This window comes from Brienomyrus brachyistius, chromosome 6 (assembly GCF_023856365.1).
Source record: "Brienomyrus brachyistius isolate T26 chromosome 6, BBRACH_0.4, whole genome shotgun sequence".
In the NCBI taxonomy this organism is placed as follows: domain Eukaryota; kingdom Metazoa; phylum Chordata; class Actinopteri; order Osteoglossiformes; family Mormyridae; genus Brienomyrus; species Brienomyrus brachyistius.
Genome location: NC_064538.1, coordinates 26166881 through 26416914, shown reverse-complemented (window position 1 = coordinate 26416914; position 250034 = coordinate 26166881). Strand labels below are relative to the sequence as shown.

The following is a 250034-nucleotide window of genomic DNA, read 5'->3' as shown; positions in this document are numbered from 1 at the left end:
GATGTTGACACTGGTGATGCCCGTTCCTCTGGACTCATGAATGTTGATTTAAAATTTTAATCAAACTAATAACATCAGAGTCTGAGGGACAAGGACACACATCACTGCCAAGACAAAGTTGTTGTCTTTCCAGCATGACCTGAACTGTGAAATACAGGCTGAGCTTTTCATTTTGCTAAAAAAAGACTGAGAGTCATTATATTTGACTGCTATGAGAAATAAGACGGTGCTTTTTTGTTGGATTGTCCCTTGGTCCTGATTGTAAGACCCCATTGTAAGAGTTGGGGGGGTCTACTGCAAATTGTTTTGAATCTTCTTCTCATTTGTTATACTTAAAGTTGTTTATTCTATAGAGAGACAAATGTGAGGTTTAGGATAAAAATGGAACTGGGAGATTTTAAGACTAGGTGCCAGAACACACAGCTTTGGCACTAACTAGGAAATGAAATAAAACATCAAGCAAGACGCTTATGAAACAGACCTGGATTGAGATCATTTAAAAATGGCCACAAGTAAAAGATCCGCTGGATGTGGACGGATAAGGGTTCAACAGCCTGTAATTGTTGTAACCCAACAGCTGGTAGCGATCACATACAAAAAAAATGTTCAGTGCTTCTTTTTAGAATGTCTAAGACAAATGCAAATTTGAATAAAAATGACATCATCTGTAAATCTGAGCACCTGTTATAAATAATCCAAGTACCTGTATCTCCTGATTTGTTGTGGTTACCATAGCAACCGGTGATCAAAATTCTCTGCGGAAGGGTAAGAGTGTTAAACTGATATTGTTTACCAACCCCCATCAAGGTGGCAGTTAATGCCACAGCAGATACCCATTAGATTTGGTAGCTGGATGTACCCCTATAGCTGACTATCCGGCAGATTTAGACAGAACAGCTCCCCGTGACTCACATGGGCAGTGAAACTCTCGCTTAGCTCCTCGAACGTGTGCGTCGCTTCTTCAAACAGCCTTTTCACAGCTTCTGTCATTGCAGTCAGAAAAGGCAGTCACTCTTGATTTACCCATGGTGCTCGGGCACAGGTTGTGTCCAATAAAGTCACTGGTAACATTTTTAAAAATTGGACTTAATGCAAACTCCTGTCACCGACTTATCTTTGTGTGGGTATATCAAGTGTACCTCTCATGTATAACTGAGGGGTTGCACGCTCCAAAAAAAGAGGTAAATCTTAGATCAAAATAAGACAACAGAACAGCACAGAAGTCCACCCATAGTTAGAAGTAGCCGGGACAAAATTGTGTACTGATCATCCATCCATCCATCCATTTTCCAAACCGCTTATCCTATCGGGTCGCGGGGGGTCCGGAGCCTATCCCGGAATCAATGGGCGCGAGGCAGGGAACAACCCAGGATGGGGGGCCAGCCCATCGCAGGGCACACTCACACACCATTCACTCACACATGCACACCTATGGGCAATTTAGAAACTCCAATTAGCCTCAGCATGTTTTTGGACTGTGGGGGGAAACCGGAGTACCCGGAGGAAACCCCACGACGACATGGGGAGAACATGCAAACTCCACACACATGTGACCCAGGCGGAGACTCGAACCCGGGTCCCAGAGGTGTGAGGTAACAGTGCTAACCACTGCACCACCATGCCGCCCCTGTACTGATCATATGAAGCATATTTCTGAAGAAATCCAACTCCATCAGCGAACTGCTTATGTTTTTCAAACTGCTCAGGTTTCTTAATATCTGCTATGAAAAATAAAATTTGCATGATGTACTTGTGCTTTTACTCAGGACAGTAGCCCAAGTTTTTAATATTTTGTTTTCGTAGAAGTTAAATCTTTGTTTTGTCTAATTTGATCAATCCTACAGCTTAAAATAACTCAAAAGTCTTTCTTTTTGAATTCAATATATCAAATGTTCAAACCTTTTTGAAACCGGAAATGTTTAACCATGACAGATTTACTATGACTGATGGCAGCCTGAACATAGGTGACATGCATGAATTTACGTATCACGTTATGGAGTCTGTTAAAGACACTGGTTTCCTTGACAACAGAATTGATATGCAATCAATGTGTAATAACAAGCAATGGGAATACGATCCCTTTAATAAGCACCCTGCTGCAGCCTGGCGGGCTCACCTTTCAGAGTATTTTGTAAATCAGTTTAATCCCAAGAGTACATTTTCCTATTAGAAAGAAAAATAGGCTATTTTTTAATTGAAAGTGTTACTACTCGTGGTTGTCTGCTCTAACAAATTAGTGATATATTAAACTTGGAATTATATATACACTTTTTACTTTAAGGAGCTCCAAAACGTATTGTGGTCTTCCATCATGTATTCTTCCACCTGCAGCAATATTCATTTACTTTCTTAGCAGTTGGATAGATCTGGGTTTTTTTAGGGAACCACTGTGCTAGAGAAGACGGCAGCAGTGTCCTCACTGAGCTTACTATGGTGAGGCTTGTAATATATATATACAAAGAGGGTCTGTTTTTTCCAAGCATAAAATTACGTTATCAGGAGAAAATGCTTTCACTAACTATGCAGTATTATTTCAGTCAATAGAAAAATATTGAATTTATATTGAGTCGATGGTCTGCTATTCTGGTTATGGTGAGTTCTAATGTATCCAGGTATTCCAGCTCTCAGCAGGATTATCGTGTCACAAAATAAAGGTAGGATTTGACTGTAGCGTTAACAACAAAGGAAGTGTGTATGTAGGTGATTGATAGGGCTCATTTGGAACCAGGTGATTTGAATACTGGAACTGGAGTTGTTCAACCTGACAGACTGATTAACTTTTTTGTTTACTGATATCTATCCCAATTTAGTTATTATATATAACTAACAGTCATATATAGACAGTCATAGCTACTTTCCCGTGTTCGGTAAAACACAATATAATTTATTTGCATTACTACTGATCTCTCATTAACTTAACATCACTCTTGCCTCATACACTATACTTGGAAAAACTTGCAAAAACGTATAGCAGTACAAAAGTATTCATTCTTAAGATCACAGCTAAAACAAGATGGATACTTAGAAATGTGATTCCCAGAGACGATGTTGCCAGTTAAACATCATGAAGAGTATTAATTGCTTCTGGAATGGCAGATTTAAGGTGCAACACAGAACCATAACATTATGGATCATTTATCTAATGGCTAATAATCATAGCTGTGATTAATAAAAACACATTTACAGATTGAAATGAATTCCATGATAGAGGGAAATTGACTCAGAGTTTATTTAATGATAGACCATTGGAATAAATTAGGAAATCTAATTTTCAGTGGTCAGCCTTATATTTCATACTTTAATGGCAGGAAGTTTGTTACTACATTTGCAGTTTCTAATTGATAGAGTACCCAACGTGCCAGTGTGCCGACACCCACGATAAGTTGGTTGGTTTTCAAAAGGGCAGTTTTCAGCTGTGTCTGCAAACATAAAATTTCAGAAAGTTGCAAAGCCGAATTTGCCTTCCAAGGGAGTCTACGTAGTATAATAAACTTGCCTTTTGTACTTTTGTATTCATTCTTAAGAACATGGTTTCTGGTAGGTTCTTTGACCTTCTCACTTCCACTTCCCTCTCATTTTCAACCTTCAGATTTATTTTTATGCCATTTTGTTATTGTTTTATTTGATGGTCAGGTGAAAAATGTTAATGTCTGAAACACCTTCTTGTCCATAATGTAGGTAATACGCTCAGTGAGGTTGTTCGTGTACACTAGTGGCCAAAATTGTGGAAAAACTTCCAATTTTTAGAGATTGCAGAACTTTATTTACCTGTTGCTCCAGTTAATTAATTAATAATCAAATGTATGATACCTGTAACATGCTTTGATTTCTTATAAATGTTAGCGGCAACATTCATGGCAAAAATGCTAGGTATTTCCAAAAGTTTGCCACTAGTGTACATGATTAAATGTGACATTATGTTTCATCAAAGACAGCTCATGAATGCTGATTAGCATGTTCCTCTCAAAAATGTTTTTTTTCCAGTTTCAGTTCAGTGACTCTCACTACTCATAATCAAATGTGTCCAAATGCTGCAGTTCTTGTAAAAACAGTTTTACTGTATGCTCTTTGTTTTAACTATGCAGTTTATTTAGTGTTAATTACAGATATTGTAAATGCATCTTTATAAAATAGTATTGAATTCTGCAGCACATGTAGCTAGAGTAATTGGTACACATTAGCCATTGTTTTGGCAAAAATAAAATCTATCAATGCAAGCTGCCCCAACTCAGCATAGCTGAACAGTGGGCAGTGGTCATGTGGCATTTTCAGTGCTGATGAAGAAGCTTAGACACAGATAGACACCACATCTTCCAAACATGTGTTAAGATTAGAAACATGTAAATATAAAAAAGGAGATCTGAGCCACAGTATCTTGTAAGAGTAGACTGAAAGTGAAACAGTAATAGACTGGGATATTTAAAATACCAAGGTCAAAAGTGTGATCCCGTCCTAGATGTGCCCCGTAATGGATCGTGGTTATTGGAGTTACAGAAAAAATACTGAGGACTTTACTTTGTGTTTTCAGTGGTAGGTACAGACATGGTAATGGTGTATTGATTATGGTGTATTGTACTAACTTGAATTGAAAGTTTGGAGGTTGACTTGTTATGGGGTGGGTGAGTTAGGGTGCTCCGAAGCATTTAGGCTGAATCATTTTGCACAAAAAAAACTCATAAACACTTCCCATGTTTCTGTTCTTTTCAGTACTACCTTCAGTTCCATCTTCCATAATAGGAAACATAATGCAGTGGATTCACAAAGGATTCAGGTCACCTCATGATTTTCAAATTTTATTTTGTTGCAGCCTTATGCTAAAATCATTTAAATTTATGTTTTATCTGCACTCAGTACTCCATAATGACAAAAACGGAAACAGGATTTTAGAATTTTATGCAAATTTATTGGAAATAAGAAACTGAAACATCACGATGAATTAAGTACTTCGTTGAAGCACCTTTTGCAGTGATTACAGCCTCGAGTCTTCTTGGGTATGATGTGACAGGCTTTGCACACCTGGATTTGGGGATTTTCTGCCATTCTTCTCTGCAGATCCTCTCAAGCTCTGTCAGATTAGATGGGGACTGTTGGTGGACAGCTAGTTTCAAGTCTCTCTGGAGGTGTGCGGTTGGGTTCAAGTCCGGGCTCTGGCTGGGTCACACTAGGACATTCACAGAGTTGTCATTAAGCTACTCCTGTGTTGTCTTTGCTTTGTGCTTGGGGTCATTGTCCTGTTGGAAGGCGACTCTTTAGCCCAGTCTAAGGACCAGAGCGCTCTGGATCAGGCTTTCATTAAGGACATCGCCGTACTTTGTTATGTTCAACTTTCCCATGAGCCTGACTAGTCTGCCAGTCCCTGCCACTGAAAAACACCCCCACAGTATGATGCTGCCACCACCATGCTTCACCACTGGGATGGTATTGTTCAGGTGAGGAACGATGCTTGATTTCCTTCAATCATAACGCTTAGACCAGAGAGAGACCAGTCTGAGATTACTTCAGGTACCTTTTTGCAAACTCCAAGTGGGGCTTCATGTGTCTTTCACTTGTGCTTTTACTGAGCGCAGATTGGTGGAGTGTTGCAGTGATGCTTGTCTTCTTGACAGCTCCTCTCATCTTCACAGTGGATCTCCAGAGCTTAGCCAGAGTGACTATCGCTTTCTTTGTCACCTTTATTACCAATGTTCTCCTCTCCTGATAATTTTTCTGGGCAGCCAGTGTTCTTCCTTTTACAAATTGTGCTTTTGGAAACCTTCAAAACCTCAACATAATCCTCTCTCTGAGCTCTGTAGGCAATTCCTTCCACCTCAAGGCTTGGTTTTTGCGCTGATGTATATCATATCCAATCAGTTGAATTCACCATAAGTACTGAGTATAGATCTATTAGGGGAAAAACAAGAATTTAAACAGATTTAATTTGCATATTAAAATGTGAAAAATGTGAAGGGATTTGAATACTTTCCTAATGCACTGCAGAAAGGCCACTTCTCCAAAAACTTAACTAAGAAAATTACACTAATTGCCTCCAGATGACAAATAATGAAACCTGCGTCATTAGCTTAAAGGCAGTGTGATGTTGCAGAGCGATTTTCTTCACCCAAAGCTATAAATCTCTGCTATGTACTTTTAGGTCTTATGAATGAATAACATCAGGAAATTGTGATTCCTGTGTATATGTTTCATGTTTGTTCTGAAATTAAATTGAAATATTCAGTAATGAAAAAGGACTAGTGTGTACAGCAGGATTAGTGTGTACAGCAGGATTAGTGTGTACAACATCATACTGGGCCTCAAATAAAATGTGTGTTTGCACAAGGGAAAATTACAGGCACCCATCTGTTGCCGTTATAATGTTACATTATGGGTGTGACTCAGTCAAACTAATCAACATTTATCAAAAACAATTGATTCACAGGTGCATCAAGATAAAAATATAACAGTAATTGCCTGCAAATGTCAGTTGTCATTAGGGCTGTTGTTCTAGCCAAATTATGTTACGCATCTCCTTTAGGTACCTATGTAATACAAGCAAAACTATACAACACTGTTGTGCTAGTATTTTAATGAAAGGTACTTAAGTTTTTTAAAATCACTTGTTTTAGTGATTATAATTGCATCTGCAGAATTCAAGATGACCACGTGCACCATAAGCAGCGGGAAAGCGGGACAAACGACATACTGTAGACCCGAAGACTTTAAAATTGTAGATTTACCACAGCTGTAGTGAGCACAGGATGAAACGTTCCCACGAGCTTTCTGTCACACACACATATTTTATTCACCATTGTGAATTCAAATATATGTATGCGACTCTCTGGTTTATGTTAAAATTTGTATGATGCAAAACAAAATCTTTTTCACCTGGAGAAATGGACATGTAGATAACAGCTGAGCAAGAACATGCAAACAATCCCCTGTTCTGGTTCCAAAGCTCCACATTAATGTGGGGGGAAAGCTCAGTCCCTGTAGTCTGAGAGGCCCAGAAATTTGATTCCCTTGCGGTCTAGTTGATATGGAGCTGGTAGGTGGTGGGGTTTCGTTTGACGTCAGCCTGTGGGCTGCTTGTTGGTCTTAGACACGTAGATCCTTCCGTCGATGATTGATGAGCCTCTTTCACGCAGTGCAGCCAAATGTCAGTTGTTAACTGCTGTAAGAAAAATTCTGTGATTTCTGATAAGAAACCCAGATTTTCTGCAAGAATCCCTGGTTGCCATAGTTATCGAGTGACAGCATGAATGGAAAAAGGAAAGGAATTTTAAAAATGTAAGTAATTAAAGCATATAAAGGGTAATCGGCAGAAAACTTCCTACAGTATGTCGACCCATAGAACAACAGAAGACTAAAATAAAATAATTAAGTTGCAATATAAAATGTTAAGTTACATTAAGTTACTGAAATTACCTGCACAAACTGCATGTAACATGTATATAGTACATACAGAAATGCAATTTTTGTCATACAAAATATAATGCTTTGGACACATTTGATTTTGTTACAAACAGGTCCCTGTCAAAATAAGATAATCCCTTAGTAAATGTCCCATGGTGAAAGTTTACAATAATATGTTCACCTCCTATGCAATATATACTTTATAACAAAAGTTCACTAAAAACAAAAAGTAGTATATTTTGTCAATATATTTAAGAAAACAAGCATTACGTTCTTAATGAGATATACTCAGATTATATAACAACCAATAGAGTGATACCTTAAAATGCAATGAAACACCAGTGTCTGGAAAAAAAATCAACATTATCATCAGGATCATCATCACCTTCCTCATCATCATCATCATCATCATCATCATAACCATTATTAGCAGTAGTATTAGTAGTAACAGTATTAAGAATCCTCAAATTGATGTAAACTCCTGGCAACCGTTGTAATGATTTCACCAGAGTTCAACTCTTCCTGATCTTCCTGACCTTTTCCATTTCCCATTGTGCATCAGCTATGATATGTCTTGGTTCTTGGTCTTTCATGCCGCAAACTCCATGCATTCTACACTCCAGTGCTGATCCTGCTTTTGAATCTTCAGATTTTCTTTCCCTGCACACCAGCATTGGCAGCTGAAGGTTCAAAGGGCTTTGATATGACCATGTCAAAAACACCAGCTGTTCACCAAGAAATCACAGGTGAATCATACTTTCTAGCATATCTTTGGGCATGAGTCTTACATTTACCAGATGCTTTTATCTAATGCAACATATGCTTGTGAGAAATCAGGGTTAAGGGCTTTTCTTAAAAATCCAGCAAAGAAGTCACTCAACCAACTACAAGATTCAAACCCATGATCTGATCACAGGTAAAGCGTTTTAACAAGCCAAGTTACACGCCGCCCGCATTCAAACAAGTCCTTGTGAAAGGATGGAAGTGGTTTCCCTTTGTCATCTTTGGCACAGTTTGAAATATTTTCTTTGCCATTGTCACTGCCGCCAACATGGCCCTATACTGCTAGCGTCCAACATAAGCGGCACTTTTTGTCTGGCCTCTCTGCTAAGACCAGTTTCTCATGGATAACCCTGAGAGACAGCATAGCTCTTAGCTTTCCTGATGCACACTCACCTCTTTTCTGCAAGAAGGCACCCTATCCTGAAAAAGACATCATTCTATACAAATAGAGGATTTATGCTTCGGTCATTATTACACAAAATAATTACTGGAGAGGGCAACGTAATTTCGCACAAAGTACTGCACATTATGGACGAAAGGCTTTTTTTTTCAAAATTGTCATGAGATTTGAGTTTGTAGATGCTGCCAGCTCATTACAATCTTGAGGGGAGGAAAATAACTTTCTTATTGTATTTGGCTGCAAAACGAACTGTTTTGCAGTTGGATGTGAACATTAACTTCGAATGTGCTGTCGCAATGGAGTCCTATGGGAGGTAAACAAGCAAGCACACACAAGCACACACAAGCACACTCCACAGCCAGCGCTCAATTCACTCCAGATTAAATTAATGGGCTAGTGCACTAGGCGAGTCGGCAAAGAGCTGTCAGACTCGACATTATAGACATTGCGCTGCGGCAGGTGACCTCCAATACGCTGCCATGACAACCACGGGCATGTACGGGCTCACATTACTCTGGTCATAAACTAAGTTGATGTAAACATTGCTACACAAAAGGACAATGTGTTGACGGAACATTGTTTTTACACCTTCTTGTCATCGGAGCATCCCTTTGCTGTTCTTGCTGGGAAAATTATACTCCTCCTATATTGATATATATCTAATTGTCACTAGTGGTGACACTAGTGTAAAACACTTGCAGAATTTGGTATAATTGTGGTTCAAGTGTTGTATGGCATAGGGAATGAGGGGCAATACGTTGACTTTCAGAGTTAAAAGACTCTTAACGTGTTTGTTTCATCTGCTCATTTTGGTCATCTGCTTCTAAAAAAAGGGGTCACTTACTACTACTAACTATAAATATTGTCAGTTTTAAAATATTTTTTTGACTGGTCACTGCATCCAGTGAGCTGAGATGAAGTCTGGACTCCTTTGGTACAGTTTCTCTGAATCCTTGGGTACAGCTGGCTTGACTTTGTGTCGAATGAGCGGTTGCTAGAGGAGTCACATGAGGCACATTACCTGCATTGTGAGGGAGCGTCAGTTACGGCACTATGGCCATGTGGCGCGATTCCCTGAGGGTGATCCGGCTCACAGGGTCCTCACTGCTGAGGACCCAAGTGGCTGGACCAGGCCAAGGGGACGCCCACGTAATACCTGGCTGAGGCAGATGGATGGCCATTTCTGGAGGGTGGGACTGCACTGTATGGCTGCCTGGGGGATCGCTGGCCAGGATCCCGAGGAGTTTCGCCGTGTGGTTGGTGTAGCAACATGCTGCATCAGCGCATCCTCCCCAACCTGACCTGACCTGGAATACATAAAAATATTAATGCATTACGCTTATTTGGCAGATGGTTTCCTCAAAAGTAACATAAAAGTTAGAATCAGACATGCAGAATCAAAATCAGAAACACCCAGCTATTGACTGAATATAATTGTGTCTATAAATGGTGATAAGAATTGCTATAGTGAAACGGAGGTTTTTGGTGGCCAGTGAAGTTATTCAACAAAGTCAAGCAGTTAATAGCTAAATGTGCAAAATGAGGCCTTGTCAGACAATTTTACCAGGGGTGCACTTCCAACCCATACTAGTCAGATGAAAATGGTATTTGAACACCATCCATCCATCCATCCATCCATCCATTAATCCATCCATCCATACTAAGTTCAATAAATTTTAATTATATTGCAAAAGTATATTTGAGGGCGGCATGGTGGTGCAGTGGTTGGCACTGTTGCCTCACACCTGTGGGACCCGGGTTCGAGTCTCTGAGTTATACTGTATGTGTATGAAGTTTGCATGTTCTCCCCATGTCGTGAGGGGGTTTTCTCCGTGTACTCGTGTGTGAGTGAATGGTGTTTGACTGTGCCCTGTGATGGACTAGACCCTCCATCATTTAAGAGCGCCCAGAGGGATGTATCAGCTGGTTTTGGTCACTGGGGGGGTTACAAGCCCCCATAATTTACGGGCATGCCTGTAATGAACGACTTGTTGTGTGTTTTCACCTTGCAGCCCCCCGTGAGACAATGCTAGAGATGCCTATTCAAATATCTCATCACTGTTATATAAAATGCCCAAAGCAATTTGTTTATTGAAATAAATTAAAATATATAAATTGAAAATCATCTTCATTGTCATACAACTTCTCCTGGTTTGAGCTGTGATGGTAACATGATGAGGAAGTCACACCAAACCCCTCTTTCCAAGTCAACAGAATTGCTCTGGGTGTATCAAAGATGACTTTGGGGGGGGGGGCATTAAATCTTGCCACTAGGTCTGAGTGTGGAGTCTGTATGTTCTCTCTATGTTTATGTGAATTTCATTCCCATTCCTGGCTTCCTGTGTGAGCAGTCTGCATGCTGTCCTTGTGTTTGTGTGGGCTTTGATTCCCATCCCCGGCTGTGTGTGCAGTTTGCATGCCCTAACTGTGTTTGTGTGGGTTTGATTCCCATCCCTGCTTCTGTGTGTGCAGTTTGCATGCCCTAACTGTGTTCGTGTGGGTTTGAATCCCATCCCTGGTTCTGTGTGTGCAGTTTGCATGCCCTAACTGTGTTTGTTTGGGTTTGATTCCCATCCCTGATTCTGTGTGTGGAGTGTGCATGCTTTCCCTGTGTTTGTGTCCGTTTGATTCCCATTACTGGCTCTGTGTGTAAATTTTGCATGCTCTCCCTATGTTTGTGTAGGTTTGATTCCCATCTTTGGCTCTGTGTGTGGATTGTGCATTTTTGTGTTTGTGTGGGTTTTGATACCCATCCACAGCTATGTGCGCGCAGTCTGCATGCTCTCCCTGTGTTTGTGTGGGTTTGATTCCCATCCCTGGCTCTGTGTGTGCAGTTTACATGCTCTTCCTGTGTTTGTGTTCAGTCTGCATACTCTCCCTGTGTTTGGTTGGACTCCTATTTCCTGTTTGGTTGGTATTCTGCTACTATCTAAAAACACATCATTAGATGAACTGAGGTCTAAATTGTCTATAGTGTATACATTTGTGAGTTTGTTCCCTACAATGGGCTGACATCCTAACTATGGTACTCCCCTGCCTTGTTTGGTGTGCCCACTGGCACAGCTTGCTGGTTCAGCATACCTCTACACTGGACAAATGATTATTGAAGATGTATGGATCTTTTCATCAACTGCATCACATAATCAGTTAAGCACATGACATTTCATGTGTCTGTCACTAACTAGAGCTGAACCAGAAAACCTTTTACTTTTAAGTGCATTGCTTGAAATTAGAAGCAAAAACCAGTTGCAGTGATATATTTTGTGCACTATAGTCTCAAGGAATGTTTACATTTCATACCTTTCCGCCGCTAATTTGACTATGTTTGCTACCATTTGCACTCTATTGTTTACCATTTGCACGATTCCTTTTTTTTTGTCGATATGCCTCTTGCCTTGTCAGTCTGTCTTGTGTCTTGTTATCTGTCTTTTTATATAGAATGTCTATTCAAATTCAATCAAAATTTTGTAATCTAGATTAAATTTTCTAGTTCTAATTGGAGGGTACGCACACCAGTGAGTGAGAAACAGCATTCCGGTTCTCATGCATGTCTTGCACATAAAATGTGAATTGATATAAAATATCTTTGAATGATATCTACAGTAGTATTTTCTAGTATGGAACACATTTACATCAGTCATTGGTAACAATGGTACAGCATTACATTTTTCATAGTTATTTCTGTGTCTGCCAGACTATATATAGTATAATGTCTCCAAATCCCCTCTGTGGCCTCTAACAAAATCTGTTGTAAAGCAAAATGCATTGGTCTATATGTAATACTAATTTGTCATTCAAATACTGTTCATTTCATTTCTTTCCTGGTACGTTAGAAACAGCCAGGTACTGGTTAAACACAAATGACAGTATCAGGTCACTTGGATGTCATCTTGTACATGCTGTTCTTTTAATATTGTCCTGCCTACAGGGTTGAATGGACCACTGAGATCAAGTGGGTGGATGGAATATGAGTTAATGAGGATACAAGGGACTGCAACACTCAGTGAGGAGACATGCAACGCATAAACCTGAACATGGAGTACAGAAGTGTGTAGAGTGAATGTATTACACAATAAGCACATCAGTTACTGGTAAGAAACATTATTATTATTATTATTATTATTATTATTATTATTATTATTATTATTATTATTATTATCCATCCATCCATCCATTTTCCAAACCGCTTATCCTACTGGGTCGCGGGGGGTCTGGAGCCTATCCTAGAAGCAATTGGCACGAGGCAGGGAACAACCCAGGATGGGGGGCCAGCCCATCGCAGGGCACACTCACACACCATTCACTCACACATGCACACCTACGGGCAATTTAGCAACTCCAATTAGCCTCAGCATGTTTTTGGATTGTGGGGGGAAACCGGAGTACCCGGAGGAAACCCCACGACAACATGGTGAGAACATGCAAACTCCACACACATGTGACCCAGGCGGAGACTCGAACCCGGGTCCCAGAGGTATGAGGCAATTATTATTATTTTTTTTTATTATTATGATTTTTATTATTATTATTAATAATAATAATATTATACTTTTGCCAGGCAACGATCACCTTACTGTAAATATCAATAGTAATTTATGGAGTAGTAAGTTGATAGAAGTTTGTGTCACATACAAGTTCAGCGTTTTCCCATCTGGGTTGTATAGCTGCTAGGTAAACATCAAAAACCCATCTTCTTAAGTTTCTTACTTACACTAAACTTACACTAAAATCAGCAGATTGATAATATAATTTCTGAAGAATCCAGGAATGATCAACATTGATCTAAGAGTGTCAACACTGGGGGTATTACACTGCCACAGTTACACTCTATGTACTCCATAAATTTGAAGGGGCAGTGCCCAGCAATGTGGTAATAGGACAAAAGGATGAGCTTGCCCTTTGCAGAAGAACTTAAAGGAGTACAAGATGTCTAGTGGTTTAAAAACAGATACTCTTCACTTAATAACCAACCTGTTTAACGACACTCCAGACTTACGACCAGCTCTCTGACAAGTCAATATTTTACGCCGTGCACGAATTTTGGCCCTGGAAATAGCACTGTGGTGTCAAACAATTATGTAAATTAAAAGTTATCAAGTTTCAATTAGACCTTTTCATTATACAAAACAAATAAAAATGATTACCTGTAGTTACAGTATGCAACCCTAAGTAAGGAATATTAGAGTTGATTTCATCTGTTCAGTTTATTACACTATACAGTACACTACCGTATAAACATTTATAAACGTTCATCTTTAAAATTGTTATGTGGCGCAATAGATTGTTGTTACAGCACATAAAATAAGTATGCATTTGCGCTGTTATGTCGCTTATTGACCAATTCGCTTAACAAGCTAGTCGCTGGAACGAAACTCAGTCGTTAAATGAGCAGTACCTGTATATTAAAAGTGTTAAGACAAAAACAGGTGTTCTCCAAAGCATTCAGAATAAATCTACAATAAGGAGCATCTATTTGAATTCTGATGAACTAGTTTCATAAACAAATAAGCATTTTTCATTTATATTTACTTTGGAAAGAGAATTCATAAGTGTTTTCTATCATATTGTCTCAGTAGGGAGTGTAAATTCAGTATAAAATTATACATATAATTTTCCATGCGCGTTGATTCCTATGATGATTGATAAGCGTCTCTGGAGCCAGGCCTGGGGGGGGAGAGCTTTAAGGTGAGCAGCTGGTGGCCCCGCCTCCAACCATGGGGCCTGGCTAGTCAAAGCCCAAAGACAGAACATGGGTCCATCCTCCTGTGGGCTCACCACCTGCATGGGGAGCCGCAGGGTTGGGGTGCAATGTAGGCCAATGAGACTCTCTTGGTACATTTAATGTAACCTGTCTGGTGGGACAGGAGCTTGAGCTGGTGAGGGAGGTAGAGAAATACCAGCCAGATTGGGCTCATCTCAATGCATGGCACAGGATCTGGAACCAAATTCCTAGAGAGGAACTGGACTCTGTTCCACTCTGGAGTTCTCCTTGATGCATGTGTGTCTACTTACAGCATAGGCCTCAGGTTTGGCACCAGTTCATTGGAGTTCAGCCCGGGGAACAAGAAAGTCACTTTCTTTCGACTTTGTGTCGGGGGACGGGCTCTGAATGTTGTCTGTGCGTATCTGCCTGTTACGGCTCTGCGTCTGGCGGGGAGGGCATGTTCCATCTGGGGGTTGTTGTTTCTTTGTGTGTTTTTGCTGTATGGTTTACTATACTGTTGTATTAGGTCAAATGGTAGGTCATTGTAAATGCTGAGACTTGATCGCTGGAAGGGGGTAGGAGCTCCTTTTGTTGGTTAAATATTATTTTGTTTAGAGGAAGCTAGGAGGAGTATTTTCTTTACTTTTATTCTTTGTTTTCTGTGTAGGTTTAAGTTAGACTTGTGGCGGGTGGAGTTAGCATTTGGGTTTTGTTCATTGTTTTAGCTGCACCTACCTCTGGAGAGATGATTGATGGTTTGTTACGGGTATAAGAGTCAGACTGAAATATTTAAAGCACATTATGATGGGCAATCCATAAAGTCAAATGTTATATGTCAGCCTCCGGTGTCTCCTGTACCGTGTTGATAGCCCTAGTGGTGTGCTCGAGGCCTGCCTCATAACAGTGCTGAACAGCAGTTCAGGGTATCTAACCTTCTTGGAGACCTTTGATGGGGTGCTGGAAGGTGCTCTCTTATTGAACTACTGTGCTAATCACACTTTGTCCATAAAAAAACGCCATGTTTGAACATAACAGTGTTCATAAGTGTAACTGGCACCAACACCTTAGGCCACAGCTCAATGATCGATTTTGTCGTTACATCGTTGGACCTTTGTCAGCATGCATTGGGCACTGGGATGAAAACAGGTCCTGAGCTCTCAACTGAACATCACCTGGTGGTGAGTTGGATCTGATGACGGGGAAGAGTGCTGGGTGTGTGGGGAGCACCTGGAGGAGACGCTTGTCTGTGAGATCTTCAGTTCACACCTCTGGCAGAACTTATCTTGCAGAGAAGGAGGCTGAGGACATTGAGCCTGAATGGGTCATGTTCCAGGATGCCATTGCTTAGACCACAAGATTGCTGGTAATTGTAGTGGTGGCAATCCCCAAATCCGGTAGTGGTCAACAGCAGTAAAGGGAGCTGTCAGGCTGAAGAAGGAGGTATTCCAAGCTTTGTTAGTTACTGGAACTCCTGAAGCAGCTGACAGGTCAAGCAGAATGCAGCTTTAGTAGTTGCTGAACCAAAAACTGTCGGAGGAGTTCAGTGAGTCCATGGTAAATGACTTTCGGTTGGCCTCAAAAAGATTCTGGCAAACTCTTAGGCAATTTAGGACAAGAAGGCAGGGCTATACCCATGCCATTTACAGCAGTTGATCTCAAATAGGGATACAGTCAGGCTGTGAAAGGAGCACTTAGAAGCCCACTGATATACCTTCCTTGGTGGAAGTAGAGCTGGAAGACTCAGACAAGGATTACCTATCACTAGGGATAAAATCACTGAAATAGTCCAAAAACTCTTTAGTGGCAAGGCTATGAGGGGATGAGATTCATTCAGAGTTCTTAACAGCTTTTGATGTTGTTGGGGCTGCCTTGAATGACACATCTTTTCAACATTGTGTGGAGGTTGGGGACAGTGCCTTTGGATTGGCAGACTGGGGTGGTGGTCCCAGAAAGAAGACCCGAGGATATGTTCCAACTTCAGCGGGTCCACACTCCTCAGTCACCCTGGGAAGGTCTATGCAAGGGTACTGAACAAGAGGGTCCATTAGTTGGTTGAACCTCAGATTCAGGAGGATCAATATGGATTCCATCCAGGTCATGGAACTCTGGACCAACTCTTTACCCACACAATGATACTGGAGGATTTATGGAAGTTCTCCCAACCAGTCTTCATGTGTTTTGTGGACTTAAAAGGAAGGCATACAACCATGTTTCTAGGGGGGTCCTGTGGGCAGTCCATTGTTATGGGCCATTAGGTCCCTGCATAAACGGAGCCAGAGTTTGGTTTGCGTCGCCAGCAGTAAGTACAACTCATTCCCGGTGGGTCTTGGATTCCACCAGGACTGCCCTTTGTCACTGATTATGTTCATTATTTTTATGGACAGAATTTCTATGTACAGCTGAAGGGTAGTAGAGGTCTGGTTCAGTGACCTCAGGATCATTTCATTGCTTTATACTGATGACATGGTCCTGTTCGCTTCGTTAGACTGTGACCTGTAGCAAAGTGTGAAGTGGCCAAGATGACAATCAGCACCTCCAAAGGGCATGGTTCTCAACTAGAAAAGGGTATATTGCCCTCTCCTGGTGGGTGATGAGTTACTGCATCAAGTGATGGACTTTAAGTGTCTTAGGGTCTTGTTCACAAGTAAGGGAAGAAGGGAACAGGTGATTGACAGGCAGATCAGTGCAGCATTGGCAGTAATGCAGATGCTATACCGTTCTGTCATGGTAAAGCCAGAACTGAGCCAGAAGGCAAAGCTATCGATTTACTGGTCGACTTGACCTCTGCAATGAAAGGACCCAGTTGAGGTGGTTCGGTCATCTATTTAGGATGCCTCCTGGATGCCTGCTTGGGGAGGTGTTTTGGGTATGCCCAACCAGGAGGAGAGGGGGGCAGTCCTAGGACATGCTGCAAGGATGTCTCTCAGCTCACCTGGGAACGCCTTGGTATTTCCCCAGAGGAGCTGGAATAGATGGCTGGAGCGAGGAAGGTCTGGGCATCCCTGCTTAGACTGCTGCCCCAACGAGCTGGCTCTGGACAAGCGGCAAATGACGGATGGATGGGTTTTCTGAGCATGTAAAGGTAGAGAGAGGGACAAAAGACTTTTCAGAACATGAATAAATGTTTATTTATTGTAAAATGCTATAATTACCTTAATACTATGCAGGCTGATGTTATCAAACTATTTTTGTACAGCTTAAAAGTGTACAAGCCCATGCTATAATACTCTGTGGATGAAGTTCTAAAGCAATGGAGCAGTCAGATAACGTACCATCACATGTATTCCAGAAATAAGCCTTTCTTTTTGAAGCCTTTCCTTCAGGGGAACGTATGCTGGTCCTTTTGTGCTTGTTCTGCTCCTCCACCTGAGACCGGACAGCCTCGCCACAGCCTGGGTGTCCCCCAGCCCGCTTCCCATTTCTTCACTACATTTCAAAATATTCAGTGTTACACCAGGAGTGGCTTTTCTATATTATTTTGTATAACATAGATTGACTTTTTAATCGCTATACCTGTGCTTTCAAAAAATGTCTGGTATGATGAGTTGCTTTTCATTTTATCACCTCACCATAAAATTTTGTATTTTCCCATTTCTGCCTATAAAGCTGGTAAATCAGCAGATAGGTTAATAGCGGATTTTTTGTGCTTTTATGAATTACATAATTTTTTTCTCACACTGGCTTAAGATGATTATTATAGAATACATTATTTGCTTTAAGAAACATTTTTTATGCATAAATATTTTGCTAAGAAAGGTGGCAGTCTGTCACAGGCCTAACACCACACCTCCTAAATACTGTGTTCCTGTTACTGTTGGCCGCAGATGGGTGATGCCATCAGTGGTGAGATTAGGTAAGGTGCTAACTACTGCTTGGCGTCTGCGTGTGGAGCTTGTGCTTCAGACGGAAAAGGCTGAACGTCCAAAGGGCCAGACTAGACTGGAGACCATTATGACAAAGTCTTGATTATGAACTCAAACACAGGCTTCGCATGGTTCCGGGGGCCCAAAGTCACATTTCGAAAACATGGTTAATTTTCCGGTGACTTTTAGCCTATTTTTTACGTGAAGAAAGTAGAAGACATCACGCTTCCCTAACTTCTGGAATTTGACAGCAATCAGTTTCTCCATAACATTGCATTTCCTTGGAACACACAGCAATTACTTTAACGTTTTGGTTCAAGTCAATTTTCTTAATATACATAAAAAATGTTTTACATATATTTAACATAAAAAGGCACAGACATTAATGTCCAGACATATTTATATGTAAATAATCTTAATCTAGAGTCACAGCAGGTCAGAGTTAAAGAAAACATAATCAGATCTTGTGCATGGTACATGGTTTTCAACATTGCCAGGTTCCTGCCTGTCAGTTTCCGCTGGAAAGTGTCTCAGTACTTACAGGACATGACTGCTGACTAAAAGGTATGCAGCTGAGGTAACTCACAAGGACTCAAGTGCTGGGCCAGAATGGATATCAATCACGACAGAGTGGGGGATGTAAACAAGGTCAGGCAATTAGCAAACAGGATCCAAGAATCAGAACTACTCCGAAAAACAGATTAACAGTCAGAAGCAATATAACAAATCTGCTACTCAAATTGTAGAAACAAACCATAGAACTGACAGATCAAAGCCAGACTAAGAGAACAGGCTGCCAACTGAAAAAAAGACATCTGACTGGGATGGAAGACATTAAGCAGAATGAGCTTGAAGACACTGATTGCAGTTTTGTGTTTATTCATTATTGTACCATCTTAAGAAGGGTTTGACCATGAAAATGAACCACACCTGCAAAACGCAAATGCTGAATTCTGGACCAGTTAATCCCATTTTTAATTGTAAAGTTTTTTATTATTATTTATCATTTTAAGAAGGTATACTCTATAATTATTACACAAAAACACTGAAACTGGCTGTCAGATAAAGCCATTACTACTATAAAAACCAAGAGTTGATGAACAATCAGTTGTGTAATGGTTTAAAAGCCAATTAACTATGTCCATTCTAAAGACATAATCAATAACACAGTTTAGGGATCAGTAGTGAACTTTTGTGTCCATAGCATATAAAATATTGTGCAAAATTTGTAGGCAGTCATAGAAAATAATGTTTAAATAATCTTCATCTTGGTGCAATACTTTGCCATTATGTCTATCAAAGGGTATTAGCTTAGCCATATAAAAACTTCTCCTAAAGCCACCCCAGCATTTGCAGCGACCATCCAATACATCCATGTGTATTTTTGACTCGCCCACTAGCACACTTCTTATGGCTAATCAATACCTCATTGACTTTTAAAACTATTTAAATTAATAAATTAAGTGAGGTGGTGGTGAAATGTAAGGAATACATGGAATGGCTGGGGTGCCCCTGAGGAGAAGTTTGGGAACTGAAGCGGTGTTCATCTAGCCATCCAACAACATACCAGTAGCTTTTTAGAAAACAGAAGAAATTATTGCTAAATTTTATTTTTAGTGTTCCTATTAATATGCATATTTTCTTATATTAAATTGTTTGTTCTGGGTAAATATACATTTACTACCCAGATAAATACATTTCCTTTAACTGCCTAAGACCTTTGCACAGTACTGTGCATAAATGATGTACCCAGCTCTTCATTTCAGAACCACAGTCATGTACTGTACTGTCCATACAGTCCATAAGATGGATATTTTATTCCTTTGTTGCTTCACTTTAATTGTTTGCTAATGTGCTTCACTTAAGGCTGCTGCTTCATTTCTGCTACTTACAGTTACAGCTGCAGCAGAATGCTGTCATTTCGTTAGTGTGCATCCATCCAAGAGTCTGGGCAACAGGCGAGTTTACCTGGGATTACATACCTTAATTTTCTTTATACTTAATATATTCACAATATTACATAATATCATTATACATAAAATATCTATAATTGAACTGAACTGAATATGGACTTGCATATGGAGATTTACATATTATCCAAAGCACATTACATGCATGCATACATACATATATTGCATTAGAGTTTTTTTGTTATCTATAATGCTTTAGTATACCACAATGTCTCGCATTGCTTTTGGCTGCTTCCACATCCGCAATGTCAAACTGCAGTTACCTTAGCAACGAGAACACCATAGTGAGAACGAGGCTGTCTGATGAGAGGCAAGCACTTCATATAAACCCAAGGACGTATAAACATACAAACCATGTCGAAAAAGGAAAAAATAAGTTAATCCTCTGCAGGTTTGGTTTAGTTTTTCTCCCTTTAATACCTATGTGTCTTAAATCATATGTATTAAGGATACAATTACAGACCATGTCAGCTCTTGAAACGGGCGTTAACCGAAACGGTGAGTCAAACCCTCATGACCTCCAGTATGTATGAATAGTGTTGACGATTTCATACAAACAGTGCATGTCAAGGTCCCACGGCCAGCAGGGCTCGATGCCCTGTGTGTCATGACAAATTACTCGCATGACCATCATTAAAGGTATCTGCCATTTGTTTTTACATCTCCCAACGACGAGTCCTGGCCATCTAACACCCCGAAAATACAATCCTAATGTAGGTATAGATCCTATGTAAAGATCACAGCTCTGTTTGCAGATAGAAAGTTGTTCCTTGATAGCAGTGAGGAAAGCTCTCCCGCCACACATGAGCTGAAACCCCCCGCAAAGCTCTCTCAGCAAGCTTGACCTCAGAACCATGAAACAAGGCCTCGCTTGTAAAATGTAGTGCAGCTGTTCTCTTGTCTGCTACACAGTCACTCCACAGCCCGTCGGGTACCAGGGGACTTAAGCCTGAACATAGCAGTGAGCATCCAAACCTAACAAATCAAAACGCCGGCTGCATCCCTCCGGGCACCCTGCTGAAGAGTGTATGGAATCTACCTGGCAAGAATAGAAACTTTATGTACCATCCAAATAACCCACACACAATTTGAAAAGCATTTCCAGGTAGAGGTTCCTGACCATAAATATTTCTAATATTTTTTTAAAAAGTTACATTTTTAATGGAAATGGAAGAGAAGTGCAATCTGGCTCCTTCAACAGATCTTTACATCACTTTCAAAAGTAACATTCCACACATGAGACGAAGCCCATGTCAAAGATACAGTGCAGAAAGCAACTGACGCTGGTTGGGTTTTGCATCGCGAGGAATGCTGCCGCGGAACAGCACAGCCCAGACACTGCTGCTGACAAGTGGGCCGTGACAGCAAATCAAGTTACAGGAACACTTCGCTCCCTGGCAAGACCGTCTCTCCAGTACACCCACCTAAAGGACTGAAGTCTATTGTTGCTGACCTACATTCAGAGAGCCTGAAGGAACTGCACCCATATGAAATCCAATTAACACAAAACTGCACTGGTTTTGCAAGGGGAAAAAAAAATGCAGCAAAGACGTTTACTGCCATCCACGTAATTTTCCACAAATACAAAGCAGTTATCAGCCGTCGCCGCTTATTCCGCAGCTGGGTGCTTGACATCTTGCAAGTATTTAAAAGTTTCGGTCGATTTGTTTTCTCTGTATTCTGGAAGCAGGCAATAGACATCTTTTAGCAGCCAACTTCTCTTGCGGAGCCAAAGAGTAAATATCTGGGTTTACATTCATGATGGCATCCCATAACAAGGACACAACGTATGTAAACTAGCAATGCCAAAGCAAAGCTAGTTTTTTTTTTTTTTAATTCACCTTTAAATTGAAAAATAATACCTCACATTACTTTTTAAGCACACGTACATCATAGAAAACTTCAGCACAGTGAACAGTACACAGCAGAGAGCTTGCCAAAATGCTACACACCGCGCCATCAAAGTTAGACATACTTTGTGCCACTATGGAGAGCAGCAGAGTATGGCAGTGAATCATACTGGTCCCTGGTGATTTTCTCAACTGTTTAGCAGACATTTTTATATAAAGTAACTGACATACATACAATTTCATGCTTTATATATCTAAATCTATATCTAAATATCTAGTATACCAGAACTGCCTCTAATGTAGAGATAAATCTACCAACAAATCAGAGGTACTCAACTGGCAGATTCCAGGACAAGGTACAATTTGATGTGTGACCCCCCCCCCCCCCCCCCCCAATGCAGGACCAATGCTGGATGTACTGGACCAAGAAGTCAGATCCACAGCTATGTAGCCTCATGTGCCGTTTTAACGCATTATTCCTGCAGCCATCATTAAAATGATCTATACAGTTTGGCTACTGTTTAATATATGTGCATGAGATAGACAAAGTCATTCACTTCAACTGGGTGTGGTCGTCATGTTTTGACTCATCACAGAATTTTTTTTATATATATATATATATATATATATATATTTTTTTTTTTATTATATATATACACACATAAAATTCTTTCACTAGCTAACAAAATTGTGTAATTATATTTCAATGAAAATCATAAATTCTTGTAACTTCTAGATCATACTTATTTCTTCACTTTTTGCAGATTCAAACTGCTATTTAAATAGCTGTTTCACACCATACATAATAGGTGTTTCTACAGCTTTTTCTCAGAAGAAGTTTTGTCACAGACCAGCCATTTCCTGGATGCAAGCACAGTGAGGAAGGAATGGGCGGCAGCTTCGGGCAGCATTCTGCTTCCTAACGCTTCATTATATTATAAGGGTCTTTGGAATATACACTTATGTTATATATTTTCATTTAATTACTTTCTAACTGGCCTTTGTCTTATTATCGCATAAATTACATTTTTCATTTTTCGCGATGCCATTTGCCTGCATTACAGTATTCAGTGTCTTATACAGTCTTATTTTATTCAGTTACGCTGATTGTACTTGCATGAGACTTTCATCATACCTTTTCTTTTAATATATCACATTTACAAACCAAATAAAATATATCATAATAATTTATTTCTAAATTGCCCATAATGTGTGGGTTTCTGCCCTTTGAAGTCCTCCGCAGGGTGTTTCACATCCGGTAATCTGTGCTTTCTAGCACATGCTGCAAGTTCAGTCCCAATTGCCCTGTACTGGAGAAGTGGAATGGCAGATGAATGGATGATATTCATATAATGTAGCTGTACTATTCAGAAGTGAAATGGCATCTTTAGTTTATGCAGTTGTCAAAAGTATAATAAAAATTAGCGTTGAGCTTTTACACCCATCCAAGTCTGTCTGACACTAAATGAAAATGACTGCATGTTGAATTCTATTGCCCTATCAAACCACCCATGAGTCTTTTTGACGCAAGACATACCAAGTTCTCTGCTAAAATTAGTGTCTGAGACAGTCATCAGTTGTCAATGGTGTCCCTGCACACAGAACATTCCTGCTTATCGAGAGCCGTTGTCGCTTTAACCCAGATCCCAGTGATGGACACCAGGACCAAGAGTCCTGACTGCCACTGCTAGAAAATCCCTGAAAATCCCAAGACTATAGCAGTGAGAAAGGCTTGACTGAGGCTGAAAAAGAAATGCCATAAGCACTTTCATTACGCAGTAAGTATGCTGTTGTAATATATGGAAAATATATACACGGCATTTTAAAATTCATTGCTTTGTGTATAGTCAGTATAGTATTATGCATGCTCTGACTTCATCCATGTCACCAGTATGCATTATAAGATACAAGTGGAAAAAGTAAGTACACCCCATTAAAAATAGTCATTTCCAGCATATTTGAACAGACAAATTTTAGATCTTCATTTCAACAACAATAATAGCAAAGTGATAAAACTGAAAAAGTTACACTTTAAACATTTAGTAACCACATTTACAGTTACATTTAGTAACCACTATTAAAATAAACAAAACTTCTATCAAAATTAATTGTTACATTAAACCTAAAAAATGGAATAAAATGTACAAAATCAGGGGCAAATGATTAGGTCTATTAGATGATATCTTTGAGAGTCACACCATATATGAACAGCTGGTCTTGTTTGGTCATAGCCATATGAGGTACATTTCATCATGCCAAGTTCAAAAGAGCTGCCTGAAGAAGTTTGTTGACGCACATGGTCATAGTAGGTATTCAAAGCCATTTCAATAAATATAGAAGGTTTCAGAACACTGGCAATCTGTCCAGGCCAAGCCATTCAGCAAAATTCAGCCTGAGAGCAGAGCACAAGATGCATCAGGAAGCCTCTAAGAAGCTCAGAGTATTAGCAGGAGATCTACATGCTGCACTCGCCACAGTTCATGTGAAAGGCAAACGAAAGAGTCTGCACAAATCCAGTCTATGTGGGAGGTCAACACAGAGCAAGAATCCTCTGCTCTCAAAAAGGAACATCAACTCAAGATTCAAATCTGCCATTGGACAACAGCACGAGGGACAACATTGTTCTCTGGATAGATGTGTCTAAAGTTGATTAGGAGCAATTCCAGATGTCATAATTGGGGGGAAATACACAGAATTTGACAAAAGAGCCTCATGGTGGCAGGAATGTTTTATGTTGAAATATTGTTGCTGCCTCAGCGACTGGTCAGCTTGTCATCGTAGGGTCTACAATGAATTCAACATCATACCAGAGAGTGCTTGAGGAGAATGAGTCAAGTCAATTTAATCCAATGAATATATTGTGGGGGGACTGATGGAAAGATGTATAATAAAGAAACCTGCATAGAGGAATCGTCAAAAATCTCGAGGTTGATGAAAATCACTGATAGACAGTTATAAGAAATGATTTCAAGACATTGTAATTGCCAAAGGAGGCAATAACAAGTATTAAATCTAAGGATATACTTACCTTCCTCCCACAGAGAAAAGTTATATTTCTGTTAAATTTTGTTGAATAAATTATTTCAAAATTGAAATTATTATTACATATTTATGTTTTTTTTTTGCTATATTACATCACCACTATCTATCAGAAATATTCTAATGTAGACTAAATATTTGTTTGTCGAAATATGTTGAAAAAGACAAAATTTTACTTTTTCGAATGTCTGTTATAGAACATTTAATTAATAGTCCTTATTAGTTTGTGAAACGGCAGACTGGTAATGGAAAAAATGAATGTTGTCGCATGTCCTTGTATTCTAAATGATCTGGTAGGATGAACAGTCTTTTGTATTGTTGTCAGTTGTTGCATGTTGGACATGGTCTGCACAAACTAATGTTTGTAACATGGTCATTGTTGTCGCTACAAAAAACAATGATGCATCACGGACTGGTAAGGATATATTTGTGCTGAAATTCTTCACAACTGGCGCAGCCATTATCATTTGCTACTGAATGACACACACAGTGATTTCAGCCAGACAAGATGTATATTTCAATACACAATGCATGCTAATTTGATGCTAGATGCACCTAACAAGTATTGCTGGGATAAGGCAACAATCTGGGGTCTTCCTGAGCTCCTCGTTAGGTGAGGGCTTATAGAAAATGGGGATTATTAAATTAAAATATTGCCCCAGGCATCTCAGCTGTTGTCATGCTGGCTCTTAGAATGCAGAGATTTCAGAGAAATTAGAAATTAATATAATGCAATGTTTGCACAGATACCTTATTTATAATAATGACAAATTCAACATACTATGTCCAATTTAGCAGACATGTGACCTTGCAGCTGGATAGCATATATGCAAAGTGTGCCGAAGTATCAGAGCCACCAATGTCTGAGCATAAACTACGAGTCTGGTCCATACTTGTGAGGGCTGCATATTATCAATAATGGACTAATCAGAAATGTTCATGCAGCACTAAATCACTCTGAAATGTAAAGTGTTAAGGTTTAGCGCGCATCAGAAGGCCTAACAGTTCTGGCAGCTCACTTGGCCAGCTCAGAGCAGCAGAGAGAAGAGATGAGAGAGAGACAGAGAGAGGAGGGAGCAAAATTCAGGCACACACACGACAGCTGGCAGGGACAGACAGAGTGTGTGGGCGTGAAACTGTCCAAAACTATCTGTGAGGATTCTTATATATCTGCCCTCATGGCGGAACTCTGCGAATGGCCCTGTCCCCTCAAATCACGTCAGCCAACAAAAAATGCACTTTTTCACGAAACATGTTCTTGTGGTTGCCAGAAATATGGATGTGAAAAAGAACAGCTTATATCGTTTTAAGTAAATAAGAAATAGAACATGATACTGAGCCATTATTAGAGGCCAAGGTAAGCTCAAAGAAGTGGAGGTACAATCTTGTAGAAGAAACACATGTTAACTTCAGATGGCTAAATTTGTGTTCATAGATAAGGCAATTTTCAAAAGCGAAGATTATGTTCTAAAGGTAAAATGAAACTACAAAGCAAATTAAAGATAATCATTTATAGATTTAGACCATCAATAAAATTACAGTATAACCATAAAAATATGTGACCCACTGACAATAATAACCCATCCTATGGAGTACAATACCTTAAATCACAGGTATTCCCTTGCATTTCATCAAACAATATATGTCTGACTTACTAGCGTCAGAATCATTAAAAGAGTAAATGGTGCATGTCGTGCTCCATTGCATTTGTAATGCAAGTGAATAAACAAAAATTATATTTAACATATATTTAAGTCAGCATATTCTACAGTAACCTTTATTAAAAATGAAAGTCGTTTGCAAACCTCAAAATACATTTAACACTGAAAAAAAAATGCAATAAAATTTTGAAAAGTTTTCAGTTGCAGTTTACAATTCCTGCTGCCGTGGGACGTATCTAGTTTCTTGCTTGAGTAATGCTTTCATTCCTTTTGTCTGAAAGGTTGTCAACAATTTCATTCTAGAAACCCAGCAAAAAGAACTGTGGGTCTCAGAACAGAAACAAGCTTGCTGTGGACCAAGATATGCTGCTTGTGTTTGATGTGTACTTCAAATAAGCCATTGTCCAGCAGAGAGCAGATTCTGACAGCTTCTCCAAAGTGAAAAATGTACAGAATCTCCTTTAACGGCCAACAACAATCCAGCAGGAGAACTTTGGCTTCCTGAGAAGAAAAAAAAACAAAAACAAAACAAAACAAACATACAGAGTCAAGGAGAACCAAAATACAACAATAGTGTCTCAGGTGACAAATGCTCATGACAGCAAAGGATAGATCTCAGAACTTTCTACAGGTCATAGCTGAAACACACTGTCAAACAAATAATGCAGCCAAAATCCAAGGTAATAACCTAAAAATAAATCAATGTTTTAGAATAACTGAAGGAAAAACACAGGTTTTGCTTTCATTCCTACGCTTTCAATAAATGCCTTGCTTTGTACGCAGTAGGGCCGTAAAATATGGGAGCGCTCGAGATGGATGGCAGCCATTTTCCCAGCACTTCCCACTCGCTGCCATTCTGTATATTGTAAGTCTTTTTCAGGATGCTTTTTTATCACATGCATGCTCCGGAATCTTTTTATAACGCTACATCAATTGAAATATTATTTAGTTAGCTACAAATGTTGCCTGTGTAATTGAAATTCAAACAGATATGTCAATTCCAAGGTATGCAGTATATGAATATTACGTTTTGGAGAATACTCAGTCATTAAATAAACTGACAGTTTTATTTTCTTAAATCTCTTAAATCTTTAATTATTCCTTGTAGGTACTGACTTTATGGTGGCATAGACAACTGTGGCTTAGACACTTGAGTATTGAAAATGCCTTGAAAGTTTTATGGAGGGATTTTTGATTTTGTCAGTCACTGACAGACATCTAACTCCAGTAGGACATCGTACTACTATTGGCTGTCAGTAGGTTCAGAATCAAGAAGATTAGAATAATTTTAATGTCTCTGTTTAATCATGAAAAGCATGAAAAGCAATCTTTGGTCAATTGAAGTCAATTGCACATTTATCTTGTAACATTTGCAATCCTCCCTTGAGTGAAAAAAGGACCAAAATAATATCAACTTGACATTTTGGCCTGAGTGACAGAGCAGATCTCTGCAGTTTGGAAGGAGAAAAAAAGAGAATTAATCAAATAATGGAAGCTTCTAGCATTAAAATGCATGAAGTGCAACAGTGTGGGTGCATGGATAGGTACAGACACAGGAATATCCATCAGTCTGATTAAAAGTTACACTCACTTCAGCTTATGTGAGATTCTGCTTAATGTTTTTTGCTTAAAATTTGAAATACTGACCGTAATTATGAAGACAGTTTTGATAATAATTAAACGATTTGGGCATGGGGGCGGCATGGTGGTGCAGTGGTTAGCACTGTCGCCTCACACCTCTGGGACCCGGGTTCGAGTCTCCGCCTGGGTCACATGTGTGCGGAGTTTGCATGTTCTCCCCGTGTTGTCGTGGGGTTTCCTCCGGGTACTCCGGTTTCCCCCCACGGTCCAAAAACATGCTGAGGCTAATTGGAGTTGCTGAATTGCCCGTAGGTGTGCATGTGTGAGTGAATGGTGTGTGAGTGTGCCCTGCGATGGGCTGGCCCCCCATCCTGGGTTGTTCCCTGCCTCGTGCCCATTGATTCCGGGATAGGCTCCGGACCCCCCGCAACCCAGTAGGATAAGCGGTTTGGAAAATGGATGGATGGATGGATTTGGGCATGTTTAGTGCCAAATAAGATGTGTGAACAAATAGGCGGTCTACTACACAATGGTTTTAGTTTATTCACTGCAGCCAATAAATTCTGCACTTCTGACTAAAGAACTGTATGGTGAAACATCCATCCATCATCTAGTAGAGGGTGACAATGTGCCTAGAGGCATTTCCAGGAAACAAAATCGCCAAGCTGAGGACACTCTGGGTGGGATGGCAGTAATTTACAGGACACACACAGTAGTCTGGAAACACAATTTCTCATAACGGCATGTTTCTGGACTGTGGGAGGAAACCAGAGCACCTGCAGGCAGCTCTCACAAACACAGAGATAGCAGGCATACTCTGAACATACTCTGAACATACTCAGAACACACCGAAGCAGGGCAGGACTCAGAGCTACACACCACTAACCATATCACAACTGTACTAACAAAGCAATATTTAAGTCAGCATATTCTGTAAGTTTTGTAAAATGCTTAAGCGTGTTTGTGTGTGATTTGAGTGTGTGCGCGTGTGCATGGCCATTGATGGAGAGCATCTGATGGTGTTCTGTGCTATCAGAGATAATGGATGGATGGAAACAATTAGTATGGATAATATATTTTAACAGACAATTTCAACAATTATAGTATAAGGGGCAAATTATAAAGAATTCACAAAAAGGACTATAAGATTCACTGCTTCATAGTCTTGGGGCCAGGTTTAATCCTGCAGCATTAAAGTGACATACAAGTGAGGTAAATAGCATATTTCAAACATCAACCAGGCATTAGTGCAGCTAATGAGCTTCCAGTGAATGCCCAAATACAAGTGTAAGCAGTTTTGGAGCAAGAGCTACACAATTGCACATATATACCTATTAAGAAAGAATGTAATTAGACCACTCAGCTGCCTGTAGATACAATACAAGACCATTCAAGGAACAATCAGGTTCGCAGAGGACAACATTAGTATTATTTTTTAAGCACACAGGATGTATGCGTCATTAACACATTTTATGTGGACATGCATGTATGTATGTAGGTGATGCAGATATTTTCTTTACATGTCCATAAATAGTACAATATGCATAAAATGCCAAAGTCCACAATTAAAAATTTATGTCCTGCTGTGCAGATAAATGAATAATTGATGTCCAGCTGACCCTGATACAAAGTGTGTCCAGTGAAAGCATCAGGTCCACTACAAGCGAGCAGCCTCAAGATATTTGGATCCATATTTATAAATAGTCACTTGCTGCTCGATCAGTAGGTGTGTAGATGTCGGACTAGATGATAATGAAAAGTTTTGACAACAGACCAGACACTGGTGATCTGTATTGCAGGTTTGACAACCTGTCAGTCACGCAAAGGAACAGATGTTTTTTTAAGGCATTACAAACTTTCACAAGTGACTGAGGTATAATGGTTTTAATGAATTTGGTTAAATGGAAAAAATGTGCTTGTATAACTTTAGCATAATGTATGATTTCGTGTCCACGATGTTTCCTTCTGCCCTAAGCTGCAGGCTCCGCATAAACTTATGCTGGCTAGCTGGAAGACGGATGATGCATGGGTGAATTATATTAATAACTATATCTGAAAAATTCATATTTAATCTTTGTTACATCAACATTCATGTTTGATCTATAAACGTGCATTCATCAGTCATGCCGTTTCAGTTGTAAAGATCCCCATTTTAATTATTTAAGAACCATCTGAAATAATGGAAAACTTTAACTTGACATTATGTTTGAGAAATTACTCACATAAGGACTTGGGTTATCCTTTGCCATTTCAGTTTTGAATTATTTGTTCTGTGCCTACTGGTAGTCCAAGTAATGATCAACGAGCCCAGCACAGACTGATGGGTTCATTAAGGCTTCAGCACAAAGGTATTAGGGGAGTATGGCTTACAGAGCTACCCGTTTATGTATCATTTTGGTTTTAGGTTCACTGCAGAGTATTCAGGGTTAGTTGGTTTACTTCATCTTTTACACTGTTTGTGTGTTAGTCCCTTTGTTTGAATAATTTCAGTTTTACTTCAGTTTAGCAAACCTGTGCTCCCCCAACTGCAAAATGGCAACCATAGTTTAGATGTTTCTCTGTATGTACTATTTTCTATTCTTAAAATCTCTGGTCCTCCTGGATATGTAACATCTAAGGAGCAGAAGACGTGTGCTTTGACTGTGAAAACCTGGTCATTAATAGTTCATACTAAACCTTTGTTCCTTCTGTTTCTCAAAGTTCAAGAGCAGATCATAGCTGAAATGGGAGGAAACCCACACAACACAGAGAGGACATGCAAAGCCTGTGTACAGAGAGCATGAAGAAAAGAACACAGTAGCTACAGTCAAACATGATGGAAGTTCAAAGATGTTTTGGGGATGTTTTGCTGGCTCTGGAACTGGATGCCATGACTGTGTGCAAGGCATCATGAAATCTGAAGATTACCAAAATATTTTGGGGCGCAATGTAGGGCCCAGTGTCTGAAAGCTGGGTCTGCATCAGAGGTCATGGGTGTTCCAGCAGGACAATGACCCCAAACATACCTCTAAAAGCACCCAGCAATGGTTGAAGACAAAGCGCTGGAGAGTTCTGAAGTGGTCAGCAATGAGCACTGAATACTTATGGAGAGATCTCAAAATTACTTTTGCGAGACCTTGAGCAGTTTGCAAAAGAAGAGGTGTTGAAAATTCCAGTTGAGAGGTGTAACAAGCTTGTTGATGATTACAGGAAGCAATTGGTTTCAGTTATTTTTTCTAAAGGGCGTGCAAGCAAATATTAAGTTGAGGGTGCCAATAATTTTGTCCAGCCCAGTTTTTGAGTTTTGTGTGAAATGTTGTCAAATTTGGCTTTTTCTTCTCTGTTTTTTTTGTATTGTTCCAATGCACATAAAGGAAATAAACATGTGTACAAAACATTTGTAATTGCAACAATTTTCTGGGAGAAATTGTGCATTTTCTGGAAAAATTCCAGGGGTGCCGATAATTTCGGCCATGACTGTATGTGCTGAGCCATCTAGATCTAGTGTGCTGTATTTACCACACTATGATGCAGATGGTAAACATACAAGCTGATCTAATTATAAAAAGGGTTGTTTGTCCCCTATAAAAGGTGGGGGATGTGTTAGCAGCCCATGGAGTTTTGTGGTGTCATTGCAAAGGTTATTTCTAAAAAGGAAAATGAAATGTTCTGACGTTTTGTGCCATTTGAGGCCATTACCAGCTAATGAGAGGGTACCAAGGCTGAAGTTAAGGGCACCCTATTAGCTGGCAAATGGAGAGTTGGTCGACCGTGGGCAGCTCGCTGAAGAGCACAGGCTGAACCCACAAGATGACATTATCAGCAAGGTGATGCAGAGCATCTATTAGTAATCTCTCTCAAAGAGAATACTGAGATGCCGTAATGCTGGGCTTCTAGAGGGACGCATGGCAGGAATACACAAGCTCATGTGGCAAACAAAGCTCTGGGATCTTTGTAGCCCTGCTGCTGTTTGCAGTGGCTCACAATTTTGGCTCAAGTTGTGTGATATTTATGCATAACATCCACATTTAACCACAGTGATTACAGTAAAGCTCTGATTGTATCTCTCTTTCTCTCACTTGGTTTTTGCAAACCTGGCCCAAAAACTTGCAAACACACAGAGGGGACTCGGATACCGTGAAGAGTTCTCACTTACCTGTCTCTGACTGAAAGCCTAAAGCACTCCGTTACCTCATTTTGCAGGTAAGCTACACATCACATTAATTGCGCCGCTTGCAGAACAAAGCAAGAGTATCTGTACCTACATACACTGCGTACAATAATCCTTTTTATGGTAATCTGTCAACAGAAAGAAGCCCCCAACGAATGAAAGACAGGCTCAGTAAGGCAGCTCAGCCAGCAAGCGGAGGACTTACGTAACAGCACAGAGTCATGCATTCTTTCAGTGTGGATGATGCCTGAGGCTGCAGCCATGTGATGGCATTACGGATTTCTTATCCAAGGCTACAAGCCCACACTCCCACGGAGCTGGGAGAGCAGCGATCAGCATGCAGGATCCATCCCAGCCACTCTCACTGCTGCAGGGATGGATGCATGCAGCTGCAGGTCCCCATTTATGCTGAAGGTGGCGCTTCATTGACCGCAGTTACTGTTCATGGCTGGCGGATTTGTTGCCTTGTGCCTCATTTTGGAAATACAGAAAATATCGAAGCACATGCAATTTAGCTAAATTAAAGAGAAACTAGTGTGTTTACTTGGGCTGCATGACATATTTCAGATTTTTTTTTTAAATTAATAATGAATATTGCAGTGTTTATAAAGCAACCAATGGGGTGAAAATTTACCCAAAATGTATAATATTAGTTATTATCTCCCTATAGATTTACATTGTGCAGGTGTAGTGTTAATCCAGAAACAGCATGATATACATTAGCAAGAAAAAGTATGTGCTTTACCCGCTATAATAATAAACACAATCTGTTATAACCAGCAGTACACAAATTATAGTATATCTGTTGTACTTATTGAATACATTACTCAAACATTCACTGTGTTCACTGTGTAGATATGAAACCCAAGGGTGTAGGCTAATGACTTCAACAAAAGCTAATTGGAGTGAGGAACTAGCAAACCTAGAGTCCGATCAATGAAATGATATTGGCATTACTTTGCCTTATGAAGAACCTTAAAAAGAGTTTGAGAAAGCTACTAACAAACAAAAATATGTCGATGTGAACCATACCATGGCAAAAACAAGAAATTTCCAAAGACCTACAATCAAGAATTATTGATTTGTATAAAGGTGGAAAGGGCTACAAAGCAATTCATTTATGTATGTCTTATTAAACTAACTGATTGTCTATGGTGTGTTACTTGCAATCTCACAGAGTTTGTTCATTAGCCCACAGTTAGACACCTGTAAATGCAGATGATTTAATACTATGGGTACTTTCCCTGGAGGTGGGTGACCAGCCAAGACGACTCCAAAGACACAACACAGAATGCTGAATGAGGTAAAAAAAAACAAAAAAACAAAACTAGAGTAACAGCTGAAGGCTTGAAGAAATCATTGGAACTGATAATGGTTAACATCACTGCTCATTACCACATAAAAACAATGAATGGGCATGGTGTCCATGGCAGGAGACCACAGAGGAAGCCACTATTCTCCGAAAAAACATAGCTCATAGTTTGCCAAAGACCACCTGCACACTCCAACAACAGCACTAGGAAAATGAATTGTGGACTGAAGAAGCTAAGGTTGAATTGTTTCGGAAGAAGAAGGTGCGAAAAGGGCATAACATACCAACACTGTAACATCATCTCAATGGTGAAGTACAGTGGAGGGAGCATCACATGATATGGGGTTGCTCTGCTGCTGCGGAGAATAGACCGCTTGACATTCTTGAGGGGGAAAATGAATTAGCGAGATTATCGAGGTATCTTACAGGATAATGCCCGTTGCAGAGTAAAACCATTCACAATACAAAGCAATTCATTTATGTATGTCTACTATGTATACTAACAGATTGTCTGTGTTGTGTTACTTGCAATGAAGCCGAATGATTGAAAAACTGCATCGATAGTGCCTGTTTGCAGAAAATGGTTAAGGGATCATTAAATCAAAGCTATAAATGATACATTTTAATATACCTAATAAGTAAATTTAATGTTAGTTGCTCTACACAAAATTCAAGCAATGTATTTCACTGGAACATTTTGTTTTTGTCATAGGATTCTCACATGTTTGAGAATGACCGGGCATGTGGTAACTGCCATGGTGTGATTTTCAAAATAAAAGGGTTTCTGCAGATTTCAATTAGGTTCACAATGTAAATGAAATAGTCCATGTTATGCATTTTGCTTGTTGCCTAGATCATTGAGGCCGTAACCCCTATTTCTTGCTCGATAAATAAATTCTTCTTCTTGTACAGCTGCACCTTCTTTTTCGGGTTATGTGTGGTGGGCGTGGCCTCGCTGATGAGGGGAGAAAATGCATACAAAGGTCATTTTTTAAGGACCTTTTGCATTTAAGCACCTGAAGATAGATTAGAGTCCTTTGTGTGTTTGTCCTTACTTGTGACATGATTGAAGAGTTAACGAACGTAACCAATTAATGCAAAAAACAAGGTAATTACAAAGGGTACAAACTTTTCCTTCACACTGTAAGAACACAAAGCTTTGGAAATTCTATGACATTTTGACATAATATGCCTTCAAAAACACTGCGGGTAAAGAAGGTCACAGAATCTCTTTCATGAAACAGATGAAATACAGAAAACCCACCATTACTGCATGGCCTTGAAGATAAAGTATAAATATTTGCCAACGTCTTTTCTTCATGCCTGTCATCCTGTCCACTCGCCGGTCTTTTCTTTTGCCTTCCATTTATCACCTTCCTCCTGTCTCCTTCCTTAGGTTTTACAGATTGGCTTGTTTTTTTCATTTGGATATGAACACAAGCCAGACAAAGCAGAAACCTTGAGTGGTGCTGACTCAGTGGAGCTACTGTATAAACTTCTAGTGCTTTCTGAAGTGGGACCACTGATAGCGCAGGCACAGTCTAGCACAAAAAAACACCCCTCCCACAAAAAACCTCCAAGGTGAATGAGGACAAAGCAGTTAAGATCTCTTTTTGATGCCTTATATTTTTTTATTTTTTTCAATAATGCATGGCTTATAAGTGATGTCCCAAGATCTAGGCCCCTCTAGCAAAATGAAATGGACCACAGATCATTACCTCTACAATGTTCCTGGGAAGTCTGAAAAAGATCCATGGAATACTATTAGAGTTCACAAGATCAAGATCTGCAGCCACCCTTTCATTCCTTTGCTGCCACCTAGTGCTGCTGCTTCAGTTTTGAAATGGTTTGTCTCAAAATTAAATTAGATCTAGATCTTCATCGATATAATGTTTTTGAAAAGCGGTAATAAGATGAAAAGCACATCAAATAGTTTTTGAGTTATCACGTTCACAAGGTGAAGTCTGTTCTGCAGTCATACTTTGCTTTACCCAATTTGTCAAAGAATCAATTCCAGTTCTTTACCCATACAATGTTTATGCAAAGTTTGGAAGAATGGAATCTGCAGATCTGAGATCTATTTCATTTTGGTATGGATTTTATGCTATTATTTTCTATATTTATTGTGTTCTTTTCTCTCTTCATGCCGTATCTTCTGCTTTTTAAATATCACAATGAGGTCATTTTAATTATTTCTGTTGAAGTCAAAATGTGACTTGAATTCCTACCATATATATGTAGATGGATTGGGGGATGGATTGATGGATGGGATGGATGGATGGATAGAAAATCTCACCATATTCTTCCAACATATTTGATAACTTTTATCAAATATACAGTGTTATTTTGCCCCAATATGACCACTGAGCAAAAACATGTACCCAGCTACACTATTATTACTTTTTGGCTTTTACATTTTTAGGCTGTGATTGGTCAGAGAGCTGGAGAGTAATTTGCAATGACAAGGCTGCCGCCCTCTGCCTGTCTAGTCCAGTATTGCGCATCACTGTCCACTGGGTTCTGGAAGAATATGAAACAACCTGCAGTATGAAATAATCAAAGCCTCCAAAATCATTGTTTCACATGAGAAATGTACATGGATGATAATCTGTAATAATGTTCAGGAGACATACAGTCATACAGGATCCAAAATCAGTCTTTGTTTGAGAAAACACCTTCATTATATTTTTTGGTTTAATTTTTACAAAGGGTGTTTTTTCTGTGTGTTAGACTACACACCACACAACTTAATGGCAGGGATTTAAAGATTGATTCACTGATTCCAACATTTTTTTAAATAATTTCCCAAAAGTTGACACATTTTTATGTTATACCAGAATACAAGAAGTTATTAATCTCAGAAATGCAAAGATAAACAAGAACATCCATTTTTCTAAGGTTAGTAGGAATCAGACTAGCCTTGCCCCCCCGACCCCAAAATGCCCACATTAATCCCTCAGTATTGGTGGGAACATGTCCTTACCATCCATACCCAAATCAAAGCCCTTGCATTTTCTTTTCTCGTTACTATATGCCCGTGATTCATTTCTTGTCTCCTTCAAATGCTATACTTGGTTTAAATGTAACCAGTGTGCAGCAGACCATTGTGTGAGTCTCCCCTGGGGCTGGTGTCAGTCTCTAAAGTGTGAATAAGGGCACTGGCACAGTTTGAGATATTATTTCTGTAATTGCCTGCAATGATATACCACTGTTCAGAGTACGTTGATACTACGGATTTGTGTACAAAATAACCACTGTAAAGTCAACAGCCACATTAAATGGTCTGAATAATCAAATTACAATTTTCACTGACAAAATAGACATAGCAGTTAACATGCTTATCACCTTGCTTTAATTCAGCAGTAAAGCCATGCTAATCATTATGTTAGGCATTTGCACAACTGTAATAGTACAGTATTACAATTATTAACATAAATATTAGTAAATGCAATATAGGTAGGAAATAAGATGCACAGGGTGGCATGGATTACATTTGTGCAGAGTTTGCATGTTCTAAGTTACTAAATTGCCCGTATGAGTGACTGGTGTGTGAATGTGCCCTGCGATAGGCTGGCCCCCCATTCTTAGTTGGTCCCTGCCTCGTGCCCAAAGCTTCTGAGATAGGCTCCGGACCCCCCGTGACCCAGCAGGATACGTGGTTTGGAAAATGGATGGATGGATAAGATGTGTAATGAGGCATTCATGTGCTTCCAGGCTGAAATACAAACTTAAATCTGTCATCTAATTAGTTTTTTTAAATCTCCCATAAAGAACCCGTAAGAGAACACTGTGGTTATGCTGGTAGATATACGATTGTTGCTGAAGTATAGCTATTTCAGCATGTGAAGACTGTAACTTCTGTAAGGAAATTTGAATAATTTCACAGGGCTGGCTGTTAATGATGTTTCCAATCCTCTACGCATTGAAAAGATTTTTAGATAGGGAAACATTTTACAATGTCCTGACCACAAAGCATGATTAATATTATAATCTTATCCTAATTTCCATATCGGTTTACCCACTATACAGTTGTGCAAAGTCTATCCCAGACAGAATACTGCAGAATGCAGTGTTAGGCCATAGTAATACTACTGCTTAATCAAAACTATATTGCATAATTTAAAATGAATTCCCACCATCAAACATTATTGGCTTGCCAGTGTAAATTTGTTACTTAATCACTGCTATACTACAATTCTTAAAAATATGTTTTTATAATTTACATTAAGTTTCTGGAAGAACATAACCTAGCAAAAGCATTCTCCTGAATTACATAATCATGGCAACAATAATAATACTAAACATTACATCATTCTTCTTAAACATAATGTAATTCAGCTATTATCCATATTGTTTACAATAAAAAAAGAACTAAAGTCGGCAAATTATCACAAAATAAATAAATGACATACCAGAAAAAGTATATTACAGGAAAAAACACAGCAGAAATCTTCTGATACGCAGATAACTTTAATGACACACCACTTGTCAAGAACTTTTATATAATAAAAGCATTGATGCACTAATTGCATTCTGCTTTTGTTCAGCTGATGTGCTAATGACAGACTGATATTTGTGTATAATATTATGGTTCAAAAAAGACACTGACTATTCCGTTTTCAGCTTTGGACACTGTAGCATGATGCTAGACATGTATGGCCCTTTCACTGTTACATAAGTGTGAAAGGTTTAAACAAAATATGCTGACGCAAAAGCATGCTAATGAGCAACTGATTTCTAATTCTGATGGCTGATACCAACTTTGTCGTGTTATTTTCCTAAACGTAAAAATCGTATTAAATGGTAAACAGCTCTTTCGTTATGCATATTAAATATTACAACACTAAGAAATAACTGCCAAGAAGTATTAATTTATTATCTTATCTATTGTGTCTGTTTTGTCTGTTGTGCTGCCATGGTCTTTGATATGCTTAGCATTCTCAGCAAATGCAGGATATACTGCCCCCTGTTGGAAAATACTATACAAAACATCAACACGACCTTCTAAGAGAATCTAATTCTAAGAGAACCATAGAACTTTAACGTAAAAAAACGTAAGAAATGGAGAATGAGAAAAAGCATGTGAAAAAAACAGGCTTTGTTCATAGGTGATGCTAAATTTACCAACAAACGACCACACATCTAGCCAGCATATTACTCATATTGCTGCTGTCAAAATCTTCTATTAATTGTCCTAATTTAAAATGTTTTAAAAAAATAAGGTTTTTATAGAGCTACATGGGTCAAACATTTTGAACCACCTGCTTACTATATCACAAAGAACATTTCAAACCTTTTTTTCTTATTGATCTGCTCATTTCAAGTCATTTTAAATATATTCCATTATGGACGAATCAATAGGTTATTCCTTTACAACTCAAACCACATGTAAGATTGACATTAAATCTTATTTGTAAGACATGTAAGATTAACATTAAACCTTAAATAAGATAAACAGGAGACAGCAAATATATGCTGTGTTGTAAATCATATTTATTTATTGCATTCATTAGTAAATATAAAACATTATGTATGAATAAAAAAGATGTTAGTGGTACGAGGTGCATCTCCATGGATATCGAGCTGCCACATTGTATTTCAGATATGAAGAATGCCAGGCATGTGGTCGGCATCAACATCATCCAAAGTTTGACTATTCAAAGTGACACATGGAAGCACAGCAAAATCACTTAAAGCATCCGCTTGTGCAAACTGCCAAAAAAAAGGCATACAGACTCCCACTGCAGGGACCATTTCCGAGCTGCTTCACCAAACGGACTTGGACAAGTACTGTGGCAGATGCCAGTGAACAACTGGATCAGAAGATTTTTCGTAACAGGCTTTGCAAGAACACGTTATGGCAGGAATGGTATGACAACAGTGTTGCTGCAGTCAGTGTTTGGGGTGACAGTTGCTAAGGTTGTGCAATCATGCGGACACTTTCAGGACGGAGTGGAACAGGAACTGTCAGTGGTGGGGGAGTCACATCCGCAGGCAGAGTCTGAGTGTTCTGGGTAGGGATGTGGCATGTCCAGATTGATATAACTGACTTTTAAGTTGATGTAGTGCTCCCCCTCCAAGCCAGAGATGATCTCACTGATCTCAGTGACCAGGGTGGCAAAAGTAGGTCTTCTCTCTGGATCAGGGTCCCAGCACTGCAGCAGGATGGCATACCTGCATGAGCAGATGAATTTGTTACTTTCATATTTAACCAGCCATGTTACAAATTCAAAATGCATGCACATATTTAAGGGACCTTAGATGTGTCTTTATGCTCTTATTTATAGCCTTAAATCAGATATTAGAGTATTTTCTATTCCAAGCAAAACATACGCTATCCTTGAATGTAAGAGAATTTCTCTCATAATCCATCCATCCATTTTCCAAACCGCTTATCCTTCTGGGTCGCGGGGGGTCCGGAGCCCATCCGGGAAGCAATGGGCACGAGGCAGGGAACAACCCAGGATGGTGGGCCAGCCCATCACAGTTCTCATAATACAGAAGTTATATACGTAGTATATATTATACTATATGTACACTGAGCAGCCAAAACACTTGAATCCACTCCAACATCTTGCAAAAACAGCACATCTCAAGGTCTGGGATAAATTAGGTGGTAAGGTGACATTCTGTACTCGTAGTCAACGTGGTGCACTGACTTCATAGGAAGAATGTTGTATCTCTGGCCCTTAAATAGTTTTATTAGGTTATTACTTTGTTAGAAGTTGCTGTGTAGCTCCTGTCCCTATACTGCTTACACCTGTTCCTGGACATTCATTGGAAGCTCAGTCCAGCTGCACTTATGCCTACTTGTTTCTTTGCCAGCACAATTGTTTGCAGTGTGCGATTTACCTCACTTGTTCATTCCTTTGGACAAAGCATCTTCTAAATGCGTAAACTGCAGATGTAAATGTAAAATATAAAGGAATGGTTCTGCATAGACCAGATTCACATGTCATGTAAGCAATATGGGAGAGAAATGCCTGACTGCATCAGATTCCACTATCAAACTCAACTAAAATTACATTAACACTGTAACTTACAGAGAGTCTGGGCAGAACTCTGGCTGGGGAAGTCTGCGTCCTTTAAACAAGTAACGAGTTATGTCATAGGGATCGACATCTGGGTAGGGGTTTGCTCCTCTGGTCAGCAATTCCCACATAAGAACCCCAAAGGACCACTGTGCAAAAGATATGCCAGCATTACAACTGAATTACAGGAGATTAACAGGAGTACAACAGATTTTAACCAAGAGTAGACATTTCAATTCTAAAATGACAATATTGGATAAATTGATACACCCTATTAGGTAACTTTAAACCCCTCTTATTGCCAAAAAGGTGCTAGTACACTCACCACATCTGACTTTGTTGTAAACTTTTGTGTCTGTAGACTTTCAATAGCCATCCATTTGACTGGTAGTTTGGCTCTCTTGTGGTCTTGGACACTGTAATACTCCTTATCAAAAACATCACGAGCCAGGCCAAAATCCGCCACCTTCACAGTGTATGACTCGTCTAGCCTGCCAAGTTGAGAAGAATGTCAATATTTTTATTTGTGTTTCTACTCTTAATGGCTACTTTTTTAAATAAAAAATGCTACCATATAGCAGCAAGATGAACTCCATCATTGATAATTAAGTAGACATTCGATCTTTGGCATATTAATTTCAGGGAGATGGATGAGAGAGGACCCCCCCCACCCCCCACACACACACACACACACAGCATAAGAGAGGAAATACTTTATGCTGTTGGAATGACAAAGATGGATTCCCCAGACGGTCCTGCCACCTCCCATCTAATCCCCACTCCTCCCACACCTCCCAATCTCTCTCTCTATCCCACTACAACAGGCCTAATACCACAATGCCATTAAATGCCAACCACAATATATGCTATTTTCAAGAGCAATGTTATTCCAGTATCTTAGCAGGGGATTTGCCCATGATAAATTTCATGGGACTAAAATTCTGCAGTATACCGTATTACCGTAATACCACCCAAGCCTGCCAAAATGAAAGAGATCATTAATAAGCAATAAGTTTTTAATGGTACATATTAATTATCTATTTCATTTCACAATCTTGTGTTGTGGTTCTATGGATATTAACAGGTGTATCCTGTTCAGCTCTCATTACATTACTAGTGTTACAAAACTAATTTTTCATTTCATAATAAACACTTGTAAATCACAAAATTATTATTCTACTTAAAGCTAGCACAAGCCGTACATTTTATAAAACTATTTTGGTTCAATCATGATCGACTGCTCATGCATGCAGTAAAAGTCAGGCTAATTTCATAAGCTCAAGATGAATAATATTGAGATTGCAGACCCCTGGGCACACACAAATCAGCAGTGTGGGAACATTTTGGTTAACCAGTGGTGTATAAGGATGGGAATTGTGTCATATCTAATACACAATTTGTTAAAAATGCAAAAAAAAAAAAAAAAAAACGCAACAAAAAGACTGTATGAACCGAACTGTGGGTCAAAAATCAAGGTCTGAATCAATTAGTAGACATGGAGAATACTCATAATATACTTGCACTTTTACTGTTTTGTATTTTATTACTTTGCATGCTATCTTAAAATTAAATAAGCTTTTTTTGAATATTCTGAAAAATCCATCGCTTCCTTTGAAAAGATGGCTTCTGCAGCCACCTTTTCCAGTCACTGCTGCCACCTAGTGCTTCTCTTTCAGTTTTGAGGTGATCTGTCTTGAAACGAAATCAATTGTAGATTTTTATTCACATAATATATATTTTTTTAAAGTGGCAACAAGATCCATCAAAAATAAAACAAAGAAAGTACAAAGAACAAATACAGGCAGTACCCATGTTATGAATCTGTTCCTGTTGAAGTCTGTCTTTAAGCAGGTAAGTCGGAAAAATAATAACACAGTACATAATAACAATAATAATAATTGTAACTAAATACAGTACTATACTGTACCTTAAACCGACTAATCACTGAAGGCACGCAATGTTTTCAGGACGTTATTACAAACTATTTTATCTAACCCGAATTTTGAATATAACAGAGTTATGGTTATGGTAGACCATTCACCCAAGTACGAGTTTAATTCGGTGACTGCCTGTAGTTACTGGATTCACAAGGTCAATTTTCTTCTGTGGTCACCCTTCCTTTTACTGTCACTAAGTGTAATTGCTTCAATTTTGGTGTAATTTGTCTCATACAAATTTGCACAGGTTGAAAAAGATTGTTTTTACAATAACAAGCTCAAGTGTATTGCTTCAATATGTGGCATTGCTCCATTTTGTGTGATTTGTGTCAATCCATACAATATGTTTACAGTTTGAAAAATATCCATCAAACATTTTTTGAGTTATTGCGCTGACATAAAAATGCCTGAACTGTTCACAAAAATATATACGTTTTCCAGGATATCATTTCTGGGTGTCAGGAAGCTACTGTCAATTTACAGGAGACACCAAGGATTTCCAGGAGGGGAGGAAAGTTCTGTGTAGGCAGTTATGAATAGATTAAAAACTTCCAGGCAAGTATCTGTCTTGCTTCTATGCATACCAGTAGCTGTGACTCACATGCAGTTCCGTGCTGCCAAATCCCTGTGTACAAATTTCTTCAGGGCCAAACACTCCATGCCCTTGGCAACCTGCAGGCCAAAGCCAATGAGATCCTTCACAGTTGGATTCTGGGAGAAAAATGAAAAATTTCAACCGTAGAGTCAGACAGAGACATCAGGGATCCATTTTAGACCTACTACTGCTGACATTAGCAGGGGTGTAATTAAGAATAACAGTAAGTAGCTCAGGCATCAGCCATAAAAAATAAATATTAAGAGAAATAAAACTGCCATATTCTTTAGTTACAAGGATTACTGTAAGTTTTTCATTAATATCTTCATTAGCCCAAATGACCTTTATTTGAACTTTTTTCATTTTATGCATGTGTTAAACACACAAAAGCTGCTATAAAATATCCTTAATAATAAATAATAAAAAAAATTTTAACTGAATCTCTCCCAAAAGTTTTCCTATGAGATTTCTTGATATCCTTTTCCTCACTTACTCTCTGTTGACTGCGAATAAAATTGCGCAAGTCTCCATGTTTCATGTAAGGAAGCACCACCAGGGGGAGCCCTTCCTGAGGTATGAGGATACCCAGTAGGGAGAGAACATTATTGTGATGAAACTCTTTCATTAGGATTCCCTCCTTCAGGAACTGCTCCACTTCCTCCATTTCTGTGATTCCTGTGTGGATTTACATAAGTATCAATATCTTTCTAACCGACAATGTATTTATGCACATAATCTCATTATTAGCTGTTTACAATTCAATGTATATGGCTGTCTGGCCGGAGACAGAGGGAAGCAATATCACACTGATTCACATTCCCATTTTTTTATATTACAAATGAAATGATAGATTGTAGAGGAAAGGTTCAGTGCTGACTATAAAAGTCATGCAGTGGTCAAGTCTTACTGGTATATGCATTATTGAGATGTTAAGTGATTCTGCAATGGGTAACAATTATAATTGCTGTCTCTTGTTCATTACGAAACCCCACAGATCAGATGTGTTCAATATCATATAAAACAAATCCTTTACTCACTGTTTAATGACTTTACAGCGCAATGAATTAACTGGTTGTTCTCATTTGTGAAATAACCGTGATATACTGTCCCAAAGTGACCTAAAAAAAACATATATTAAAGGTATCAAACAGAGAAGAGCTTGTATTCCGTTTGCAGATTCTCATATTACAGATGCTCCTCATATTACGACGGTTCATCTTTAATTCATCTTTATGATGGTGCAATAGCGGTGCACATTCAGTAGATATTAAATTTTGAATTATGATCTGTTCCTGGGCTAGGAATATGCCATACAAGACTTCCAACTCATGCTGGGCAATGGCAGCATCAAACCCACCCATGCTTCCTGCCAGTGAAGCAATAGTGAATGTAAACATCTCATACAGTGCGTAACATTGTATTGCACAGTGTGCTTTTCTGTGTTTAACCAAATTTTCCAAAGCCTGCTCAATGCCTGGTAAGGTCATGTTGGGGACCATGCATTGGAACAGCACAGATTTTTCCTCATTCTCCTAGAAAGTGGTAGCCTACTAGAGCTAAGCTAAGTCTTCAGAGTAGCAGCAACAATTAGTCATAATTCACAAACTGAAGACTTCTGTAGATCCTGCAGTTCTGTAGGAGCCTCCAGCATCTTCCCACAAGGATGTAGGGACTTTGAAATTTTTTTTACCAAGGTGTCTTGATTAACTTCACACCTATTTTAATGGAAAGAGGTTAAGAAACCATAAAAAATGATACCTCATTTGTCAATATATCTTTAATAGAACCAGAGATATTGAAGATTTAATATGCCTGAAATTGGATTTTTGTTCTAATGTAATTACAATTAGAACTGCAGAAAAAACTGTGACTACTTAGAACAACTTCGCTCTGCATAGGCGGAGGGCAGCCTGCGCCTCATTCAATAAATGTAAGAAATTGTAAATAGGGTATGGTGCACTTAAACAACCATAACTTTGCCAATATCTAACCAATCTTAGTGATTTTTGTTGTTGAATGTTGAAATGAAAATTTACTTGGGGGTATCTACATTAACTGGCATTATGTCCAACCAATCAGGAGCCAGATCGGTGGTCACATGACATTGATCCATCCTCCGTACAGCACATAAAATCCCTTCAATCTTCAATCATCCTGAAGTGGGCACACGATTGTATAGCGTGGGCATGCATTAATCGTCATCATAGTTGGCAATTTTCACATTTAGGGTGCAATAAATATGCCTGTGCACAAATAATCGATGCCCCACGATTCTTTCGATTTTTATTTAGTGCGTGAAAGTTACCTTGTTTTCAAATTGTTGTTGCTCTGCGAATACTGAACCGATTTTGATCCGGTAAAAAATCAAGGATAAATAAATTATTCAAAACGGCGGATATCTCATAAGTTGAATGCAGAGCTAGCCGCGAAAACCGCATATTCGCACCCAACCCGTACCTACCGCTGAAAAAATGATGACGTCATCACACGGAATATTAGAGTGAGCAACCAAAGCAGGATTTCCAAGTCCCTACAAGGATGTGACTGATCTCATTCACTACACTTCCAATATTTAGTGTTAGAACCAGGATCCAGAGACCTGCAGACCCTGACCTTTTGCAAAGTTAAGGAACATGGAGCCACTTTCACCACAGTTGCTAGACCCGTGGGGATGGACACAATCCTCATAGCCAGCTCTGTCAGTGCAAGTGGTCACTAAAAATCACTCACTGCGGTTGTAGCACACAGAGACAACTGACAAGATACACAACGAATGCCTTAATCTGAGTCTCCTAATACGCGTGTTAGAAGGAGTGACATTGGACATCATCGGGAGGAGGCCATGCACCACAGCATCAGCTACTCCCCGAGTATGGCAGCCATCAGAGAGACAAGACCAATTATAGCTGTACCCACCTACAGAGAGCTGGCCACACCCTGGTCTGTGTACCTCAGAGAGTTCCATGCCTGAAATGCATAGTTTATGAAGTTCCTCCGACAGCAGCGGAAAATGGTCATCATGCCAGACAGACAAGATGTTCCATGCACCTACCCAGGTGAGCTGCTTCAGATTAGGACCTGAGTGCTACCGTGTAGCAGGCAACGCCTCAGCACCACACCAGTTGAAATCCCCAACAAACTTGACCCTATTAGCTCTCCGACGGTTTTGACTCTTCAGGGATGGTGCCTCTGAAGGCTTCCCTATCCCATTCATGTTGCGTCCCGCCTTCCTATGGGCAGCTGCAGTAGAGCTACTCCCACAAAAAGCAGAAATAAGTCCTGTCTGCCTTCTTGGAGCTGTGTGAAGTTTTTTATGTTGTAGTGCCAATCCGGCCACCACCCCCAAAATGTTTCCCTGCAAGCTGGAAGGCCACCTAAGTTTATATCACATCATATAGTATCATATTCATATTCAACTGCAATTCATCAATATTTTCAACACAATGGGTTCATTGGTAACACCATCGTAAGCTGAGGAGCATCTGTATATATATTCTTTATATAACTGGTACAGATAGCTTAAAAGAACCCCAACCCCTTCCAATGATCTGATCGTAGTGCACACGGAGTGCCGTTGATGGAATCAGCACATCTTTCACTTCCTCCAAAAGCTCTGGGCGCAGACAGGAGACAGAGATCTTTTCAGGGGGCATGAGTGGGGTGAACAAAGTGTCAAAGTTGCTGCTACAGGACAGGCCTGATTGGGCTGCCATTGTTGAGAAGCTTGGGGTTTCCATGACTGATTCTGAAAGGGGATGCATGAAAGGGGGTGAATGAGGAATGCATGGCAACCGTATTTAATGTTCTGATTCTGCTAATGTGTAGACTCAAATAATAATTTTGGAAATGTGGGTCAAAACAAATATTGTCACATGCATTACTTTCCTCAATCTATCCTTAACCAACTTCCTCTGTATTATGTTTATTTATCTGTGGTCTCACCTTGTCTGTAGTCACCCACCAATGACCTCTCTACAGTGCTGTGGGTCTGGTTATAGCTGGAAAGGTGAGAGAGGCGGTGCTCCACCAGTTTAGCTGAAAATTCCCACAAATGTTTTGCTTTACTCGAGAACAGGAATCAAAGATTTTAAGGGATGTGATACAGTGTCACTGACCCAAGAATTCTATATTCTATTGCACCTCATACAACTTTTCCCTTAAATGGGAAAAGGATTCACAATCTTTCACATTATGTGCCAAACTCTGATACAACAGCAACTTCTTGAGTATCAATGTTTAGCACTGGATATTTACACAAAAAGTCTACCTATCACAACAGTTCGCCTGTTAAAAATGAACAGAAACAGAATATTGAAACTAATGACAGCTCTTACCTTCCTTTTTCCTTCTCAGATATTTTGTGATGAGGAAGGATAAAAGGGCCCCAGTGGCCAGGGCACAAAGGATTCCCAGTACAATGCCAACCTCAGCGTTGTTAGTGGAAATAATCACCCTGCCAACTTCATGCACCTGCCCATTTACAGACACCTGGCACAATTGAACACTGTTTAGTCCCAGACAGTACACTCTTGAATCCCCCAAACATCTCATAAATGTTGCTTGCTCTCCAGTATTCTTTTTTTTGTTTGAAAATACAATTATATGCTTTTGTGTACATATGAAGGTGGTACAGTAGTTAACACTGTTGCCTCACACCTCTGGAACTAGAGTTTGAGTCTCTGCCGTGGCACCAAGTGTGCTGTTTGAATGTTCTCCCTGTGTCATCGTAGGGTTTCCTCAACATACTCCAGTTTTGCCCCACAGTCCAAAAACATGCCAAGGTAAATTGGAGTTTCCAAATTGCCCATAGGTGTGAATGTATGCGTGAATGGTGTGTGTGTCCTATAATTGGCTGGTGCCACATCCTGGATTATTCCCTGCCTTGTGCTCATAGCTTTTGGGATAGGCTCTGGACCCCCCACAACTCTGAATAGGACAAGTGGGTACAGAAGAGGGATGGATGGATGAAGGTATATAATATTGATCAGCCTTCAAACAATCCAGATATCACTTATCTAGGAAATGGAAGGTAATGGAAGTGATCTAGATATGTGCCTCTTTTTTATTTCAACCGTTGTGAAAAATTCTTTACCCTTGTACTCAACAAAATACATTATCCCAGTAATGAAGTAGTATACATGATATCAGAAACTATCTAATGGTAAGCAGAATATAACTCAGAAGACAGTAAAAAGCTCTCTGGATAATAGGCCTTATGCAAAAAAAACTCACCTGCACAGGCAAACCTTCATTAGGTACAATCATGTTTTTAGGGATTCTGCAGGTGATTTTGTTGTCCAGGATTTTAACATTACAGTCCACTCCTCCCACTGTCATCATAATTTTCATGCAAGAATTCACCAAGTTGAGTCTGCTGTGCTGAAAACATAGTTGTAGAATGTCTGATAACATCTACCATCCTGGTCATTTTGTCTTTTGTGTCATTTTTGTAATTCAAGTTGAATATACTGTCACGGAAGTACACTGAACACACTGTAAACAATTGTGATGTAAACACAAGTCTCATAATTATTCCAGGTCAAAAAAATGACACATCTGGTCTAGTAATTTTTTACCAGCTCTGCAATTAAGAAGTATAGCGAAATACCGTTTACCGTTGTCTGGTACAAAAACTTGTTTAGCCTTCGTGTTCAAGTCAGTCATAAGCTTGTTTTTCCTTTTCATGTAAAAACTGGCAAGCCTAAGATCAGAATCCCTAATTTCACACTTACAGATACAGTCACTTCATCTTCGATAGAAGACAGTCGCAGTGTTTTATTATCCTGATGGAAGGCAAAAGGTTCCGCATAAGGATGGTACCAGAATGTCTGATTCCAGAGCTGTCGTGCACCATCCATGTCAAAGGACAGTATTCCTTCTACTGAGTCCTCTCCCGGCACGGAAGGAGTTATGCATTCCAGAAATGTGTAATTGGTTGTCCTGATACAATCCTGAGGCCGAATGACAAACACAGACAATCGTTAAGGGGGATTATAGTCCTCCTCATTGCAACTGGATGTCTAAGTCTTAAGGCAAGTTAGGCCTTCAACAGAAACTGGAGCATACTGGATTCATAGCAACTTCTTTGTGTATTTAGAAATTACATTGTCATAAAATTTATAAAGACTATTGCATTAATCAGCACAAGTTGAGAATAGTCAGTCAATGTAAAATATTAAAGGAAGGATAGATAAAACGTACCCTCTGTACAGGGTCCCGGAATTTGGGCTTAAATCTGACGATGGTCTTGTAAACAGAATCCAGATGGCTACCTTTGATGGTGATCAGGGATCCACTTAATCAAAGATATAAAGTATTATAAACAAGTCAGATGCAGATCCACAATCTGATATAGGTAGCAGTAACTTTAAGTATCATTTTAATAGCAGTTTTCATTATAGCTTAATTCTAGGAAATCATTACAATAGCAGTACCAGCTAGATTTATTTTATAGGGACAATTTTAATATGTTAAACAGTTATAGCAATGAACATCCCTCCCTTTTCATAACCATTATTCAATTAGGTTCACCATAATTCAGAGCCTATGCCAAAAAGGCTATCACACAGAGAAACACAACATGTAACATGAGATAACAGTAAGTTCGTAGGACAAGGATTCTCTCACGCAGATGACTGGTCTCCAAAAAACACCACCTTCACATTCCACAATGATACTGGGAAAATGTGTTATGGACTGATGAAGGTTGAATTGTTTGGGGAGCACATTCAGTAAAAAAGGCACAACATGCCAACATAAAAGGGTGATTCTCATGAAACCATCAACCTCATTTCTGAAACCTCTGTATCATTACCGCAACGGTGTATTTAAGGTTAATTTAATCAATCAAAAAATGGTAGTTTGCTTTTAAATGCATGTGTAGAATCTATGTGTTGTGTTTCTTCAGGTTTGCCACATTGTTTCAAAAATATATCAAGTTTCAATGAAATACGAAAAATATTGTGTTGTGGTAATGACAGTCAAAATCAAATAAAAATGTTAAAAATATACATAATTTCAGAGTTTCATGACTGTTAATGAGCATGACTGTCAATAAGCAATTTTTTAAAAAGTGGTTTATTTACTTTTTCCACAGCACTGTGAATATATATTTTGGTGTTTAATTAAATGTGAAAGACAATTGTTTGTGTATTATTAGCTTAAGCATGTTGTTTGCTCTTGTAACTTAGATAAAGATCACTTCACATTTTATAATGCAGAAAACTAGGTAATACCAAAGGGTTCATATACTTTTTCCTTGTTTATCAAATCATCCTCTGTTTATCAAATTACTTTTCTCAACAGGCCTTTTGAAATGGAAACACAACATATTACAACAGTTTTATCTTGTACTGCATGATTACAACATCCATCTCAATCAGGGTTTAACCTAGGGATGTATAGCATGGTAATACATGATTCCAGAAACAGCAGGTAGCAGTTATTGATGTCCAACTATGGATTTTTCTGGCTGAAATTAAGCCAATCTTACTTTTGTTCTGACTCAATACAATAATTTGTTACATTGTGAATAAATTACATGATTAGAAGTTACCTAAATAATTAACTTTTTCAAATCTATTTGTTGGTTGTAGTTGTACAAAACACAAACACGAAATTGTAACCCCACATGATATTTAGGAAGAAAAATGCTGATGCTAAGACGAATATGATCAAGAGAAGAATAAATTCTAAAAGGTTTTCTCAAATGCTCCCCCTTAACAACTTCAATCTCTTTCTTTCTTCTGAAACAATGTTGAAAACCCGTTCATACTTTTTAAAGCTGCAATCCGGGCGCACTTCTGTTATCGTGGGCTTCTCCTTGTAGTGGAACACTTGGGTTGTGAACACTGCAGATTGGTCAATGTATACAGATAGAGAAGTTTGTCTGGGGGATGCCGCAGGCTGTGACAAGCACACAATGGAAGAAAAGTTCCCGCTGCCCGTTGACACACTGCAAGGCACATAAACTTAAGATAAACATCTATAGAGTAGCAACATGCTTTCATAATATCTAAAAGGCTAAACATTTGAATTGCTGGGTATTAACTACCAATTCAGAATGATTATAATTCCACACTTTGTCATTACCGCATAAGCACATATGTGATACAAGTAAACACAGGTAAATAGAGATGAGCAATCTCTGCTGGGCAGAACCACGATTTCTCACCACAGGTAAAATAACCGGCTTCATATGCAGACAAGCAGATTATTTACATTCTATTTAGAGCCCGATAAATTATCCTTCACCTCTCAATCTTGCAGGTCTCATTGCCAAGTGTTACACGTCTGTTCCTTCCAGCATTGAGGTAGGGTCCTTTGACTGTAATCAGCGTTCCCCCAACATATGGCCCATATTCTGGGAGAATTTCTGTGATCTGTGGCTCCTGGGAAGACAGTATAGACAATTTGTACATTATATATTTTGAATACTTAAAAACTGATAGCTTTTCTAGGCTTACTTCAAAGTATGTTTTCTGGCTGAGAGCAAAATAAAGTAAAAATGTGCCTAGTGTTTTGTTTTGATTAATTGTTCTTTATTAAATGAAAAGCTGTAATTCTGTCAAAGGTTTTACCACAAACATAAATCCATGCATTTCAGTTTCACCATCGACGTTGTAGCATCCCTCTGCTGGATCTTCATGTACTCCCACAGAGATAGAGACAAGCTGAGACAAGTTGGCATTCCCCTGAAGTATCTGGCACGTTATTCTGGGAAAGATTTGCGAAAGGAGATTAATAATGACTCACTTATCTTCCACTGCTCAATTGGCTGACCGTTGCTTAGCACTTAAGTCACCTGGACAAAATGAAATTTTATACAGATTTTTTGTCAGTGAGTCACTAGGGAGTAATATTTCATATTTTTGTTCATTCTTTTTCATGAGAAGAGCAAAAAAAAAAAAACTTTCAGAGACTAGAAAGAAATGGACCTTTCACTAGTACTGTACATTTTTAATATCCTGTCATTTCTTTAAATATAGTTATACTGGAAGAAGTAACTAAGTATTGCAAGTTTATATTCTATTTCCTATTTACCAAAATACATATATACATTTTTATTGTTTTGGTTAACTGAATGTTCACTGAATCTATCACTCTTCCTAAGGTTCAGCCTCACATCCCTTTGAGTATCTCATTTTCTGTGTGTTACAGTACTTGCAGTTATTTGTTGTGCTGTGTATTACTCACTGGGTGCTGTTGCTTTTCTCAGGCAGCACTTTACAGTCAGCCTCTCCGACTTTTACCCTATGAGTTCTCATACTGACAGCAGACTGTAAGGGTGACATCAACTCCGAGCCAAACAACGTCAGCTCTGTTTCACCATTAGGAGGTGCTGATTTTGGAAGAAACTGTAGGAAGCACAACAGAAAGAACGGCACAAAGATCCTTATCATACTCCTTCAGACTTGTTAAACAATGCTGTTAAGCTGGAATCTGTAAATGTGGAGAAATCCCACTGCATTCCGCTCTCTGATCCCCAGGTCAGCGTCTCACCTCGGTAATGACAGGTGGACAGGACTTTGTCCTCCATTTACTGCTGCAGTTCTCCTTCCAGGAACATTCCCTGTCGCACCAGCCACACCCCATGAATTTGGGTGCGGTCAGGCAAAGGCCACATGACAGAAAGTGACGACATCCTGGGCCTTTCGGGGGTATACTGAACATCTGGTGAACAATGCAAGAAGAGGGGCAGAGAGTTTGAGAGACCAGGTGAGACACCCATCCTGCTACTGGCAGTTATTAATGACAAAAGGATGGTATTAGTTATATAAAGTTGTTCACAGCTAATCCAGGTTACAGTACCTTGTTTCCAACCACAAAGAGAAGGGACTCTTCTGAAAAAACAGTGGCTATTGGAGACACTTTCTGGTTGTCTACCAAAGAGTAATTAGCAAAGACAATAGGATTTGATCTTCTTAGGACAACCTGAGAAACAAGAGACTCAAATAGTTCAAAAGCATATCCTGCCATTACAGAATTGCAACAATAGTGGCAAAGTTAAAGAAAATCCCACATGAATAATAAATGTGGGAGGAGAGTGTTTATAATGATTAGGCATGTTTCAAAAGATGTACCAGAATTCTTAATTCTTTGAAACTAGAGACTAATTGAGTACATGGCGTTCCAGCAGTCAAAAAGACTTGAAATTCTGTTCAAAATAAGGTCTGTTATTGAAAATAAGAAACTGCTTGTTTGGGTGCTCATCACCAGCATGTCTGAGCTGTACCTGAAGCAGGCGTCCATCACTGGTTCCAATATGTGCCACAGTCTTGTCATCAATGATAGTAACCAGCAAAGACGTGAAGAGGACACCTTGCATCTTACTGTCAAAGAAGTCCACTCTGATGTATGGTTTAGCCACCAGTGTGGGTTTTTCCTTACAGGTAGCAATATTCTCCATATTCTTGAGAAATGAGAGCAAAATATAATCAACATTCCAAAACCAAAAGCAGCAGTACCCATCAGCCATTTTGTATAGGCCTGCTATATAGATTTTATAATATACTACATGCAGCCAAATTCCAAGCTTATGGCTCTTGTTTCCATTAAAAACATTAACTCTAAAGCTGCTATTCAATGAGATGGAAATGAAGGCTCTGTTAAATATTAACTGATTATAAGCCACTACCGGTGTTAAGAAATAAGATATTTATAACTTGGTCTTATAAAATTTATCAGATTGGGTCCAGTTCAAATTCAATGACGTAGGAGGGGGAGTAGAGCAAACAGGGCAGCTACTCAAGGGCTGAGGCCCTAAGAAGGCCTGTATAGAGCTACACCTGCATGATACTTGTAGGGGTTTTACAGATTAGTCGACCAGTCAAAGAGTTGACTTTGCTGCTCTGCAATTAAGCTTTAAGCTAGACATTGAATAGTCACTGATGATGCAATTATGGCACTAACAACAGGGACGCCTCAGAAAATACCAGTTACATGGAAGTGCAAGGAAAATACACAGATGAAGTGGAGCAAAAACTGACCATGTGGAATTATTTTTGTACCTGAATTACATTTACTGCATTAATGAATACCTTTTTACTTTCCAGCACTTATTAGTGGCAATGTTAGAAATTATTTTACTTTGTGGAAAACAAAAGTATGATCTGTTGGCCAGATTTAATTATAAATTATTAATAAAGATGTTGTGGGTCGTATCAATAAAAAATAAATAAAAGGCTGCCTCCCATTTTGATTGCGATCTACTTCTCCAATAACTGACAATAACTAAAATAATTAACAAAACAAGTTCATTATCCACCGTTGTTTCTAGAGTATATGAATTTATGTGCTTATTTACCATAAAGGTTCTGTTCCTGTTGTGAAGTGGGAAGGCAACACATGAAAATGGTCAAGAGCTACAAGTTGAAATGGCCCAGGAAGTCAGAACAAGGAACCAGGTTCCTGAACTTTGGTGGAAAGGTGCCAAACAGCGAGGCACAGGTTGAGGCTAGATCTTACATGAGTTTTGTTTTCCTGCCCAAGAGTTTATACCGAAATATCAGTCTTTCTTCTTCCGCACTTAAATGGAAGTTGTAGCACACTGTCCAATGTTGCATAATATTTTGCTGGGTTACAATCTTTTTTTAGTTCTACTTGTTTCTGTTCCACGTAAAAGGTATGTGTATGAGCTGTCTCTTGTCAGCATATGCAAACGCACAAGGTTTGAGAATGCAGACTGTCTCTTGTTGCAAAGCATTCCCATCTCCTGTGGCTTTATTAATGACGTCATCAGCAATTAGTGCATGTCCACATGACGTTCACAACATAACTGTTGACTTTACAAAGGTCGTGCAACCCCAAGATAAGTGTAGTTATAACAACAACACAACCGTGAGTATTACGTGGCTAAGTGACAGACAGTTTGGCTTAGTGTAAAATAGCTAAAAATGAATAAAGCAAAACAATAATGTGGAGCTCAAAAACTGAGTGAAATGTGGGATATAATTGGCTCTTCTTACAATAAAGAGCACAAGAGCAAGACATAAAATAAAAAATTTATTTCTAAATTATTTCCTTTTATTACATGGGGTTTGTAGAAATTTCTTTCTGCCTTAAGTATTACTTACTTCCAAATCTGTCTGTAGTGTAACTAAGTACCTAACTGTTGTAACCCATTTTTTCATTTTCTGCTGCACGCTTGAGGTGATAACTTTGTGTGGACTGCATGTGTGAGTAGTATTAATATTGATTATTGTTGACTGCTTTCTACATGAATTATACATTCACTTGCCACTTTATTAGGTACACTTTGCTAGTACTAGATTGAACCCCCCTTTGCCTTCAGAACTGTCTTAAATTGTTTGTGGAATAAAGTCAACAAGGTGCTTGAAACATTTCTCAGAGACTTTGGTCAATGGTGACATGACAGCATCAGGCAGTTGCTCAAGATTTGTTGGCTGCACCTTCATGATGCAAAATTTCTCGTTCCATCACATCTCATAGGTGCTCTATTGGATTGAGATATGGGGACTGGGGAGGCCATTTGAGTATAATGAACTCATGTTCAAGAAACAAGTCTTTGTGACATGGTGATAAATCCTACTAGAAGTAGGCATTAGAAGCTGGGTACACTGTGATCATAAAGGGATGGACATGATCAGCAGAAATACTCAGGTACACCGTGATCATAAAGGGATGGACATGGTCAGCAACAATACTCAGGAACACCGTGATCATAAAGGGATGGACATGGTCAACAACAATACTCAGGTACACTGTGATCATAAAGGGATGGACATGGTCAGCAACAATACTCAGGTACACTGTGGCATTTAAACAACGCTTGGTTTATGGGAACATTAGTGCCTGACCTCACAAATACTCTCCTGGAAGAATAGTGAAATATTCCCATAAACCTTGTGGACAGCCTTCCCATAAAAGAGGAAGCTGTTATAGCTGCAAAGGGTGGGTCAACTCCATATTAAAGCCTAAGTATTAAGAATGGGATGTCATTAAATTTCACCTGTGTGTAAAGACAGCTGTCCCAATACTTTTGCCAATATAGTGTATTTGAGGGGAAATGGGAAGAGTGTTATGGCTTTTCTTAGAAGAAAATCATTAATTTGTACTCTTTTCATCTGCAAATAAACCTGAAACAAGACTTAATGTTAGACTATCAACTTTGCTCCTTTTTAAACTGCTTATCAGGATGGCATGTCCATGTTATTCACTACGTATCTCCACAAAGAAGGGTCTATTCAAATTACTTTTCTTCTTTTCCCAGACAAGACTTTCAAATATTTGTAAATAGTTCATAAAAAGAAATACCTTGCTTTTTGAATCAATAGCCAAAAAAGTAAAATGAATTTTTTTAGAAGCATTGTATTGCTAATACTTGAATTTTACGATTACTAAATAAAATGATGACACCGCTGAAATCAATTGAAATATGGATATTTAACTGTTAAGGTTACATGGTTATGCTATGAATAGGATTTGCTGGGTGAATGTAATGCTATGAAAATCTGATTCATTATGAAATTTTTCTTCAAAATCAACAGATCTGGTGACAGTAAAAATTAGGATTGAACTGAAATTAAAATTCAAGAAAATACAGCAAATTACAGTCTATATCAAATGACAGAATCCTCTTGGATTGCTGCTTTTTTAATGTTTGCGTTCACAGGAAGTCACTTATGTTTGGACCAATAAGTGAAGCTCACAGATTGTAGCGCATATAATCCCAGCCTGCAGGATATAAAGCTACACCTCTTACTTCCAGACAAAGTGCCTAATGTTGCTTAGTTACTTCTGTTGCATGCTAAAAACAAAGGTAGTGTTTTATTATGGTTTGTACTGCTGGACCAACAACATGCTTCCAAAGTTAAATATTTCTATGTGAAAGAAGCCAGTAACAGCATACTCTACCAAATATTAATTATTTGAAATGGCCTTGGGGTCTGCATACTGTCAAACTTTGCTATGGAGCCAGAAGAGTACAGAAAGGTATACTTGCAGGATGGCCGTATTGATGCAGAAGAACACAGTACAAACATACAAAGCATGTGACCTGGACTATGTAACAGAGCTGGAAGACCATTTGTGGAACACAGGAAGCAGGAAGCAATATGTTCAAGCTGTATGCTGCTACTAGGACAGACACATTTGGTTTTGCAGCAACTACAAGAAAAATGTCACTTTGTCACATATGGGTTAAATGCAGAGAACCCATTTCGTTGTGTGCTGTGGTGTGTCAACAATGACAATTAATCACTAAATTCAAAGAAATTCAAATACACACAACTGGGCTGCTGAGGTGCCCAAAGAAAGTGGACTTAAATAGTACAGGAAACAGAAGGCAATATTCTATTTCCCATGGTCCATGCTTCTACTGCAAGAATGTCCCAGATACCCAGAGGTGCAAGTTACAGCAAAAATGACAGAAAAGCAGAACTGCTGGACTGCTTCATATTTTTGTGCCATTCACTCAGAATATTAGGTCATATGAATGCAGGAATATTAGAAGACATCTTTACTCCAGCACAGGTTTATAAATAAACTTGAATAACTTTGCCTACCCTTCTCAGTCACACTACTGCATATTAACATTGGTGTGATTAGGTTTCGATTGCTTGTAATATCCTGTAATCCATGTGTATCCTATAATGTACAGGCTTTCATCCAAAAATTGATTCACTTTGGTCATCAGTACAGACCATATATGTGACCTGTGTATATAAACACTACAGTCCAGACGTTTGGGCCCATATTAGAAATACTTCAAGCAAATGTAACTCAGTGGTTTTCAGTATTTTACAGCTTGTAACATTTTTTTATCCGCTGAAACTATTGGTTTTTAAAAACACATATCAGGTCTGTGCATAGATGTGTAGAAATTCATTTTATGTTGGAATTCTATTTACTAATGTTAGAACTTGATTTGCTCTTGGTCTCTCTTGATTGTGTCTTAATGAATAAAACAACAGCCATTTGTCTGCCTTGTCCAAGATCACTTTGTGAGAGGTTTAATGTGCTGTCTGCTCCTCGTTTCAATCTTCTGTTGAATGTTCTTCTATATCACAACTGATACATTTTTGATAAATATTTGTTATTTTTATGCTTGTAATGGCTAGAGAGGAACAGCTAACAATTGAACAGAGGGCTCAAATCAAAACTGATTAAAGAAGGGTTCTCTCATCGTCAAATAGCCAGGAAGTTAAATGTCTCTAAGCATGGAGTGACCTACTCTTTGCAGAGAAAAAGGTTGACAGGAAGCAACAGTGACCAGAAACGGTCTGAGGCAAGGAAAGTGACATCAAAGGCTGAAGATCAACATTTTGTTCTGACGCACAGAAGAAATCGGACGATGACTGTAATAGCCTGAGGGCTGCGATTAATGTGAACAGAGGGAAATCGGTATCTCTTAATACAGTCAAGCAAAGACTAAAAGCAGCTGGACTGCATGGTCGAGTAGCTGCCAGAAAACCTTTACTTTGTGGTGTTAACAAGACAAAGAGGCTGCTGTAGGCTAAACAACACAAACACTAGAGTATTCCAGACTGGGAGCCATCATATAGACAGACGAAAGTCCATCTGTGAAACAAGTTAGACCAACAAGCTCAAAGAGACCGTCTACAAATGAGACAGAACTGTTTGCATGCTTGAAAAGGTGCTGGGAGGGTTTGGACACAAGTTATTTCTAAAAATGGCTGGAAAGGAGGCTGTGAATCTGTGTTGCTGTGATAAAGGCAAAGGGTTGTTATTTTGATGAAACTCATACTAAAGCACTCGTATTCATTACATTGTACTCACAATGCAAAATAAATTGTTACATTACACTTCAAAACCAGTCAGTTACATTTGTTTTAAGATTTTGTAATATTTTATTGCATTAAAAGATTGAAAAAGCAGTGTATCGTTTATTTTTTTTTTTAATCAGAGAGTGGGTCCAAACTTCCAGCCTGTAGTGTGTGTGTGTGTGTGCGGATTATGTCTGTATTACATTGTGGGGCCCTGTTATTTTGATGTTGTGGGGACCATTTTTCAGGTCTGTGAATGCAATCAAAAACTAAAAATGACAAAAGTCTCGAACCTTCTTTGTTTACTTATGGTTAAGATTAGGGCTTGGTAGGGGTTAATGCCATCATGTTGGGATTAGAGTTTTCCCCATAGAAATGATTGGAGTGTCCCCACAAAGATATAATTACACACCTATGTGTATGTGTGTGTGAGTATCAATATTGTGATCAAGCAACTAGCCCTTTATAACAAAAATGTCTCTACAGTGCAATTTGCAACACAATCCCACAAAATAAATTGTCATAAAACAAATTTTACTCTTCCATGAAGTGATGTATACTACTGTTTAAAAGTGTTTTTGTTTTTAAAGTTTAGTTTTATCTATAATCGTTTTGTGCTTAAACAGGTAAATTATAATGAGAACCACTGGAATTATATAACTGAAAGAGTCCTTGTGCCCAATGCCACCAGGAATAGGCTCCAGGCCCGCTCAGGGACTTGAGGATGAAGGTTGAAAGGATAGACAGATGGATGTTCATTAAAGTTATTGATGTACCTGAATACAGGGTTAAATGTTTAACCTCTCAAATGCATAAAGCACACAAATAAAATGATATGAGTGGGAGGGAGGGTGGGAGGACATGGTTTTACAACTGCGTCATGGTGTGTAACATCATTATCTGATCCTATAGTGATTAATGCAGCCGGCTGGAGGCAGTTTCATGCAGCTCCTTCCAGCCCATAAGGCCTCGCCCCTCCTCCTCAGCAGTTCCACTTCGCTACTAATCCATGGCCAAACAGCATACAAGTTTTCGCAATGTACATGAGCTAGCATGTCTTTTCTATTTTCTTTTGGGGAATTTTTGTTTTCATTATGTTGGTTAAATATTCTAGTTTTATAGGTTTACAAACGCATAGCAAATTACCTTCAAGGAATAAGAATGGGGAAAATGAGCAATTTATTTAACAGCTGCTTTGCCCTAAGCAATAGAGAAATGAGTATCAGAAGCAGTTGTTCCTTGAGGAATTGGCGTTAATGGCCTTATTCAAGGAACCAACTCTGAAATCACTGTGCTAACCAAGGAATTTGAACCAACCGCTAATCACGCCGTCCAAATCAACAGAGCTACACACCACCCACTATTTGCATTCAGTCTCCAGAATCCAACGTGTTGTTAATGTTGTGCCACACATGTGATCTTCACCAGTTTCTCCAGCCAGACAGGCTCCATGTCCAAATCAGTATTAGCATTATACTGTTTAAAGCAGTGTTTCTCAGTCCGGTCCTTGGGGACCCACAGAGTGTCCACGTTTTTGCTTCCTGGAAGGAAGCAAAAATGTGGACTGTCTGACTGGGAGCTAGGAGGGAGCAAAATACATGGACCGGCTGTGAATGAGACATGCACATTTAAAGCTATCCTCTCTAACATCAGTGGGATCTTGAATAACCATTGGCAAACTGTTAATGTTTTCCTACTTCTTTAAATGTATGCTCCAGCTGAGGGTGGTGTGGGCCTTAGTGGGTTAAGATGCTCACAGAGTTTGCAGAGTGATTTCACCATTGGGTCCCAGAACTCGTCTATTAACCCCAATAGCTGCAGGGACTGCCTAACCCCGTTTTCTCTAAAATGTGCATTGTTTTGGATAAAAATTTCTGCGAAATAGGTTAAAATGTAGAATCTTTAAAATACAGGCATGTGTCTCACCTTGTGCCCCTGCCCAATCCACTCCACTCCACTCACACAGAGCTACGCAGTTTTGTATGCTGCACCGACTCTTTATCATAACTCATTTACATGCCCATAATTAAATATCTACTCCTGCCTTTAGTGTTTGGTATCATTATATATCATCCTGCTTTTTAGCCCCTTCTACATCTCCACATTGTTTTTACATAACAACAATTGTAATCACACCACATTCAAGCATATACCAGACTATGCTAGCAGTAAACAGATGACCTGTCCAATTACTGTTTTCATGCTTGCAACCAGGTCCGCCACGGATAACTTCTGGGCTTAGGACCGCAGGCCTGTTATCAACCAGTAACTACTATATTATACAAGTTGTTTTCCAGGCTATGTGAATTTTGTTAATTATTGCATAGGGTTTTGAGTAAGCTAGACGAAATGTTGTATCAAACCTAGACTAAAAACATATCTAACTTATCTAGGATAAATGAAATATTAATTAATTTCAGCATTCATCGACATTCATATTGGCAAACAGAAAACACCACAACATGAGGATCTGTGGATAGCAGTTACTTCATACCTCCGGGGCTGTGGGTTAGGAACCTGTCTCTGCTGTATGTGTGTGGAGTTGGCATGTTTTCCTTGTGTCATGTAGGTTTATACCCAATATTCCGGTTTATTCTCATAGTAGAAAATCATTTAGACTAATTAATTTTTCTAAATTGCCCATGAAGTCTGATTGTGTGTGTCAGTATGCATGCTGCATTGGACTGGAACCCCATTCTGGACGGACCCCTGTCTCGTGCTCTATACTCTCTGCGACAGGCTCCAGCCATTTGACCAGAATAAGCAGTTAGAAAATGAATGGAAGGATGGATGTTGACATTCTTGCTTGTACTAGAAATAACTGCAGATTCCAACACAAAAACATGGCACAGTGGTACAATGTAAGCATATGGAAGGGAAGCTTACCTCATGAGGGCAACTTATACAAGGCTGGAAGTGGCAGAGGCCCCGTGACAGGCGCTCTGTGCCATTACGGCAGCAGGCTTCCACTCCATCATCAATGTCTTTGTTGACCCTGTTGAGATGGAAAAGGCAAAGAGCGGAGTGCTTGCGGGGCTCGCCAGTGCTAGGAGTCACTGCAAACACGCCATACAAGATGTCGTCCTTCTCCTGTATGCCCCACTCTTTCGCCAGCTCCTTTCCCGCCTTCCCAAAATGTGCCGCCTGTACCGCATTGTAAATTATGTCGCGATTGATCCCACTTCTCCTTCTCCTCTTGGGCTTGAAGCTACACTCCAAGACCATTTCCCGATACATCCACATCTCCAGGTTGCTTCGCGGAAGCCGCCCAAGGCGAGTCTGAAAGGGGGAGCTTTTGTCATCTGGTATCTCCCTCTGTACAGACACAAAGTAGACAAACTCCTCTGTGACGAAGCTGTAGATGTAATTAATGCGGTAGGAATCACGCAGGTTGGGCAGCACAGTCAGTGCCGGCACGTCTATATGAAATCCATCTTCCGTCGCCAGTGGCCGTCGCACTGAAATAGACTGTCTGCCATAATTCTTGGCAACGCTCTCATTAACTGTGGCTGCGACAAAGAAGTAGGACATCTGACCGACCTCCACGATGCTGACTTTCGTTCCAAGAGGACTGGCCACACAATCCGGACAGAAATCCGGAAAATTAGATTCCCTTTTAAAGAGGCAGTTTGAGGTAGAAGGCCGCTGCCCTCTTTGCTCAAGTACGTGGAAATAACATGCCCCATGTTGAGAGCTCCCACATGAATATAAATATGGAAGAAATGGCTGTGGATCCATCAGCAAGACTTGGTTATCAGTGTCCTCTGACACATCAATATCCCGAGGAATATCACACAGGTTACAAATCTCACATTCAGAGCTGCGAACAGGGCCCGTGCGCAACTCCCAGGACTTGCTCAGGTTGGCATTCACCGCCTCAATTCGATTGCGTGACGCCACATAAACATCCTTAAAATCCTCATTAATGACAATGTTCTGTATGGGGCCCTGTGCCTGAAAGTACAGTATGGGGTAAGTGACAGTAAAATCCACAGCAGAGCGGTGAAATGGAGAACAGGCATCCAGGCCCAGGGCCATGGGCGCGTGTGTCCAGATGCATATTGCCAGTAGTGTGACCTTATGGAACATTTCCCACAATGGCTTTCTACTACCTATTACCACAAGATAGAAAAACTGAAATGGCTGCTCCATCAGGTCATCTTAAAGGTGGTCGACTGTCCCTATGGACGAAATGAAGAGAAATAAATTACTGAAACATCACAATAAAACCTACACTGCATAGAGGAGAACTAAACAATCAGGGTCTTAAAAGTATTTGAGGAAGATGGTATTGAATTTAACAAAAAAAAACATACCTTCTGGACAATTTTACTTAGTAGAACGAAATGTACTACAAGCAAATACAGTTTCAACATTTATCCCAAAATAATATATAACAGAGCAACATTATATTCTTAATCTTTTGTAACAAATATTTGTTTTGTTTGGAGTATGCAATTTAATGACCAGGAGGTACGTAATTACACTTGTATTAATCACAGACTTAATAAAAATTCTTGAGCTGTACAGATCATTTACACACACATCCATGTACATGAATTTATAGATACATTTGTCCTGATGTATAAATCAGTTTGCAATCCTAAAGACATGCATTACTTCCAAATACTATAGTTTAGGAAACTTTTCTAAAACCTTCAGAAACAATACTTGTGTGTTTACCAGGCATAGAGAAAGTGAATGTAGAAAATTCATGATAAAGATCAAGTGTTCCTCTGCAAGTAAAAGGATATGTTTTATGCATAGTGTAAAGGTTTTTGGAAAGGTAATTCAAGGAATTTGAGAGCATGTGTATTCTTTATTTAACTGATTGTTTCAAGATGAAAATATAAAGTAATCATTTTGGAGAATCAATGCAATTATTCTATACGAGGCTGTTTTATGAAAAGAACAAAACTACTTTTTAAAAGTTTAATTTGGCAAAATGTCAAATAAAATTTTAAGAACTAGGCCTAGATTGGCACTCTGTTGGACATAATGTGTAAAACGGGACTCAAGAAGAGATATATTGGATTAAATATATATATTGGATAATATAATGGAAAAAAATCCTTACCAAATTATTGATGACAATTAAACATCTTAAAATTACCTTTCTGAAGATAGATTTTTGGGGGGATAATTATCTAGAGTGGATGGACGTTTTTGTTGGCCTGAAAAAGCCAATAATCGCTTAACTCAAGGTAAGCCTAGTTAATAATCACTATTATTAGCAATAGTAAGAGCAGCATTAACGATGACTACAAATATAAACATGAATACTGACGGAATTACTACTTGCAGCAGTATAACCCCACTACCAAAAAAGAGACATAACTTTTTAAAGTTGTAACAATGGTTATATAGTAGGGGTAGCAGTTCTTGTTTTATTCGTGTTAGTGTCTTTTAAGGGGTAACAATAAAATGTTACATTAACCTTAAACCAAGATCAGCTGCCACTGAGTAAAGCACAGCTTACCAATTTATGATCCCACAGACCAGTTCTCTCCCACAGTACATATTACAGTTTCGCCGTAGAGTTTTCACATACGATATTACTGCTGTGGTTCACTATAATGCGCATTAAAAAAATCAGTAAACATTTTAACAGTTGTTAATAATTGAGATTTTTTTCCCCTAACATTATAGGACTATATTGCCAGAAAAATAAATTCCAGATATGAAATATCCTAGAGGGTAATAACCACTGTATCCTAATAACAAAAATACCATTACTAAAGCACTATAATGCTGAACAAAATAACGTTCTGCACATATAAAAGGATAATTTACGTCTGAGGAGACGAAACGACTATTTCGGCATTCAGCCATTTTGTAATAAACAACATCAGGAATGTGGTGGCTGTTTCCTCTGGGTTTTAAACACCCGCTCTGAGGAAAAAGTTCAAATAAAGTTTAAGTCTGAATAAAGAATTGCCGCACATGGTCGAAAAAAACAACGAGCTCTGTTTATTTTCAGCTGAAATCCCCGTTTCCCGTCTGGCTGTATAACGTACACAGGCGACAGCTGACACGTTTGCAAACGTGTTGCTTACCTGAGTTCCTCCATATACATTATCCTTGGCTTGGCATGCTTTCACCACAAAAATTTTAAACCGGTAAAACGATATTCTCATTCGGCTGCTTCTTCTCTATTTTATGTTTATTTCATGAAGTTATTACAGCGCTGCGACGAGAAAAAAAGGTTCGATAACCTGCGAACGGTGTGAAGCACTGCTTCACGCGCCCATCCCGTGAGAGCGAGCTCAACGCGCTTTGAGTTATTGCGTAATCATAACGGCACAGCCTGTCCGCCCGATTTATTATAAGGAAGTAAGGTAACATGTGGCAAATAAAACGTGCAATGTTCATGTTAATGTTTTTCAAATATTAACCATAACTGATCATTTACATTAAATTGAAATGAAACAGCAATGAATGAATTTATATTGGATTCATATTTTGTTATCTAGGCCTATATTCAATCAGAGATGCTACACTCGTGGTAATTCTTATATTTCATTAAAACATGGCATGCTTAAATGTAAATAGAACTTTTCCTCATATTCTTCTGTTTAACAAAATGTGTCTCAAAAACAATTTCACTTAGATACACCCAGATGGTAACGTCACACCAAGTTGTTTTACAGCTTATGCCACACAACACTTTATTTTAAACCGGTTTAATGCATTTAAAATTAATCGGAAGTAGGCCTACATATAGAAAGATTTTTAAAAGAAGGTTGATATGAATATGCCCTTCTCAGTGCTTGCTCATGGGTGGTGGCAGGAGAGATAAAGCATGCTCTCCTCTTCAGACATTACAGGCATTGCAGCCCTTCAGTGTACTAGTTGTCTAGTGGTTAATGCTGAACCCCAGGTAGAATTACAGCATGAAAGTAAACAAAACACACCTAGGAACTGAGATCAGGATCAGTGATTGGAGTAGGAAGTGTTGCATTTTTCAAATGAACGTGATAAGACTCAGGAATTCCAAGAATCACTGGCATATGCGTTAATTATATTATACACAAATTATTACATTCCACATAATAAATGATTAATTCAGGTGGTCATTTTATAGGTGTATTAGTACAATAACATACAACGTAGTTGTAACAGTTTCTGGCAAACCACAACATTTCAGATTCTTTTTATGTCTGTGTGATGTAATTGAAACTGACTTCCTTAAAATGTTGATTTGTACAACTGGTAGAATTAAAAATGTGTAGATATTCCATGTAAGTTTTTGTAATTTTTTGTAATAAAGGCATCTATTTAATAAAAAAAAATACCATTTACAATCTCTAATAGATAATGTGTCCTTCAGAATTACTTTTCAAACTGCGTGTTAAGACACACCCTCCTAAGCCACAGAATTCTTGTGCAACAGCACTGCATTCTCACTGTTAGAAAATGGGGCGTGTGGGGGGAGGGGGGGGATTAGGGATACAGGTGGGGTTAGACTGATTCTAAGGGCCCCTGAGTGACAGAAGCCCTAAACATTTTTTAACATAATTGCATTGGTCTGGGTTGAGAGGCCTGTATGACATGTTCTCATGGGGCCCCTCTAGATGTTCTACATCTAGAACGGGCTGTTTCCAAAGTTCTCCAACCACAAAAACTGAGATTAAAATTATGTAAACATCTGCAAGAATAATATAGTCCATGACTGTCCCTAAGAAATTTCTTTGAAGTAATATATTGTTAAGACTAATGCTGTACATTCATAAGTTTATGTTCTACTTAGGGAGGGTTTACTCATTTCCATTGATTGGTAAAAAAATCACCAGTGCAAATCATCACCAAACATGCTTATAAAGAAAAGAGAAAGCATATAAATACATACATATGTATGGTGCTGGGCCACACACCCAGTGCTAAAACTGATAAATGAATGTGTCATATATAACCACAAATCTAACAAAAAAATGTGTAATGACATAGATATTTTAGTAGCCAAAATTAATTGGCATAAGAACAGCCATGGGTATCATAATGACGTACATCTGTTTTTCACATATTGTATGAGGCCAAAACAATCAAATTACTTTTTAATATGAAAAAAAAATTAGCAGCAGCAATAACAATGATATCTTTGGGGAAAGTAGCAATATATTTAGTTATTGTCAAATTAAAATACCCTTAGAAGAAAATGTGATTGGGATTGCATAGCAAACTGCTCATGCATCGTCATCAAGGGCATATCCTGCCAAGGGAAAGATGGCCAGCTGCCCAGGGTGGCATCTTTCAAGGGGTACCATGGTGCGCCTGCATGACTGCATTACTGCATGTCTGCGCAGCTGGTGGAGATTTCCCCCAGGCCACATATGCCAGAACCACAACTGATCATCACCACCACTGTCGTCATCAACATTATATTCACCATTTCCCCTGGTTAGAGTTGTCCCAATTATAAGTGCTCTGCAGATCTGTTCTTGCTTGCCCTGTGAGTGGGTGTGTCTTTGTGTTTACGATCCCACCTCCCCATATATCAGCATACCCAGCCTAACCTGTTGGAGGAGTCCCTCTTTACTGCTTCCTGTAAAGGTGCAGCCAAGCACTGAACCTGGACTCTTTGAACTTTTACCCATTTTTGTGCTTGTTAACCCTTTGTAAAGTTCTCCGTGATCTATCGTAAGTGCTCGACCCATGAATGTGTAAGGGTGCTGACCCCACATCAATCTGTAATCCTCCATCCATTTGGGTCTGTGCTGGTTTCTCTCTTGCAGGGAACCATTAAGTTGACTACAATGAGACTGGAGTCCCACACTGGCACACCTTGTGGATCCACCTCAACCCCCACTGAATGTGAGGTTGCCCACAGGCAGATTCTCACATACCTTCTGCTCATGAATCCATCTCTTATTCTCACCTGCTCCTTTTCCCCAACTTACAGTGGCCCTGAAATCCCAGCGCACGTCAATATTATCACGACGCAAAAACATTAAGAAGTTGCAAAAACATGAAGACAAAACAAAAACATCAATGAAAATAATTAAGCAAATTAAAAAAAATTTACAAGCAATTAAAAAAAAAATTAAGTAGCACGGAGCACTTTAGTACTGAAAACCTCAAAACGTTAAGAGAACACAACATATTAAGAAAACTACATTTAAAAATTAAATTTGATTTATTTTTTTGTCATTTTTATGTGTTTCTGCCGCCTTAATGATTTTGCGTTGTATAACTGTAATGTTGACATGCTCCATGCTTTCGGGGTCACCATACCAACTAAATATGAGTAGTAAGAGAAGACTCATAGTAATCACAACAATGATATTAATTTAGAACATAAAATGTTCTAAAATTAAATTAGATTCCAGTTAGATTTTACTTGCCTCGTGTCCATTGATTAGGCTCCGGACCCCCCGCGACCCAGTAGGATAAGCGGTTTGGAAAGTGGATGGATGGATGGATGGATTTCCTTTAAGTAACTATTTCTAAATAGCAAGGAAAGATCTACACACACTTATTGTCATAAGCTACTCAGTTACCTTCTCTTCTTGGGCCAGTGGGGGTTTCCTAATACAACTGTTCTGTACTGGATTATGCTTAACCCTTTGGATTTGGTTGCCTGCATGGTTGCCGATCGCCCTCTGCTGGAGAAGAGCAGAATTATTTATTTGATAGTTGGTTTATCTATCTATCTATAATTTTGTCATTTTTGTACCAATAGAGGTTGGAAATACTTTAAAGTTTTTTTTTTTTTTTTAACTTTTTTCTATATCTTATCTCTTCTTTATTAAATTATTATCATTACTTTTTAAAATATTTAAACGGTTGCACAGATAAGAGCGGTTTAGTATATATTTCATTGCGTGTTGTTCCTGTATAACTATGCACGTGACAAATGAAGAATCTTGAATCTTGAAATACCATGAAATGTAACAGAATGCTATGGTCACAGAACAATGTACCATAGTATAAAATAAAATACTGTTCAAATACTAGGAATACATACTATATGTATATCATCATACTACATGTAAATGTACCATGCACAAAACAGAAAATTACTGTAAGGACAATGCATACAACCATACTTTTGTAAGGGACTTATTCTGAATGAAACATGAGGAAGTATCCTTCCCCGATGCACGCACACAAATAAAAAATAACTTCCATCGGTAGGAGGATATTTAACCGTGAAAAGTGGTGAGTCAGAGATGTTTCTTTCGGTTTCGATTTACTGAAGTCACTCTGAAAGCAGGTTTATAGCCTTTAAATGTTTCAAAGTGACAGGCATTTCTTCATAACTTTCGAGTAGTTAATCTCGGATCCTTCAGTACATTTGTTGTTCCTCGGTGACATTTAGTGACAAATTAAATAGCTTGATAAAGAAGATAGAAGATGTCAGCGAATGCAGAAATTGACGAAAGCCTTTACTCTCGCCAGCTGTAAGTAGTATCTCTGGAATTTATATGAAAAATATACGTGCTCATCGATTACTGCATGGTATTTTCGTTATTCGTATTGTGTGTGGATGGGAGTGCAAACTTGGAAGGCATGTGGGTTTCGTAGAAGTAGATCTTTATTAATCAACAGAGGGAGTTCAGAGAAGCTACAACTAATTAAATACATTTTTTATTACAGCAATTAAAGAATAAAAAAGGAGTATTTCTCAGGCCGTTTGGGCAACTACGCTTCGTTTTATTGATTCTGCGTTCTCTGCTATATCCGAATATAGTTTTTATGCTCTTCCGGGCACAATTAATGACGTAAAACAAGCCACCTCGCGACCTTTTGAAAGTAGTATTCTGACGAGCGTAAATTAGAATGAAAACATGCAGAAATAAATGGTAAGATAACAAAATTGATTAAATACCCTAGAAGCAAAATCGACAGTTTAGACAATTAAGTTGTATAATTTGAGTGAAAACCCAATACAGAAATACAAGAGCACGAGATAACTCACATATCCAACACAGTTGAAGCTAGCTGGCCAGCGGTTAGGGATGCACAGTTATAAGCTGCACACTCAGCGCTCTGGGGATTGGGGGGGGGGGGGGGGGGGGGGGTATAGGGACTGAGAAAAGGGTTGAACCTGGCGAAATACAGAAAACGCAATGGGCTGACTAGCGACACCTGCTGGCCATACGAGGAACCAACAGACAGAACAAGACGGACTGATTCTGACAGACAGGCACCGCTTATTGAACTGTTATGACTACTAACGTAACGAAAAGTTACGATGGGAAAGTTGCTCAGTTAATGCTTACAATCTTGGAGGACCCATGGAGAAATTTCTAGCTGCAAGTAATGTTTTAATAAAATGTGATGGCAAATCAACATCTAAAACGAGTAGAAATAGAAAATGTGGCAACGCAACTCTGGAATACCATTTTGTGTGTATGTGTGTGTACATTCAACTGCACATGTGAACAATTATCGATAAGCTACAAACAACATCAGTAATCCTATGTGCACACAATCATACCACTGCTCGTAACGGTAAAGGGTATTCCAAAACAGAACCTTTCACATTCCAGATCAGTGTTATTATTTCAATTTTTTACTATTTTAAAGTAATTGTAAAAACGCAGAAATTATTTCATAAGAATTATAAGCATTTGGTTGGTTCTCCTGTGATGGAATAATCATGAATTGTAATATCATTCTCACTTTTATATGTTCTTTCATTGTGAGTTTGTAAAGGAATAAGGAAAACCATGAAACCACTCTGTGCTGGGGGGGGGGGGGGGGGGGGGGAGAAAAATCCTATCCCTGTTCTTAGAATTTGCACGTTCCACATCCAATGTGGGTTTCTTCAGTGTCTTCTGGTTTCCTTACTCAGTCTAAAGACAAGCAGTTTGATAAATTAGTGTCTCTAACTTCACTATAGTAGTGGATAAGCCTTTGTCAGATGGATGAATACTAATAGTACTTTGTACTGCAATACTATACGTTGCACACTATGCAGGAAATTAATCATATTTTTTTCCAACACTGGCAATTTCTAAGGTACGTCCTGGGCCATGATGCAATGAGTCGCATGAAATCTGCCAATGTCCTCATCTCGGGGATGGGGGGGCTTGGAGTGGAGATAGCCAAGAATGTGATTCTGGCTGGGGTCGAGTCCGTCACCATTCAGGATGAGGATGTCACAGAGTGGGAAGACCTGTCTTCACAGGTAATGAGCTGGAACGCCTGATGCAGCATGGCATTGTAAGGGCAAGGGTGAGGTAATGGAGAAAGTGAGATCATCCGGATCTTGGTTTGGAAATTCCTACTCATGTCCTCTCAAATATCATACAAGATATAAATAATTTTACTCTTAGTTGCAATTCCTTTTCTGCTTCCATATACTTTACGTTTAGCATGAAGCAACCAGTATGTCACCTTTCACTGTTATGTGATATGTCATAATTTTGATTTGTCCAACATACATGAATGTCCCATGAATACATTATGAAGGTGCAGTTAATGTGAAGCGTTACCTTATAGTTATTATCTATGTCTGTCTCAGGCTTATCGACCCTGTTTTATCCTGCTTTTTTCTGCAGTTCTATCTAAATGAATCGAGTCTGGGGTTGAACAGGGCCCAGTGTTCACTGCCCAAACTGTCAAAGCTCAACTCATATGTAAGAGTGTCCGACTACACTGGTCCACTCACTGAGGATTTTCTGACCCAGTTCCAGGTAATTTATTAATGGAATCTCCATTCTTCGTGAAACTGTTTGGAACTGAAAATAAACAAAAATTGCTCACAATCACTAAGGAGTTTTTTTTTTATAGTTTTCTTTTTTTTTTTTTTGGTTTTTTTGCAGCTAGCTTTTAAGTATATAGTTGTTTTTTATATTTAGTCCTCTAAAGATACATGCAAACAAATGGAACTGTGGAAATATGATTCGATTAATCCTTTTTTTCAAATTTTACATTTACATTTACAGTATTTAGCAGATGCTCTTTTCCAACGTGACTTACAACAGTGTTTTGTAGCCCATGACTGTTCCTTGATCTATAAGCTAGACCTAAAATCAACAACTGTCATTATTCTTCAATAGTATGTACTTTTCAGCATTATCTGCTAGGTTTAAGAAGTTCAAGAATGTCTGCAGAGTGGAACTAAAAGTGTTAGGTTTCGTATAAGCAGTGGTGTCTGGGTCTATTTCACAGGTGATTGTTCTTACAAACTCCTCTCTGGACGAGCAGATAAAATTGGGGACATTCTGTCACTCCAACGACATCAAGTTCATCTTAGCTGATACCAAAGGACTTTGTGGGTAAGGACAGAACAGTAGCATTTCCTGTTGGATATATTTAGCTGAAAAGAAACACTTTTCTCAGTTTTAATACTGCAGGGTCCCACAGGCCCTAGAATCATGACCACCACACTACTGACTGCCTGGTGTTTTTCAAATCAGTCAACAAGTGTTCTTGTGGTGAAATATTCCATCTTGTGACCATTTGCTTCTAAACCTGAACAATCCTGGTGATGGAGGTTATAATTTTTAGCGATGTAACTTGATGTTCCTAAAGATGCCTGAAAAACAAGGTATGTTGAAGGTACAGGAACAGCTTGTGTTGAATTTCAGGCAACTCTTCTGTGATTTTGGAGAAGAATTTAAAGTCACTGATTGTAATGGCGAAACACCTGTATCCACCATGATCTCTCATATTGACAAGGTAACATTGCATTGCATATGATTCAATAAACATACAACTACACAAATTATTTTAGTTTAAAATCATTTCTTCCTCAATATTCCTGGTTTGCTTGAATAATGCATGCACAAACTTCTTCCAATAAAATGAGTAGCTATTGTAGGCAAAATGTATGTTTTAATGTATTGAAACCTTTTACAATAACAGGTTGAATTCCTAATTTACAAAAGCAAAATATTTAAGAAAAAAAGTTTCAGAATCATAAATCATTTCTTTATATACAGTACTGTACAAAAGTCTTAGGCAGGCAAAGAAAATGATGTTTAGATCATCTTCGTATTTGTATAAAACTATGATATTATGCCCGTCAAAGTGTGTCAGCTTCGCCATTTCAGAACCTCTGCTAAAATCCTAGTATTTGCAGCGACCGTCCAGTGCAGCCATGTATTTTTTGACTTGCCCACTAGCATACAGCTAGTCAATCTGTCACTGACTTTTTAAACCAATATGTTTAATTATTTAATTGAGCTGTTGGTGAAATTTAACAAAATTATGGAACAGCTGAGGTGCCCCTGGGGAGAAGTTTGGGAACTGAAGCGGTGTTCATCTAGCCATCCAACTAGATATCAGTAACTTTTTTACTGCCTAAGACTTTTGCACAGTACTGTATGCATAATAATCATTTAACTCCATCTATTCATCCATGGATCGACCTTTCTGAACCCATAGGCTGCACGTCTGATTTATAACCCTCTGTCTTTAAATTAAGGCAAATCCTGGCATAGTTACATGTACAGAGAAACACGAGTTTGACGATGTAGAACAAGTCACATTTTCTGACGTGCGCGGCATGACGGAGCTCAACAGCTGTGGACCAGTGGAAATTGAAATCTTGAGTAAGTTCTGAACTCAGACGATATGAGGAAATATGTAGAGTAGCAGTGGTGATACTGAACACGAGCAAGCGATCATCTTTTATTCCTATGGCTACAGATCCTTACAGCTTCCGTATTTGTGACACCTTGCACTTCTCTGAATATGAAAAGGGTGGAGTCGCCACTGAGGTCAAAATGTCAAAGACATTTACTTTTGTAAGTAACTAACTTTTCAAATAAGCATAAAATGTGTAAAACTGTGTTAAATTCTGTATATTCCAGTAACATTACAGTTCTGCCAGTGACCTCGTTGTCATTTACATTTGTCTATTCAACAGAAACCCATCAAGGTGGCCTTAGCCAACCCTCAGATTATGATCACAGACTTTGGAAAAGTAAACAGACATGAAACCCTTCATCTGGCCTTCCAAGCTTTGCATGGCTTTGTGAAGAGCACCGGACGGTTGCCCAAAACAAGAAACAAGGTCAGGTGCAGTTATCAGTGAACTTCTTTCTCCTAATCACTAATTATTTAGACAATTATAGTGTGAAGATCTAATGTGTGGTGTCTACTATGCTTTGTTCTGGCTTGCACCAATTTCAAATACAATTTTCTTCCTGCAGGAAGATGCAGAAATGTTGGTCTCTATGGTGAGGGAACTGAACGGGGATGGCAGACTGGAGAAGCTGGATGAAGACATCTTACAAAAACTGGCCTTCTCTGCCCGGGGAAATCTGGGACCAATCAATGCTTTTATTGGGGGTCTTGCTTCCCAAGAGGTGATGAAGGTGAGATCAGTTTTCCTGATTAATATGATTCTATACTAAGGGCATATTTGGGTGACTTTGCCTCGATAGATATATCATGCACATGTTGTTCTGGATCCATTGTACAAAATAGAATTTATGGAAGAATTGTGTTTTACCTGTGATAGGTTCCCTTGAGCCCCGGTCTCAAAGACATGGTTTAGCACAATGCTTCCCAACCCAGTCCTAGAGGAACCTCGGACATTCTATGTTTTTGCTCCCTCCCAGCTCCCAGTCAATCACAAATACTGAATACCTGGTACCGGCGCGCTGGTGGTTGAGAGGAAGCAAAAACATGGACTGTTCGCGGTTCCCAGAGGACTTGGTTGGGAAACACTGGTTTAGCGCACCTCTTGATACAGCACATTCTCCTGTTCCCCTTCTAACAAAACTCTCGTGATGGGTAGGCATGCAGCGGAAAGTTTACTCCTCTGCAGCAGTGGCTGTACTTTGATGCCCTTGAATGTCTGCCAGAGGAAGATGAGGAAGATGAAGAAGATGGAATGCTGCTGACTCAGGAAGACTGTGCAGCAGTGAGATACGCTCTCCTTGACTTTTACCAATATTATATACACAGATTAGTCAAAACATTATGACCACACCCACATGAAGTGAATAATGCTGATTATCTCGTAAAAACAGTGCCTGAGGTAACAAACCGCAGTCCACTGACAGGATGCTCAGTGGCCAAGACTTGGCAAAGCGAGATGTGAACAAAGGCTACCCTACCTGGTTTGAACCAAGAGCAGTGAGACTGTGGCACAAATGGCTTATAAGTTTAATAATGGTTACAGGTGCGCTGTGTCACAACACACAGGGCATCAAGTCCTGCTGCATATGGGACTGTGAAGGCACAGATCGGATATGCTGGTCCGACACATTCCACAAATGCTTGACATGTTCACGGCCGTCCACAAGATGCGAATTATATTTATCAGACCATGCCACCTTCTTGCGTTGCTCTAAGGTCCAGTCCCAATGATTACATGTAGGCACTTCCGATAGTGGACAGGAGCTAGCAAGGGCACCCTGACTGGCCTCTAATCACGTCCCATACAATTCATCCCCCCAATGTGGGGGAGGTCATAGTATTTTGGCTCTTCGGTGTGTGTCTGTGTGTGTGTTTGTGTGTGTCTGTGCTTATGTGTGAGTGTGTTTCTTTGTCAGTGTTATAGTATTTTTTCCCTGTGCAATTACAGGCATTACATGATAATTTATAGGTCAATATTACTGTATTTGTCATAATTAGTGTTTGATTTTTGATATTTCTGTAAGAATTCACCTCTGTAAAATATTTAATCCTCATATTGCCTCCAGAGAAAGAGTCGCTATGATGGACAGATTTCTGTGTTTGGAAAGGCCTTCCAGGAGAAGCTTGGTGTACAGAACTACTTCCTGGTGAGTGTAGTAGCATAGATCCTCCAGAGGAGGGCACTCTCTGAATTACATTTCACTGCAGTTTGTCAGGCTTGGAAAACACGTGAATGTAAATTTAGAAATGTTCAACTTTTTAGAAATATTCAGACATAAAACATAATCTTGACTGATATAAATCACAAGAAACGAAAAGAGCACCAATTCAGGTGGCATTTCCTGTTATGTTTTTTGTTTAGGGTGTGTAATAAATAGTTGAGATTCTGCAGTGTTTCTTTCATGGTCATTGACTTTGTGGCTGATAAAAGTTGAGTCTTTAGCACGAAGTAATATTCCAAAACCAGATTTAATTGCCTATGCCTTCAAAAAGTCTAAGTAATTGCTTTGTATGGAATGCATACTTGTTCGTGGAAACACATAACCTTGATTCTGTTATATAAGCTGTGGGTAAACTCCTCTAGCTATATATAAATTGAATGACCTTCTTATGATTCAAAATATGAAAAAACATTTTTTTATGAATAAAAGCTGATTCGATTATAAAGATATGAAAAATGAATTTTGTCTTTGATTCTCTAAATTCAGTCTTTTTTATGTATCTGTTTGTATTCAACACATAATAGTGTGGCACACATGCAGTGATGGCAATTGTTAATGGGAATTTGTTTAGGTTGGAGCTGGTGCTATTGGCTGTGAGCTTCTGAAGCACTTTGCTCTGATTGGCTTGGGTGCTGGAGAGGGTGGGTCCATCACTGTGACTGACATGGACTCAATAGAGAGGTCAAATCTGAATCGACAGTTTCTCTTCAGATCAGAAGACATTGGGGTAAGCAAAAGCACACTTATTTGTGTTCTTCCCATTTCATGCATTTGGAGACCATCTACAGTATATTGACTTTTGGGTATATTATCTTACACTGTACAACTTCATTGTTCTAACCAATAAAATAAACATTGTTGCATTGCTTCCTTTAACTTCAAAGCTGTGTGTCAGACTCAGGTAGAATGTAGAGTGTTTTCACAATAGCGGTCCATGGGGTCTTTATAAGCCATCCCCTTAAGAAGGGATACGTAAGCTGGCCCACGGTGAGCAATAGCTCAAAATGGTACTTTTACAGTATATCTGTTTTAACCAGGTAATAATAATAATAATAATCGATACTTCATTGATCCCTATGGGGAAATTGTCTATACAACTCTCTCAAGTTGCTCTATGTGGAGTAAGCTGTCCGCGAGGGGCTGCCACCCATAGCGGTGCCCAGGGCTGCTGGGGGTTAAGGGCCTCGCTCAAGGACCCGCAGACGTGCTGAGGCTGGGTTTGAACTGGTGACCTTGTGATTACAGGCACAGGTTTAGCCCACTGTGTCATAATAATAGTACTGTAATAATAATAGTAATAATAATATGCCCATACCTACCACTGAGGACACCAAGGTAAAGTCTTTAGTGTTCTTTCTACAACTCCAATAACCACGATCCATTACAGGGCACACCTAGGACGGGATAACACTTTTGACCTCGGTATTTTAAATATCCTGGCTGCGGCCCTGAATAATAATAATAATTCATAATGAAAACTACACATTTTGCCTCTGGAATGTCTTCTCCCCATTTATTTCTATTTTCTCTTTTCTCTCGGCCTTTGTCCTCCACAATTCTTCCTCCCCCCTCCCCAACCTTGGCCAGGGTATGAAGTCTGAGGTTGCAAAGCAGGCTGTCAAAAAGATGAACCCGTCCCTTCACATCACAGCTCATCAAAACCGCGTGGACCCAGACAGCGAGCAGATCTATGGAGACCAGTTTTTCTCGGCTCTGCATGGAGTGGTGGCAGCAGTGGACAGCATAGAAGCCAGTCAGTAGCTCCCATGTCAGTTTTATAATTCCATGTTTGAAATGTCGGGTGGCAGAGCGACCTCACGCTGCCAGGTTTAAATCCCGCCTGTGAGTTGTTGGTGTGGAACTTGAATGTCATCCCCATATCACGCACATCCCTCAGGTTCGCTGGTTTTCCCCTACAGTCTAAAGCTTTGACGTTTGGGTAAGTGACATCACTCACAGTGAATGTGTGTGCATGTGTCCTGCAATTGACTGGCATCCTATATATAATGTAAATGGTAAGAAGAAGAACGGATGGGATTCTCTGTGGTAGCTAACTCTGTGCTCCATACATTGTTATTATTCTTATGGACCTGATATGGAGTCCGATGAGTTGACCCAGGCATCCATCCATCCATCCATTTTCCAAACCGCTTATCCTACTGGGTCGCGGGGGGTCCGGAGCCAATCCCGACAGCAATGGGCACGAGGCAGGGAACAACCCAGGATGGGGGGCCAGCCTATCACAGGGCACACTCACACACCATACACTCACACATGCACACCTACGGGCAATTTAGCAACTCCAATTAGCCTCAGCATGTTTTTGAACGTTCAAACTGCTTATTGGTTAGATGTGTCTGTGGCATGAGCAAAAAAGTAAATACAGGAAGAACAGTGTGGTAATTATCTGGGCAATACACCAGGCTACATCACACTAGGAGAATGATGAAATTCAGTTTGAGGGCATGCCTTGAAAATGGTATACTGACTGAGATTTTGTGGAGATGTGCTGCCTTCAGACGACTGAGCAAAAGATGGGAGCTAATACTGAGCATGTCCAAAATGCTGGCTGGATCAGGTCGAGGTCAAATCGTGTTCCCACTACAAACAGACCACGCTAGAGCGTGTTTGGGACAAGACCAGACCACTGCTCTCATGGGTCTTGTGTGGTTGTCTTGGTCTGCAACAGAGTTTTATTATGGTGTTCACACCTGCCAAACAAATGGTATCAAGGGGAAAACTAGAGTTCAATTTATCAGGAACATCCAGAGCCTATCCTGGAAGCAATGGGCATGAGGCAGGGAATAACCCAGGATGGGGGGCCAGCCCATCGCAGGGCACACTCACACACCATTCACTCACACATGCACGCCTACGGGCAATTTAGCAACTCCAATTAGCCTCAGCATGTTTTTGGACTGTGGGGGGAAAACGGAGTACCTGGAGGAAACCCCACGACGACATGGGGAGAACATGCAAACTCCGCACACATGTGACCCAGGCGGAGACTCGACCCGGGTCCCAGAGGTGTGAGGCAACAGTGCTAACCACTGCACCACCATGCCACCCCTGACCCAGGCATATTCTGGAATAATAAGGAATAAACTGCCAAATATGTTAATTGAGGTTCATAGTTCACATTCAGATAATCAAAATCCAAACCAAGTTTTTGTTACAACCAACCATTTCAGTTCACTCATAATGTTACTGACTGAGACTCTTTATACTCAGCTGGCCTTTCCTGACTGACCTTGCAGGAGTCTATCTGGACAAACGCTGTCTCCAGTATCAAAAGCCCATGCTGGAAGGGGGCACTCTGGGATGCAGAGGCCACACCATGGTTGTGGTGCCCTTTCTGACGGAATCCTATGGACCTAGCACATCCAGTTCTGAGAAAGCCATTCCCCTGTGTACCTTAAAGAACTTCCCATATCGCATTGAGCATACCTTGCAGGTGAGGCCCGATATAAATCTTCTGCCCTGTTTATATCACTCTTTTAATGGCACACACATGGGTGCACACTCGCTCCTTCACACTCACTCCTTCACACTCTGCCCTCTCACATCTGTTCCTGTTTCCTGTCAGCACTAGTTGAAAAACAGACCAGCTCTTTCTCTTCCCTTCAGCTGGTTCTGGGTTCCTGAGCCAGTGGGGTAAAGGGCATGGTATACTACTGTGTTTCACTGCAGTGTGTTCAATCCTGACATGTGTTTCTCTGTGATATTTGTTTTGCATGTCGACACTGTCTGGTTTTGAGGCTCTTGAATAACTCCCCACCCCACACCCCCACATCTTCTCAGCCCAGTGTAAAGGTGGGCAAAGGTTTAGAGTAGGGGGCTTCAACATGGGGCCAGCTGTCCTGCAGGTGTTGTTTGTCAGCCGAACAGGAGCACGAACATTAACCTGCGATGATCACTGTGTGCGACAGAGAGAGAGAGAGAGAGACAGAGAGAGAGGGAGTAATATACCAAGGAAAATGCCATCAATGCTTATCAATCATTCAACATTTAATTATGATTAATAATTCATTTCACTATAGTAAATGTTGACTTTATTTGTTTGTATTCATACAAAAAAATGCACAAGTGAGAAGTGAAATACCCATGAATATCGTCTCTAAGCATTACGTTACATTTTCTTTTATCTAGTGGAGCCCTTTGCCCAAAGCAATGTACAAGTGCACAATACAAATATATGGCTGTCAAGAACTCAATTTGGTATAAGTGCAGCTAGGCTGAACTTCCAGTGAATACCCAGGTACAAGTGTAAGCAGTACTGGAGCAAGAGCTACATAATAACTTTCCAACAAAGCAAGCACCTGATAAGGTAGCTATTCAACCAGCAGACAAAGATATTAAGAACATTCTGGGATGGCAGAGTTCCATATGTTATTAGTGGTCTTTCTGGAATATTTATAGGCATTGAGACATGTTTTTGGAGTAGAGAGAATGAAAATTGCACACATATAGCAGAGGAGACGTTCCAATCCGCAGCCCTGGAGGCATAAAGTTGCCACGTTAAACACCGACCCACCCTTAGCTATTTCTGTGTCTGCCTCCGGATACAAAGCCGTTCCATGACTGCATGTCTGATGACAGCTAGCAAAATAAGCTTTAGTTTCTGACAGTGCTGTTCCTGAGTAAAGCGTGATTTCTGAAATGCCTGCATTCCCTCTGTAATGTGTTTGCCAAACATAGGCTTGTAAGGAACTACCAGTGACAGGACTCGGCGAACCCTGAGCTCAATGAGGAAGCTGCTTCATATGCTGATTACTTTCTCTGTCATTCCAGTGGGCCAGAAATGAATTTGAAGGAACCTTTAAGCAAGAGGCAGAACATGTAAATCAGTACTTGATGTAAGTCCCTCACTTTACTAACTTGTACATTTTAATCAGTATTATGTACCCCGCATAACATCCCTTACATCTACGGTATATTTCCTGAGCCATATCTCTTTATACAGCTCTGTACCCTATCATTCTATGTAATCACAAATACTGTTTACTCCAAGTTCCCTATACCAGGGTGCTTTAAACCAAAGCTTGTGTTTTGATGCTACCTGTAGACCCTGGAGTTAATCAAGAGACAGCTGCAAATTGTGCATTTGTAGAAACCCTTGTAATTAAGATCTGGAACGTTGCTTACTGTCTTTATGATTTATTTGCTTGCGCATGGGCAGCTTTTTAAACGTATTTATAAGTGCATATAAACTTTCTGGATATGCTTCAAAAATCTAATTATTTTGTAAGGTTCTGATTAGCTTCTTATTCATGGTTGGCTGCTTCTATGACCAATGGAAACGGTGATCTCACAGAAAAGGATCTTAGTCTGAGAGTGCATATTGGTAACAAATGGAAATACCACATACATCAGTGTTTCTCAAACCAGCCCTCAACGACCCCCAGACGGTCCACGTTTCGGCTCACTCCCAGTGCCCAGGGAACTGGGAGATACCAAAAATGTGGACCATGTGGGGGTCCCCAAAGACTGGTTTGAGAAACACTGACATACATGACCTGTAGCTTCACTTAAATTTAGCATAAGTGCAATATGTAAATAATTTGTGAATTGTTATTTAAATAAGTGCTACAAAATATTATATATATAGGTATTTAATTTTTCAGACAGATGACAGCCTGCCTCATCTTCTGTCTTTCAATAGTCCCACCTCATAGTGCAGAGAAACGTGAAAAACTTTCTGGGCAGCTGGAGATTTTACAGATGTTCATTTTTTTTATGCACTTCCTGTATAAGTTCCCTGTTGCATGAAGTTGGGCCAGAAACAAATGTACACTCATCTTCTCTTAATGAAAATGATTTATTGGTAAAAGAAAAGAGGCTGTTTCCTCATACAAGTGGAAGCAAGCCTGAGATGAAGGGAGCTGTTTGGCATGAGCCAGATGTCTGCTCCCCCCACTTCCTGTTTCGGTCCCCTCTTTATAAACATTCGCAGATAACTTGGTTTTTACGTTTGCTCAGCCGTTGTTTAAAATAAGGGTAACAGTGTTTACAGAGGAAGCTCCAGAGCAACACCGGAACCAGAGCTGCATGTGAGCCAGGCAGATACGGGAGAGGGAGGAACGTCCACCAGCCCAGTGCACTGCTGACTTCCTCCCAGTCAGATGCGAGGAGGCCTCTGCGCAGGTCATGTGACCCTAGCGGCACAGAATGCAATCAGGCGGTTCAGTCCGTGCTTTTTATGGATTTTCCATTCGGGACGGATGTGAGAGGAATAAATCAAGCTGAGCTGGTGCTGCAGAAACATCCAAGTTTCAGCCTCTGAAAAGTCTCATCCAACAGCAGGACTTTCCAGAATTTTTTTCATTTGTTTTAAACGACGTAAGATTGAAACTATGATGCTGCAGAGACTGTATCCTTCCCTGCAGAGGAAGCTGAAGCAGCAGCAAGTATTTTTATTCAAAAGTCTGAAAGCCCATCACCCCCTTTCAGTTCAGCAGATATTTATCACATGCCAGACTACGTCATTTTCCACCCCGACACTCTGTTACTTCAGTTTCCTGACGTGGCGTCATCAGTCTCCACTCACTGTAGCTTTTTGCTCAACAATATTGACTGAAGCACCATTCATGCCTACTTCTATTCCGAGTGAGGTCATGTCATTCTCTTATTGTTGTTAAATGTTGTATAAACTCTCTGCCTCCTATATTTCATTTCCTCTGTGCACTTGGAGAGACCCAAATGTCTGGCGGGTTTCTAGTTCTTCATGGGTCCATCAGCTTTTGCTGCTATTCTAGCAAGAAATTCCTGTGCGAATGATGTTTCCCCCAATGATCTCAGTCCCATCGAGTGTAAATGGCTGTGTTGGTGTAAGAGGAATTTGAAGGGAGTTTTGCTATAACATTCAGAGGCCGTCTGGAAATGAAGCGACTTCCATCCAAGGGAGACTTTGACCACGCCTCAGGGACAAGTAGCAAAAAGGCCAACCAACCAGTCTTCCTCTTTTGCCCTCTAGTGATAATGGATTCCTGCAGCACACTTTAGACCGGGGGGAGGCCGAGGCCCTAGACATCCTGTCAGAGGTGTCTGCCAACGTAGGGAGACAGCGGCCTGCTACCTGGGAAGACTGTGTGGGCTGGGCCCGTTGCCAGTGGGAGACCCTTTTTAACAACAACATCAGCCAACTGCTGCATTGTTTTCCCCCAGACCAGGTAAAATTGCATTGTGAATTAAAACACTATCCATGTCTCTGTACTCCGGTGAATCACTGAAGGTGACAACCATTAGGTGGTGCTATTGTCATCCTGGACTTGGAAATTTTTTTTTAGTATTTTCCCATTTTACAAAGGCGTATCAATACAGAAGTTTTCCGGTATATATTCTAATGTTGTTTTTGTAAATATGTCTATGTCTGACTGTACAAGACTAAAGAAATTACACAAATTGTAGATCTGTTATCTAATGCCAATTAGCCTGGGCCATGGGGCAATACTCCTGTTCAATTGTTGTCATCAAAAGCCACCTCAGATGAAGACAGGCTTCCTGCCATATCATTGTAAATAGCATTTTTTTATGATAGGAAATAAAAAGGCAATTCCATGTATGAATTCTTTTTCAAAGAATGCAGGGAAAGGTATGATATTGGTTAATACAGTATTCAAAAGAATGCAGTGTGGACGTAAAGCTGAGGGAATTAGTGACCTTGTCTTGTAACCATGATAAGAAAGCGGTTTTGAAACAACTATTGAGTTCTCTTGGCATTCTAGGTTCACACTGTGTGATAACCATTTATCTATAAATTGTTGAAACGCTTATATATATTCTAGTGTTACTTCTTAAATTGTACTATTCAAAAACAAAAATTTGTGATAATAATGTGATTCTTCTGAATATTACCAGGACTGGTAAGTCAGGTGTACTGGGGAAAGGTAGCATCGTTTCTTTGTGACTGGTTTTGCTCTGAAAGGTCAGTGGCAGATGTTCTCTCAGACTGTATTCCTCCCATTTGGTTACTAGGGAGGTTTAATCACTCCTTTGGATTGACTGTTTTCTTTAGCATAGAAATACATCATATGGACAAAAGTTTTGGGACACTTTTATAACATCCCATTCTAAATCCATCGGTATGGAGCTGCTCCTCCCTTTGCAGCTATAACAGCTGCCCCTCTTCTGGGAACGCCTTCCGCAAGATTTTGGAGTGTGTCTCTGGGAATTTTTGTCCATTCATCCAGAAGAAAATTTTGTGAAATCAGGCACTGATGTTGGACTTGAAGGTCTGGCTCACATTCTAGTTCATCGCAAAGGTGTTCGATGGGGTTGAGGTCAGGGCTCTGTGCAGGCTAGTCAAGTTCTTCCACACCAAACTCAAGCAACCATGTCTTTAAGAACCTTGCTCAGTGCACTGGGGTACATTCATGCTGGAAAAGAAAAGGGTCTTCCCCAAACTGTTCCCACAAAGTTGGAAACATAGAATTGATCAAAATATTTTGATATGTTGAAGCATTGAGTTCCCTTCACTGGAACCCCTGAAAAACATCCCCATACATTATCCCTCCTCCACCAAATTGGCACAATGCAGTCAGGCAGGTAACATTCTCCTGGCAACCGGCAAACCCAGACTCATCCATCAGATTTCCAGACAGAGCAGCGTGATTCATCACTCCACAGAACACATTCCCACTGCTCCAGAGTCCAGTGGTGGCATGCTGTACGGCACTCCATCCAACACTTGGCATTGCGCTTAGTGACATGAGGCTTGCGTGCAGATGCTCGGTCATGGAAGCCCAGAGGAAGTTTGGAACTCTGTAGTTATTGAGTCAACCAGGTGTCGGCGACTTTCATACTTACATACTGGTGCCCCTCAGCACCCAGTAACCCTGCTCTGTAACTTAGTAGTGTTGTCTGCCATTTCATGGCTGAGTTTCTGCTGTTCCTACGTACTTCCACTTTGCAATAATGCCACTTACAGTCAGAATATCTAACAGAGAAGAAATATCACAAAACTGACTTATTGTAAAGGTGGCATCCTATCACAGTACCACGCTTGAATTCCCTGAGCTCTTCAGAGAGATATATTCTTTCACAAATGTTTGTAAACCTGATTGCATGGCAAGGTGCTTGATTTTATACACCTGTGGTAATGGGTCTGAATGAAACACCTGAATTCAGTGATTGTGAGGTGTGTCCCAATACTTTTATCCATATAGTGTGTAAGTTTCTCAGCACTGAAGATAAGGTTAGACCTTTTATTATCCTGCAGTGAATGACCTTTACTGGTCATCTGGGGGCATTGGTCCAAAAGTTCTTAGGCTGTTGATGCCAGATGGCTGGAAACTATCAAGTGTGGGTGTGTTCTGTGATATGCTGCTACAGATGGCTTTCTGGTAATTCTGTGTCAGCATTACATCAGGGAATACTAGATTCCTAAACGGTTGACCCAGCATGCAGAGTCCTAATATGGAAAAGAAAAATAAATTTGGTAATTTCTCAGATCAAAAGTAGAAAAAAACCTGAAGCAAAATGTAGAATTTTTTAACTATTCTTGTCAATCTTACTCAGAAAAAATGGGCACTTGAGGTACTGGTTGGTACGGTATAGTGCAACGTAGGGGTGTGAAAAATAGACAATGCACATGTACCTATAATGGCTTCAGGAACAGAAACAAGTCAGCTGTTTGCTGGGGGGGCTTTAGTTTCTGTGTTTATAGACAGAAATTCTATACTTATATACAGTATATACAAATAGAGCAATATAAACTTAACAGTTCACATCTTGCCATCTGTGCTTCAGTATCTCACTGTGGGGGGGCAGTGAGCCTTATTTGAGGCATCTCTGGGGCTTTTTGGAAAGTTGTAGTGTCAGGTAGATCAAAGCCCTGGCTGGCATCTGGTACTATAATGTGGATCTGCTCATTTTCTCATCAGGAGACAAACTTACTAAACACCAGCGTATGTAACATACCCTCACACTCTAGCCTGGAGAGGACATTCACAGTTATCTGATTTGCTGTGCTGAACTCATGTAGATTATTTGTGAAATTCTCATATTTTCTTAGGTAGAGATAAAATATATATTAAGCTTGGTTTTCGCCCATCAGACGACAACCTCGGGACTGCCTTTCTGGTATGGTGAAAAGAGATGTCCCCACCCCTTAACCTTTGAACCAAACAATGTAAGTTTCATGTCCTTTCATTCCTCCATACATTTCATTGCTTCTATCCCGGTTAGCTAAGAGCCCTCGGAATCATGATTATAATGTTAAGAATTTACAGTCTTGGTGTTTTGAGGTCTTATTATTGCCTGCTGGAGATGGATAACATGAATGACTGGGGTTCACATGGACTTCGACGGGAATTGCTGTATAGATTATATATTATCACTCCAAACAAGGAAATAATATTTCCTAATTAGATGCAGCAATGTGGGGGTTTCGTTACTATTTGTTTTATTATTAGCAATAAACTCCCCAGGGTTGGAGGTCTAAATCCTACCCACATCCCCTCAGTTTGTAGTTCCTATGACCTTTCCATGTCACATGGAGGTTGCACTGCAGTCTTATCTCTGATTACCTGACATCCTGCCCAAGGATACCTTAAATAACCTCCATCTCTCCACCCTGTACCAAATAATTAGCTACAAGATGTATAACTGTATACATAGAGGTTGTTTTATAATATTTCCAAGTTATTGTTTCACTTGGTTTGCATATTACAAAATGAGAAATATCCTCTTTGTCTTTGTTTTACAGGAGACTCATATGAACTATATTATAGCAGCAGCTAACCTGTATGCCCAGACCTACAACATCAATGGATGTCAAGACCATGATGCCATTAAGAAAGTCCTGCAGGGTGTCCAAGTGCCATCCTTCACTCCTAAGGCTGACGCAAAAATCCACGTCACTGAGGAGGAAATGGAGAAGGACAGAGGAAATGTTGGTAAGAAGAAGCAAAGTTCTAAGCATTCTTCATTTTGTGTCATTAGTACACACGCCTGACATTCCTTGATGAAGAGCTTTTTTTCTTGCGCCAATCTGCATTTACTGTCTTGCAGACACAGCCCGCCTGGATGAGCTGCAGAGGGAGCTGGCCAACCGTCCAAAGAACATCTCAGAGCTCCTGATGAAGCCCATTGAGTTTGAGAAGGTGACAACGTCCTCACGCTTGATGTCGTCTTAACAAACTGGCCATTAAATGAGTGCTGTGAGGGGGTCTACATGGTCTATAAGGCTCAAGCCTACCTGGTTTTCTTGGACTGCAGTAACCTTGCAACTATAGCTCACCATTGCAGGATCACAGATACACCCTATATTCTGTGTCCCTGTACCCCATACACAAGCAAAGCAGGTTAAGTACAGAAAAAGATATGAAAAGACAGATTACTTCTCCATATCAGGAGGAGCTTCACTGAATTGTTTGCCTTTGGAAGTGCACTTTGTAGAACCACGACTCACACACACCAGTGTATGGAGTGATGGGCTCACAGTGTGCTTTGGTCATAATCCTGGGCTTTGTCTCCCAAAGATTGTGAGGAGTTTCTCAAATGATGTTTGTGGGTTTGAGGCAATGAAGTCAGAGGTAGAGTATCGCGTATCACTTTTGCTGTGAGTCAGACATGCGTGATCATCCCCCAGCTATCCTTCTAGCAGCTGTGTGCTAACTACCTGCCCAGGTGATACAGTGAGTATGTCAAGCGATTGTATGGGCATCAAATTGCTCGAACAGATTACTGAACAAGCCCGTTGGCTAGATATGAGTAACATCCCCCTCCTCAGCCTTTGAAGTATGGTATTTCTGCACTGTGACATCATATTATTTTTATGCTCTTCAAAATGGAATCTGGACTTTAGTCACAATGAACTCCTGAAGTAACTAATTTCCTTGAAATATGTTCATAGCTACCGATGATGCCGTAACGTAAACAATAATAAAAACAATTTAAAATATTTAATCCTAACCTTCCCTTTAAATGCATCCTTGAGTACAGGATGATGACACAAACTTCCACATGGACTTCATCGTAGCAGCCTCCAACCTGAGAGCTGAGAACTACGACATCCCCCCAGCCGACCGGCACAAGGTGAGAGTGTGGTATCGTCATCGGTTAGACTGGCTGTTGGGTTGGTAATACACATGAGGTCAGGGGAGCGTAATGCTAACATTACAGTCTGGGGGCCGATACTGGCAGATACTGCTTTCTTTGCTCCCCCCTCCCCCCCCATCACAATGCCCCCTCACCCACTACCCCCCGCCCAGCCATCCATCCATTAGGGTTTGCACAGCAATGTACCCCTGCCCTCTGGCAGCTGTGCTGTTTGAATGAGGCATGCCCCTCGCCAAAAAATCTAAACGAACCGCAGCACTCCAAGGTGTTACCTGAGCCACAAGTAGGATAGTCAGGCCGGCGGGGGTGGGACTGGATTCTGCAGTGCCGGGAAAGTTTGTTTTAGTTTAGAGCAAAGGTTGTTACTCTGCATATTTATATTATGTGAAAGTGATTTTTTCAATTGCATTTCCAGCCGTTTCCCATTTTGATTCTCTCTATATATCTATTTTTGTCTTAATAACATACACTTTATATTAACTACACCTTCATAGTACATTCATTATGCATTCATAGAACATTCAGTGCACCTTCAAAATGAATTCATAATGCATTCATAAAACATCCATAAGAAACCTGTAAGTATACCTCATAACTCTTTAATTAAGGCAGTGTTTTCGTAATTTATGAACACATATAACAAATAATTATGAATTGATAAAGCATTATAAACATGGCTATAAATATTTTCAAAAGGCACAATTATTGCCATGTTTATTATGCATTATGAAGGCTTTATGAAGCTGTCGTCTATATCGCACTAAAGGTTCCTTTATAATGCATTATAATGGTCAGTATAAGCATTAAGGATGCTTTGTACTGCATTACAAAGGTACCTATAGTGCATTAAAGATAAGAGCTTCATAAGGCAGCCATAATGCATAATAAACAAAGCTATAATGTGTTATTCCTTATAAACATTTATAACCTTGTTTATAATGCTTTATGAAAGTGTTTATAAATTACAAAAATATTTTCAAATGTTATCACATACCTTAGCATCCCAACATTTGCAGCTATAATATCCCTTGATAATAATGTGTGTTATTACCATATAATGCTTCATATTAATGTATATTATATCTGTTAAGACATACAGGTAAACAGTGTAGGGTTTTTGCATGTGTAAGAACACAATGGAAAGAAATAATTTATGCATTGTAAATTGCAGCATATATTTTGTTTAGCAGGTTTCCTTATACTGGGAAAGAAAACTTGACAGTAGAAAATTTTAAAAAGAGGGATAGAAGAAACTGAACCTCAAAAGTCCAACTGTCTTCAACTCACCTGTTTTAAAAACCTCTGTCACGTTCAGCTTCTTTAATAAAATGACAAATGTCTTGCTCTGAAATGGATAATCTAAGACCCTAGAATGGCTTGTGACTTATAACAATGAATTATATTTTATGTAACAAATGTTATTATTGCGGGAATAATCCTTGATGAATACTTCTGGATTTAGCCCCTGAAACAGCTTAACCACTATGGTACCTGATGCAAACTCTCTTCACACCCACAGAGCAAGCTGATCGCCGGGAGAATCATCCCGGCCATCGCCACCACTACCGCTGCTGTGGCCGGGCTAATGTGCCTGGAGCTGTACAAGGTGGTCTATGGCCATTCGAAAGTCAAGTCGTACCGCTGTGCAGGCATCAACCAGGCAGTGGAGCAGCAGTGCATCCTACACATGCCCTTGGGACCCAAGAGGTTCAAGGTAAGACTGCAGAAGTATGTTGGTAGGGGGATGAGCATGAATCCGTACATGAAGGTGCAAATTCTTTCAATTCACCATATTTGCACTGCCTTATTGTCTTTTGCACAAAGTATTTAATTTAGTTTCATTTTATTTTTAAAACTTGTATCGGTCTTGTTTGTCTGTCATGGGTGTCTGTCTTGTTTGTTGTTGTTAATGCACTCATGGTGGGGTCTGAGAGTAACGTAACCTCAGTCCTCCGTGTCTCCTGTACATACAGCAGACTTGACAATGAAGACTTTTGACTTTGACTTGACTTGACTTTTCGTCATTGTACATGACACAACAAGTCTGGGATAGCAGCCGCATGAGGGGTGCAAACAAAGCACAGGACAGGACAAGACAAATGACATGTAACAATATGTACAAAATACAGAATAGTGAGTAAGTAAATATGTGCAGAACTTCTACACTGGGCTTTGATTCTCTTTGATTCCGTTGCTGTTATGTACAGGCAGAACTTTGCAAGCTCTATTTTCTGTTAGAGAGCAATAGTGAGAGATATGAACAAACAAGAGACAGGAAGATAATCTGTGTTAAACACTCACTGACCCAAGCCTGGAGTCTGAATACAAAGGAAGGTGAATAAGATCTTTGCTACTATGGGCAGCTCGGGGGAAGATCATGGGAGATAAATGCAGACTCCTACAGAAGCTGTGCATTTTCTTCTAAAAGAAATCCTTTCAAAGAATTCCTCATACAGCACTACGACTGCTGAGAAAAAAGACATACAACCTTTGACCTCTGCCAAGGGCCAGAACTACTGCACACTCTGTAGGTCCTAGATTTTAGAGGAGCAGTATAGATGGATAGAGAAATTCCACCCAAATAGAATGATTCAAATTGCCTCACACTACAATGTAACATTAATTTGGAAAAATCTGTTCTTTTTTCCATTACATTTTCTCAGTTTCACTAGGGAATCTGTTTATGGGTTTGTGAGATGTGGTCCAATGATCTTCCATTTTTGGAAAAAGTTGCCCCACAGTCAAAGAAAAGTTTGGTAGCACTTTACTTGATGGGGCACAAGTAACTTCATTAGTTACTACTCAATTACAAATCATGAACAAATATATTAACTGCTTGAAATACATAAACCGTTGATTAATGATGAACGTACATGGAATCAGTTCGGAACTAGCACTTAGTTTCTGAGTAATTATTACATAGTGAGAGTGTACTACTCCATTATTTATGCCTCCTCAAACAAAGTGTTACCAAGACCATGTTATTATCCATCCATCCATCCATCCATCATTTATTCAGTACAGGCTCACAGGGGGTGTGCTGTAGTCTGAGGCTCTGCAGACTACGAGTCTGTGCCGATGTCCTGAAAGTGTCTGTCTCAAATTCCGAGCACCTGAAACATAGCTGATCTTTCGCTCTGACACTAAGCTTTTCTCTCCTGTACCTGTGTGTGTCTGGATCATAGTGTAGTAAGATGGGTCATCAGAAGTCTGAACTTTGTTATTCTTCCTACCAGCACAATGAAAATACATGTATCCCATTCAATTTATGCAAACTCGGCAGGAGAGGCTGTCCGGTTTGTCAGTCTTCATTCAATAGATTATTTTCAGGCCTGGAGCTCTGTTAAATGGCCTGCAATTTTATTTAAAAATATTCCCTACTTGTTAATTATTAATTTATCATTTCCCTCTTGACTGTTAAATAAATTAGACTGTTTTTCCCTCTAGGTAAGAAAGTACGGGTTATTTTTGTCTTTCTTCAGATAAAATATGTCTTCAGCTTTTCATGCATGTGTGCTCTCACTATTAGTAACATGTGTGCTGTATTTGCGTAATATTTGTACCTATTAAGCTATGGGACGTGGTATCTAGTCCATGTTTGTTAAGAGGGCATCAGATCTGATTGGAGGACAGCCGGCCTATCAGAATGAGGGGGCAGGTACATCCCCAAAACTGCGGACAGGACACAGGCGGCAGCCGAACCCACTTACTATACAATGATTTTGTACCATTGTCCATGTCATCATGCTTCCCACAGCCTCACTCTTTTTTCTGACAATCTAGGCACCTTCTGTTGTCCTGATGTGTCCCATGTCCACTCAGATGTTTGGTCTCTTGCAGGTTTTGGCTACATGCTAATGGAAATCATTGTTGTGTCCCTGAGTTTTGATGTGCGTAATGTGCAAGCAGGATGTGGCAAACAGGGGATTGTGGGGGCTCCGATTTTGTTAGCCGGAATCTAAGTTATAGACCCTTTTTTTAACAAAAAGCTTGACTTGTTGAAATATGTGCAGTTTCCTAGCCACAGTAACTTCACTCATGTGCAAAAAGTGTTAATCATAGTATTATGAAGCTGTTCTTCCAGGACTGTGCTCAGTTTTTCCAGCTCGTAGTGGCTTCATTTTCCGTGTGACAAGCTGTGTTTTCTGTAGCACGTTGAGCTACGGCCAGCTTGGAACCTGAGCTGCAGTGTTTCAGAGTTTTCTCTGTCGATTAGATTCCTGGGGGGAAAGGGACCTCTTGCTGTCGTGGCACCTGGGCTTTGACAGGTACCTGAGGTGACAGACCTGCATATCAATTGCATGACCTCATTAGTCTTGCACCAAACCAGCAAGCAGACCTCACCAGGTTGCCACGGTTTCCTCATTACAGGGGCATGGTTCCTCAAACTTTGATGTAATCTTCATATCGAGACTATTTCATATGAAACCCTGGGGTCTACTGGAGGTTGCCAGATGAGGATTTATTTTTATTGTCTTAAGATGTTGTTTTCTTTAACTCCAGAGCTGAAGAAGTTTTCCTTCCATTGAAACCGGGGCATAGCTGAACAAATATCACTGCAGGCAGAGTTGGTATGGTTAGGTATACAATTACACTTAATGCAAAACCCCACAGATTACCTGATCTACTCTTGTTTAATTGAGTTAAGAACTCATTTATTTGCTATAGACTCTTGCTTTAGTGTTAACCTTTGTGGGCAAGTCCCACAGGCTTTCCCTTATTAGAAAAACATGAACAGGTGATTTACTCGTCATGGTTAAATAGGTAATATACTGTGCATGGGTACATATATATGCAATGAATGTAGAGGAATGGCTGCATGATGCTATACTGTGTATCTCTATACCAATTTATGGTGGGGGGTGACATTAAACAGCCCATCCCTACAAAATTCCCATCCTGCAACATAATTTATGACACGGATCTTATTTCTGATTTACATTTTATTTATTTACATGAAAAAGATACACTACTTAAAGTAGAATTGCCTGGGTTTTATGGTGGAATGTGACAATGACATAATTGTGGAAAGTGCTAAGCCTTGTCACTGTAGAATCTGCTTTAGTCACTGTTTATAAACACAGAAGGCTGTCATTTTATATATATATATATATATATATATATATATATATATATATATATATATATATATATATATATATATATATATATTCACCAGACTAAATTTCCTTAAGGATTACAAGAGATTTTATCACGATGCTTTTGAAAGTATCAACATCTGCAGCCGGTGAATCTCACTTCAAGTATTAACCACCGAGACTCGAAAAACAAATATTCAAGGTGAAAATTCACTGGTTTATAGCTCTGCTGCATTGTTGACCGTGACTTTTTTCAAAGTCCCTGATTAGCAATAATCACTTTCAGTGAAACGGAGTGGAAAAGAACCTTTTCTGCATGAACGAGCACAAACACCAGCGAACTCTCTTCTTACACACGTGCAACACGATCTGCGTTGGCTGCATTTAAGTGTCTGTGTCCATTGTCGCGGCGCCACTTACCCAGAACTAACAGCCTCACAGGGATCAAGGCCTCTGTATGAGTAATAATGCAGACTGACATGCTTTGTGGAGCTGTCCGAGGCCTGTGCTTTAGGTATGGGGAGCGTGCGCATCACTCCCGTCTGTCTACCGCAAAGCTCTTACAGGGGGGTCAGGCTACCTTACATATTCTTGGACTAACTCTTTGTAGAAAACTGCAAAATATCTTTTGCATGCAGTGCTCTCCCTCTGCCAGCTGTGTTTTGACAATAGTAAGCTATGTAGCAGTGCTCAACTATATGTTTCCCTAAGTGTATACCTAGATGATAATCTGGAGTTTTCGGAAGCTAGTTTTTAGACTTTCGATATTGAATAATTGTATCACCCTTTAGCGATGACAGACAGGAGACATGCCAGTAGTGGCTTCTGCCACAGCATGAGCGATTTATCTTCCCTGACAGGAGAATAAGTTACATATTACATGGTTTAAGGGCTTCTTACTAATGTTTCATGGCATTCCTCTAAAGCCTCACTTATTAATGAATGATCTTTTTTTGTGAGAAAATTAAAAACGATTATGGAGTTATGGTATGGTATTAATTTATATTAAGGAAACATGCAGTAATACTCCTCACAGCAGCCTAATTATTTCCTTAAAACAAAAACTTTTATCTAATGAAAAAAATGAAAAAAACATAGTAAATAAAATGCATAGCAAATGATTATTTTTGTAAGTTTAAATGTTTCTTTTGAAGGTATTATTTACTATCCTTTGTGGGGGCATTTGATCTCTGATTAAAATCCAAAGACGGAGTGAGGATCATATTTAAATTTTCAATCAAATTTCCTTTGATGGAGCAGAGTTGTGGCATATTAATTTTCTCCAGAGTTTCATGTTTTGTTTTAACATGGACTGGGTTACTTCCATTACTCTTCCTTTGTTTTTCCTGAGATGTTGCTCAGTGACTCCTCATGTATTAATGCATCCATCTTTAAGACAGATGCACTGCATGGCAGATGATTTTTCTCTTCTGTGTTGATTGTAACCCACTGCCGAAATGTTACCTCTTGATTGCAGCCCGGGATGGACTTTTATTTTTAATGGGATCTGTATCCTCTTCAGGTATGATATTAAAAACACAGATACCATGCTGTCCGAAGTGTGAGGAGTCTGCATTAAGCAGGACATTTCTTGTAGATGGAATCTAGCTATTTTGTAGCTCTCCACACTGTTTTCTTTCAAAGTGCCTTCCTGCTTCCTAAATTAAATCGATTTGTCTCAGAAGTTTCCCAAGTTCAGGAGTAGCTGCGGCACGGGTCCTACACTCACAGGCAACTTTTATTGGATTTTTGTTGAAATGATGGCCATTTCCTGCCTTTAGAGGAAGAGCCATATTGAAACCAGATTCTGCACGGCTCCTTTTGATCTTGCTTCTTTCGTCATCACATGAAAGGGCTTCAAATCCCATCTGAAATGCTTTTCCCTCACATTTCTATAAAGGGGGAAAGGGTCTGTAACCATCCCATTGGAAAGCCCTGCGAGATACACAGCATTGTTTGTGTCGCTCTCACTCTGAGAACTATGAGAGGAAATATATTATCATCACTATAAAACTATAAAAAGCGAACAGATCTAGTTTCTGTTGCGTGTTTTTTTACTAAACATAATTACAAAGCACCATCAGCATTCAGAAGAAAATGTCTGATACAATAAAAAATGTGACAATGCTTTACTTGAGGGGACACAATAACTTAGTAACTCAGTTACTACTCAGGTACAAATCATGAACAAATACAGTACCAGTATGAAATACATGAACCGTCATGATTGGTCAATAATGAATGAACGTGGGATAAGTATGTAACTAACACCTAGTTTCCGGTTAATTAATACATTAAGTAAGAGTGTACTACTATATCTGTGCCCTATCAAGTGAAATGTTACTGTAATGTAATTGTAGGGTTATTCGGTTACGGAGCATATTATTTACTGCAGCTTTAACAAATGCTATTTCCTTTCTTTACTCTCCATAGTGATACATGTCCTCACCAGTCACGTGGAATATCAGGATTTGATTCCCTGGTGGGGATCACAGTATATTACGTTTTTGGGGGCCAGCGTGTGGGTTACGACCCATGCCTGTGATCAGAAGGTTGCAGGATCAAATCCCAGTGTGACCAGACTCATGGTGTAGTTGGGCCCATGAGCATGTCCCTTAACCCCTGATTGTGCCAGGGGCGCTGCACACCAGCTGACCCTCTGCATGGGCCCCAGGCTTTGCTCTCACGTACATGTGTGTGTATCTCAAAAGACAACAGGATGAGATATGTGAAAAGAAGTATTCCAATGCACCTGTACTCATACTGTCCAAAGGGCAAATAAAGCATCATTATTATTCAGTATTGTAAACACCTCAAGTGCACTTGTTTAACAGTTTATGGTTTTTGTTAACATCCCCCCAAAGGTCAAAGGCATTTGTGTCACTGCACTCACTGAAGGTTTAGACAAAAGGGAGATATTTTGTACTATAAGTGAACAGATTGGCAGAGCAACCTGGAAGTCAGACAGTAACTAACCTTAACATACTTTTCAGTGTTGCATGAGACAGTCAAAGGTTCTCAAAGAGAGACTATTTGAGGGTGAAGGAATGTTTAATCCTGGATCTGCCCAGTACACATACTGTATTGATTCCATTTCGGGGAGAGGTTAAGATTACTGCAGTAGAGCTTTGGTAGCCCATAATATGCCATTGTAGGAGGTTACAATATGCACTATACAGAAAATGTCTATGCGGTCTTAACATTGGTCTTTTTTCCTGCAAGGATAATTTGAGAGAGAGTTTCCCCTTTCTTATGGTGGCCAGCTAAAATTGGTCAAAAGTTTCCAGAATTCCCTGGGTGGGGCTCTTTGAAGGGCTGGCTGGGCAGAAGGTCCTCTCCCGAGAAACGGCAGCCGCACATGGCTAATTGTGTACCCCGCATGCCGACATTCTGAATCACGATATGTTGTGCAGTCATTGAGGTTTCCTTCCCTTTGGTCCCATGCCGACACTACCAGTGTGACACAGGAGTGTTTTCAGGGCTGTGCTGCTCTGTGGTCTCGCCTTACCACACCCAAACGTCCTCAAAAGTGATGAAGACATGCAGCTCAGACACTGCAGTAATGAAGCCCCTCTAAAGGAAAAGTCCAGTGTCAATTTCAGGAAGGGTTAGAGTTGTCAAATCAATTGTGAAATTAATAAATCTGAAATAAGAACATCAGTGTTGGGCATTTCAGGTCTAGAAGCCACATATCCGGACCAAGATTTTATTTCTACCAACCAGTTGAGTACTCTGTGACTGCGACTCTTTATACTCAACTGGTTGGTAGAAACAAAATCTTGGTCTGGATTTGAAGCTTCTGGACCTGAAATGCCCAACACTGAAGAATATATTCATCTTCCTCCTTTAGGCCTCATTCTTATAGTTAATAAAATCTTTATCTCGTTTTTATAGTCACTGGTTGATCTTAATGTAAATTTGGGACTTGTTTTTTCATTCATTCATTCTGGAACAGTGGGTTCGCCCAAGCTGCCCGCAAAGCCTTTATTCTCCTCACCTGGCCAGTACAGCTGCTCATGTAGGCAGCTGTTTTAACTGAGATGGGAATTTCCTGGCAGGTGATGTAGCATTAAAGAGAAGAAGCACATGGGGGCACCAGTCAGTTTAAAATCTAGCTGAAAATATTGAAGACTGTATTATTTAAAGATATATAGATCAATTTCAAAAGATACAGTATCTTCGCTTATGCAATTTTGACTGTGTCAGGCAGCCGTTGATTCATTGCCTCATTTTCACACCTCATTCACACTTCATTACCTCATTTTCATGCATGTGAAGGTGTGTATGATACAGCTCGTTAATTACAGTACTAGAGAGGATGCTGAACTTTCTGGCCTTTCAGAGGCCTCCTGAGAGAGGCGTTGTCTCACATCCCAAGCCTACCACACTAGGTTCACTCCTAGTCCACAAACTCCTCTCTGTGTTCAGTTTACTGTAATTACCATGTGACTGGAGCACATGGTGGTTTCCAGCCTATCATTAAGATAGAAAAAGCCACAGAAGAATCTATATTTATGATCTCACAAACCCGCCGGTCAGCGACACATATGCAAGTGCTCAAAGTTTGAAAATGCTTCTAAAAATGTAGCACTACAAACTGAAATTAGTGAGGCTGTATTCCCTTACTGTGCTGTGTTTTCTTCAAATGCAGCAAAGCCAAATGACACACTGTGGTCTGGCTAGGTTGAGCCTGCCAGTGCCTCATTGGCCAATCGGAAATGCCCTCTGTTGGTTTGTGATCTTTATCTGAAATTGCACCAAAAGAAAACTTTTCATTTTCCTTAGTGGACTTCTTAAGAGAATGAAAATAATGGGCCTGTTCTGCTTGTGAAACCCAAACTGCTTCTGAGAGCGTCTATCCGTGATGTGTATCTGAAAAAGAAGTCTTTCATCAGCAATACATTGAAACATTTACAACAGCAAAAAATTTAACCACTGTGCCTTTGTATTGTCATGTTTACCTCTGTCCCATCAATGTTTATTGTGTCTTGCAGTTATTTTAAGGGTAACAGCACACTACTTCATCAATTTTCAATGCAAGTTTACACTTGCTTCACAGGGTCATTAAGTTTGGATTTCCCGTGTTAAATCCATCCTTAAAAAACACACTTATGGGCTGTTAGCAGCCCAGGGTTACACTGTGGTCTGCACTCTCTTTGTTTTATACATCCCAAATGGTAAAATCTCATTTCCAGCCCATTAGCATCTCTGTACTCTGTATTGAATTAGGGAAGCATGTGGGAGTGATTAGGTGAGAATGCGATCCAGTGAATGTAAAAAGCTCCCCCTCTGCCAACAACAGGCCGTCACACTGGGATGTCAGGAGAGGCGGTGCAATCCCAGGTCCCAGTGCGGGCTTCTTAATAGGCATAATTCAGTTATTGTGGCTTGGTGATCCCAAGCTTGACTTACGTGTTTATGAGCAGTCAGCTAGGACTGTATGTGCTGAGGCCTGGAAGATATTGCTACACCTTTAGATTCACACACACACACACACACACACACACACACACACACACATACATATATATATATATATATATATATATATACCAGAAACCTTGCTACAGCAGTGTTACTGCAGTGAGAAAATGTGTGACTTGTGCAAGGCGTTCAGAAGTATGAGATAATACACCAAAATTCCACAGTCATTGTTTAGAGGGATTTTCTTTATTTCCTTACTCCCACATCAGGTTAGCTTTTCAGTCACATGCAGTACAGTGATATTGTGAGTAAAATGAAATTTTCATTCATGTTTTGATTTAATCATCCATGTTTATTTTTGTTTTTTTTTTGTTTTTTTTTTTGACAATGCATCATGTGAATCAAATAGGAGCATCTTTTGGGGGGGGGTGGGGGGGTGGAGTGTTAGGACAATTCTAAGGACCCTAAAAAATTCGGAAGATACAGTGGAGCATAGTTATAGTGATCAACCGCTTATATGAATCAAATAGCTTGGGACAGAATCATTCCTGTACGAATACTGTTTAAATAATTTGTTTATAGTAATCACATAGTCCATTTACTGTGTTCATTCTGGGGTTTTTATATATGACAACATATGGAAAAATAAAAGTATGGCAGTTCTTTTTTTCTTCATTCTTACTTCACTTTAGGCTTTGATAGCCCTGCTTTGCCTTGGGGTAACCTGTCTGTTTCTGGCTAGCTACCTGCTGCGTGCACAGTAAACATGAAAATGAAAATAAAATCGTTTTCTGCCAAAACCGAGCCAACAATATGCAACAGCAAAACCACACTAAGCTATATTTTATATACAGCATGGTGATAATGATCATCCACTTATAGTGATCAGTTTCACCCAGGCACACATGATCACAATAAATGGTTTCCACTGTATTTGGATTGGTCTGGGTTGGAAGCCCAATATGGTATACTTATATATATGTCTATAGTGGAGCCCCTGGAATTAAATGCCATACATTAGAGGCTCTTAAATTAGTTGCTAACATACAAGAACTTTGCTCTTTTCTGTAGACCTTTCACATAATCCAGCTCAGTCTTAAAACAGAGCAGTCCCGTTGTTTTGAACAATAGGAGAAGTGTATTGTGTCCAGATGCAGGTGTGATATTTTGAAACAATTTGGTTAGGGTCTGTTGTCAGGCTGAAACTGACATTTGTTACACAAAACTGTTTGAACTGTTACTTCAAAAACAAGTGATGTTTAAGTAAATTTCATAGGCTAATGGTTTGTGTCTACCTTAACAAAAAAAGATATATATAAAATGGCATAATAAGAGACTAAAAACCATTTTTCATTTCCAGATTAATTGAGAAAGTGTCATTTATATTTATTTTAAGCATATATTCCTTCCAATAAGCTACTAGAAAACTGAAGCTTGTGAGGAATTTATAATATCTGGCTGGGTACAGTTTCACATATTTTGGTCTTTGTTGCCGTTCTGTTCATTTCTCCTGAAAAACAACTTTCATTTGGTTTAGCTTCAAAATTGTTCTATTAGCGACAACACAATGCCTCGAAGTTGTTCTTCACCAAAACATAAATATTTTTACATTTTGTCATCTTTTTGTATGAAAATACAAAAATCCCTTAACATAGCTAAATGATAAACGAGCCAAAACCAATCAGACGCGATTTTTCCCTCCAGATTACACTCACCCCTGTAGTTCGCATTTTATATAGCGGTTTGCCTGTTTCCTACACTCCTGATTTGTTTATGCCCCACTGTCATGAAAGTGGATTTGAGAAGATGTCTGCAATGATGAACAGGAGGGACACATGAGGACACAAAGGAAATGTTCTCATTAAGTAACTTTGCAGTCTGGTGCCAATTAGACTGACAAGTGTCGGGATTTCGTCTAGACTGCAGTGTAAATGCAGCGAAGTAGGGAATCCTGTCGGGGGGTTAGGGTCAGGGGGGAGAGACACTTCTTGCATCAAGGTTAAGGCAGGTATAACGAGCCATTTGGCAATGACCAGATAAGCTAATTACAATATCAGTGGAGTGAAGAGGTGTATGTCTGACAGCTAAACATATCATCAGGTTGATATTTATCTTTCTGGTAGTTGTGAACAGCCTTCAGTCTTTTAGGTGAGTTATCCAGAGAGCCAATTGTAGACAATTATGTGCCTCTTGTCAGTATCTTGCTCTTCTTTATAGGCCTAGAGATGATGGACTGTTCAAATGTGTGTCCTCTCAGCACAAAGCATCATCAAAGCCAGAGGACTCACTCCCACATGCTAACAAGCTCATTATTGCCGGGGGGGAGCAGTAAGAACAAGGGTAGTCACCATGGTCAGTGCTGTTGTTTCCTCTCGCCTGCAGTCTCATTAAATCTTTAGATGCACTCTGCAGTGCTGTAGACGGAGTCATCTTCCTCCCATGTCGTTTTATACTCCGAGTCGCGTGGCTGGTTTTTATCAGCTGCATATTCACGTCAGGTCAAGTGTGTGACTTCAGCATGACAATTTTGGAGCAGCACAAGTTTGCGCAGTGACCCAGTCGATGCAGATACAGAGCTGGATGAGACTGTTTTGACTGAAACCACAAGGAATTCTTCTTTAATATACAAATTTAAGAGAAATGGAGCAGGATCTCTCATTCTTGTTATGGCTTATTGATTCTGGGGGCTGTAACAATTAATTTAGGACTCTGCATATACATGTTTGTTTTACTTTTGTCTCATGAATGCATTTTGACATGTAATCCATGTGTACGTTTCAGATTAACACAGTGCACTTAACGATACATCCTTTTTTGTCCACCGTCCTGGTTTGTTTTGTCTTTTTCCAGAAAAACACTGTAATTCTGTAATGAAACATAGGAAGTTTCTTTGAAAAACAGTGTGAGTCAGCAGTGATAATAGGGAACTTGAGGCACAGAAAAAGGGGAAGATTTTTAAATGGCAACACTATAGTGTAATAAATGTGTGATGTTTCTTTGGCTGGAATTGCACCCTGCTCTGTGCTGTTCAGTAACTCATTTGAAGTAATGTTTGAAGATTTTGCACTCCTAAACTGATAAGTTGTGTTAGTAAATGAATGAGATTCCATATTTAAAAAACAAACCTTTAGAGTATGTGGCTCTACAGGTTAGGCCTTTGTGCCTGTGGCCAGATGATCGGCGGTTCAAATCCCAGAAACAATGCCAATTTTATGTCACTGTGGGGCTCCTGAGTAAGGCCTTTGTTCCCAGTTAAAGGTGACCCTTTCTCAATCGTACGTTACCTTGGATAAAAGTGTCTGCTAACTAAATGTTAATGTAATACATGCATGTTAAATGTTGTACAAGATGTATCTCCAGTATGTTACCTCCGCTGTACTATACACAGTACCCGGATAATGCTTGACAGTGGGTACAATCATAGATCTGAAGTCTTCTGTAGCAGCTGTTGCTGAGGGTGACAGTCTTTTTTCATTTCTATCTGTATTCTCCGAACAAGTAATACATATGGTTTTGGGACTGGTCTCATTAATGCAATAACTCAAAAATTATTTGACGGATCTTTTTTGAACTTTGCAGACACATAGTATGCGGGAAGGTCTGGAAAATTATCAAATTTAGCAACAGATCACACCAAAATTAAAACAGTGCCATGGAGCAGGAGCAAAGGAAAGGACATCCTCAGACAGTTGATTTCATCTGCACGATAATTCAAAAATTATTTGATGGATATTTTTCAACCTTTGCAGACACAATGTGTGGGTGAAGATCTGGAAGCAGTCAAACTTTGAGACAAATCACACCAAAATGAAACTGCATCACAGTAGTATCAAAGAGAAGGGTAGCCGCAGGCACTTGTCTCATAACTCAAAAAGTATTTGTCAGATCTTTTTTAAACTTCATTGGAACTTCACTTTGTAAAGAATAAGGTTTGGAACTCATTTAATTTTGAGACAAATTGCACCGAAATTGAAGCAGTGTCACTTAATCATGGCACATGAAAGAACAGCCACAGACCCAAATCTAAATAACCTGATTACACTGAGACAAGTCACATAAATTTGGGCTTTTAATAAATATTTTTTGGGCAGGGGGGTGCACTAGAGATTGTAGACAGTTGGGGGGGGGGGGGTAAGGATTAGATGGGGGAGGGGTGACAGGGTTGTCCAGAAGATACATTTTTGTCATTCCGACAGCATCTAGTTTCATTTATTCAAGTGGATTCTGTGTTAACTTCCAGCGTGAGATCCCATCAGAATAGTAAAAGTATGCTTCTATTTAGCAGCATTAATCATAACTAGGACCACAGGGACAAAGTACTGTCAGCCACACCTGGGTTTTGGAGCACAACAGGAAACACAGAAGTCTGACCTTCATCGGCTAACCAGAGACCGGTCAGAGAGTGGAGTCAGAGAGTGGGGACCATAGTTCCTTTCTATTTCTCTATAACTGAAAGCTTTCCCCTGTTATGGGATCATATGAGCCTTCTTATTTCAAATGCTGTATTGTGCAGTCATGGATAGACATAAAAATGTTATAAAGTCCTGACATGGTATGGGATTAAGGGGAATTTTTCTGCTGGAATTAATGCAGCAAGCCTTCTTCGCCCTCTATAGTGTTCTGCTGAGCACACCCTCTTCAAATGGATTGGGTCTTTATTAATTCAAGCTCCTATATAAGTGGTTCTTGAAGCAAAGAAAAAGCCTGAAACCAGAGAATCACCCTGAGATAGCCATTATCCATGAGTCATTGACTCCCCATCAGCTAGTGACTCACCATCAGCCAGTGTTTCCCCATCAGCCAGTGACTCCCCATCAGCCAGGGACTCCCCATCAGCCAGGGACTCCCCATAATCTGCTGCTGTGCTTTGTGAAGAAAGCTCTGTACATTTCCTGTCATGTTCACACTGCCTCTGTACACGGTTTTCCCAGTGATGCAAGTCATGCCTGGATATTTTTAGGCAGTTATTAATCTGAAAGGTTCCATCTTCGTCAAAGCTGCAGTGACATCACCTCTTCGCGATCTGCATGCGTTTAGGCAGGTACGTCAGCCGTGCAGTTTTATTACAATTCTGTGATGTCAGGGGGAAATACATCTGTTCACTTTTCTGTAGTCATCAATGGAAACTAGGATAGAAAATCATAGATTAAAATTCCTGAACTCATGGTTTTGGGCTTTTCCCTGTCATGCAGAACAGAATGAAACCATGATGACCTGTAGGATCGCAAGTACATGGTTTCATTCTAATTTCTCAGTGAATCTGCATTGAATTTTTCTGTATGAATTAGGACTGGCAAATGACTGATCAGTCACTCTGCCATGTTGCAGCACTCCCCAAAAAGATTAATTTAAAACTCAAAAGATAAAATGAAGTATGTCGATATCAATGGAGCATGAGTCAAATAAAGCAGCCGTATCATAAGAATTTTGCTCAAATTTTATGTACATCAACAGACTTTTTTCCTGTTTATGACACTGCTCTCAAAACAGCAATTAGCCCTGTTTGCTCGAACCCCTGGGACCAGGAGTCTCCTCCTTGGCTGCGTGTGTGGAGTCTGTATGTTCTCCCTGTGTCATCGTGGGGTTTTCTTCAGGCATTCCAGCTTCCCTCCATAGTCCAGCAACATGCTGAGGTCAGTTGGAGTTACCAAATTGTCTGTGTGTGTGTATGTGTGTGTGCCCTGTGGTATCCCATCCTAGATTATTCCACACCCTGCACCCCTAGCCTCTGGCATGGGGGTGAAGGCCCCCACAACCCCACACAGAACAAGTGGGTATAGAAAATGGATGGATGGATTCTCCCATTGAGGTATCAAAATTGACTCATTATGCATTAACTTTGCCAGCCCTAGTATATATTCTGTCATGCCAAAGTAAAATACAAGATAAAAACTCACTTTCCATTAGAAAAGCCCCTTTTATTTAAATATCTACCTCAAAATAGCTAGCACTGAACTGAAATTAATGGGGAAGATGCTTCGGAGGAAATCACTGCTAAGAATGAACTCGACACAAAATCAGTAGAAGAAGTGGTGGGCGATATGACGCTAATTAATCATAATCTGTTTTAATTGCATGAACGGTACACGTCATTGTTATTGTGAGAATCGCAATACAGCACTCAGCCTCAGCTGCACTGCAAGGGTATAAATCAGGGTAGAGTATCAGCTGTTCACGTTCAGTTTCTGCCAGTGCCTTTATCCCAAATATTGAGAAGGACTATCAGTGCCTTACCCTAACCTCAGCTCTGGTGAGCTGTTGTAGTATTGTGTCGCCATCTCCACCTGTCCCTTGAAGAGCTCCCATAGTACATCGCCATTGTGTGCTGGTACGCAAGCCAGCACTAGTGCTGCTGACAGCTGTCCGCTCAGGGGGAACACCTGCTCTTCGCGATGCGGGAGCCTTGCTGCCATCTCTGCTGCTGCAGTCCGCGCACTCGGGATCTCCCTCAACGGCTGCCTGGTGCCGCGCTGCCCTCTCAGCACTGCAGTCAAGGCAGCTTTCATTCCAGGTCACTCTTGCTGGCTTCCCGAAGCCACACTCTCTCAGCACTGCATTGGCGAGGTTTCCACCGACAGAATCTTCTGTGGGCGTGTCGTCTTCTCAGCACAGTTCAGTGTCCTCGTCGCTTCTCCTAAGAGCTCATCAGTTTTGTTAGTCATCATCTTCTTCATGCATTGCTGCTGTGAGTTGGGTGTAAATCTTTTGTCCGGGTTTTTGACACTAATGTCAATGCCGAATGGGTAAAACACAAGACGAAAAATGTGCTTTCTATTAGAAAATGCTTTTTCATTTACATGGCTAGCTCAAAATTAGTTGGGAACATGCTCTGGGGTGTGCAGGACTGGCACGTCCAAATTAGCATCCAGTCAATGTCACTTACCTGTGCTGTTACTGGTGTCTGACATGAATAAAATACTTGCGCTGTACAGTGAGTAACTGTAATGACTGTACAATACTGCTTGGGATAAGCAGCTGGAAACTGCATGGTTGCAAATAATGACTTCAAAAATCAGTTTGTTCAAATAAATAATGAATATATTTACATAGTTTTCATTGAAAGTTATATCTGTGTTTCTACCAGTTTTTTTTATCTCTTCTCATTACTGCCAGCTCTCCTCCCCCACCCATAGTCACTCAGCGTCTGTATCTGTTTCTTGTCTCTCCTTGCAGTCACATATTGGTTTCCTTCAGGTTTCCAATAAGCTTACCTTTATTGGTCATCATCATATCATCATAGCAAAGAGCCATTCCTGGAGAGAACCACCTCAAAAAGATTTAAAAATACATAAATGATAAACTGGTTCCTCTTAATGCTTTGATTGTGATGTATTGGCATTTCCAAGTGAATTAAAACAGGTTGTCTTTCAAGAACAAGAAATTACAGACAGATTTTTTTTACCTAAAGAGAAGCTGTATGACCCTATTTGGTAAGTAGTAATATGTTTTCTGTAGTATTACTAAAAGGGTAGGGTAGATAAATTTAATTATATGAAGTACCAGTCACAGAAAATAAAAATATGTAGTGCTTTGAAGTCCCTCCGGGTCTCTTGTGCGGTGGTTTAGAAATGAACCTGTTGTTAAAATCTGCCAGGAATAAATTTGTATGCTGCAGAAGAACTATTATATGAAATTAGCATTTTTTAATGCTATGGAGGAAGGGAGTTTATCGACTGCAGTGCTCTGAACACGGCTTCCTGCCTCAGAGAATGGGCTATTGTGCATAAATGACGATGATGTCATCTCAGTTTAGTCGTACTGGGCCATAGTAATATTGTGCCCTATACGTGACATTTTGAAATGGGCTGCGCAGTTGTGCTGCCTTGTTAACTTGGTGCTCTGGTTTGCTATGGTTCTGTTATCTGTGACGACCTTTGGTTGGTCAGGCTAGACAATCACCTTCCCATGAATCCCTCCGCTTCATACATTCCCTGCAAATGTGCAGTTAAGGTGCTTTGGCTTTGATCAGCCTGGTCCCAGGCCCCTATTGTGGAAAGCTACATTGTCCACCAAATGGCTTGTTTTTCAAGGGTTTATTGGCATTCCTAAGATATGTCAGTAAGTAATTTAATCATTCTTTCCTTTTTGTTCTTAAGTTGTTACTCTTATTCCACGTAGCAATGTTTGACAATTGTGGAATAGGGTTACACGTAGTGTGAGTTTACATTGTGCTTGTTGACTTAGTGGGATATATTCTGTCATATGGGAAACTTGCGGGAAAGTACAAGAGAAAGACACTCGCACAGGTATGACCACGACATCATCAGTGTCGTTTGGGACTTTCTTCTAGTTAGATGAAATAACCCCCAGCTTTTTTCCAGATAATTCCATATAATTTCCATATAATTTCTAGTTACTTGGTATGTAGCATAAACACCCCTATCAGGCAATTCTCCGTTGCTTCTGGCTCTGCTTCACCAACCCAGGAGGCAGAATAAATCCTGGTGGTGTGACCTGGAATGTTCTGCTAGATGCATGTGCCCTGAAACAATGGCCCGATGGCTTATTTGATCTGTTTGAAAAAGTGCGTGTGAAAGGAAGTTTTGTTGCTGGAGGTTTTAAGCCATGAAAAGATAAAGGATAAGGCGTTAATGGCCAATTGATTTGTGATAGTGAAATTTACATGTTAAAGGGAATATCTCCTACTTTGTCTTAGCCTATGAGATCACCCTACATCGCTGGGCTTTGAGGCTTCCATTATGAAACAAGATACAGAATGCCTGTCTGAGGCCTAACAGAGAAATTTATCTTTGGGTCTTAGGGTGTGATATGATTGAAGCTGATGTGTTTGCAAAAGGAGCTGAAAAGGGCCAGTCGTCTCATCATTCAATGCAGTGTCAGGGAAACACGGGATCTCCCTGCGCCAACAGCGCGGGTTAAATGCACAGTGGGGCCTCGGCCAACCGCTTGTTCGTGCTCCTTTGAGTGCTTCTCACACAGTCCTTGAAGAAGGTTATTCCCAAATCGTATTTTAAGGTGTTACATTGTGTCTTGTCATGTTAATGTGTGATATAAAGTATGTACAGTGTTTCTGTTTGCGATTAGCTACATAGTGTCTGCACTGAGTGTTTTGCTAACCCCAAGACTAACAGATTATGTGAAAGGAAAATGCAGAATGTCATCGCATGAGGATGATAGCTGGGAAAATTGGCTGTCCTCCATGGTTAAAGGGTGAGATCTTCAACACTCAGGGAATGAAGGCAGTCTGTCTGCTTCTCCAGACTTTTCATTTTGAAGTATCCAACATACTTCGAAGGCAAGCCTGAAATTATTGCATATTGCTACATTTTACTAGGTTTTTACGAATTATCGGTCTACAAATTCCATTCTCCAATGAAATGACATTGTTTCGTTGTCTCCTTACATTGTCTTGTGGAGTTTTAAGTAACATATGCTGTAATTCTTTGGCATAGTATTTCCTATTGTTAGAAACAATATGATTTGCCCCAAATACACCAAATATGCAATTTTACCTGGGATGTTGCCAACACTGGCAACATCACATGTTACTATGGCTGCATGTGATTGGTGGCTTGGAGGCTGTTACGTTGTCTCTCATCCTGCTGCATTGTGCTGGCATGCGTCAGTAGCACAAGTGGTCTTGCAGGCGTCTCTGTATTACAAGAGACAGAGAGTAAATGTAGCCTGTTTTACCCTATGCTGGATATTTATTTATGTCCTGTAATTTCCCATCAAGCAGAGATGAGACGGTAAAACCCAAGATTTAAAGGACGCTGCTTTTAGTAAATAGAGAATTAATATAAATATATATGTACCTTTGTTTTCAAGGTTTTCAGTGGAATGTATTGAATTTGCTCTGTTGTGCTATAATGTATTCTTCTCTTGAACTTTTCTTGTAGCCAGTTGAGCATCCACTGCAAAAAATATAATCAAATCCTTAACCGATGCTCATGCTATAACTGCAACATAATAGTGAATTTATTCAGGCTCATCCATCACTGCTGAAATCTATTATGAATTTATATGGTCAGTAAAAATATATGAGTGGGACCTGGAGTTCTGCATGATCTGTTACTCATGTTTGAGCCAAGATATGATTGAAGCTAATTTCTACAACAACAAAAAAATAAAAATTGGTGTTGATGAAGCCTAAAATGTATTTGGTTAATTACAAAGAATAAGATTAGCCAAACAATGGATTCTTTTGACATTTTCCAAGCTTTAGTCCAGTGGAAAAGAGGGTAGATTATATTAACAGCAAACAGGTGTGTGACATGATGTTATTTTTGCATGTCTGTGGTAATTCCCTCGGTACAGTAATAGGATAAGTAATATTTGCAGAGGTTTAACTTAAGCCTCCGCTGCTTTCGCAGATATGGTATTCTGTCTGTATTTTCCTCTTTGGTAGATTTTGCAGGGCACATTTGTTGCATGTAAAGGTTACCTTGACATATTCCCTTGTGAACTTTATCTTGTCTTGTTTCCACAGATAAGAGAAAAATCTTTCCAGCTGAAAAGCTTTTGAATGCACGTCTTTAAATCAGTCAATTTAACATACTCTTCAGGAAAAAACAGTGACAGGTCTTTAGTTTAGTTGTCACTTGTGGGCCAACTATGCATCAATCATCCCAAGTCTCTGGTCATTGGCATGGAATTTAATGATTATAATATTAATAATATGGTATACAATATAATAAAGAGTATTACAAAAGGCAACCTGAACTCTTCAGCACTCTTTAAACTTGTTTTCCTCACCCGTACATTGTATTGTGTTCAGACTACAGCTAATATTTTTTTAGTTATGTAGCAAATTATTTAATTACTGATGATATACTTGCACAGAGAGTCTGAAAGCGCATTTGAAGTGCATTTTTTACAATGGATCATATGTCATGTAGCTCTGCCTCTATTCATTTCCTGTGCTGATCAGATATAGAAGAGATACAGAGGTTCTGTTTGGACTCAAACTGAAGTACATGTACAAGGCAACACAGGCATTTGTTACGGCTGCTCTTTTATCTTTCAAAGACCATATTTTCTCTCCGTCTCTATGGGAATTTAATTAATCACCAGCAGCCGCTGGTCCTTCAACCAAAACATTGGAAGGATGCCATGAACAATAACCTTATTTTGGTAATGTAGTAAAGATGATGGTAAAACTAAACATTTAACCCATTTAAACCCATAAAATGGTTGAAATGGTTTACATTTTATTTTTCTGATGTCCTAACTTTTGTAATGAGATCAATGAAGGAATTGCTTCATTTTTAGACAACCTGTGGACGTTCAGTGTCCTTTACCTTGGACTCTGGGTAGAGATTGTGGAGTGACTCCTGGTTGACAACAGGCGGACAATAGCCCCCCCCTCTCCCGTCCCCCCTGCCCCACATCAAATTTCATTGTAGTAAATACTTCTAGTTCTAATATAACAAAGTTAAGAATCGTGTATTGAAAGGAAGGGAAAGTTATTGTCAATCTCCCCTAATGGTAGGTAAACAAACATTTGTTTGTATGTGTAGGAGACATACGTAGGTCTGCTCTCTCTCACTCCCTCATGTGTGTGTGTGCCTGCGTAGGTCGCAGGAAAAGAGTACTCCCAGTGGGATAAGTTCCCCGTCCAGGGCAGACATGAGGAGCAGGAGGAGATGACCTTGAAAGAGCTCATAGCCTACATCAAGGTAAGAAACCCCCCGCCGCCCACCCGACCACCCCCTCCCCAACGCTGCATGCTGTAGAGAATATCCAGCTTTGCATGTCAGGACACATATCTAAACAGCTGTACAAGGACAAGCCAGCCGAGTGTACTGAGCAAATTATGGATTATAATCTTTTTAAGGAGAAATCCAAGAGCTTCCAAACAGGGCTTTGTAGATAAACCTGCCCACGTGGGAAGGGGGTGACTGTGAATCCCAGTATCTAAAGTTGTGCTGCTGGAGTGGGTGCACTAACAGTCAAGGAAGGATGAGGTGAAGGATGAGTCCTGTATGAACCTCTCTCACAGATCATTAGGGCAGATGTGCACACAAACATCACACTCCTTCATTAGAGGCACAAAGAACAACTCCTTCAACACATAACATGTGCTTCTATCCTCCAAGCAGCATACATTTATAAATTGCCTTGGTTCATGTGTTTCACTCTGCTGTTGCCTTACTTTCTCATAATGACTGTGAGTTAAACCAATAATTAATACCACACTCTTTCCAGTACAGCAGAATGCTTACTGTTCAAGAATGTACCACATGTGTGTCCCATTACTAAAATGTATCCTGATCTGCCAAGACTAAACACGTTAATCGGCCAGCTTTCCTATGAAGCCAGCAGGGTACCTATAAAGCCAAAAAATGCTATAAAAGCTGCAGTTTTGATCGCTAGGTACAAATGGGAGTTTGTTAGAATAACACAATCCCCCATCTTCAGAACAATAGGAATAAACTACAGGTTACATCCTAGAGGCTTGAGTAAGGAGATGCACATAGATGTTTCTGTGGAGGCTGTATTTGCTGGCTTTAGGAAATCCAGGCTCCAAACATGGATAATGAATATGTAGGTTTATCTTGGATTACAGGTGGGAGAAGGGGTTGTGAATGGAATATACTAAAGGTATTGTACAGGACGAGATGCTTTAGGTAGAAGGGGGTTACATTAGTAGCATTAAATGGATTGGATGTAAGTTGATAATACTTTACTTGCCTTTCTCACTGTGCATTACTGTACACGTCTTCTTTTTAACCTGAAACAAATGTTACAACTGCCCATGAAGCAAGTCTAGCATCTGTACAACAGGAATTACTTTGTGTTTTTTAACAGAAAGTCTTAACTGGCTGTAGTTTGTGTTACTCAAGTTACTTCTTTTAAGCTGAACCTTTTCCACTCCGCGTATATAAATACAGCTGTATATATTTCCATTTGCAATTTTCCTGACACTTACAATAGCAAACGCTGTTTGTGTATTGCTACTTTATAACAAACACATAATGTATTTCTAGACATATTAGGATGCTTCTAGTATTACTGTGTTTGTTTTAGGTTGCTACTGATGCATTTGTAATCATTCAATAGACTAGATTGGCTTTTGATGAAACAACACAGAAGGTGCTTCTTAGGATTTCTTCATTGTAACATATTGACTTTTATTATTTACTCGTGGTCAGACATTTTTAAACCAATTTCAATGTTCTCCAAAAGTGCTCTCAGGCAATATAGTAGATGCTGTTTATATGCCCTGTGATGTTCCTGTAACAGTTAATCTCTCTTTTACTTTGTTTCTCTTGCCTGGTAATAAGTATGTATGGGTTGCTGCTATTAAGAATCTTTAATGCTTATGCCATGAAAAAATGTTCAAGGTTTGGCAAGCAAAGACATTTCTTTAATATCAACAAAGGGGTACACATTTTGCAGTACAGCATTTATAATATAGCACACTTTTTTCCTCTTACAGCAAAACCACAACTTGGAAATAACTGATCTGTTCTACGAGAACGCCATGCTGTTCAGCAATTACTCCCAGAACCAAGAAAGGCTGGAAAAAAGGTATGTTGTCCATAGCAGGCAGATCTAAAGAGCTGATATTACCCAGCTGACACCTGTTGTGCTTCCATACTTTACTGTATATTTTGTGAGCTCTAAATCCCTGAGATTATAGTATGATTTATTGTGTATCTGATACCCTTGTTGAAATATATATGTCCTCAGAGACTATATAGGTTATTTATGATGTATATGGGGGTGGGATTAACAGATGTCACAGGGCTTTACGTCAGTGTGGGCAGTGGTGGCTTAACGGTTAGGGAAGCACGTTTGTAATTGAAAGATTGCAGGTTTGAGTCCCTGACCAGCAAGGCACCACTGAGGTACCCTGAGCAAGGTACCGCCCCCAAGCACTGCTACCTGGGCGCTGAATTAGCTGCCCCCTGCTATGTCACATATGGCTTAAATGCAGAGGACACATTTTGTTGTTGTGCCGTGGTGTGTCAACAATGACAATTAATTACTAAATTCTAATTATTAAACACTACTATGTCAGTTTATTGGTAAGATCACTCTACCAACAGACAAATTTAAAATTAGACGTACTCGACAGGGTTATATTTACTGCTGTGTTCCTTGATTAAACCTGTAAAGTCCGGGTTTTTTGAGAATCAAAAGGACCTTTGGTCATAAGTCTTAATCGTCGGAGATAAGAAGCCCATGTCCTTCCGGCAGCAAAGTCGTTCCTGTTTGTGTGGGTGTTGTTGTTCCAGAAAGATTGGTGCAGGTCAATGTTACACTGCGGCTATCAGCTAAATCATGGCCATAGGACCAAAATGAAAAATGCGAGGCGCTTTGCTGCTTATTTCAGGCTAATGTTATCATAAAGAGTGAATCGTGCACAGAATGTTCCTGCTCACTAACAGTATCCCTTAATGAGATAAATGAAAGCAAAATAAAAAAGTAATTAAACCCATGGAGCAGAGGCGTTTGTCATCCCGCTGCATTAAGTAAGCAGAAATGATCTCATTGCACTCCCAAATGGCATTCAATTAAAATGAGGAATGTTTATTGCATAATGCATACAGTTTTACTTACTTTCTGCTACCCGAATTCTGAGTGCTTGGCCCCTGAGACATTTCACACTGTTTTCAGTCGTGTCGTAAATTATCCACTTAAATGTTCGCATATCAATTATAGCATCAAGCGACCTACTGTTTCTCCAGGTACTTTAGGAGTCTGTTTGTTTTTCTAGGATTTATTGGTAAGATAGAGTTTCAGAGGGTGGGGGGGGGGATCCCAGAGTATTTCATTCATCGTCTTTGAACAAAGGGGCATTTCCCTGCCCTCTGGCCTTTCTACTTATTATTATTATCAGTTCCAAGACGTGGGAGGAGCTCAAATCTCCATGGCATGGATGTCTTGCCCGTCTCTTTGGGCACTTAGGGATGTCCTTCATATGGGGAGGACAGAATTCAGTAGGAAGGCACCACCACTCTGCAACCATTCACATGGACACCTTATAGTGCCAGACAGCACATATAGGCAGAGGCCAGGGGGGTTGAGATGCTGGTAAGATACACACCATTCTGTTACTGTGAAGCTGACTGGTAGCACTGAATGTTGCTGCCGACTGGCGTTAGAATTAAAATCAGATCTTGTGCTAAAATATATATCCCTTAACTGGATATATTATTTTATACTCTCCTTCATCTACTTTGGCTCTTTCGTTCTGTTCCAGAGTGCTTATCAAAATTAGTGATCAGCTGTTGGATATATTAATGATAGCAGCAGGTGGAAAACACCATGGAACTAATGAAATGCAAATGTGTGCCGAGCACTTAGAGGAAGCCGGTCTGGAAAATTCTGCCATGACCCAGCATGGGCCCAGCATCCCGTCAGACGCCACCCAGATTCCCGACAATGGCTGGACAAGGCCCATTATGTGTTAATACCTCAGACACCTAGATGGATGAACTTCTTTGACGTTTGCCTCCACCCTTCCACATGGCAAGGCCATTTTCCCAGGCAGGAAACATACCCTCACAGACGTGTGGAGAAGCTCTGGGGGAGACACAAGCGAGTTTGCGCTAGTTTATGAAAACATCCTGACTCAACCCCCCCCCTCCCCCAATCCACCATCCACCACTTCCTCTCCATCCAGCGGCCTCTTGCGCTCTTCCTGACATGCAGCCAGTTTCCTCCTTGGCTGTGTGCTCATCTACAACTCACAGGATATCAAGACCTTGAGGGGCTGTCAAGCACTGCGCTCTGTTTTAAAAATGCTTTTTCCAGCTGCTGCTTCCTGTTTTGACGTGCGCTTTTCAAACATAAACAAACGTAACATACAAAGATTCACTGAAGCCCGAACCAGGAAAATACTGCAATACTGTCATTTGAAACCAGCATAAAGGAATCATTTAGTCTTCATTGTTTTGCATACAGTAAGCTTTACATTAAATACTCATGTCTTCATGGTCACCACTTGTAAATACTTGACTACCCCTGTTGCCACCCCAAATAATAAAAATGAAATATGGATTATTTCCTTTTCTAAGCCACAGGAGTGACAGGGTGTGGCGTGTCCACCACCATAAATATAACTGGTCCCTGAAAGCCAATCCCATCAAAATTTTCTTCAGGGGTCACTGTGATTCTGTATATTTGCATATTGTACTGGGAATGCGTATATAAAGCAGTTCAATTGTAATAACCTTAAAAACCATGCGTGTGTGTGTGTGTGTGTAAATAGGGTATCTGAATTGGTGGAGTCCATCACCAACACAAAGATCCCCCATCATCAGCGCTTCTTGGAGTTTTTCGCTTCCTTTGCTGAGGATGAAGACTGCGAGACAGTTCCTCCCATCAGGTACCAATTCAGATGATGAGCCCAGCCGCACTGTCGTCTCAGAGGACCACTGAACTACATGGACCAACTATGGATTTAAAAGAAGTAGCCCAGTGTGAAGGAAATTCCAGCAAATATCTGGTGATTTTCCAGTAATTAGCAGTCACTAAGGATTCTCAGTAAACATTTTGCCTATACGTGCAGTAGTTCTTTAACAAATCATAACTGGAAATTGAGAATTTTAATTTTAATTTTAATAAATTTTACTAAAAATCACAATGCATGAATGTTTTATTGTGATTGTTATAAACTTTGATTTTTGAAGAATGTTTGTGGTTGATATTAGAAAAAATTCTAAACATGTAGTCCCATTTTACAGTTGACTAAGGTGTGATGAAAATCAAATAAAGATAATGACTAATTTAAAAAGAATGGGTTCCATTGTTTTTCTTGTCATGTGGCCCAACATCCATGCTACTTATTCAGCATGAATGCAGTAGGATGACTGCTGATATTGTGATACAGAAGAATCATTCTCACCCCATGAATAAGCCAGGAAGTTGAGGGGAAGGTTTTAGTTCACAAGTCTCCCTCTCGAGTCAGTTCACCCGGCTTCTTTTCACACTGACCAAAACAATATGACCATAAAGCTTTTCACGAAAAATTTTATCGCAAATTAAATAAATGAAACTTACTGTTTCCTGAGTGCTAGATATTTAACCAAAACGTTTCAGATTAGATTTCTTGTGCAAAACAACTACTCTCTTCCTCCTTCATCAGCCTTAAATTTTCCAGGTCTATGTTCTTGTGTTACCAGCTGGTGGTCAGTAGAGTCGTGATTCTCACACTTACTGCGAAGGCTGCAACAAAGAGGTTATACTGTCACCTATACTGTCACCTATACAACATTCACATGGATTTTTTGCCAATATGTAAGATCAATATATTTTTATGATTCTTATTTATATTTTATGTCTTTTGTCATATGTGTATGAAGATATTTTCAGTAACTGTGAATTTTAGTTATTATTTCTATCTATTTAGGTTTTTGTATGACTTAACAAGCTTTTCACATCTCTTTGGCCATGTATCAGATACCCTTTCCTGTGTGGTATATTATGATTTTCCTGTAGCCTCCTGTGGAGGTTCCACCCTGTTTGACATAATCTTCTTTTTTTATTTGTTTTTTCTTTTTGTGCTGATCAACTCAGACAGCACTGATGAAAAAGGTCAGAGGGATTTGTGCTACCCAGCAAATGGAAAGGTAGATCTGACTGTGTAATGGAGCGGCTACAGTTGTTAACATGTGGCGAACATTACTGGCAGTTACAGACAGGAAGATCCACTAACCATTTAGGTAAAAGGCAGCTGAAACAGCCCTTGTTGGCTCCTAACAGCTGGGAATAACATGTTTAAAGAAAAGTGGCAAGTCTGTCCGGCTTAACAGAAAAGGGCAAAATGCGGTCATTAAAAAAAAATTATGGGAAATTATGAATGTCATGTCCTTAGCTGTCAGTTTAGTTTTGACAATAAAATGTTTTGCAATTTTGGTATTTAATATAAAATTTTCATCAATTTCAAATGTTCCTTATGTAGAAAGAATATCCACCATTTTTACCAATGTAATGTGGGATTGCTTGAACAGTAATTTTACAGCTAATGTTTTCATAATATTACGCTATAACAATTACGAGTTTGTTGTCTTTTGAGCTTCAACAGTAAGCACTTTTTAACTAAATATTAAGAATGAAAATACGTACGGATATATAATAATGATTCAACTGTCACCCAAGAAACATTTTTATCATTATATAAAATTTTATTTGAACATAACATTATTGACAAATATACAGGATACAAAAATAGAGTATTTTCTGAAGCAGTGTTTTAATGGAAAAAAGACATAAATAATTAGCTGTAGTGACCAATTAGATGTACCCAATTATGTCATTACATATGATTGGCTGTCGACTACCAGTCTTCATGAGAGCGGTGAATTGGTGAAAATCCCTTCCCGTCTCATTGAGGCCTGTGTGGGACTGGTGAAAGAAAGGAACTTGTGCCTGGAAACCAACGGGGCAAGAGAGACGTTTCGGTGCTGCAGCAGATCTGCTGAGCCGAGTTGAATTTGGCAATCTCCCCCGACTCTCCAAGTTTTTTGACACTCCTGCTAATTTCCGCCGCATGTTGACCAGGAGATCTTTGCCAAGCCTTTGCCCAAGCTTGGGCTTGAAATCTGCTGGGTCAGGGCAATCTGGTAGGTCCATCCAGTTCTCTATGAGGTCAGCAAAACTGTTGTCCCCTAGTACTAGAGGCTGCCGGTTACGACCACGAGTCAGAAGAGATGTTGTCCAGTCCGCAGGGCCACTGGCCTCAAAGGATGTCCAGCGCTCCAGACAGGCATCTGAGGTGGATTTGGGCCGCGCGTGACTGCTGGCGGCCCTGTTGGTGCGGAGGTTTCGGCACCGGCGTAATACCACCCCATCATCCTGCCAAGATGCCTCAGAATACCCTGAATCAACGTCCAGGCTCCTTTCGCTGCTGCGGGAAATCAGGGCCAGCCGGCTGCCGCCCTCCTCCCTCTCCTCCTGGGGACCAGCCAGACAGCAGGCAGAATCGTAAGCACTGGCATCACTAGCATCTGAGATTCGGTGGCTCGGCGGTTGCTCCCACTGCAATATCCCCTGCTGGCAGGAATGTGACACTGCAAAGGAGTGGTTGGCTGGCGCACACCCACTGCGCACTTGCTTTAGGTCCTGCAGTGACCTCATCATGTACTGCATCTGCTCCCGAAAGCAGTCGCCAGTGTTCCGTAAGCACAGCTGTGGGACCAAAACAAAGGGGGAGCTGGTTACATACAGGCAGCAATAAAACACAGTGGTTTATTTTTTCTTGACTAAAAACTAACATGCCTCCTCAGCCTGCACCGCTCTGTAGGTTAGTGAAAAAATGCTTCACAAAGAATTGGAAAATAAAGCACAGTCAAAGGTCCTCTATTATAATTCTTGTTTTGCAGCTTTAAAAAGGCAACACAATGTAGATTCCTCTCTGGACTCCTTCCTCCTAGATGATAACTGTTTTAGTTCCTTGCCAAATTCTCTTCCTGGATCAGCCCGTCCAACATGCATGGGCTTGCACGAGAATTGTATAGACCTTTCCTGACAGCACCCTCTGTTCTTCAGAAAGGTGTGTCATATAGCAGATACCGTAGCCCCTGGGCCCCTCTGCTTCACAGAGGCCTGAAGGGAATGATGTTCCTTTCACCTTGATCTCAAGAACTACACCGTTGCCTGCGGCAGGAATCTTCAGCAGTGTCGCTCCTCTCATCACACAAAAACCATATTAGGGTGAGTATTGTTAAAATGGGACACTTTCTGAAAATTTGCTTTCTGGAAAAATCATCTCAATGTCTTGAAGCTTGATACCATTCTAAACACATCAGCGCCTCTTGAACACTACGTCGAAGAGAAAACATACACACATATATTATCTGCAAAGTTTAATTGTCCCATTTTGCCAGGTGTCCCATTCTCACAATACTCACCCCAACTGTGCACTCATCAAATATAACGGTGAGGTTTTACAATCATATGTAGTGAGATCTTTATATATTTAGATACATCAATATGAATTGTGGGAACAGGATGCTATTAGAAAAAAAGGAAACCGTAAGGAACTGGGGCAGTGACACCCAAAAGAGAATGAGAAGGCATTTCCTTTGCTCTAACATACAGGAAAGCCAGCTGATTCATGCAGGTTTTCCAAAATGAACAATGGGAGTCTGAACTCAAAGAATCTGGTCTAAAACAAAGAACGTACAAAGGTAGATGCCTTAATGCCCAAAAGACACACAAAGAATCTCAGTTTTAAATAACACCTTATGCTGTTTTCACAGGAAAACATTCAAAGCTACTGTCAATTGTCTTTCTTTTTTAATCTTCCCGGGTTGATAATAATTTGGGAGATGTAATACAGAGCAACACAGCATGAATGCTTTGACATAAATAAGGAGGGAATATTATGTCCTACCCGGGAAGTCCAACAGAGTCCCATTTTTACGCAGTGCTGAGCGTGATTAAGCGGCCCCTAGGATTTAGGGGTGTGCAGTACTTTGAGGAAACATCAACCACAAAACAGACAAAATCAGGCAAAAATAAAATATAATATATCAATTGATTTTAATAAATGATAGTTTTGTCACGCTTGTACGCTCAAACCAAGAATCCTTAACATGCCTTGACCCTTCTCCCTCAGATCCACAACTGACACAACTGCAGCTGTGAAAACTCCACCATTTGGCTTCAGAAAGGGTGTCTTTGATAGACAGAAGGACGGGATCACTAATGGGCCAGGAAACATTCATTCTCAGATAAAAACTATGGCTTTTACAATACAACAGTCTCGTTATAACTTATTCTTGGGGGCCCTATTCAAGTTCTCCTTCTCATGAACAAGCGATTAATTCACAGCCATAGATCCAGGAAGCCCATTGGCTGCCTTATGATTTCAAATGTAACTTAGAAACATTACGGAGATCAAGACTTCTTTGAACTTCATGTGCTTCAATTATTGCTCATTCTAGATTTAACTAGAGAACAATGTTTCAAACTTGGCCAATTTACCTTGATTGTAAACGTATATAAAATGATACACCTAATATATATCTTCAGGTACAACATTCTGCTCAATTAATTCAGGTTAATATTGTTTATTCACAATCATTCCTTGTCCGCAAGGATTATATAAATAAAATGCACATACATATATACTAAACAAAATGCACTGACGCACATGTGCCGTTTTTGCGTCAAACTCCGCGATAAGCTGATGGTCACATGTTTTAAGTTACAAACGATGCGATAATTTGCCTAAACCTAACGAAACTAAAATTTACGATGTTTTTTTTTAATGTTCACCCTAAATAAAACTATCTAGCTATAAGAAAATATATTCAAATATATTCAAGATGAGAAAAACAGTCATACTGTATGGGCAGTTCAGATACCAAACAGCCCAACTATCTGATTTTGGACTGCATAAAACTCACATAATACGTGGAAATCAGGCAAACTCCATATATACAGTGAGGAAATAGGACCCAAAATTCCCAGGACACAGTACTAACTACCGCACGCCTTGTGGTACAACTATTCATAGGACACAACAGATCAACTTAACTTCATACCATCCTTTAACCGCATTTACTTCATCACCTGTGTGATGAACTCAGGACTGCTGTGTCAAACAGCCCGGGGCTTAAACGATACCATTTGATTGCAAACTAAGCTGTAAATTCACTTCTTGTTTCTCTTAAAGAGAAATCCAACACTTTGAATTATATGTATCGATATTTTATATTTATTTATTTGGTAAAAACTAAGAAACTTTACAAAAACATTTTGCACACGCAAACCATTTGTTGATTTTTGGAAGATCTAAAGATCATTTTAATCTCATTACTTAGAGGGGTATATTTGATGGAATGTCCATCATAATATTCAATTTTTAAAGCAACGTTAAACATTTAAAATAACTTACCATTTATTCCCTTTTGGCACGGTTCTGCCACAACCCGCTTTGTGAAACAGACAGATGTGAAGATTCAGCGATGTTAAAAAATATTACTTTTCCATAAAAAATGGTGCATTCTTAGTAATATCTATTTCCGTCAGATACTTTCTTCGCACAATGTCAACTTTTCAGTGAAGACAATAAATCTTTCGTTGTCGACCTGTTTCTTCTTGCAACACGGGGCAGCTTTTCTTCCTCCAGTGTTTTACATGCATTTGTAATTGCTTGCAGGAGTTCGCTGTACTTTTGTACGCGGGCCCTCTTCGCAAGATGCGGGGAGCGGCCTGTCGGCCAACAGCGGCACGGAGCGAACCTATAGGAGGCCCCTGAAATTTGAGACTATGATTTGGCCGCAGTCCACCTCTCACCACAAAAACAGAAGACTCGTCTGCGGGAAGTACCGCTGCAAATGAGGGAAGTCACCTGTAGCTGCAAGATGGTCCCGCGAGAAGATACAGCTTGGTGGAAACATTGATAAATTCTGTATTACTCTCTCTAATAATGTTTAATGTATCACAACACATCCATGTAAAGCACCTTGGGACAACTCTGTTGTCAAAGGCGCTATATAAAAAAATTAATTGAATTGAAAAAGTAAATAAGTTTAAAAACAAAGATAGGATTGACTGTCAGTATTTATTGGCATAAAATTATGTTTGTGAATACCACTTGTGTAGAGGAAAATCCACTGTCGTTTCATGTATTTATGTAGGTTAATTGTCCAAATCTTATGTATGTAGGATATGTTTGATATTAATAAATTAGCTCGATTGGTAAGAAATCTGACAGTTCAAAATGTTGTTGGTTCAACTCCCACAGAGTAATATTTTCACCTTTCAAATGTGATTAGTAAATATTTGCAATATTGCTTTTTATGTCATACCGTGTTTCGGATGGAGAACATTTAATTTGCATACAGCTTCTTTAGTTGTCTGCACGGCTTAGTAATTAGTCAACACAAAAGGATTTAAAAGGTTTATTGTCATTTGTACTGGTACAAGTATTCAGCACAACGATATGCTTATTGCGTGTTTGCTGCAGACAGACACAGCATAGCACTTAGGGAGGATAAATATAATTTCAAAATCAATATCTACACGTGCATGGGCGAGTATTTTAGCCTCGATGGCAATCTTCCTTCAAAAACAAAAAAAAGTCAAGCCCCAGGTAAACTTGACCTAGCCCCTGATCTTTTCAACAGCTAGACATTGTCTTGTGTGTGTGTGTGTGTGTGTGTGTGTGGATGTACTGTAGCTATCTGACGGAATGAAAATGGAATCGATAGGTACAATAGGCAAATATAGAAATACGAACTATGCCCCAGGAAATGAAGACATAATATACATATATAAGCAAATTAACATACAGGGTAATCGTTGCAATAGCGCCCCCTTTTGACATTTAAGGATTATGAGAAAGAGCGGGCCTCACCGGTTCGACTCTTCACTCCATTGTTGCTATTTCAATGCCATCGCGTGGTGGGAGCCAGATTATATGTGACCAATGGCAATAAAGTGCTTGAATCTAGGTGTTTGGATTTCTATGCATTCACAGGATTCCTGCATTATTTTTTACTTTAAAATGCAAATACGCCGATGAGCAGTCGTCGTGCGAAGTTTACCTGACAATACAACTGCTTTGTTGAATATTTATCAGAAGACAAGGCGATAGACTAAATGGTTGATGATTTGTTTGTGATTTGTTTTATTCAAAGTAAATTTTATACCTAAAGCGTGGGTAAATGACATACTAACTGAAACAAAATCAAGCTATGCATTAAATGCATGCATTTAAGTTAAGGGTGACTATGTAACTATCGTTGTTAATTGTATTTTATGCTACCAGTTCTTAAATGTAATACATGCGAGGTCACTTTAACATAACTACTATAACTGATGTAATAAACATATAATTCTTTTGGAAGGCATATATTCCAATTCCTGTCATAAAATTGCCCAGTACTCATAAATATAGTTTAACAAAAGTGCAAATTTAAATACCGGGCTGTAAAAATAAAGACTAAAAATCAGCCTTTAGAAAGATTAATGGATCAGCGCAACTGCCCATTCCTAAGTAAATGGGTTTTTTATGTGAATTATGCAATCAGCGTGTAATAACCAAAATAAGAAGGCTATGCAAAATGTACTGTATGGGGTATGTTTACACTTTTACAACCAGTACAGCCTCCCCCAATACCATGGACTTAGTAAGCAGTTGGATGGATGGAATTATGACGTTTTGCCTAACCCTTGACTGTAAAATGCTAATTGTGCAGATTACACCAAAAACACAAGCATTTGCTAATGGGCTGTCTAGATTTAAACTATCCTTGACCTAGCCCCTGATCTTCATCCTCATAACAATTTTGTTCTCACGCATTGTAAATATATTTTATACAACACAGTGCATGGAGTTTGCATGTTCTCCCCATGTTGTCGTGGGGTTTCCTCCGGGTACTCCGGTTTCCCCCACAGTCCAAAGACATGCTGAGACTAATTGGAATTACCAAATTGCCCATAGGTGTGCATGTGTGAGTGAATGGTGTGTGAGTGTGCCCTGTGATGGGCTGGCCCCCCGTCCTGGGTTGTTCCCTGCCTTGTGCCTATTGCTTCCGGGATAGGCTCCGGACCCCCCGCGACCCAGTAGGATAAGCAGTTTGGAAAATGGATGGATGTATAACTTGTCTTTGCTATTAAAACTGAAACAACTGATACAGATTTTAAATATTTCTGTTAATGTATCCATGTACAATTTGTCAGAGGGTGGAATTTTTCAGTCCAATGGCACAGCATTAAGTTTAAATGTCAGTATCAGAGTTCTTGAGTTATAATAGCCTTAGCAACTCTTTGCTTGCACTTGATACATGCTCATCATATTGAATCCATCCATCCATACATTCATCAGCCACTCATTTATCCTGTTTAGTGGTGTCATTCGTATGTGTTGTCTAGTCAGACAAAATAGTGTTTCCCTTAGCCTCTTATGCTATGGTGGTTCCACCAGGTTCACGTTTCAGTTTACTGGCTGGCTAGTTATGAAAGCTGTAATTACCCATCTCAGTCAGCAGGTGGTGTAATAGAATACTAATATCGCAGACGTTCATGACTTAAGGTGTTGATAATAAATGATTTTATTCACTGATGTGTGAAGAAAAACCTCCCCAAACTAAAATATGGAATATTCTCTTTAAAAAAAAAAATAATCAAGATCTGTTAACCTTATCAGTCTGATTCTGAAGGTCAACAGCATAGTCACCACAAAGCATAGTTCATTAATTCATTCATTTTTCATAACCGCTTGTCCTATCCAGGGCTGTGGGAGTGCAAAAATAACAGGTGCAAGGCAGGGAATAACCCAGGACTGGGCACCAACCCATCACAGTACATCACATTATTCACTCACTTATTCACACCTGCAGACAATTTGGCAACTCCTAGGGCACAAAGTTAAATAAATAATTTACACAGCTATTACATAATCAAGCTCAAATGCTAGTTTTCTCAAATGCAGCATCATCATTTACAAATAAGCTAAACAAGTACTGAAGATGAAGACTGATGAACAGAATGAAAGACATCTTTGTGAAGTATTACAGTGAAATTTACACTTAAATAAATTGAAAGGTCTTTATTTTTCCTGTATCACTTCATACCACTTTAAAATACTACTAATTTTAAAGGGTAATAACCGAATATTATCCCTGCTCAAACTGCACTAAGTTTTTACACAAACGTGGCCACAAAATTGTCAGTGATCTTTATGACGTTATGGAGGACCATAAGAAGTTTAGCTACTAGCCAGCTGAACTAGCACATACGTTTTTTTCTAGGAGCCAGTGACTAGTGTTCAGTTTTTGTTGTATTTGCCCTTCATCTAAATTACTCTCCACAGGTAAGTAGGCAAACTTTGCTTTGGTTGAAAATTAAATGCGGAAAGTACTGGAAAAGACAAAACTTTGTGTTTCCCTTAGCCTCTCTGAGTGGCATAGGATGCCAAGCAGTAATAATGTTTTCAGCTCCGCATCACTTCTTGCAGAAACACTTCACTGCTGGGCAGAAATACTAAGCAAACTACTGCAGGAAATTATCAAATTTTACATGAGACCCCTGTATGTTTGCATTTATCGCATAGCAGCTGCTTTTACACAGATCATCAGGTGGTCTGGAGCAATTGGGCTTTGGTCAAACAGTGAAATCACTTTGCTGACCCTGGGATTTGAACCCTCCTATCACTGGCACAGTGCCGTGTCTCACTGAACAACACTCTGCCCCATTAATAATTTAGCCCAGTATAAATGGTTTGTAAGATAGTGGATGGAATGTGGTAACAGTACAGACCAGCTCTGGCAGTTGTTGGACTGTAAAAGGAAACCCACGTGAAGATGGACAAAAACTCCAGGCAGAACTGGGTTTCGGGACTCAAACCTACAACACTGGAGGTTAATGTGTGTGGGGAACAAAGGCTAGCCTGCCTGGTCCAGTCTCACAGGAGAGCTACTGTAGCACAAATTGCTGAAAAAGTTAATGCTGGTTATGATAGAAAGGTGTCAGAACACAGTGCGCATTGCAGCTTGCTGTGCATGGGGCTGTGTAGCCACAGACTGGTCCGAATGCCCATACAAATGAGCCTACAATAGGCACATCAATGTCAGAACTGGAACACGGAGCAATGGAAGTAAGTGGCCTGCTCTGATGAGTCACGTATGCACTATGGGAAGAAGGCAAGCCGACAGAGGCAGTGTGATGCTCTGGGAAACATTCCACCGAGAAACCTTGGGTCCTGGCATTCATGTTGAGGTTACTTTGACACGTACCACCTACCTAAACACCGATGCTGACCAAGTACACCGCGTCATGGCGATGGTATTCCCCAATGGCAGTCATCTCTTTCAGCAGGATAATGCTTCCTGCCAATTTGCAAAAATTGTTCAGGAATAAATTAATGATCTTAGACTGATCGAGCAACTGTGGGATGTGCTGGACAAACAAGTCTGATCCATGGAGGCCCCACCTCACAGCCTACAGGACTTAAAGGATCTGCTGCTAGATACCACAGGGCATCTTCAGTGGTTTTATGGAGTCCATACCTGGACCAGTCATAGCTGTCTTGGGGGCACGAGGGAGACCTACACAATATTAGGCAAGAGGCTTCTAATGTTATGGCTGATCGGTCTATATAGCATAAAATACTCTTGTCTAGCAAGTTCACATTTTGAGATTCTTCCATACCATAGCAACCCCTGCATTTCGACACTTTATTTTATAGCAGCCATGGAAGCCATAAGAATGAGTATTTACTGCGCAAGGAGTGCTGAAGACTAGAATGAGTATTATGGTATTTCTCAGATTTATAAGCCCCTATCCAGCTAAAGATGTGAAGTAATGAAGCATCGTCACTGATCGCTGTCTTCACTGTGAAAACGGACTAAGCTGCAAAATGTTACATACTGCAGTATAGAACATTTTTGTCCAAACATTAATCTCTCTTCCATTTCCATTTCCTTTTTCTGTCCAATACTCTTCACAAATTCTCATTCATAGTGCTGCCCCTATGGGATCAGAGAAGCATCATATACGGTACCAGTCAGAAGTCTGGATACAGCTCTTTTTAATGTATTTGTCTCTATTTCAGCTGTTATTCATCTTATAGTAAAATGCCTTAAGGCAATGAAGTATTATATATCAAATATTGCAATGACAGAGTGGAACAACTCAATATTTTCTCAAATTTACAATGACAGCATTGCAGACTCTTGGCATACTTTTAACCACTTTCCAGATGTAGCCACCTAGAATGCTTCTCCAATAGTCCTGAAGGAGTTTCTACAAGTTCTGGGCACAAGCTTGCTACCATGGTCATACTCTTTCAGTCCAACCCCTAACAAAACCAACTGTATAAGGTTTAGGTTGGTGGGATTGTGTTGACCAGGTCATCTGTCACAGCACTCCAACTCCCTCCATGTTCATGAGACAATATATAGCATTACATAACCTCAAGCAGTACTTAGGGTCAGTCTTTTATTGAAAAACAAACAATTTTCAGTAGGTGTGTTTAGACCTTTGACCCGTACTGTATATTAAAATATTTTGTAATTCCCCCCAACACACAAATAACTGTGTCTTAAGGAAATTACTTGGTAGCATAAAATGAGGAAAAATGTCATTTTAACTACGGAGGAGGGTTACGTCAATTATAACAAATGTTTAATGTAATATCTAAAGTTAATGTAGAATAATGATGTAATTCACAGAATTCCTGCATTATTAAAGGTTGATGCAGGCATGGTGTGTAAAGACAGTACAGAAACTCAAATCTGGACCCTATTTTTGTGCCCATAAGTAACTGTACAGCGAGAACAAGCATAATGTTTAGCTGTATGAGTGGGTAACTACAATAAGCTAAGTCAAATGGCAAAATACCACTTAAAATGGTAAAGCAGTAAAGTCAACCACAGGAGAGTCGGCATACTATTACAAAATGAGATAAAAACTGCGATATCCATAATGCACTACTATCCATTACGAGTTATTCTTGAAATTAAACTAGTACTCAGCTAATACTCCCCTTATCCAAATAAAATCAGCTGCAATAAATAGTACTGATATTATTTTAATTACGCACTAGTGTATGCCTACGCAAGCCAGAATGCTTTGGGTAGTTCCTTAATATCATTTCTTGTCAAGTTAAAAAAATAAAATAAATAAAAAATAAGTTAAATAACCAAACAAGACCTTGCTAGTGACACAGCTTTATTTAAATTAAAATCATTAACTTTTACCAAAAGACACTTTTGTTAGATTGTGTCTCAATTACTATTTAAGCATGTTTTTTTCAGTCATGTGAAGAACACAGAAGAAAGAAATGGACCGAATGTGAATTAAGACAACTCTACTGATAAAAAGCTAAGATGTAAACAGATCAAAGACGACAGCTGAACGTGAATTAAGTCAACTCTACTCATAAAACAAACCTATGTAAGATGTAAACGGAAGGCACAAAACATACTGCCAAAGACATAATATTGAACAATAAAAAGGAAAATTAGGTACACATATATTTTAAATATCTGTTAAAATCTCTTTTCCCTGGTGTGAAGATTCTTTTTGTAATTTTATTATTTTTCTGGAGGAATGTTATATTTTGTGCCATTATAGAGCTAATACAGTCAGCTATCATTAGACATGCAGTACAATATGCAGTTCAGCTAACAATCTGGACTTTGTGTAAACAATATAAAGCACTTTGTTTTTATTTATCTAATTTTAATGGATGCCCACAGTTGTCTTAAAAATAAATTTTATGCAATTAGATTTTTCATAAATTTCGATCTTGAAGTAAAGCAAATGCATTTATATATATATAAAAAGTACTTTTTGCCTCTGTTAATTAAAAAAACAAAACACAAAAAAGAAAACCATTGAACTGCTGCAGTGAGGACCAAGACGAAAACAATCTGTCAATAATAATATGAATCCCCATTAAAATTAAATATTCAACATATAAAAAAAAATAAAATAAAAAAAAATACAATGACAAGACGGGAAGAGAAAAATGCAATATTTGGGGAATCAGTGATTGTTGACATCTGACAATGCTTTCAGGCGCTCAGTCTGTTTAATTAAAATGAAAAGAAGAAAAAAATTAAAAAGCACGTGAACATAGGAATCGTTGTTGACCAGTGCAGTCATGGTGCGTCGAATCTCCCTTCTGCTCATATGAAATGTGTCCTAGGAGAGAGAGAGAAATTCAATATCCTGTAAGAGTATATTAATCAAACTCCCGAGAATCTGCAATGAGCAGTATTCATTATACTCAGTTACCTCCTCCATTAACTTGGAGGCAGGCTAGTGAGTCATTGGTCTGTATAAATTTGTACTTAGCCTTTCAACTTACTAGACAATGGTAACTGACCACAGCACCAGGTAAACAATCATGTTCATGCCCAATATACATTTCTTCATATTGTTGTGGCAAGTAAAGTTGTGCTAGCATTTGGACAGAAACATTGAATGTATGTATGAATGTAATTTAGCTAAGCCATTTCATATTAATTTAAGGTACACCTCTGTAGTAACTGTGTAGCAAACAAGTTGCCTTTGGTTCCAGCCAACCAGTCCGTTCCGTTTGAATTGTAACTAAACTAAATTAAAGTATCAGTCACACAAGAAGTACTCTTTCATTATCACTATGGTGGACAAATTCAATTCAATTCAATTCCATATATTAAATCTGGTCACCCACACACATAGCACATATACCAGATCACATGGAGCAATTAGCTTTACATAAAGCTTGCAAAGAACATTAAATAGCATAATAAATAATACACTATGAATAAGCAATAAAGAACCTAAAAACAGCAGTGTTAAAATAAAAATAAAAGAATGGTGTTCAACCATTTACAAATATAATGGATGTTGGCACAAAACCTGACAAGGCTGTCTTAGTCCTGAAGGTGAGTGATCAGTATCTCTTGCCTGAAGGTAAAGGGCAGTATCGGCTGTGTAGTGGGTGTGTGTGTGTGTGTGTGTGTGTGTGTGTGTGTGTGTGTGTGAGAGAGAGAGAGATGTCCAAGGTTATTTGTGTTCCTTTTAGTTTAGTCCTTCTGTCTAATTAATGATATTAGTACATAAACTATACAAAGGGATTTGCCAAAAGCTCCTTCCGGTTTCCTTCCAAGACATTTTGTCGTTTAGTGCGAGTGTGCCTGTTTGCACGAGCACCTTGTCTATACTCACTCTAGAAGAGGCCACAGTCCTTCAGGTTGTTCTTGATGATCACATCAGTAACAGCGTCAAAGACAAACTGCACATTCTTGGTGTCAGTAGCACAGGTGAAGTGGGTGTAGATCTCCTTGGTGTCTTTCTTCTTGTTTAGGTCCTCGAACTTGGTCTGGATGTAGCTGGCAGCTTCATCGTATTTGTTGGCCCCTAGAAGACAGGAATAAACGTGCTGCATGAAAAATGATCCGAACAGTACAGAGAAACACAACTTTACCACGACTACCTAAATAGTCCCACATTAAAAGGTTAATTAAATAAGCTAAAAGTTTTATTGGGGAACAACAAACTATCCGGAAAGAAAACTGCAACACAGTGTAAGGTGGGAAAACATGGTAAAATCATGGCAAATTTTCATTCAATAAATTTAGGTATGACTTATATTACAAACACAAGACCTGAACCTTTGATGTTGTATCTGAAACAAACTGGTAATATCCAAAAACATTCAAGATAAATGCAAGACAGCTGCATGGGACTTTGTTTAGCCCAAAGTGCCAGAAATTAAGACAATTAGACATTTAGGGAGGTTCTGTTGTCCTCTGCATTCAGCATAAGAAGCTAATCTATTACTGACCTCACAATGTGAACGTAATAAAATGGGACCAAAACACTTAAGAAAATGAGGAAATGACTGCTCATAATGCATATTACACTAGATCATTGTCTAAGTTTGTAAACACCATGCTGGTAATATTTGTGTTTGATGAGAAAGTTCTGTACAGTACAAACTGATTGTGTTCTATAAACTCAAGTCCTTAAATACCAATTTTCATTCTGTCTTCTTGCATATCTAAGAAGATAATGCTTCTACGAATGAGGCTGCAACTACAAAATAAACGACTTAGATTCCTCCTCCAGTACCTGAGTACTCTGGGAAGCAGATGGTCAGTGGGCTACGGGTGATCTTTTCTTCAAATAGGTCCTTCTTGTTGAGGAAGAGGATGATGGATGTCTCTGTGAACCATTTGTTGTTGCAGATGCTGTCAAAGAGTTTCATGCTCTCATGCATACGGTTCTAGATTGAGGGAGTGGGGGGGCGGGGGGGGGAGATAAATTACAAACACAAACATAATGGTTTGAATGAAGGTATTTCCACATTTCACCATTAGTAGGCACTATTCATTTATATATAACATATACAGGACAAACGAAATTTCCAGTGAAAATGTTTTTGAAGTTTTTTTATAAAATGACTGCTTGCTAATATGTATTATCTGGATACAGTGAAAAAATAAGCTTACATCTGAGTAAATAAGCATTTAGTCATTTCTGAAATATTCTTATAATTTTACACTTAGAAATGGCAAGCTGTGCTAACAGTGCATGAGTCATATATTAATATTTCCACTCCAGTTATTAAGTCAAACAAACCCAGTGTGATTAAAGAGAGGTTGCAGTGATTTCACTGTGGAGAATCTAGATATTACATTTAAAGCAGAAGTAGGAGTCATTTATGACAGTCAAAATGGTGGGGAAGTTCTGTACAGGGTGGTATGAATGTAATTATTTAGTGTAGATAGAAAAAGGTCTGGCAGTTATTACCATCTCCTCATCCTCAGCAAGGACCAGGTCATAAGCACTGAGTGCCACACAGAAAATGATGGCTGTCACACCCTCGAAGCAGTGGATCCACTTCTTCCTCTCAGAGCGCTGGCCCCCCACATCAAACATCCTGTAAGGACAGGGCATCAGGGATGGGAAGAAGCGGCTTTCTCAGTACCGAGGTGATTTTATTACTTTTTTTTGCTGGCACATTTCAGCATCCTGCTTCGTTCTGCTCTTCTGAAAGAACAATTTTGAGTTTTGGTAGAACATCAGTGTTGCATTTGCAGCCACAAGGGCAAATATTTGTCTGTGGCAAGAGACAGGGTACCATCAAGTTCTTCTGTAGTACCTTTGGCGCAAGAACCAGAAATCTGTTTTTTTTTTTGCTTTGCTTAGAACAGCATCAACAGGAACAATAAAGCAGAAAGATAACGCATTCAAACAGGCTAATAGAAGCCTCATAGTGGAGCAGAAGAAAGTTATGTGTTGTATCGAGATGGCAGGTAGGCAGACTAACAAGCATATCGTTATTGCAAGCAATTTGTGTGTGTGTGTGTGTTGCTTTTTCTGTTAGAGTGTGACCCAAACAGAAAATACTGCAAGGGGAGAAAATGCACACATAAAAGGAGAGGGGAAGACTGAAAGCAAGGCGTGGAGGAAAGGAAGACTGAGGTTTAGCTACATTCAATAGACACTTGCGTATTAAAATTTCATGAGGACGCTCAGAGATTGAAGCAGAACAAACAGATCCATTATAGATCCTCAGCTGTGACAGGAGCCCATTGCAGGAAAGCCAGTGCAGTTACAGGATGCTGGGGAGCTAAAAAGGAGCCCCTCACATATTGTCCAAAAATAGGACTTCTTCCAGCGGATAATACAGGAGACACCTGCCAGCGTGCCTTTCAATGTCTTGGATGAAGCTTATCTCCAGCCGAAGAAAGCCTCCTGGTGAAACTGATGTTACTCAGAGCAGTAAACGCTGCCAAAACCCTGGTTCCACTTCAGTTTTACTTAATTCTTTTTCATTCAGATGGCCATTATACTTCAACTGGACATGGTAAACCTAAGACATTAAAACCCTGAAAATCTCAACTCAAGAGGCAATTTGAAAAAGTCCAAAAAAATTATATACCTACAATCCAGCCTCTCACCGCTGGCCACCGACCAGTTCTCAATGTAAGTGCAGCACTGCCAACACAGACCTTGTCATGGTTTAATGGTTGTGTTACCGTTGTCATGGTTACAGTCAGTAAGAAGCATGAAAATGCGGACAGGCAGTTTTGACGTCGAATGCTTCTGTATTATTTATATATTTAAAACGACAGACATCTGGTATAAAGGGAATAAACAATCTGTGTCAGAGGAATATTGTTCAGAGTTGCCCTTGTACCACGGCTTGCATGTGCCAAGCAGATAAAACGCCAGTCTGCATGTCTGGCATTAGTCAGAGTAGGGAATGTTTTCGCAGCTGCCCTAATGCCATGCTCCATACATCACCTGATACAGTGGCTTTTACAACCCTCTGCCATTCACTGGAAACCCAAGCTGCAAATCACTGGTAATATACTAGTTTCTAAACATTCCAAAGTAAAGCCTATGATATAATTGGACAAAAAAAAGCTCCACTCTTCAAATTCCCAAACTCTTTTTCCATTCATTGCATCTGTCAGGATCCTGCTTAGACACATTACTATTCAGTTTCCTTCAATCCAAAATGAAGAATCGACAAATTCAAGGGGGCAGCGTAAAAGGGCGACAGCAAGTGGGGCGTGAAATGGAAATGGAGTCGCCAGGCTTGTTGACAGCTACTTCAATTTATCTGCTACGCCAGGTAAATGAGAAACGACTTGTGTTTCCTTGTCAGATGAAATCAGGACAAAAAGTGACTGTTCATGCAAACAAGTAGGGCAGATGGGTAACCACACATCGACAGCCTGTCAGTAAAGTGGCTCCAAGATTTTTTGAGCAAATAAAATACCTTCCCATACAAACAAGCAGGCAACACTCATTTCATTGCTTCTAATGAAAGATACAGTAGGTCAGCCTCTGGAACTAACGTCTGCAGAGAGGAACCCATTCCAATAGATTTGGTTTGCTAGAATAAATCCACATCTTTCCCAATGAATTGTCTCAAGGCTCACAAATTGTTGCTGAAAGTGACTCACACTGACAAAACAAAGGACTTCTTTTGGATTCATTTCCTTCTTTCTGCTTAGACGGATGGATTTCTGTGTAATCCCAGGAAAATGGTGAAACTTGTGCCCATTGACAGTTGCTGCATTCATAGGGTTTGGTGGAGCCAAATATATCATAATATTAATTTTATATGCTAATGACGGCAAATTTGTTGGCTCTCATAAACATATCTATTTTATTCTTTGATGGTTAATTTTACTTATTGATTGAAAAGAGAACAGCATATTTTGCACTAATCACATATGGAAATCTTTGAAGAATCAAGGCTTTAATTAGTTCGCTTAGATTCTAATTACAAAAATGATAAGGAAAGTTATAAGCTGGTGTTATAATAGTTTAAACTTTAAACTACACCACAAGATTGAAAAAAAAAAATCCATGGTGGAGTCTTAAGAAAATCTGACAGATACTCATGCAGATCACTGCTGCAGATCGCCTCATGGTCCACAGTTCAATAACCCTTCCAGTTGAAAATTCTGGATGAGGAGTTCAGCTGCAGATGTTTGTCTGCCATCTATGAGCAGCTGTATCACATCTGGACTAGTTGCCCCTTTGAGCAAGTCACACTGCGGAAAACTGAAAAACTACGGCTGGGATTAAGATGGAAGGACCAGGGCTGACCTCAGTGCTGATAAAACACCCCGAGTGAAAGATAAATGGTGGTTGGCAGAAAAGATTAGAAACCCAGCCTTGACTGTGCATCAGACATGCAGAAACATGCAGAGCGAGTGAGAGATGTCTAGAGACTGAGGGAGACTGTAAACTGGCCGGCTCACTTGAAGTGCAGATCTTTGAAGGTGAAGTGGGTCTCCACAATGCCAGTAGTCTTAACTCTCGTCCGAAGCACATCCTGCTGTGTGGGGATGTAGTCGGGCCTGGCTATCCGCTCCAGGTCATTCAAGTAGCTGGTGGGGAAGAAAAATGTAACAAGAACATTATCACCCAGATACACAAGGCTTTACACACACAAGTTCAACTACACGTTTCAGGCCAAAAGACGCAGCTACATCTGGCTGACTGACAGGTGTGATGGCATAGTCACCTCGACAGGGGTGCCATCACAGCGCCCCTAGAAAGCACTGGCCCAGGTGCACTGCGGGAGCAATGTTGACTGCACAGATGGCAACCAACGAGGAGGAGCAGAAGGTGCTGGGAGGCGCACACATGCCACAATAAAGGGAGGCCGAGGAGCAGAGGGAGTACAGAACCGGAGTCACAAGCTTCTCTCAGAGTCTGACCACCAACTTCTGACAGACACCCTGAGTGCTTCTTGAACCCCCCCTATGGACCAGCCATGATGCTTTCCTTCCCACCCCCCATTTGCTTTGGGCTGGAACTGCAGTCTCCATGTGGATCAGACTGCCCATTCCTCAAGCCCCAGGAAAGCAGCTGCTCAGGGTCTTTCACTCAGTCCTCTGACTCGTCTCCCTCTCAGCCCGTGACAGGGAGAGTCATTCCTCTTCTGGTGTGAAGATAAGAGTAAATAAATGGTCGGTGATCAGTGATTCGATTAAATAATTGTATCTGAAGAGTAAGATATAAAACACTGATTGGGGAAATTACTTTAACAAGTAGAGCATTGTGCTAATAATACAAAGGTTGTGGGTTCAAATCCCAGGGAACGCACATAAACTGTAACCCTTCCCCGTACAGCAAGTTGCTTTGGAGAAAAGCATCAGGGAAATTAGTAATAATTGCTGACAACAAGTAAAAAATTTAGCAATTTACACACACAAACTTTTTATATATGTTTATATGTATGCGTGTGTACACACACACACACACACACACACACACACACACACACACACACACAAGATTAATGTACATTGTAAAATAATTGCCACGGGTAGAGTTATCAACAAAGGTTAGGGTGCAGTTTTATATCTTTACATTGTTATATTTTATTCTCCCCAAAAAAAACATTTTCTTGAATGGAAAATCAATAGTTCATTTGTCTTGCCAATGTTCAGAAATAAATCGCACAGCAGGCTACCCAAACACATAATTATTAGCATGTGAGTGATTCTTAAACAGCTGCTGGCAGCGCATTGTTTTTTCACTACACCCAATGTGATAGTGAGCTGGATTCTGGCCTCGTGTTAGACAGAGCCTCTACTTCAAAGAGTGAGTCGACATCCTCTTCAGCTCCGTCTGTCAGGGTGCCTAATGGCCTCGTTGGAGGGAGTATTAAAAAGTTCTGATTAAACTTAAAGCATAATCTGCTTTATTTGTGAAACTATATTAACCAACTGCAGGCCCATCAATTCTGAAGTACCTGTTGTAGCCCAGAGGCAGAACTTTTATTAAGCAAAACCCAAGAAAAATGAAGGTAACTGGCATAAGTTATTAGCTCCCAGCTTTGAACAGATTTCTGGGTTTCAGTGAAAAATGGCCATACAGGGAGCAATAACTTCAGCCAGGTATTCGTGTTTTTTCTGTCCCCATTTACATTACAAGAGGTTGTTGCATCTCTGTAAGCACAACCCTGATGAACTGTTTCCACTGAGCTGCGGCCTCCTGCCCCAATCTTCCCTGAGCTGCCACATCTACATATGATACAAAGCATCTCTGCGTTCACCTCAGAGAGGATCCTCGGTCAATAAAAGGCCCCAATTTTGTCCAATTCGTGAGGTAAATCAATCATTAAAGCTCGTGTATATTCAACCAACATTCTGTGTTTACTGTGTTTACTGTGCAGTTACAGACACCAATATCTGGAAGAGGCCATGGGACAGAAGCAGTCGATATGAAAAAGAAAAAAAAAAAAAATAGATTTCTTATTCATTATCAGACAATATAAGATGTATTCTCATGAAGCTATTAACTAGTGAATCCATATGCTGTCCAAATACACTGATTCCTAGCATGTAAACAGACCGATTAACTTTTCCATTGACTGACTAGCTGTGATGAGCTTCAACAGGACAGCGTATCTCATGTCAAAAGGAATAAATGATTGTGCTCATAGGCATTGGAAAGATCTCTTGATGTCAATTCATTTGATTTACCCATGGAGAGGACTAGTCAGTGACATGTGCAATGAAATGCCAATATCATGCACCAAGCACCAACGGCAAAAGACAACTGATTAGCGCGAAACGTTTCAACTCACTATGCAGCGGAGTCATTGAGCTGGTACTCTCTGGAGCGCGTGAAGCATCTCTGTACCCCACTGTCGGCCCACAGACGGCGGATCACGTTGGACAGGTCGTCCGGAAGCACCCCCTGCTCTTCAGCTGTAGCGGACAGGGCAAACAGCTGGCGGGCGTCATCCTGCAGGGAGAACGAATCAGGGCGGCCATGGAGCAGATCAGAGCTTCATATTCCATATAAGAACTCCATAAACAAGGCTAGTGAGCAGCTAAAGAGAATCACGGCACAGGCAAACTCAAACATGAATAACTGCAGGTGAACACATCTTAACGTGTTAGTGCAACAGGCGAATGTAAGTTACACAGGGGAGAGTGTGCCAAAGGTATCATTTAAAAATATATCTGTGCTCATTCATTCACAAAAAAACAACATTCTATGACTAAAGGTAAGAGGTCCAGGCATTTTAAGCAAGCAAATAGTCCAAAAATTGTGTTTAAATCTACCTGTATTTAATCTCCTTAAATGAGTCCCAGGTTGCATATATTTTGAAATGAAACTATACAACTTCAAATGGTTGAACACATTAAAATATACAAGATTACGTGTTGTGTGCTTCCATAACGTATTGGGGATAAAATTTATATTCAATTTTAAAAGATAAACTTAACTAAATTTGAAAATACAAGCAAGCAAATGTTTAAAAGGCACAATACTTATTTTAGTATTGTTTAAAATTCAGCTACTTTTGCCATTAATATTACCCCATAAAAAAAGTCATAGAAATTCCTTATTGAATTAGTATAAAGAAATTTTAAACATATTTATTAATAGAAGGTATAGGAAGATTTTAAAATATACAGCAGAAGTATCCTAGTGCAGAACAGAGGAAGAAAACCTTGAAAACAATACAAAGAATGAAAACCCAATCTGATTCTTCTTTCCAAAAAGGTTAATATTTTATAATGTAACTGCCCTCTGCTGTGCAAAGAAACAAGTGTGAAGCAGTGAACTGTAGAGGACTCAGCAGAAATTAGCTCTCCTCTGGGTAACGATGGCTTATCAGACACAAGAACAATTGACGAGGTTTTAAGGAAATTGCAGGGGGTCTGACAAAGGGCTTATCACTGGGACGCAGCTAGTGAATTTCCAGGCTGCCTGTATCGCAGGAGCAGGTGGCCATGCCATCTTGCAGCTCCTATTCCACTTTAATGCACCGTGAAAAAAATCAAGCGTCATTCTTCGGAAGAAATTATTCAGTGGAGGTCGGATGTCCCGTGCTCAGGACTTCTTGTGCTAAGACTCCATGCCAGGGCACTATGAGACAAACCCTTCTGTTTTCCTGGCTAGCAGAGCCAGCAACCATGGCAGGAGCCAGAACTGCCGTGGGGGGTGGGGGGTGGACAGGGGCGGCAGAGAGGGCTGGCAAGGCCTGGCACGAGCCGTGGCATGAGACGACATGCGGGGCTGACATATGGCAGCCCCAGATAACCCAATTGCTAGTTAGTGCCATGGCGCCTCGACCACCACTGTATGAAACACATTAATCCTCTGCAGAGCGACTGGGCTCCTTCTGGACACACTGCTGGAAGGAGGTTGCTTCCATGTTACGTAGCAGGCACACCGTCCAACAACAGGTCCCTTTGACCAGGCTGTAAGGTGTTTAGCCAGTGCCTTCTCCAAGTTAGAAGAGTAGAACAACACCTACCACAAACCCCTAATCACAGTCACAAGGCACATTAACAGTGGTAGAGGATGGTGCTGTTATGGTCTGTGACCTGCCTTCTCTGCCACAAACATTATGTCAATAACCGTCCTTCCTGTTTAATGATGTGAATTTCAGTCATAATCTTATACACTGAGCAGTGATAATTAAGCACTAACAATGAAATGTAGCATCATCCTAATACCTTATACAGAAACCAATAAGAGTATGCCAAAAAGAATAAGCAAATCCTCACACTTGGAATATCATGTTACAATTTAAATTATCGTGGAGATAACCTGACCTCAAACCACTTGAGTGACAGGCAGTGCCGGGATTGTGCAGCGATCTTAAATCACAAGAGACCAGGTTAATAGTGAACAGACAGATTAAGTTCCGTTTTGTTTACATCAGGGGTCAGAAGATGGAACTGGGAATAACCTGAGTTAACCAAGTTCCAGTACATCTGCTTGGAAAGCCATTTAGCAATACCAATATATTAATATAGACACAAAAGAGACACAAGTGCTAAAAAACAGTATAAAAGTACAGCTTTAACTTCTGTTCATGAAGGACGCAGCCATCATGAATTCTGAGTTTAGGGCTGCAGAGATTCCTCCAACATTCCGAATTGGAATTCCGACTTCAGGAGGCGTTCCAATTGCAATCTCCAACTAGGAGATTCCGACTTTCCAGTTCAAATGAAATGCACCATTACTACACATCTACAAATGGAAGTGAAAGCTACAGACAGGGTGACGAAACCTATCTGTATACAAGGTAATAGCCGAGAGACACAAAGGCAGATAAGAATAAAAAATAAGCCCTGAATGTTCTGCCGGTGTGATGGAAAAGCTGCTGCAAACATCTCAGACCCAATTCTCAAAGCTGCAGGGCATCAGAGGTAGCAGCTGCTTGGAGGTAAATAAGCAGATAACCGCCAGACATCTGAAATGATTAACTAATGTAATACAGCCAGGGCAGCCAGAAGCCAGCCCACCACAAACACAGAAGTGCTTGTTGAAGATCATTTCTTTTGGGGATTTTCACTTCTTGGGAGGTTTTAGCATGCATCTGTGCAACCAACTTTTTTTTCCCTGTCGCAAACTAAAACAAGAAATGAAAATAACAGTGGAAGAAGTTAGACAAATTCTTGGCTCCACCACTTCTTCATTTAGGGTGATGAGTCAATAACCAAGGGCAGAACTACAAAAACTGCCACCATTGTAGTTTCTATGACTGCGTTTAAGTTTATTTAAAAATAAATAAATAAAACACATTTTACTTCTGAAACGCCTAAGAAATAATTTCGAGAAAGGTTACCTAGGTTATCATTTAGACTGTGCATGAATTCAAGATTCTGCCAACGAAATCTCTGCGAAATGTGTTTTGCCAACTGGAAAAGAGTAAAATAATTCTATCAATCATATCAGAGGTATGTTTGGTGCCTTATTCTCTCTGCTTGCATCTTATATACTTATAATCTCATAAAAGGCATTATATACATATGCACGCATGCACACACACAAATTCTAACCATCCAATCATAATAGTAAAATACTAAATACTTCGACAGCAATGCTCTCAGCTACTTCTACATCTTGTGTGAAATATATATAAAAAAAGCCTATTAAAAAACCATTTCCCAGTGCATCGTGGGAGTCTTGGCAATCCTCTTGAAACCTAGGCAGTTCTGCAACCAAAAACACTGGTGCATGTCACAGTGACATGCAAAATCCTCTCAAACCAAATGATATTCAAATGCTCTGGTCAGGCTTGCTGTTCTGTAATGCTGAATATGCAAAAATTTGCTGACCAAAGGTAACAAACCTCAGGAAGACATTTATACAAATAAGTGAATACAAATCGCAGGGCTGAAAAAGGTTAAGTACAGAAGTATGAATTGATAAAGTAAAATATATATATATATATATATATATATATATATAAACATAAATAAAATGACATCTGGATGTGGCGTATGGGCAGATGAATGAACCTGACTTGGGAGCAAGAGGAGTGTCAAGGTGTCACGGTGAGTAGTTCCCTGATCTCTAGGGGCAATTACTGCTCTGTACTTCCATTGCATGATGCACACTTAAATAAGCTGGGGGGGGGGGGGGTCAACATGTCTGCCTCCTGTCATCTTTCATTTGGAACCAGGCTAGGATGGGGGGGGGGCATAAGGCAAATTTAATGCAGCAGAGCAGTTCATACTTAATGCGCATTATATTGCATTTCACTTTATTCTTTCCGCAGACCAGTTTGCAACAGAGGAATCTATGTGAAAAACCTAGTGTGCATTGATCAGTTCATTGCTAACACCTCTGACCGCCACAAAGACACATACCGCTCGGGTAGGCTCCCCATACTCAATCTTCAGGTTGGCCATGGCCTTAATGATGGCCATGATGGACTGGATGGTGTTGCTGTACACCACTGCTCGGTACTGTTTGCACTCATCTTCTGAGTATCCATCTTCATGGATGATCCTTGAAGGGGAAAAGAAAAAAACACAAACATTACATGCACCTGACAGTAGAGCACATTTAATACCCGGACAAAAAAAAGTTTCAAGTATATCGACTACCAGAAATATGGAATCACAGGTCTCTCAGCTAGACTGGTCTTGGCAAGTATGATAGCAAGATTCAGGCTACACATAAGAGTTGGCAGTAGCAAGCAGACCACTGAGCCAGCTGGAGTCATTGGAAAATGGTGTGTAAGACGACAATCTCCCAAGAGTGCAGCGAGACGGGCATTCCAGTGCACAACCGTTTCTCTCAGTATGGTTCAACAGTGAAATGAGGCGTGGGATGCTCTCATCCAAAGCTGACTAAAACAAATGAGGCAACTGAGTCAGATCATGTGGACAAAGTACAAAGGACTTTATAAATTTGCTTTGTAATTCTAAAACCTTGCAAGCCATTCTGGAAATTGATAATTAATTTCAATGATGTCACCCTGATACCCTGTAACCACTGGCAAGCTGCCTTGCATACCAAACTTTTTTTAAACACAATATAACAGCAACTGAGGCCATGCAAGACAAATCTGAGCCTTATACTATATAATATACATAAATATACATAATTTCACAACAATCTGGACATTTTTGGTTCATACTAATGAGATGAGTAAAAGCTTAGAAAGTCTTCATTTTCACACAGCGAGTGCTTTGTTGACATTGACATTCAACTGCTGTACCACTGCTGAATTTCTGCTTTACAGTCAGTTTATTGAGTTTTCCCGTTTTTTTGGTAAATTAATAGAAACTGCAGTGTAATGAAACCTACTGTACACAGCATTTTTGCATTAATTACAGTAGTGTGTTTCTACTGAAGCAAATTAGGCTAAGTACCTTTATCAAGAGTACAAAAGTAGGTCACCCATAGGGACTTTGACCCGTGTTCAAATCATTAATAATTAATTCTGCCTTTGAGGAATGTTGATATTTATATTATACCATGTAACACTCATGACCGTGTGTGTTTGTGTACACGCCCTCAGTGTACATGCCAGATCAATGCCACAACATCATATGCTCTTTACTAAGAAGATGCAGCTCAGGAACAAGTGGTTCATGTGACATCACACAAAATGCATGACTGATTAGACAACATAAATGCAATAAAAAACATTACATTTCAGTCTGAGTTTACATGCAGCGGCTGAGAGGTATTTGGCAGCTGAAGAGAAGGAGGGCTTTACTGCTGCCTGAGTAGGGCTCTGGATTGTGAATGCTGATGTCTGTCTAAACCAGGGCATCCCACAGAGAGCCACTAGCCAGGGATGCTACAGTCTTAGCTCAATGGACTCTACAATTCTGGAGTAATGGTAAAAACAGTCAGTTCTGCTGCAATCCGTGATATCACATCGCAGGCATGTTCTAACACGATTGACATATTAGTTCCCAAGTCCAATACAATGGAGAATCACATTTGTATTTGCTCGATATCCAGCTGGAGAGAAAAACACCATGCGAACTTAAACGCAATATGGTCTTAGCGGGAAACCCTAACAGCACACAAACGGCTATCCAAGTGAACGATGGCGGTGTCCAATTTGTCAACAAGTGCTTCTTCTGAACCGATTCTTTCTGATGAATAGGTCAAACCGATTTTCAAATGTAAAAGAATCAAACTTTTCGTACATTACACAGGTCTAAAAATATTTGACAAATCATCATAGAAAAAACACACAGCAAACCTTTTAAAATTCATTTACATTTGCTTTTCGTAGACAGTATGTGGCCATGTTGCCTTCAGTGCCCCTCTGCACACCGTAACCCACTGTATTTGTGCTGTGTGCATGCCCGGCCACTTGGTAACTGTGGCTTACTACTCTTGACTCTCGGCATCCGAGAAGTTAGCGAGTTCAGCAGATTCGGTTGAAGGAGTTACAAGGCAATTCTTCTGCGACACATAAGACCCACAGGAACTGTTTATGATATAATGTATTCATGTATTGTTATTATTTATTTAAAATGCGTATAACTACATTAGTGACCACTCATTGTGCATTATTTAATGCATTTTGTTCGATGTAAGTTATTGCACTATTATTTTGGAGTTGCATTCCCACAACCCTATTTTTCCCCAATGGGATCTATTTATTTCAGTATGCGATTTTAGTGAACATGAGGTTTTTCAGAAATGCTTTACTCGCGTTGTAGCAGGACTGATTGTATTCGAAAGATAAAAGCAATAGTGTAGCTGTCCTTGCTTGACTGCTTGTGTGTCAAGCTGCTTGGAGATAAGCAGTTGATATTTATAGACGGCATAAGACACAATCCCATGAGCAAACAGAAGAGACTGATAAAATACATGAGGAATATATATGACCGTCTCAGGTGAGCAGCAGCGGCTTGGGAGGGGAGGCAGGGTCAGACTTACTTCATCTGTTTCACAATGGTGCTCTTTCCTGACTCACCAGCACCTGTAAGAAAAACAACACAGAAATTACTCAACAGAAAACTTGCATGAATGTTTTTGCAAACCTCCAAGAAAAGCTTTGAAGATAATGCACTGCATGATACCCTCACTGATTTAAGACTCCCCTCCCAATCCCACGGCAGTAAAATGTCACTGTAGGTCACTACTCCAGAATTCACAATTTACACCAGGGCATGAGCAGTTAAGACTAGCAGTGGCAAAACTACAAAGCCCCACTGTTTACCATTACTGAGGATTCAAACCATTCATTTTAAGAAAGTGCTATCATTACTTATCATTCCTTACAAATGTAGTGCTGATTGGTCAGACAATGTTGTCAACAGTGCTGATTGGTCAGACAATGTTGTCAACAGTGCAGTATAACTGCAAATGTCTTCTGCAAATACAAACTCAGCAAGGCAACAAAAACCAAAGGCATTTGAAATGTCCAGGAAATGGGACATGTTCCAGGAAAGTCACTACCTGTTCGATGAGCACAAAGTTCATGTATGGACTGCAGTTGCAGATGATAACTACTACTGCACCCAACCCACAAACAACCTGCACTATCATCATTACTAAAACGAACAGTACTTGAGAACAATGGTTTCCTTGCCCGGCCCTTGGGGACCCCCAGCCGGTCCAGGTTTTTGCTTCCTCCTAGTTTCTAGGAAAACGTGGACTATTTGGAGCTCCCTGAGGACTGGATTCAGAAACACTGCTCCAGAATTCTAGAATAAAAGCCTATTTCTGGTTTAATCTTGCTCTAACTTAACTGATTCCATTCCATCTGAACTGACTAAACCATTTTACTGCAGCAGGGCTCAGGGGTAGCAGGGTGAGTAAGTCCAGCAGGCCCCAATACAAGCAGCAGCAGGGGGTTTTGGAGGCTACCCAAGACATTCAAGTCGCCCCCCCCACCAGCTTATTCCAGCCTCATGCCACAGTTCTGCACGGTCATATGCTCCAAGGCTAACCAGACAGGAAGTGTCACCTCTGGTCAGCCACCCATGGAAGTGACAGCTCAATATGGACCAGCAACACTCCCAAAGCCCTCATTGAAAACACTCAGAAGCGATATTCACCCAGAGTTAGCCCTCTATCCGCGGGGACCGTCCCTATACGCTTGTGCCAGCCAGGCACTGTAGACAAATGACCTTTCAGAATAAAACATCAGTGACATGCTGTAGACCATGTCAGATTCACATAAATACAAATTTATACAAGATTTACATGGTGTGAAGTGAGACTGTCTTCACATTGGCATTCATGAAAAATCAGTTTGTCGTTAGTGGCAATTGGCTAGTTCATCTGTACAAATGTACGAGCAAATACATTTGCTGCAGGAAGCATACAGATGAGAAAGCAGAAAGGAACAAGCCGCGCGGGGAAATGTAGGTCTTACCGCAACATCAGGTTGCCCGACACCAGTGAGAAACGAGAAGATTTATGCAGATCTATCCTCCCCCATGCATGTTTGGTGAGAACTTTAAAACTGAATATTCCTAAAAATGTCAAATAAGAAGCATTTAATCTCCCAGGATCTTTCGGAAATCTGTATGCGTCTATGATCTATGTTATGCCTAACAACTAATTTGCCGAAGGATTTGACAGTGATGCTGAAATAAACAGTGCATATCCTATGTTAAAGTGCCTCTTTATAAGCTATTTTAGCACAGGCTTTGTATCAGGGACCTGAAGGGGCGGCACACTGACAGTGCACAGCATCTGTTTTCTGCAGTGCTGCATTTATTAATACCTCAGCTTCAGCCTTGGGGCACATGGTGCTGACTTTCCTCCCTACACTGTGAATGGAGTCACCACCACTGTAGGGCACTGATTAAAAACAACGGCACATAAACACACAGACACAGACACACACACACAGGTTTGTAATTATACCTTTGTGGGGACTCTCCATTCATTTCGGTAGATAAAACTCTAATCCCAACATGAGGACCTTAACCCCTACCCAGCCCTAGCCTTAACCATAAGTAACCAAACTAAATATGAAACCTTTGGCATTTTTCGATTGCATTCTCAGATCTCTGTGGGCACATAAAAAAATGGGGCCCACAAAGTCATGGTTCCCACAATGTAATATAACCCTAATCCACACGCACACACCACCCAGCGAGGGGATTAGGCCAATGATCCCAGAAAGACTGGTACTGCACCGAAGGCAGCACAGATCACATTTCACAGCAAACTGGGGTACAAATCTATAGGTTATGAACTCCTACACATTCCATAATTATAATTATTTGCACTCCAGCAGAGTCAACAACAATCTAGGCGTTCGTCATGACCCTCAACAGTGTTCCTCTGACACGGGCTAAAAAATGAACAGGATCTTCCATCCAGACTGGCAGTCACATTGAATTTTATGTACTAAGCACTGGCAAATCCACAGAGTACAATATCCATTCCTCCCAAGTTTCCATTCCGTCTCCATGAGATGCTAGTGACACAGAACTATAATTGCAAATAACACAGCTTGGAAGACAGAATGTACTACAGGGCTACTTAGGGCTCACATCTTGCTCCAGTTTTTGGTAATACCTAAAAATAAACAAAGAAATCAAACTCAGAAATATGCGTTTTTAGCCATACGGACTTTATACTAACTTGGACTAAAACTTTTTAGCATGGAAACGTTACATTCCATTGACAAATATTTCTGTTTCATTTTGCTTAACAAGAGCACTTTATGCAATACATCAGTGTATAACAAGCAGGATGTGGTGATGGCGGTGGTAGCGGGGGGGCGGGGTTTAATCAGGTAGGAGTTTAAAATGATAACAATCCTGTGTGACTCATTGTCAGTTCTGAGCTGACTGAATAGATCGTTCATGACCCCACAGCAAAAAACTTCCAGCTTCCGGCTTGACAGTGGACCCATCCATTCTGTCACAGGTTAGACCTGTATAATGGCATGAGTCAGATTGGTAAGAAAACACTTAAGCCGATGTGTAGCTATTAATTGCATTTTTTTTTTATGTAAAAATAATAAAAGAAAGGGACAGACATAAGAGGTGGTACAGAGGCTTAGAATTTTACCAGTCCTGTGTGTTTATATGCATCCCAAAGTATGACAGTGGGTAGCTTGTATGTCAATGCACATCAGTAGCACCAGGCATTATCCAAACAAATATCAATTCACTAAACACCAAATGCTACCTAACTGCTGGGTATTTGCTGATACACAGCCACTATACAGATCTCTTCCCCAAAAACAATGTTGCATTTTTCAAATAAATGTCATCCAGTAGCTAGAGAGGTACAACATCTAACTACATTTTGACTAATACCCTAACGCTACAGATACCTACTTGGGGGTGATGTTTTCAACATGTGTTAAGTGACAAAATTGCTACGTATTTAGGGAGCTGGACGCTGCACAATCAGCTGGACATCTTCTGGTCAACCTCAGAATAAGTCACACATTATGCAGAAACTACATAACAAAAGCTACACACTTGCGTGATGGAAAGGAGTGTCATTAAGTGACCCGGGAGACCAGCCTGGGGAACTCCTGCACATGGAATCCGACACATAGCATTTCTGTTGGGAATACTATGTATGTATAGCAAAATAAAGCTAAAAAAAATCCACAAGATATACGGGGGATAGTACCAAGATGACAGACTGACAGATCCTATCAAATGACACCAGAGCAACATCTTGAAATAGATTTCTTCCTTTCTATTTTTTCCAACAGTATCTGGAGGAACAGAATGGACCTCACCCTGTTCTCACCATCACTGCTGGACCACAGCGATCCCAAACTACAGCAGTTTTGGCAATACAGCCCAAATTCAGTTAAGTTTACCTTTTTCCCCTCCATCTGAATGGGAAACCGAAAAAGAAGGGTAAGCATACATCTTTGTTCATTACAGTAACCTCCGTCTAATAACTGAAGCCAAGGCAAGAAACAAGTTATTTTTGTGACAGCAATGAGCAAGAGGGATCACACACAAGTGCTGATCGTAGAAAAGAAAGTGAGAGTGCGTGGTGCAGAGCGGCCCTTGTTTCCTGGATGCTCTGCCTTAGCTACTCACAGAGCTGAATCGCAGCTGCAGTGAGGGTCTGGGCAGGGAACAACAAAACCTCATAACCATTAAACTTTTTATTGCTCCGACTCCCAAAGAAAATGTGGAAATTGTTCAGTAGTAGATTTTTCTTCTCCTTCTGGCAAACAGTGATATACTGTAGCTATAAACTATATTCCTACCCCCATTACTATTACTGGGAAATACAGCAGTTGGTTAGCAGTTTTTACAAATGTAAAATGATTGGTTTAATACTGTGGTTTAATATTTCACATAGAGCAGAGTTGCAGTGTCATGGAGGGAGGGGGGGGGGACTGTTTCCCATTGAAACCATGGAGCTCATTCTGCTAAGCCTATTTTGACTACGGCGCATGCATTCTTTTAGCACGGTTCTTCAGCTTAACAGTTGATTTTCCTAGTATTATTGGTGAAACTGACTCGGCCCAGGTGCTTATGGATAAATGATCCCCTGATACCAATGCCATGAAATGAATGCTAAATCACTCTGAATAACACGCAACCGTAAAGTTTAACAAATGCATGGTCGAGTGAGCTAAGCCTCTGTGCCTGTGATTGGAAGGTCACCAGTCTGAGCCCCAGCCTTGGCAGAATAGTCACCTCTTCAATGGATCCTTGAGCAAGGGCCTTAACCCCCCAAAATGCTCCTGAGGTGACAGGTAAATGGCCTGACTGACCCTCAGCGATGTGTGCGTATGTCTCAAAGACAAACAGGATGGGATATGTGACAGGAAGCATTCCAATGTACCTGTACTCATGCTTGTGCAAGTGGCAAATAAAGGATCGCTTCACTTCATAACTCTGAGAGAAGATTCCCATCAGTTCATCTACTGATATAGAGAACACAGGGATCCCTCATATAAATGTCAAAAATAGTAGAGTATGGGGACTGATTCTCAGAAAACATTGAAATTGGCAAATGACTTAAGCTACAAACTGACAGTCTGCCCCCCCACCCCCCACCCCTATTACTAAACACCATGAAGTACTTGCTCTATACATATCAAATAAACAAACAAAAAAGTTGTTTACCTGAATATATAAGTGGAAGAGTTATGACATACTCTCACTCATATATCTCTATTCGAGTTATCATTGTTGGCATTTGAATTCTATGGAAACGTTGAAAACTGACTGCAAAAACTGAATGGGTTTTCTTATCTATAGTGCTAGACTGCAAGTTCTTTGCAATGGCAGAATTTGGGTCAGTGTCCAAAATACACAGTGTCCGCTTTTCTTTTAATCTAAACCGAAGAGAAAAAAATATGTTCATTGTGTATATATATGGATCTCAATAGATTTCTGAACAGACTTCTGGCTAAAAAGCACACTTAGCACCAGCGACATCATCAATTATCCCGATGAGTGACAGCAAGGAAAGAGGGACATTGGGTAGCTCTCCTAAGTAACAGAAAGAATTTACCAAACAGTTTTACCATCATTGCCATTACAGTTTAAAAGGAAAACGTGTGACAGATATAGCAATTAGGAACTAACATTCAGTACAAAAACCACTACACTGACTACAGGGTACAGATGCATAACGGTCCTTTAACATTAGGCATGTAATGATGTAACAACATGATTAAATCGCAGTACAAATTAATTACCATCTGAATCAGGGAAATAAACAAACTTCGAATTCACTGAAATTATTATTAGGAAAAATGAATTCATTCCAAAAATATCCTGGGAAGACTGAATCATGAGCCCAATATTGGCAATCAAACCGGATCATGCGTATTTAAGTAGGTGACAAGGCGTCTGCAAGCTGAACAGTCTTTATTCACCTTCAGCTTCAGTGGGGGGGGAGCAAATTGATTGATTACTGTTCTGAGAGAGCTATATCCAGTTGTCAGCTTATAACAGAATAAAGAATGGGTCTGCATGTGTATGTGCGCTAAGGCTGAGCTCCTCAACAACTTCATGACCTTCATCGAAAACAGGAGACCACAGGTGAACAAAACACAAAATTCTCAATAGGAACATATGGGGGGAAAAGTACTGCCTGGGGACAACCAGTTCTCTAAGGTAAAAGGTTCACTATTAACTAATTCCCAGAAAGCTTTCAAATTGATCCCTTTAGAGAAGTGCAAAATAACAATTTGTTTATCTAGAGCTGAAACAGTTTATTTTCCAGGTGTTTATGAAATACTCTGGAATCACTATGCTTTTCCCAGTTTTAACAGAATGGATAAACACAGTTGAGTTAGATATTCTTAGGTTTCAGCAAAGAAAGAAATAATATCTAAGCTATCTGTTGCAAAACAATGAATACAGGACAACTAGTAAATTTCCAACTGTTTAGACTGAAATGCCACAGCCCCCAGAACTACTGCAACATAAGATTAGTCAGATGGCGGTGATGCACCCAGTTTGGTTAGGTCATATTTTCAGCCCTGCTAATAAGCAGGACCATGCCAGCATGGTTACGGCTCGAGTATGGCACAAGTACAGCGTGCATACTTTGCTATGGAAAAGCGACAGTTCGTAGTACGGGTCGGGAACCACTTAGTTCTTGGTGGCGATGGAAAAGCGACAGTTCGTAGTATGGGTCGGGTACCATCTAGTTCTTGGTGGCGATGGAAAAGCGACAGTTCGTAGTACGGGTCGGGTACCATTTAGTTCTTGGTGGCGATGGAAAAGCGCCATTGTCGTCTCCCCTCTTTAGACTACCTAACAGGTGAAATTGGGGCTCATGGAAGTTACACAAAAATAAAATGAAATATAAATAAATAGAGATTTATCTCCTTGAACCAGTCAGATTGTAGAGGAGGTGGGTCCAAGCAAATAAAGGAGGTGGGACCAACCAATCAGATGTTTTGGTCCCGCCTCCTCTAGCTGCTTGGACCCACCTCCTCTACAATCTAATTCGTTATCGCTATGAACCAATCATTGGATCATTGGCTCTGAACCAACCATTCCTTCTGTCCTCAGAACATTTTTGTGCAAAACTCTTACGAAAAAAACTAGGTTGCCTTTCCATAATTTCTGAGCCAGAGAAGCATACCTTTATTTAGTAACCGAATGCTACTATGAGAGGGAAAAGATGCAACGGATCTTTAATTATATTAAGAATATATAGCAGAATAATGCATTTCAGATTGGAAAAAAATACATGAACAGGGGCAAATCAAACAATCTTTGGCTATCAGAAGTACTACTGAAAAAGGATAAGACCGCACATGAAGTCCAGATGGACCATTCAGAAACAAGCTGATTGTACAAATAACATGACAAAAAACACACACACACACACAAACGCCATCTGATATGTAACTCTCTCACCTCATTTTTCTTTTAATCTTTTTGTTTTTCTATTTTATACATCTTAGACTCCAGTTAGATGTTTAAAATACTTTGCACTTTAAAAGATGATCACTACAGAATATCATTGTAAACCAGGATTGTACCCCTAGAGTTTGAGGCAGCAGATATCCGTGATCATTGATTTTGACAAAAAGAATTTTGAGTCCATGCCGACCCATCTTACTCTTGGCAATTTTGGAATCCACTAAATAGCTTCTGCTACAACAGCTAACAGTAACTAGGCCTTCTGATGAATTGTCTCACCGGCTCTAAGCTGTATATGTAAAAGTGATCTCGTAAACTTTGTAACATTATTTATGCTAAAGAATGGGAACACATGGTTCTCTCACCCAATTCATGTTATATATAGAGTGGGCCATTCACACTTAAGGCACAAAAGGAACAAAGACCTTTTCCTCTTCCTTCCTTCATTTATTCTCTCTCACTAGTCAAACTATGGGCTCTAGTCCACCTCTCATTCCATTCCTGCACACAGCTCTTTGGATCACGGTACTGTCTCACTTATCTTCAGTGAAACAGACCCTCATCGCTACCCAAGAAATCCATGTCATCCATTTGCCCCATAATGCAGTTTGCGGAGGGGAAGACAATGGCGGCCATTGGTCAGCTGCCACAAAGACCGTACTGTGAACTGCACAAGCTGAGGGGACAGACTCTCTCTGTTTACTGTCATTTTGGGCACAACAATAACATCTAAACTAGGTCCAGAATTGCTTTCTGGCAATTAGCAAAACAGTACCTCCCTTATTCACTGTTAATCTCTTAAACCAGGGTGAGAGCAGGAACGCGCAAAGAGGGAAGAGAAAGTGTAGGGGGACAGGGGTTAGAGGAATAAAATATTTTTCTGTGCCATGGTAACTGGCTGAATTCTCCATACCACCCCACCCTTCAGTTATATTGCATGCTATGATGAAGGCTACAGCACACATGCACACGCACTAAAGCGCTTTTGGCTCAGACAGCTAAGCTCCACAGTGTTTCACCCTTTTGCCTGTTACATCAACAAAGCAGCCTTTTGTAGATCCACTGTAATTAGATGCATTCAGGGGCACTGTTGCAATTTCCTTCTATTTCCCTTAATAATGGGACAAACTCCTTTTATTTGCCTGATGTGTGATGAGTTTGAGAGAACTGTTCCAAACAGCGCACTCATGCTTATAATGTTCCCAAGGAGCTTTAAAAGATTATTACTCATTGCTACTTCACTGGGTTGATTGAGATGTGAGATGCCAACTTGTAAGGTCATGGTTACTGGCTTAAACCATGACAGAAACTCGGCTATTGCACCCTTGGGCAAAGCATTTAAACTGGGTTATTGCAGGAAAATATAAAATAAAAATAAAAAACGTAAAAGTACAAAAAATTGCTGCTTTGCAATACAGAACCATTAGTTCTGCTCAGTAAAATGTTCCCTTGTTGTAATTTATGAAAAAGAATTAAGGACTTTGTCAGGCCACGTGACTTACAAGCGTGCGTGACATTCATTTAAATACCAACAATGGATCACGCTGGCCCGCTGACACGGTTCCTTCAAACAACAATATCTCTTGCATTCGTGTCATCTGGTGACAATAATGGCTAGCCTGTGACAGTGATGGACGGGGCTCACAGCACGTACGCCCTCGTAAAGCCCAAAGTAATTCCATGCTTCTGTTTTTCTCATTTGACAGTAAAGGCAGATGATGTTGAGGCCACTGAATGTGATACCACACAAAGATGTTGTGTTATACAGCATTTTACAGCAGAGAAAGTGCAATGCAGTGGAGCTGTAGCTCAGAACTTTGGTTAAGACTCTGCACTTTGAGTCAAAAATGGGAATTCAAATCCCAGTAGGACCAGCCACCTTGGAAAACAGCACACACTAACCAAGGTAAAATAAGGTAAAAATAATACGGTAATCTCGCTATGTAATGAGATTACACCATTTCCTCGCAAAATGGTTGGCTAATATCCCAATGACAGGATGCAGGTGACAAAAAACAAAAATGACCGTCTATATGTATCCCAAGCACAAATACACAAGGCAGTCAAATAAGAATACAGCTTTTCCTCACTCCCTTACAACAAAAATACTCAACACCTGACTGTCAGGGCACCAAACAAAGGAGGCAGTGATCAGGAACCAAAGTTCTGAAGTTAATGACCATGTATAGTAATGTCACAAGTATTTATGAGAGGAAAAAAAAAATGCAGCTTCCAGTCATCCTGTTAAACAAAGAGATTCCTGCAGGTGCAGGACGATAGTTTCTTTCAAACCACAATGACATGGAAGGTTCCCAGACATTTTTCTTTCCTCAATGAGGATGACAATCCCCCCACATTCTTATTTATATTACACATTTACAAAAAAGGAAACTAACTTAATATGACCCAATTTTGACTTATCACATACTGCATGTCGGTCGATAAATTCTGGTGTAAAGCCGCTACACTGGCAATGAGTTACCCATAAGATAAGGATGAAATAACCAGGCACTATAAAGCTGACTGCAGGTAAGCAGGGAGAATTCTGGGAAGACATTTCACAGCATGTCCCTGCCCGGAGTAGTGGCTTTAAAAAGGCAATGTAATAAAACGTATTACCACCAACGGCAAAATTTCCTTCACCTGCTCCCTCCAGGAAGACGAACATTGTTACGGTTGATATTAAAAATGACAGGCACCACCGTCTTTCAGAAACCACACATGACACTGAAAATGTTTCATACACAGTAAGTACTCAACCGGTATGCCCAGCTATATGAATGGCTAGAATCATGCGAGCAGTCATCTATCCACCAATCACTTATTATGGACAGGATCATGAGTAGGTTGGAGCCGATCCCAAGCAACACAGGCAAGAAAGCAGAGATATACCTTAGACACCACTTTGTCGCAGAGCACACACACTCATATGCCGGGATGAATTTAGTCAGCCACCACAGGCTGAATTTGCAATCTTTACACATACACAGAAAATATTCTTTAATCCTTATTCCTACAGATGTGACACAGCAATGCTACCCACTGAGTCACTGTCTCCCCCACCTAAAACTGCGCAATTATACTATAAAAGTTACGTTAACACTGTTTGCTTACCAGCTAAACCAAGCTAACAGCTGTTTAACGTAATTGGTTACTTTTACCTTTTCAACAACAAAATGGATGATCCTGCAATTATGAAAGATTATAGTTTTGAAAAATCATTAATTAGATCTTTAATCACTCTTGAAAAGACTTCATCACTACGGCTTTAATTTAGGCCCCGCAAAATGAAGCAATTCCAAGTGCCTCAGCTGACATCTCAGCAGTCTCTGCTCTCAAACATGTACTCAATTTGTCAAAAATCAGAGCACCAAAAAACACTTATGATGTGTCCCCGCTGCCTTCCTCGCGTTATGATTCTGAAACCCACGGCTAGCTTTAATCGTGCCATTTGACTTCATGTAGGCCCGGCTCCTTTTTGGAAAAATTGATTTGATTAAGTGAGCATCACTTTGGCAAGTTATTAAAAAGGGTGACAGTTCTCCGGCCAGTCTTGAATGCTCTCAAGGCGACCTTGTCTTGCCACAGGCCTGATCTGGAGTTATTCAGCAGATGCCCTGGAAAAAGGTACAAAGAGTGGATGTGTGCATGTATATGAGACAGCGCCAAGGAAAGGCTTTTATTCTGCTTCAATTTATCTGCTATTTACCGACTATTTTAACCACAGGATGTGGGGTTAACACCTAACACCGACCTTTTTGGGTTTTGCCCTATAAGCTCCTATTTGATGGTACTTTTATTTTGTAAGGATTTTTAATGTGAAGTTAGGATAAATACTTGTCCTTTACAGAAAAAAAAGAAAAAAATGAAGACAGATGACCACTACTAAAAAATTAATAAAAAAAACACAACAGAAAATAGACTAGTCGAATAACAGGCTCCTGAAAATCACCTTACAGATGACTGCCCAGGGGAGAGGAATCTAACATGTTAATAGGTTCATTATGCAATGATCTTATCTCAGGAGAGAGTTGGGAGCACAGAGTGGGGTCTCCTGAGCCAGATCGGCAGTCAGAGTGTAGAGCTCTGAAAAAGAATCTGCCCTCCCAAAAGATCTTCTGCTCCCTGTGGCCTCCAGCCCCCAGTTCTGGGCCATCCCTGTCACGCCGTGCTGGGAGCCAGCTAGTGCAATTAACAGCCACTGTTTCTCTAGGGCATGCAGCGGAAGGAATAGTGCAGTTCAACAAAGCTATCAAGCACCTGCCTCTGCCTACTGGTGCATGTGGTCTGCTGGGGGAGGGATGGCTGCATCACTGTGTAGATTGCCAACAATTCTTCAACAATGGAGCCCAGACGAAACAGACAAAATGTATCCTTAGCATTTCAAACAGGCAATGCAATCATGCCGCTCATATTTATACTTAACTGGAGTAAAAACTAAGTGCGTATTCACAACAATGGTATGTAGCTCTGATTCAAATGAGCTTATGTGTTAGCAAATTGGGAGTGTTAGGTTCGTTTTCACATAGAGAAAAATCCAAACGAATGAAAATGCACCACTACAAACCATGTGAGAACGTTCAAACTGCTTATTGGTTAGATGTGTCTGTGGCATGAGCAAAAAAGTAAATACAGGAAGAACAGTGTGGTAATTATCTGGGCAATACACCAGGCTACATCACACTAGGAGAATGATGAAATTCAGTTTGAGGGCATGCCTTGAAAATGGTATACTGACTGAGATTTTGTGGAGATGTGCTGCCTTCAGACGACTGAGCAAAAGATGGGAGCTAATACTGAGCATGTCCAAAATGCTGGCTGGATCAGGTCGAGGTCAAATCGTGTTCCCACTACAAACAGACCACGCTAGAGCGTGTTTGGGACAAGACCAGACCACTGCTCTCATGGGTCTTGTGTGGTTGTCTTGGTCTGCAACAGAGTTTTATTATGGTGTTCACACCTGCCAAACAAATGGTATCAAGGGGAAAACTAGAGTTCAATTTATCAGGAACATCCAGAGCCTATCCTGGAAGCAATGGGCATGAGGCAGGGAATAACCCAGGATGGGGGGCCAGCCCATCGCAGGGCACACTCACACACCATTCACTCACACATGCACGCCTACGGGCAATTTAGCAACTCCAATTAGCCTCAGCATGTTTTTGGACTGTGGGGGGAAACCGGAGTACCTGGAGGAAACCCCACGACGACATGGGGAGAACATGCAAACTCCACACACATGTGACCCAGGCGGAGACTCGAACCCGGAGGTGTGAGGCGACAGTGCTAACCACTGCACCACCGTGCCGCCCCTTTTCAGGAACAAAAACAACAAAATGTAATATAAATTATTCTACACTTAAATACAGGCTGATTTTCATAAGAAAAATCATTACAATTGCTAATGCTCTTAGGGCTTCAGATAAAAGCTGAACCATAGGTTTTACATAATGAGTCTTTATTTTGTACCCTAGTGCTCAAAATTTCATAAGTGGAAGTTTTCGAACTCGATGGTGTTTATGGAGTTGCCGTGTCACAGAATGTTAACAGTCCCTACAATTATTCAACTTAAAATGAATATACTTTTGGGCTTATATTTACAGCAAAATAATAAAGTACAACACACACACACACACACACACACAAATGCTGATTATTTAGTAAAATACTATATATGCAAACAAGTCAGTCCAATTTCTAGGGAGGGCTAACTTTCATACAAAATTAATATCTTTCTAGTTAAACCACATAGAAGCTTCACTAGTAAAGCAGTTGAGTAACCAGTAAGTGACTGAAAGGGAAGGAGACATAGCCACATAGGGTGTACTGACACCGATCCTTACCATGCCTCAGCATGTTTGACCCCCAAAAGTGCAGTGTTTGACTAGTGTGATCGCTTGGCATCGTGCCTAGACCTGCTAGAAGAGGCGGGCCAGAGCATGGTTCAGTTGCACTGAAGTAGACATGGTGTAATGGCAAACTGAGCCTTAGCACAGAACACGGACATGCCATCAATGATGTCACTGGCACATGCATGCGTACATGTAACCTATAAACAAACTGTACCTGCAAGGATCGGATTGGGTAGGCTGTACACATCAGGTAGGGACGCATAATGAAACATTGTGGCAAATGGATCCTTTTGGCTTACTACAGTGGTGCAGAGTTTGTTGGAAATTTGGGTTAGCGAGAGTTTCCGGGAATAACTGGATGCAAACACACAATAAGATTTTCTTATACGTGCAGAACGATTAAATGAAAATTGCTACATTGCATACTCAATAAGTCTATAAGAGGAATAAATTTCCCACTACAATGTAGACAAATCACTACAGCTTTCTGACTTATGTTACAGGAGCTAGAATGTCATGTGGAAATTTGATTTTGGAACGCAACGCCACCTTGTACTGAACTCAAAATATACAACTTTACAATGTTGCTAAATGGAAAAAAGGTTAATAGTGGCAATACATCGTGCACTGGCAAAGTGCCACTGCATCTTAATTGTTGAGGAAATGCTGATTCTACCAGCCTTAAGAGTGATTGTTTCCTGTGCCCTGGCCCAGACCACCCAAAGCCTGTTGATACTGTGGATACTTGAAAGCTTAATTCCATTACCACTAGAAAAATCAGACAGACAATCCCCATTTGATTTGAACAGAGACGTAACAATTTATAGCCAAAGAAGAAAGTTAAAAGTACAATGACAGTATTAGTACCATGTATTAGCCGTTAAGCTAATACTTTTACCTAAGGTCTCTCACAATCTGTACCTGCTCATTCCCATGTTTATTTACTTGCATAGCTTTATTAACTTTATGAGCTGAGTCTTGTCATTTGAAACCCAAAGACTGTATGTACTAATCTGTTTTTTTTAACCATTTTTGCCAAAGGCTTACCTCCATAAACAAATAAATCAAAAACAAACATAACATATTGATTACATTGTCTTATTTTTAGTGGTCACAAATAAGACCATTTCTATCCAATTCACATAGCCCAGTGCTGACCAATAGCAGATGATTCCAAATTTAATTTATTCAATGTGCCTGACAAACCAAATGAAAGCTTAAAGAATCCCATTTTCTGTTGCATCTTGCCGGATATGTGACGAGCATCAGTCGAGCAAGCAGCTGTGTTGGAACAACAAGCCTGATCCATGGCTATGCAGAAACATACACTTGATGCACTGTATGTTGTGACACCACTCCCGTGACATCATTAGAATTACCTGCGATGTGCGTCACAGCAGCCCTTCTGGTGGCTTGCATCAAATGGGGTCGCCTATGTTCACACTGTACATCAACCTAATCTTGGCTGCCCAACGCTATTAGCAGTTCATGGATTTTTGCTCTCTGGATCACTGTCAGCAGGTATTCGCCATGACTGACCATGACCACCTTACAAGTGTTGTTTCAGAGATGCTCTGACCGAGTCATCTGGCCATAACAAATTATACCTTATCTAAGTCACTAGATCTTTACCTTTTCCATTTTTCCTGTTTTCAACACATCAACTATGAGTACCAAAATGTGAGCTTACAGTCTAATACATCCCACACTTTGATATGTGCCACTGTTAGAAGACAAATCAATCAATGTTATTTGCTTCACACTGGGGTGGTAATGGTTTTGGTCCATCTTTCTATGTAAGTGAAGGAAATGTTACTACTACAGAAGTTCCCAAAAAGATTAAAGCTTGAGTAGGAGCAAAGGTTGTTGACCAGCCAAAGAACCCAGAGAAGATAGTATTGACAGAACCAGAATGTCAAAGAGAAACCCCATGCTGAGTATGGATGTGGAGAAATGGTGTTTTGAAGAAGGTATCCCAAGCAGATACAGATTAGCAGTTCTCCTTGAAATGTCTTATCAAAGAGTCAGCTATTATTAAAAGACAATTCATTCACCCTATTCACCCTAATGCTTTCCCCCAAAATGCCAACCATGAGCTACAAGCAGCCCACAAGTACCCAATAAGCAGCCTTGATAACACTTGCTAAAAATTGGGCAATTTGTATACATGTATAAGTTTGGTTTCGTCTCTGACAACGAACACCGCTACAGAATGGATGACAAGATTTAATTTCTCTTCCACCCACAAACCCTCCCCATTCATCAGCTATTACTGTCACCCCCCCAACTATCGCCTCCCACCCTCCAAATTTTACGTAGCTCCCACTATAAAAAAGGTTGAAGACTCCTGTTCTAAGAAATAATTCGCCGTGACATCAGCTTACACAGTGAACTAGGCATTCATGCACAAAAAAGCTGTGCCTAGTCCATACATTCAAACTGCTTAAAGGTCATCCTCCTTTTACTTCTCAAAAGTGCTTAGGCTGCCAGTATTTACAACAGTTAGGACAACAGCTCGCTACAGGGTCATTATACAGATGGGCTTTAAGACCCCCTTTTTTTTTTTTTTTTTTTTAATTAAGACCATGCTTAAGAGTGGTTAATGTCCAGCTGTTGAAAAACGCCAACTAATTTATCAATCATGGCTTCCTAAACTAATATCAGACTTCTTTACTGGCTCAGTCAAGATTTAAGAACCACAGTGCCAGTGGAATGAGAAATCCTAGCTGTGCAGTAACACACTTTCTCCATTTCACCTTGCGACACCCCATATCACCAACATAGGCAAGCATGAGCCTATTCTTCCGGCATGGTGACAGAACACATAACAAGCTTTGGCTATCTGTGGGTACACTAAGTGGGATATTTTTAGCCTGCCAGCCACACCTGTGCTTGTTGCCAGTGGCCTGAGATATGGGTATGAGGTACCAAATAATCAAAAATAGGCTGAACTATCAAGCCTTGATGGACAACCATCAGATACTCAAAAACCATAGATTACAGTGAACTGAGATTCCACGTCCACAACGCTGCTGGAAAGGAAATAAAAGTTCCAAGAAATGCAGACTTCATTCAAAGAAGAAAGACGACAATTCAGAGAGAAATGCAGACTGGGTTAAGCACGAGTGGCACGAAATTATAAACCACTGTTCATCCTTGGGGAAAAATGAAATTTAATCCTGACATCATCCATTCAACTGCTGGGAGTCAGTGGCTATTGCAAAAAAAATTAATTTAATGAAAAGTTCTGAATGTTAAAGACACTGAGCATGCAGCAGGCATAGTCACATTTATTTACTGAGCAGATGCTTTTGTCCCAAAGGATGTACAAGTGAGGCAGATAATACATTACAAGCATTCAGCTATCAAGAAGCCAATTTAAGTATAATTTGTTAACATTACAAGATGTCATATCTAAGCACAAAACATAGTTATTCTAGGTCAGATGCAGACACTGCAATTATTTGTTTAGCAGAAGAAAACTCCCTCCTTTACAAAGTGCTCGATTTCTGCCTGGTTACAGGAATTTTTTTTATCCAGTCTAGCCTTCTGCCTTCTTCACATGATGCAAAATGGTCTGGGTCACAAAAGGCAGGGACCCAAAGAAACAGGTTTCACCTCGAAATGAGCAGTCACAGAACAACAATTTGAATGAAAAAACGAGGCCCAGCTTGAAGCACAGAATATTTCACATACACAGGTCTTTGACAGTAATTTTTTTGCCTATTAATAGCCTTCTAAATTATCACAGGATGATTCTAGTGACTTAAAATGTATATCTTTTTCAGGTTCTTTGTTCCATGTTCCTTCCATTTTTCTGTAATCTTTAGGCACTGAAAAGTCATTAAGACAATTACAGACAGGCTGACAAGCCCTTTTACCATGCAAGAGGTAACACCTAAGATGCCTAATTCCTAGCAGACAAGGTCTGTCGAGTAAAACACAAGACCTACTATTTCCAGAAACTGCCACATCAGATAAACCTCTGACCGTAGCATCTACCATGAAATGGCAGTCATGCCATTTTTAAAAGGGGACACTATTTAATTTCAAGGTGGCGAGGAAGCCAGCCTACAGCAGTGAGTACCGAGGTCCTGTCTAACGCAGATGCTGACAGCGATAAAAGACTGAACATGAGTACAAGGGGGTCAAAGTGCCACCAATCAAATGATTAAAGCGAGGCCGCGGAGAAGGGCTTAATTACATCTCCTCACTCTCCCTCCATCTCTATAGATTATTCCATTTTTCAGAGGAGAGGCAAATCCTAGACTCACTGGGCCTGCCAGCACAACAGCTCAGGCAGCCAGCCAATCAAGCGCTATCCTGCTCAAACCTTTGCGACACTCTCTCTTAACCTCATCACTACACTGCCCAAAAGCGTCTCATCTCCTAAAACATATTTTGGCTGTTCTGGCTGAACACAAATCTGTTGAAAGAGTGGCTCATTACTCCAGTTGTCGAAATTTGGTTTCATCATTCCGGTTCTCCGGCATAGATAGAGTTCATGCACGATCACCTGACCTGTAAACATTTTAGTAACACTGAAAGACACGGATTAGATTCAGAGGCTTCACTTATGCAATTCAAATGTACAAAAGAAAATGCAGAGCAATTTGGGGGATTTTCTGGGCCTTTAGAAGGTCTTAACCAAATCAGCTGGGATGAAGAACATTAAAATGACCCAATCAGAGTGCATGAGAAGAAATATATTATCCCCTCCCTCTTCATCACACGTCCAGGGCTCCATGACCCTGAAAACAAAGAATAGAGAAGCAGGGCTGCAACATTTACTCAGAGGAAGACTGAATATGGGGGCATTCCAAGACTAGCAATTCTGTTCCCTAAACATATCAAGTAAAATTTACTAATGTATTTTGCATTATTAATAATCTGAAAATTATATTCCATCTCACTGATACACAAAGATGACACTATTCCAAACGTCTTCTCTCCATAAGTTGTGTTTCTCAGTTAGGCAAGAGCAATTATCCCAGATGGCAGCGCATAATTAGAGGGAGAAAGCTCATAATGAGTGATGAAAATCTGTCCTCTGGCCGCATTACTTCCAGGAGTGACATAAAGAAGATATGGGCCAGGACCTCTAGCCGGACACTTTCTGCTATCATAGCAGCATTCCATTAGGCCCCGTTGTTTTGTAAGCGTCAGCCTTACGACGTGCAGTAATGCTGAGCGGCTAAAGGTCAGCGGCACCGTTCCAAGGAGCATATGACCTGCTGGAAGTACTGCAGCTATCGAATCAAATCGAAGTCACTGCCACCCAAATAGCTTGTTTAGAACCTACACAACTTTAAGTTCTTTCACACATTTGATTATCCCTCCTAAGAGGCAGTTTTGAAAACATACCATTTCTGGAGTTTATTATTTTAATAGCTCAAATTAGGGCAAAGCTTCACTGACTCTACTACTGCCCGCCTTCCTCACTATTAGCATAAAGCAGCAAACTGCAGCAAAGGAATGAAAAGCCAGTAGGTTTACAGCTGTGTGTGTTTTTCTTAAATATTTGAAAATATGAGAAACTTTCAGGGTAATAATCTTTCAAGCTATTACGCAACACTTGAGAGCATTTATCACGAGCTACCAACAGGAATCCAGGCTTCCAAAACAAAGGCCATCCAATCAGAGACAGAGACACATAGTCTGTCACAGTATGTCATGGAATGAACAGAATGATTTGCTACACTGATCCCAGGGCCCTTCACAAGACAGTGGATAAAAGCGTCTTTATATAAACAAACAAATAATGCCAAGCTACATAACAGATCCTTGAGTTGTGTTCTGCTTATCACCAGTCGAACGTAGCCCATAAAAGAATACCAGTCTATTTTTCCCCCAACAAACTGTGTGCTGAATTTACACATCCTAAAGGGAAATGAATGTTAATCTTATTAGCAGGAAATCAATATATATCGAGTGAACTGGGAGAGGGTTTCGTGGAGTGCTTGACGAAAATTGCCATGTCATATGGGAACCTTAAAGAAAAATTTGCCAGCTGCATGGCAGACAGCACAATAACTCCTAGTCATATTGCTATGGCAACCCTTCACTCTCAGAGCACAGGAAATGAAAAGACGACAATCGGAGAGATTGGGTCCGGGGTCTACGAGTAAATTATATACTGAAGCGTACAAACACACACAATGTCATTGCATGGTGACCATGGAGTACAGAGGACAAACTGCTACAGCTGTAATGGCTGGTCATTCTGAAAAAATAATTCATACTTGGATTGTGCCTAAAGAGAAAATTAAGACATTCGGAAATTCTGCAATTGGCATCTGGCAACAATAATCAATGTATTCTGGTCAGCTTCCCAACACCGTTAAACAAATGATACTTTGAAAGGATTCCTGCTTAATCTGCTGCATGACACCAGCACAGCTGACCTAGGAGGACAGTGGCACACTGGCTAAATCCCTTTTTATTATACTTTAGAATGAAAGTTGAAAAGTAGGCAAGTAAAATTATATACTGATAGATTCATTTATTTAGGGAATCATGCATCGCTGAATAATTAGAAGAGGGAAGATTAAGCTTACTCTTTCATTGTAATATACAGTGGGGCAGGTTCTGCGATAAGGCATCAACAGTTATCCTATGGCAGGGGGCTTTTCTTAGTTAATTGTGAATATGCCATTAGCTTTAATGGCTGTTAGGTTTCAGAAACCTTCTCCCTTGAGGTAGACATTTCCGCGTCAGCTAGGAGCTCTGAAAAGGACAACTGCAAGCCATTTAGTCCCATCTCAGAGCCACACACAGAAGGCCAAGTGACATCTCCATGGCCTGACTGCAGAATGCAGGACCGTAGGCGTAGCCGCTCGCCGTAGATGCACATAGCCGTTAAGCATATTAACAACGACACTAAATATTCGAGAGTGTCAGCTACTCATCTGTGAGGCGCTTTCATCATCACCTCCTGTTGCCAGAGGAGAATGTGACAAAAAAAGCTTTTAAACGAAATTCTGATAGTTCACTTGCGCTCATAAACCTTGCAGTTACTGAGGAATTTAAACAGGAATTTGCAAAACGACACAACATCGCAAGTTTGTAGGATTAATGCACACTGTAGAAATCTGAAACAATTTTACTAGCCTACATTTTTAAACACAAAGTAAAGCATTTACATGCATACGACAGAAGATTGCAATCTCAAAATACCAAACATCTCAAACTGTAGCAAGGCAATGCTGCTATAAGGTGCAGATTAGCGGCAGGAAAGTTATGGTTGTCAGGTCACTGGCAGAGTGGAGAACTGGAAGATGACTTCAGAATGGTGAACCCTGCCCTCCTAAGGCACAGGAGGGACATGGAAACAGAGCAAACACAGGGTCCTTCTGTGTTCTCAGCTTTGCCCTTTCCCTCCCCAAATTGCTTCTCCATCGTGTTATTCTTTCCCTTTAGTCATCTCCAGCAGCTAGCTGGACTGACAGCTCTAATAAGACGTCCAAAGCTTATGCTGCATTCAGCAGGATAGAAGGGAGAATTTACAGAAGAGGGACCTCTCCCACACCAAAAAGTTTGTCAGCATATGCTGGAGCACAAAAGGTCAAAACACCCTTTAACAGAACCAGAGACCAGACAGCAGAGGTTCAGGAAGAGAGGCTTACAGGTTGAATGGAACTGTTGTTGCAAGACCAAAAGGGCTTCTCTCAAATTAAGTTTTAAAGCATAAAATCACAGACTGATCCTGCTATTGCAATATTTCTGTAGCAGACACTGCAGAAACCTAGCTTTCAGTTTCACGTCCAGTAAAATCACCAATACAGGCAGGAAATCCACAAAGGAGCCCTGGAAGAACTTCAGTCTTCTTTTGATTTTGCAGTCACTTTGCTTTTAAACGCAGCGGACCCTGACAGACAGATGTTATATTTGGTTCTTAAACCGAAGCCAGCAATGTCACGATTGTAACCAAAGCAAAAACAATGCTGGCACAATATTCCTTATGTCATATAGCATCAAGGGTGGAAGCACTTCATTGTGTATTTGGCAGATGTGATGGCAAATATACACTGAGGAAATGTAGGAGAGAGAAGATATTTTTAGGGGAGGTAAAGAACTTCATTTCCTTTGCTGGCACGATATACATTAGGGACTGGGAATCAGAGGGAAAAAGGTCAGATTACGAAATCCCGATCAGATTACGAAAGTATGTACTTCAAAAAAGTAAATTGTATTAAACTGACCAAAAAAACCTGATAATGTTTTCTAAATAATTTAAAATCGTATGAAATTAGTCATTGCAATGTTCAGTCCCAATCGATATGCATGATTTCTGAAACATTTGTTTACAGGTTTGGTTTAAATCATCAAACAGCAGCTGTTAATCCTAGAAAAACGACAAATCCCCCCATTCGGTACAGATAAGTTAACATGCCTGGTTCATCTGAAACCTGAGTCAACTCTAGCTGTAGACAGAATAGGCAGTTGCCTAAGGCCAGAAAATTACCTGCATTGTGGAAGAAGTGAAATGGTCATTTTTCTTAGTAGTGAAGCTTTGCCTATGACTCCTGAATAGGTGGAGCCAGCCCTGTAACTGTAACCAAAAACTAAGCTTATCTAATGGATCTAGATTGTAGACTATTCCCATTTTACTCAGAGGGGTTTATTATTACTAAAGATTTGCAATAACTGCGATATTTTGTGTCTCTCTCAAAACATACACAAGCCATCTAACATGCATTATTAATTGTTGCTTATCTCTAAATCTCACTAAACAAAGCATGGCAAGTGATTATACAGCTACAGGATGTCTTCCCTACATCTAGGATAAAAACTAATTACTTTTGCCTTTAATGAAATGAAAGACTTCCTTGCAGGCAACTACAAGAAGGTATCATAAAACCAGAGATAAGGACTATAAATGCCAGTAGAAACCACTATAACACAAGACCTTTAACCAGAACGGTTTGCATCACCGCAGGCTGTTTGAGTCTTTTTTTGATAACTAAGGAATATCTATTCTTCTTTCTTTACCCCAAACTTAATTAAATCAGAAGGTTCCAACCATTCCCTTTAAACCCCTAATCACATCTCTGACACTGTACAGTGTACACTGGGAATAATCTCTCCCCCCCCACCCCTTTCCAAATAGAGGCAAGCTGCCATCATAGTTTGCTGCATCACATCATGAAAGCACTAACGTTACGTTATGCAAGTCAACAGTAACAGTAGATGTGTCTCTAGGGGAGGGTGTGGTGCAGATATTGATGTTGCACACTTCTGCAGACCAGAAGAACTTTGCAAGGGCTGCTAAAGGGTAAATTGTTCTATACTACTGTTTTAGTGCTTGTTTTTATATATCGATTTTTAAATCTGTGTATGGGACTGTTTGCAAACTTGCGTCAAAACAAATCAAATATTTTTGTTACCATCTAGTAGCAGCATATAAATAAAACTGAGAAACAGAGCAACACGTAATGTTAGCGATACCCAGAGGCAAAGTTTTCAGCCACTTCCTTGATAATATGGGCACTTTGGCTTCAACTTATCTAAGCCATTTCAATAAGCAGCCGCTAAGCAGATAGCGGCTCTCCCTCACTACTGCCCTTGGCTTTGAATTCCAAACAACCTTAATTTAAATTCCAGGCTTGCTCTCTTTCTCCCTCCCCCCCTCCTTGAGACAGACACACACACACGCACACACACACACACACACACACGCACACAGATGATGAACTTTGGTGGGAAAAAAAACTATGTGGTGGCTGTCTACTCTTCATAAACATTAAAGTAAGTGATCATCTTCCCAAACCTATTTCAACTTGTTTTGGCAGTAATTATGATCTTGAACACTCACCTAGATAGACTACTTTGGTAACAATAACAGGAAAACTTGTTCCCTTTCCATTCAGACATTTCATCCATAAAATGACCCAAATAACTTGCTAAATAATGACTTCAGCCATTAACTCACTGGAAACTGGAAACCTTTCAGAATGGCTATGCAGTGGGGAGAGATACTGGCACCAGAAGCAGAAGATCCCTCCAGTCATTGGTAGGGAGGCTGTAGCACTCAGGCTAGCTGGAGAGGACAACCTATGACCTTGCTTCTCCCACACGCATCTCAGCCAGAGCTGGTGAGCCCTCATATGATTCTCGAGCTCCTTTTCATTAATTCTGTTGATGGTCGGCACCACCAGACTCCTGAATTAATCAGCTGACAAGATACTACGGCCAGTAGGATGCTACTGACACTTTTGTCTGATGCTAGACTTGTATAACAAACAACAACAAGAGCAACCACCGCAATGCACCAAGCTGCGATCTCTTTGAACTTTAACTCACACACAACAGGATGCTATTATACTTAAGACTTGAAATACAAAAACTTATTTTAAAAGGACATGGTAATAAACGTCATTGATACATATGATGCATTTAACAAAAAACAAAAAAAAAAAACAGGACAGTTCCTACAAATGAATTACCCTTCATAATTGTTCATAGATGTTCAAAAACTTATCCTAGTGGGGAGTAAATATCTAGCCAACCACTGAATCTCATATCACAATCAGGACTGTACAACCAAAAATCCTGTACGCAAAACCATACTTCTATTTAAACAGATGCCCATAAAGATTCTTACGAATTCTTTTCCTGTGTAAATGGGTGATCACTGTTCGGCCTGAGGTCTGAATGCAACAGAGCTGAGATAAGCATATAAAGCAAAACATCAACACAGCATAGAGTGAAAGCATGTCTAGGGACGCACATAACATGAGAAAATTGTGACATGGAGTAAAGCGTAGCAAACCAAACAATTAACTGGCAGCTCTGTCTCTCAGCCTAGCTAAACTGATGGCATAAACAGACCGTCATATCAACCTAAGGCAAGGAGACACGCAGTCCATCTGGTGTTAGGGAGACAATGACAGACTCACACATCCATCCCAAATCGTGGGTGATTATTCTTGGCAATCCCTTTATCCTGGAAACAAATTAATTCCTGCTTGTGAAACTAAAGGCAACCTTAAGAAATAAGGTAGGGTAATATGGAGAGGAGAAAATAAAGGGAGAGAGAGAAGTGAGATTGTAGCTTCCCATGCGTGGCTGAATTGCTCTGCTCTGTGGACTGGCATGATTCAGCAGGAACCAAAATCCTTACTATTACTACTATTATGATTTAATTAGTGTTTCACTAGAGATTAACAAATCCACCACTTCACACAGCTATATATTTACTGAAGCAATTCAGGTCAAGTGACCTGCTGGAATCTTAACTTACAACCTTTCAAGATTAAGCACAGTTGGGTAATTAAAATAAGACGACATTTGGGAGAAAGATTAAGGTCCCAGACATAGAACTGAAGTTTTAAGAGTTCCTGCCCTCAAATTCTACAGAGTAATTTCACCTCAACAGAAATAATCCAGTGGTATTGGACAAAAAGAATAAATCAATAAAACACATACCTTAATACTACTTCAGCATCTGCATTGAACAATGACTCTGTAAAATTTACCAATGCCTACAAAATCTCACATTTAATTAGGTGGGGATATGATTTCACAGGAAAGCAATGTTCCTGTGTCCTTGGTTACCACATCTGAACCAAGTTAAGAGAGAAGTAGAGTCCGAGATGCACATTACATGAACATCCCTTTTACTTTCGCGAAGTACATTGTCAAGAATCACAAGAATCTAGATCGAGAAACTTGATTTGTTTTTCTCTGGTGCATCAGGAAGCACAGCAGTTAGACATCTGGACCTGGAGGGAAGAGTTGCTTTACTTTTCAATAAAGGGAGTTAAAATCTGTATTATACATGCAGAGTTGTAAGCATTAAAAAGGTTTCAAAACTGTCAAAGTGAAATGCAAATACGATGTATCAAACAAACATTACTGAACTTAACAGAAAGCAATTATAAATGATTATGTCTTTGTGGCTATTAAAATCACATCAAGAAAACAGACAAAAATATTACAGCATGATTTTTTAATGATGCCAAGGCTCAAAGTATGTTCAGTAGAAGTGTGTTATATCAATATGCATCTACTGTAACCATGTTCCTACATCACACAAAAATAGCAAGGCAGGAGACAAACTACAAAAAAAAGGAAACAATGCAGTCAAGGAGGTCATAAGGTTTATAAATGAACTGTTCTGGAGGGGAGAGAATCATTTGGTGTAAGGGTAGCCAAATGAGTCCTCTCTGGTTTTCCTATCTGATTTACCCCTTTTAACGTAATGCATTATGAATGGCTGCTTATTTTAGAAGACACTAGAAGACAGCCTAGAGGTGAAGGGCTTGATGTACATGTCCAGATCTGCTGACAACAATCCCCACAAGGAGCAGGCTGGGCACTCTTCAGATATCTGCTTAAATAGTAATAAGGTTTCTAAAAATAAACAAACAATCCACCAAGACGACGGCTTATACATATAAGCAACTTGCTCTAACCGTATCATCAACAGTGACTTTTACTAAATAACAACACAGGGCATCTTAAGGCTTGCAGTCTGTGACAGTTCAGTTGTGACAAGAGTTGGTTAATTTTAGGTACAAAGTCACCCCAATGTCCCTCATTTCTTTCCCCCCCCTTTGTAAGACTACCTTAGTCCAAGGGGGCTAAGGGCACCTCCAGCTGCCTACTGTTCTCTCTATGCCAATTTGTCAGACAGCAGCTCCATGAGATACAATGCCTGGTAACAAAGGAAATTAATGACCAACAATCCTTTCCCTTAATATTCGGATACATCTCTTGATCTGATGATTAGTGTTTCTGGACTGGCCTTTCCCTTATATGTTTAGACGTATTTAAAATGCCACTTGCCAAGACTGGAAGTGTCGCAGATGGAAATGCAAACCATCCCCACCCTGTACCCATGAGCTGAACATTAAACATTGTTCTAGCCAGACAGGCTTCTGCTTTATCAGGTTGACAAGCTTGTCTTATTTCAGTCCCATTACTTTTCTTAGGGAGTTCTGATCACATTCGATCATAAACATGAGGATTGGAGTTTTGTAATGTAGGGGTCCTCATCATTTGGCACTATGCAGCTCAATGAGAGCCTCGCTTCATTCTTACAAATACGCAGTTACAAAACGTACATATCCTGAAAAAGTCTGACGCTAAATTGTTACAAATGAGGGGACAGATGAAACGGCCGAGGGCCTCAACACCTCACTTCCACCTGCTCTCTGCGGTCTGCTGTCTTACTTTGGGTTATTTGTGCTCTCACCATCCTCAGCTGGGTGTGGTGTGACTTGCTCAAGGGCTGGGAAAAGCAGGTGGGAGAGGGTCCTCACAATGTCATTAGGGAGATATTACAAAATGAACGCTAAATTCCTTATGGTGTTTTGATTTTGGTCACACCGACCATGACATTTTAAGCACTGATTTATGGTACTCTTATTAAAAGTAAGCGAGTAAGAGGCAAGCTTCCACACTGCAGTCCTAGTTGCCAAAAATCACCAAAAAAAAAATTTAGGAAACACCAGGAACACATTCCAGTCAAAACCACAAAGTGCTGTTTTGCCAAGATGGAATAATATCCAGACTGCACCAGTACCTGAGTTATGCCTGCATATGAGAAGTTCTTAAAAGGACCAATTAAAAAAGCAAAGTGGAGGAGAATGGAAGGCACAGATGAACTCTTCAGTATTCAGTTCACTAAGCCTATAAAATGGAGGACTTTAACCTCAGAAAGTTTCTCTTAGATCAAAGTTCATCAATAGAAAAAACCAGACCTGGTTATAAAGACTTCCTAGCTATTTAAAACTTATGATTCTTATATTAATACCTAATTCATGAGAAGACAATACAAATGCTTTAATCAAAATGACCTGCACTCTTTTATCACCCAAATGCTGCATCTGATCAGAGAAAATTCCACTCTTAGCACATGATTATCATGGTAAATTTGAGAATGAGATCATTTCATGTTTGGTTTCCAATTCTCATTCCATGGAATATGTAAGGAATATGCAACAGCCACTAAATTTCAAACAAAACATTTCCAGGTTAAGCAACTCTTGAATTTGAATTATAGTCAGGAGAAAATAAGTGTGATTTGCAATTTTTTCCACTTTATTCTAATCCAGACATTTTTAAACTTGGTATTAACATGTATCCTGGGGGATCTGATTGCAAGTGGACAGTGCAAAATACGTCCATTCACACCTGGCATTAACATGCATCTCAACTAACCACTTGTAATCGGATCTCTTTCCCGCAACTTAAATAAGTGCGTAAATCACTTCTGTATACAGAATCTCTTAAACATTAAGAGGAGAATAAATCAAAAGCTATTTGTGCATTTCTGACTAATCAAACCACCTAAAATGTTTGTATGGTATGCCATAATACTCAAAATGATATAAATATCCATCCATCCATTTTCCAAACCGCTTATCCTACTGGGTGGCGGGGGGTCCGGAGCCTATCCCAGAAGCAATGGGCACGAGGCAGGGAACAACCCAGGATGGGGGGCCAGCCCATCGCAGGGCACACTCACACACCAGTCACTCACACACCATTCACCTACGGGCAATTTTTAGCAACTCCAAGTAGCCTCAGCATGTTTTTGGACTGCGGGGGGAAACCGGAGTACCCAGAGGAAACCCCACGACAACATGGGGAGAACATGCAAACTCCGCACACGTGTGACCCAGGCGGACACTCAAACCCGGGTCCCAGAGGTGTGAGGCAACAGTGCTAACCACTGCACCACCATGCCGCCCCATGACATAAATATCTATTAAATAAATCAATAAATATTTCAATAATGAATTAATCCTTTTATTTTTAAAGTTAAAATTAAATAAAAGGTATATTTCATAATGTTTGTCTTCTACATATAATATTGAAATTGTATTTTGTAATAACATTGTTATTTTTATTAGACAGTCACTATTATTAAATATTTCACATAATGCAAATGTAATTACTTCATTCAAACAGAACAAAAAGTTAAAAACTTTCTACGTCAGACATGCATTGCTATACCGTGTCAACAAAGTACAAAAATGTACACGTTATAAAGGTCTTTCAGTACTAAAATATTCCTAGGGCAGACTAATACTTTTCTGTTCAAGGGTAAGGGGTTCAGTCTGTATGCATTATGGTTGTTTTTCATATGATAACATTTTGACTTTTAATCATAACCAATGAAGCTCAAAATTTGTGAACATTTCAACAAAGAGGTTCATTGTTTTCAATCAAGTTCCAGCCCCTGGACAGTCCAGTATAAAACTATATAAACAATTATACTATTATAATACGTTTCTATTGACATACTGATGTATCCATTTTCTAGGTTATTGAGCACATAGTTACATACATGCTTTAATTTTACGTTAATGTAATTATTACCAATACGGCTCACCAATACTAATAAAGCTTTAAAATAAACAAGGAAGCTTCATCAAAGTGCATTAAATGTGATCTGTGCCATTCTCAAAACATTTAACAAATGACTTTACACAATTTATTTGTCCCAAATTTGTACGGAATATTAATAATGCACACTACTGACAAGGTTTCCATACAAATGGGTCGCGATATTAAACCAACTTCCTAGTAGCTTCAGCTTGGTAAATTTTACAGATGTCGAGAAAATAAACATGTGAGTGGTATTTAACGCATGATTTAAGTACGTACATACGTACGTACTAACATCCACACGAGGACGACAGCTGAGTAGGCGGTCCTTCAATGTGGCCTGGGACACATTTGCATTCACACAGCTATAAGAATGTGGTCATATGCATCCCAGACCACCTCCAAATGTGATTTGAGTGATCCAATCTCAATACTTCCCCAGTCCGATTTGGGTGCGTTCACACCTGTAATTAGTGCTGTCCGCCTGTGATAGGATCACCTAGGATGCATGTTACTACCAGGTGTGAACAGGGCCATAGACAGTATATTCAGTTTGTATTTCAATACTTGAAATGCTGAGATATGTAATGACATAAAGGCAGAGAGTGAGAGCGAGACGCATGCTACTGTGTGCAGTTGTGTTATATCCTCTTCCCAGAAACTGAAATCACAGCACCCCACCTACTCTGTATTTTACAAAAAGGGAGTGCCCATTCTGTTCACAGCTGGTGGTGGTGCTGTTGTTGTTCTCCCCTATCACTGAACCCCTACAGGCCACTAGCCTGAGTAAACAGCCATGTAACATTTAGCCCAAATGGCTACTCCACCCATCACAGGGGATCAAACCAAAACGTTAGGGCAAACTTCATGTGGTGGGAAGCATAACAGAAAAATACCTTCTGTCCAGAAACCTACTTAAATAAAGATCTGAGGGCTGACGTTTCACTGCAGGAAGCCTCACCAAGGAAAATACAGGCTCCACGCCCACCTTCCTCCTAAAAAAACCTCAATAAAAACAAGAAATTCTGGCAGATTCCTAGAGAAGGCAATGCGAATAGGAAATAGCTGAGCTGCCTAAAAAGCCTTTAAAAATAGAGAAGACAGTGTGAAAAGGCACTTAAGTGTTAAATAGCTCTACACATCAATTCATTTCAAACCATTCATCCCTTTAATGTCCAAAAACGGCATATTACAATGTGCCAAATAGGATATGATTACCAAGAGTAATAGCAACATTCTTCGGCACAAATATCGTTTTCATTTTACCAAGTCATACGACAAGTCCCTAATGATCTCTGACACCCAGAAGCAATGTATGCATAGCAGGATGGAGGCTTGTTGATCTCAGCAACAACTTCTGCAGTCAAGGGGCTATTACATACCAAAAGCTGAATCAAGTACCTCAAACTAATTTCCTGGACACTTTTGCTGAATGTGATTCCTGACAAGTTAAGGCCTTTGCGACGTTCACCTTGGGTGTTTTTAAGTGCAAGATTAAACTTTCGTGGCTTCCACCCAGCATCGAGTCACATAGCACCCCAGGATGGGTGTTCAGCTTCCCCAACTCTGGCAGCCAGAGGTTAACACTCATTTCTGCAGATCAGCAAAAGAGGAAGTCAGTCGGGCGATGCAGGAAAAGACGCTACTTCCGCAGCTGTTTCATAAGACTGTTTAAAATGGGTGCAAATGGGGGGGGGTGTCAAAGGGGAATGTAAGCAGACATTCAAGGCACTTAGACCGCAGAAATGGCTGCACTTGACTCGTGACTCGTCTAACAGATCATTTAGTATGAAAGCAGAATGTGATGCTAAATAATATTACAAACCTGATATAGGCAGTAAACCCCAATCTAGTGCTTGCTCAACACTCACAGTAGGTGCCAAATTATTGTTCTACTGAATTTCCATTCAAATCAATTCAAGCAGTGGGGGGGGGACTCTGTACTGTGCCTCACTGTTGCTGCACTCAAGCACTTTCCATGGGCACAAAGATCATCATCTAAGACAGAGAATTTTCTGACTTTATTAAACGAAGGACCTCCCCCCAAATGAATAGTGACCAGAGACAGAGCCTAAATTACCCTGTGGAACATTAATATAAATTTTTCTTTTTACAATGCGTCAATTAATAAAACATCTTTGCAAACCTCCATAACTGTTCCATGATGGGCTGGGGGGTTACAAATCCCACTATGAAAACCTCTGATCTAGGAGACATTGATCTTCTATGGGGTACGATGCAATGCTTTCTGGAAAAACACTGTTTAATCATCTGCTTATTGGAAGGTAAATAAAGATTTTAACCACCATATTTTTAAACACCAGTCAACCACTACAAAGCTGATTCTCATATAACTGAAGAAAAATATTCTCACAGGTTTTCATCGATTTCTTGGGGATGAGAGACGGCTTGAATCTTTCACCTTAAAATGTTTTGCTGGCATAGATACATTAACAAAAAGGGAATGAGTTTCCCAAAACTGAACCCTGGAAGTGTTTATGACCATTTAGCATCCATAAAAAAATGCTTATCCACAAATCCATATACATAATTCAGAAATTTACAAAGACATATAAGAAGCATTATAAAATTTGAACAGATGCTGACCAATTCACAACTATTTGGGAATTATTAGTGAGTAAATACCCATAACTAAAGCTAAATCTTCATTAACAGTCCTGGCACAGACACAGCAACACTGGCTGCAGTCTCCTCTTAAAGAGCCAGAGAAGCGCCCCAGGCTGCCTCTGTGCTTAATGCAGGATGACTAACAAAATCGCACTTAACACGGCATGGTGCTGAGCTCATGTCTTTGTGGCCGGGTTTCAGAAGGCCGATGGTCCTCAGCTGTGTGCACGCTGCAGCTCCCCAGGAGCCACTCTCTTTTCACCCCATCCCTCCAAGTGAACAGCGCCCCCCCAACTCCCACTCACCCACCGAGGATCTGGTTACTGTGCCATCCTCACTCATAACAGACGTATGGGCTTTGGTACACGATGCACCTCACTGCGATCCGAGAGCATCAGCGTTCACGCAAAGGCCGTCTCATGACTGACATGGAGAGCAGTTATATGAGAAGGTGGAAAAAGAAAGATACGGACATTAAAAGTAGCAATGAGTGATTCAGTTCATCCAGCTCCTTACCGCAGGACAAGCAAAATCCACACCAACTAGGGCTGGGATACTCCTATTACAAGGCATTGAAATTTTTAAGATGAGATTTCTTCAAATGATAAATCTAATATTAAAATTACAACTATACTACAAATCAAGTCCATCATCACACAACAGCCTGAGGCAGTTGTCTGCAACCAACCATGGAAAGCGAGATCTGCAACGTTAGCCTGCTACTGTCTTAAGTAAGGAAAACGAGGAGACAACAACACATTTTTACACAGGACAGAAACGGCAGCAGCAGTGACAAAAAAAAAGTTCTAAATTCTAGAGTGAAATTAAAGTATCAAAGGATTGCCATTAGACAGATGATAGAATTGCATCCATAAAATTGCTAAAAAAACTAATTATGACTGGGCAGTTTTTAATTTTTCATAGCTTCAAATGCCATGCCTTATACCATGCTATATGGCAATTAGACTATTTTCCAAAGCAATGCTACTTATTCGCCGAACCGGGGGGGGAACCCACAATAAAAACCTCTGGGGAAAACCAACACGATTTCCAGACTGCATTTTTTGGGTTTTTGGGAGTCACTATATTCATTCTTCTTTTAATTCACACATTGGTGACATAATCTCCCTGCTGGTTAGTTACAGTCATTTTGGCCAGCTCAATTAATTTACAGAAGTCTGCACCTAGTGACAGTTATGATACTCAACGTTACGGGACAAGGGCAATTAAGCAAAACAAAAAATGAGGAAATGTGGGTTAGATGACTTCATGGTCATCTACATAAATCTTCAAAAATTCATATTTGCACTTGTGTACTTTTGCAGTTTGCATGCACTTTTTCTTTAGAATCTGAATGTCTTTTCATCTTCTGCCATTTAGTGTTTGTGTCTTGTGTTGCTGGAGGACTCGCAGACTAGGAATGGCATTGTCTCTAGCGCATGTGACAAACTTGAAACTGAAAAACTGAAATATATATATTTCCCCCAGCCCTAATACCAAATCTCCCAGTTCCATCATGTTCTCCTTTCAGGAAGCCTCAAATACACCACCGAGTCTCTTCCTCACAAACATAAGCCATCCCCAGGAGTTCAGCGTTATTCAGCACAAATCAAACTGTCACCTTCCCTCCTTCCGGAAGCCAAATCCTGCATAACAGGAATTTTAAGGAAAAAGGCAGTTTCCTGCCAGAAAAGAAAAGTAATTCATATATATATCACTCTGGATTTTTCTTTGGGTGATCAGCATCAATTTAGCATTCACAAGCAATACCAGTTGAATCTCTTACTCTGCAGTTCAGTTGGTAAAAGCCTGCTTCTGTGATCTAAATAAAAGAAATACATGAAAATGTAATGAGTGAGACAGAGAAGGAAATAAATAGAACCACTCTGGACAATGAGATGCTCTCTGTCAGCATGCTGAAATTAGATAAACGTGAATTATGGTAAGATAATATCCATTTTGTGTGTAAGTGCGCTCAATGACTAATATCATTTGGAACTGAAATCCTGCCAAGCTAGAGGTTTATGGCTTATGGCATTTGTGTACTTTTTCAAGACTTTTGCTTTAAGGAATTACTGCAACATCAAAAAGATATTTTGAATTTGTAGCATGAAAAGGAACAAACACTGCCATTTACGGTTAAAATGTAATAGGACAACAAAAATAAAATGTGTATGTTTCACAGATCCGGAGGTAAAACCAGCAATGTGGAAATCAGTACTTCCGAATGTCATCTTTAGTGTCCATAGCTATTCCATACATCTTAAATTTAACCTCCAGCACAACCAATTCAGCTATTTATATGCTTGAAGGTTAGTCAGTTCAAACCCTTGGTGAAATTAACAAAATGATTTGGTATTTAAAAATAGGTTGTAGGTCTCACTGAAAGCACTGATTGTCAGCTGTTGTACACCACTTGCATTAAATATGTAAATATTACAAAAGCCATTATCGTATTTTTATGGATTAATGCTAAATTTAGCTCAGGGATGTGCCACATATTAAGACAAAGAGCAAACAATTTAGCAGTGCTTATCAAGTCATGCTCCGAGTCTGATAAGTGGATGCAGTGAAATTTACTTGGAAAGTAGTCCACCATGACTGCAGAAAGGGAACAAAATTTGACATTTAGGAAAGGACTCCTCCCTCTTTTGTGCCAGAAATTCATCCTCAAGGGGACAAAGCACTGTGATGTCATGTTATGAGATGTTTGCATATCAGCACCGTGTGTGAATCTTACGATATGGCCACAGGGCAAACTCCAAAGCCGAAGTGCTTTCAGTTTCATAAAGGTATAGGTTACATCAAGACACTTCATAGCACATGTGAGAGCAGGCCATACCTTTTCACAATAACACAATTCACATGAAAGTCAGTTTACTATCATTCATTTTCTGACCAGAAAGTCATCAAAAAAAAAATATCACCCCAGGTAAAGCCCACCAAAATACATATACCCAATATCTGTTTGGAAGGTGGGTCGCTCATTCTGGATCACACAAGCAGAATGCTCGTTCGAGATGAACACATTGCATCATATTCAATAAAGTCAGACTGTTCTGACTTTCTTATCATGGGCACCTCCTTGGTTTCATGTGTTGCCCTGAAGTCCCCTGTGTTGGGATGGCAGCAGCTATACCCAGACAACTGAGCAGGATGGCCAGCTACCAGCTGCTATTTGCAGCAGTTCATTCTAATTAACCAAAGGAGATGCACCCTTTCTCCAGTTAGATGCTACAAACAGCTTTGGCCCAACTCAAAATGTTATGTTCAATTTGACTCAAATTTTGCTGGGTCAAGCCCAAGTAGGATAATTAACAGGATGTCTTTAACTATTGAGAAGAAAATATTCCTTTAACGTGATGATTTCCAAACAAGAAATACTACTCGGACACAAACAGCTATTCCAGTGAATGATACTGAGGATGTTCTTTTGAAGCAGTACTTTTCAGTGAATCGATCAAACCGGTTTTCTGATCTTTCTTGCTTTTTGTAGACTGTCTTTGCTCCTCCGCACATCGTAATCTGTTGTATGTGTTGTGTGCATGCCCGGCAGTATGGTGACTGCGGCTCAATACTCATTTGCTCAATTTTGGAAACAGTTTTTAATTTTTTTTTTATTAAAACCATCACAAAAGAGGTCTTAACTATGTGACCGAAAACCCCAACAATAAGTGAAGCAATGTACGAAGCCCAAGACAACTGCAAGTATCTCCGTCTAATTAACAACCCAGTTACATTTCCGCCTCCTGCGGAAGTGTTTAAGGTGGCATATGTATTATAAAAACCTTAGCTGAGGGAGATGAGCAGAGGTTTACTGCGCACACTAAAAAGTAAAGCAATTCACTCCACTTCCTGTTGTTGATGAGGAAGAGATTTGCTAAGGTGTTGGAAAAACCTTGTATCATAAAAGTAACAAAGCATGTTTTTTGGAGCGGCACAAAAAAAAAAAACTTAACACATTTCTTGAGTGGGTGTGAATGGGGGGGGGGGGGGGGACGGGACTCCCTTTGAAACTAAGAGACCTCACTTGCAGCAAACAGATGTGCAAAAAACAGTTAAAGCCATTAGGAAATTGTCAAAAACGCCGCGAGACGCAGGAGTTTCACGCAACAGCCAGCAACCTTTCAATAACTAACGAAATGGTAACATTTCCCACAAACCTTTCACGAGTCTGCTGGGTGAAGCGAGTTGCCAATAACTCAGTAATTCTAAACTAGGAAGCAGAAAAAATGGAAGCAGTGATAGATCAATAACAGGTAACCTTACACTTACTTGATACTGATATTGAGAAAGGTCCATTCTGATGAGCTAAATTTAGTACAAGACGACCAACAGCCACCAGTTTCTTCTACATAAAATACAACATAACTATCACACCATGCACTTACACTTGCTAGGACCTAAAAATGCTGCATAATTTGTGCCACTATCCAAGATGAATATGGGAGATTGAGAGACCAAAGTGGCAATATTCTGTTTTTTTTATTATTTTAAATGAGGGAAGACAATGACCATTTAATTCTTATTATTATGAAATTAACAGCCCATTATTTCACAACTGCTATATACTCAGTATGCTTATATTTTAGCCAGACATTAACTCGTCTCCCCATCTACTTTTCCTAGTTCTCACTTTCAACCCTCAACTTTCTCCAAGTCACAAAAAAAAGGATCTGCAGAACTACCTTACTGTGACTTTGACCAGACGGCACCTATACCCCAACACAGACTTGCAGTGATGCATTGCTGTCACCTTGAAACACATCTGAAAAGAGACCTGTTGAGGCTATGGCCAGTGCCACTAATCCGTTTGATCTCTGCAATGCCTCTGCTCCATCTCCATCTGCAATGTACAGGCACCAATGTGCTTCCACTTGTGGAGCTCTGGAGAGAAAGATGTTTTATTGCCACCTTTCAACCACTATAAAACTTGGCCATATCTGATCTTTTCTGTATCGCCAACTCCGAAATGGACACAGATCAGAGACTGCATTGATGTTAAGGGTATGTACATCTCTGTCATACTCAGGACAGACGTTTCAGCTGGGCAGAATTAGTTGGGATTCATGTCGTATTGCTGATGTCATAGCAGTAAGTATGTAAGTGGTGTAAATCATTGCCCGCAAGATGATTTGACTGGCTTACGACAGAGGAGGATTCATTGCATTAGAAAATTCATTCATTTCTATCAAGATTACATTTAATTACCCTTCTATTTGGTTATTTTGATAATCTGAATTAAATTTAAATCTTTTTGAACTAAAATGAAAAAGAAATCACAAATATTACCCTGGGAACTTAATTACACACTATTAATGGAATACAAAAAAAACACAGTCGTGAAACTTGCCAAGCCTGCCAGTGCATATTAGCAGAATAACATTACCTCATTTTTATAGTGCAGAAAACGAAACATGAATATGCAGGCCAGATTTAATAATGAATTATAAATGTCGTGGACCGGTACTTTGAGATCCCTTCTGGTGGTGAACGAGCCGACAAAGTCTCTCATCCTTCACTACAGAAAATGCCTGATCATCCAATGCAATCGTTTCTCTTATTTTAGTAATTGTGGCTTTAGCTTTGATACTGTTAACATTGATATTTAAATATATTGGCAATATCAGCCAAGATTGACACATGGGACCTATGACAGTATCTTGATTTTTAGCAAGCATTGGCCAAAGCCTATATGTTAACCAAAATACAATACTGTGCAAATGTTGTCAGCAGTCCAAGAAAGTGTTTAAATTTTCCTCAAGTTGGTGTCTCAACTTAGCCATTTCAAAACCTCTGCTTAAGTTACCCTAGCATTTGGGGCAACCATCCAACATACCCCTGTAATTTCTGGCTCAACCATGATTCCACCATGAATGACTAATTAATACCTCATTCCCTTTTTAAAAACTAAATTAATTCATTTGGTGAACTGGATGTGATATGTAACAATATACATGGAATGCTTGAGGTGCCCCTGGGGAGAGCTTTAGGAACTGAAGCAGTGTTCTTCTAGTCATCCAACAAGCTATCAGTCCATATTTTTTTAGAGAACATAAGAAATGGTTAGTTTTTGTTATGTTACTCTTAAAGTTACCATTACTCTTTCTGCCAGCTAGCTGCCACCTCAGAGCCTTGATCATTGCTACCATATCTAACAAAAAGAATGATTTTTTACACTACAAAAGTGGCGTTTCCGAAAAGCATTATAGAGCAAAGATTACGTTAATTATTACAAGGTGTTCTGTGTGACAATACCGAGGCATATTTCCCAAAAGCACTGCGGTAAAAATCACCAGGAGGCACTTCTTTTACGAATATTATTAAACCTGCCCGTCATCCCACATTTTGGAAATTCGCGTGCCACCGCTTTTACTGCACATGTCCACCTGCAACACATGAATGCGAGAGCATGCAAGCTGGTAGCAGAAACAATTATCTTTAAGGAGGATTTTGCCCAGCAGAAATCGATTGAAGTTATAGATCAATGCAGCTGAATAGTCAACTTAATAACCAATTCATCTCGATGCATCTTTATATCCCTGGTACTAAGGGAAGGGGTGAAAATGCAAACATCTGTAAACAAACAAATTCCATTCTTTCTAGATATGAACGGTTTGACTAATGTTTGAAGAGACCATACAAAAGACTAAAATTTTGAATCAAGATTTAACACTCAGTTGTTTCTCACTCAAGTTTTACAAGTAGCCATTTTCTAACAGTATCAATGTCAAATTAAATTTCCTCTAGTTTTAAATCATGAACTAAATGACTACTTTTCTCCACATTTCAGCTGATGTATATTTTAATCTGGCTATTGAATGGTTGCTGATCTTCTATTATGCAAACCCACAGTTTGCTTCCTGTCTGATTTTACCCATTGTTTTCAGCCTGGTCCAGATCTATGGAAATGCAATGCTATTCATTATTTGGAGCATAGGAGCTAATTTTTTCGTATTGCAAGAATTCAAGAGAATGGTATTCTGAGTTCTATTATGTGTGCTACCTGTTCTGTACTTTGACACTTGATGTATGGAAAAAGACATACTACTCGTTTCAGACTACAGGAAAATGGACTATAGTTATTCAGAACACTGGGTTTCATGTTTTCACTTGGATCCTAAGTCACCCTGAACATCGTGGTGACTCACTTTTCAATACGAAGAGTAAAGGCCATTGTCAAAATCTGAGAGAATGGACCCCCATGCAGGCCTATTATAAAAGAATTAGTAACAATGGATATAATATGCCTTAAACAAACAATACCACACATAAAATTGTCTGAATTGAAAACAAACACCAAAATACATAACAGTGCAAATCTAATACTTCATTTCCCACAGATGAGTAGAAAAAAGCAAGCAGTACACTCGTCAGCCAATACTCTGCATACTATGTGCATACACAGAAAGCAAATAAATCAGATGTATTATTTACATTCTTGAAAGTGAAATCGGGAATGTCATGTTGGTACAAACAGCAACAGCTGAGTAACTAAAGTCACAAATCCAAGGCTGCATGCCGTTTCTAAACCGAGTTTTATTTTTAAGCAAAATACCATCCTACCAAAAGAAACTAAATTTCCCAAAACAATTACAGGTTTTGCTTAAATTATTCTTAGCGGTAAAAAGACCCATGACGCCACATAGACACATATCCAGGAACAGCTTAAAGCAGAAACAACAAAATATTCTGCATTTAAAAAAAAAACGTCTCTGTTAATCGTATTGTCAATTCGCCATACTGACACTTTAACAATTAAAGGCCTGTAAAAAGGACCAACACATTTACAGCTGCTATTGATGAACCAGGCAGGGAAATAAGTCATGCGAGCACATAAACTGGGCTGTGCATCACAATCAAGCCCCTGCCCTGTAAATCAATTAGGCTTTTCGTATCCTTCTCATGCCTGTGCACTGACACTTAAGTAAACGACGTAATCTGCTTTTGTCCCGTCGTTCAAAATCGATTTCGTGTAAATGGTTAATGTCGTGGATCGTAATCCGATTCCCAAAGATGTTTACACACGACTGGTTAGAAATTACACGGCATAATTATGGCACATACGGAACAGGCCATATGTTTTGTATTTGCAAGCCAAACATTTATTTTTGCTTACAATTACAGCTTGGTGAGCAACAAATTTAAAGGCTACTTTAAGGTACTACTATAGTGTGAGGAGTGAATGGTCAAAAAACAGAAAAGAATCGCGTATGTTTGACTAAAAGGTTAAAGTCAGTGTTTTATTGAATATATATTTCTACCCCGAAACGAAAGCGAATAATCGAATAACTGAGTCACACGGAGAATAACAGCGTCGTGTAAAAATATCGGCGGTGTTTTTATAATCGTGCTGCTCCTTCCGCCGTATTACCACACGCCTTATTAATGGGTAGCAAATCTTCCGTTTATTTGTAAATAATATAAATACAGCGAGCTGGAGCAATTAGCATAGTTTAACAAACTGTTTCTTTTAACTTCAAAGACATTAAACAATCGTCATTGCTAGATAACCAGGATCTCTGATACTTCTTTGCTTCACTGCATTGTAAATCTGGCAGAGCATCAGTAAAGTGAATGAATGACTGAATTAATGGATTGATACGACAGATTATAACACCTTAAATGACAGCCAAGGTCTAGAAGAAACAAAACCATTTTCGCGTAAGTCATAGCCCAAAATCAGCTATTCAATGCGCTACAATTAATTTTAATTATTAAAACTGACTTTAATATATATAAAAAAAATCCATACCTAGTAGGAGCAATTTCACTTCCCTAGCCGCTTTTTCTCCATCTTCACGAAGATTTTTGTCAATTATTTTTGATCGCTCGGCGGCCGCTTTATCTTCGGCGCTTACAGTACAGCCCATGGTTCGGAGAAAAGGCACAAAGACCTAAAGTTGTGCTTTCAAAATATTTTAGAATTAAAATGTACTTTCGTCTTTGCCGTTTTAGGCAGCAGTCACGTTCCTCAGTCCACCAGTCTTCCGTAATCGTGCCGTGCGGCTGAGAAAATCCGTTTATTTAAATAATACAAAGACAATTTCCTCGTTGCATCAAGGTGGATAAAATACGTTTGCTGGAAGGACTAAAAAACGTAGGTCTTCCAAAATCCTTAAAATTACGTTCAACCTTCTTCAAATCAGCCTGTTTAACACGCTAAATTAATCGACCTTCAAAAGGTGGAAAAAAATCTATGACTAATTGATGCAAACTTTAACGATGTGGCCAAAACGTGATAGCGAACCGCTAAGTAGCACTTCACTAGTTTACTCTGACCTGGGAATAATTATCACTTCTTTCGAAGTATCGCCCAGACCCAGAAAAGTTGCCCGGGCAAAGGCTCCTTGAGAGAATTTCTACGTGCATGCAGATATACGAACAGGAAGATCAACGATGGAGCTACAACGGCACGTCTGTCCCAGCTGCAGAAACAGCGCTTAGTGGCCGATTGAGACACCGGAGAGCAAAGGGAATCGGTCAGATTTCGCGAGGAACTGTTAACCTGCCTTCTCCACAGATCTATTTCCTCCAGATTTCTCTAATCAGAACTCTTCTACATGGAGATTGAGCTTCGTCGTCTCCAACTTTTCTTCTCCTCTCGCTCTGATTGATTTCGTTATGTTTTTTTTTTGCTTTATTCGTCGCCACACCCGTTAACAAGTTCCTCTTCTTTCCCGTCAACCAAAAGCTTAGAATTCGTAAGCAAGCCGCACGTTCAACAGCCCCACCGCTAGTCAAGCACGACGCCCACCTCGCTTGCATTATGGGAAATGGAGTCTTAAATATAAATTTTAAAAAATCAAGCAATGGAAGGCGTACTTTTCAGGATTGCTGTTAATTAATTATCGATCTATGGCTTTTCTTTCTATATATACAGGAGAAATATATTTAAATTAGCGAATGGTAACTACTCTCATCTGATCGACGCATATAATAAACATTAAACATCCCAAATCCGATTTAAGATTTAAAATATTGTGTATTTGCGTATAATGTTTTATTGACACCTTTAATAGCAATATGCCGATAATTTCTCAGAAATTAAAGCCATACTGGAAAGATGCATTTTTGCATGAAAGACGGGGGGTATTCGTTACGTATTTAGCAGGAGCTGAGGAAATATGAAACGTAACATGAATGTGTATTTTGTATCCGAAAAGGCAGTAGAAGGTCTGAGCGAATATCGCAAAACACTCATGAAGACCTGCACAGAATTTCGACTATGATGACTATAGAAATTGCTGGGAATTTTCATTTGGCTGCATTGCATAACCTATAGCTGCCGATCATTTTACATGGACAAGTCCAGCTATTTCAACGTTCTCGAATAGACTATTTAGGATAGACTGGGGAGGGGGTACTGAAGGTGAACAGTAGCAGATTTTATATAAAAGATATAATTATCCAGTAGACTATTTCGTTTAATAACTGGAGTGCCTCGTACTCGATGGGCTGTTTGGAGTATACATTTAAATCATCAATTAAGTCCCATATAAAACTGTTGCTGCGTTAGACTATATACTTTGAATTGTGACATTCACAAATGTATCTAATACGAACGGATATCATTTGGTCGTTGAATGGACATGTTTGCCATTTGTTTGGTGAGGGTGTACTCCTGCCTTGTGCCTCATGCTGCCTGGGCTACGCTCCAGCAATAGCGCGACACATAAGTAGCAAGAAGTCGAATGCATGCATGTTTAAAATGATTATCTGGTCTTCTGTTTTGAATAAAATTGCGCCATCTTGTGTTGTACTTTTTCAGGAACAGCCGAAGATAACAGTTTGAGTAGACCGACCATCCATCCATCCACGTTTATTACAGCCTGGATTTTATATGGCAGGATGAACAGGGGAGAAGGCAGGGAAATACTTTGGATACCAGTAGTTTGAGTAGATAATATTTTAGATTTACTAGTATATTTAACAGCATGATATTTATTTTTTAAGACTAATTCTAAATATGCACATAAATTTGACCTTTACAGTCAAAAAAAGTTCCAAGGATGAATTTGGGAGTTCTTGTGTAAAGTGATGTGGAAAAAATGTAAATGACAAAGATATGTAATATCTAAGACTGCCTTCACCAAGTCCAGTGTGAAATACAATTTATTCAAAGAAATAATAGGCAAGACGAAAATGAAACACATTTACAAATGATCACATTTGTTTTTATTGTCAAACTAAAACTTTTTACTATTTACACTATACAAGCTGGATATGCATCAATGAATATAAATGGTTTACTTTTATATACATCGTATATAAATGTTGCCTAATATACCAAAAAAAATGCCAAAAATCATACATTTATTTTTATTACCACTCATTTTATGATCAAGAAAACAGCCATTGCCAAAGAAAAGTAATTCATGAGTAGCGTATTATTAACAGGTATCCAGTTTCTAGTGTCCAGTCAATTAGAATAGAATAGAATAGAATAGAATAGTTTCCTCACAGCTCCTGGGGATGGTGCTCAAATGCTAGAGTGAGAACTTTGGGCCGTACTGCATATAGCAAAAGTTTATTATTGTGTACAAAACCACTGTGTCCAATAATAATAGGGAAATGGCATTTTGACAGTTCTTCCTCTTTCTTAAAATCACTGCTCACAGAACTTGGTAGAATAAGATGAATAAATAAAGTTTTTAGTTATTTATAAATATCCACAAATAACTGAGAAAATATGTTTTATGGAAAATGTGTGATTTTAAGTGGGACCTGTAAGTGTAAAGTTACTGTGTACTTTCATAATATGGGTGTCTCTCATTATTACCATTACATGAATAGCACGGTAGGCAGAAGTGGTACATTTCTGCTGTGACCTTTCAAAATTCCGCTCTAACACAGAATGTACCACTTGTCTAAAGAAGGAAATAAAATATAAAATCCGAATTTATTAGTCTTGAGCCAAACTTTTGGACGGACAGCCGATACAAATAGGTCTCCCTCTGTTTTAGATATGCAATTCTGATAGGTCAGGGTCACTAAGATGCCCCAAGCAGCCATTATAGCTGAAGCACAAAAGAAACAAGCTCCAAATTTTTTGTGAACTTAAGAACAGAATTATCGGTGCTCTGCAGTCAGCATAAATAAGTGGCAGCATAAGCCAGACACAGCAACCTGAAATAGCTCACTAAAATGTGCGGACGCGTGCTTTTTCAAAAAAGAGGAACATGTTTTGCAGTAATAAACCTGTACAGATGGAAACATACACAAAAGCCCATCAATTAAGTTCAATTATTGAACACAAAGGAGGAAGGGACTTCCATTTAATTGTTGAAAAAAAATTCAATAAAATAATGAAATAGAAAACAGCATTTGTATTACACAGCTCTAAGCATAGAAATCAGTTTATAGACTCAAGAGCAAAGCCTAAATAGTAGGTAAAGCAATAGCATCTTTACTTTATACATGAACCTTGTGATTTCATACATTTTTTTCAGTCTCCCAGTTCTCCATGTCCCCAACCAAGGAAGCTTATAAATTAATATGTTACTGGTTTATGGAAGTTCAACTACTGTTAAAATAATTTACTCTGACCATATAAATGCAAGTACTTGGATGCTGTCGTATTAGGAACTTTCTATAGCAGTCATATATGATTACATAAGTAGGTCATTACACTTAATCATATAACTGCAGAAACTAGGATACAAATAAACCCTGTTTCATTATCATATATAACTTTTATCCTTGACCATGCATTCCTCAGCTATCGATAGGCAGCAGTCATTCATTCCTGTGCTGTATTGTGTTGTTTTGAGTGAAGGATATTTTCAGTAAGTGGCATTCAATAGTGGTTTAAACGGGTGGGGAAAAAAGCCAAAATGGAAATTCAGTTCTTATTACCAGGAATTTGGACTTGTGAAGATTAATTTCCAGACTTGAAATGGAACACAATTATGTTTCATAACTGAAAATGATTTAATAATAAAATATTTCTGGAAGTATTACAGTGATGGGGCGGCATGGTGGTGCAGTGGTTAGCACTGTTGCCTCACACCTCTGGGACCCGGGTTCGAGTCTCCACCTGGGTTACATGCCTGTGGAGTTTGCATGTTCTCCCCATGTCGTCGTGGGGTTTCCTCCGGGTACTCCGGTCCAAAGACACGCTGAAGCTAATTGGACTTGCTAAATTGCCCATAGGTGTGCATGTGTGAGTGAATGGTGTGTGAGTGTGCCCTGCGATGGGCTGGCCCCCCATCCTGGGTTGTTCCCTGCCTCGTGCCCATTGCTTCCGGGATAGGCTCCGGACCCCCCGCGGCCCAGTAGGATAAGCGGTTTGGAAAATGGATGGATTACAGTGGTTATGTGTGTCCTCTAAATTCAGACATGTTACTGGTGAAATGGTTTGTTTCAACAAACAAAATGTTTTTACGTAAAGATAATAAAAGAGTAAAGGTGTATGCAGACCACAGCTAGGTAGTGGTTATATTTGTATGTGTTTAACTAAAAATGCTAATAATGTTTTGCTTATTTTTACACAGTATGCAAAAGGATCACAACAATCCTTCTAATGACCGTCTTGAAAAAGCAAAGTACTTTTCACCCATTTACCTTTGGCCAGCCTGCTGCTGCTAGATTATTTATATGCATTTCCTTTGTTTTTGTTTTGTCATTACTGCTGGTCTGTCGCTTCCCTTACCTGGCTGAACTTATGCTTATTATTATATAACATACTGCTGGGTAATAGACAATGGAGCAGGTACCTGCAGTCCATAGCCAAGAGGATGCACCAGTAGTTTAGCTGAAATTAATCAACAGTCAGCACAGGAGCTATTTGCTGAATAAGTGAAATCTTACGTTTTATCCATTGATTATGTCTCTTGCGAACAAATGTATAAATTATTGACTGTTATATTAAATGCCTTGAAAATAATTTAAAAAACTGGAAACACTTTGCTTGAGGGGGCAAAAATAACTTAGTTACTCAGTTACTACTCAAGAACTAATCATGAAATATGCAAACTGTTATGATTTATTAATGATGAATGAACGTGGGATCAGCATGTAACTAACACTTAGGTTCTGGTTAACTAATGCCTTAAGTAAGGATTTACTACTACGTTATTTGTGCCCCCTCACATAAAATGTTACCAAAAAGTTCAATTCATCTATGTTTTTGTTGAGATCCGCATGCAAACTAGCAAAGTTCAGCTGGTTAGATGTTACTTATGCATATATGTACTCTGTCCATTTTCTAGTGATAGTGAATGTCATTGTCATAGACCCCTGACTCTCAGAGCCACATACCACCACTTTACTGGCCCTTTTCACTTTTGCCTTGATTTCTAGAGTATTAATATTGTCTTTTATTGAACTTGCCCAATAGGCTCCGGACCCCCCGCAACCCAGTAGGATAAGCGGTTTGGAAAATGAATGGATGGATGGATGAACTTGCCCACTACACCAACCCTGGTGCATAGACACTATCTTATTTTTACTTTGATATCTTTTGTTTCTCCCAACAAGAAGCATGTTATTCTTTATATTTCAATAACTGTCTTTTGCTCTTATGTGCTTCTCTAGAAAACAATCAAGTGGAAATTTTTGAAGATGAATGACCTACAAGCTTATTTCTTCAATTTGGTGTTGTTGAACTGCTCAAAGAGAATCCTGCCTTTAAAGAAGGATCAAAATCCTGCTAGAGTGAAAACAGCTACATGCCATTTAACGAGTCATCTGCAGCCCACTCAGTCACACTAAAAACACACTCTACTCACTCAAAAACAGTGGTTTGCAACCTTGGGTCTATGACCTCCTGGGGGCCCGCAGAGCCTTTGTACGAGGTTTGCTGCTCCCCTTCCAGTCCGGAGTTCTTACTTAGCAGTCATTTAGTCACAAATACCTTAATGCTAGGGGGTTGTCTATTTGCGTGTCCCTGGTTAAATAAGAGTTGAAATCCTTCACTCTAAAATACCAGTCATGCTGCAATGTCCTCTTTCGTGTTACCTCCTGCCGTAAGAATACTGTAATTATGCACATAATGAAATACAGTCATCTCACTACTGCCATATTTGGTTGAAGCCGTGTTGCATTACTCCGAATATTTATCCAAGAGGGAGAGTCAAAAAGTGTATGAGAGCACCAGGCCCAGCCTGAGCTTGGAGCAGCAGCCCTGTGAGCCGAGGGCGGCCAGCAGCTGCAGACCTGCTGCATCATCCCTTCTCTCCAGTGACTTCCATTCCACACTATTGCACACTACAATTCTCAAGTCCTAATTACAACATAGCATGTCATTATAGCTTTAATATACAAAATACTACATGTCTTTCCTCTTATACGTATGCTCCAGCATTTCAAAACCCATTAGCCTCCATCTGTGTTTTTGTACAGTACAATCTATCATTTATAAGGTCCAGGGATGGTAGGTGAGGAAAAGATGCATGTGTGCGTATGCGTGTATGCATATCCGTGGGTTTCTGCAAGCCAGCTTCAGTCTGAACTACATTTCTTAATAATGTTTATAATGCTCTTTAAAATAAACCAATTAAAAAACACAAAATCTAAGGGGTTAGATAAGTGCTATTTCAGCGAAAACAGCTAAAGCTGCCAGGACTCTTCTCCACTGGCCAAGCGGTGCTTCATAGCGGCCTGGCCGGCATTTGGAGGGAATAGTGCTTCTTTGAAATAAACGATAAGCAGTCGAAAAAGATGTTCGCCAGCGCACTCCGTGTCTGCCCTCGTAAACACATGCAAACATACGCACACGCACACACATGGAGGCAGAACCTAGTGGCCACGGCTGGCATTGCTGCTCCCCGTTGTCCAATCGATGATGATGAAGCTCAAGCTCATCACCATGAAGAGGAATCCAAGAGTGGCGAAACAGGCAGCCTGGAGATAAAAAGCAGGATAAGGGAAGTCATATTGATTCTTCAAACTAAGTCTAATGTGGATATTTTCACTACCCTGAATAGCAAAGTCTGAGATCATATTTAGAGAGACCACATATCTCCAAAGAGTACATAGACTTAATGATGCTAAGGGTATGGGAAGATGCACAGTGTGACACAGGGAGTGATAGTAGCAGACGCTCACCATAATTTTGGGGGTAGAGCGCATTGGCTCCTCATCCTTGGGCACGATGCGGATGTAGAAGATTGCAGGGAAGATGAAGATGAGGCATGGAGCGGATGTGGCACCTGAAGATGGACGACAAACAGATGATCTGTCACTGAGATCTTTGCCCCACAAAAATTATGTTAATGCAGTATGCTAGGTATAGTTATTGGATGTCCTGCTGGAAAAGGGACTTAGTGTTTACTTGAAAACTGGAAGGCTTTTGTTGATATATAAGTACAAGGGTCAATTTCCTGGACGACAATTATAAACAAACAACCCACAGAGGACAGTAAACTGGGACAACAGGCCCAGACACGTATGCTATCTCAGAGGCACCCTGGATTCAAAGCAACAACATCTATCCAGCAAATTCTATCCTCCCCAATCCATTATACAGCTTCCCGGTATGTTTGCAGAACGTGAGGTGATGTTTACAAGTAGTGCAAATTATTGACTTATGTCTGCCACGTTATCTGTCTGTTAGCAAGAACTGGTTAAACAAATGGTCTTTTTCCGTTAATGGGACAAGGCCAGTTCAAGTGTGGCACCATGAAAACAAGGGTGAAGGTGACTGAAAAGAAAAAAAACATTCAACATGGTCTCTGAAAATCCTGAGGAGCTTTGGGAGGCTGTTGAATTATTATTAATTCCAGATAAGAAAGTATTACACAGACTGTTTTTACTGGAAAAAATACATAATTTTCCCAGCCACCAGAATAAAGAAATTGAAATTTAATTTCCTGCAGAGAATATGTCTAAAAATACTATGACATATAGTATTGTACAAAAATCTTTAACAGTCTAAGAAAATAATGTTTAAATGATCTACATATTGGTGCAAAAGTATGATATTATGTCTGTCAAAGTGTGTTAGCTTGGCCCTTTTAAAATCTCAGCAACTGTCCAATATACACATCTATTTTTTGATTTAACCCCTAGCATACCATGTATGGCTAATACATACCTCATTGAGTTATACAATTAATTAAATCAATTCATTAATCAACTGAGCTGGTGGTGAAATTTAACGTATACATGGAATGGCTGAGATGCCCCTGAGGAGAGGTTTGGAAACTTTCTTCTGTCCATCCAGCAAGATAGCTATAACATTTGAGAGCTGGATACTGTGTCTTGGAGAAATGACTTTGCAATGTCTTCCTTTGTATAGATTTTTTTATATAAACAAAACACACAATGAGACCCCCGGGGGGGTATTCCACAAAGGAGGACATCTCAGACAGCTGGGTTAACTTAAGCTAGAAGTCATGATTGTCCAATAAGACTTAAAGGTAGGAGCATTCCTATTGGACAGTCATGACTTCTAGCTTAAGTGTTAAACGAGAAATCTCGCTTTGTGGAACACCCCTAAGATATATGGATATTAGAAATAATAGAAATGTTAATGTTTAATCAGTGGGTATCACTGCTGCCGCACACCTCTAGGTTGTGGATTTCAGTCCCGTCTCTGCTATTTTGTGTGGAGTTTGCATGTTCTCCCTACAGCGTTTCCTCCAGGGTAAACAGTGTCTCTAATTTGATAACATTTAATGAAAAATGTGTGTCGGTGCCCTGCCATGAACCAGCATGCCATCCGGGTTCTGCCCTGTGCTGCCTGGGAGATGCAGCAGGAAGTTGGATGAATGGACTAATACTCATGCTTATAAGTCAGCTTAAAGAGGGTGTGTGTGTGTGTGTGTGTGTGTATATATATATATATATATATATATATATATATATATATATATATATGTTACTGAACAATAGAATTTATATCGATAAAATACTTCCATTATGTTTATCCAATTCAAAGAACTATAACGTAGTAGGTGGGAACTAAACACGTCTGAAACACACTTGAAATAACCTCCATAAGGGCTGATAGTGATGCAGAAATATGGGCAAGCGCTACTCTGGTAATGAATGCACTCACCGATGATGCCAAAAATGCCAAGGATGTCAGGAGCGAAGATGACCAGCATGTTGATGAAGGTGAGTAAGATGAAGGCAATGGAAATGTGCCTTAGCCAGTTAAAGCACTTGTTGGGGAACAGCATTTCCTGGATGGCCCGTCGCACCTGGAGGGGGGGGAAAAATGGAAATGGTGGCCCTTATCATCACATTTTAATGGCCAGTCAGAATGTTACTCTGCTCCAAAGTAGAGTTAAACTGCTTAATGCCGATTGAGAAAGAGAGAATATTTAAACCCATCTAAGGGCAAGTTACTAACACCTCACTGACAGGAGATAAATCAGAGTGGAGGATCAAAGAGCAGATTAGGGCGTGGATTTCAGTGGGACCTTGCAGGGAGCGGGCCACTCACAGGAAAGAGCACGATGGGCACGGTGAGTGTGACTGCGGTGAGCACAGCCACACGCACACACAGGATCAGGGTGTCATAGGGGTCGATCCTGCTGTAGGTATGCAGCAGCTCTGCCTCCACTTTGTCTGGGGGAAGAGGCATGAGTGAGATGTTGCAGCACAGACACGTGCTGGAAGAACGAGTGTCTCTGCATATATGTCAGCATGGGCTGACTTCAAGCCTGCTGACTATGGACATTCTCATGATTCAGTGCAATTAAAGACACAAAAACAAACTTGTGTTTGTTTCCTGTGTTGTGAATCAGATTTATCCACCCTATTACAGCAGTAGGAGTGGAAATCACTTGTAATACTACACAATGATCTACAGGGGGCATCATTACATAACTTTCTCCTTCATGTTTAAATGACCTAAAAGACGTTTCATTAAACCATTGGTAATATTATACAGTCTTTCATACGAACAGCTACCCAGATCATGTTTCTTTTTCATAAGGCTTAATCCTAAGAATACAAATCAAGAAGCAGAGAATGCCCAAAACATCAACATGCAGAGGAGAGGAGGTGTGAAAATCACTTAGTGACTCTGGCGGCCTCACCATAGAAGGTCAGGTATCCAAACAGAGCAGCAAGGAAGTACATAGTGTACATGATCAGAATGGAGACGTTGGAGACGTGCTGCATCCTTCTCTTGGAAGGGCTGAAATAGATGGGTCAAATATCACCATCAATACACCACACTCTTAGCCTTTCCTTGCATCACTCCCAGCACATGTTTGCATTTATAGTTTTTTACAAGTTTGGAATACATATAAGCATAGGTTCGCAGGGCATTTTTAGTGCCGGAATGTGTTACATCCGGCACCTGGGCAGCATATATGCAGGAAAAATCAGACGTACTTGCGCAGTTCAGTATAGATGGGCAGCACCTCTGGGTGGCATACGAAAGCAAAGGCCAGGATTGGGATGGTGTACGCTGTCTAATAAAAAAGAAAAAAAAAAACAGCATCAGGAGTCCAGTCAACCACCTAAAATGCACAATTAACTAATACACATGGAAGTTACAGACAACTTTGCCCTCCAAGGAACAGTCATCATTTTATACTTATATCGAAACTGCTGTATGTGGTATTGTGGCCTTCTATTTTTGTCTTTTGTGTACCTGTGTACTATGTAGTCTGTAGCTACAAACAATCTCCTCTGGGACAATAAAAGTATTCTGATTCTGAACAACAAAAGATCCAGCAGTTAATTAATACAGTATGTCACAGACTAGCGGCTGGCAGAGTTGTGACAAGGGACCAAGAGAAAGGCGTTCATATATTTCTAAGAACCAATATAATTATTGTTCAGAATATGGCTTTTTCTGTGACTGTGCATGTTGAATCTGAACAATGAAAAAGTAGGACAGAAAGGGAACTGGTACCTTAGAATTTTGGGGCTGTAAAGACGTTTAGGAAGACTACAGACAACTGACCTAACTGAGCTATTTTGGACATTCAACAAAGTTGAAAGTCAACCAGGAAGAGGATGTCCAACAACATACAGTAATCACTGGACTCACTGATCACAACAATGAACATGCCTTCAGGAAGCCTAAAGACTTGGATTGAAGGTAGAATGTTCTGGAGGAATGCTGTCTGCATATTCAGCAGGGCCTGACATTGGCTTGATAATAATAATAATAATACAAAATTACAATGTTATTATAAGCATGAAATTTGTAGTGCTAGATTTATCGACAAGAATTATAATGGTAGCCCTAGTACCTGGATTAAAGTCAATCACTTTCCTAAAAAGTCCAAAGCGCTTTACAGTCCATACCATAGAACAAGAAATCTAAAAGTCTAGAGGTGATGGGTAAAAATGCGGATAGAACATTCAAAGAAGCAGTTGAGCAGCACTGCTAATGCATCTGCACTTTGCACTACCTGTGAATTGACAGTGAACATGCGAGGGCTGCAGTGGGAGTCATCTTCGACATGGCCAAGGCGATATCCAACAGAAGCCTCAGAGCTATTGGAATGAAGGAGCACTACCGTGCTGTTGCTTGAGTAGTCATCAAACGGACAAGGAATCTGAAACTTTTTGTAGATGACCTACAGAACAAAAAAATGGGGTGAATCATATAGCCTAGAATAATCATATAGCCTAGAACCCCCTCGTGCCTTTATTTCAATGAATAAAATAAGCATATAGATCCGATTTTTGTTTAGAAAGCGGATCGATATGGTTATAATCATGTGTGTTCATGTGATAACTTACCGAGATGAGGAAGAATACCATACAAGTGAGGGAGAACCCGCTGGTGTAGCCCAAATAGCCTGAATGTTAAAACATCACAGGGAAGTTACTCAGTATTAGGCTAACAACCCTCTTCATCTAAGGCAAGTGAAACATATGCAGGCACACAACACTGTAGTCTAATAGGTATTGTAGACTTCCTAATACCTTTTACTTTTTAAGAACACTGAAAAATGTTTTAAGTCAAGCAGGTGATATATTTCACTCTACAAACAAAAACCGATAACAATAACACCTTAACATCTCTTGCAGCTGAACTGTGTGACTCTGAGTGTTCTTGATTTTTCACTCTGACAATAGTCAAGTGACAAGGATCGTGATTCTGAAGACTTTCTGCAGAGCTACTGTCAATGGCAATTTATCAGAGAAGAGCTTCCTGTCAATAATTTACTAATTAACTATCACAGCTTTAGGTCTGAAGGAACAATTCATAATATAATAATATTTCTTTAATATTAACATATGTAATATTAATATATTTAACAACAGACATTAAACAATGTAATAGTAATTACATTTCTGTGTTTTAAATATTGAGAGCAAAAGTTCTAGATATCCCTGACACCTAGAAACATATTTAGGAATACTACAAGAATAAAAATATTTGCATGTTGTGCAGGCAAGTCTGGTCACAGAAATTAACTTTAGGAAGAAACTTCTACAGTTTTTGCATTGTTCCTGGAATTTTGGCACATCACTGGTGGAGCAAGAGAGACAGTAAAAAATATTCATTAAGGTCACTGAAAAGTGTGTATGATGATTGTATGCACATTAAATAGCCATATAAAAGAGTATGACCAGCAAAGATCCCAACGGTGTGGTGCTAATAGAGAAACTGCCATTTAATGTTTTGCGGATTGCATATACTAGACCTGCCAATATTATTTGGTATGTATTTGAGTAGCATGACAACAGTAGACAGAACAACTGACCTCAAGAATTACCAAACAAGTTCAAGCGTCAGGTTACCAAAATTCTTTTGGTTAAAAGAGAGCAACGGGAGAAAACTCTTTGAGATTAACCTGCTTGCCAGCGTGCCAAGGAGATGCTCTTAGTTGACCAATTCTTTCTACCTCATAGTACCTGACTATTGCTGTCAGCCATTTTCTCTACATTCAGGGTGCTTGCATAACTGCTCACTGCATCTGCCTTAAGGGGTTTGACAGAACTACCAGGAAGCAGTATATGGGGTATATGGGGAAACTGCAATTGAGTTTCAGTGATGTTGCTTTAAATCCTCACTTAACAAAAGAAGACAAAACCCAAATACACTGGGACCAACAATCAGAGTAAAATGTATATACTGAATGTGCCATCAAAGAATATTAAAACCCAATTAAAAGCATACAAATGTTATATTATCATGTTTTTGTGGGTGATCAAATATATGGTTGAGAATGTATATATATATACATATTTGTAAACTCCTAAAGCATTAGGAGGAAAGAATCTATATATTTCATTCTTATGATAATATGAGCAAACGTTTCAAATGTGGCACAAGTCTCACTTAGGGGACAAAAATCCCTGGATGTTGCCACCACTCTACAATAATGAATGGTAAGGTAAAGGGTAAGGAGGAAGTGGTACGGGCATGAAAGAGCCACTTACCCAGCTGCTTCATCAGGGCCAGGGGCAGAATGATGCTGGCTGACACCAAAACCACAAGGTAATTACCATTCAGGTACCACACTCTGAAACAGTGAGACAGTAAAAGGAAGCCATGATGAGTCATTTTACTTTCTTTTTTACACAGGTGGTATGTAGACAGGAAGCTGACAGCATCAAAATCCCAGATCAGTGATTGTTACTTCAAAACAGCTGCTGCAAGTTTTTCTTTATCCCATAGAGAACAGTGGCTTTTGCTATAACAGATGTCATTTAGAAGCATGTTTAGATAGTATGAATAATTCTCTCACATAACCTCTGTGATAAATGTGTCACTTTGAAGCAGTAGCGAGAAGCAACAACTCTGGCTGGCTGCTTTCCACAAGTTTGTTGTGATTTTGACAGCCAAGGCTTATAACCCACAGTATAACCCTCATTCTCACCCTCTTAAGCCACGTGAAGAGAGCATGACAAACCACAGGAGGTAGCAACAGAACATGTGAAGAGCATGACTGGGTGACGGGGCGCTAATTTTAGACTAGCTCACTGCGTCTGGCACTCGCAGACAGGCACACCGGCAGCAGAAAACGCACAGGGCCATGCTGCCTGGCTATATCAGGCCAGCCATAAGAGGAAAAGTATTTGTCACACCAAAATACCAAATGCATTTAAAGTTATACACACATGTATAAGCTGACCTCTTCTAAACAACTGGGACGTTTTGCCACTCTGCATGGTGTTGTTCCCAGTATTAATTTCTACTTAAAGTCATTCTTATTCAGATCCAATTCATTGACCAATCCACAAGACATGCTGCTTTCGCAAAATAAAACGTTTAGCTGTCAACCAACTTCGGCTGCGCATTTAACAAAGGAAACATGATCTTTTGCCAATAAATGTATCACCAGGACAAATCTTACTCATTTGTGGCCAAGAAAAATCTTATTAATTTCCTCAGTCATTACTTTGACAGGGGCGGTGCAGTGGTGCAGTGGTTTGCGCTGCTGCCTCGCAGCAAAAAGGTTCTGGGTTCAGTCCCAGGTACTTTCTATGTGGAGTTCACACTCTCTCCATGTGTTCATGTGGGCTTTCGCCAGGGGCTCCGGTTTCCCCCCAAAGTGTGCAGGATAGGTTGATTGGTGAGTCTAAATTGTCCCTGTGAGCGTGTGCAGCCGGTGGTGTGTTGGTGACTACCCAGGGTTGGTTCCCACCTGTGCCCATTGTTCCTGGGATAGGCTCCCATCCCCCCCACAACCCCAGTTGGGATTAAACAGTTTCAGAGGATGGATGGATTACTTCTGACCTGCTAAGCTTCAATAAGCTTTTTAATGTGTCAACAAAAGCACCTGGGTTGTTAGCATAATAAGAAAAGAAATGCATGAATATGTTTCCTGGTTGTAAAAAGTATGTGTAAGACAGTGGAGGGCATGAAGATGGCAAAGTGAGATGGCATGTCCCCTTCATCCACCTAATGTTATTAATGATATAAAGCAGTGTTTTGTTCTGAGCTGAGCTGAGACCACATTCATAGACTTCACTGCCCTTCCTTCCACTTTCTTCATCCCCCTGAGCAAAAATATTCCTCATTGGATGGATCTGTGTGCCATTTTGACGAAAGCAAGGCCTACAATCTGCTTTTGAGGAATATCATCACGTTGAGTGAAGCAATCAGCCTTTGTCTCCTGTATTAGGGCTCTCTCCCTAAAAGTGGAATCCAGACAAAAATTCAATGCAACCTGCATTACCTGAAATGTTATTAAAATGCAGATTATTTTCACAAAATACACACCATAGAAATATTCATGAAAAAAAGTTTTTGAGTGGTGACTCTGAGGCTAGGGATCTGTGCCAGCAATTGGAAGCTTGTTGGTTCAAATCCCGAGAATGCCAGCAGTGGTCCTACTCCGTTGGGCCCTTGAATAAGGCCCTTAACCTGCAACTGCTTTGTCCTGGGTATGATGTTAATCCACAACCAGCCCTATAAGGAGCTCCTCCAACTTACAGGGAATAACTTGGGGGCTGGTGGCAAGATTGGCACTCCAGCCACTGGAGAAGAACCTCACACTGGTCCATTCGGACTTATGTGGTGGCAGCCATGCTGCCACATGGCTGTACTCAGGTTCTCATCCCTGAGGTGGTTTGTCATGTGGTGGGTGCAGCAACATGCTGTAATCAATGCACCCTCCTTACCTTAGCAGGAATGGAATTTAGGGATCACAAAATTCCCTGCTACCCTAAAAATATTTGATTTATATAAGGCACTAGACAGGCATCACCTCCTTCCTTTCTCTATTTATTGTGGGGCTGTAATTGCCATGCGACTTCAAAGACACTAAAAATAAGGAGGCTTAGTCCCACACAGTTGGGTTACACATAATTGACCTTTCTTTGCATTTCACTCAGAAGAGAAGGAAAGTATAATTTTACGGTCAAAGAGGGAAAAGTTCAGTGGTTCTTCCCCATTTCTCCGGGCAGTTCTATCTTTCTGCTGGTCATACTGCTGCCATTATCTTGCCGCCCTCCAGCAGGATCTCCCCACAAAGTTCTCCCTCCAAAAACATGATACACAAGTTCCATAAGGCTTATATTCAGGTAACTGCAGCAGACTGAAAGCCTCTAATCCGCAGATAAGTCACAACCCATAAATGCCTGCAGAACTTTATTTTAAGTAAAAAAACTGCAAATGTCTTAGGAATTTAATAAAAACAATGTTTATAAAATCTTCATGTTGGTGTAAAATCACAATATCATGCTATAGTGTGGTAGCTTAGCCATTTAAAAATGTTGCTTAAAGTCACCCGAGTACTAGCAGTTACCTTCCAATACATCCATTTATTTTTTCACTCAACCACTTGTACCTCTTGTGAAGCTAAACAATGCCTTATTGAGTTATTTGGCACATTTAATTAATCAATTAATTGAGCTGGTGGCTAACTTTAAGGAATACATGAAATGGCTCGGGTGCCCCTGAGGAGAGGTTTGGGAAATGAGGTATTAATTTTATCATAAATATTTGCCAAATACACAAATGAAACAGAAACGGATTATTAGAAATGACATTAAACAAAAAACCCTGCGAGAAAAACAAAAAAAAATTTCTTCGCTAAAACTAACATTCATAGTCAGTTTTGGTCGCTGTGATTTTCAACAGATGGGGTGTTTTTTTCTTCATATACCCTGTTCTGAGCCGATGGAGATCAGAAACGGTACATAAAATGAACCTGATGCATTAACGGGACCAAGGTTGGGCCGCGAAACGAAGTGGTACAAATCGCGCACCATAGTAAAATGTGGCGAGTGCAATTCACGGTTACGGGCAAATTTTTTTTAATTATGAAAAATTCAAATTAAATTTTTGCGGCAGAAAATTCTCATAAGATAGGTTATAAAATCATAAATTGGGAGCTTGGAAAGCGAGAACTGCCCGTATGTGTGTGTGTGTGTGTGTGTGTGTGTGTGTGGATTAGGTTTATATTATATTGTGGGGCCAAATGTTATGTAGTGATTAGAGTTTTTGCCCTAGAAATGAATGTCCGCACAATTATATACTTACAAACATGTGTATGTGTGTGTGTGTATGTGTGTGCGTGTGTGGCTGGAAAATTGGCTGAATTTCAGGCTTATTCAGCATGCTATTGCTCAGCACTCTGAACCGGAGTTGGCCTAGATTTAGAGCAGGTGCCGGAATCCTCGGCTGGGGATGTGAAAGCTGCATTACAGATTTGGGCCACTGGCCATAACAGCACCATGGCTTTGAATGGCTGTCAACAAAACCATGAATGTGGGTTGGATAGCAGTGGAGCTATGCCAGCCATTCCTGTTATCCGTAGGCTAGCTCGACCAATCACACTCACGGACAGTTCTTCCACCTCACCCCCAGATTCACCTCCGGACACTGGCCAAGGACACTGACCCCCATGACACTGCCATGCACGAATGCTTGTCCATGGGTCACAGGGCCAGATACTGGGTTTAGTAGTTTATAAGAAAGTACTGAACTGAATTTTCACATGACAAATTACAGATAAGTAAACTACAGTTTTTATCAGTATGTGTGTAAAAGGAATTTTTCACAATACTGGAGTGATATTTAGGAACAAAAGATACAAATCTATTCCTCCTTTATTATCTAAACACTGGCCAATGACACGTGCAACCAACCCTATATGAGTAATAAAGCCGTCAATAGCTATGACAGATGTCGGGACCAGCCTATGCATTCACGGCTGCCTCAACTCCATTTGCCCAAGTGAGTCTCTCAACACTAAGTAGGGAACATGACTCTGCCAAAGGACTGTATGTTCAGCAAAGGTAGAGGCCCACTGCGGGGTATATAACCGTAACACGTATCCAACTCAGCTTCTGTTCCAACTAGGCTTCTAGGGCAGAGAAGTTCGGGACTTTGGTCCGCAGCAATTTTGCCAAATGAATGAAAATGCTGATACTCACTCCGTTGATGGTTCTGCTCTCAGGAAAGCCTGGATAACAAGGGGAAATTCTGACTTCACAATATACAGGTAGCTGGACATGGCTGTGTAAGAATGGAAAGCGAGACAACAATAATAATTTCAGTGAAAAACAGCAACAACATTGGAGAAAAATTACACAGTTACAACATATTCAGGACAAATGAAGCTCAAACAGGTCTGACAAATCTCTTTAAATAAATGACTGAACTTTATTTTTCTATACACACATATAGATATATTCACTCATACATACACATATACATACATACATTTTGTAACTTCTACACATACAATACCTTACATTTCCCTGGTACATTTGTTAATGATGCCAAGTAATATACACATTCTCTCTCCCTTTAAGAAGCAATGGGTCATTTCTATACTTATTTTTAAACTGCAACTGTGTGAAAGTGTGATTTTGCTGATTGTCAGCAACAGAAATATAGCAAGTGTCGACTTAGGTTGAAGCAACAGACCCACACCTCCAATGTTTTGCAGAGTAATGGCGATACCGGCAGCCATCTTGCCAGGAGTACCAAAGGCGCGGAATCCTAGCTGTTCATAGGCCCGGATGCCTAGGAGACAAACACCAAGCAACATCAGGCAACAGCGTGCATTTTTTTACATCTTACCTACCAGCTCTGTCCTAAATACACCCACGGTTTCCTTCGAGATCTGTTCTTTATGTAGACAAAGGAAAGAGTACTTACCCACAATTCCAGATGCTTTAAGCATCAAATGAATGGAATAGGAAGACAGGGCAGCAACAGCACTTAGGAGGAACCTGCAGTCAGATCAGAAATATTTTTAAGAATTACATGGTTTGGCATTTACACATGTTATTATTTTATTCACTTTAATCAGAGCCACCACATAAGCTTTGGAAAAATATAGACAACTGAAGTTTTGCTGATTCTTAAGTATCTAAATTGAGCTGAGAAGAATCATATTTGGATATCTCGGAAGCTACAGCCGCAAGGCATGACTAAATGAGATAATGAAAAATGAGTCACGTGACAAAACATTAAATAAATAAAACTACAGAACATGTAGACATACATGCTTTTCAAGTGCATTACAACTAGAAAAAGGAGATCAAGTGATCAAATAACAGACCCTATCTTTAACAGAACCTGTAGCATAACTAACTACTCTTATTATATAATTAACCACACTTCATTGTGCTTGTGCTTGATTGTGAAGACCTTCCAATCATGGGTCCTAACCCCCAGTACCACAGACTGCCCTCTGTAACATTATTATGTTTGATAAGGGTCCGCTGCATAAGTGGGTGTGGACAAAGGTGGGTGTGGATGAATGTGCATGTGGACAGGCTGCATGGATGGGATCGTTCTTTTATATGTGGGTGGGACAATGGTCAATGCTTACTGGGTGAGGTGAACTAACTCAAGCAGCAGTTATGTAACAAAGAACCCCGCCCCTGACCACACCCACTATCCCCCCCACCCGCAGGCAGCCCAGAAGGCGGTGATGAACATTCCTGAAGCCCGTGATGTATATGGTTACAGCCAAGGTCGCATCTATTTCAGAGTTCTGCTGCACACACACCATGTACGTCCTCACAACCTGCTCAATCAATTGCTAATGTCATGTAACCCATCTATGGCTGCATCTAAAAACAGATTGATTTCAAAAAACATGATTTCACTATTTATTTTGCATTAATATAATTTCCAAAAGCTTTAAGTGATTAACATGCAGTTATATTACTAATTTATCCAGCTATTAACACTTCCCAAAATGAAAATTTCTGATAAACACTGGGCATAGCACAGTCACGTTAAAAGGACACCAAGTCAAATTACTGTAACAAAATCGAGAAAAGAAAGTGATGGGTTTATCCAAACCAGGAAACACCCAAAGCCGCAAGATTGAAATTAATAAAATTTACATGTCTAAATTACATCAAAATCATTCATAGTTAGCGGTGTAAGATACACTGGAGATGGATTCTAAGAGAGGACTTATTTAATATCTTCATTAATTGCAGGTGATATCGTGGGGTAGGAGTATACATTTACAACACATAGGAGTTGCACTGAATAAACAGTTTTTATTTCACTTAATTTCAAATGTATAGTAAGAAGGTGTAAGAACACTACGCAGAGAATACTGCACATTATAAGGGCAAAACATTTTTATCATTTGACAGTTACTTTAGCTGTGTGTATATCTTATGCTTCTGAAAAAATGGGCTGTATTTTCTTTTGTGGTGTTTCTTCCAGCAAAGTATGCCGTGGAATTTATGGAAAAAATCCCCAGACTGTCATCAATGCAAACATGCAGATACGAACAAATTAGTGAAACAAATTCTTTGACTCACATGAAAAGGAGGATGCCGGTGTTGGCCATAGCATATGCTAATCCCAGAATTCCACTCCCCATGATGGCGTTTCCCAGGTTAAACACTGACATGCCGAAAGAGGTCTTTCCCTCAAACTATCAAAAACATAAAAAGCGCTGTTGGAAATGTATTTATGAACGAAACTTTCAAGTTTGTTCCTTCCAAGAGTTTTTCCACAGTTAATTTAGCAGTAAAAAATAAATGATGAAAATGAAAACAGGGGAAAAATCAGGATGATACGCAGTGGTTCCTAGAGGCTAACAGAGGCATAGTACTCACATCGGTGAAGCGTGTGGGCTTCTTTCCCTCAGGACAAGGTAGGAACTCCTCACTTTCTGCCAAATTCCCTTCACCATCCTCATATCTAGAACAGGTCATAGAAATAGCCTGGTCACAACCTGCTGGAAATACAATTTTGATAACAACAAATGTGCTGCAGTTTGAAAAATGACGCATATTAAAAAAAGGATGACTGGTGTGAAAAGGTGTGGGATTATTCACAACATTTTCACACATGCATTTGTTAATTTATGATAACGTTATATGGTACACCGGAAGTGTGATTTCATTTCCTTATCAAGACCTCCTTCGCATCCAAGCTCAGTTCTAATGTAGTGGAAAGAAAGATAATCTCTCATTCAATAACTGTGAAAAATAATCTAAATACACACGTCAGTCACCATTATGGGATGAATGAGAGCCCAGTCATCAGATTTACTTGCATTCTAAAGATTCAGAAAATATTTCTGACATGCAGCACCTTTTAAATGGATGACGGCATTATTTGAACATTGAAAGGTGAGATCTGTGAGCAAATAGTTATCAATAGAATGGTAAGTATATGACAGTAAATAATAAAAAAATGAATCACAGTTACTGTGAGCACAGGAGCTTGGAAAAATCAAATCAGAAATATAAGGTACATTCTGTGTAATGTCAAAATAGTTATACCCAAAAGCATGGATAAAGAATGGCAAGTATTTATTAACCAAGGAAAAATCCATATTTCAGCAACAGAAAAGCTTGGAAAACACGTCAGCATGACACGTCAACTAGCAAGATAACAAATTGTTGTGCTGAACATGATGTCATGCTGGTCAATGGTTACAGTTTCTCCTGCTGGTAAGGTCCAATATTCTGGTATGAGTTTTCACCAGGCACTTAATAAATTATGAAAGAATAAAAGAATAGTGTTCTACATTTTCTATAAAGAATCACAAATGTATCACCCTTTATCACAATTGACTTGTAATAATAATTATCATTATCAATTTTTTATTGCTATTGTTGTTGATGATGACGATGATGATGTTGTTGTTAAGAACCAATCAGATTTTGATTTTAAAGATATATCACAGGCACGACTTAAAGACATTTGTAAACATAACTACTTAAAATTTATAAGGTGGCACCATCAGTTGTTGACGCAAATGACAGAAGGGACGTCTGACAACGATAAATGTCAGAGTGACTGAAGTGAAACCTGTACGCAGGACAGTCTAACAAGACTGTAGTGTTACAAAGCTGTACTGTTACATAGGATCCAATGCTCACTGATCATCCTCCAGGAGTGTCTTCATTGGCATGCCCACGTCCTCTCCCAGATCATTCTTGCCATTGGTCAGTATGCTCATCTCGGATTGGGCGGGTTCCATGATGTCACTCTGTATATCCTATGTATGAGGCACTCACTGTTTCCTGAGGTTTCTGCAGTGAACAGACCATTGTTAGAAGACTTACAAAATAGATTCAGAAAAAAAGCCGCAAGAGTTTTCCACCAAGGCGTTTTTGTGCATAGACAGTGCTACATTGCCTTATTTACAAACACAATAAGCATTATTCCATTGTCAGTGAGACAAGTTCATTGGCTAAGTTGAGTTTTAGGAAGTTTCATACCCTAAATTACCCTATTGAACACACAGATAGTTGCTACACAATGTGACACTCAGAGAATGGCAGAGAAGAACCTTTAGGTTCTTCCTCTCTCACAATGATTTTGTTTTCTATGACACTATGATGCAGATTTCAGTTAAGCAGCATAGTTGGTCCAGGATATCGTACCCTTAGTAATTATCCATAGAACAAAGTTGGATTTTAGGCAGTGTGACCCTAAATCAGTTGCTACTGGAGCCAATCTCCTTTGGCATAATTATTCTAGCAGCTAAGCTCTGAAATGCAAGTTCTTTTTGAAGTTCTGAAGGATGAAAGACTCTGTCGTTGGTTCTGACCAGCTTACAGTTTGTCGCTCCATAGGATCTTTATGTCCATTTCCCGTGTTTAAATTTGAAAGTATTTTGCTTAAGGCTGTCATGACATGAAATTTCATGACTTGAAATGACAGTGAATGTAGTGCCATATTTGAATGAAAATGTTCTATACCACTTGTCATGCGTTCCACTTTTCATTTCATAATAGAACATTCAAAATACTCAATTTTTTTGTTAATGATTTACAGGCAATTTGTGAAGAACTTCACACAGTAAAATGAAACCAGTGGTATTTATTGCTGAACCCCTCAACTCTATCCACTGTGTTCCACTTCTTGCTGGACTGATTGTCTGTCTGTCAGCACTGTAAAAATAATCTGCCTATAATTTTAAATCGGTGCTGCAATATCAAGCTACGGGGTTAAAAGAGATGACTGAATTGGACCAATAAGGCAAAAATAATCATTACTGTTTTGCAGCAAAAATGTCTTTATTTTCCCATTCAGACTGACAGATGTTCATTCCCCATTAGACATTGGCCCTAGGATTCCTAGCGATGGGCACAGTAAAGGCACATGTGAGGGTGTCAAATGGATTCCAAGATGGGTATGCTTGCAAGAGGTGAGGAATATGAGAAAGGAATCTCTGTCCACCGTCAAATGCCTTCCTTTTCATGAAACACATCATTTACAAACCCAAACAATGATATTTGACTGATAAAATAATTTCTCAAAGATACAAATTTATAGATGAATAAAACACCTGTTCTAATAGTAAATTTAGTCATTCAGTGTTCTAGTCCCAGGTGACATGTGTCATTAGGTATTTAGTCCCAGGTGACATGTGTCATTCAGTGTTCTAGTCCCAGGTGACGTGTCATTCGGTATTTTGTCCCAGGTGACATGGTGGCTCAGCAGGTAGTGCTTTGATTTACAGCTTTGATGTGTACACTTGACATGGACTGGTGACACTATGCTACCCATGACACATTACTGCGTAAATGGTTTCCCAGCCTTACAGAGAACACCTTTTTTTTTGTTCTGTGCTTCCCAAGCTCTGGGTCACTGCAGCTGTACAACTAGATAAGCCATTGTTCAGAAAGGACAGATGGAAAGAAATTGGCATTCATGTGAGTCCATTAATGAGCCTAAAAATAAACTCTGGAAGGACGACGCTGCAGCTTCTGATTTGCGTGTTACAAAGTCCAGGCAAGAAAAACAACAAAGCTTACACCCAACTGAAACTTTTCACTTCACACATTGAGGATGTTTTTCATCTGATGTTGGAGAGGTGGATTTCCAAGGAAATAAAGCCCCTCTCCAAAATGCATGTGTGTGTGTGTATATATATACATATATATATATAGCGGCCTGTAATATATCTATTTAAGCTTCCATGTGTTAATTTAAATCATTCAAATTGTTTTATCAGTGCACCTGGTTTATACCTTTACAAATAATCAAATTCAGCATATTGATAGTTTGCTTTAATGATGGCACTAATGCCACTGAGGTTGATCAAAAAAAAAAACCATGACCCAGTTATACTGTAGCTGATTGCAATGTAGTTGTAATGAAATGTTGAACTTTGCTAATAAATCATTAACGTGGCCTATTTTTCCACATTTGTATACAGGGCTTTCATGTTTATTTTACTGTGTAGTATATCTTTTATTCCAGAGTATAAATGTCAAATGTTCAGCTAGTAATGTCCAACATAAGAAGTAATGGAGAATTTGTGAGAATTTTTAAGATGAAAAGGGATTGAGTCCTAAAAACACGGAAAGAACATTAGAGGAATAAAGAGTTTGTTCTTTTTTGTTGTTTTTCAAACAGTGGTGGTGCTTATTTGGTCAATAATTAAAACAAATAATAATTGACCATAGTCCATAGTCCATAACACATCCACTTAAGATTAACTGATTAGTTCAATTAGAGAAATGTTAGATCAAAAGTGAGGTACAACAGTGATGCTTTTCTAGAACTGGTACTGTGGTTACCTGAGAATATCACAGAGAGCCTATTTTAGCATTTTTGTAAGTGCCGTCTTCACACACTGGCAATCAGTTCAAATACACTGGCTAGTGAACTGTTCATAAGATAAAGTCACCGAGCGATTACCGTAAAAAGACCACGCACCCAGTACGACACGCCCAGTACCACGCACCCAGTACCACGCACAATGCCAGTTGCTGGTGAGGGTATGGAAATTCAAACACCTCTAGAAGTTTTCCACTGGCCTCATCGACTGTAAAGTGAAGATAAGAAGGGGCTCTACTTACTTTTGGAGTAGTTTGTATATTGAACGGAGAGTGAAAAGTGTTTATTGTTTTTATCAGGGTGTTAATGTAGCCACAGTAATTTTACAAGCATTTTATTAGTGCTGGATGTGGGGTGGGATGGTTACCATGGCGTTATACTGCCAGTAAGTTCACCTTCAAGGACTTCCACGAATTCTAATGAGTTTCTCTTATGATTTTTTTTGCTTCTATAATGAGAAGATAGAAAATCGCTTTTTTGTATTTTCAAAAAGGTCTTTAAGTCTTCAGTCATTTCTAGGTACAGAAAAGTGCCTTTCTTTCAAAGCACCTCTATTAATAATGCACGTTAAGATAATTACATTGTGCTTATAACATAAGTCAGATATGGGCTAATTCACTTCCATCGCATTAAGCAGATGGGTCACAATAAAACTTCAGATGACTGAAATTTCAAAGCCATTTTAAACAGAACCAAAACACTTTTCAAAATCTATGCATCAGTAGTGCATACCAAAAAAAAATATATAAATTCAGTTCCATGAGTTGCAATGCCATAACGGAACAGTATTCCTCTTCCTAATCTTGCTTTTGAATTCCATCTAGACTGTGCCATTCTCTCAGATGGCAGTCCCTAGTATTTGAGAAAACAGAGCCATTACTACAACAGAGTTAAGATTAACTGTTCGATAGTTCTTTCCCAATTTGGCTACAGTGCTTGACATCCTGGCACTGTCATATCAAAAAGTAAGAGCGAAAAACAAAAATAGTCCTCCACTTAAAAGTCTTAACAATAGCTCTCCATAGTGTCGCATTCCATAACCAATGAGTCACATATAAAACTAAAATGGAAATCAATACCAGAACACGCGTAAAAGTAATATTGGGTCAGTTAGTAGCTGAATTCTTAATGAATCGAATTTTTTAAGAAATCACCTTGCTTTTTTTGAGTGAGATACTGATATCAATGTAAAGTTACTTTACAGTAAAGTATTAAAGCACTTAATGGAACCTTACAGTAGACTTTGCATTAAGCTAGAATGATATTCAGTCCAAATTTATATATAAAATAAGTAAATGATTTAATGTAGCAGGGGCGGCATGGTGGTGCAGTGGTTAGCACTGTTGCCTCACACCTCTGGGACCCGGGTTCGAGTCTCCGCCTGGGTCACATGTGTGCGGAGTTTGCATGTTCTCCCCATGTCGTCGTGGGGTTTCCTCCGGGTACTCCGGTTTCCCCCCACAGTCCAAAAACATGCTGAGGCTAATTGGAGTCGCTAAATTGCCCATAGGTGTGAATGTGTGAGTGGATGGTGTGTGAGTGTGCCCTGCGATGAGCTGGCCCCCCATCCTGGGTTGTTCCCTGCCTCGTGCCCATTGCTTCCGGGATAGGCTCCGGACCCCCCGCGACCCAATAGGATAAGCGGTTTGGAAAATGGATGGATGGATGGATTTAATGTAGCTTGCATTATTAGAAAATTCCCACAGAGAATGGATGGATGGAATATGAAGGTAATTTTCCCAAGTACACTTTTTTCACATCATTGTGGTTCTTTAAGATGTTCCTCTCTGGACCTGTGGACTTTAATGATTAATATTAACTAGAAAAGTTAATACTATGTTGTCAGAATGACAACAATGTATTGCCCAGACAGCTCTATCACCCCCTCCCCCCATCTAATCCTGACTCCTCCACACCCCCCAACCTCTTCAACTTCCAGAAGTACTGGATGGATCAACTGGAAATGTGAAAGCCAATAAATGTTTTTCTGTCTACAGTATATGACTGAGTCCTAGTGGTGACACCTAACTGTGGAGCTACCCCTACTGCTCGATTTTTCTCCACCAATTAGGTTAACTATATTTCTTTTCATATGTCTTCATGGCCATGTGCTAAAATATAATTAATACTATTTATATTCATTATATATATTAATTTTTATATTGTTTATTACTTTCTATGACCAATAATTTCTGTAAAATAACAGTAAAAACCAAAAAAGACATATCTATGGTATAACTTTCATGTAATGTCAAACAGACACACATACAGACACATACAGACCCAATTGTGATTTTCTTAAAATGTTGCAACAACCAAGATTGTTGCTGATTGTACACACATGAGCTCCAGTTTGCTGGCAAATAGCTGCTCCTTAGGCACTACAACTAAATACTACCAAACAAAAAATTGTTATATTAGCATTTTAACTTGCATAAAAATGGCAAAGAACAATATATTCCGGGGATGACTTTGTCACCTCCTCTCCCTTATTCAACCCCTACTCCTCCCACATCCTCTCACCTTTATCTCTGCCCCCCTATGGTAAGCTTGGGCAGCATCTAATTTTTCTTATTGTCATACAGTCTATGTGGGCAGGAGGGGGGGAGTAAACTGTAGCAAATAGAAAATATTAATGTAAATCCACCCAAGCCTTCCCTATATACTCTTCCAAATTTTTGTGACTTGTCTCAACACAGGTTCACTAGATCTGTATCTGTTCTTCGATGTGTTGACTAGGGTTAGGGCTGATTGACACATATTAATTCCCTCATCATAAATTTTTCCAATTGGGGGGTTTAATTCATGATAAATTTCGCTGAACTACAATACAACACTATTATTATTATTATTATTATTATTAAAAGCCCTTGTTGCTTTAGAGAAATTCCCCCACTATACATTTTGTTGAATTCCCCAACTTGCTACCAGACTAACCTGCTACTGATATAATCTGCTGAGGTGTGCTAGCGGCAAAAAAAAATACAAACTATATTTTAGTTTGTAGTTTTTAGTTTAGTTTTAGTTTAAGTTTAAATACCACTGACCACATTCTTCTTCCTCCTCTTCTTTTTCTCCTCACCTCTCTAATGTTCCTGGGAAGTTTGCATTCTTTGCAAAAAAAAAATCCAAGGAATACATTTAGGTAGCAAATGGCTGGGTTGACAAGATGGCTACTGCAATCTTCCTTTCTGCTCTCTGCTGCCACCTAGTGCTGCTGCTTCAATTTTGTAGTCAATTGTGGAGAAGAGCCTCGCTCATCATGGCTCTATGGGGGTAGCTCGCTGTGTGTGGCATGCTGTACATCACTCTGTACAACAGGTGGTTGCAGTGTGCAAATCAGTGTCCCACAGTAATAATGGAGAAGAGGCAAATAGTGGGAATTGCAGTGGTAATTGCAAAAGGAGATGCAGAGGAAATCAGGAAACTTCAGAAGCCTTAGGTATATTTTGCTATTTCCATTAGATTATTTATAATTTAAATAATCTAATGTGGAAGTTAGAGCCATCAAATACCAAATTAAGTAAGTAGAGCAATAATATCAAATAGAGTTATCCTTCACAAGGTAAAGCATGCTGTCTAAATCACCCTTACCATGCTGCAATTAAGCAGCATTGCTTCCATTGTGGGTTTTGTCTCAAAATCTGAAGAGTGTGTTTACAAAGGCTGAAAAAGATCCTTCAAATATTTTTGAGCTATCGTGCTCAAAAGATTTGCAAGGTTTGGAAAATACCTGACAAATGATTTTTGAGTTATCATGCTAACAAGATCAAGTGTCCAAAGCTGCCCTCCCCTCTACTGACACTATGAAATGTTGCTGCAATTTTGACCACTTATTCATCTTCACATATTCCAGATAATGTGTTAGCAAATTTTGAAAAAGTTCCTTAAAATACTTCAGAGTTACTTAAAATACTGCCATCAAATACTATTAGAGTTACAGTTCACAAGACCAAGTGTATTTTACAGCTTCTATTTCCTTCCTTCATTTCCACATAGCACTTCTTCTTAATTCTTTACAGTCACCTACCCCAACAGATATTCAGCCTATTGCTGCATACCCTTTCAAGCAGTCCTGTCATGTGCCTTATTTGTGCCTGGGAACAAGATGATCGCCAAGCCACCCCTACTATTTTGTTGGCCAGAAAAATTGCAATATTTAGTGACATAACTGTGGCTGATCGTGAGCTTCCTTTATCCAACATTTCAGGCATATGTAACAAAAATCTGCTTGAAAACTCAATACATCATTGCTACTTTTTCTGCATTGTAAAGTGTTGCTTTTGGCCAGACTGTGAGTTTAGCTAAAAGAGCAGACCAAACCATTTTTGCAGTATAGGGGGGGAATGTAAAGTTATATTTTACTATGTCAATAAAAATTAGGAAGAGAAACAAACAAGAAGCTTATGTTACTCACAAATACAAACTAAAGTTTTCACAAATGTGAATTTTGGACAAAATATTCCAGTAGATTATTTAAAGGTCAGAGGGCCCTTTTGTGACCCCCTTGACCCAGGGCCCAGAGACTGACCCAGATAACCCCCCACCCTCCCCCGCCCAGCTCCATAGCTCTACACAATGCAATGCTCTCGGTAAATTTGGGCCACCCAGGGGGTCAATGGGGAGCCCTCTGTAAATTTTACATGATGCTGAAAAAGCCACTTACATCCTCATAAGTGAGGCACTTTTGGGCAAAAGGGCCAGGTACTCAGGCACCCTCAGCCCCTTCCTCTACAGATGCACAAATATAGACGCACACATATACAGACTATACACAGCGCAGTATAAGACATTTAAGGCACTTTTCCACTGCACCAAGTACCAAACTTATTGTACAAAAAAATGAGTACATGCTCCTCTACTTATAAATGAGTTACATTCTGAATGGCCGTTCCTAACTTGAAATGTTCGTAAGTTGTTATTCAACATCATTTAAAGAGTATATGCAAGTACAAAGAACTAGGATGCTAAGAGTACACACTCTACGCTGCTGCGTGGTGGGAGTAGTGGCCAGAAATCATATTAAAAATTGATGTTGCGGACAGGAAACGGAAACCCAACGAACACAATTTGGACTTACAGTCCTCTTCATTCGTATGTCTGAAAGTTCGTAAGTTGAAAATTCGTAAGTAGAGGAGCGTCTGTACTTTCCTTTTTGCATCGATTTCCAGTATAGTACCACTACTAAAGTGCAATTCCAACTGGGGGACTCCTTCGGAATGTTGGTACTTCGGGGTGGAACTTGTCATTCTTAACTGGTTATGCAAATAACTTGCCTCTGATACACAAAATACAACCACCATCTTCAAAAAGAATAGATATAAAATCTGAAAACAATGATAAACTAAACAAAAAAATAAGTAATAATAATGGTTGTAATGGTTGTGGGGATGAAGACTACCAAGCTTAAATTGCAGCCTGGTCAGAAGAACAGATTCAGTGAGATCTGGATGGCATGACAAGAAATAAAAAAGGTACATTTGAATTTATACACTAGGGCTGCACAATATTGGAAATCAACAAAAAATTGTGCTCTGATTTTTTTGTGATAATTATTGTAATATTTATAAAGCACAAACAAAGGAATTCAAAATAAATGAATTTCTCACAAACCCATGGGTGATGAAAACAGCAAGCTCAGAGAGCACATGCAGAGGCAATTTACTGATTTTTTTAACATATACTTCATAATCTTAAAAAGGACCAACCACTAAAATGTTTATTTCGCCATTAAATCTTGCTAAGTTTTATTTCCTATGACAGAGTAAAAATGTTTTAGCAAAACTAAAAACACACACACGCACGATTGCATGATTGTTTGCAGGTCATTGACTGACCTAATATCCCATATCCAGACAGTATGAAGTTATAAAAAAGTCTCAACACAACTGACTATTGCGGTCCTTACATTGTGAGAACTGCATGTGATGTCAATAGTAACTTTCACACTGCGGGAACCTTTTCTGGAACCATAACCTTTTTCCAGAACCAGGAACTTTTGTCATGTTCACAACTCAGCCCAATTGTAGTTCCTTAGAAGCAGTTCCTGAGTTCCTTTCATTCAAACACAAACTACTGGGAAGGCGCTTACAGCAATAAATTTGCAAGCACCAGCACTAATATGGAAGTTATACGGAAGTGCAGAAAAAGAGATGTAGTGGAGCAAAACTCGAGCAGATGTATTTATTTTTGTACCCCAATTACATTTAATGCATCAATTCATATATTTTTTGCTTGCGTCAATTTCTGCATCAGAAAATTTGATCACTAAATAATATACAATAGTCTAATATTGCCGATGTCAGCAGTCAACTTGCCAGTGAGTATTAGTGGAATAACATTGCATGTTTTATTCTGTAGAAAATGGAAAATCGAGCCAGATTTAATAAGCATGAACATTTTGTGAGTCATATAAACAAAAGACTGTGCCCCGATTTGACCACGATAGATCCCCAATAACAAACAACTAACCAAACGACTTATTTATCCTCCCTTTTTTTAGGCGTGGAGGTGTAGTTTTGTTCGAAATTATGTGTGAAGTTTAACCTGCAAACTTTTTTGTGTCTTCCATGCTTATTTAGCATAATGGTCCCAATTCCTGTTCTGTGGTGTGAAAATGACACATAAAAATGACCAGGAGCTACAAAACTTGCAGGTCAAGGCAGCCCAGGGACTTGTAATCCAGGACCCGGGTGCAGAACTTCAGTGTGAAAGCACCGAATATCCCACATCACCCAGCCCTATAATATCATTTAGCCATTTTTTAATTCAATAGAAAATGCCCCACTTGTGTTGCAATGATGTCATTCTGTGCTGGTACCAGTTTTGAACTACAGCGGAAAATGAACACAAGAAGTATCATTCACTTTGGTACTATTTTGAAGTACCAAAAGCCCAGTACCCACCGTAGTGGAAAAGCATTATTAGTATTGTGCAGTCAATCCCATACGATAAATTAAATAAGCACATTAGTACACACAATGTGGAAAAAACTAATGACTCCCCAGTGACTACTGAGAAGATTATGCTTAGCACGATGCATGTAACTGCAATGTTGGGTTTTATAGAAGCGAGTTTTAAGTACATTAACTTTAAGTACATTAACTTTAAAACATTAAAACCCTAAGTTTTCCAAGAAATTGTAGTTGAAATGAAGAAAACAAAAAAAATCTGGAATGAAAACTTCTCATTTGAATATCTTTAAATTTTACATCACGTTCAATTACAAAGGTATTGCGCGGAAACAATATACCTAGGATAACATTTTCATTATTCCTTATAGTCTTTATTTCTTACAGTCTTCATGATCAATATCAAATTGACAATATGCCCCAAAGCTTCTGGAGTGCAGAGAAAATGCACATTAGTTGACAATAAAACAATGTATTCGTTCATCTTGTATATCGGTTGTCTTATATTACGGTCGTGGAGGTCTGGAGCCCATCGCGGAGACAATGGGCTCAAGGCAGGGATTAACGTAAAACGTGACACCAACGCATTGCAAACTATAAATTAATTTAAACAAATATTATTTGAAATAATCGGTATAAGGCTGTTCCTCTCAATTTTGGACTGTTGGAATAAACCGGAGGAATTTGCGTAAACCCACGTGCACATGGACGGAAAATGAGGACTGCGCAAACACAAAGAGGGTGGACGTCTACAGGACTAACAACTGCACACGCAACTGCCATGTCGGAAGAACGGCGACAGAACGTTTATTAAATTGACATAGGAAACAAAACTAAGATATTTTGGGACTGGAGTTTACCGTTGCTTTTCAATGAGCTCTGCGTGGGCTCTCCGGGGAAATCATAATGATTCTGGTCCTTTTAAAACAAACTCGTAGAAGATGTGCCCCTTTCGCAAGAAATTTAACAAAATAAGCTAGGAGAACGAGAAAGGCGAATTTTTTTCTTAGCCGGATAACTTATCAGATTTAAGGTAGTCTGGGATAATCGTAAGTGAACGATGACAAAGTACAATTAAACGGTGGCACCTTAAATCCGCAAAGTTGTCTGGCTAAGAAAGAAATTCAGCTTTCTGATACTGCAAGTGATACGCTTTGTGTCGGTGACTCCAGGCAACACCACTCCTTAGTTTTCATATACCGCAATATTGATCACAATTAATTATAACGATGTCAACTTTTTCCAATACCGCTCACAAAATTAAATGACACAGCTGTCATATATAATATATATAGTATCAGTTTTATTACCCCAACTTTGCCGATGTAGCAAATTCTAGGTTTATAATGGAATAACAGATTAGCCGAAAGATTTCTTACGTGAGTCTGCTTTCAGACTCTCATGTTTACATAAGAAATCGTACGGCAAATCCATATTATTCTATTAAAAATCTAAAATTAGCTACATCAAAGGCGTTGGGGTAATCTGCAAAATATACAGACTATTTACAAGGTAATAAAACTGCTGTATACGTGTAAATGCGTGTGCAGACTTGTCTGGAATTCAGCTGACCAAAGTCAGCAATATGTTTATATTTATCCACTAAGGGTTAGTCCGTTAATGTCTCCTTCTAATTTGTTGTTGCATTGCAGTCGTGCTGTTGTGATAGTTCTGCGACGACTGCATTTTCATACGCTTTTAATGCGATGTGCTCCCATACAACTGAGGCCTTCGCTCTTTATTTGGGCCCTCTTCCGTCCGCCATATTGCCGGGTAATGGAAAAGGCCATTTTTAATCCTCGATTTTCAAAAAACAGAGTGATCCTAACTGTTCTAATGTTAATGTGTTATTAATCGGTAACAGCACCAATCATTATATTTCTTCTCTAATCTAGAAAATGTTGTTCACTGCAACAGCATGGTTGTACTGACTCTAGAATGAATGACATGAAAAACAAAACAAAAAAACTGTTACATGCAAATCATGTCTTTTTCTACAGAGCCAATCAAGTAGACTGAATAATAACACTTAGACTGCTACGTTATATGAGCTATTTCAAGCCTTAGCCTGACAAAACTGGACAGCTGAAACTCAAACCCAGCCAGTGAATTATGGGCCAACTATATCTGAGCCAAAATGCAGAATACAGCTATAATGCAGTCAATGAGCGATATGAGCAACTTTCCTCTAAAAGGAAAATATGGAATCACAAAGTTAAATGTCATATATACAAAACTGCACTTATATTTGATAACTATTTTTCGTACCGTTTTAAATTTATTTCCTCCTATTTATTGCATGGCAACTGCAGTCTAGAATTGTGTCGAAGTGCACGCTTTAATCTAGTGCGACAACGCGAAACAAATAAATAATGATGACTGATCATTGAAATTGATCATTTTTGTGGATCTTGAATGTTATATTTGAACGGCCCCCATTTCCTTGGAGTGTCTTTGGTGTTTTTGCTATCTCGGTTTTACCATATGCAATTTCTGTATGGCGAAATCACGTAAGCACTTTAAAGTATTCACGTGTTTGCAAATGAATAAATGAAGTAAACATAAATCGGACACTGAATGGAAAGTGACGTTGGGTATAAACTCGCAATATTGTATTAGATTACTTAAAATGTGCAAAAACACAGTAGGTCTGGTGTTTACGGCGAGCTCGGATATTACATTATTTGTTATAATTAAGGGAAAAAAAACAAATTACCGAGACAGAAGAATCACGTTACATTAGAACGTTCTTCAAACAAAATCAATTTGAAAACATAATCCAGATTTTACAGCAGACGCTGGTATCACAAGTTATGGACATATTTTTTAGATCAGTTTCTGAGCATCGTGTTTGCATTTTAAGAATTAATGGTCGCAAACTTTCACAATGGCAACATGTTCGAAGCACTTTCTTCCCATATGAAATATCGACGGGCTGAACACATACATGGCTGCGTTTGAAATGCGAGAGAAAGGACGAACTGGCCACATGGCCGAGACATCTCTGCTTGTCTGCAAAAAATAAAATCTATGGACTTAATTTTCTAATCGTCAACCCGATTCGTCTACACAGAGGCAAGAGCAGTATTTTGAAACAGCCTTAGAAATAACACAACAAACACTTCCCCCCATATTAGAACTACTTTGGTACAAATAATATTCCTGTTGCTCTATTTTTCAAAGGAAAAAACACTTTGTACAGATATAAACCTATCAAACATACACATTTATTCACTGAAATTACATATCGTTAAAATCAGAATCATTGAGGAACTTACCAGTTGCGAGTCACTTAAGTTTGATAGACTCCTAGATTACTAGAGTACTTCCCTGCTTTTTCTTCACCACCTTTTCTTTTGCACTGTTTCTGGATTCCTTTCTTTAATTCTGCTTGGGGGAAAAAACGAATCTTGTGTAATCAAAAACACCCCTTTCCGATGACTCCCGAATTGTCTTCTGGAGGTTAAACAGAATTTTGAAGGGGTCTATAGTTGTAGGACGATGGGGGTCGTTCTAGTACCGCCCCCTTCCCCTGGCCTCCAATGGGAGTATGTAGTAGTGATCTAAGGCACACCTTCCAGGCAGCGACATGTGCAAGAGGTACCACGTTTAGTGATGTTCCATTAGATTTTTTAAATGGTTTCATTTTGTATAATATGACACCAGATTTTACATCTCACAAATTTCAGTGTTACATCAGCAATAACAGACAGGATCAGACAATACACACAACATGAGCACAGGATGGACATTAATATATAAATATGAACAATATACTATATACAAACAATCAAATGACACATGTATTCTAAGACTACTATATAAAGCGATACAAAATAGTTTTGTTAAGCACATATTTAAATGAGTTTCAACAGAAATCTCTAAGGGTAACTAGGTATGAATATTGAAGTAAATTGTTTTCCAGCTGGGGTTGTTCCCTGCCTCGTGCCCATTGCTTCCGGGATAGGCTCCGGACCCCCCGCGACCCAGTAGGATAAGCGGTTTGGAAAATGGATGGATGGATGTTTTCCAGCAGCCAATGAACTGCTATAGCAGTTTAACACATTCCTTTAGAATCATCTACAGGCTTGCTTGATATACTGTCCACTGAATGTGTTCATCCAGTGATTAAAACTCGAATGAAATCTGAACATAGCATCCAGGGCTTCCTGTCAGGAAACCCCAATCGATGCGTGGCAAGGCGCAGACAGGTATTACATGGATTCACATGGATTCCATCTTGACATGAGATGGTGATAGAGAACAAAACAGTCTATATACAATGCTAAGAAGCTTATGAAGTTTGCCATGTTGGCCATAGATTTCCTGGAGCATATTGGCATAGCTTTTGTTTGACTAAAGGTAGGAAAGGAGCATGATTATAGGGTGTTGCTGCACCCATCATACTACAAACCAGAGTGCACCCATGTGGAAGGTGGTACCTCAGCACCACATTAGTCCAAATGGACCAGTGTGAGTTTTTTCCAGTGGCTGGAGCACCAACCATGCCCACAACCACCACATTTTTCCCCTGCAAGTTAGAGGACCTCCTTATAGGGCTGGAAGTAGATTAACATCATACCCAAGATGAAGCAATTACAGGTTAAGGGCCTCGCTCAAGGGCCCAACGGAATAGAATCACTCCAGGCATTCGCAGGATTTCAACCAGCAACCTTCCAGTTGCTGGCACACATCCCTAGCCTCACAGCCACCTTTTATTTTTTCCTATTCTTAGCATACTCAATGCTGCTGCAACATTAAATGCAGGTAGTTTGAGATGTAAATTGAAATGTATTGATGCAAATATCTCATTTAATTCTTAATAATTGGTAAAGGGGAAAAATATTGAATTGCTATTGGTATTGGAAGATACTCAAAATTTTTAAATCTCATCACATCCCAGCTACTATTATTACTACTATGGATCTGGTACTTCTTTTCATTTATGATATACTACATGGACATTAGTTTTGGATACCTGGTCATTACACCCACAGGAACCGTTATGACAGCCCATTCAAGGCATCAGTATGGAGTTGGTCCCCCCTTTGCAGCTATAGCAGCTGCCACTCTTCTGGGAAGGCTGTCCACAAGATGGAATTGGAATGTGTCTGCAGAAATGTTTGCCCATTCATCCAGAAGAGCATTTGTGAGGTCAGGCACTGATCTTGGACTTGCAAGCCTGGCTCGCCATCTCCGTTCTAGTTCATCCCAAGGGTGTTCAGTGGGGTTGAGGTCAGGGCTCTTTGTGGGCCAGTCAAGTTCTTCCACACCAAACTCACCCAACCATGTCTTTATGGACCTTGCTTTGTTCATTGGGGCACAGTTATGCTGGAACAGAAAAGGGCCTTCCCCAGTCTGTTCCCACAAATTTGGAAGCATGGAATTGTCCAAAATGTCTTGATATGCATCCCAATTCTGACAATTCTGTTTCCAACTTTGTGGGAAAAGTGTAACACTGTAATACAAGGTTGTATTATATGATCTGATCAAAAATACCACTTAGAGCAGATTAATCTTTACTTATGAGGGACAAATAGCTAATATGCTCAAGTAAAATAATGTCTGTCTCTCTGACTGCAGTCATTAAAAGTTAAGCTGACTAAAATAACAAACATTTCAGTTGATTTACATAAAGTGTCCCTCTGTCTCTAAAGAACCATGAGAGTGGAAGAAAAGGACCCAAGAATTTGAGCAGGGTGTGCCCCTGGCAAATGCCCTGTGCTGTCTGGGATATGCCCCAGGTCTCCTGTAGCCATGCTAAGGATAAATGAATGGATGTGAGAGACCCATGCACAGCCAGTCCACGTTTTTGCTCTCTCCGAGCTCCCTGCCAGACAGTCCACGAAACGTGGACTGTCTGTGGGTCCCAGGGGACTGGACTGGGAACCACTGCACTAAATGATGAGAATAGATCTTCATTCATTCATCTAAAACAAGGAGGAATTTTGCTTTAGAGTTGGTAATGGTATTTTACATGGTACAAGAGCTTTGCAATATTTTACTATTAAACTTGATTAAAACCAGTGTTAACCAGCGTTAACTTACTCATTGGTTGCTCTGGATTCAGCTGGAGTAAAATACATTTAAAAATGCTGATTACTGGCAATAATGGTTTAATATTTTTTGTTTATTTTTAGAATAAATTTGCTGTGTGGCTAGGATTAATTTTGACTTGGGTATTATCTGACTCGCAATGAATTTTTGCTACTTGACTTTCTTGGCATCTTCATGGAAATGGCAGTGCTGAAGAAATCAGTCTTTGGCTGATCCACGAGACCCATCTGCACAGTCAGAGAAGGTCACTGTGGAGAAAGGAACATTGAATGCTTTTTATAGCGCTCTGGTTTAGTGCCCTTGGTGACATAGAAGTAAACAGAAGGGAGTTGCACTAGTGTAGAAGTTGAACTATGCCAAACGCTGCCTGCACATTCACAGAAGTAATTATTCTAATGTTTCTGACATTTCAAGAAGAGCTCCAAATAGAATAGAATACCTTTGATTGAATCCTGGGGACTACATGCAGTATATAGGAAAAATGTGAAATTCCCATCAATTTTGCAATCTAAACACAGGATATCTCCTCTGTTTTTAATTCATATCAAGATATTTACATGACATCAACAAAGTTTGCTTGCATCTTTGTCATATTCGGCGGTGTTTTTGTTGTACGGCTCTGGTCAACGTTATTGGCACCCCTGAATTTTTGCTATATCAATAAAAAGACTAAAAAAATGTTGCCAATTTAACCAGTTTCCACAGATTTACAATCAGGATGAGATCAGGACACATTGCTGACCAGTTTAAAACAGGCCATTTTACTTTTGTGGTTTTGGATTCATACTTTGAATCACTGCTCTTCTTCAGGACCTATGATCTTCCAGCCAAGCCTGGTTTTCTGACACTGTGTAGCCTTGATGATCCTCTGATCTCACGATTCCTTTAATACATTCAGTGATTTCGTTCAGAATTTTGTCACTAGCAATCTTGAGCTTGTTTCAAACCAAAACACCATCTGGGGGGGGGGCAGCATGGTGCTCAGTGGGCTAAGCCTGACTGTGCAGATTGGTCTCATGGATCAGCCAAAGACTGATTTCTTCAGCACTGCCATTTCCATGAGAGATGCCAAAAAAAAAAAAGGCCACTAAAAATCACGCTTAGGTTTATTAGCAACATGGTGACTCAAAAGGTTGCCAGTTCTAACCCAGCCTCAGCACATTTGTGGGTCCTTGAGCAAGGCCCTTAACCCCCAGCTCACTGGATGCCCTCAGGGCAGCTGCCCTTCACAGACAACTTACTCTACAAAGAGCAAGTTGAGGGAGGCATAAAGACAATTTCCCCACAGGAATCAATAAATCATCAATTATTATTTAAGATCAGATTTTCGCCTAAATGCTTATTCTGAAGAATCCTTTATTTCTGGAAGTCATCTAAATTATATACAACGATCTATAGTCCATCTTCAGAATTTTCCTTAAGGACTGTGGTTTTACACAACTAAAATATTTGTTTATTATTGAGTAGCTGATTTCAAAAGATCTGTTTCCACATTGCACTGTTCTTAGCAGATGGGGAATACCTAACTATTGGGGTTAGTACCTGTCCCTGATTTCTTTGTTTACCAGTCTGATTCCAACATAACCATAAAAATCCTGAAAAAGGAAACTGAATTTTAAAGGGTACTTCAAAGATATATAAAAAGCCAGTAAAGAAAACACAGCAGAATGCTAGGATAGTCCAGTTTGCTTGTGACATTATATGTTTGTCAAGATGTCACCCTAGATAACAGTGCAATAAGGGCACAATGTACTATGTTAGCATTTCTGGAACAAGTTTACCACTGAGTCACAGGTTCAAACAACATCCAGGAAGTGCGCTAGCAACAGCACGAGTTTTACTTTCTTGACGTTAGAACCCAACTGCCTGGATCACTGCTTTTGTTAGAATCGGTATGCCCCCAGTTTCCCCATTCAGGTCATTATTGTAAATTAGTCAATATGTACTCAAAGGTTAAACATTCACAAGAGATGTTAAAATGATTCAGTATTATGTGTTCTATTATTTCATGAATTATTTCAACAACACGTTGTGAAAACTGTTTTCACTGATTATTTTAAATGACACAGTATGAAATTTACATAAATATAAAAAGCATAATAAAAAAACACAAAATATAAAAATTGTAATAATATAATTTTTTGACATTTAAAAAGTAATATTTATTTTTTAACATTAAGGCAACTAACTACTACTTTACTGTGCTAATGTGAAATTCCTGGCTTAGTGGTTGTTCTACTATTCATGACAACTTTTTGTGGAATATCTGCCATAAAATCTTTAATGAGCAGCATCATTTGCATTTACTTTAAAAAAAATACCAGTAAAAATCGTGGTTACGTTTATTAGCAACACGGTGGCTCAGAAGTTAGCACTGCTACCTTACACCTACACAGTCGTGGCTCCAATGGACCCTGTATCACATATGCCGTTTGAAAGTGGGATGGATAATAATGTATAATCAGATCATGGATATAAGATATTAAAGAGCTTGACATTTGGGACAGAAATCAATGTGTCCTATTAATTTCAGTATATTTGATGTGTAATATATTAAAACTGCTGTTAAGATGTTTGAAAAAAAATCATCAAGTATGGCATTGATCCATTTTTTTAATCAGTATGTTGCTTCGTGTGTTATGACCTGTTTTAACCGGATAACTCAAATTTGGGAGAGTATTGCAATGAGGGCAGCAAGGAGACATCACGCTAAGATAAATGTATTGCTTTTTGTGGAGATCGAGCAAAGACTATTCAATTCAAAAGTAAAACAGAAGTAGATCTAAACAGAGCATTCCTTAGACACTACATAGTTGAATTAAAAAATGAAGTGGATTGTATGACTGCGTTACCCAGATCAATATGGTATTTGTATAAAATGATGGTTCTTATTCAGAAAAATGTATCTACTAAGCCCCAAAAAGAAGGAGTAATGTAATAACTGGGAGAGTCTGTATCCTTCTGGGTTCATCATGAGTTTGTAGGGGTGAACCTGGCCACAATAATTGCTATCATCTCTTGGTAAATTTCACCAAACCTATTGACTAAACAAGTCACCTAATATAATGAATGTGGGGATTTAACTAGAGGGAACAATGTGATAATGTAAGATGATTCAGATGAACATTAAAAACATGAAGCTTGTAGAGAAAACTTGATAAAAGATACCATGGAAGATTCACTCTGTGGAAAAGAAGTCTTAATTTACCCTGTAATTAGTTTCTAAAATGGAAAACTGGTCAGGGTCAAGAAACAGAGACCTCGGGGGGAACCCAGTTGTGGACAACACAGTTTATTTACAAACTGGCAGACAGGACTGGAATCAACAAGCAGGGTTGTGGTCGGGGTCACAGAGCAAGAAGGTCAAGAGCCAGAGGGGTCAGTCCTACATGTAGGGCTCAGGACAGGAGACAGGAAAACTGGGAGAAGCTGTGGAATCAGGGCAAGACAGGAGCACAGCAGGCAGGATGGGTCAGGGCTAGACAGAGAGTAAGCAAGCGAGTTCAGTTTGTGGCATTCGGCATCACCAATACCTTACACTGTGTGCAAGGCAGCCTGGGGTTTTAAAGGCGGTGTGATGGCTGCAGCCACATCTCAAACATCCTCTCATCTCCTTAGTAATATGCTTGTATATTTTATTTAATCAAGCTGTTTTATCTAGAACAGGGGTCACCAACCTTTTTGAAACTGAGAGCTACTTCACGGGTACTGAGCCATACGAAGGGCTACCAGTTTGAAAAGCCCTTCTAAACTTATCTAAACTTCATGTTTAATAAACATGTTTTAAATGCTTTTTTTTTTTTTTAGATATTGTCATTTTCAAATCTATGTAAATGCAAATGTGATTATGACCATGTTGGTGACCCCTGATCTACAACAACAATGCATAGTTTACAGTTGATTTGCTTTATTCTTTATATTTTATATGCAGGGCACATATTGACATTGTAGGGTTGAAATGCAGTGTTTTGCCCAGTTAATCCTTTCTCTATTGAAGCAGACTGGGTTTATAAATATTTTGGGTATAACTGGAGGGTTCTGTAAGAGTGAAAGTGTGATATCTTGGTGAAAATTGTGGCTTAAGAATAAGGAGACAGTGCTATGTGCAAAAGACTCCAACATGGTGCTTACCTGGGCTTCTTGTTATTGGGAAACTTCTCAGGCAGAGATATATGTAATAATTACAAATTTAGGCGCACAGACGAATAACTAGAAGCAGATACAAAAACAATGATCAGTACAGAAATAACACAAGTGCAAGAACAAGGGGAAAAACCAAAATACAAAATTTCTAACAAATGAACTGACGATGGTAGAGGAGCTTGGTTCTCAGCTGCCCACTTGAGTCTTTCAGCCACACGGTGGCTCAGGGGGCAGGGGGACACAGAAGAAACAGCAAAGACCTGGGAAACAACAAGAGATGGGGAGATGACTGAGTGAATAGTGCAAGAAAGTGACCAATCTTGATAGGTAAAGCTGTATTACATGTAAATGATGGACAGAGCTGAAAGTCATAGAACACTGCAGTATGTTCATTAGATGTCAGGCATGCTTAGTGTATGCTGACCAATGAACATCATTCTCTCGAGGAAAGTTAAAGGATACATCAGTTTCTATCACCACACTGTCACTTGATCATGAAAACTTCATAGTGTTTGTAATTAATACTGTATGTCACTGACACCTCCAAGATGGAGAACAGAACTCTTCATTCATAGCCTCAGATGCATATGTTAATATTCTTGTTGATGCCTTGTCAAATGCCTATAGTGACATAATTTATGGATGGACATAAAATGGTATTTAACTTCAGTGAAGAGAACATGGTCAAATTCCAGTTTGTTGGAAGCAAGTACATCCAAGTATATAGTACAGATTTCCCTCATGTAAAGTAAGAACTCTAATCTGTAAATGAATTTCATTCACCGGAAGCAGCTGTCCATGTTCATACATCTGCTTTTATGACGTGTTTGGATCTTTTGATTTTCGGTTAATAGGCCTGGTTCATTACAGAACCTTCCATCCAGTCAGTGGCCCCAAGGCCTTGTGCTCACCTGCTTTCTTGTACTGTTCCTGTTCAACAAACATTTTGGACAGAAACCTGCCAGGCAGTGTGGGTGCGATACTTTCATAAAGGGTATTTTGCATCTGTATCTTAAACTAATAAAACCTGGTTGCCAAAAATCTGTCTTTCCGTGATAATGGCCATTGAAAATTGCATGAATAGATTTGATATCCTTGGAAACTGGGGGCTATATCTGGTACATTGCGGGGTTTCTGACAATATACACAGTGATTAAAATGGGGGTACCAAATTCCAGACCATCAAAGAGCTCCATGCCATAGCAGACAGCAAAGTGTGGACCAGTCCTTATTGTTTAAAACATAACTCAGTACAGTTTCATCTTTGGTACTCTTAAGCACCAATTGAGGAAGAGTCACTACGATGATTTTTACCATGAAAATAGAACTTGAATAAACATAACTCCAATAGTCTACAATTTGTGCCATGACTGATTTGTATGCATATGTGATCGTTTACCAAAAGTTTGTATTGACAAAGTGATCCCTGTATGCCTGACCAATTTGTCAAATATCACCAGATTCTTGGTTATCACTTTTACTTTCGTCATTATCATCGTCATTCTGTATATCACTCTCTTCCTCTGACTGTGGTATGTTTCTTTGCAGGCACAGGTTGTGCGTAAGTGCAGACAAGATAATCATCCTACTTGCTCTATCTGGACTAAGTCGGATTTCACCATGTAGGACATGTAAGAAAGCAATTCCGCCACCCTGTACATCTTCTTGTGCGCTCTGAGGCAAACACCATACAAACTTTGCAAACTCAAAAAAGATCACCAAGACCCCATGCAGTTTCGCTGTACATCCCTTTTTTTCTTTTTTTTTACATTTTTTAAGTTTTTACCGATGCGGTAAACATTTACATCTACAAATACATTTAAAAATGTGTTTAAAAAGGTGTTTTTATGAATTATTAGAAAAATAATTTACTCTTAATTTGATGGTATAATAACATGTTTTGTTAGATTATTAATGTATCTTCAGATCGATAGCAACATGTTATATAGATTATAAAATTGTACTTAGCTTGATAAGAATTATTTCACTGGCATGCTTTTTTTTAGGTAAATGATATATATTTAGCTACACTGCAACATGTTTTATTGATTATTACTATACATTTAGCTTGGTAACAACACAACCAGCATGCTTAACCAGCATGATTTATGTAATTATTACCGTGATAAATTGATAATGCTATGGGTTTATGCATTTAATTGCATTCCTAATTATATTAGGCCTACACATAATCCAGATTTATAAGCAGTAGCTATAAATACTAAAATGATGAACAGTTATATATGGAGAGTTGTTGTTATTATAACGGTTAGTAAGAAGAGTACACGCAGTTAACAGGGGTCCCCTGTCAATACACTCTGCACAGCGATCCATGGCACTTCTAGCAGCGAGGAATATTATGTCATTTTCTGCCTATTGACGTGCTTCATTTGTTGTTTCAGCTGTACTATGTGTGGTACATAAAAAAATCATACTGTTTGGGGATTTAACATTAGTATACCAGATGAACCGCCCAGCACAAATTTAAGTAACTGAGTTGTGTGATAGATAATATAGTCAACAGTATATGTGGCCTACCTGTTGTAATGTAAATGTGGTCCCGACTGTGGGTAGTGGCAAGGCGTGAGAGGCCATGTCTTATATGGATATCCACTGTCTCCCACAAAGTGCCATCCAGCTGGAATATGATGAGTGTATAGATCCTTGCCACTTTGCAACAATGTTCAGAATAGTAAAGTAGCATCAAATACGGCCTGCGGGTTGATGGTGTGTGTTTTTTTACCTGTTAACCAGTATGTCCTCGTCTTGAGATGATGCAATAATTTTGACATGTGTTCTGTTTATAGCACCCATCACACTGGGTAGACCTGCAATTGATATGAATCTGATTTTATTTCTCTGTACTTAGCCAATGTCTCAAGGGAAACATATGACTAACCCCATCATGTCAGGTCTACATAGCGCATTTATTGTTTGGTGGATAGATCAGCTTATGGATGGCTGCTTGCATTTTCCCTGTTGGCATTCAGTTTTCAAACACTTCATTTCTGCACTGATTGGGATGTTTTGGTTTATTAGAGATTTTTTTGCTGCCCTCACAAGCTTCAGAACAGTCATTATTCTCCGCTGACTGAGGCAGTACCATTTAAGTAATTCAGCATTGTTTAATGCTTCCAAAACATTGTGACGTGGAATGACAGCAGCCATTTTACAACAGTTTGTGAATTGGTCCTGGAGAGTTAGGAGTCCTCTTTTTAGTTCTCCCAGACTTAGGTGCTACTTCTAGCACTAAGGGGCTTTGTGAATTGCTCTTAGTCAAACAAAAATTATGAGTCCTAAATTTAGGACTGACATGCCCATTATTTTTAAGAGTTTCACTTCAGTCAGCAAGTTAGCAGCTACTTTTAGCCTTGAGAAGCTTTGTGAATACAGGACCAGACACTGAATGAAGATACCTTGTAGGTATTTGCTGTAGTTTAAATGAAGATACCTTGTAGGTATTTGCTTTAGTTTAAATGAAGATACCTTGTAGGTATTTGCTGTAGTTTAAATGAAGATACCTTGTAGGTATTTGCTGTAGTTTATATGAAGATACCTTGTAGGTATTTGCTGTAGTTTAAATGAAGATACCTTGTAGGTATTTGCTGTAGTTTAAATGAAGATACCTTGTAGGTATTTGCTGTAGTTTAAATGAAGATATGCATGTTATTCTTCCTTTATGCAAAAGAGCTCTATCTTTTCATAACATCTGGGAAAGAATTAAAGTTATATCAAATTTAACAGCTGATGTTTCTTTTTAAACAGTATTTGATATATGCTACCATTCAAATTTTTTTGCAGACACTGAGATTTTCTACATTTGCATGTTACTACTTAGCATTACCTAAAAATACAATATATTATTTGCTAACAAAATTACAGTATGTTCACCATTTGAGTACCTTTATTAGCAAGAAAATATCATGTCTTTGATTCATCAAAGTACCCTCCTCTAGCAGTTATAACAGCAGAAAAAATTGAGGTACTCTTTCTACAAGGGAAATTAAATACTACTTTGCTTCATGAGATGAAACAGCTATCTAGTGAATTTAAAGTTAAAGGACAGCATACAGTTGTGGTCAGAAGTTTACAAACGCTCATCAGGGGCATGAATGTCTTATTAATTTTGGACTTTTAATGATTTATTTGAACCGTTCATATGACATTCATGCCCCTGATGAGTGTATGTGAACTTCTGACCACAGCTGTAAAATTTGACTATGCCATCACCACACAACCAGTTAATAGGATGTCAGACATGCAATATTACACATCTCGTGGGAGTTTTAAAATGATTAGACTTATTAGATAGATAACCAATCATATCATAGAAGAGGTGGGTCCAAGCAACTAGAGGAGGGAGGCCCAAGACATCTGATTGGTTGATCCTGCCTCATGTAGTTGCCTGGACCCAAATCCTCTACAATCTGATTGGTTATCGCGCTCGACAAGTCATTTTCATTTCTGCCTTCAGAACATTTTTGTGTAAGTAAAACTCCCATGAGCTGTTATACACTCTTTCCATGTTATAAAGGAAACTTGTTTTATTTGACTTATATTTCCATTTGCAGTGTTTCACTCAACTTTCCAATGCTTAACACGAATAAAAAATCTGCAGTTTATGAAATAAATAGTAAAGCGGTAAAAACCTGTGGTGTACTTTTGTCTGGTAGTGTACATCTCTGAGTCCATTTTTTTGTAATAATGCATAATTTGCCTCCTATTTCTTCCAAGTTCTCCTGTACTTTTTTATATGAACAAAAACTATGATTTGTGGTTATTTAGTTATCAGTGTCATTTTAAAAATGAATCTGCCTTTTTTTTGTAGTAAACTACAAAGCTTTATATTTCTGTTTTGCTTCCACATTACGTTTCAATGCAAGTACAACAACCAAAGGCAAACCCTTTGCTGTCAGAGATTATACCCTCATCTTGTCCCCTAAATGCCAGCTTCTGTTGACCCAAGAATAGAGCTATTAATCCCCCTTCTTATAGTCTCATCGTTTTTCCTCAAGGTGTTCTTATGTTTGGCTAACTGGAGATGCACACGTACATTGATCAAACTATCAGTATCCAGGATGGTTGCCACTTTCGATCTTAAGAAATAATGGAGGCCACCCCCATCTCCTTGGGCTCATATTGATAAAATTTGCTAGGGGGTTAGATTGCATGGCCCATAATATACAACACAAACCTTGTTCCATATTGGTTTCAAACCCAGACAGAGCATTTATTTTTCAATATGGAGCAATATATGGGACAGATGAAAACTTCAATGCTCTGTTTTTACAAAAGACTTAATTGCACGACTACACTGACAGTTTCCTTTTACGCAATAAAAAAACTAAAAATTAAACGTTCTTATTTATAGTATATACTGTACATGGGGTTAGCTACAATCAACAAGAACAGTATTTACAAATCAAAGGATTTGTGACTCTTTCAACTCTTTTAACGCTTTCGCCAATTGCATTCCCATAAAATTACAAGTAATCCTGGTGTGCAGATGACTTCATATTGCCTGATGACCCCCTCTTGCCACCAAAACAGCTTTGACCCGTCGAAGCATGAACTCCACATGACCCCTGAAGGTGTCCTGTGGTATCTGGCACCAAGATGTTAGCAATAATACCTTTAAGTCCTGTAAGTTGTGACGTGGGACTTCCATGCATTGGACTTGTTTGTCCAGTAGATCCCGCAGATGCTCAATCAGATTGAGATCTGGGGAATTTGGAGGCCAAGTCAACACCTTGAACTCTTTTTCATGTTCCCCAAACCATTCCATGTGTTATCCTGCTGAAAGAGGCCAGTGTCATCAGGAAATATCGTTTCCATGTAGGGGATTCTTGATCAGCTTTGGGTGCCCAAAGCCCCCTTAACTTGGTGGCCTTTCTTGAACCATTTTTGGTAGGTACTGACCACTGCATACCAGGAACACTCCAAAAGACCTGCCATTCTATAGAAGCACTTACCCACTCATCTAGCCATCACAATTTGGCCCTCGTCAAAATCACTCAGTGGTGATGCAGTGGTTAGCACTGTTGCCTCACACTTCTGGGACCAGGGTTACAGTTATTGGCATGGCTCTATGTGTGTAGAGTTTGCATGTTTTCCCTGTGCTGTTGTGGAGTTTCTGGCAGGTACTCTGGCTTCCCCCTATACTCTAAAAACATTCTAAGGTGAAAAAAGTTACCAAATGGCATGTGGGAGTGAGTATGCCCTGTGATGGGTCTTGTAACCATAGTTTCTATTGGATCCCCTGCAACCCTGAATAGGACAACTGGGTACAGAAAATGGGTGGACTGTTATTCAGATCCATATGCTTGCTTATTTTTCCTGCTTCCAACACATTGACTTCAAAAACTGACTGTTTACTTGAATAATATATAATGGAGCCATTGACAGGTGCCACTGTAAAAAGATAATCAGTGTTATTCACTTCACTTGTCAGTGATCAGTGTATATACACAGTTGAGAGTGAAGCTTGGCATCTGAGTTCAGGGTCAGGCCATTTATCCAGCACCTCTGGAGCTCTTCATGTGACTTGTCATAATGTAATTAGGATCACAAGATATGACCCTGTTTTTATCATGTGCAAACCATTGACTTGGACTAGGGCTAAGTGACACAATTAAATTCCCCCACGATAAAGTTATCTGAGGGTGCTCTCCCATGATACATTTCTCCGAACGAAAATATCACAGTACGACAAAAATGTTATTATTAGAAGCCTACCTCACGCACTCCCATCTCCTCTCGAAAAAAACGTCCCTCACAATAAATTTTGTCTAGTTCCCCATAATACATTTTTCTACAAATAAAATGTGCAGAAATGGAAAGATTAGTGATGAGAAAACAATGTTAACTTCATTATAGAATAGTCAGAAAATCATCTTGCTCCCCACAGTTTGAGAAACACTGACTTGTACAATGCTCGGTGACGCTTTACATTAACTGCACCTTCATATACAATTCATTACGCATTAATGGAACATTCAGTGTACCGTTATAATACATTCATAATGCATTTATAGAACACTCATAGTCAGCTTGTATCTGTACCTTAACATCCTAAAATACCTTAACGGATTAAATATACATTAATAACAAACATTATCAGACTGAATGATGATAATGTTTGTTATCATCATTTAATGTTTGTTTTTAGTGTATATTAAGGCTGCTAAGGTATGTTAGAATATTAAGATATACTTACATGCTTCTTATGAATGCTCTATAAATGCATTATGTAGGGGCACTGAATGTTCTATGAATGCATTATAAAGGCATCCGGAAGGTGCAGTTAATGTAAAGCGTTACCCAATGTTCCTGGGAAGTCTGTAAATAGATTCATGGAATATGTTTAGATGGCAGATGGTTTTGTTCACAAGATGGTGGCTGCAGCCTCTATTTTCACCCTCAGCTCTCCTATGTCCCGTAGTTCCAATTTTGGTTTGATTTGGGGTCTAACATGGGGAATATTTTCAGGTTTAGAATCTCATCCATATAATGGTACTATGATCCATCAAAATTCAAATAATAACAAATGGAGTTATCCTGTCGACAAGGTTAATGTATACAGTACATCCAATGAATTATCCTCAGGATTTCTTGGATATTCAATGCAAATTTCAAACCAACCCAGTAAAAATAAGCAATTGGTAAGGCTTAGAATACACATAGAAAGAATCACAAAAAGTCCAAACTTCAAAAATGTAAACTAAAAAACTAAACTAAAAAAACATCTGGAGAAGAGCTACAGGATTTACAGTACAAGGTCTAGTTGAGTTGGTATGGAATGACCCAAATATTTTTTTCATGCTAATGGGATCATGTGTCTCAAACTAACCTTTTTTGCATCACTATGTGGCGCTGCTTCAATTTTGGGGTGATCTCTCTCAAGATTTAATAAATTCTAGGTTGTCACCCATACAATGCCTCTGCAAAGTTTGAAAACGATCTGTTCAAAACTTTTGAGTGAACAGGATCAATGTCAGAACTGCCCTTTTTTTGATATCGCTATGTGTCGCTGCTTAGATTTTGGGGCAATCTGTGTCAAAATTGAATCAGTTCCATTTTGTCACCCTGACAAAGCCTGAAAAACTTTGAAAAAGATCTAATGGTTTTTGAGTTATGATTTTAACAGGCAAGCATCTGTGGCGATGGAAATAGACTGGTCCCAAACACATATGCCCCCCATCCGGGAAATACAATTCATATTTGAGCATGGACAAGAAGGAATTCCTTGACTGTAAAAATTCAACATACATTTTTCCCTGTATGTTTTATCATTTCCAAGACCATAGAACATTTTCATAGTATCTTTATACTGAATGGACCCTATGCCTCTCTAATCATGGATAGCCCCATAAAAAAAGACACAGTGATGTAAAGATGTTGTAGGAATCACAAATAACATACATCTCTGTTTGAGGTAGGAAAAAATGATTCTGTGTTGTAGATTCTATACGTCTCTGGAGTTCTTGGATGTATGATTTTCTGCAACGTGTTCTGTCCTTGCAATATCATCTAAGCTAATATATGACAAAAACAATTTTTCACAGCTTAAAAAAAGGTTCCCAGTAAGATTTGAAATGAATCATCGATGTTCTCAGAGAGGCTGGTGTTTCAGCACTTTACGTAAAAAGCAGCCGAATCATTCATTCACAGACTACACTTGCAATGCACAGACACACAAGTACAAATCCTTCTATACTACAAACTCCTATTGACTAAGAGTAATATTAAGCATTTTGTACGCAAAACAGAAATTGCAATTGGACAGATGCTACTTGCCCAGTTTTGATGTTTGCCTGTTCAAAAAGGTTTACTATTATGTTCTTAACTAAACATAAAAAATACATACACAGAGGATCACATGAAAACCAACATAATTATAATGCATTTTTGAGGCCCTGTTTGTTTTCCAACCTCCCAAGAAGAAAGCTGGTAATTGTTATTATCTGCTTCATACAGCTCCAGCATTCAGCAAGAGACTTTAGAGACAATGGCTCCTTTATTATTTTTTCTACTAGGTAGGATGAGGCATGTTTTGCCTTGGCACAGTTATACTGCTGATCAAGCACTTGCTCTTGCTTGAAATGTCATGTAAAATGTACGCTTTGAACTGCATCCAACCAAAGAAATATAATGTTAAAATCAATCATGGTTTGCAGTAATGGGATAGCACAGTGGTGTGTGTGTGTGTGTGTGTGTGTGTGTGTGTGTGTGTGTGTGTGTGTGTGCATGTTCTCTCTATATTGTTGTGGGGTTTTCTTCAGGTACTCCACACCCCCCCCCCCCCCCCCCCCCCCCCCCATCCACACGCATGCTCTTGCTGATTGGAGTAACCAACTTGTGTGAGTTTGTCTGTATCCTGCACTGGGTTGGTGCCCCACTGCCTTGTGCCTGTAGCCTCCTGGATAGGCTCTAGACCCCCCATGACCCTGAATAGGATAAGTGATTTCAGGTAATGGATGGGTGCAGTTTAATAAACGAACATACAATAAAATGAATTTATTCAACATCCATCTATCCATTTTTTGTACTCAGTTATCCTATTCAGGGCCGATAACAGAAGCTATGGGTACAAGGTAGGGAACAGCCCAGGATGGGGCACCAACCCAACACAGGGCACACTCACACCTATGGGCAATTTAGTAATTCCAGTTCACTTTAGCATGTTTTTGTACTGGGTAAGGAAAGTCGAGTACCTGGAGGAATCCCCACAATGACAGGGGGAGAACATGCAAAATCCACAAACACAGAGCCATGGCAGAGACTCAAACCCCTGTCCCAAAGGTGTGATGCAACAGTGCTAACCACTGTGCCACCATTCCACCACATACATAGTCTTCTCATAATTCTATTCTTATGATGAGATGTTAAGATGTTTGCCAGGTTTACTTTCCTGAGAATTTATTTTGGTAATTTTTTGCTAAAAGTTGGGTTTCCATGAAGACTTCGATATTTTTGTACAGTGTAACACCTCATTTAGCTTTTGCCACTGTAGACTGCTTTATTTTCTAATACAGCACTCTGTTATAACAAATAAAATATATTCTTATGTAACATTACATATAAGGCATTATACACAGGGGCTGCTGCGAATTTTGAATTGTCAGGCTTATGTGAGCAGCCCAGGACCATATATATATATATACACACACACACACACACACACACACACACACACACTGTATATGGCAGATCTACGTACCTTTATGGTTTTATTTTGTCCAAAGTAAATTTACTCAGTAGTAATTTAATCAAACTTAAATGTGACAGGCAGTGAAACCGCTGTTCTTCCTGATGTAGCCCATATATATTCTGTAAGTCTATATCTGACCAAGAACTGACTCAAATTACAACTGCTTTAACAGTTAATTAATGCAGTGTATTTTTTTTACTTCACTTTACTGAGTTGTCTATGTTGTCTTGTGATAACTGTTGGCAAATGGGCCATATTAAACTATCCAAATGACTAATCTTTCCCTCTGGGATTTGAATTAGATAGTCAGAATCATCCACCCATCTTCTAAATATTTATGGTTGTTAGGGTCATGGGGGTTGGGATCTGGAGCCTATCCAAGGCAATACAGGGCACAATGCTTGTTGTGGCATCTTATGTTATGCCAATGTCCTGATAGAATCGGAAAAGGACCCACTTACATACACATGTGTAAGCTCCCGGATAAATTTCTAATTTTTATATTATGTATGAACTCAAGAAGGGGGCGCCATGGTGGTGCAGTGGTTAGCACTGTTGCCTCACACCTCTAGGACCTGGGTTCGAGTCTCTACCTGGGTCACATGTGTGTGGAGTTTGCATGTTCTCCCCATGTCGTCGTGGGGTTTCCTCCGGGTACTCCGGTTTCCCCCCACAGTCCAAAAACATGCTGAGGCTAATTGGAGTTGCTAAATTGCCCATAGGTGTGCATGCGTGAGTGAATGGTGTGTGAGTGTGCCCTGCAATGGGCTGGCCTCCCATCCTGTGTTATTTCCAGGATAAGCGGTTTGGGAAATGGATGGATGGATGGATGGATGAACTCAAGAACATAAAGTTGCTAAAAAGATGAGAAACAAAAGAGCACATGGATCTGAACCAGGATCAAATAAGTTAAAACACACAGCTCGTCGATCTGTACTTCAAAAGCTCTATGTAGCTTATATACTTTATTCCTCTGCAGTCCGATGACATTTCACTACATACTAAACCTATCCTAATAAAGCTAATTAGCCTTTGCCCCCTACTGGTCAATGTGGAATTTCATAATTAATCAATCATCAAAATGGGTGGCATGGTGGTCAGCACTGTCACCTCACACCTGTGGGACCAGTCTTCAGGTATCCGCCAAGGTTTTGTGTGTGGAGTCTGCATGTTCTCTCCATGTCGTCGTGGGGTTTCCACCAAAAATGTGCTGAGGCTAACTGGAGTTACCAAATTGCCCATATGTGTGAGTGACTGACATGCAAGTGGGGCCTGTGATGGGTCGGCACCTCATCCCGGGTTGTTCCCTGCCTTAGATCCATAGGCTCTGGACCCCCCTGTGACCCTGAATAGAAGTGGCTTCTGAAAATGGGTGGAAAAATCTTCAAAAAAAATACATATCTGTAAAACTATTTTCCTAGAAAATAAATACTGATCAGTTCAGAACACTAATAAATAACAAAAATACATTTACCTCTCTATATAAACAATATATTTGTATAATTATACTAAATTATCCTGGACAACCTGGACAAATTATATTGACCAAGGCCTTGATTGGTCTTAGACAGGATGCACACATGCACGCACTCACATACAGGCAATTTTGAAATACCAACTAACCTAACGGCGTGTCTTTGGACTGTGGGAGGAAATCCACATGACACAGGGAGAAGAAATTCCACACACCTACAGAGCAGTGGAAGAATTCAAACCACCAACCCTAGAGGTGTGAGGCAACAGTGTTACCCAATGAACACCCCTCACCTTTGAACTTTAAAATTTTACTGTTCCTCACTTCAGTACACAAAGAACCAAACCTTTGCCCCTCACAGGTTGTAAACAGGAAATATTCTAACGAAAAGAAAAACAGGTATTGAGTTAAAAAAAATGAGCTTGAGTGAATTTACAAATAAGCAAATTATACCCCCAACTGCTGTAAGAGCTCTTGACCATCCGCAGAATAGCACATCTTCAGAGCATAATCTGGGAATCTTAACTCCAGTAATTTCAGGGTTTGAGTTACAGTACGATATCTTTCAGTATGCTAACTCATCTACCTATAAAACACATTCATAACCGGTTAGTACTGATTCTTCCCCATCAGGATTATGAACCAATTTCATTCAAGGTCTTGATAATTGGTAAATTAGAAGTTAACATATATATGACAACAAATACAACACTACAATGAAGTTATTTTAAAAGCTAAAAATGTCTAAAAATTTGCATTAGGTGCTTATACTGAAAGGAAAATCTGATTGATTGCTAAATACTTTTTGGTAGGGGAACCAGGTTAGGAATGCAACCAGAAATTACTGGCTTGAACAACAGAAGTGAACAAGGAACATTTCTAACCATCTAGGACTGGGGTCCCCAACTATTTTTCCCCAGGGGTCAAATTCAGCAAGACAAAGCCAAGGTCCAAGAAGCCCTTGTTGTGGACTGAACTCCACCAGTAGAGGACCCCGATCTAGGTGAACATTTGAGTTTTCAATTTCCAAGAAACAAGAAGACGCCTAGGACACAGAAAGGGCCGTAGATGCAACTCATTCTGAAATCACTCGTTTCAAATTTTAGTTCTGGAATAGGAAAAGGCAAAAGAACTCCCCAATGCTGGTTGCCCCTCACATGCTTGTTTTTGGACCAGCTCAGCTCATAGTCTTGATTGAAATGTTAAGTGGCTGTATTATAATTTATACCATTTTACCCAATAATTTGATATCAAAATTTTTAAATGTATCTTTTACATTACTGCTAATTGTTTAATAGCAACATTATTACATTATCAAAAACTGGGTTATTTACAAATATCTTTTGTCCTCATAGCTATTCCAGGACACAATTTGAAAATTAATGTATACTCAGCCATTAATAAAGATATTGTAAAGATTTTAATTTTATTAATCACTGTCACTTATATATAAGTGACCATATAACTTTCAGCTCAACCAGACTAAACGGTTAGCTTCAGCAACATTTCGTACAGTTTATATGGCAACATAGATAAAACTTTTTTAGAAATTATTTTATGCTATTGTCAGCATGCACTTTTTCCTGAAGTGCACATCATAGCCCTAGCATAAACAGCTATGCTAGTTTTTGATTCTCCTCTGTTGCACCTTAGATTTGGTAAGGCTAAACTATAATTAAGTACCCTTTCTGCAGTCACAAATTATTGCTTACAAATAATCCAAACACCTGCAGACAGTGTGGCCTTCCACAGAAGAGGGACTCCCATTGCGCCTGAAAGGCCTGTTAAGCACTGCCCACACACGGGGAGCTTAGCATTCCTACAAGATTCAAACAGCATCCTTTCTAGAACCCTAAAAGTAGACTGTCAAAAACAAAACAAAAGACTGGCCAGGCATGTTGCCATTTCATTGTTAAATGCCCATCACTCACCGTGGAACCTGATGACATCCATTAGAAATCTACAGAAAGCCATTTAAAATAGATTTTCCACTTTTTTATTCACAACATAGTGCTCTACATTTCACTCTCCTTAGATGTAGATCACACAACAAAGTGAGCAGTGATTTATTAGTTCTGTACAAAATTAAATGAATCATATAAACTGTACATTTCTTAACCATGCACACAAATTCCATCAAGGACAAAAAGGTTTTAAACAAATATATTTACAGTATCCAGTTGCAACAGTGACCTCTGCTGCCAAAACAAAACTTCTTGGTTGAGGCAACAAAGAATACAGAAGTAGAACTTCATTTTATTCCCCAATCTCTCACCATCCTAACAGTCATTTCCTTTTCTGAGTGCTTATTTTTTCCATCCATGTGTGATTTGAGGGCAGATGGTCAGTCATGGGCATTGAATACTGCCAAGTGACACTCATGACAGCAACAAAAAGAACAGCTCCACTTCAGGCCTATGATTACTGGGGCACTCCATTTTGTAGAGGGGAGGAAAGGATGAGGGCAGATGAAATGCTCATTCAATCTCAGTGAAACGAGCAAACATGGCCTTCCGGACAGCATCTTTGTAGGTGTCAGATGCAGACAGGCTGTAGGAACTGCCTTTGGTCCCCAAGCCTGCTCCCTTTGTCCTTAACTGAGTCTAGAATGGGAGAAAGCAGGAAACGGACAAATGAGGACCACAAAATGCCACTGGGGGACACGTCATAAAGAGGCCTTCCTTGAATGTTACTGCACCTGACCTGTATGGGCGCTGTGATGCCCTGCTGGTTGCGCCCTAAGCCTTTGCCCTCCTGCCAGCCCATTGCCTGTAGCATCTTGCTCCCAATATTGTCACTGTTCAGGCCATCCTTGGTGGGCTGTTCATAATTCCTGCATATACAGAAGCCACATCTCTTTTAGGTAGAATTCTTAATTACTAATGAGAACCCAAAACAATCCCACCACCAAGTCCATGAATTTATTCATCAATCCAAGATAATTCATAATTACAGGTTTGTAAGCCCCTAGCCACTATCCAAGACGGTCAACTTACACAACTGGAGGCTGGCTAAACTTCTTCTTTTTAGGAACAGGAGGCTCCGGGATACCATATTTCTCCCTCCTTTCAGCTGCCCGGTCTCTGTACTTCATCTATACAAGAATTTGACTGGTCAGAACTGAAAATTGTCTTTTTTCCATGAATTGAAGATTGTGGTTCACACTAATCAACAACTAGTACCTCAGATTCTTTTCTTTCCAAATCTTCCAGTTCTGATTCAGTCAATCTAGATCTTTTGTAAACTTCCAGATTTTTCTAGAATAAGAACGAACAGGAGTAGAGAACACAGCATTCTACTTAAGGAAACCAAAAGCAGATAAGCTGGAACAAACAAACCGTATTTAGAACATGCAGGGCATTCATATTACAATTTAATTAGAACTCTTCGTTGTGCACACAATCCTGGCTCCTGCAATACAGAGAAACCCCAAATATGTACCTTGTGCAGATCTGACAGCTGCTGGTGTCGCACCAGTGCTTCCTTGTTGGGAAACTGCCTGCGGCACAGCAGGCAGGCCATCTTCTTCCAGTCAGTGAGCCTGTCAGTGCCCTCTTCACCTCGGTCAGACTCCAGCTCCTCAGGGTCACTGTCTCCACTGTATGCAGCTACTAGACCACACTGCCCAAATATTTGTGTACATTTTTGTATAGCGAGAAACTTTTACATACCCAATAATTAACACAATGCCACAATGGTTTTCAGAACACCAAGCATTACACTACAAAGAATTAATTCACTTGGGATGCTTATTCTTCAGTGGAGGGCAGAACCTTCAGATAAGCTTGACATCCTCATTTTCTTAAGCTTCTGAATATAATACATTGCATCTGTAATACTTTCTTGCCTCCAATTCATACTTCAGTACCCCACTCTTCACCTTCACCGAGTTTTCCTCTTCTCCATTCTTCACCGTTTCTGCCACCAGCAGCTGCTGCTGCGGCGGTGGTGGCGGCAGAGGCTGCTGTGGTTGCTGGGGTTTCTCCAGTGTCCCAACCTGCTGTAAAGTCCCCACATCATTAACTTGATATATTAAGATGTTTATGGGGTTCATTATTACTTACTAAAAATGACAATCATGCAAATTTACCCAAGCTTAAACAGAGCAGCAGACAGATGTGTGCCACTACTGAAGACTCTAGCTGCAGTGGCACTACAGTAAAAAATGCAGATACCTTCTTCTCAAAAAGGGAATAGCCTGCATCTGCAGCTGCAGCCTCCTTCCTTTCCTCCTGGCTCACTGGCTGAAAGCTGCTCTTAAAATTCTCCTTCTGCTTGTTGAGGCTCTTTGCCCAACGCTCCATATCCTTGGCGATCTAGGAGAAACACACATCCGATTGACCAAACCCACATAAACCAGCAAACCTCCAACTATGGAATTTAATCCCAGAACTCGGAGGCACTTTAACCACATGGATGTATTAATAGCACAGAAAAGGAGGCAGGTTGCGAAGGTCTTGTTGATCTTGAGGTCAGACTGAAAAACTAGTTCAGGCACCAACTCCGGTCTTAATTGAGGAGATTTACTGAGGTCACACTCGGCATAGCGTCAAATCTCACCATGTTATAGTGGGGAAAAAAAAATAAGAATGGATAGAGTTACCTGTTGCGCAGTCTTGTTCTTGGGCTTCTCTTTCTTCTCCTTGGGTTCTTTGGCATCCTTGCTTGCTGTGGCTGATGCCATGTTGGAATTTGCATTCTGAGCAGAGTTATCAGCTGCTGGTATGTAAGCCTGTTTCTCACTGTCCCAATACAGGTACTGCTGTGTCTGGGAGTTGTAGTAATACTGAGGAGAGAGAAAAAAGTGCTCTGTAACAAAGAAATACCACTGGCCAGGATTTGGTGCAACAGATAAATACTAAATAATACTGAATAAAGGGGTTAGCATTTTATATGTGAAACATGTGAAGTACTTTGGATAAATATAACTTAACAGCGAGCCTAAGTGAACATTTGCAGACTTCAGTCTTAAAATAACTGACAGGCACAGAACTAGGTATAACTGCCAAAGGTGGAGTTGACAGGATGCACTTACCTGACTATTTGGGTCATAGTATAGGCCTGACTGTGGGTCATAATAATAACCTGAGGATTCATCATACTGGTAGGTTGAGGTGTCAGGAACGGCTGTAGAGAATCGCCACACAGTCATTTTAACATACCACGGCGAGGTCTGCACAGCAAAAGCATTCTGCCATTTGTGTTACTAACAGTGCACTGGGTTCCCATTCAAGACTGGGATCAGAACGGTGTTTGCTAAAACAGGCATCTCTCTAGGTATTGGAACTTACAAGTAGTAGCTGCTCTTACCCGTCTTGCTCTCTGACGGGGCTGCGGTAGTTGCCGTTGCTGTGGTTGCAGCAAATGTAGGAGGAGCTTTTATGGTGGCGGCGGCTGTGATGGTTGCGGACTGGGCTGTAGCTGCCTCTGCGTTCTGAGAGGCCTGTGCTACCTGGAATGCAAAAAAGAATAACTTGAGTAGAAACCTTGCACTACATTTTCATGCGTTCAAGCTGCAACTCATGCTGAACCTGAACAACGTGGCATAACTAAAGCCTACTTTATTCCCCCACCAAAGTTAAAAGATTTACAGCATAGAAGTAAATTTTGTGTAACTGATCCTTCAGGGCTGTTAAACTCCAGCTTGTGATAGACTCCAAGCACGATACTCACCTGGGTGACAGGCTGGCTGACAATATGGGGCTGAAAGACCTGTGTGCTTGGAGAGACCACCACTCCAGAGACGGCTGGAATCCCAGGGGCAGCTGCAACGGTACAGTGCAAATCAGCAAATCACCTGCTGCATTTCCACACCATTCATCTGTGCCTGACACCAACTCATACATTCACTTCGATCTGTGATACTGGAGTTGTGCCTTACCTCCAAGTAACCCATCGCCACGTGTGGTGTCCAGTCCTCTTTGCTGCTGGTAATATGAACCGTACTCTTGACCATACTAGAAGTTATGCAAACCATTACTATTCAGCATTTGAGTAGTTTTTCCCCTCTTTTCAACTAACAGCACTGGCATTAAAAAAAAAAATCTGGAGCAAAAAAGGACCTTTTGAGGAACTTAACACTGACACCAGTACCTGAGTACAGACCAACACAACAGTGCAGGTACTCACCTGTGCATACTGGGCAAAGCCTTCCTGCAGGTAATTATAGTCCAGTGCTCCCTCCCCACCCTGTTGAGGCTGATAAAAATTAAATGTTAGCAACCTGACAGCATTGGGCTCATGCTATCCAGTTCTAAGAATGATGAACTAATACCTGGCTGGAGGACCACTGAGCGGCAGCAATGGCTGTGCTGGCCACAGAGAGCGCACTGATACGATTCCCCTCTGGTGTAACCAGATCCCTAGCAGAGGCAAAAGCATGGAGTTTCATAGTGCATCGTGACTGCAAAGCGGAAGAATTTACTAGAAATAAACTACCTGGGTTTCCCCACCCCTCCCCAACCAAAAAACACCGTCACAAATCAAAGGATTACGAGAAGTCGCTGGCCAAATGGATCCACCATTACTATAAATACATTTTTTCTGCAAACTGACTTGTAACTGATAAAACTCTTGCCCTATGGGTACTTTAGCTATACTGTGCTCAATGAAAGGATGCTGAAATCAAGACAGCCAACTCACTTCCTAGTGCTTTTTGCATAATCCACACCAATGGTCTTGCCATCGAGTTTAAGTGGAGGCTGAAGGCCTTGGAGGATGGTGAGAAGCTGGGAAGCTTCCTACAAAAGAGAAGGAAAGTTTACAAGGAACTGTAAGACGGAAAATGAATTGGAGGTCTGATTAACATCAAATACTGACATTTCCAGAAAATTACTTAGTTCTGGGTAGAGAAAACATTTCCAATCAATGTGGCAAATCAAACATGCATGATCCCAGCCTACCAGAGGGGAGGAAAGCTGCACAAAGGCAAAGCCCCGGTTCTGTCCAGTCTGCTTGTCCTTGATCAGTCTAATATTGCTTGCTGAGAGGTTGGCATAGGGTGCGAGGGCAGCCATGATAGCCTCCACCGTTGTAAGAGGGGCAATGTTTCTCAAGATGATTGCTATCAAGACAATGAAGTCATAATGCAGTGAGACAATGAAGTCATAACATACGGCGACAAACATAAAACCTGCAGCAGCTACAGCTATAATCAAGTGCTCAGTTATTCCATATTAACAGGCGACAAAACATTCAGTAAACATTTTTTTTTCAAACCATAAATTAACAAATTAAGAAAGCAGGTCATGCTTACTGTCACCGTAGTAGTCTCCACTTTGCTGGGGCTCAGTCACTGTGCTGGGTGCAGTGGTCTCACCTTCTATTAAAACGCAAAGACAATTCGTAAAAAATTAGAAGAGAAACCATGAGGGTCAACTAACAAATCAGACCTTCCGAGAGCTAAGAACAGTGACAATGCAGGTGTTTCCATCTTGGAAGTTCCTATAATGCATCACCAGGGAAAACCCAAAAAATCACGCCTTGGTGAGAGGGAGCACTGAGACCCATCAGGATGTTAGGGTATCAGGGTGGAGACCTGTCCAACTACTCACTTCAGCCCAAGGGACCTAAGCGACTGCACACAACATCACAGCAGCCTGTGTGCCTGGGGGCTACCAGCAGCACTACTCACCAACTTTGGCTGCTCCACACCTGAAGCACTTCAGCCTCCTTCGGAAATTATACAGTCCACACTGCAAGCAATCGGTTACATCATTTTTATTCATAAAACCACCAAGTGGCTGCATTTAGCCTGCTAAAGCCGCAAGGGAACACCGTCCTGAAAGCAATCCTTACTATGCATATTTTTTCAGCCACAAGATAGCATAAAAAAAAAAAAAAAAACATTTAAAAACTCAAGAGCGGTAATTTGCAATACATGCAAAGGATGGACCCAAAACCTGTTTGTGCAAAGATACCTGGCGATTGAGCCAGCATGACAGTTGGTGCTAGAAGCAGGTACTCACAGTGTTGCACAGCCAGTCTTCAAACTTCTGTCGTGGGGTACTGTACTGCATGACCACATTCTTACCCTGGATCACCAGCTGCTTCTGCAATATGAAGACAACGCACACAATTATTTCGGATCATTGGGGAAGGGGTGGGGGGCAACATGGGCTGAGCAGGTCTGACAATTTTCACTGCAAGAACAAGCCCAGTTGAGTTGGAAGGGGAAGTCAAGGAGTCCCATGAGGATTTTAGGAATGAGGTGGAAGGTGCTAGCTGAACAGGTTGTGTGCATTCTAAAGAGAAGCCTAATGGTGTATCGGACCCGAGTGCTGCCGGTTGGCCAGAACCTGGCACCGGAGCAGTGTGTGAAAAGAAGCCAAGGAAGTCTTCATATGCAAGTCAATTGTGTGAGAACCTAGAATCAAGGAATGTCTCCACAGACCAGGAAATATTTCAAGACAACAATTAAGGATTTTAAAACAAGTTGCTCAATACCACACAGCTTCAATATTATATTCCTATCCGTAAACTCTTGAAGTTGTAATATAGAGCAAACCATGAAATGGCTAGAGCTTAATTTTCACTAAAGATTAAAAACAAAAATCCAAATTATAGTACCACGTTTTTACATTAACCCTGTGTTATATAAACCCCACACTGCTTGAAAAGAAGAAAAAAAAAAACACAAGTACGAAACAGCTATAGTGAAGAACATATCCAGAAAACTGCTTAACCAACTTAAAATAACAGCGAAGCTAAACTACGGTTCCGTAGAACAATTTTTTCCACCACAGCAGGTGCAAAATTCACTCAAAACGTTTCTGGGGGGGGGGGGGTGGGGGGTGGGGGTGGAAGACCGAAAACCCTGTAGCAGCACCAGAAACAGGATCTTTCAGAAATGGGGTTTAAGACAGTTGAAGACGTGCAAGGAATTTAAGAGGAGACTTTTGCAATCCCATTGAAGTCCACGTTTAACCTTCAGCAATAGACCTTCCAGAAAACATCTACAGAGTCATTGTTACAAAATGACCCATTGCTCTTGGTGCCCTGAGCTTTATTTTCTTTTGAAACCATGGAAGTTCCTCATGGTTTATTCTTCCCTTCGCATTCTACTTTCTGTGTTCTGATCCCCAAGATACAATCTAGACTTGGCGATTGTGAAGCAACCTGATTGGTCTCCATCCATCGGGTAGCATCTTGCAAGTGATAAAACTCCACGAAGGCGAAACCTCGGCTTATACCTAGAGACAGCATTCAGATATAGACGGGAGTTGTGTTAGTCAAAGTTCGTTGGCATAATAATCAAGCTGTCACAAACTGCTTCGCGACTCAGATACCCAAACAACAAAATGGGGGTGACTTGATCTGGGTATGTCACAAATTTTTGCCATAGCAAGAAACCCATTCCGAAACACCCTCGCTATACAATCATGCAGTTATGCAACAGGTTTCCCTCAAAAATAGGATGAATATTTTGGGAAAGCATAAACCTACTTACCTTATCACTTTTTCCCCCCCACTTGACACATAAGAACATAAGAAATTCACAAACGAGAGGAGGCCATTCGGCCCAGCAAGCTCATTTGGGAGCTATAATACAGATTACTTTCAAAATGTACATTACGAGGGAAGAAAATGACCATTCCTTTGCTATGGCAAAAAAAGTCTGAATGGAAGCAGATTGGCCCTGAGGTGTCAAACTGGGAAGAGGACATATGTTCATGACTCTCACCTGTCCTCTTCCTTTTCAACCGGACATCTGCAGGCTTAGGTCCCTCCAATTGATCTATAGCTGCCCGAACCTGATCCAGAGAAAAAAAATTACATTTTATATACGACATCAACCATAGGTAATCCCAAGGCCAACGGTAGGGAAAGCATAACTTACGTCTGCCTCAGTGACCTGGTGGGGCAGGCCCCTGAGCATGATAGTCTTGCTCTCCACTTCCTCTCCAGGTTCATCCCTATAGTCCTGGTCCATGTAGTCTCCATCAGAGTGGTACCCATCTTCAGATCTATCACTGTTACGGCGTTTCCTCTCTCGCTGTGAGTAAGCAACAAACACAGATCATCTTATAACACATAATGAGTGTATATACATATAAACATATGTTCAACATAATGAGTTAATCATGTTTTTACTTTTCTTCACAGTATAAACCCAATTTGGTTTTCGATCTTCTCGCGGTGTTAAGTTGACAGCAGCAATCCTGGCCACAAAAGAATAAATACAGTCCCAATCTGACATTTACCACCCCCAAAGGGGTAGTATTACCAACACAGAAATTGAGATTCTCACCTCAGGGCTGTCCTGCCTACTGCGCTCCCCCCTCGTAGCGGTCACCACGCCTCTCATCGCCCCAACGTCGTGCCTCGTACTCTCGTTCCAAGTCCCTGTCTCGCCTCTCTCGCCAGTCAGCATCATCCCTGGATTGGTCCGGCCCATATCTGCCACTCCGCTCTGTGCGACTGACTCTGTGTACACAAAATCATGCAGATCACTCTCCTAGTGCTTTATATGGAAACAACTAACCAAATGTCACAGGTATAGACTCAACAAGTTGAACCCTTTGGTTCACAGAGGTTTGGACTGTAAGAATATCAGAATCCATCCATCATATTCAACGGTTTAACCAAGCTGGAATCATACAAGAATACTGTTATATAAAACACCCACAAAACTGTACAGGTTTACAATCTGCGAGAGATGCATATTTCCATTCAACAGCCATCAAAATTGCTCCCTTACAATGAATTATCCATGACACAGATAGCTAGCTCAATATAGAATAGGAATGAAGGATAAAAACAAAACCTTCATGGAGGTGTTGGGAGGCATTTTCCCTTTTCAGCTAACCAACTGGGAAGCAGCTGACAAAGGCCAATTGGTGAAACGCAGACATTTTATAGTAAAATGCTATACAATAATGTCACTCATATCACATACTCCTAAAAACTGTGGGATTCCATGTGCATTATTGTGTTTTCTAACAGCAGCACAATACGTACATACCTTTTATCGGCTCCCATTTCTGAAGATCCCGAAGACCCAGTCTTATTTTTTTCAAAAGAATCTGGGGAGATATTTTACAAATAAAGATAGCAATAAAGGAGACTATTCCTAAAGAAAGGTAGCCAAATAACGTAGCTAATATACACACTCTAGCATGACGGCTTGATTTATAACCATTACCATTTTACCGGCGTCAAAACCTGGCCTATTAAGGTTGACCAAAACCCGGCGAATTTCAACTGAATTTTTAACAGACGACGACAATAATGTACAAAGCGAGTGATAAAACACTTAACGCACATTGGAAAGAAAACACAATCATCCTCCATTTGTTTAATCGTCGCCAGTCGTTGCTAATAGTTCCGAGCTAACGACCAAATAAAACGATCAGATACTAATACTTTTAGCGTACTCATTTACTGAAAAGGCCAATAGAATAAAACACGCTTTAAGAATTATTGTGAGATTTTATATACATTTCCAGCAGTGTTTCGTGGGATATTAAGGCGAACTGGTGACCGCCAGCTAACTAACAAGGATGCTACGTTTGACAATTATACGCATCGCCGAAAAAACAGCAGCCTACAGCCAGCCACGGCTAACATAGTGCATAACTGATCATTTTACTTACTTAATTGAGCGACTTATTTTTCTGTGGATAAACCAAACAAAACCGATTTATTTTGTAAACCTCAACCTAACTGCCGACAATACATAACCGACGTCTACAAAATGGAGACTGCATTACCGTAATAAGTTAAAAGCAAATATAATTAGTAATTCACATCTATAGTCTTTAAACAATTTCAGAACTTACCACTATTAGTGAATTCGTATGCTGCTTCACAAAAAACGAACCTTAAATTAGATATTTTACTATAGTTCTAACAGCTGGAGTCAAGGTCCTCCCATACTAATCAACTGGAAAATAAAGATGTCGGCCTCCCTCCTCACCCCTACAGCGATGCTTTCCGGTTTGCAGTGTTTGTCTTCCTCGACGACTTTCGTATAGGGCTAGAAGTAGCTGAAATGTGTGAACCGCCATCTACTGGAGCATAATCTAAAAGTAAATTAACGTAAACGAAATGAAAGTCGAAAATGTGCGGCGAAGATGGTGAAACAGCGAAAATCCACCCCCTCGAGTTGTTGACGGAAGATCCGATCTCACTTTTAAAAATAAAGGCATAAATGTTTCATTCAGCATTGGTCAATGTCAGACTAACATTACATCATGTAAATAATATACTTCTTATCTAAAAAAAACTTCCTCCTGTTGTCTGTGATGCCAAGGAAATTATGTTTTAGGCTGCCACTATACTTAGTGACACATTCAATGCAGAAACATCCAAAAAAATGTAGATATTTTAGGCTCAGCCTAAAATACCTACATGGAGCCACCCCGTGAGGGTGGGGGTCAAGTACATTGTTATTTGAAAGTCAGGTATGAGGGAGAAAGAAAGACCCAACTGGATTAGGCTATGGCAATAGACATTGCCTCTGTGAATGTGGAGCATTATCTCTCAGATGGGGAGGGACCCCAACGGCTCCAGGGAGGGGTGGATCCTGCTTTCTCAGTTGTAGGTTGATTTGGATAAAAGTGTCTACTAAATAAATAAACCCCCATTAGCCCCCCCCCCCCCAAAAAAAAAAAAAAACCTTCAATGATATTGCATTCTTTAATTGCACTATATGTACAAAATCTTTGACATTTGCAAGCTATTTATATTGTATTGTTGTTATATATTTCTTGATTGTTTCTATTTATATGTAGCACCATAGGGGGGCAAAGGGAAACAGAATTTGAATGCAGTGTGTACTTGTGTACATGTAAGTGTTGACAATAAAGAACTCGGGTCTTCATAATGTCTCTCCTATTATGAACTTCCCAATGGTGAGAAATCTGAAGTGGGTGAAGGTATACTGATAAGTCCAATCCTGAGAGCTGTGCAACTGGAGTATTTACCAGTGGGCAAGTTGGCTCTAGATGACTAAAAATTACTTCTATCATCCTCCGCTGGGTTCCTTTAAATCAGAGCTAGATAAGATTTTAACAACTCTGAGCTATTAGTTAAGTTCTCCTCAAATGAGCTTGATGGGCCAAATGGCCTCCTCTCATTTGTAAATTTCTTATGTTCTTAAAAGGAAAGGGTAATTGAAAAGGGTACCATCCATGGACTATGTGGTCCAACTGGAAGACTTCAGTGTTCACATAGGGAAGGATGGAGATCCATGGAGGGGTAGGACTGGGAAGAATGACCTTGTGGATCTAAGCCCGTATGGCAGATTGTTACTGGATTTTTTTATATTATTGTTTAACACAAAAAGGTTCATAGATATACATGGTACTAGAGCACTCTAGAATTAAATATTACAGAACTCTGTGGAATACTTTACCTGACATTTTTTGCATTGTTATTGTTTATTGTTGTCCATTATTTGTTGCTATTACTCTCTAAATGTCTTTTTACTAAATGTGTGTAATATGCTAATGGTCTACAATTTCCTTCAGGATAAAAAATATCTATGATCAACTTTGTGGTTGAACCACAGCTTTCAGGAAAAATTGCTGGAAATGAATATGAAAAACTATCACTAAACAAGAGAAATGATCGGATCTTGCTTTAATCAGAAAATCCACATTGCAGAAATGAAGGCAAAGCCAACACAGATGAGCCACTGAAACAAACAAAAAAAGAGGAATTTTTCTAACCTATGAGAAACCTTTCACTCAAAGCATTGAAAAAAAGCCAAGGTATGCATTCAATGCACAGAAGTGTTCAGTACATTAGAGGCAATAAAGATTATGATCTTAAAGAATTTAATGGATATATATAGACTTAACTGTGTCCAATACAGCAAATATACTAATAAAACTACAAACTTCTCATTATGTTATATGAAACACATTTAATGGAAATGTTTTTAAAGTACCATGGTTATATTAATGCTTGCCCATGACTAAAATTAAAAATACTTTTTAATATCCTTTATTGTCTCAACACGAAATCCAAAATACAATGGTAAATGTACACATACATATTAAAAATCAAAACTGATGTAATTTTTGAGATAAAACCATATAAAGAAATGTGACTTGGCACTCATTCTCCACTTGTGTGATGCGTAGGTGCTTCTTCTGATCTTCCACTGCACATGCATCATCTTAGGCCATTTTAAAAAGCAGTGCACCAACGTTCCAGAAAACACAAAACAGCAAAGCAGAGACAAGATTTTCTTTACCACAC

General features: G+C 39.7%; 7 protein-coding genes and 1 long non-coding RNA gene across 12 annotated transcripts in view; 1 reads left to right on the top strand and 7 right to left on the bottom strand.

Moving 5' to 3' along the window:
- Positions 1-7312: 7312 nt before the first annotated feature.
- On the bottom strand, positions 7313-20492 carry LOC125745459 (uncharacterized). Its single transcript, XR_007398678.1, has 4 exons — positions 20373-20492; positions 17549-17702; positions 17209-17344; positions 7313-9879 (listed from the first exon to the last, which is right to left on the bottom strand). It is a non-coding gene; the product is annotated as an uncharacterized LOC125745459 (long non-coding RNA).
- A 17661-nt stretch (positions 20493-38153) lies between these two features.
- LOC125745414 (macrophage-stimulating protein receptor-like) lies at positions 38154-70016 on the bottom strand. Of its 4 annotated transcripts, XM_049018289.1 has the most exons (22): positions 65068-65300; positions 64491-64582; positions 61898-63192; positions 53500-53676; positions 53076-53198; positions 52767-52937; positions 52461-52621; positions 51845-51980; positions 51519-51655; positions 51040-51219; positions 49467-49560; positions 48998-49216; positions 48498-48644; positions 47600-47753; positions 47208-47300; positions 46801-47010; positions 44303-44383; positions 43759-43940; positions 43272-43381; positions 41059-41224; positions 40746-40882; positions 38154-39876 (listed from the first exon to the last, which is right to left on the bottom strand). In XM_049018289.1, the coding sequence occupies exons 3-22, from the start codon at positions 63161-63163 to the stop codon at positions 39645-39647; spliced, it is 4176 nt and encodes a 1391-aa protein (XP_048874246.1). In that variant the 5' UTR covers positions 63164-63192; positions 64491-64582; positions 65068-65300; the 3' UTR covers positions 38154-39644. The 4 variants fall into 4 exon arrangements, with proteins under 4 accessions (XP_048874246.1, XP_048874248.1, XP_048874245.1 ...); XM_049018291.1 differs by lacking the exons at positions 64491-64582; positions 65068-65300 and adding an exon at positions 69930-70016; XM_049018288.1 differs by lacking the exon at positions 64491-64582.
- Positions 69161-115068, top strand: uba7 (ubiquitin-like modifier activating enzyme 7). 2 transcript variants are annotated; one of them, XM_049018305.1, is made up of 24 exons: positions 69161-69411; positions 70976-71144; positions 71518-71652; positions 72131-72237; positions 72550-72640; positions 73389-73515; positions 73613-73710; positions 73833-73979; positions 74119-74283; positions 74709-74834; positions 75619-75699; positions 76346-76501; positions 77362-77527; positions 79032-79228; positions 80566-80630; positions 82748-82943; positions 85829-85903; positions 86480-86669; positions 86785-86876; positions 87718-87810; positions 89354-89548; positions 109895-109996; positions 111760-111851; positions 114541-115068. In XM_049018305.1, exons 1-24 carry the CDS (start codon positions 69365-69367, stop codon positions 114671-114673), a joined length of 3045 nt encoding a protein of 1014 aa, XP_048874262.1. In that variant the 5' UTR covers positions 69161-69364; the 3' UTR covers positions 114674-115068. The 2 variants fall into 2 exon arrangements, with proteins under 2 accessions (XP_048874262.1, XP_048874261.1); XM_049018304.1 differs by having other exon boundaries at positions 73607-73710.
- Positions 115069-116432: 1364 nt separating this feature from the next.
- Positions 116433-120528, bottom strand: LOC125745448 (PAK4-inhibitor inka2-like). Its single transcript, XM_049018354.1, has 2 exons — positions 120175-120528; positions 116433-117458 (listed from the first exon to the last, which is right to left on the bottom strand). Exons 1-2 carry the CDS (start codon positions 120175-120177, stop codon positions 116565-116567), a joined length of 897 nt encoding a protein of 298 aa, XP_048874311.1. The 5' UTR covers positions 120178-120528; the 3' UTR covers positions 116433-116564.
- Positions 120529-126939: 6411 nt separating this feature from the next.
- Positions 126940-183374, bottom strand: gnai2b (guanine nucleotide binding protein (G protein), alpha inhibiting activity polypeptide 2b). Its single transcript, XM_049018349.1, has 9 exons — positions 182402-183374; positions 142425-142467; positions 139880-140021; positions 135847-136007; positions 133508-133636; positions 130533-130662; positions 129852-130005; positions 128946-129137; positions 126940-127934 (listed from the first exon to the last, which is right to left on the bottom strand). The coding sequence occupies exons 1-8, from the start codon at positions 182517-182519 to the stop codon at positions 128947-128949; spliced, it is 1068 nt and encodes a 355-aa protein (XP_048874306.1). The 5' UTR covers positions 182520-183374; the 3' UTR covers positions 126940-127934; position 128946.
- A 1423-nt stretch (positions 183375-184797) lies between these two features.
- On the bottom strand, positions 184798-217413 carry LOC125745433 (sodium-coupled neutral amino acid transporter 3-like). Its single transcript, XM_049018330.1, has 16 exons — positions 217221-217413; positions 204340-204492; positions 203065-203149; positions 202765-202880; positions 201131-201204; positions 200903-200995; positions 200401-200482; positions 195955-196037; positions 194305-194363; positions 193971-194138; positions 192940-193019; positions 192639-192739; positions 192041-192165; positions 191651-191795; positions 189697-189800; positions 184798-189492 (listed from the first exon to the last, which is right to left on the bottom strand). The coding sequence occupies exons 2-16, from the start codon at positions 204438-204440 to the stop codon at positions 189388-189390; spliced, it is 1521 nt and encodes a 506-aa protein (XP_048874287.1). The 5' UTR covers positions 204441-204492; positions 217221-217413; the 3' UTR covers positions 184798-189387.
- A 20393-nt stretch (positions 217414-237806) lies between these two features.
- LOC125745422 (RNA-binding protein 5-B-like) lies at positions 237807-247883 on the bottom strand. The gene is given in 26 exon segments (XM_049018311.1): positions 237807-238429; positions 238530-238659; positions 238823-238920; positions 239009-239083; positions 239268-239447; positions 239674-239826; positions 240002-240142; positions 240430-240612; positions 240862-240953; positions 241137-241278; positions 241500-241591; positions 241708-241783; positions 241956-242024; positions 242101-242188; positions 242469-242566; positions 242729-242889; positions 243082-243147; positions 243460-243520; positions 243794-243877; positions 244944-245017; positions 245509-245578; positions 245665-245820; positions 246076-246105; positions 246107-246251; positions 246790-246850; positions 247607-247883. Coding segments are annotated over 25 exon segments (2607 nt in total). The 5' UTR covers positions 246807-246850; positions 247607-247883; the 3' UTR covers positions 237807-238303.
- A 1512-nt stretch (positions 247884-249395) lies between these two features.
- brk1 (BRICK1 subunit of SCAR/WAVE actin nucleating complex) overlaps positions 249396-250034 on the bottom strand; it is a 2069-nt gene continuing 1430 nt past the window's right edge. The window contains exon 3 of the mRNA XM_049018363.1: positions 249396-250034. This exon is cut by the window's right edge and continues 440 nt beyond it. The gene's annotated coding sequence lies outside the window, so the exon portion shown is untranslated.

What these genes read in the sequence shown, in the direction of transcription:
- LOC125745414 (XM_049018291.1), bottom strand. Translation starts at nt 63,163, where the DNA reads ATGGAGCAGCCATTTCAGTTTTTCTATCTTGTGGTAATAGGTAGTAGA. An exon ending in AAGATGAAGTGACTGTATCT is followed by an intron (nt 48,645 to 48,997) that starts GTAAGTGTGAAA and finishes CTATGTTTTCAG; the next exon opens with CACAGCAGACTCAACTTGGT. An exon ending in TCTGAGAAGGAAAAAGGAAG is followed by an intron (nt 47,301 to 47,599) that starts GTAAGAGCTGTC and finishes GGGAATTTTCAG; the next exon opens with CTAAACTGGTGGAGCACCGC.
- uba7 (XM_049018304.1), top strand. Translation starts at nt 69,365, where the DNA reads ATGTCAGCGAATGCAGAAATTGACGAAAGCCTTTACTCTCGCCAGCT. An exon ending in GCATTGAGCATACCTTGCAG is followed by an intron (nt 79,229 to 80,565) that starts GTGAGGCCCGAT and finishes CTGTCATTCCAG; the next exon opens with TGGGCCAGAAATGAATTTGA. An exon ending in TGGGACCCAAGAGGTTCAAG is followed by an intron (nt 89,549 to 109,894) that starts GTAAGACTGCAG and finishes GTGCCTGCGTAG; the next exon opens with GTCGCAGGAAAAGAGTACTC.
- gnai2b (XM_049018349.1), bottom strand. Translation starts at nt 182,519, where the DNA reads ATGGGCTGTACTGTAAGCGCCGAAGATAAAGCGGCCGCCGAGCGATCA. An exon ending in TTGCTGAGGATGAGGAGATG is followed by an intron (nt 130,006 to 130,532) that starts GTAATAACTGCC and finishes CCCTCAATCTAG; the next exon opens with AACCGTATGCATGAGAGCAT. An exon ending in CTGCTTCCCAGAGTACTCAG is followed by an intron (nt 129,138 to 129,851) that starts GTACTGGAGGAG and finishes CCTGTCTTCTAG; the next exon opens with GGGCCAACAAATACGATGAA.
- LOC125745433 (XM_049018330.1), bottom strand. Translation starts at nt 204,440, where the DNA reads ATGGAACCCGCCCAATCCGAGATGAGCATACTGACCAATGGCAAGAAT. An exon ending in AGCCCACACGCTTCACCGAT is followed by an intron (nt 202,881 to 203,064) that starts GTGAGTACTATG and finishes TGTTTTTGATAG; the next exon opens with TTTGAGGGAAAGACCTCTTT. An exon ending in ACCGGCATCCTCCTTTTCAT is followed by an intron (nt 201,205 to 202,764) that starts GTGAGTCAAAGA and finishes ATCTGACTGCAG; the next exon opens with GTTCCTCCTAAGTGCTGTTG.